This window comes from Ochlerotatus camptorhynchus, unplaced genomic scaffold, assembly GCF_037179485.1.
Source record: "Ochlerotatus camptorhynchus isolate MF236.1 unplaced genomic scaffold, CSIRO-AGI_Acam_v1.1 ptg000639l, whole genome shotgun sequence".
NCBI lineage: Eukaryota > Metazoa > Arthropoda > Insecta > Diptera > Culicidae > Ochlerotatus > Ochlerotatus camptorhynchus.
Window position 1 is genome coordinate 2,758,705 of NW_027041118.1, and position 288,358 is coordinate 3,047,062.

General features: G+C 39.6%; 1 protein-coding gene and 1 pseudogene across 2 annotated transcripts; one reads left to right on the top strand and one right to left on the bottom strand.

Annotated features, from left to right (window-relative positions):
- Positions 1-827: 827 nt before the first annotated feature.
- On the bottom strand, positions 828-190,360 carry Rx (Retinal Homeobox). Of its 2 annotated transcripts, none has more exons than XM_065237683.1 (6): positions 189,541-190,360; positions 189,353-189,442; positions 135,424-136,551; positions 125,413-125,579; positions 2,158-2,323; positions 828-2,086 (listed from the first exon to the last, which is right to left on the bottom strand). In XM_065237683.1, exons 1-6 carry the CDS (start codon positions 189,752-189,754, stop codon positions 1,296-1,298), a joined length of 2,556 nt encoding a protein of 851 aa, XP_065093755.1. In that variant the 5' UTR covers positions 189,755-190,360; the 3' UTR covers positions 828-1,295. The 2 variants fall into 2 exon arrangements, with proteins under 2 accessions (XP_065093755.1, XP_065093754.1); XM_065237682.1 differs by having other exon boundaries at positions 189,329-189,442.
- Positions 190,361-228,976: 38,616 nt separating this feature from the next.
- Positions 228,977-230,488, top strand: LOC135714321 (heterogeneous nuclear ribonucleoprotein L-like; annotated as a pseudogene).
- Positions 230,489-288,358: the final 57,870 nt, after the last annotated feature.

The following is a 288,358-nucleotide window of genomic DNA, read 5'->3' on the forward strand; positions in this document are numbered from 1 at the left end:
TTTGAAACTCCAGGATTAACCTATTTTGAAACACTCCAATGGACACCCTATAACAACTGGTGCTGACAAATAACCATAAGTTTTACCGCTGTAGTTTTTTCAGCAATCTGTAGTTTTTAGCAGTAATCTACAACTTTGTATAAGGTTCATCATGATACAAGTTGTTGTGGTTGTTTCTGTATTAATGAGACTTACAGCTCAAGGTATCATCATGATATAAGCAGAAATGAAAAAAAGATAAAACAATTATTTTTGTCATTTCAAGGACCACACTAATGCAATTTTCAACTAAATAAAATCCTTATTGTAAGTAACAACTTCACAGAAGACACTGCGCTGGACTTGGACCACTGCATTGGTTATCAAAATTACCAAAATTATCAGTTTTTAGATGGTTAAACAACCCTAGTTCCAACCTGGGATTAGATATAAATCATTCTTACACTCAATGCTGTGAGAAGAATTGGTCAACTATGAGTAAAAATCAGCCCTTATTAACCCTATTCTAGACATCGCCAACAAATCGATTTTAGGTAGTTCCATCAAGTCGAGAATCTCAATTGATCGCACCATCTGCATCCGATATAAGATAGTAAACAAATGGCTTTCGGATCACCATCGAATGACGAATGGAATGTTTCGATTTCTTGCACTTTTAGTTTTATTCTTCATAGGATCATTTCTTACAGTCTAGCCGTGAACGTGTTTGCTAAATTTGCGCTTGTTTTATGTTTTTTTTTTTACAAAAAATATTCCAACCATTTTCCAAGCCACACGTTTAAAATTAAACTATTAGCACTATGTTTCCTTATGTACACTGTTCTCTTTCTCGCTCGTGCGTTTTCCATTGAATCACTTCTTTTTTCTTACTTTAAACTGCTCAAAACGGGAAGATTTTGGCCTTAACATATGTACAACTAGTCAGCGTGTTAACTTCAATCCTACTTCATTAGCGTATTTAAAAAGTGCCGGTTTTCCATTTCTCTACATCTATTCGAGCGATTGCCTTTTATTCCAGCATATTGAGTAGTATTTACACAGGTTCGTTAGAAATAATTTATCCTTAAAATGCAATTGTTATCTAATTAGTACTTTCATCTGCTACCATCATCGGGGGAGATCATTTTGCGCTTGTGCTCATTTAGGTTTAGGTAATTTGAACTTAGCTAGGAGCAGAGTAACACTAGGACTACTACTGACGAAAGATAGGAAACATTGTCACCATGGTAAACCACCCCATCATCATCATCATCATCATCATCATCATCATCAACATCATCCGCGGCGGCTGGGTATTACACCATCGTGGTCATGCCCTTGTTGATGTTCTCCAGGTGTTCCTTGGCCTTGATGCGCAGGGTGGCAATCGAGTTGGTCCTCATATCGGTGGAGTGATTCACAGTCATGTTGAGGGCAGTCCCGGCCGACGCACCACCACCACCACCGGCACCATCCTGAGACCCCAATGCTCCCAGGAGGCGCTGTTGCTGCTGCTCGATGGCACTGCTGCCATCCAGTGGACTACTACTGTCTTGTGCCGGCTGATGGTCTAGATTGGCCAGTTTGGCCATTTTCAGTCCCGTCGACGAAGTGGGCGACGAGGCGTCCGAAGAGTTGGGACTTAGCGGATGGCCAGTGAGTGGGTTGGTGTTGTTGTTCGAGGTGCTACTGCTACTTAAACTTTGCGGCGATCTTAAACCAGGTGGCGTTAGTGAAAGGTTTTGGGGTGATGTTATGGGTATATTTACAGAGCCGAGCTGAGGTGGCTGGGATGGGTGGGGTTGTGCGGCTCCTAGGCCCAGGGTTGGACCACCGAGTGGCGAGTGGCGTGGCGTTAGCGGCTGCTGAGTTGCCATCGAGAGGTTCTGCGGGGTGATGGCTCCGTTGGGATGGGGCGGGGAAAGGCGCATATTGTGACCGCTCATCTGCTGTTGCATCGCGGCCATTCCCTGCGGAGATATTCTGAGGTTTTGCGGTCCATTTGGATGGCCCAGGCCAAGGTTGGTCATGCCCAGGTTGGACGGATTCAGGCTAAGCGGTGGTGTTAGGTAACTCGGGTAGACACCCTGCGGGTGCGAGAGGAAGCCTAAAAAGAGGGAAACGGTTGAGTTTAGAAATGCTGTCTCTAACAAAGCTGATTGATTGATCGAAACTTACCGGGAAGAGCTGATAGGAGCGGCGGCGACAGCCATGGATCCACTGGGAGGTTCGCTCCGTTGCAGGACAGGCGATGCGGCAGTTGGGAGAAGTGCGACAGTCCTAACCTCAAACTCTCAGACTTTTCCTGCCGGCGCCATTTTGCCCGTCGGTTCTGGAACCAAACCTGTCGATAAGGAAGAAAAAGGAACAGTGAAGGAAAAATTAATGAAATTATTTTCCATTTATGAACGTTTAATTACATTTTAAAAGCGTCATCAGAGCGACCGAGCGTGAACGTTTCGCGCGCACTGTTGTGGTGAAGGTAATCGTGTCGAAGAGGGACGGGGCTTGTTGGTGCATGACAAGTGACGTACGACGACGACGACGGAAGTGGGTGGAAAATTTGTCCTCGGTTCGGAGGACGCAAAAACATTCAATTTTCAGCTCATAATTTTTAATTTAAAAATGAAGAACCCTACCCTACCAGCAAAGTGAGTGCGAGCATTGGTGGAGTGTGAGGGAACTGTTTGTAAAAGAAGGATCGCTGAAATAATTAACGAAAGAGAAAAGATTAAAATGCAATTAGCCTCGTATTTTTCTCGCTTTCCATCTTCGCAGCTCTGGCACAGGAATCGTAGAGTGAGAGGGATTCGTACGGTAAGAAATTCTGCCTGTGAATCGTCCCTTTCTTTTCCCGGTTTGCTCATTTGCTCTCATTAGTGCTTCGGGTGGTGACCGCCGCCGACGACGACGCCGGTGACATCGACGCAAGCTTATTGCGGAGATTCATGAGCAGACAGAGCGACAACGGGCGCGGTTGCCGCCTACTTTTATGTAAATTAAAACTTAATTAATTTCTGAATTAAATAATTAATTTAACCATTAAGTTTGCTTTTCTTGCTTGGTTTTTACGACGAATTTTCTGTTTCTTTTTCTTTGTACGAGGTGGAAGGAGCAAGGGGGGGATAAACATGGCTGAGGATAATGACGTAAGAAGCAGAGGGTGGTACGGCATACATCCGTTCGTTCGAGTGAAAGAGAAAAGTTTTCATTTTTTCTGCTCGCTTCTCGGTGGGTGGTTGCTTGCAAACGGAGGCAATGGATTTTCAATTAGTACGCTGGATAATTGAATTTTCTTATCCTGGTGTGAGATGGTGTAAGGAGCTTTTTTATTTTTAATTCAGCGAATTAGTGTCGTTCCGTTTTGTTCGCATAGTAGTATAATAATAGTAAACAATAAGGTTCGTTGTGTTTAAATTGTGCCGAAGTGGAAGGTTGCAGTTTATAGAATAGAAATAATTTATCCCTCGAAGCTATGGGAAATTCAAAACCTTAGTTAAAGCATTGTTAGTGAGAAGAAAGGGACAACTATTATTGACACAATGCACCATTGACAGGCAACTTTTATCGTAATTTTGCATTCATTCCTAAGATTTGCTCAAGAAGTATTCTTCCTTAAATTGAATTAATGTTGGATCTTTAAGCTTTACGCTAGTGGGGCGAGCTGTGGAGAAAGTCGAAAGCTTCCCATATCATGGCACCCTAGAAAAGCAAAAGCAAACAGCCGTCCAGGATGAAGGTCATTCTCGTAGGCCCTTTGCACCATTGATGGTACACATGATTTATGAGTCAGTGAGTGAGCTTAGGAAGTCGTCAAGCAACTATCATGGAAGTTTGATCAACGGGAACTCCGAATCTAGTCCCAGATTTCTCCAAAACACATCCAGAGGTTTGGCGACAGGAACGCAGAACTTCTAAAGTAAGCCGAGACAGTATCAGAAATAAAGATAAGTAAAAAAAAAAAACTGGATCAAGTCAAATTCTCCGGATGTTATGTGTCACTATAAAAGGCAAGAGTTTAAAAACCATAAATAATGAACCAAGAATTGTAGAAAATATCTTAGCCATCCGCAAAAATATAAACTGAAAAATAATTTCCCTGAAATATTTCACGATGGTAATCTTTCTCTTCAAGATGCTGCTGTTGATTTGCCTGGATGAGTCTCCATTAGGGTGTTAAAACAAAATTGAGAAAACCAAACTTCCTCATTCCTCAAAGATAAAGCTACTAGAAACAATGCATGGAAAGTCTCTTAAACTATACGGTTCAATTTTCTGAACAAAGTCATTTTTTCAGAAAACTTTTCAAAAATTTGGTATAGGGTCAAACAAGTCATGGATAAGGTAACTCTAAATCATAGGATTTTAGTTTGATATCCCAACAACAAAGTTCGGTATTGATTTGGGTAAAATAGCTTGATTTCTTTTGTTAAGGAATATTTATATGACCAAGTAAACGTAAATGTTCATCTAAAAAAGATGTAAATGCTCAAGAATTAAGGATTCAAACAATGTTGTCGATCTTGCGAATAGACTAGTTGGTAGCGATTACTTTTGCTGAAAAAATATTTGGCTAACTGTGAACTTGACCAAGATAGTGTAAATATAATCTGAGGAATTTTAATGTTGATTGCAATTTTAAGCGATTCTATGAAAAATGACGAAGCAATTAAGCTCTCTACCCAGTGCTGGAAAAAAAACTACAAGGGACAGCCCATGGGATTGTACGCAATGGCGACGTAGGACTACGTGGACTTATATAATAAATCTTATTTTTTAACTGCAGCAGGAGCTTGTGTTTTGTGTAGGAATAGGAATTTGAGCGGGTTTCTCTCTGTTTATACTTTTTAGTATGACGCGCTTGGCATAGATGGCCAACAGTGACTCACAAAGAGCTACTGATTCCGATCAATAGCGGTGTGGCTCCTCCCTCCTTCTATGGATGCTCATATTGGCTGCAGCTCGCTGCTTGCAGGCAGCCTTTCGTTGTATACTGGAGAACAATGTTCAACGCCACGTGCCGAAAGCACTGCTGCTGCTGCTCATGCCGACGACCGGACATCACCACACACGATAATTGGAACTGAATCCGATCAGCGGTTGAGGTCAGCCTTGATCGCTAGAAGCTTGCGGGGAGCCTTTCGTTGTGTACCGGAGAACACCATCACTCACCACGCGGTGAGTGAATAAACACCGTTTGGTTAGACCGGATGGAATTCAACTTTGAAATCTGTTGTAGGGAAATCGCTTTTCGCAGGCAATCGACGATAATTTTAATTATCATAGCAACAGTTGCACATCCGTAAATTTTTCAAAAGTGACATTTAAAAAAATGATAAAGTCTTAAATTAAGCAGATGCGTAGGAATATTTCTGATCGATTGGTGATAAAATTATTGAAATTGGTCCAGGGGCAGCTGAGTTATTAACGTTCAAAATCTTTCATAATTTTGTTATATGTTCCATTTTCGGTTTTCACAAAGTGTGCCCCCCATGTAGAAATCAAAGACGTAGTCCTACGTCAAAATAAAATCTCACGCAGGCATGATCATTACCAAATTGATATTTTGCCACCCTCATACGGTTTCAATATAACGCGTGATATTGGAGAAAAATAAATATATTGCTTGTTATTGATTTTACAAGCTCCTCTGGTATTGCGAGACTATTCACAACGTGTAAAGGTTTATTCAGATCTAAGTGATATTTCACGCGCGGAGCGAGATTTTGCGAAGGTACGAGAGGGAGAAAAGTACTAGTTGTCTCTCTCATTTCAACACAAATTTGCTTCGCTCCGCTAATGTACGCTCAGATATGAATACACCTTAAAGTTGAAGCCTCGATTGAAGCTGAGAGTTGAATCGACGCATAAATGATTCCATTGCACCTCGTTTTCTTAGAAAGAGAAGGTATGATAATACTCTATCTCTTTTTTTCTACACCGATGGCACACACGAAGCGACTGCTCCTTGCCGTTATGGAATTTTCGGTTGCGTTCGGCTGTAAAGCAAAAATCATGAAACTCAATCCCACCACAGTTTGGTGAGTTTTACAGCTGGTGAGTTTTGTCAGCTTGATATTCTGAGCTACGACATCACAGCTTGCAATATCAACCGCAGTTGTCTGCTTGTTGATTTTTCTCTACGAAAATCAAGCGTGATCTTGGGCTTTGATATTTTTCCAACACTGATCTCACCAAAGAACAAGATAACGCTTGATTTTCGTAGAGAAAAATTAACAAGCAAACAGCTGCGGTTGATATTGCAAGCTGTGATGTCGCAGCTCGGAATTAGAGCTGGGACTTCAATTATCCGGAAACTTCAGTTTTTTTTTTCAATTAAATGACTTTCAAATAATTGGAATATCAATTAATTGATATTCAGTATACAGAATACCATGCTTTCTAGTGCCCAATATTAAAATAAAATAAATTTAGAAAACATTGAAATGGTTATCAGGCGGTTAGAAACTATCCGGATATCCTGATAGTGAAATGGATGAAAGTTTTGTTATTTGCCAAAATTTAATAAAATTGAAAAATCAAATTATCTGGATAATCCAAGTCCCACTACTCGAAATATCAAGCAAACACAACTCGCCAGCTGCAAATCTCACCGAGCTGTGGTGAGATTGTGTTTCATGATTTTGGCTTTACACCCGAACGCAACCGAAACTTCCAAAACGGCTGGCAGAAGCCGCTTCGTGTCTTCCATCGGTGCAGAGAAAAAAGGGATAACAATATTATATCTTCTCTTTCTAAGATATCGAGAAGAAAACTCTCAGCTTCAACTTTATACGTTGTGAATAGTCTCGCAATATTACGCGTGATGTTGAGAGTGTATGAGAGCGGGAAAATATCGATTTGCTAATGATTATGCACTAACTGCTCTACCCTCTACTATTTCAGTGGAAATGTTCACGGCGAATGAGAACGACTCAAATTTGAGTTTAGTTCACTCATAATCGCCAAAAGTGCAGGAACTCAGCGATGAGTTAATTTGCCTCATGTTTTCCCAGGTTTTTCCAGGATTTTCTAGGGAAAAATTCCCGAATTTGAGAAAAGTATAGATTGAATTCACTCAGTCTATTGGTACTACTCCGAGACTGAATAAAATTTTCGTCAATTTCCTCATTTTCCGGCAGATTTTTTAGGTTTTCCACAGGAAACCATGGGACAAATTTTACTCATCGCTGAGTTCCTGCACTTTTGGCGATTATGAGTGAACTAAACTCAAATTTGAGTCGTTCTCCACGATTTAGACTTGTAGAATGCTATTTAACCTACATAATGCTTGCAATGTTACTGGTGATTAGCATACCTTTTAAGATCGACTATTCTTTGAATACTTTGATGAACTAGGTATAACTTAGTGTACTGTTTTGAAAAATAATAATTGTATTTAGTAAATGTTTCCGTATTTTAAACGTGATAAATATTTTTTTTCTAAGTCGATAGTCCATGTTGCTTTTGTTGATTAAAAAAAATAGTCAGACTTCTAATGAAAGATGTAAATTTTGTTTTAGGTGGAATGACGAAGTATCCCTCCTTCGCTTGACTGTTTATTAGATCTATGTATTGTCTAGACATTCGCCTAAGTTATGGGTAGCTTGTTTTTTTTTTTTGTACATCGATGAGACCATAATTTAAATAAGTCAACGTTTTTCAATAGATGTATTGACCTCATCTGTAATGAGACCGTCGGCGAAACGTCTTTCAGTGAATTGACCGTCGAGAGAATGAGGCAGCCCCGTTTTAACACATGCGTTTTTCAATATTTCATTACTTATAAACTGTTGATTGAATTGAAACTGTATTCAGAGATAAGTGGTAGAGAATCTTAGTAGCTAGCTTTGTAGGAATTGTACTTTATTAGTGTTTTTATATTTTTTTTTAAATAAAAAAACTGAATTTGAAATTTAAATGATTAAAAAACGAAGATCGGTTTATTTTCCCCCTTGGTACCTTCGTTATTAGATAACATAGCTTTAAATATTAGTATCAAAGACTTTCTGCAAAATTTTAAAACACGCATTACGAGAAATGCTTTTAAAAAAATGTGAAAACAAAATAGTGAAAACGGTTCTAATGTTGGCCTATGGATCTAAGATTGAGCCCCTAAAAATCTGCTATTTATCAATTTTATCTAGATGAACGCGTCATTGGGACGGTAGTAATGAATATTTTGGTCGCTATTGAAAATTTAGTCGATTGCTGAATGTATGGGCCCAAATAAGGGGCATTAAGGCCGACATTACATCCATTTCCCCTATGTAAAATAATTGTCTTTATCCGAAATGGTCCCTTGATCTTTGTAATATTCACAATCTGCCGTACTGAATACATTTATTGCAGTTTTAAAGCATTCTACTAGTCTTAAACACAGTCTTCAGAAACCTCATTCGATAAACACTAAATTGTTTCGTGGATCTGGAAATCATGAAACTCATATCTGTTTTCCTGGAGAATATTAACCTCTGATTAAAGTTTGATTAACCTTGTGTTTAGATTGGTTTTTATTAGAAATAATTGCGTAATTACACTGCTGAGTTGTTGTAGAGATGAGTTCATGTTAAAGAAATAGTGGAATATTTGCTTCGTAAATCATATTTCAAATCTCTTGCTCCATCTCGCCATCCATAAAATTGTATATCTCCACTAATCTCGAAACGACCGTGAGTATGCGATTCAATCCATATAGCTCTAGATTTAAGATTAGGATTAAGTAGGGGAAATGACGGCTTCGGCATGACAGACTATTTTCGGCAACCCAAATGTAAACACTATTTTCACTGGATTTTCTTACGAAAACACTTCGCTGAATGCATGCAAATGATTCTTTATGCTTTCAGCTTCAATTTGACTATATTTTAACCACTGAGAAAAAGCAATCTAGCAGGGTTTTCTTGAAATGAAACACACGCTCTACAAATTGTAGCTGATTTCGAGTTGCCGATAATAGAACAGCAGATTTACATGCAGTTCAAATGGAACGGTTGCCGAAAAAAAACTGGTTGCCGTTTCAAAACAGTTTTTGACAATTCTTTCGACTGAAATTGTTAGAGCAGCTGGCAGCAAAAGATTGTAAACAAACCAATACTGCACATGTGTGCGTTCCATAGAGAAAAAGGCTATAGAAAGAAGGTCGCTGCTTAGGTTGCCGAGAATACGTAAATTCCCCTATGTGTGACGCAAATGGTAACTTGGCTCTGTAAAGTTTATTTGATTAATCCTGTACAAATAAATAAATTTACAAAACAAAAAAAGTGACCATTTTCAACTAATTCGGAGAGACTCAAGTTGGGTGTTTGGGATCCATCTTGGTGAGTCGCTGTGGGCCATCTATGCCAAGTGCGTCACCCTCGTTCCAAACAGCTTACTGCTCGCCAGCCTTATACGTGTTGAACACCCTAATAGCTCAGCATTACTCAACCATCACGACAAAACGGTCCTTTTCAGGACCACTATAAATTATTGTTGTTTAAGAGTTAATTTTCATTGAACGTTCACTCGCGTTGCTGCCAGTCACATCACCCCTAAAGCTCTTTGATAATATACCCAGCAACCAAACGTTTGTGGTCAAATGCGTCAAGTATTGGTACATAAAAATTACCGCAATGACCGAATACCACATGATCATGTCAAAAAACCAGAAACACTTAGTAAGGTTTCTCCAGGACGCTAGAAAAAAGTAAAAAATCTCAAATCAAAATTTATATGATTGATCGTGAATATCTCGCAATTGGGAAATTTTAGCATGAAGCAATTTGCACTTTTTTATTAGCTATTGAATAAACCAAAAATTCTGTGTGTTTTGTGCATGAAAATGCGTGATTTTAACATAAAAAAACAAGGTGTTTCCGTGATGGGAAAAAATGGTTTCCCTAACACAGTCGCCGAATATTGTTTCCAAGCACTGAGCATGCCAAACCATACCTATCTTTATGCCTTTTGTTGCAAATTTTATGCCCCACCTATTGAAAATAATTATGCAAAAAAAAAATCTTGCCGAATTCTCTAGATAGAAAAGGCTAGGCTCAGATTCTGTGATTGATGTGTTTTCCCTAATACATATCTCATTTCTGCACCACTATCATCTCCAAGAACATCGAGGACAAATTTCAACAGCATTGTTCTAATCTGTCCATTTTAGGACCACAAATGACTGATAAAAGAGTTAACTAAAGAGTAAGAGCTTGTATCCAAGATATATCGTCAAGGATTGGCTTGTACTACATGGACATCGACAGAGCACCTCTCAAACAGAACTCTCAAATTGCTTCCGAATTCCAACCTATCGAACTTTTCTCTGTTAATAAGTTAAGAAAGCAATTTAATATATACTTTACTTTTGCAGTGACATCAAAACTACCTTTCGTAATCCTACGTCAAATCTGCGGTCGTGTCTTAGATACAACCTCTTACTTTTTTTGTTAGATTTAAACTAGAGCAATATATATACATCAATTCCATAGAAAAAAGTTATAGTGGGTCTCAGAATTTCATGAAAATTGGTATAGTTCTTCCTTATCAAAAAATATTAGACTCGTATTTTTTTATTGCGCCATTAGGGTGACCATTTCCGTGTTAGGGTGGTCCAAAAAATCATTTTTTTTTCAAAAATGTCTTTTTTCAAAAATTTATAACTTCTGAACCTCTTGACCGATTTTTACGATTGACCCTTCAAATGAAAGATGTTTTAATGTAGAAAAATTATGAAACACTCAGAGATATTTGATTTTGTAGGAAAAAAATATGTTACAAATGCTTTTTCTTGATTTTCACTGTGAGGGTCTTCAACAACTTCTTATTTTAGTATTTTTTATTGAAAGATCATTTAATTTTACATAACATATCAAAAAATTAGTTTTGGAGATACAATTTTTTTAAAATAAAAAATTATTGTTCCGCGATATATGCACCACACGTGCATGGAAACGATGAAGACGCAAGGTAGTTCACAATGCGTCTCCATCGAGTCACAGCAGCTGTGACTAATGAAATCTATGAGTAACTTACAAGCTGGGTGCAACATTCAGTTCAGCCTGGAGGCTGTCCATAAACCACGTAGACCAATTTTTAAACATTGCAGATCCTACACAGCAAAAAAATAATTTTGATATCACATCAAAGTGGATGCACTACAATCATGTCGAAAATTTCATGTAATTTTTATGACCACATAAATAAACAAATGCAGTAAAAGCAGCGTAATGTCAGTTCATGCATTGTATTAATGATAATTTTGTCCTTTTTAGCAAGTAATATTACACCATATTTTCGACATGATTGTAGTGCATCCACTTTGACGTGATATCAAAATTATTTTTTTGCTGTGTACCTCCCCCTCGTATACTTTACTAAAATTTTAAAATATTTTTACCGAGCGTATACTGTGGCTGGACTCCCCTCCCCCATTGAAGACTTCGTAGCTTTAAAACAGGCCCCAGTTTGACATTATTAATTTTGGTATCAAAATTCTGGGACAAGTAGGGGAAAAGTTGGCTTCGGCAATACCTTAACCTATTATCGTCAGGGGGGTTTACCCCCCTGACGATAATAGGTTAAAGTATTGCCGAAGCCAACATTTCCCCTACTTAAATGCTACAAATAATGACGAGGTCGAAGAAAAATAAGTAAAACATGAAGCATTTATTTTCTTTAATTACAATTTCACACATTTTTCTTCCGTTGAAAATGAATACCGTTTGACAATAATATACTTTTCGTTTTGAGGCTTAAAACTATGGAATGACTGTGTCCCCGAAATTTGGTTCATATGTATAAAACGGTTTTTCAATTTTCTTTCCATTTTATTGTAATCGGATTCCGAAAAAAACTGATAGTGTATTTTTGAATCTGGCTTAGAAATAGCCCATGAGTAAAGTTTTTGGGCCGTTGTTATATGGTGGCCTTGCAAACTCGCTTTCGCAGCGTTTCGTTTTAATACTCCTCCCAAAGCATCACAAGGGCCCTTTCCATGACAAGTTGCGAAAAAATTCCACTCGGCAGCAATGCCAAAATCTTTTTGCATGTTGCATAAATTAAAAGCGGTCATCTTATTTTTATATTGGCTTCCTGATCCATCTGAGAAAAAGTAAATCTGTTGTAAGCTTGGCAATTTACATTTTATGAACGCTAGACAATGCGTAAGAAATAAACGAACTGCGACATGATTATGTTTAGTGAAATCAGCAATTGCAATAAAACTAGTAAATTTCAAATCGTTAGATTCTTCGTCTTTAAAATAAATATCACAAGGGTGAATAGTACATTGGGCGTTCGCCCAATGAATGCCTTGAACTGCATCCTGCACAACGAAAGAATAATTCTCCGAAAAATCACAGATTATGATGCATTCTGTAGCTTTCAAATTGCTTTTGACGTGTTTCATGTAATTTGCCTGTTGCTCAGCTATAAAGTTATGCGGCAATAAATTGAATAATTTTTCTAAAAAACTATCAATAAATTCATGTGTGTCCATTTCAACTAAGTCCATAATGCATCTCTCTACTTGACGCCATTGTTTGAATTGTATTGATTCAACATGTCCGTTACTAAGAATAGTCATTAGTTCTGTGGCCAAAATTTGCGTTCCTGAACAATTTTTGCAACACTGCAGCCAGCATTGTTCACTTGGATTTTGACAAATTATTTTTTAAACAAATCGTGATAGGAATCAACACCATCTGGGAGTGATTGTCTGCTTTGTAGTGTTTTAAAAATAAGTTTAACGTTCTGATGATATATACAAACGCATACGGTATGCGTGCCACTTGTCCCTGGCAAAATGCAGTGTTTCGGACGGTTACTGGCGAACATGGAAAATCCTATTTTAATATCAGGATATGTATTTTTAAAGATGGAGTACGCCTCCTGCAAGTTACACAAAACTAATCTTCTTTGTACGTAGATTTCGCCTTAAATAATCTCTTTTCCCCGGACAAACACGACTTATATCGTCACTATTGTAAAAATCACGAACAAGCATTATCGTTGGTTCTCCTAATGAAGCTCTGCTTAACCTCTTTACAGGCACCGACATTATTCCTTTCTCTTGCTGCAGTGCTTTTGCTTGGTTGGCCATATGTTGGGAAACATTGAACTCCTTCATAATTCTATATGTAGACCAACTTTTGGGAAGTGTGGTTAAAATCCTGTATCGCTCATTCCTGCTCTTGTTTCCTTATATTTATCCTTAAGTTGTATAAGGAATTCATTTTCGCCCGACAAAGGTGCGTTGTAGGTGGTAACGATCGATTCAGAACTATATATATATATATATATATATATATATATATATATATATAGAAATTACCAGAACTATTTGTTTTTGGCAGATCATCCCATCGTGCAGCTTATCTTGGATATCTGATCTTCATATTTTCAGATTCAGCAGAGATTTAAAAGCACTAAACAATGCTGGATATTGGCATCCGACACGTTTCTGCAAACTATGTAAGGCAAACTCATTCGAACGATTGCGTGCTATGACCACCTATGATTTAAAATAATTTGCAGTTAAGGCAAACAGTCTTCCATTTGGAAACACTCACCCAAGGTACATTGATCCGATTACCGTGGGAAGCAAATCGAACATCAATTATTTTTCCACTTTCTTCTTCTGCTAATGACCTGAAACCGTGTCGCATTAGCACCTGTCAATTAGGCACCCGTCCAATGGCAACCAGCTTCTCTCTGTTCCCCATCAAACATGTGTCAATTAGCGCCAAAGACGACGACGACACACACACACACACACACACACACACACTCACAGACGTCTCTAAATCCGATCATCCCTAGCTGCTCCACTCTCTGGCGATGCTGACCTCTTTTCCGGTCTGCATCGAAAATAGAACTAATAAACTAGTCTTACGGCTGGCACTCGCACCTCATTAGTAGAAGCGAGTGCCTTAATTGCTCTCCTAATCCAATAATTAATCTAATAATTTGTCGCAATTAGTTGGCCTGTCTGTATAACCGCAAGCGGTACAAGAAAAATCGATTTACCGCAGATTCCGGGAAAAAATGCGCACTACGACGGCTGCCGTCGTCGCCGTCGTCGTCGTTGTCGTTGAAGTCGGGGATCAAACAAAATGGAGGAACGCCACCCCTCCCCCAACAGTCAACTTTGTTTGCTACTCCCAGCGCAGACCAACACACAGCATCATCCCCAATTTAATGCGAAGCAAGGTCGAAGGCAACAACGGGAGGAGAAACCTTGACAGAAGATTAAAAGTGAATGAAACATGCTGTGCGGTGCTTATTTTCCTTTTCAGACAGCAATCAAAACATTTATTATGAATGTCGTTTGTGTTTGGGGTTACCGAGGGTCGCGGAGACGATGCTCAAGGGAGAAGAACTCCTACTGCTTCTTCGTTCGGCTTGGTTCCACAGCACGATAGAAGTGGGTTAGGGCGGGAGGGTGTATTTCACTTTTGTGTTCCCTAACGAACGTAGATTGGCTGGCTGGGGTTTTTCGCCTGGAGGAAGAATGGACCCAACCGAAGACGATGGAAGCAAACTTTCTGGCTGTGACAGTTTCGTTAAAAAGAAAATTGGCTTGACATCAACGTCTTCTTGTTAGGAGCTGATCGGTTTGGGGAGGTAAGCTACTTAGGCATTTTTTTGCATTTACTTAGAATCGGTTGGAGGGTTTGTTACCGGAATTGAATAATGCCATTTCTCAAAATTCAGAAGAATGCTATCTGTTCAAACTAATCATCCAGGGCCCATCACTGTCCGTGTCAATCATCTCGTTCCATAACAACGAACCTGAAAGCTTTTCCCATCATCCAAACAACATCGAATCACTACTTTTTTTTACCCGAACCACACAGAATGAAAAATCAATTTTGCCGTGGGAAAAACATCCCATTCGACGACAAAGCCTATCCTTCCGTGGATCAATCATCGCGGGAAAAAATCCACAATTTATTGCTTTGTTTCAACGATCACGTACAGAGCCGAGGCAGCGGAAACATCCATGTCGGGTTTTTTTTTGGCGCCGCTGTTTCAGGATCCCAAATTGTGTCCCTCCAAACGGTCAACGATGAGATGCAGGTCATTCTTGCTCTGTGGGCTCTCTGCTGGCGATGAAGAAAATAATAAAATTGAACGAAATTGGAATGGAATGGTTCCCCTTGCTCGGATGACGGCGGCAACGACAACGACGACGACGATGATGATGGTGACCGGCGATGGATAGATGTCCTGTAATGGATTTTCGTCCTATCAGAGGAGCCGCTTTTTCTCGCTTTAGCCGGACCAACTTGTCCGAACTGTATGTAGGCTGCGACGGTGCGGATACGCTTGATGCAATAAACATCAACCCATTCCTCCGGTTATTGGTGTGGAAGCGGGATTGTCCTTTCGTCACGACAACCATTTGCTTTTTTTGAGCTCAGGAAAATGGACTTGTTTCACGTAAATAAAAAAAAAAAGAATAGCTTTTCAGTCATAGTTTGGCACCGAAGAAGAGAGTGATTGTATTACGTAGGACGAATGAAGTTTAATTGAAAGCATGGCATGAAATAACTGTTTTAATTGAATTCTCCTGCAACATTTTCGGAACGGAATTTGTTTCGAGTGATTTCTGCGGTTGAACGATGTGTAGGTCAGTGTGTTGAATTTACATAGTGTAGCTGAATTCAGAAGCGTAAATTATTGTCACTGCAATCATAGTGACGGTGGATGCAAATTCAGGCAAACTAGCAATTTTGATCGAATAATCGTATGTAATGCACATAAAGTGGTTATTCGCAAAAAAGTGAACGAAATACCCACATATAAATTATTTTTTTTTTAATTCTCAGACACATGTACAGTGCGTCTCAAAATTTAACGTACACCCTAGAGGACAATTTTTTTAAGTCGTGGCTGGTGCTTGAACAGATGTTTATTGATTTATTGCTATAATTTTGGTCTTTATTGGAAGAGCCTATATGAAGCTAGATTTGTTTTAGTAGCTCGATTTTTAACTTTTTACCTAGTGAACGAATTATAGTAAAATAGGTGGCAAATGAATGATCTTTATAACGACTAAAAAGGGTGCAAAATTCAAGAAGTTACTATCATTTTATTTCAAGAAAATAAGGTTTTTCAAGAAAAAGTTGCTTTTCTTAAATAGCTCTAACTTTTTGTAAACTCAACCAAATATGCCCAATACTGATCCAATAATTGAAAAATGTATGCTGAGTCAGCTGCCAATCAGAGACATATCCTTTTAACTTGTGCTTTTAGAGCCGTTTTTTTTTCTAAAATTTGAGTACAGCTGTAGGATCAATTTTGAGATACACTGTAGATGATTTTTTTAAAATTATTTGTACGTTGCTTACTTCACAAAAGGGTTGTCTACCTTGGGCCAAGGGTATCCAACAGCCGTGCTCTGGAGGCGTCATTAACCGGGCAATACCAAACTGCGTGATCGATGTCATCATAACCGGTTCTGCACCTACATATATTGCTGTCAACGTGTTTATTCTGTAGAGATGCGTGTCTAGGGGCCTCATATATAGCCTAGTCAGTAAGGGCACGGTATTACCAAGCCAGAGGCTGCGGTTTTCTCGACTTCCCTGGGCATAGAGTATCATTGAGCTTGCCACACAATATACAAATTCGTGCAATGGTATTGGCATCGAAAGCTCTCAATTAATAACTGTGGAAGTGCATTTAGAACACCAAGTTGAGAGCACGCAATAAGCTAATATGCGCTAAGCAATAAGCTTGAAATGCGAATAAGAAGAAGAAGATGTGTGTCTAGCGAATAGTGGTTGAACATAAGTCTTGACATCACGCGAATGAATCCCCGACTTACGTCCAGACCTTTGAACCACGCTTTCGAAGAAACATTTGGAATAATGGAATGTAACCACCGCCCAAGAGAATTACTTGTCCAATCGTTTTGCCAACTTAACAGAGAACTCTGGCGTCCTAATGGGAAAAATTAATCATGTGAAATTCTTCTATCACAAATCTCGCCTTTGCGAGAGAGTCTGCCTTCTCATTGCCTGTGATTGAGCAATGTGAGGGGACCCATACAAAGGTAATCATATATGATCTTTCGACCAGCAAACTCATCTGCTCCCTTACCTTTGAAAGGAAATAAGATGAGTGTCTACCTTGTTTCATCGAACTGAGACTATCCGAGAAGATGAAGTAATGGTCTATGCTCATGTCGAAAATCATCCCCAATGCGAAATTGAGGGCTGCTAGCTCAGCAACATAAACGGAACAAGGTTCCTGAAGTTTTCGGAAGTCGATTGAGTATTCATTGAAGACGCCGAAGCCAGTGGATCCACCAGTGAAAAATCTTCTATTGCAATTGACTTGTTGGTTCTTTTCAGCAAAAATACGGGGAATTGGGATAGGTCGAAGTTGATCTGGAACTCCTTGAATAGCCTGTTTCATGGGGAGATCATAGGCAATGGGGGAACTGTAGTTAGTAAAGCATACATGAGGGGGGTTATAGCACGGGAGGCTTATTTCCGATGAAATATAATTAAGATAGATTCGTACGAATCTAGACTGGATGCTCAATTCGAGCATTTGTTCGAAGTTTTCAATCACAAGGTTGTTACTGACACTACATTCAATCAATATTCTTAATGAGAGCTCCCAGAAACGGTTCTGCAGTGGTTTTACTCCCGCTAGAACCTCTAGGCTCACGATATTGAATGCGTTCCAATTTAATTAGGTGGGTTTTTCTTGCTGAGAGGAAGCAAAAAGAGCCATACTCAAGAACTGAAAGAATAGTCGTTTAATTAGGTCTTCCGGGTGAGCACCCCACCATGTCCCGGAAATTGATCGTAGAAAGTTGATCCTTTGTAGACACTTTTGTTTCAAATACTTAGTGTGGGTACCCCAAGTGCATTTTGAATCAAACCAGACTCTGAGGTATTTAAAGGTTAAAGATTGGGTAATGTCTCTGCCCAAAAGATTTAGACGCAGTTGGGCTGGAAACCGCTTCCTTGTAAACACTACCAACTCAGTTTTTTTGTGGTGAAAACTCGATCCCCATATTTCTGGCCCAGAAGGACAGATTATCCAGGGAATTTTGCGATGGTCTTTGCAAGATTTTTGCTCGTCAACCTCTCAGGCAAACCACGGCATCGTCTGCAAGCTGTCTAAGGGTGCATCTTTTATCTAAGCAGTTATCAAAATCTTTGACATAGAAGTTATAAAGTAAGGGACTTTAAAATGAACCTCGAGGTAAGCCCATGTACATACATAGCTAATTTTAGAAGTTGTCAGTTGACCTTAATTGAAAGTCATTTGTTGTTCTGACAGCAAATTATACAAGAAATTATTTAAAATAACGGGTAATCCACTACTGTGCAGACTGTGGAAACTGAATCAAATGCGTCCTTAATATCCAAAAAGACTGAAGTCAATTGCTCTTTGTGCGCAAAGGCAAGTTGAATATCAGATGAAAGCATCGCTAGACAATCGTTTGTTTCTTTACTGTTTCGGAAACCAAATTGCGTATTTGAAAGTAGGTTGTTTGATTCAGCCCAATGGTCAAGTCTTGATAGGATCATTTTTTTTTCTAATAATTGCCTCAGGCATGATAACATAGAGATTGGACGGTAAGAATTGTGATCAGACGCTGGTTTCCCAGGCTTTTGAATAGCTATTACTTTAACCTATCTCCATGATGGTGGAACTATATTGAATTCCATAAATGAATTATAAAGGTTAAGTAATCGTCTTTTAGCGATATCAGGAAGGTTTTTTAGAAGGTAGAATTTGATCATATCGCTTGCCGGAACAGAGTTATTTGATGAAAGAAGTGCCATTAGTGACCTATTTAAAATTGATTAAATGTTCCTTTGAGCAGATGTGTAGAAAAATTCCCAATCGATTAGCTTGTTTAGAATTAAAATCTATCCACTATTGACAGAGTTATAAGTGGTCAAAACCTGACCACTTTTCGTAGCACGTTAGATTTTGATTTTTTGTTGAAATTGCGCCTCAATATGCTGCCGAAAGACGTAATCCTACGTCAAAATTACACAGTGTTTCCAATTCAAAAATTACCTCAATGCAATTGGAAGGATAATTCGTACAATACATTTGCATAGTTTCGCTTTCAGAAAGGCATAATTAAGCGTGGATATTCATCGATCATAAAATTGCTGATTGTGTCTCTCTAAATGCAAAATTAAAGTCATAAATGACAACCACTTCTTCATTGGCGTAGCTAATGGGGAGCCAGTCCCCCTCCATTTTTTTGACCACTTTTCTTATGTTCTGGACTAAAAGAAATATTTTTTAGAAATTATATTATATCGATACTTAATTGATAGCAAAACAAGACGGCTCCACAAATTGGCCAACAAGGCTCCACAAATTGGCTCCACAAATTGGCCAACAAGTGATGTTGCCAAAAAGGTCGGTGAGAACTGGATTACATGCATCTATGTTCAAAACTTGATTACTTGGATTATATGCATCTATGTTCAAAACCGCGATGAACTTCAGCAAACTATTGCCAAAACCCGCGCAAGGAAACTCCACTCGGAAATGTTGACCAGATACAGTTGCTTTGTTGATTTGGATGATGAAACATACGTCGAAGCTGACTTCCAACAAATACCAGCACAGGAGTTTTACACTGGAAATGATAAGTTCCAAGTGGATGATCGTTTCAAGAAAAAGAAAATGTCGAAATTTGCATCAAAATAACTTATCTAGGCTATCTGAAACTGTGGAAAAATAAGTCAAATATTCGTCACAAAGGGCACCATCAATGGTGCAATGTACAACAATGAATGCCTCCAGAAACGTCTGCTGCCATTTTGGAGGCAGCACAGTGAAAAACCATTATTTTGGCCGAACTTAGCTTCATGTAACTATTTTAAAAGTGGTGCTGGAATGGTATGAGGTAAATTCGGTGCATTTTGTCCCCAAGGCCATGAATCCACCGAACTGTGCAGAACTACGCTCTATCGAAACCTATTGGACCTTAATGAAGCGGAAAATCAGAAAGACCAAGAAGAAAGCAAACAACTGACAAGCGGAGGAATTGGGTCGAAAATGAGAAAAAGGTACCGTAAAACGGGTAACTTTGATAGTATAATGTAAAGATTAAATTTACCCGCTGCGCTTTTTCCACATAAGAAACATTGGTTCCATATTTTTTTTATCTAGTTCGTTTATTTGGAAGGCTCAATCGCGTTAGCTTTACGGAGCCGATAATTCATTGTTCACTGTGTGTAACAAAATTCACTTAATTATATGTCTAGTAGGAGTTTGGCCGATTACTCGCAGCTTACTCGAAGGTTCTATATTGTAGCTTAGGGTATTTCCGTTGATATCGTATATAGTTTTTATGCAGAATGTGTTACATATTTTACAAAAATATTAAAAAACCATTTTCGTGTTTTTCGCCTTTTTGAAAAAGCACTCAAACCATCACTTATGAGATGTATTTCGATACAGCAATCACAAATTCAATGTTGTATTCTTATTGCTTATGAAGTTTTCTGATTATATACTCATTTAAAGTTTCATATTTAAAGAACAAAATTGTTTGAGTTTCACCCATTTTTTTTCTACATTCATCCAGCATTATCAAAGTAACCCCAAATCAAAAAACTGAAGTTCGGTCACAAAACTAAAAAAATAGTGCAAATGCTTTAATTTCCGTTAAACATATTACTAACGAATCGACTCTTGAATCCTCAGTACTTGTTTTAAAAATATAAAAATTATTTAGAATATACTTTAAAAAACTATCAATGTTACCCCGTTTTACGGTACCGGATACGACTGTACAAGCTCATATGGATGGCGTGAAGCAAAAGTGTCGGGCATTTTACCAAACAACCCCCAAAAATTGATCCAATATATGGATAATGAGCTTAATACATGCATAGAACCACCCTACAAATTTGGATTTGATAGCTAATTCAATGTGTTGCAATAATTTCGTGTTCGCCCTTTAGACGTTCTCCAGATGCTTCTTCGAACTGATGAAATAAATCTGTCACCAACTGTGTTTTTCCTAATTTGGGTAGAAGTAGTTTAGAGTGTATTGTTTACACTGTATTTTTATCGCTGTCAGTTTTTCGAAAGTTGGAAAAATGGGGTCACCCGAAAAGCAACGTAGTGAATTGATTTTGCGCAAGCACCTGGAACATCCTCAACTCTCTCATCGGGACATCGGAAAACAACTCGGAATCGTGCAGTCAACGGTGAGTCGTGTGATCAAATGTTACTACATACAAAACTCTCAGCATCGAACAGAAGGAGAAATGCGGTCAGAATGGATGTTCTATTAGTGGTTTGGATCACAAGCGTGTCGTGAAAAAGTTGCTTCGGTCAGGGATGTGGCCAAAAAGTTGAATCTGTTCAAGTCTTTCGTTCAGAGAGCCAAGAACTGGGAGGGACTGCATACGTACAAACTGCAAAAGGCTCCAAATCATCACGAACGGCAAAATACGGTGGGAAAGTCACGGGTCCGGAAACTGTACAATGTACACCCAGATGCTGACGAAGCCTCATTGTCTCATCATGGAGGATGAGACTTACGTCAAGGCGGATTAGCGGCAGCTTCCGAGGCTACTGTTTTTCACCGCCTAGCACAAGTTTAATGTTCTGGAGGAGGTAAGGAAGCAGAAACTTTGCCAAGAAATACATGATTTGGCAAGCGATCTGCTCATGTGGCAAACGGAGTGCGTCGGAGATCTACCTCAAGGAGTGTCTACAGAAGCGTCTGCTTCCTCTTTTGAAGCAACATGAGAGCCCTACGATCTTCTGGCCGGATCTAGCTTCGTGCCACTATTCAAATCAAATGTTGTCCTGGAGTGGTACAAAGCCAACGGGGTCACTTTTGTTCCCAAGGGCATGACCCCCCCCCAACGCACCGGAACTAAGGCCCATCGAAAAATACTGGGCTATTATGAAGCAGGCACTACGGAAGCATCCCTAGAAGGTCAAACCTGAGCAAGACATAAAGAAAAAGTGGGTTTCGGTTGGGTACGGTGGGTACGGTTATAGTTTTGAAGTTGAATGAAATAAATATGCCAAAATCTTACTAATGGGTTTTATTTTATTGTCTCAAAGTTCGAAAAGGATCGGTCAACTAGGTTATTTTCTACAGCGTTTTTTCCGTGATGCAATTTGATGTGGAACATCCTTTAGTAGAGGTTGTAAGTACAATACAAACAGAATTATACTTAGTGGGTCTCCTTGACAAACTGAACGGTTGATGTCGACGATTACTAGCTTTGACCACGTTCTTAATTCACTGTTTACTCTGGGTCTGCCTCTGCTGCGATGTCCTGCTGGATTCCAGTCCAGTGCTTGCTTGCAGATTTCGTTTCCGCTCCGTCGTAGTGTGTGGTCATCCCACCTCCACTTTTATCACGAATTTCTGTCTTTATCGGCTTCTGATGGCACAAACGATAAAGCTCGGAATTTGAGGTCCAATTGTGGTGCCACCAAGCACGAATTATGTACCGCAGATATTGGAAGCTTTCGACTTTCTCCACTGCCTGCTACCGTGAAATTGAAACGGTTTTCCGTGTTGACATCCAACGATTTGATCTTGTTGACGTTGATGGTTAGACCTGCTTCAGGGGAGCGTTCCACAAGGTCATCGAGCTTACTTTGCATGTTTTTAGCACAACGGTGCTCTGACATGCAAAGTAAGCTCGCAACATCATCAGCCAAATCGAAGTCGTTGAGATGCTCCATAGTAATAGGCTGCCACAGCAACCCACAGTTCGGTACACGGTCAACGGCTCCAAACATGATCTCGTTAATTACGATGAGGAACAGTAGCAGTGATAATATACATCCTTGCCTCACACCCGCGATTACCCGAATCAGGTCAGACAAAGCTCCTTAGTGCAACACTCTGCATGAGAAAGCCTCGTACTGCGCTTCGATGAGGTTGACGATCTTATCAGGGACTCCCTTGCGTCTCAGAGCGCCCCACAAGTTTTCGTGGTTTAGTCGGTCGAAAGCTTTTTCGTAATCAATGAATCCCAAGAACAGTTACTCTTGGAACTCATTGACCTGCTCCAAGATGATGCGAAGCGTGAAAATATGGTCCACACAGGATCTTCCAGCACGGAATCCTGCCTGCTGTCGTCGGAGAGTCGCGTCGATCTTCTCCTGTATCCGCTTGAGGATAACTATACACAGAACTTTGAGAACAATACACAGTAACATGATGCCTCGCCATTTGTCGCATACAGTTGGATCCCCCTACTTGGGGACTTTTACCAAAACGCCCTGCATCCAGTCGGCCAGAAAAGTCGCGGTGTCCCAGATATTGACGAATAGTTGATGCAACATTTGTGAGGATAGCATGGGGTCAGCCAGGCTTGCAATTGCTCATTGCAGCTAAAATGCTATTTTTCGGTATTATGAAACAATGGTATACTATAATGATAATTTTTATTTGTAAGATGCAAGAAGAGGTGGTAAAGTTTGTATATGACATATAAAATTTGTCAATTTAGCTTTCAGAAGGTGACAACTAGCGATTTTATCATCGCTGATTGCTCGTTCATCGCGTTGCTCATCGTTATAGCTTATCGCTAGTTCTGACCTTCTGAAAGCAAAATTGACAAATTCTATATGTCATATACAAATTTTACCACCTCTTCTTGCATCTTACAAATAAAAATTATCATTATAGTATCCCATTGTTTCATAATACCGAAAAATAGCATTTTAGCTCTAATGAGCAAGTGCAAGCCTGGGGTCAGCTTTGAGCATTTCTGCTGATATGCGATCGACTCCCGGGGCTTTGTTGGACTTCCTACTTCGGATGGCTGCTTCTAGCTCCTGCAATGATGGAGCTTCAGTGTTGACGCGAGTAACGCGCCTCACCTTTGGCGGATAATGCCGAGATGTTGATGGTTGGTTGACCGTTGAAACTTCGAGAAGTTGTTCAAAGTGCTCAAACCAACGTTTCAACTGGTCAGTGGGGTCGGTGAGCAACTGTCCAGTCGCGTCTTTCACAGGCATCCTTGGGTTCATCCTTGCCCCGCTCAGGCATCGTGAAACATCATAGAGGGGGCGGATATCGCCAGTTGCTGCGGCCAGGGATGGAAAATCATTTACATTCATTTCGTGCATTCATTTACATTCATTTGCTTCTAACTTTTTTTATAAACAGAATTCCGTAAAATAGCGTCTCAAGCTTTTGTAGGCTTTGATATTAGCTACATCTTTTGTAAACAACTCAAATCAGTATCTCTTATGCATGATGAATCAGAGCGATAAGGACCCACCATTGTTTTTCAGTGAATGTAAATTGCATTCACTGAAAAACAATAACATGTTCTGCCAGCTCTAGTTCGTCATGCATAAGAGATTTAGATTTGAGCTGTGAACAAAAGTTGTAGTTAATATTAAAAGCTACAAAAGTTTCATACACTATTTTACGGTATTCTGTTGATGAAAAAAGTTAGAGGCAAATGAGTGTAAATATATGCACGAAATGAATGTAAATGATTTTCCATCCCTGGCTGCGGCTTTCTCCCCTTCATCAGCCAGGGATTCCACCCACGCTCGCTTGTCCCGTATACAGGAGCGCTTAACTTCCCTCTCTAGAGTCGAATACCGCTGACGGGCCTCGTTCTTGGCTCCTCTGGTTCTTGCTCGCTCTATCGCGGCTTTTGCTTCTATCCGCTCCTCGATCTTCCTCCAGGTTTCATCGGTGATCCACTCCTTCCTCTGAGTGCGCAGCTCACCCAGGTTGTTCTCGCTGTTTTCAATAAAGACATTCTTGATGCTCGTCCACTGTTCTTCTACGCTGCCACCTTCCGGAATATTACCTGCGTGAGCCTCGAGTTCTTCGACAACGATCTCTTCACTGCTGGGTCTTCCAGTCAGCGGGTGTTGAATCGCCGCCCGAGTCACTCCTCCCGCCGTTGAACCCGCGCAATGCGTAGTCGGATCTAACCGACCAGGAGATGATGGTCAGACGCGATGTCAGCGCTGCGTTTATTCCGAACATCAAGAAGGCTCCGTCTCCATTTTCGGCTGATGCAGATGAGGTCGATTTGGTACTCTGTATATCCATCACGGGAGACCCATGTGACTTTATGCACTGGGCGATGGGGGAAGAGCGAACCCCCGATCACCATGTCGTTGTTGTCACAAAACTCTGCAAGCAGCTCGCCGTTCTCGCTCATATCTGAGACCATGGCGTCCCATAATGCGTTCATAGACCGAGTTGTCGGAGCCGATCTTCGCATTGAATTTGCCTGTGTATATATTGATATCACCTCTTGAAGTCTTATCCACGACAGCATTCAGTTGACTGTAAAAGTTCTCTTTGTCCTGCAATTCGGCAGCATCGGTTGGCGCATAACATTGGATTATGGTAAGGTTTCGGACCCGTGTTCTGAATCTGGCAACGATTATTCTCTCATTGATAGGTTCCCACTTGATGAGCGCAGCCTGTGCTTGGGCGCTAAGCAGAAAGGTAGAAAAGATGTCGCGGAGTGTTTTCACCTCGCATACCAGAACATAAAAGTACCTGTCCCGAAGGCAGCTTGTGTTCTCCAAAGTTCACTAAGTCCCAGGATTTGGAATGCCACATAAAAGACATCATAAGATTCACGATTTCCCGCATGGTGTTCCCCAGAAAGTCGTAGTTTACTCGGTCAAATGCGCTGCTGAGATCACAAGCCATGACGAGTCCATTCCCTCTCGTGCGGGTGTGTCCGATCTGATCTCGAATCAAGCAGGTTGCTTCGAAAATGTTCCTGTCCCCGTTGCTGCATTTTTGTTCATCGGAAGAAACCAAAGAGACTACCTTGCTAAGTCTTCTCTTCAAAACTCGGCTCAAAATCTTGTATTCAACGTTGGATATTGGACGGTAAGAACTGATTGAGTCATTTCGCCCTATTTTGTGAACTAGTACGATGACTCCTTCTAGTTGTTCTGGTCGTATTGATAAATTTTTCATTTTATTAATGATTTCTACTACTTCTGCTTTAATTGTGTCCCATAGCTTCACGAAAAATTGCCTGGTTAAGCTATCTTTCCCTGGTCACTTGTGAGGAGCAGAGAATCTGATGGCATCGTAGAATTCATCCTCAGTAATATGGCCCATTATACTGTCGTTGGCTTCGATATTTTGGGGAAGTACTCTCGTAGGATGAAAGGTGTTTCTATTGTCCACTTCTTTATCGGCGAATAGAGAGCGATAGTGCTCGTAAACAGCTGTTTCGATATCATTGGGATCGTTAAGTATTCTCCCGTTGATCTCTATTTTTTCAATTTTAGTCCCTGCCAGCAGGGTTCCTTCCATTCATTTCGGCTAAAAAAATGTTTTATTAAATTATGGAATAATAAGATATTATGATAATAATTGGTTTGCGTAAGCAACAAGACAAGATTGTAAAGTTTGTGTTTGACACATAAAACTTGCATATTTAGCTTTGACAGAGTCACAATGAGTGGTTTTCTGATCGCCTCTTCACGAAGAGTGAAGAGCGAAGAATGGGTGAGATAAATGACAAAATCGCCTATTGCGACTCTCATGTATCAAAATTTGCAGGTATTAAGTGTTAAACACAAACTTTACAATATTTTCTTGTTGCTTACGCAAACAAAATATTATCATAATATCTTATTATTCCATTATTTAATAAAACATTTTTTTTTGCCGAAATGAATGGAAGGAACCCTGCCTGCCAGGCGTTTACGATGACCGTCGATTTGGTAAATGGAAACTTCCTCATCAGGTAGATGACGAATCGACTCCTTCTTGAAGAAACCGTTAAATTCCTTTTCCTTGCGTAACAACACTGCTTTGATTCGGTTGATTTCTGCCGTGTTATCGTTCTCTAAATGCGCGGTATATGCTCGATTCAAACATGTGTAGTAGAATCCCTAGGTGATTATGTAGCTTGTATATAACTGGTTCTGCTTCCACTTGAAGAAAGAAACTTTCCCTTGGGGAAGTTCGTCTCGTCCTTTTCCAGTACGTTCACTTCCTTTGCAGCTCTTCTATGTTACTAACGATCAGCAGTCAACTATAAGATGAGTTTACATGAGGGACGCAGAGGACGTTGCGATACGAAAGGAATCATGACAGCCTTATGATCGCTAAAGCAATTCACCTGTATCCTGCAATATTTTATTCGGGTTACGATAGGCTGGTTTACGTAGATAGTATCTTTACGAGACATAGACTGCCCTCGAACAAAAGTAAAATCGTTGGAATTGTCGAACATTCTCCACGCGTCAGTCAAATTCTGGCCTTGTACCATTCTTTTTAAATTTGGGCTTATATTGGTCCCACCGTTAGAATCTCGTGCATTAGTAATTCGACCTATACAGGTTGACATGAATACTGACGACTTGGCCAAGTTCGAAAATTCCTTACGAAGAGCATGGACATCGGAAGTGGTTACCACAATATGGGGGACCTTTTCCTTTTTAGCATTAAGTCGGAAATATTTATTTGAATTTTGTCTGGATGATGGATCATTCTTATCATCCATGAGCATATCAAATTGATTGCTTAATTGAATTTCCTCAGAGAGGGGATCAATAGGTTGCCTTTTTTTTGCTTTTAGGCTACGGATTACTATAAGAATCCAAAAGTTCGAAGATGAATTTTCCAACTCGATATTCAAGATTACCCAAAGGGTCCAAACAAGGATCGAAGAGGAATAATAATCGATCAAAATTGAAAATTTGTACACACTTAGAAATAACTAATTTTACTAGTGACGGAATCCATCTTTGACATAAAAGATGAGACGTAAACAAACATGTCATGTAACATTAAGTGCTCTGAGACTGAAGAGTTCGTTGCTCGACGAAAAGTACGTTTGATTAAGCTCAATTTCACGTCTGTTATGATTAAAATTCATGTCAAAATTGACGTTCGTATATGTCACTCTCAGAGCACCTAAATTTACATGAGTTTTTCTAAGTGTGTAGGTACACACTTAAAAAAATTCATGTAAATTTAGGTGCTCTGAGACTGACATATACGAGCGTCATTTTTGACATAAAATTGAGTCGTAATAGACGCAAAACTCAGCTCAATCAAACGTACTTTTCGTCGAGTACCGAACTTTTCAGTCTCGGAGCACTTAATTTTACATGACATGTTAGTTTACGTCGCATCCTGTATGTCAAAGATGGATTCCGTCACGTGTAAAATTAGGTATTTCTAAGTGTGTAATACTTAGCTTTGCGAAGTGTTTTTAAAATTTATTGTAGCTATAAGTAGCTTGGCAAGATAGCACGAAGCGGACTGATCATGACAGGCCTGATTTTTACTAATAGGAATCTTTATTTTTGACGTAGGATTAAGTCTTTCGGCAACATATTGAGGGTGCAATTTCAAAAATCCAAAATTGACCGCATTACGAAAAGTTGTCAGGTTTTGATCACATATAACTCTGTCAATAGCGGACGGATTTTAATTATAAACAAGCCAATCGATTAGAAATTTTGCTACGAATCTGTTAAATTGAACACTTTATTAATTTTCAATAAGTCACTATTGAAAATTACACAAATGTCTAACTGTTGCAATAGTTACCAAAATTTTCACCGATTGCCTGCAAACAGCACATTCCCCAGCACAGATTTCAAAATTGAATTCGATCCTGTCTCTCTGAACAGTGCTTTTCAATCAACGTGTGTGGTGGTGTTCGGTCGGTCGTCAGTAGCAGCAGCAACAGCAGCAGCAGTAGCTGGCGTAATTTTGGCGTTTCCGTGATGGGAAAAGTGGATTCCCTAACACTGTCGCCAAATATTGATACCAAGCACTGATCATGCCAGACCGTACCTATCTTTATGCCTTTTGATGCAAATTTTAAACCCCTCATAATAAGAGAATTATGCCAAAAAAAATCTTGCCGGATTCTCTTAATAGAAGGGACCTAAAATTTGCATCAAAAAGCATAAACGTAGATACCGTCTGGTAGACTCAGATTCTGTGATTGATGTGTTTTCCTTAATACATAGGGGAAATTGATGTAATGTCGGCCTAAATGCCCCTAATATGGGCCCATACAAAGATTCAGCAATCGTCTAAATTTTCAATGGCAACCAAAAAGATCAATTAGTACCATCCCAATGACGCGTTCATCTAGATAAAATTGATAAATAGTAGATTCTTAGCAATGGGCCTAATCTTAGATCCATAGACCAACATTAGAGCCATTTCCCCTATTTCATTTCCACACCGCTATCAACCCCAAGAACATCGAGGACAAATTTCTACAGCATTGTTCTAAACTGGCTGCCAAGCTTCCAAACCATCGGTCCAATTTAGGGCCCCAAAAGCACCTCACAAACAGAACTCTCAAATTGCTTCCGAATTACAACCTATTGAACATTTTTACTGATAACGAGTTAATAAATCAATTTAATATATACTGTACTTTTGCTGTAACATCAAAACTACCTTTCGTAATCCTACGTCAAATCTACCGTCGTATTTTGGATACAACCTCTTACTTTTTTAATATATTTTGGATGCTTTAAAACTTTTTAAGAGTTTCTAATGCACAGGGCAACTCGTAGGATTTCCAAATACCAAACAAAAATATGTAAAAGTGCTCAAAAAACTTGATTTACTGACCAAAACCATACTAGAGCCAATGTTATCACAAATAACATTTCAATTTGCTTCCGCATTCGATTTCAGATAGCCCATGTCGGCTTTCAGTGGCACAATGAATCACAGAATGGCGTCTTCTCATTCCGTTCAAAATTCCCATCCAAACTGAGAACATCTTCAATTAGCCCTATCCATCTCGTCCTCGCTGTAGGTATTCCCCAGCAAAACAGACAAAGTATACCAATTCCCACTTCCCAAGCCGGTGCTGCGCATGCGTCCAGTTTCACCTTTCATTCGAAAGCCGTTCCTATCGAACGAACGGTTATCAGCCCAACCAGCAAAGCAACTCTGTGACTTCGTGTAACCGTTTTCCTGTCCTCTGTGCACCTTTTCTGATCCAAGTTTTGGGCAACAATGCAATTAGAGAGTCCCGGAGAGAATGGCTTCCCAGCGGAGGGCCTCGAACCTTATTAGCTTCGATGTCACAGCATCCCCTCTCCCCCTCCCCCTCCGCAGACCCAGTCTCAGTCAAACATTTCCGACCGAGTTGTGAGAGAAATTGCAACCTCGAACGCACCGGTCTCCTTTGTAGCAGAAACGGAAACAATGTTTACCGGTGTGCTATTTGCCTAACTATGTATGTGAGCAGTAGCATATTGGGCCCTGAGACTAACAATGTTGTTGATTCGTAAAATAGTTATTAGAGGGTTAATTAAACACTTGGCACGTGTGGACACAAAAGATTGACTTGTTTTCGGGGTGGAAATCTAGCCGGCAAGCGTGCGGCGGCGCGTGGCTGGTCGCCTCCGATTCACGTCCCAGGCAATTTGCCCTGCGGCGGCGGCGGCGTCGTCGTCGGTGGCGGGTGGGATGTGTCACACTGTGTGTGAGCGTCACACAAAGATGAAAAAATGTCACCCGAAAACAGGGGAACGCTCTGCTATCGCATGTTTACCGAGACTTCAAACAAGGCACCCAGACACACAGCGAGAAGGACTCGGCAATCCTTAACGGTAAATGTGTTTCTTTGTTCGGTTTGGTTTTGTTGATTTTCCACAGCTTAGCCTCCCGAAGCGAAAAGACGTTTTCCCTCTCTGCGCCGGGCGGCATGAAAAAAATCCCAAAGAGGAAAATCGTTTATTTTGCCACTTGTTTTCTGTCGCTTCTCGGGAAATTAAACAGTCAATTTCGGGCGGCGAGCGGCCGTCGTTCACCTTTTTGATTTCTGATGTCCTCATAATTAAAGACTAGGTGACGTCTGAGAGCCCTCGAGGGGCACTTTGAACGACGTCGTCGGCCGGCATCACTGACGTTGGTTGCAAAAGTAGGAATCAAGCTGTCAGATGCAAATGAGTGTGGCTGGGGTGGTTTTGGATGGGGCGGTTTTCGAGACGATTTGTCGATCCGGTCTTGTTGTGTCAACCGTGGTGAACTTCTTTAAACTGTATGTTAGGCATTGATGAGTTGTAAAGTTGGTTTCATAAGTTCGTAAAAGTTCAAGAGCTCAGGCTGTGTTGGGACCATTAAGCATCCTTCAACTTCATAACATCAATTCGATGTGATTTCAGATTTATCCATGCATTCTAAATGTTCTGAAATCCCAACCACTTCGTAGCTTAGCAAATGAATTTCCAATTAATTTGGTCGTACCAAAACTAACCTATCCAAATCACGTAACTACGTATCTCTATCTCTCTCTTCGTAAACATACACAGCATCATCATCGTCATCCTCCCAGCAGATCAGACTTGCCTCTGACTGAAATTAGTGCCGGTACCGTGAGCACCAACTACTGACTCCCTCTCAGTATTCCGGCAGCAACGCATACGGAACCACCACATCAGGAAAACTCTGATTTCATTTAATTAAAGTTCTGTGTAAATACCGATCGAAAAGTTTTAATTACATTTGCATAATAGTTTATCCGAGATATATATATAGCGAGAGAGCGAGAACTCCAACCGTTCAACGATCCGACAACATCCTAACGATGATCCTGTGCCACTGATGCCACTCGATGTTAGTTTTCTCTATAATCCTAAAAACATACCTTGTTTTGCTAATACATGCATTCCGTCCTCACCGCGGCGCCACCAACATCCCCATTTTGTACACCAACACAAAAACACTTTATTGGAAACTGCGACCGAACCCCGGACCGACCCGACGACACATGCCATGTCCTAGTTCACCGAAAGGCGGTTCAGATATTCCATTAACGTGATTTGTATTTAGTACAAGCCGGTTGTCGAAACATTGCCGAGCTAAATTAAATGGAAATGAAATCAAAACCCAATGACTAAGCAGCCTCACCGTGCGGTTTTCGAGAACTACGAACGCCCGAACAAACGACGAACGCACACAAGGCTCTCGTTCGCTCCCGTGTTTACCGATGAACTAGAATAAATTTTAATTAAGAAAAAAATCAAACTCGCTCCGATCGTTCGTTTTGGGTCCGAAATCAAAATCGACGACGACGACGACGAGGACGATTGTTAAACGCGAAATTTAATTCAATCTCAACCGCTCTCACAAAACTAATAAACGAACGCAAACCAAAATGCTTTGCAGTTCACGAATTTGCATATCCCTCTTCTCCCCCCACCACACCAAAGCGGTAAATTTTGACAGTTTCCAAGTGCTGGTCCACCGTGGATATGCGATTGGACTGCCTGCGGTGTGAAAACTATTTAGAAAACTAAATTTACTGATATGTTGTTTTTGTAGAGTTCGGTCACGGGACAGAACTGGGACAGACAGAATTCGCATCCGCCGTCAGGAGATCGAACACGTAGTACATACATCAGGAGATGGCTTTTGTTTTCGTTTGGAATGGAATGTCCAATATCAATTTGGTGACTACAGCAATCGTGAATCTGCATGTTGTTCCAAAAGAAATTCGATTATTATCGGAAAACAAATGCCAGCAAGGCGGGCTTTCTGTTCTTTTATTTAGTTTATAACATTTAATAGAACTATTGTTTTAAATTATGATGTGCACTCCCGATCATAAGTTTGGTTGTCTTTGCCATTTTTTGTCCAATTTTAGTTCTCTTTGCAGAAGTTGAAAGACAATGAATGTAACTAAGTTGTTATGTGGCTGAACATATATTCCCATTTTAAAATACTAAAACTTCAATTAAACAACAGCGACAATCCATACTGACTAAACTGTTGATCGATGACTTGAATAACTATTTTATTGATTTAATGAATCTTGACGGATATAGAGTAAGGACTCTATCAATCTAAAATCAGTCATGAATATTCAAAGTGAATTTTAGAAAATGTTGTAAGAGTAGTTTTCGATAGTAAAATTGTAAAATATATTGAACCAGTGACCTACGACCTAAATTTCAGTCAATATCGTTGATATTACGTATAAAGACCGAAAATCAGTTTTTTTTTAACTGTGTCCCCAAATCGGGAGTGTACGTGGTTAACGAACGATTCAGAATTTTTACGGACATGTTGGGTTTAAATGTCATCGTTTGAAAAATGTATGTAATTTTTTGCAATATATAACGCACATCAAGAGTGAATTATCAAATAGCGGTATCTGCTTTTGAAACAAAGACGTTTTTTGTCCATTAAATTATTTGATAAGGCTTAATCGAATTAAATTCACAGAGCCGAGGATTCTTGTTCACTATATAAATCATCATAAAACTATAGTCAAAAGGAACAAAACAATAAACACTTTGGGCCTTATTACGAGCGTCACATCACTGTGTAAACGAAGTGAAGTGACCAGTTGTCACTCACGGTGAAGTGATTGCTGTGTAAATCAAATGGGAATCACTTCACCGTGAATGATAAGCAGTGATGCAAAATATCATGACACTCACGTGACACTTGTCTTCGCATCAACCGACTATCGCTTACAGATCGTTTTGTCACGCAGTGAGAGTTAGAGCCATGGCAAAGAACAATCACCAGTAATGGTCGCTGCTCACTAGCAAATCGCTACACTCGCTGCTGATAATGAAAAGCACAACGAAAATAGTGAAAACTTCTGCAGTACGATCATGAGAAAAAGCGAAACGACATAAGAAAATGAAAACAATGCCTTCGCATTCCAAGTTCGTCTCGGCAGGCGCAAGTGTGTGAGTTACATACAGAGCAGGCAACATTAAACGGAAGCTGTTGGGCTCACTCACCAACACACTCACATAAGCAAGCAAAGCAGCAACTGCTTCAAAACGAGCACAGATGAGTGTCGTGATTGTCAGGAATGACCAGTTCGGTGATGGATCACAACCAGCGTTGCCAGTATTCCAGATTTATCTGGATTTTCCAGATTTTTAGTCGTCTTGCCAGATGCACAGACAGACCACGTATATTTCCAGATTTTTTAAAATATGTTCCAGGTTTTCCCAGATTTTTTAAACATATTGCATTAAAAATATCACTGCAATTGATTAACCCTCTAATAAAAAAAAATAAAAAAACCAAACTTGATACTTCAATTTTTAAAGGACATCAACGTAGGACATTATTGGAATTTTAAGGTAATTCTGAAAATAGTTCACAGTTAAGTGTGAGGCAAATTCTTTGAGAAATCAAAGGAGAATTTCAAACTAATTCTGAGTAGAATTACATCCATCTTTGTGGGATCGTGCGGGTCGTGCGGCGTCACTCATCATTTAGGCGTATTGTGAGTGCCACGGAGTGAGGGTTCGATTCCCACTCCAGCCGGTGCAAATTTTGGCAACTTGAAAATTTCCCTACTGGTCTAATGGGTGTGGTGTGTTGTCCGTTTTCTAGTATTAAATATTCAGTCTGTGCAACCTCTGGTTGAAGAAGGTGTCAATTGTCTTGTCAACTCTGATGAAAATTGCATGGTGATTTTGTCAATAAAGGAAATACAATCCGGAAGAGAAATCATAGAAAATTCTTATGATGAAACTTTAGGAGTATGCTGATACGAATGGTTAGAATAATTTCAATGGAATTCTGTCCAATGTTTCTATGGAGATTAATTTTAATAAAATTTTAAGCGCAATTTTTGGGAGACTTTCAAAACCATTTTGGCTAAGTACTTGAGTACTTAAGTAATACTGAAAAGGATTTCAAAACAATTTTGACTTTACCTACATAGCAGTTTAAAGGGAATATCGGATAAGTCTGAGAAGAGTGTGACGGTCATTCTGAAGAGTGTACCAAGGAAATTGTTAAGAATATTTTAAGAATTTCATAGAGAAAAATGGACACAAAATTTAGCCAATTCCTGGGAATTATTACCAATTTGAAGGAGTTGTGGAAATGGAGAGTGATTTATAAGAGATTACAAGAGGTAATGCTAATAACTTGTAGAATTATACTGGAAAAGTTAGGATATATTCAAGATTATTTTAGGGGAATATAGAAAAGAAATATGATGGAATTCTAGGATGATTCAAATTGAACCAAAAAAAATAGCGAAGATATCCTGTGAAGAGTTCCAATTAAATTATAACTAACATAAAAATTCATGATCTGGGACGCAGGAAATATATAAATTCCGAAATTTAAAATCATTGCAAGATCCTGAGACTTCAAAACTGAAGCTATCAGACTTTCATTTTAGTAATATAATAAAAATTTTCTTTGGCATAATGGTCATGCGAATAGTGGAGTTACCTGTAGTTTAGGTAAACTGTGTATGAGTTCCACGATGTTAGGCTTTGAATCCCACTTCAGCCCGGTGAATTTTTCATCAAAATAAAATTGCCTACTGGTCTGCTGGGTGTTGAGTATTGTATGATGTCAAGAATTAAACTGTATATCTGATCAAACTCAGAGTAATATTAGAATTATTTAGAACTAATAAAATCTTTAAATTCTGGTACTGCATCAAATAGTAAGGACTACATTGACTATTAGTTCAAAAAATCCATCCCATCAAATTTCCTTGAATCTTTGCTTTTCATTCTTTTTAAAAAAAGTTACAGTTTAAAAAACAATTCTAACCATATTTTCTGCTGTTTTTTACCTGCATTTAACTCAATTTTTGAAATTTTGCGTAATGGATATTTGAACTTTTTGGGCACACCGTGTCAATATTTTTCTACTTTTGGATGATTTTTGCAATGCTAACAAGTTATTTGAATCATATAATTTATTTAAAATGTAATTTATAACCATTCTACTACTTTACATAAATTCCAGATGATCATACTGACCTATTTTTACGGGAGATTGGCACATCACTTTGATTTCAATAGCATTATGTTAAAAAGAGGTATTTTTGGAGCATTCCAGATTTTTCCAGATTTTATATTTTACCTGGCCAGATTTTTCTGAAAATGACCTGGCAACGCTGATCACAACAGAAGACGACATTCACCAATTGCTTTTTACTTCTTTCGTCAACTTGATGGATGGTTATGGAGAGAGCTTCGACGAGCACATTGATAGGAATGTACAAAGCGATACTACTATCAGCTGTGTGATGATGGTGATTGTGATAGGTCGCAACTCTGATGATAAGTTGTCACTTCACCGTGAGGAGAGAATTTTCCATACCCGATGGTGTTGTTAGTTTGCGTGGGCGTATTCGGTTCTCATGAAAAAGACCTAGCAATGCTGATGATGGTACAACACGCAACATCCACCCTACTGCCTTCTCTCTGAGATGACAATAGTTGGGTAAAGAAGAATTGCATTATAACACACCATCGACAGGAAATGCTCTCCCAACGTGGGGGCTTTAAGTAGTGATGAAAACGTCGCTAGAACTATTCCACAGCCGCAGTCAGTTTATGAGCAAAAGAGGGACGCACATTTTTTGCCTGTAGACTTGGAGACATACTTCAAGTCTCCGCGTACATCGTACGGGTTAGGCAAAAGATGTGCGTCTATCTTTAAAAATTGTCGCATTAATGGCCCTTCGCTCATTTTCAACTTCTATTCAATTTTCATACTGCCGTACTCTAACGGAACTATCCACCTACCCTCTTCTAAAAGATCATTCTCTAGCTAATAAATTATCACACTAAAGCATCATGTTAGCATTTCCAACCAACTCTGAAAATCGCTAACTTCGCGTATGAAGTAACATAAAAACACTTTGAACCTAGCAAATTGTTTACAAAAGTTGATAGGCCCGTTTCAAATGTTACGCGAGTATTATTAATGTGTTAATTATTAGTAAACAGGGCCCCGATGTTGTGTCACTTTTTGTCTAGAGAGTGAACTCAAATCCATCCGTGCACTCGTCTATGGTTGCTGCCGAGTAAACAGACGATCGACCGAGAGTGGCCTGCTTCTGTCGACAGCCGAGTGAACACTGAGTCACATGCATTTGGCGTGTAGTTTGTTTTGACGACATGATTGACTATACGCAACCCTAATTTAAGTAAGATTTACTCATATCCGTCAAAAGTAGGGTTACCCAAATTTAGTAAACAAAATTGGAGCTGACAAGATACAAATGAACAAAATCGTTCGGATTCAATTCAAGTCGATATTGTCCATACGTTTAAGTCCAAGTAACATTTTAAGATCTATGAAATACTACAAAGCAACTATAAAACAACATTCATAAAACACTGATCAAGGCTATTTGGTCATTAATGCATCCACCAAAACCTCATTAAGACTAGAATATGTCTAGTTGGCCCACCCTGGAGAAGGTTCTGAAGGGTGTATTCTCGAAGCTCTTCAAGATTGATTTACTGCAAAAGGTTGTATGACGAACGCATTGAGAACCATTTGAAATCTACAATAAAAGCTATTTAGCAGCAATAAAAACCCTTTCCGAGCCATTTCCCCTAGCCGCATGCTGAATCCACTCGGAAAGCATCAATCAAGATGTAAAAGGATTTATGAATCCGATCTTATCAAAATTATTAAAATAGAAACTGATGGTATAAAAATCTTGTTGAATAGCCAAATTAATTACAATAGTTCTCATTAAGTTTTTTTTTCTTTATTTTTGTGATTTTTAGCCGTAGGCTAGTTCATCACATAGTGTTCTCATTAAGTGGCCTAGTTTTAAGTGCCATATTAAATTTTAATGTGAAATGTACGTGAAAGCATCGAAAATATTAAGTCCACCCTCGTAAAACGTCGATTTGACTAATTATTTAACATTGAAAAAAAAAATATAGTCTTCAGATCGAGCTTGGCCGAGATTTTTTTATTATTTTGGCATTTAAATGTTAACTCATTGCTAAATTTACCAAAATATAGTTATATATAAGGAAATATAGATTGAAAATCGAAGATTGTAAAAAACAAGCAAACTAATTGTAACATGGCGGTGGCATAAAAGTTGATTTTCATGGGTCATTTGTGAAAAAGTTGTTTTGCTTTCAAGAATTTCTTAACAAATTAATAAGGTTTTAAATGGCTTTTATGAAGAAAACTTGCAGGCTGAACTGTATTTATCGAAAGCCATTTTGCTTGATCCTAACCCGTTCAGATTTATGGAAGCATTTATGGAGGCAAAGTTGCCTGCAAAAAGTTAAACGTCAAAGTTTGTTTATCGCTCGATAGTTGCGCTGTGGGATCCAGGGTTCTTCCAGGTAGTTTTCTCCCGATAGATTGGGAGATTGGTTACTCAGACAGTTTGCGATACTGTTTTACAACATTTCGCATTTCGAACAGCTGAAAGCGCAATCGTTCCCGAAAAAGATCCCCTTCTTGCGGATGGTTACAGAAGTGCACCATCCAACGATGCAGGGATATACGCTTGAATGAAATTTTCGAAGAGTGGATTCTTTCGCCGAATAAAATCGCTGCTATGTATCGGAAACCAGCTAATCTCCACTATCAGTTTCAGTGGTTTGCTGTAGGTTGTCATCTTTTCGCAAGATCTGGAGAAGGCTGGTATGTTTTTCAAACTTTCGACAATGTTTTATGAATTCGAGGGTCCCGCTCAGTTTGCTCTTCTCCGCCGGGTCGTAAATGGTAGAGGTATGAGCAAAAACATTTACACATTTTTCAAAATGTGTCCCCAAACTGAGGATCGGGTAAGTGGTTAACTGACAATTCAGGATTTTTACGAACATTTTGGGTCAAAATGTCACCGTTTAAAAAATGTCTGTAAATTTGTGCAATATATAGCGCAAATCTAGACTGAATTATCAAATAGCCGTATCTGCTTTTGGATAGAAAGCTATTTTTTTTCATTAAATTATTTGATGAGGCTCATTCGAATTAACTTAACAGAGCCGAAGATTCTTGTTCACAATATAAAACATCTTAAAACTATAGCTATAAGGTACACACAATAAACACTTTCAGTGTCTGTTTTTATCATTTACCATCACACGCAAGGAGTACCGCTTCAACCCAGTGTAGATGAATTGCGTTTGTTTTGAAAATCTTCGCTGTTACGTACAAGTGGAATGAACAAATGAGTCCATTATACATCAACGAGTACACTTTTATTGATATTCTCCAGTGCTTGATTATCCAACCAAAAATTGTCAAAATCAGAAATGATCCTTAAAAGCAAAATAAACAAATTCATTTGGGGCAAAATGATTATTTTGAATATTGTCGACTTCAGAGCCTAAAACCTGGATTTTATCATCATTTCACCTTGCGGCAATAATTTGTCATCGGTTTGTGTGTAAAAATTAACACGACACGTCCTTCAGCGCTATATTTGAGTAAAATGAAAATAATCATTTTGCATTTGATCCTCAAAATCATCCCCACCAAGATGAAGACGCATATTAATATTGACAACAACGGAGGCGAAAATGAACATCCAGCTACGAATGAAAGAAAACAAATAATGTTGACTACGATACTCAGAGGTTGCCTTGATCAAGAGAATGTTGTTATGTCAAAATTCAGATTCATGCATGTAGTTGGTCTATCTGTTAAGGTTGTCTTCATTTTCAGCTATGTTTAGTGTAGAAGGAATGATTTTTATCAGCACTGAACACTTTACGTCCAGCTATCCAATAAGCCTCCTCCATCAGAACAGTTTTTCTAATGGTTTCATTGTATGGCAGTATCACCAACGGAGGCGAGGGCTCTTTCATTGCAGCAATGGACGCAAAACGTGATCAGCACTCACACTCCCATCATGAAATGGTTGCTGATGAAGAACAATGAGGAGGACCACACAATTGTTGCTGCCGTGACGCACATCGAGAGTGGCCTGCTTCTGTCGACTGCCGAGTGAACACTATGTCACATGCATTTGCCGTGAAGTTTGTTTTGACGACAGGATTGACTACACGCAACCCTAATTTGAGTAGGATTCACTCATATCCGTCAAAAGTAGGGCTACCCAAATTTTTGATTCAAAGCGATGCTGTCCATACGTTGTCAGTTCAAACTTTGTTTACTCAAATTGGAGTACCCTATTTTTGAGGGATATGAGTAAATCCTACTCAAATCCGGGTTGTTTAGAAACAGCGTGTGTACCGTTTCATCCCGTCCTTTAAACTTAAAATTGCTCATGAAGTTTTAGATTGACAGTTTGCCTGCAAGATTATTCAATGGAGTGAAAGGATAAGAAACGATCCGCTATGTTTCACGAAACTGAAAATTCTCGATGAACATTTCAAATGGTCCTATCCAGGCATGGAAAATCATTTGCATTCATTTCGTGCATTCATTTACATTCACTTGCCTCTAACTTTTTTCTTCAACACCATTCCGCACAATTATGTATGGAGCTTTTGTATGTTTTGCTAATAGCTACAACTTTTGTAAACAAGTCAAATCCGTATCTCTTATCTATGACGAACCAGAGCGAACAGAAGCCACTACTGTTTTTTCAGTGAATGTATTTTACATTCACTGAAAAACAGTAACAAGTTCTGCCCGCTCTAGTTCATGATGCATAAGAGATACAGACTTGAATTATGAGCAAAAGTTGTAGCTAATAACTTAACCTACAAATGCTTTATGCATCATTGTGCGGTATGCTGTTGATGAAAAAAGTTAGAGGCAAATGAATGTAAATAAATGTATGGAATGAATGCATACCTGGTCTTATCTGCTTTGATCGATTCTCTTCATCGAATTACTTTTTTCATAACCACTGCTATGCAGACAGATTTTGATAAAAGAGGTTCTTATCTAGCGTCCAAAACGTCAAATACAACAGGGAAAGGTTTTGCAGCTGAGTTATTGACGAAAGAGAAAGTCGATGAAGAGAATCGATCAATGCAGATAGAACCGTTTAAAATGTTTATCTAAAATTGTTCGTGACGTTTTCCTATTGGAGTGAACAGTTGCAGAGTCGTCGTCAACGTGAATGGTTTCACCAATACCAAAACAAAGTTGTAAAATAAAGTTCGTAAGCTACCATTAAGATCACGTTGCAAAATGACGTCCCTAATGTTCGGCCCATAGTTTTAAAGCGCACATTTCGTTAAATCTTATGAATTAACGATATAAGTGAAAATTGAGGTATTGATTGGTTAGAATAGCATGTTACAAAAAGGAAACTCTTTTGAATTCATTAATTTATCAGGTTTTTTGATGACCACCGCAGTGTAGATTTTCGTTAATGCAATAATACGGCAAGATCGGGTGGCCTAGAAATCGAGGAATATGAATATTTCACTCACCCTTTTCTTAAAAAAAGAGCAATAAATAAACTACATTTGTCCCAAAAATAGGCAAGTCTTGTACGGATTACAATTGCATAGCAGATGTGGAATTAGATTTTCAATAATATTCTGTATTATTTCTGAATAAATCAGTTATTTGCTTGATAGGCCGAGGTGAGCGGCTAGGCTAATATCACATCCTGTAACCCTATATTGTTGTCCTTCTGATATTTTCTAATTCCACCAGGATGATCAGGAATAATTCTGAATAATCATATCAGGAAGATCAGAAATTATGCCATCGACCTTCAGACCATGAGTTACTTTCTCAGTTGGTTAGGGATTACCCAACAAACAATTTGAGCTGATTAAAAGCTGAATAAGCTATTCATTAGCTGAAGAAGCATTTTTTGCCTGAATAAGCTCTTATTCAGCGCTCAATGTTTGTTGGGTATTACGAAGATCATCAGATCTTCAGATATCCCCTCAGTGTGTTGTGATATTATTCTGAAGATCTAAAACTAATCAAGAAATCAATCTGAATTATTCGTATTCTCTCATTACATTAGAGTTATAAAACTTTATTGTCAAATTACATTGATCGGAAATAATTCTGAAGGCCAAACATTCAAACAAAGTCCTCCAGATATTCTTTGACCTGATCAAGTTGATTACGAATTATTTTGGAGATATTCAGACCATCAACTATTCTCCCATCAGATAAGTGCGAGCAATTCGCTAATCACTTCAAAGGTGCCTTCAATGGTTCTACGTCATCTCCAGCTCAAGTCGAAAATGCTTGCAGAGGCACGCCATGCAACGTCTGTTCATTGGGAAATTTTCAGATTTCTTTGAGGTTGAAATACTCCACATCACCTTGCCATGATGGTATTCCGTCATGTATCTTGAAGAGATGTTGTGATGCTATGATTAACCCTCTGACGCAACTGTTCCTCTATTTCCTTGCGTGAGCGTAAAGTTCCCTCCAGCTGAAAAACATCCATTATGTTTCCAGTTCACAAAAAAGGCGATAAGCGTAACATTGAGAACTATCGAGGAATAACTTCGCTGTGTGCCTGCTCGAAGATTTTTGAGATCATAATCAACGACATGCTGTTCACGTCCTGCAGGAATTATATTTCTTCAGATCAACACGGATTCTATCCCATCGGCATCTACGAACCTCGTCCAGATCTTGGCACACAAGTTGATGCAGTTTACAACGACCTAAAATCTGCTTTTGAGCGAGTTCATCATGAGATTTTGCTTCAACGACTTGAAAGACTTGGTGTTTCTTCAAACTTGACCTGCTAGTTTAGATCATATCTTACGGACCGGAGACTCATTGTGAAGATTGGATGTGAATGTTCTGCACCGTTCACCAACATATCAGGTGTGCCACAGGGGAGCAACCTGGGTCCCTAGCTGTTCTCAATTTCCATCAATGAGTTATGTAAAGCACTGCCCCCTGGCTGCCGCTTATTCTATGCTGATGACGCCAAAATTTACATGGTGGTGAAATATCTTCAGGACTGGGTCGCATTACAGCAATTAATAGACCGTTTCGATGAGTGGTGCTCCAGAAATAGGCTTACGCTAAGCATTCACAAATGCAACGTTATCACATTCTACAGAAAACAGAAGTCAATCATACATGACTACAACATCGCCCAACAGCCTCTTGAGCGTGTTTAGGGATTTAGGAGTTATCCTTGACATCCGTTTACATTACAACGATATTATCTCCAGAGCTAACCGACAGCTTGGATTCATCTTTAAGATGGCCAACGAATTCCGTGACTACGGTACGGTCGATACTGGAATCAAATGCTTTAGTTTGGTGCCCGTATCAATCAGCGTGGATTGCTAGGATCGAAGCGATCCAAAGGAAATTTGTAAGGTACGGCCCTTCGTGATCTTCCATGGCGAGATCCGCTCAATCTGCCACAGCACGAGTACCGCTGTAGGCTGCTGGGTATTGAAACTCTAGAAAAAAGACGATCCACTGCGCAAGCGGTATTTGTGGCTAACATCCTTTTTGGAGACACGGATTCACCTGATATCCTGGCCCAGTTGAATATTTACGCTCCAGAACGAATCCTTCGCCAACGTAATTTTTTGAGGCTCGAGTCCCGCAATTCATTATATGGTGAGCATGATCCCATCCGTTTCATGTCAAATAGCTTCAACCAGATGTATTTACTGTTCGACTTCAACGCTTCTGCCGCTACATTTAAGCGCTGACTCTCGGATAGACGGTAGAATAATAAGTACACCCAAAAATTTCATTAAACAGCCCCTCACTTGATCGTTTCACCCAAAATAGCTGGTAGTTATTTGCTATGTGTCCTATAAACCGTTTTAATTTGGAAAATAGTAATAGTTTTTCATCCTGCCATTGAAAGCATTAAGATTCAATTTATAGTGCAAAAAAGATCACAATTATCAGAATAGCTCGGCTTAGACGGTTTATGTTAGTTTTCAACATAGGCATTCAAATTCAATCGAATCGGTCATGAGCCAAAAAAAAGTTACACGTGGACCACATAAGGTTCTAGATTCAAATTATATTTTCTTAACAGTTGGAGTTGGAGTCGGAGTCGGTACTTTTTCTTCGACTCCAACTCTTTATGCTCAAATACGTCCGACTCTGACTTCGACTTCACACATAGCCTCAGTTTTTTATGATCGAAATAGGGTGTCATGCATTTTATCTAAAACCCACTCATAAAATTCAGCGAGCACAGCTTACAACCAAATGACCTGAAACTTCCAAGGAGTGGTTTTCTCACTAAACGACAGAGTTGCGACCTATCACAATCACGATCGTCAAACAGCTGATGGTAGTAATGCTTGGTACATTCCTATCAATGTGCTTGTCAAAAATCAACTGGTGAATGTCGTCTTCGGTGGTGATCCATCACCGATCTGGTCATTCCCGACAATCACGACACTCATATGTGCTCGTTTTGAACCAGTTGCTGCCCTGCTTGCTTATGCGAGTGAGCCCAACAGCTTCCGTTTAATTGTGCCAGCTTTGTAATTCCCACAGTCACGCGTGCTGAGACGAACTTGGAATGCATTGGCATTATTTTAATTTTCCTCTGTCGTTCCGCTTATTCTCATCATCGCACTGCAGAAGTCTTAACTGTTTTCGTTGTGCTTTACATCATCAGCAGCGAGTGTTACGTTTTGCCTGTGAGCAGCGCTCATTACTAGTGATTGTTGCTTGGCGTGGATCTACCTCTCACTGCGTGACAAAACGTTCTGTCAGCGATAGTCGGTTGATGTGTTGACGAGTGTCGAGTGTGTGTAATGATATTTTGCATCACTGCCAAAAGATACAAATCTGGGGATTGGCCCATGGGTAATTTTACCTTTTATTTTTTTTGGCCTGTCTAGTGTGCGAGCTTTCAGTTTCGTCACAATAACATTTGAAGCCATATTGATATGGTTGTTCGACTTAGAATCCAACTCCATCCTCTGATCTCTCCTATTTTAGGGATGAGCTCTGTATTAAGAATCTATAAATCATACAATTGCTATATCTATTCGATGATCGCTCCGATGATCGCCCGATTTTTCCTTTCGTCTACCACAAATGACACAATTCAATGTTGTATGGAATTATAACCCTAACGGCACCCGATTTCTCCATCGGAAATAGATACGTTTGATCCAACAAAACTAACAAAACGCAACATGCTACTTTGAGGGGCAGCAGGTAAAGCTAAAGTGTTACCAATAATTGTCACACATTGTCCGGATGTTCTCCTTTCATCAAAAAACCTAAATCCTTCCGTTCTTCATAAAATTCTTCTTCACGCAAAACCCTCTAATGGACTGCACCACTTCCAAATGGAGTGCGATCCTCACTTAATGCTCGTAATGGAACAACAATAAAGATCAACCCGTGTTGATAGGAAAACAGGGATTCGGGAACCGAACAGTGCTATCCCATTCGTTTGCTCTATTATTACCTTCCTTCTTGCCCAAGCATACTTCTAATTCAGGTAATTACGGTACAATGAGTTTCAATAGGGTATGTTTTCTCCAAATGGATTTGATAGACAACTGAACGTGTTTTTAATTCTATTTCTTTTTTCGAGGGTTTCAAACCTTTTTTTGTTCAAAGCACACACACCAGAAGAAGAAAAATCAGACGGGTGTGTTAAAGTACTTGAACTCGACTTCAAGCATTCTTATGAAGCGGATTCTTTTTTTTTCTCCCTCGGCACCATATGCCGAAAATCGCACATGCTTGCACCGGGGAGGAAAAAGTGCGCCAACTAATTAGAATCTTGACGCATCCATCCTTCGCGGCGTAAGACCAAATTGTCGGCGTAATTGAATATACTGTCGGTAATCGGAGAAGCTTGTTTGAGGATGGCGAACAATAATCAACCCGACAATGGAACGTTGCAAACGATCATAACCGACCATGATGGACCACGCGGCCGCATGCATCGCGCTTTGTGCGGCGTGGCGGTGAGTCTTTGACAGTTGAGCTTATGCAGTTTGCCACTTTCCCAGCGCGGGCAGTGGCGCCACTTGGATGCGCTGCCAAGCTGAAACAACTCCCAGCATCGGTTATTGTCTCATTGGAATCCTAAACAAACAACGGAACGGAACCGCCGACCAGTCGGTCGGTCTGAGGATGGAAGGTGTGAAGTTTTTGAGAGTCCAGAATTTGTCATCGTCATCCGTCTGTGTTCGATTGATCCCTTTCGGGATTAATTTGTAAGCAGTACGCTTTTGTGCCATTTATCCCTGGAAGGCATTCGACCTTTGACACATTCGTCGGGTCGTATTTCACCTAACCCTCTGCCCGGACAATGTCGAACTACATTATTGTGCGCCCTTTGCCCATCAATCTTCGATTCCGAACCATTTAGAGAGGTTATGTTTATAAATAAATGACTCGGACGATCCCCTCTCGATTATCGTGCACATTTTTTCCTTCATTCATTTCTAATGCGCCGGCGGTTTTTTTTGTGCCTACATCATTGTCGATTTGTCGGTGTTTTTGGGTAAGGATGTGAACTGCGTCTAGGGGAATCCATTCGGAACGGTGAGAATTTGCAAACTGTTTTTGATGGGCGCAACGAAAAGCGGTTTTGCCTCCACGATCCATCGAATCGAGTTTATATGGCTTTAATTGTTTGGTAATTTATCTTCTGAATAGCGCTAGGATCTGGCTCCTCCCGCTATCGGGCAAGCCGAGAGCAGCATAAATCATTTCCTAATCCCAAGGATCAATAGATTCTTTATGAAGGTAAGAGGGCTTATTCTTCCTGTTGTGTCTACACGAAGGGATTTTAATATGAACGTCAATCCGAGCGTGTAAAGTGGCTCATAATTGTCAAATTATTCGTTAAATTAAATGCAATAAAGCCGTGGCCGTTCCTCTCGACGTCATCACATCAAGGAAGCACTTTCCACCTCGAGGCGAACTTCGCTTTGAACTTCAGCGGCCCATGACGAGACGTTCGTCGATGAATGGGGGCGAATGCTCTCTTTAAGGTTGACGCCACCACCCGCCAACGAACGTTCCGGCGATGGCGGTTTGTTTACATTCTGCTGGGTTCTGATCTGGTGTGGCGTGTGCGAGCAGCGCCCGGAGAATGAATTTCAATTTGTTGCTTGGTGGAAAAATGAAAACAAACAAAATCGAGACGAATGAAGTTGCTTCTTTTCTGGTCTCGGAGTTCCGTTCGACAGGGTGAGATGTATGAAAGTATCGATTTACCCTGGGCTAGGGTGTTGAAATGCATTTAACCGACAACGCTTCGTTTAATTTTGAGCTATAGTTAGCATGAACAACGTAATCGCTCATAAGCTTGCATACAACACTGCTTATTTATACGATTAAGCGCTTAAATTTACATGATCATCGTGTAAATTTTCACTAAATCGAGCGTCAGCATCGTATGCGCTTATATCACAGAAATTAAAATTAATTGTTCAAAGGGTGTCAATTAGCCTGTACATTCGTATCAGTAAAAGTGTAGGTCCAGGCCAAATAGCAAAAAACAAATTGATTATTTGACTCGACCTTCTCCGATTTGCATGAAAGTTTACATAGTTATTTGAATGATAGCCCATATTGTGCTAAAATTCGGCCATTTTGAATCATGCATATTTTTATTTAAAATGGCTCAATCGAAATTTTTTAATAAATTGTTGCACATAAACGTCACTTCCATTAAAAATGACGTCTGAGTCAAAGTTGTAGTAGTCTATGCGGACCACTTGAACGCCATGGGAAAAGGAAGGGATTGAAGAGGTCGGTTATTGGGGGGTTTTGAGGAAATTACACACTAGGTTTGTTCTGCAAAATATAAAGAAACCGAAAATCCATCTTCACTGATTCATCCTTTCACATATATACCAAATTGGTATTTTAAAGAAAAATAAACAGACAATATATGAAAAGGCTAGTTGCCAGTCGCTTTAAAGGCTAGTTGCCTCCCTAAGCGGACCTCCCGCATCCTAACTCTTTTGTTAATCCACTTAATGTTATTAGGCTGTCTAAATTTTCTTATTTAGGTTCGTTTGATGAGTATGATATCTCATTAGCCTAATTTAATAAATAATTGAAATTTCTAATCTACCTTATCAATTGTAACCTATGCTTTATAAAGTACTTGCGCTTGTGCTTGTAATCTGAAATTGAACGTGTTTCAAGTTGTTTTTGACTTTGAGCTATATTTATTATATATTAGTTCGTCCCAGGTGACACCTTCACGTGACTAAAATGCTTCACTTTGAAGTTAGTTTCCGAGCTGATTTTTAAATTACATAGGGTATATACTCCAGCTACGCTCACACGTTTCCACTATGTCGCACCACAAAATTACGTCATAATAGAAGCACGCCACAGTGGAAATCCCGAGGTACAGTTCAAACACTTATCCTTAACCGAAATGAAGCATAGATATGTGAGATTATTTACAATACCATGTACAAAAATTGTGTTTAACATTGTTCCCTGAGTAATACTTCAATGAAAACAACAATAGAAGCCTGTCACGCAAATAGAAGGAGCACTGTCGGGCACATTCTGAAATATTTCAATAGCATAATTTTTCTTGCAAATCCAAATAAATCTTCTTCTTTCCTTTATTTAACGTCGGTCTCTGTTCCGCAATCCAGTGCCAATCACCGACGGACATCGATTGCCATCCATTGACGGCAATCGAATGTGCAGGAAGGCAGCTTCCACACCTGCGTAGGATATCGCACCCATTCAACACACATGGGCCGGGATCAACGGCTTTACTTCCCTTCCCAAGGAAGACGTGACCAGAGATTTTTATGCCTCAGACAAATCCCACCGACCTCGGCTGGGATTGAACACAGACCCATCGGGGTGTTAGAAAGCAGTCACGATTACCACTACACCACCGGCGCCGGCTAACAAATAAATCTATCTGAGTAAAAATTTAATTTTCATTTCATTTTGCAGCACAGGGTGGGACAGTAAGAGCGTAAGTCAATCCAAGGCCGATAGTTAAGGAGGGGTAATGGCTGACTCGCAACATGCAGGCCACATGATCGCCATGGGAAGGGATAGTGATTAGATTGAGGTAGGTGGTTGGATTTAGTTGACCACGATGCTGCAAAATGATATGGAATGTGTAAGCTGGCAATAATTTGAAATTTGAATGAGTTATTTAATTATACATCAAATAATTACTGCTACTAGAGTTTTGCTTTGTTTTGAATCAAATTTAAGTTACTTAAAACTGACAACACTTCTCTGAGTGTGCTCGCCTAGATTTTAAACACCGAATACAAAAAAAAAAAAACTTAATTTTTAAGCCCTTGTATCCCAAAATTAAGGAAAAATGGTTAAAAGATCATACAGCATCACAATAACCCGGAGCGGTTCAATTGAATATCCTACTACACCAAAATAAGATTAAATACTATTAAATTAGTCTCACCCGATATTCTTGAAATACTTGACGTTTTGAATGAAACATTGCCATTTCCAGAATTCGTATTGTTAGTTTTCTTGAAGGTCTTGTGCTTAATGCTTGATTTGTCTGTCGCTTCGTATCTCTAAGAAGTGACTCTATAAATAGATAAAAAAAAACAAATACAAAACAACGCTTCCCGCTCACAAGCTTTAGACCGAGTGCAGAATCTTTGTGATGATACTCTCCAAACGTGCATACTTATAGAATTCAATAAAGGATTTATAAAAAAAAAAACAGATGATTTCTACTGTGACTACTGTGACTAAATCCAGCATTCCTACTAAAATATATTGCTTAAAAATGCGTAAAAAATTATTTTTAGTACAGAGCAATAAACAATGTACGGTGATGATTAATCTGTTAATATGCTTTTATAAGCGGGTTCAAATGCACTTTTGGTAACCATCAACACTGATTTGGCAACACTAGTGTGCATATTTCCAATGTGGTAAAGATCCAGTTCAGCCCTGGGACCTGGTAGCTTAATTAAACTACCTCAAGGTTTTGCCAAAGTCAAGGGAAAGTTGTAGAGAACAATTAATATTGATTTTTTTAGTAATTTGCCACACAAAAAAAAACTTTAAAGGTAGAAAAAATTTGAGCGGCAAAAAAAAGTGTTGTTCAGTATTATTCATTATGCAAACAGAGCTTATTTGTTGTTGAGTTTCAAAGCAATTTATAGCCGAGTTTTAGATCGTTCGTCTACATTAGAGCAATTCCATTCATATTGCCGAATTTTTATTATTTGTTTTGATTCGATTTGCTGAAGTTTAGCACAGTTGTTCTTTTTTAGTAAAGATGCCATTTTATGTTATCAATTCTTCATATTGGGTCACAACTACTTTTATAACAGGGCCTGTGAAAAAATAGTACTAATGAGTTAAAATACAAATATTGTCGAAACGGTTTCTTCGATTGATATGGTGTCTTGAGATTTTTTTTTTTAATAATTCGTTTATTTTTCCAGGCTCATTTGCTGTATCTTTGCGGAGCCGATATTCATTGTTTAGATAACAAAATTACTTAAAACTAACGTTAGTCAAGCAAGGACCGATTACTCGCGGCTATCTCGAGGTTAGGGGTAACAAATTGTAACAATTAGATGGCAGGGTAGGGATTGTGAACACAAGGTTTGGAGAGCAATGTGCTCTTGATCTCGAACTAGGCGACACTCTGATGAAAAAGACAAACATGGGGGTACACCGATGGGCAGCTAACAACTTAGGAGAACACAAAATGACACTAACTACTAAATCCTCAAATCTATCCGTTTTAGAAACATATAAATTAAATTCAAATAGTCGAGGTCTTGGCTCGCCAAGAAATCTCTAACGGATATCGCGGGTTGTTTTCCTCGGGCCCTGAGGGTGTCTTGAGATGTAGATATTAATTTGACAATTCGGTAAAAAAAAATATTCTATGTGATAAGTTTTGTTTATTTCAAATAAAAAATTTTAGATTATTTAAAAAAAATAATTTCTTCAGAAGCTCATTTCGAAAATTGTCATTGTTGCATCGAAGTTCATAATATTTGCAGTTAACTGGCAAAATTTGTTTAAAGTAGAATCATAAACAAAACAGTAAGTTATTTTTAAATTCCACTTTTTTTTTAAATATTCATTTAAAACAACAACAGTGTATTTTTTACAAGAACCACATCATAATTTTGCACAACATTCCTCTAATCATCATGCAAATCAAACAAGCCATTTTTGCAGTTTATTTCATTAGAGTTTTTATACACAGGCCTGAAATTCTCTCTGAGAATGTATTTAAAAATTGGTGTAAATAAAAATCGAAAGAAAGTATACCTTATTACGTTGTTTTTTGTTTTCCTTTAAATTCTACTAGGTAATATTGTATCACCATCACTTTCACTAGTTCACTTTCCTTTTTTACTTTCACTATCGCTTTAAACAAAAAACTATAACAGATACGTATTTCGTTTACTACTTGCAAACTTCTTCAGTGTCTAATCAAAGACTATACATAGTCTATGACTAGACTCTGAAGAAGTTTGCAAGTAGTAAACGAAAAACGTATCTGTTAAGGTTTTTTGTTACAAAAATGATAGTGAAAGTAAATACTGAAAACGAATGAGTGAAAGTGAAAGTTACACAGTAGCAGTAGAATTAAAAGGAAAAGCAAGGTACTAACGTATACAATAACTTTTACGCTTATCAATCAATTTTAGAAGAATGTATACTTACAATAAACATAAATTATGTATTGGGGGACTCAGTTCCAGCACAACACATTCTTCGAGAAGCGTTTCTGAGCGGCAGCTCTCTGGATAGACCATTCACAATGCTGGAATTCTCTTTGGCTCTTCTTTCATCGAACAACTCCTCACCGGGAAGCGGTATGATTAAATTCAAATTTCCGGAAAAATCTCCCAGACATCGCTAAAAGACGCTTGCTAGACTTATTCAATTCCTTACTAGAAAATAACATTATATCGCCTGAATGGAGACAGGTACAAAGTTTGGCCATGTTGATTCTGCAGGAACGTTTTTCACAGATGGATCTCTAATAGAGGAGTCCGCTGGTTTTGGTGTATTTAATGAATTTCATAGCGCCTCTCGAAAACTTGAAGCTCCTTGTTCTGTGTATGTGGCTGAACTGACAGCAATTCACTACACTTTGGAAACTATTGCTTCACTTATTCCAGACCACTACTTTATTTTTACGGATAGTCTCAGTTCTGTCGAGGCTATCCGTTCCGTTAGGCCGGTAAAGCACTTCTCGTATTTTCTCTTGAAAATACGAGAACTGCTTAGTGCTTTATCCGTGCGCTCTTTCATCATCACCTTTGCGTGGGTCCCTTCGCATTGCTCAATTTTGGGCAATGAGAAGGCGGATTCACTTGCGAAGGTGGGCGCTATGGAAGGCAACATTTATGATCGACAAATCGCCTATAGTGAATTTTTCTCTATTTATCGTCAGCAGTCGTAGACCTGTGCGCCGATCAAAATATTTTCGGCGGCGGCGTGATATGTTATTTTCTGCCGGCGGCGGCAGCGTGGCGGCGTCACGCCGTTTGCTTTTGGCGGCGGCGGCGTGGCGGCGTATATCGGCGTGAGTTAATTCCAACTGATTTAGAAAAAAAAAATTACTTTCCAAACCAATCGCACATGGACAAAAAATGCTACCCATATTTGATTTCAGATTACTGAAAATCGCTAAAACGTAGGTCACTCATAGTTTGAGTAAATTTTCCGACACTTTCCCGGGGAAAACTTCTCGAGTATGGGAAAAATTAAAAAAAATTACACAGGTTAGAAGTGTACTAGAAGACAAATTTAAACCACAATCAGTTTTCCTAATATTCGAGAAGTTTTCCTCCGAAAAGCGTCGGAAAATTTACTCAATCTATGAGTGACCTACGATTTCGCGAATTTGAGTGACCTGAACTCTCAGGCTTCGTTAGTGTGGTGACCAAAATCAAAAGAGGCTACTGCTCAGAGGAAACTAGCAAAACTTCAACGTCTAGCATGCAATTGCAATAACGGGTGCGGTGCGTAGCACCCCATCAAAAGCATTAGAACCCTAGCAGCACACTTGTCACTGAGTAGTTGTGGAAACTTGAATGTAGCTTATTTCAGTCACAATCAAGTTGCGGCTACTTTTTATGATGGAAGTGCGTTGCTTGGGAAGCAATCCTCAATTTGCTGCCATTGCATGAACATGTGCAACTAGAAGTGGAAAGAAGGGCTCAAAAGATCTAAAATAGTAATGCCAGTTGATCTTGTTGGTCATCTAAGCATCTTACAATACTTCCAAAGAGGACTAGTGATGGAGACTGGATGAAACCAGAGGATAACTATGAAATTCCCTTCAACGTATGTGAAACGGCACGTTCGGATTGGAAAACTGGTGGTCCTAACGTTCGTCAAGGCTCAATCATATTTTTCACAGATGGCTCAAAAATTGGAATACGAACAGATGCAAGAATCTTTGGCCCCGGGACAAATATTTCAGTTGCGATGGGACATTTGCCAAAGGTGTTTCAAGCGAACAATACTGTGGTATAAAATACTGTACGGTAAAAATGGAACTCAAATGCTGGGAAGAGCAAAGGGTGATGGCCAATTGCACATGCACAAACTGCAACCAGTCGAAAAGATTTATAACTCCTAATACATAACATACACCAAAAAGCTCTAAAAGAGCTCTTAGTGTATACACTGGCCTAGTAACTAGGCACTGTCCTAGTAGATATCACATTAAGAACATTGGTCGGGTTCAGAATAATATCTGTCGTTTCTGTAATTTGGAACGTGAAACCTCGGAACATCTGTTCTGCAGTTGTGGTGCATTACACAAGCATATATCCAAATTTCTTGGAAGTATTAGCTTACAACCCAGTGATATTTAGTCTGCAAATCATGGAAATGTAGTTGCTTCTATAAACCATATCATAATGGACTGGGAAAATATGTGTCCAGGCAAATAGCTGTCTACTTGTTAAATAGTGGTCGATTTGCATGATACAAACAGCAAATAGGGGTACCACAAAAGTTCAAATAATGCACGGAGTGGTTTTACTTTACTTACTCAATTTTGAGTCGTTATCATTGGCCGTACATGCGGAATTTGTTTAGGAAAATATTTCAAGTGCTTGTTGGTGAAGTCGTATTGCAAAGTGTTACAACCCTTCTATTAAGTATAAGAAAAGTACGTTATGTAGGGTTGGATAATATTTAAAAGCAATCTGTTGCATTACGTAACATTTTAATGGACCCTATGAATTATTTCATTTATTGAGCATTACATGTTTTTAATATGTTAATAGCGATACATGATATGCTTGTACTACTCTGATACATATTTGAATGTACACGCATTGTAGCCATACAACTTTTGGTTTATGTATTTGAAGCACAACTTGGACCTGTAAGAGATTAAAAAAAAAAGCTCAAATATCAACGTTCTGTTAGTAATATAAAGTGTTGCAGAATGACGTAACTTTGTTTACAGCAAACACAATTTTCATTCCGTTTTCATGTTATCTATAGTATTCTTTTACAGTTAAACGTAGCTTTAGTCCAACAAGTTTGGATACTTTTTCCCAGTTTTTCACAAACTTTGTAACGGAATCCGCTGCCTTTACATGTGTCCGCAAATATGCTTGGGTTAGGACCCAAAAAGTTTCGATTGGCTTGGCCTGGAGACAGTTTGGTGGATTCATCTCCTTGGGTACGAATTGGACTTTGTTGGCTTTATACCAGGCTATCGTGTCCTTGGAGTAATGAACCGACGCCAAATCCGGCCAAAACAGTACTGAGGCGTCGTGTTTACGGATAATGGGTAACAGACGCTTGTTTGAACACTCACGCACTTAAACATCGGTTGTCATTGTCTCCGTTGTCACCAACGGTTTGGAAAGCATACCACACTCACCAAATAGCATTTTTACCGATTTTTTCGGAAAAAAAATCGACTTATCCGCGTCGTCAACATTTCGGCCATCACGAACGGCTTAGTACTGATCACTAGGAAGAGTTTTGTAATCAAATTTAACATATGATTCAACGTCCATAATCTCGAACACCGATTTTCCGCACAGTAACTGGTCGTATAAACCTTTTTGACGTTTAATAGTCTTTCTCAATCTAGCATACATGGATGAATGAACGGTTTGTTTTCCCACTAATCTGTTTCCCTCTTGCTCGTACTCGTTCGATTTAAATGGTGTAGTAATGTGCGCAGATTAAACGTCAAAAAGCTCTATAACTTCCGAGCAGGGTGGCCAGACCTACCGATTTATCGGTAGTCCTATCGATTTTCGATATGCCTACCGATTCACCGACAAAAGGTTAAAAAGCATCGATTTTTCACTTTTCCTACCGAGAATCACAGATTTTTAGTAATCTTGAAAAATATTCATACTGATTTCGACACGTTTAAAGCAGAAGAACTGAAGGACAGTTACCCCCTCCACTCATAAAGGTTTCAAGTATCGGGACAGCCTTCTTCAGACGGCCTACCGATAACTATCGATAATAGTTTTGAGAAGCCACCTTCGTTTTGGCTTCTTCTGCTTCTGAAACGTATTTAGACCCATTCTTGCCTTGGCCCGCTGGACGTTACTTTTCGAGGATCCCACTTTTCTAGCCACGTCTCGAACCGAAGCCCTTTTCTTGCGAGTGAAAGCTTGCACGATTTTCCGGTTCAGATTTTGGTCAACAGGGTTCCGTTTACCTCCAGCTTTTTGCTTGTCCTGGAAAGTTGCTTCATCACCATACTTCCGAATCGCGTTTCGAACGGCTCCGATGCTTACACCTTCCAATTTCGCTAATTTACTCAGAGAAATGTTGGAGATTGGGCTGAAAGTCTCCTTAATAATGATATTTAAAAGAAAATGGGTATAGTACACCATTTGTGCACGATCTGTTTGCGCTTTTCCAGAGAAATGCTTCGCATTGTCACGGAAATGTAAAGAACCGCAACTTGCGATATGCGAAACTGTTGGTCGAAATGTAAACAATAATTCAGCGTGATAATCAGCTGTTTAAACGGCATATAAAACAAGCAGGGGTGTTCGAAAGTCGTGCTTAGACATTCTGGGGCACCCTATATTCACTCATTCACCTTTATGTAAATCCGACCTGAATGATTCATTATTGTGTGCTCGATCGAGAAAGTGCGAACAAATGTAAAAAAAACTTAATGACAATCGATGCACTACACGCTAATTTCAACGCGTTCAAGATGCATTTAACCTAAAAGGTGCTACGAATTTTTCATCGGCGTGACATAAATGTATTCGGCGGCGTGGAAGATTTTACTTCGGCGGCGCACCGGCCTAATTTTATCGGCGGCGGCGGCGTATGAAAATCGTCGGCGGCGGCGGCGTGGCGTGGCGGCGCACAGGTCTAAGCAGTCGCTCGTTAGCTGGCAACATCAATGAAGTGAAGGGAGCTTGGGACGATGGCTACATTCAATTATCCCTAAGGTGTCGAAGTTTGCATGGTTCAAAGGGTTGGACTTGGGTCGAGACTTCATACGCGTGATGTCTCGTCTCATGTCCAATCACTATTGTCTAAACGCTCACTTGTGGGGTTGGGAGACAGCAATATCTGTGAATGTGGACAAGGTTACCAGGAAGCTGATCACATCCTTTGGTCTTGTGCGGAGTATCGTGGAGTCAGATCACATTTTTATGATTCCCTTCGGGCTCGAGGTAGACAACCTAAAGTTCCAGTTCGGGATATTTTGGGTAGACGCGATCTGGAGTTTATGAAACTCATATATGTTTAGTTTAAGAATATTAACCTAAGATTGTAAGTTTGATTAACCTTGTGTTTAGTTTGTATTTTGTACGTGTGGGTTTTTTTTTTCAATGTTTGTTTTCAAGATGGATAGAAATAATTTCATGCTTTAGGATTAATGAAATACTTGTATCGTAAACCACATTTCAAACCTCCTTCTTCCATTTTCCCATCCAAAAAATTGTAAATCTCCACTAACCTCGAGACAACCGCGAGTACTCGATCCAGTTCCTTTAACTTTAAAATATAAGACAGTAATAATGTATAACAGAAAGGCTAATTCGGCTCTGTAAAGTTTATTCGATTGAGCCTATACAAATAAAGTAATTATTTAAAAAAAATGGAGCAGGTTCAACTAATAGCCATTCGAAACCCTGGCAAACCAGCGTCTGACCATAACTCATACAGTCCGATTGTGATGCTTTCGTGCATTAGGAAATTGTTGGAGAAAATGATCTTTCGGAGACTCGATCAGTGGGTCGAAACAAATAACTTGCTATCAAATACACAGTTTGGGTTCCGCAAGAGCAAAGGAACAAACGATTGTCTAGCACTGCTTTCCACAGATATTCAACTGGCTTTTGCGCACAAGGAGCAATTAACCACTTCATTCGAGCAGATAAAATAACGTTTACTACCACTCGAACTTTGAAATAAAACATTATTTTGAGATTTTTTCTTCGAAGAGAATAGAAGCCAACATTTGTGCGTTTCATAAAAAAACATAGAAATTAGTTGGTCGAGTTTTGTGAAATCGCTGGTAGAAAGTCACGCCAAAACTGCTTGACAAAGTGGTTTGGCTTCAGTATTCTTGGACATTAAGGGGGCTTTTGATTCAGTTTCCATTGATATTCTGTCAGACAATATGCACAGATGTGGACTTTATGGAATTTTAAATAATTTCTTGAGTAATTTGTTGTCAGAAAAGCAAATGAACTTTTCCCTTGGACAACTGACAACTTCCAGAATTAGCTATAACTTTATAACTTTTATGTCAAAGGTATGGACAACTGTTTGGCAGAACAATGCACGCTAAGACAACTTGCAGATGACGGTGTGGTTTCCGTAAGAAGTCCACATGCCGTGGACTTGCAAGGACCATTGCAAAGTTCCTTAGATAACTTGTCGTCTTGGGCTAGGAATCTAGGGATCGAATTCTCGCCGCAGAAAACTGAACTGTGTTTACATTTTTTTTCAATTTAGAGGCTTGAAATGATTTTTTTTTTTTGTTCTAGAGTATGCATATTTCCCACAAATTTTATAAATTCTGAACTGAAAATTTATGATACTTCAAGAAATTTTCAAGAATCTGGAGTCAAATTCCTTGCACAGTATAAAGGCTCATGGAAGTTTATGATAAGGCCTGTACTCGAAAAAAATGCACCAGACAAAAGTGTTCGCCAAAAATTTATTTTAAGTCGGATTTTCTTGAAACTTTCAGGGAATAAACTAATACGTATGGATTATGTTTCGGTATAATTACTTTATTCAATTTCCTTTGCATCGCTGAAAGCCCGCACCTTTCCCTTGTGGCATAATTACGTTGAATTATTCAAACGACCATCTATCTTTCTCCCATGCAACATTGTTGCATGATGTTTTCAATTTCAACAAACCTTATTTCAAATCCTGCTTAACTGACAAAACTCAAGTATGTCAATTAAAATATTTACCAAACACTTCAGAAACGCGTAACATACAACTATCCATATCATTTCCTTAAACCCATAAAACCTGAATACCGACGACTTAACATTCTTCTGCTTTAATCAACATCTTGGTAAAAGTAGAACAATGCCTTGATTTATTTTCCATTTACTAACCGAAAACAAGGAAACATGTCCAAGTAAACATTGCTGCTACGTTCCATCGTTATTGCTCCGTGCGCATCGATGTAACGTACCATCTATGTAAGTGGTTCATAAACACTTGAACCTCGCCACTCGTTTTAAATTCAATTATTGTTTTATACCGATGGAAGTTTGTAAATTTATATCCCAAGCCTTCTACCAAAAATGCTGAACAATGAAGAATGCTCCAGAATTCTCTGTTTAGATTTACATACTCACTCTCACTAACAATTATTTCTTAAGTTTATAAAAACCCTTCTCCGAACTTAATAAAGACACACTTCGTATTCATTTTTCAATCGTGTACCACACGACTTTGCCTTCTCCCGAAAATCCCACACCCTTAAGACCTCTCATTACATTTTGTGCAATGGTGGAGTCGACCTTTTTGGTCACTTTCATCCATTCTTTCTTCAACTCCAGCTCGTTCTTAAACACCTTGGACGATTTTCGAACTTTGGCCTTCATTGTGGCCCAAAATCTTTCCACCGGACGAATTTCTGGTGGTACAAAAACAACGTTATTGTATCTGTACCAATCCAACGTCGATCGCGCGTAATGGCATGATGCCAGGTCCGGCCAAAATAATGTATCACCTCCGTGGGACCGCAGGAAGGGCAACAGACGCTTCTGGAGGCACTCGGTGCGGTAAATTTCGCTGTTGATGGTACCCATTTGGGATGTACGGTTTACTCAGTTAACCGCATTGGCATATGGCCTGCCAGAGCAAGTATTTTTTCTTCTTCTTTATGTCTTCCGGAACATCAAACCGTGATTTGGCAACGTAGAACTCCAGCCATGGTATCTGCTTTGCGTCTGCATTGATGTAGGTTTCGTCATCCATAACCACACACATCGGTTTCGTTAACCACTCTCGATACAGCTTCCTTGCGCGGGTTTTGGCGGAACACTTTGCCTTCAGAGCTGCGTCGCGAATCGAAAGGTTCGGATTACGCTTGAAATAATCTAACACCTTCCGGGCCTTCACATAGCTGTCTTCGATTTTCTTCCACTTCCAGCCCGCCGCTCGGTCGTCTGGGACTCCTTAAACGATTTTACCACCCGAGACACAGTTGTATGGGTGATTCCCAGTTGTCTTCCGATCCATCTCATGGTCGCAGTCGGATTTTTCATGACGGTGCGCAAAATTCTCCGGCGATTTTCTTCTTGTTTCGATAACATCTCAATAACCACTGAACCGATTGTTATGAAATTTTGCAAATGTAAACAATTCACTCCAAACTAGTTATACCCAGATTTTCATCAATTTTTACCCACGGATAAAAAAGTTATACCCAGATTTTCATCAATTTTTACTCACGGATAAAAAAGTTACACACGGATAAAAATGGTGCCTTTTTTTCGAGTACAAGCCTAAATTTCTAATGACCTCATTCCACGGGAGCTCTGGGAAAAAAATCTATGAGAAAAACATCAACTGCAATCTGCTTTCATGGTAGTTCTGAGGAATTTTAGACTTCATGTGAAGCCTAAGATAGTAAACTCCAACTCATGAGAAATATCAGATGAATATGGAATGGACCATTCTGAGGTCTTCATCTAATTAAACTGCCTTCAAGTTCTTTTGTAACTTGAGAAACTAGCCTGATGCTCGCAATTCTTCTCATCATTTTTTGAATAACTTTAAACTTTATCGAACATCCTAAAGTTTCCACAATTTTCCTAATGATAATGAATCTTTTCTTAAGTGTTAACAATTCACTAAATTTCTCGATTTCCCTGCTTTGGAATATCTTTGTTCTGAGGATATCTGTTCTTGAAGTTTGTTTGTTTGTTTAGAGCTTTATTAGCGAGAGCAATGTCTTTCTAGAATTTCTAGAAACTTCTCTTAAGTATTTGCAGTTCTCATGAAGCGTATTGTACTCATCGCTCTGATGAGACAACGAAACCCTACCCCAAGCTCCTCCCCTTTTCCTATCCTTCGACAATGTACCCCTCTAACCTCGAGTAAGCTGCGAGTATTCGGCCCAACTCCTACTAGACATAGAATTAAGTGAATTTTGTTACAAACAAAGAACAATGAATTATCGGTTCCGTAAAGCTAACGCGATTGAGCCTTACAAATAAACGAACTAGATAAAAAAAAAAATCGTATTGTACTAGCATGAATTTAATTGAACTGTTCTAATAATGTTTAAGCTTGCGTGAACTTCTGGACTAATGTGAACCTCAATAATTTTCTTAATATCTTAAAAGTTCTCAGAAAATCTGGGAATTTCTTGATTTTTTTTCCGCTAATTTAGTGAAACTAATGGAACTGAACTCCCCTGAAATTCCCGTTGTTTTTGGAGCTTTAGTAAATTTATTTGAGATGCTCCCGAAATCTCCATAAAAGTTCCTGAAGTTCTCGGATCTTCCCTTAAGTTCCATAGACTTCCATGAAGTTCTCGAAATGTTTCTGAAGATCTCTCTACTTCGAAGTTATTCTGAAATAGCGAAATAGTTAATATAGTTCTATGATTTTCACTGAAGTTCTCATGATTTGTCTGAAGTTCAAATTATCGAAACTGATGTATAACTTCTTCAATAGTCTAGAGTTTCCTGATGTTTTTAAAAAATCTAAAAATATCTAAATTTCTTAGAAGTTCTCTGGAATCTCTTGAAAATATCAGTGCTTGCTAAAAGAAAAAGAACACCACATTTCTTGACTTGTGCTTTACAAAATTCATTATATTTTAAAGGAATAAATGTTTTCAATTCGATGCCTAGACATATCAAACGTTTAGCAACACTTACAGAATTTAAAAGACACTGCACTTCACACGTTAAAACTGTCTTTTGAAAAGTTATCCAGCGATTTTTTTTATGAATTGACAAATTATGTATCTTGACGAAGTTATCTCTAGCGGATTATTTTATATGGATAGCTGTCATAACGACTTTTTAATAATTATTGTAGCACTACAAAAACTATTTTTGTTCGCCACGAGGGTTGATGATGGATTTTTAATATATGATTTTATAGTAGATTAATTTAAAAAAAAAAGTAGTCTACAAAGGTTTGAGCCTCGCGCGCGTTTTACGGATATAGAGGACTGAATTTAACATTTGATAAAAAAAAATGCAATTTTGAAGCTTATTTGGAAGATACTTTGAGTTAGTAGTAAGTTTTCTGGCAAATGTTGGGGGTTCGTGAGCATTCCTGACATTGCTGAAAATTATGATAGCATCAGATTGCGGGGTTGCTAGTGTAATAGGATGCTTTGTTAATTGTTCATTAACTCTTGATTGCTTGTAATACTTATGAATATTTTAGGTGGACAAAAAGGCGAACTAAGAGGTGGACGCCTGAGCTTTTCCACATTTATATCGCTGTGAAGCAACTGTAAACTTTAGAGGGAATCTATATCTGTAACTGAAACCAGTTCGATTTTGTTTGCCAACCTGGTTAAAATGTCATATTCAATTATCTTTAAGATAAATCGTCCAGTTCAAACCTTTGTAGGGGTAAGAGGTGGGACCATCATCATCACCCGGAAATTCTTGATGTTCTCGGAGCTTCCCTAAAACTCTTAATTCTAATGAATATCTCGGTTCTGCTTTAAAATAAATGGAATTCTTGTAAACACATTTAAACTTCATTGGAATTCTCTGGATTTCTGTGAAGTTCCTGAAATATGACTGAAGTTTTCATAAATTTGCTGAAGGTCTCTGTACTAAATCTTTCGGACCATCATATGGGTTCTCGATTTTATTTCAGCACATCATGGAGCTATCCTGAATTTAGGCGTCACTTGTCACATTCCTACCAGAGCTATCAAACGGTTGTTCTCACTTTCCGCCTTGGTGGAATTGATCCGAGCGATTAAATTTTTTTTAAAGGGCTCAAGCGTCGTTCAGTGAATAGGGCCCCCACAGTTGACGCTGGAACGGAAAGAGAGGGCAGCGGGGTGATGGAACCGTCCAAACCAAATGTGTTGCGCGCTTCGTGCAACAATTTGCTACAATTTGAGAAGGAATAGGGTAAACGCTCCTATCGTTATGGTCAGTATTGTAAGTGGTCACCGTAGTCAACATATTTTCTGTGATAATCGACTGCCTTTGCTTCCGACACTTGCTAAACATGCTATTAAATTACAGTTCCAAACTAAAATGTCATAGACACTGTTGCCAAAGACCGTCACGAATGTATGTATTTTAGTTTTTCTCATAATAAGAGCTGCTGATGTTGTGCTTGTGTGAATTCTGAAAATAGCAAGTAACGATGTCGTAGTAATAACATTTCTGATCAGAAATGGTTCAATTTACACCAAATTGAGGAATTAGAACGAAATCACCTATGTCATATGATAGTTATTTGATTTTTTTCTTTTTGCTCGAATGTAGTTCTACCGTTTGTGTTGTATAAGAGAGACGACGGTAGAGCATAAGCGTACGAATAAAAACAGACTGTCACGCATGACAACGAAGCGAGTGTCGTATAAACGTCAACGGTTTCAACCCCTGGTTGTGGTACGTTAGAAGCGTTAGGTTCCAATAGTTGTTTATTGAGTCTCCATGCACAACTATAGGAACCTAACGCTTCTAACGTACTGCAACTATAGGAGCGTTTCCCCTACTATTTAAGTAAAAACTGGGAAACCATTTTCGGTTCTGGCTGGGCATTTGATTTGAAACAAATGAAAAGAATCGTGCTGTCAACATACACGGAAGCCAAACATGCCGTTATTCACAAACAAACAAAGTCATTACGATATCATGGCACTGTTGGCACAGCTGCGGCACAGTTGAGGCACACTGAGAAAAAAAGTTTGTGTTAAACAGTTGATCTGAGTGCTTATAGAAAGCATATTCCTTACTATTTAACTTTGTGTTAGCGGCGTCGGTGATTTACTGGTAAGCCCTGTGATTACCTGTCACCCCAGCAGGTCTGGGTTCAATACCAGTCGGCACCGCTGGGCTGTTCTGAGGCATAACATCTCCTTCGGAAGGGAAGTAAAGCCCGGTTCATGAGCTGCTGGGTCGATAGGTAGGGTCCAGGTGTGGGAGCTGCCTCTCTGGCGTCGGTAGCATTGGTGCTCAGCACGGAAAACAAGATCGACGGAAAACAAATCAAGGAATTTTTTTTATTTAACTTTTTGGTTTACCGATTCTTTTTTGCATTTTCACTTCTGACCTGATCAGTTTGTTGGTTTACAACGTTTTATAAAATATGTCAAGCTTGGTAATTCGAGACGTTTTATAAAGTATTCATTAATTTAGCTATAGCATTTTTAAAATTACCATTTGTTTTGTTTGTTTTTTTTTGGTCCTGGATAATCACCCGGTACTACCGGTATTACTAATCTATTTGAAAGGGACGCCATATTTGAAAACTCGTTACTCATTTTTAGATGCGTCGTCATTTCCTACCCTCATGTACTCACCAGCACTGCTTGATGGGGCTCGAAAATAAAGATAGGGACTTGGAAAATGTTTTTTATATTATTTGGATTCTGGAGCTCACAACATATGTTGCATTTTTGAAGCATAATATTTTTATAATATCTTTATATTTACAGAAAATTAAGTCAACCTACACCCTTTGGCATGTAGGGTATATGTAGATTGGACATATAGATTATATATCAATTGAATAATTTCGTAGAATAGTTGCTAAGTAGGAATACCTTTACCTTATCGCCCCTGGTGGGGATTGATTTCGCCGTCGATGGGGACCGATTAACGATTAAAATGTTGTATTTTTCTTTAGATATGCACTCCAGCTGCTCAAGCCAATTCTAACCCCTTTGAAAATTACTTCCCATAGTTTCTTATGACACCACAAAAGGTCATGTTATGACGACTGTATTCATACCAAAATCAAAACATTTCCATGCATTGCCCTCGGTCCCAATTGACTTCTGGCATATTGCATCCAATCTCGCCGTGCTCCGGAAACAATTGTCCCCGTGCTCGTCAAGCTTTCGGCAAACGACGAGGAGGAGCGCAAGTCATTCATATATCCAGCTAATTTATTAATGACCCAACAATGGTTGGTACGCTAAAAACCCCTAATTAACGACATTTACGACCCAAGTCGGTACGGTATTCGTTGTTGAAACTCGCCTCCACCCGGCCCCGCACACCACCAAATAATGTGCGAATGTGCGGTTTCCTCTTTCCAACATCGTGTCAAGCGGGATTTAAAGGTAGGTAATTCCACTTTCATATCACATACACAAAACCCGGACTCGGTTGTAGAGTGGAAATTCAAAAAGCAGCTCAAACATGAATGAACGAAAAGAAAGGTTTGAGAAGCAAAACAAAAGCGTTGAAATTAATAGCCCACCATTCCTGTATATAGTGCAAGCGAACGAAGGTACGTTAGGTTGATAGAAATGAAAGGAAACAGAACAGGGCACGTACATATACAATATGTTTACCGGGCCTCCATCTGCGCGAAATCTCCGCGTGTTACGGACGCGCGCGGTTTCTTTAATCTCGGTCCGTCTCTTTACAATCCATCCATCCATCCATCCATCCATCAGAGCTAGGAGCTGACTAGGAGAAGGAAATCATATCAGAAAATTATATTGATTACCCCGGCCAGGCTGGGCTTTTTCCCCCCGAACACACAGGGGCTCTAAATTATCATCTTTTTTAATCGATTTCTACTTTTCCTATAGTGCGCACACCTCACACTCTCTCGGGCCCCGAAACACTTTTGCGCGAACACGTGGATAAAAGAACACGTTTTATGTTAATTTTAAATTGCTGCTAATTACACCCGGACCATCATCGATGATGAAGCGCACTGGCAGCGCGCCACCACCTTTCGCGTGTGTTCCAGAGGGAATGGGCGGGGGAGGACGAGGAGGTATCGAGGGGTACAAAATTACACTAGGAGAGAAATAGAACCATCTGCTGTTTCCTGTTTTGATTCTTCGACTGTTGTTGTTGTTGTTGTTGTTGTTGTTGCCGCTGCTTTTTTGTTTGTTTCAACACTACCTTCGCTTGAAAGAGTTATTAACCTTGAACTGTCAAAAGTTGGGCTGGGGAAGCATTGTCTCGGGGCGGTGGTGGTTTGCGAAACACCCGTCACATTAGTGTCACCATTCGTTGCAATACTTTACTACCTTGAATCGCTCGGTCGAATGGCAATTTTCCGAGTGGGGGTAGCAGTAAATCGTTTTTTAATTAACCCTTTGGGAATTAGAACCATTTCCTATCTCTGTGGCTGCGGTTTGCCCGTACGGTATGGCTCTATTAGGCGAGTTAATAGAAAAGCATGGATTGCAACTCGGTTTGGCTGTATCGTACCACCACCGTCGGCGTCTACTATCAAGTTGGATTTGGCTTGGTCGTGTGCTGAAGATTGATTCTCCCTTCTTTCGTCTCGTCATGGTTGCGGGCAGGTGGATGTGAGCCGTGAAAATGCGTATTCAATGCGAGGGGGTGAAAAGAGCATCGGTTAAGGCCGTTGGGATTGTCAGACTTTGTTTGTAAACTTTAGGGGTGTTTGCCCTTAGTAAGGCAAGTTTTGATTCCCTGAGCATCGATGAACGTGATCGTTTGTAATGATTTTCTTTTTATGTCTTGTCGAATCGGAGTCGGAATCGGATGCATTTTTTATCATAAGGAGTCGGAGTTGGAGTCGAAGAAACAGTATAGACTCCGACTCCGACTCTGACTATTATGAAAAAGTTAAGGGTTGTGTCCAAACCACGACCGAATTGTTGACGTAGAACACCAAATTATTTTTGTTGATCCATTAAATGATATATTTAAAAAAATATATAGATGGTTTAGAAATTTAACTCCAAAATGTACATTTAAATTGGCTGGTTATTGAATTTAAATATATAAAAATGAATTTCTGTCTGTCTGTCTGTCTGTCTGTCTGTCTGACCCTTATAGACTCGGAAACTACTGAACCGATTGGCGTGAAAATTTGTATACAGGGGTTTTTGGGGCCGTGGAAGGTTCTTATGATGGTTTGAGACCCCTCCCCCTTCTGTAAGGGGGGGCTCCCATACAAATGAAACAGAAATTTCTGCATAACTCGAGAACTAATCAAGCAAATGGAACCAAATTAGGCATGTGGGGGCGAGTGTGGGGGTATAAGGAGATAATCATAGGGGGTAGCCCCTTAAATAATAGGGGGGGGGGGGCTACGTACAATATAGCATGCTTTTTTTTTAAATCGGCACCTAAACTCAAGCTAATATTGAATCCCGAGCTAGTAAATATATAAAAATGAATTTCTGTTTGTCTGTCTGTCTCACCCTTATAGACTCGGAAACTACTGAACCGATCGGCCTGTAAATTTGTATGTAACTCAAGCTAATATTGAATCCCGAGCAAGGCCGGGAACACTCAGCTAGTAAATCATAAAGTTATATTTAAATATTTGAAATTTGAAAATCAGTTCCTTTACTATTTATAATTAGGTTCCAAACGAATTCACCCATCTCCCGGAAATTTACTAATGTTAGTCATGGCAAATTAACTTTATAAATAAAAGTGCACCTGACATGGCAAATCTTAAACTTGCAGAACTCTTTATAACCGACAAGTGACTTTCAACTAAACCTTATTTAAGTTGACTTGAATTCAGATTATCTTTACCTGAGCTCAGTTAAAAATCTAGAAAATAACAAACGTTTTAATTGAATACATGAAATGCCAAATTGATTGTTTAATTGTAGCATATTAAACTTCTAATAGAACGGATTAAACCCCATCTATACAACATAAAGTTCTAGTTATACTTATAGTTTTCGTAGAATTAATTATTCTTTGTCCCTTTCTTTCGAGAAAGATTGCAAATCGTCGGTTTCGTGCAACACTGGCACAACTCAAAATCTGTGAATTTCCACAATCAACGTTTGACTATTTTGGTTCAAAAATCCTTTTGCATTTCTGTGTTAAGTTTCAGTTTCACACACTTAGAAAAATTCATGAAAATTTAGGTGCTCTGAGTTTGATATATACGAGCATAAATTTTGACATAAAATGGAGCCATAATAGACGCGAAATTAAGCTCAATCAACCGTACTTTTCGTCGAGTAACGAACTTTTCAGTCTCGGAGCACTTAATTTTACATGACATATTTGTTTACGTCTCATCCTTGACATATAATGGACAAGATGGTTTCCGTCACGTGTAAAATTAAGTATTTCTTAGTGTGTATGATTGTACGATTTTTACTGCTTTTTTATTTTAGGTGTGCCCAGGGGGTTAGAGTGACTCTGCCACCTTGCTCAAACACTCGCTTTAGCACACCAAAAAAACACTTTGACTCACTCAAACACCCTTCCACAATATGAAATTACTAATTTTAGATTTCTTCAGGTAGCACTACCAGGAACGTTTGTAAAAAAATTATGTTTCAGACAAAAATTGTTATTGTTTATGTTTTCCTTGGTGGTTGGTAACCAAGGTTGCAAATACTCATTTCAGCTAAAATAATATTTTTCGGAATAATAAAACCAAAAGATGGTATGATGGCATGTTGAACTTGTTACTTACAAGAAGAGGTTACACAGTATGCGTTTGAAACATAAAACCTGTAAATTTTGCTTTCTATGAGTCACAATCAGCGATTTGCTGATCGCTGAGTGAGTGATTGAGTGAGTAAGTGAGTGAGTGAGTGTGTGAAAAATCGCTGATTGTGACTCTCATGAAGTGAAATAAACAGGTTTAATATGTCAAACACATTCTTTGAAACCTCTTCTTGTGTCTTACCAATTCAAAATATGATCATAGCATCTAATTATTTCATAATTAAAAAAAACATTGTTTTAGCTGAAATGAGTATTTGCAACCTTGTTGGTAACCACATACGAAGCAGTTCGAAATTTAGACCCAGAACCCTGTGCAGAGCTTTATTCCAAGGGGCACCCCTGGACAGTTGCACATTATTTGTAATTGTACGTCGGACACCACATTTTGCATCGAGTTTCTCGAAATCGGTGAACAGCTTCTCGAAGAACTGAATGATTTCTATGGAATACTTCCGAGAAAGACTACCCTAATAAAAATAACCATAACAAATTGCGAACACGTTGTTGTTTGGGGTATCATTGGAACTATTGGTGGGATGACTCGACCATATGGGATACCATTCGTTTATGGTATTTGTTAATTAGGGTAGCGCAGCTGAAAGAATGTAAGAAGTGAACCAGATTACCCTTTGTCGATGTTGACAAATTTGTCGGAGTATTCGATCGGGAACGGATAGTTTTTGGAAGTGAATCTTTGCCAATCAAGAGCCACATGTGAAAAGGGCATACAAGCTTTCTGTAAACAAACCTTTGTAAGCCGTTTTCTCGCCAATCAAGCGTATGCGAAAGGAGATGATGTTATGATTGCCTCAGATAGGTCGACATAAAGAAACACCCAACAATACCTTTGTGCCAGCTGTGCCGACAGTGCCATGATATCGTGATGACTTTGTTTGTTTGTGAATAACGGCATGTTTGGCAACCCTTTATTTTGACAGCTCGATTGTTTTGATTTGTTTCAAATCAAATGCCCAGCCAGAACCGAAAATGGTTTCCAAGTTTTTACTTAGTAGGGGAAACGCTCCTATAGTTGTGGTACTTTAGAAGCGTTAGCTGTGGCTAAGTTTATTAACGTCTCTTTAAACTGGAGAAACAATACACAACTATAGGAACCTAACGCTTCTAACGTACCGCAACTTTAGGAGCGTGTACCCTATTCCTCCTCAAATTGTAGCAAATTTTAGCACGAAACGCGCAACATATTTGGTTTGGACGGTTCCGTCGCCTTCGCTGCCCCCTCTTTCCAGTTCCAGCGTTAACTGTGGGGGCCCTACTCACTGAACGACGTTTGAGCCCTTTACATTACACATTCAGGCTCAGCCTCTCGATAATCTAATGTGCTTGCACCTGCCATCGTTGGCTCTGCAAAAAGATGTTCATATTTAAGGTGAGCGTGAAACATTCCGTGTACACTGTGAAGGCCTGGTTTCGCATCTCGCTAATACAGAACTAATAGTGACGCGCTCCGCAGGTCCGCTCCGACACGCAATCAAATCGCTGCTGACCCAACATTTCAATGAAGAAATAGTTGATGAACTTTAACGCCAAATCCACCTACATTGTATCCGTTAGCATTTGGCACCTGTCCCGGAGGTTGTACTACGCTTGAAGACAATATTCGTAGTATCGTGGTAGGTGACTCTTCCCTCCTGGTCACTTGGCTGCTTATTGGCGTTGACGGCGACTCTGTAGCTCTTTACTCCTATGAGAAAATCCATAAGCAAACATCAGACTGTACTATCCTTTCACTCCATCGAAAATTCCCATAAGAAACTGTCTAAATTTGCTAAAAGAGCAAATTTTTCGACGGTGCCGTCAACGCCAATTGCCTTTCTGCACAATGACAGTGTAAATCACATCACTGAATCATTAAACACATTCGGCACGCAGAAATAATAAGATCTGTTACGTTCTGAGCTCTTTCCCATTAGTGGCACAGACCTAACTGGTCCATATTTACGTTCTTAGCTGTTTTGTAAAAATTGATGATGCGAAAGATGTAAACAATGGCTTGCCTGACACTTATGCACAGAGGCAGGGCAGTGTTGCCAGTAAGTTTAAAGATCATGAAAAATTATAGCCATGCACACTTAGAAAAGATCATGTAAATTTAGGTGCTCTGAGAGTGATATATACGAGTGTCAATTTTGACATAAATTTAAGGCATAACAGACGCGAAATATAGCTCAATCAAACGTACTTTTCGTCGAGCAACGAACTTTTCAGTCTCGGGGCACTTAATATTACATGACATGTTTGTTTACGTCTCATATTTTATTTCAAAAATGGATTCCGTCACGTGTAAAATTAGTTATTTCTAAGAGTGTGGGTGCCAAACAGTCGTAGTCAGTGTCGTAATCACCGTCGTAGTCGCTGTAGGCAGTACCGTTAGTATATTTTAAATCAATTATCAAAACTGAAACTATATGAATTATCACGTATTTCTGTTGTTCATTACATACCAAGCGAAATTCGAGAACGTAATTTCATTTGAATAGCTTGTTTAACCAGGGCTTAAACAATCGTCACGTCGGTCATAGCTTGTTATGATTGCCCGAACCATGCGTAAAGATCTAATCGATACATTGAACGTCGCGTGAAAGTGGATTTTAATGAAGGTCTAAGTACTCTTTCTTAGCTTTTAGTTTTAGGATTTGAACGATCGTCGGTTGCAGTGGCTTGCTTACTGAGTAGAAAAACGCGAGCCCAGTTCCTTCCATATTAAAAATGTATGGTAAGATAGCTTGTTTATCGAGCATTTTGTAAAACTTTTCGATCGTGCCAGGTTTGAATAGGCATAACAACTTAAGTAACGGTATAATGTGATATGAGGGGCTCGGTGGCCTTAGAGTAACCGTTTTTGCTTACTGAGCAGAACATAATGAGTCTAATCTCAAGCCCATCCACATTCAAGATTCGTCAATCGTTTTATTTGTTAACATGACTACATGGTTATAACAGCAAAAAGGAGCTCGTCTGCCTAGTGGCAAACGGTTTTGCTTACTGAGCAGAAGACCGTGGGTTCAATCCCAAGCTCTTTAGCGTTATATGATCGTTAGGACATCAATTCAGTTAATCGTTTACCAAAACGAACCCTGCTGCAAACCCAACCCTATTACCCAATATCCCAGTGATTCCTCGTGGAAGTGCATAGGTGTTCTCGACTTCCATCAAAGCGAGTGTCACGTCAACACATTCCTACCCCTTCCTTTCTTGACCTGTGTTCGGGCGCGGCCGACGCTGGTATTGCCTAGTTTGAGATCACCAGTTTTTTCACTTTGAGGATGATTGCTAGTTCCAAGCATCGTCTATTGCAGTGCTAACATTTGAAAACGGCACAAAAGCCATTTGTAAACAAATGGTTTGTGGGCCCTTTACTCACTACTTGAAGTACACCCACGCGACACAACAGCAACATCGGGTAGGGGAAATTTTCCCCTTCCTGACGATGCTGTTGGTTTGCGTGGGCGTTCTTCGGGTAGCGAGTAAAGGGCCCACAAACCATTTGTTTACAAATGGCTTTTGCGCCGTTTTCAAATGTTAGCACTGATTGGTTCTCTGTGTAGTTACAGCTGGTCTGGTAATAACAGAGTAGCAACCGTGGGTGGTCAATCATGCTCATGCTCATGCTATAAATTTCAAAAGCCCAGTGCTGTATGAGCTCCAAATAAACCCAATTTTGGGAGAATGATCAGGACTTGATTTAGAATCAATTGAGCCTGATGGGACAAAATCGATATTTTAAACCACCCTTATATGCATTCATATTAAACGATATTTGTGTTTTGAATATAACTATAGGGTAGGTGAGCTAGTTTGGCATCCCAATGAGGTGGAATTTTGGAAGAAATCTATTAAGCTTGGAGGAGCAGATCGATATTTTGAACCACTCTAATGCATATGGTCTCCACTTTTGTACGAAGACAGCAAATTTGTGTATCTTGTTTGGTTCGTATATGACTGCGTTTATCTGCATTTTGACCGAGTAAGCACAGAAGATACAAAACTGATTTGAGAATTATATCAGGGGGTATTATTGACAGCATTACCTCAACATATCATTTTACGAAAATGCTTCACCACCAATGGTTGATCTTCAACTAATCAATAATCAAATCATGTGTATTGTTCTAATAACTCACGCTGAGATCGCTCTGGTTTCATCGTTGGTTTGGCTATCATCATACCTGAAAGAACAAAGAAGAAAAATCGAATTTTATTACTTAAACACGGTAGCTATTGAGGAGAAGGGAATGCTATTCAGAAATTAACTCGGGATTCTAGATTTTGTTCTTCTTTGTCAACTCAATCCCGGAGAACGTACCTAGATTTGTTTATAAAACCAATCAAAGCCAGCAGGAAGGATACATTTTCAAATATGATTGCCTCTGTTATGATTTTTACCTTCATCCGGCGAACGTCATCCATCCAAGCATTACATAACCAACTTCTGTTCTTGGAAGACTATGACATGGGGAAATTTAATAATCTGCTGTTTGCGAACTGTCTCCCGCACTTCGTTGGTAAGGCTACAGGACTTTTTCTCGACCTAGCTTGGAACAACTTCTGTCCGAGCTTTCTACTTGGATTTGGAATGATAAGAATCATGTTGCTTCAATTCATAGAAAACTATGTCGAGAGTAAATCCTGTTACTCTGAATCATACAATTTCCCAAGAACGGGTTTAATACCGCCCAAGAAATTCGATTTGATAAAAACACGGAGCTTATCTATCACTTTCTCCAGTTTATTCTGCAAGAATTAATCGTGCCTTCTTCAGCCGTCGTCATTTCCACCATGTCATTGATGAAGAAACCGTTTGTCTAGCAATTTCAGAGTGAAGGGTAATTGCTCGACACCCTCTTTTTTTTGCGCCGTATATTTTCCAGACCTCCTCCGGTGAGCCCTGAGAGGAGCATAACATCGACAATTACCATCGAACACATGTTTTCTCACATTATTATTAGGGATTAGGAAAAAGGATCGCTCTCAATGATTCGAATTGGCCTACCACCCTTTGATAAACGGGGATTGAAGTAAAGTAAGATTGATGTTTACGGTCTGGTTGCAGTAGGGCGTGAAAAGGGTTTGCTAATTATGCGTTCCTCGGAATGGACAGCTGATTGATGTAGAGTGGATATGCGGAAACTAATAAAATTCGTTATCAATGCTAGAGTGCACGGCCTGGAGGAACTTAGAGTAACGTACAAGCGAAAATTATTATTTGATAAAACAATAAACACCGCACGCTCGGCGATAGTCGAGGTATCATAATTTACCGGACCACTTTCCACGGAATTTCACCCCGCCAACGGTGCCGGCACACACCTGCACAAACATTCACCTATCCGTGAATTCACACCACGCACGCGAACCGTGCGGCGACACTAATTAATTTAATTATTTCAACTAATGTGGCCCATTCGGCGATGCTATCTTAAGTACAGCGAATAAAAGCCAACTGCTAGCCATTACTAGCTTCCTGGCCTCCGACAAACCTCCACCATCAGGTTCACTGATCCCCGCGCAACTACTTTCTAACATGGAACCTAGCATACGTAAATGTACTTGTACTTTTTGCTTTCAGTGTATTGTTTTCATTGGCAAGGGATATGTGCATGTTTTGAGCTGGCCGACCGGCATACGCGTATCACTGCTGACAGTTTTGGGCGTGATGGCGTGATCCGTCGTGAAACTTTGTTTTAACAAGACCAACAGTCTAATTGCTTTTCCATATAGTACTCAACTGACGGTAGGGGACGCATGGTTAAAGATAGTAGGATGTGAGAACAACGAGCATTGATTCATCCATCTAGTGGATAGTCGCACATTTTCATTAAAAAAAAACGCGATCAAGCTCTTTGCAAGATTTATACGTATTCAAGTGTCTCAACAAGTTGATAATTACAACAAATTATCCTAGCTTATCTACTTCATCAGCTTTTCCTGAACAACACGAACGAGCTGCTTCTCCGCTTGCTCCAGTTCGTCAATTTTCTGCGCCATCTCCAAAACATTCGGCACTTTGTACCGCTTCGTCTTGTCCCGCAAGGCCCGGTTAGTCGTCTCCAGCTCCAAGATAGCCTTCTCTGTCAGCTCGATCTTTTCCTTCACCATCTCCAGGCTCCTTTCTTGCTCGGCACAGTCCTCGCCTATCTCCCGGCAGCGCTGTATCGTCTCCAACAGCTTGATCTTCTCCCACGTAGCATCCCGCTTCACCTCTGCTCCCATCCTTCTCAACTCATAGCTAGCCTTGGTGACGTTCTTCAATTTGCTTTCGTTGTCTTTTCTCTGAATTTCCAGACTCTCTTGTTCCAAGACGAGGCTTTCGTTGTCTGTTTGCATTTCCTTTTCCTTCACCCGCTTCCGTTCGGCCTTCAGGTCCACGTTGGTCTTCCGCAGCTCGGAGCGTACCGTTTCCGTTGCCGATTTGCACTTTTCGGTCCAATCACGGCAAAATTCCGAAAACAGTCCGAATGGAATCGGTTCCAGCGGATTGCGACTACGGCGGGCGGCGATCTTCGCTTCCAAACGTGCAATGGCTTGATCCGCCTCCTGCATGGTTAGTTGCATTTCTTCCATGGAGCTTGCCAGTTCGATCATTTGCTGCGTGACGGGAGCCTTTTCTTCGGCGGCCATGGTTGCCCGGTTTGTTATGGATGACTGGAGGTTTTTTTCTTTTTGGAAATTAAGAGCTACTGAGATTATTTTTCAATGGATCGTAGAATTTGAACCGCTTGCGATTATGCGGGGTAATTCTGACTAAATCAAAGGGTAGTCTAAGACCAATGACATAGTAACGCGTTTAACGAAGCGTGCGCGTGTGCGTGTGCATGTGCGTCTGAGCTGCTTTGATGAGCGTCCATAAAAAAATACTTGGTGAAACGCTTACACCTGTCATAGTAAACGCGTTGCGATGCGTCAGCAATAGCGTCAAAGCACTCTTTGAAAGTGTTTTCACGCGCGTGCACCCAAAAGAATGTTGTAGTGCCATTGAAATTAAATGGTGATCGACTAGGTAACTGCGATTTCGGCGAGGGGTGCGACACATCTAAAATGGCATGTAGATAACAGACAAGATGAACCTCATTTTGCAGATCAGTGTACTTTTATCAAATTTCACATCCTATCTTTCACTGCGATCGCTGCATCTACTTTTTTGATACTGCAAAAGATGTGGAAGATTTAAGTCGATTTCGAGGTGGATGGCAGAACAGTGGAAATTCTCCATGAAAATACATTTGAGTGGGAGTACGTAGTGAAAAATTATCAGTGTACAAAAATCTCAGTGGAGTTGTACGTTTATGATGACGTGTTATTCTATCGTATAGTGATATTATTATGGAGTAATGTATGTTTTTAGTGGATCTAGTAGACACGAAACTGTGTCAGCAGACGTTCAATGGTTTTTGATTGATACGATTCCAGTTATATTCAAAATTAATCGTAACCATTCAGCTGCTGGAACCGGAAAACAACCAGGATGTTACTTTCTACTTCAGGTAAATAAGTTTAGGTTTCCATAAATAATACATACTACGTATTTACATCAGTAAAAAATCGATGAAATAATAGTAAGAAACCGAGACAGTGTCAATCGTCGCCAGCTGACAACAGGAACATAAGAGTCTTAATGCCCCTGAGAAACTCTAAAACAAGGAAGAATAATCAACGGTCCTAGATGATGACAAAGTATGATAAAATCCTTCTTTAAGTTTAGAAATCTTGCGTCACTTTTCAAATAGACCAGTCTACATTGATCGATTCTCTCTTTCGTAAATAGCTCGGTTACAATAGTTTAGAATTAGCGTGAAGACCAGTGATTTTGACTGACAACAATGCGAGCACGCATCACTCGCAGCTTTATTGAAATCCAGCAAACGCGAACAACACGCGTTGCTCGACGCTCCGCGTTACTATGTCATCGACCTTAAACGCTTTCCAGACTGGATAGTTATAACATGTTATAACGGTGGTCAAATAATTGCAACACAGAAACCACCATCAAGATAGCGCTATGACATGTTATAACTCTGTTGTCTGAACGTACTATAAGGGGTAATCGACTCTGTACACTGTGCAAAAAGGCATGGAACACTGTTCGCCACGTAGGGCACACGTTGACAAGTATGACACAACCAATATAATATAAAACGGCAGCACTTTTGAGTTTTGCCAATCGTACTAATTACTATAGATACTGCTTTGTTTACTTCAAAGAGAAGCTGTGAAAATTTAATAATCCTATGGGTAGTTGACTACCGATCTCACCCCCAATAGATCCACGTGAACCGTTGTCCAATCGATTGGTCTCGGAGTCTTCTGCAGGAGATCCTCTAGCGTTACCTATAAGGCTACTGGTTCTATTGCAGGTAAAATGCAACAAAATATATTAAATATATTCTTTAGCTCACTAATGTTTATTTATAAATAATCTGATCAGGTACATAAACCACAACATTCAATCCAACGAAAAGGATGCCCGGAAGCGGTGTCACGGTTCTCTCCTGTCACACGAATAAATACGTATTCTTCCAAGGGGTGAGACAACTTTGCTCTGAGTTGCTTTTTTGCAGCGAGTATCTCGCGAGTAACTCAATGTATCTCAAAATTTAGTCAACCTTCATCGATTTTTCCGTCTGCTTACTCCGTTTACCGCCTTCACATATTAGGCGTCAGTCTTGTTTGTAAACAAAATAGAATCCTCGCGTCACTTTTCAATAGGTCCTAGCTACATTGATCGATTCTCTTCATCGGCATTATATTTGGATCGCCACGGCCGTGTTAACATTTTTCCGGATATTGCCAACACACAGATCGAGGGAAGAGGCAACAATCTAGCGTCTAATAAAACAAAGACGACAGGAAACGTTTTTTGTAACCGAGTTATTTATGACAGAGAGAGTCGATGAAGAGAATCGAGCAATGTAGATTGGTCTATTTGAAATCGGAGTAGGCAACCTAAATGACACGACGAGAGCAGTCAGCATCTAGCCCGATGAGTGGCTCGACCGGCAAAGAAGTAGAAGTGGCCGGTAATGCGGAATCATTTGCCAGGACAAGATCTAGCAAACGTCCGTTTCGGTTCGGAAAAGTGTTTACTTGAGTAAACCCGTGTAAGTTAAATCCGTCCAAAAGAGCACAGCATGTCACCGGTGTCAATGGTGTGCCGCTGTCGGTAAAGTGGCACTGCAAACCAGCTTGGTTGTAGTCGCCAAATAGGTGAGAGGGAGAGCGAGGACTCAATCGAGCCTAACGATTTCTATACTGAGAATATTTTATGGAAATTCCACGATAGTCCAAAGCTATTCCAGTAGACTGCCTAAGTACCAGCTGGATTTTTTAATGTTCAGGGGAGTTCGGTGAGTTCTGATGACGGAATAAAGGGATTCGAAAAGTTACGATTAATAGATCGGGTCATCCAGTCACGTTTCCATCAGTACGATCAAATCAGTGCCAACATTTCAAAGGGGCTTAATTGCATTTGTAAACAATAGCTTTAGTCGTCGATTTCTCGCACATAAAAGCTAACGCATGACAATTAATGACACCAACAGGTAGATGAATGTTTCCGCTACCAGTTAGTATTGTTTATTTAGAGGAGTGAGTTTTCATTTGCCAGAAATCGACGGCTAAAGCCATTGTTTACAAAAGCAATTACGCCCCTTTAAAATGTTGGCACTGAAATCATATTCAGGCCTCCACAACAGCCAAGAAAAGTCGAGTCGATTTCAGTTCTCAGCCCACGCACGCTTAGATAATAAACCCGCAGGCCATTCGAGGAGCACTCCCGGGAGCTGGAAACCGAAGTAAATTTTGGTACCGAAAGTTCAGAATCGCAATCATACTCGCCTGGAGTTGCAGGCCGGAAGCTCTCGATTCCTGTTGTTGTTTTGCTTGACAGTAGCTTTTCAACTTCGCACCTCCATATGTTGCTGTGATGCGATAAGTGAGAAAGCAAATGACAGTTATCTTGCTCACTGTGCAATATGAGTTACTAGAGGTTCCTCAAAAGCAACTCTGAAATTACTCATGATTAGGAACTGTCTTGCCCCATGTATTCTTTTGATTCTTGCCCACCGGCTGTTCTCGTCCAGCACCACAAATGCGTCCAAGTAAAACTTTGCAGTACGCAGCAAGAGATAGCAAAATCCGTCACGTTTCTCGTAGATTCTTTGTAGTGCGCTGTACAAAATTGCGGAATTCAGCACCACGCACGGATGACACACCGTATTTAGATTTTTTACTTATCTAGTTTTTTTTAGAAAATTCATGATTTTTAAATTAACACACGGCCAACGAGATCGACCAAAATTTGAGTTCAGTTTATTCATAAATCGCAACCTGTGGAAAACCTCAAAAATCTGTCGGAAAATGAGGCATGTTGACGAAAATTTTACTCAATTTAGAAGTAATGCCAATAGACTGAGTGAATCCAATCTTGATATTTATCATATTGAGGATTTTTTCCTGTAAAACCTTGGAAAAGTTAGGATCTTCACTGAGGTTTTTGCGATTTATGAGTAGGGGAGAACAGTACATAACGCACCCCATTTTGAGTTTTTCTTGGAAGTTTTAATCCAATTCTAGGATTTATCATGCAGCATTTTGAGTTCAGATGCTATGCTAGAAGTGCTGCTTGATAAGACAACAAAAAAGTTACGTAAAAGCCATGAAAAACACAAATCAAAGTCAGCTGGTGCGTTCTGCCCAGGGGGTGCGTTGTATACCATTCTCCCCTACACTGAATTCAAATTTGGGTCGATCTCATAAGGCATGCACGCGTCTTAATTTTTAAATCCTTACAAAAATCTAAATTAGAAGCTGATAAAAACGTTCGTAACCTGGTATCGTGTAATCATAATTGAATTCAAAAGCAGACACTGTGTGTGTCATCCTCTATCCTCCTGGGAGCTGGGAGCGTTGAACAATTAGAACTGCGAATAATTTGATCAAATCTGATGCTCCGTAATGGTGCCCTTTATGTAGTGAAGATCAGTACAGGGCTGGTAGCGATCACTGTTGTCAGAAATAGTTATTTTAGTGACCATGTTGTATAATAAGTGACCAAATAGTGATTTATAGTTGTAGAAATAGTGACTTAAAAGTTATCTAATAGAAGAAAATTAGTCGTTATGATGGAACACTAAATAAATGTTTGACTTATTTAATTAGTATCTCATCAACACTTATGTACGATATGAAGGTTTAAAGCGAAAGATTCAGTTAAAAGTTTATAACCAAACCGACGGTATTAGCAACAATCAATACGAAACTAACGATTTTAAATTGGCTCACTACTTGACTAGCCTGTTGGTCCCAAGCAAACGATTAACGTACCCTATTCTAGTCGAAATTCTAGTAATACGGAATGTTTGTTTTGATTCGCTATTAAAGTTTGACAGATAAAATGAGGGGTTCGTGGATTTTCCTATGTTTCGAGGGGTGAATCGATTAGCTTGGGACCGAAGAGAGTACCAGAGCTGAGCCAAAAAGTTGAACACGTTATTTCGGGACCTTCTAGTCTTAGACTTACCTCTTTGGTATTAGTCAGGGTGTCTACTAAATTCTTAAATCTGGAAAACCGGGAATCCCAAGGAAATTTTTTGTTTCCTTTAATTCTCATAAAATTTCAAAATTTTCTTACTAAGAACATTTCAAAGAAAAATAATGATTTTTAAAATACAAGCATATATTTTTTTCAAATTATTTTAATTTACACTTTGAACTTTAAAGATTCACAGTGGGTTAATCCTCAGTAACAAATAAATTAAAAACAAATATAGAGACTTGAAATGTTTTTTGTTTTGTTCTGGAACATCTATAACACTTCAAGAAATTCTCAAGAATCTGGAGTCAAATTCCATGTACAGTTTTAAGGACTCTAAGAATAATATTATAACTTCTAAGGACCTCATTCCAAGGGAGCTCTGGGAAAAAAATCATTTAAAAAAAAACATCAAATGCAATCTGAGGAGCTTTAGATTCCATGTGTAGTCTTAGTTTTGAGTAAAATTTCAAGAAACCATGAATTGAATTAAAAGTAGATTTTAATGAAAAATCTTAGGAATTTCTGAGGAGCACAAATCTTGTGAACTTCACCGGAAAATTCCAAGGGCATTCTGAGGATCATTTCATAAAGTTTGTGGGGGGAAAAACAATCCGGAGCACAATACTAAAAGAGCAGGATTACAATTAAATGTGAGAATGAACTCCAGGACACCTTCAAAGGAATTAGGAAAATAAATTCAGGAGAGTTTGCCAAACAAATTATGAAAAGTAATCCAAGGAATTTGTGTGGAGAAATGTCAATGAATTGTTAGGAGACTTTAAATGTGAGTAGAATTTCAAGGGAAGTAGTGAGATTCAAAAGGAAATCTGAAATGAATTCAATGAATTCAATGAATACTCGGAGAATCTTTCCAAAGGGTTTCCAATTGTGGAGAATTTCAAGGTTATTCCGAAAAAAACTAAAAGAAAATTTAATTCTGAGGATAACTTCATCGACATTTTGAGGGATATTTCAATGAAAATCTCCGTTGAATATGGAATGGACTTTAGTACCACTTGAAAGTTCTCAAATTTTTCCTGCAGATAATGAAACTGCCTTGAAGTTCTTTTGTAGTTTGAGAAACTAGCCTGATGCTCGCGATACTTCTCATCAAATTCTGAAGTTTATAGGACTTCCTAAAGTTTCCTCAATTTTTCTAATGATCATGGATCTCCTTTAAAGGATTCGCAATTCACTGAAGTTCTCTAAACTTCTTTGAAATTTATGTGACTTTTCTAATGTTGATGGAACTGCTCTGAGATTCTCTGAAATTCTCAAAATTTCTCTAAAGTTTTTGCAGTTCTCATGAAGCTTGTTGTTCTGCGCTGAATTTAATTGAATCGTCCTAACCAGGGCTCTACATTTTCAAAGCTCTAAAATGAACTCGAGTTTTGTTTCTCTCATACAAACGTGTTCAACGCTTCATTTCTATAACGCCTAGCAAGAAATGATAATGAAAAAGAAGCACGCTTAGAAGGAAACGCTGGCTGTGGATCTTCTCGTCGTTGCTTTGCTCATCGCTTTCAATGTAAGTAACGTTGATTTTCTAGTTAAACGAAACCTCATAACGGCTTTCAATCCCCTTTCACGAACACTCTATCACCGCTCTTTCAATTTGTTTAAAATGCGTTATGTCCCGTTTTCGTTCATTTTTTTTTTAAAGATAAATATGTGGATGGAAGATAAATTAAACATATTACGTGCAATCTACAATTGTTTTCACGTGAGAAATGCTTGAAATATGTAATTTCATTTTCCGTCATATACGTCATGAAACCTCTATTGATGTGTTTCATGAAAGAGAAAACTATCAAAGTCGAGCGCTCTTTCGCTCATCCGTTTCACCGAAGCTTGAAAGGAAAACCAATGGAGCGACGGGAGAAAGAGAGACAAACGATTGAACATTTGTTTGTGCACGCCGACTGAGGTTCTACACGGTTAGAAAAAAGTACCCAAAATTAAGTTCTTTTCACTCATCTCGGCACTATAGTGCAGGAACCCAAAAGTAGGTAAAGCAGGTCAAAGTAATTTTCATTTACTTTTGTGCAGTTCGTATGGAATTTTCCACTGGATTTTTAACCAAAAGTAAGTTAGTTGTACCCAACAGTAGGTAAATATGATTATACTCAACGTTGGGTTCCCACACTTTACTACCCCTGTTGGGTGGTTTTGTTCCTCCTTTTTTGACAACATTAGAAGGAGAAAAGGAGACAAACTAGTCAAAAAGTCGCATCGATTTGGTCGATTGAAGCTGATATTGTGACGCCCTGGTCCTAACAATGTTTAAACTTCAGTGAACTTCTGAACCTATGCGAAGATCTCAACTCAAATAACTTTTTAGCGTATCTGAAGTTATCTGAAAATCTCGGAATTGATTTAAATTCCTCACTAATTTTTTGAAACTAATGGAACTGACCACCTACTGAAATTCCTATAATTTTCAGAGCTTACGAAACTTCTTTCAAATGCTTCCGCATATTGCTAATTTTTAAAAAATTTCCTGAAGCTTCATAGAAGTAATGTTTTTGAAGACCACTATTTTTTTTGTAAAGTTTACGAAGTTTTTCTAAACTTCTGGAACTTTTGTGCTTTCCATGGAATTACGACGAAATTATTAATATGCTTTTCACTTTCTCAAGATTTTTCTGAAGTTCATAAAACTTCCCTTAAATTATCGACAAAAATTTCAAACTTTTTCAATAGCCTACACTTTCCTGGGGTTATTAAAACTGCCTGAACGATTACTGAATTTCTTTATAGTTCCCTAGAGTGCCCTAAACTTATCGGTATTTTTAAGAACCCGCAACTTTACTGAAATTAATCAATTTGCCTTGATATTTTGACAATATTCCGTAAGTATTATAACCATTATAAACATTCACTAATTTTCCCTAAACTTATCTATGCTTACCTGAAGTTCTCTATATTTTAATTAATTCTCTGATGCTTTTGACGTTTTGGGATCAATATTAGAATTCTTAGAATACCCCATAATTCCACGGAAGTCCTTGTAGGTCGCTGCAAATTTGCTCAATTTAATGGGATTATTCTAAAGCTATCTTATCGACCTTGAAGTACTCGGAACTTCGCTGAATATCATGAAACTATCTAAAAATATCTAAATTTAGTTCTCTGGAATTTCATGAAGATATCGCTGCTTGCTAAAAGTTCTCGCATTTTTTTATATTAATGGAACTTCTTGAAATCTCCATGATATAACACCCTTAAAATACTCTAACGTTTTCCGGATGTTAATTTAATTTGTATCACGATCCTGAAATTCTCTCGGAGTTTTGCTGAAATTTCCGAAAACTCGCTATTTTTCTCGAAACTTTTTTAAAGTTTCTGATATTTCATTGAAATTATTTGAACTGCCCTTTGATTCTCTGACCTGTCTTGATGTTTTCGAAGCTTTTCTAACGCTTTAAGTTCTATTGAAGATCTCGGTTCTGCTCGGAATTAAATAGAATTCCCGTAAACACCTTTAAATTTCCCTGAAATTCACTGGACTTCTGTGAGGTTTCTGAAATTTTTCTGAAGTTTTCATAAATTTTTTGAAGGTCTCTGTACTTCCCTGAAATTTGCGGAACATCTTAAGGGTTCTCGATTTTTTGAATTTATCTAAATTTACGATTTTAGATCTTTAAACGGCTCCAAAAGTTTGGACTAAAGTTGAAAGAACTGCTCTTAAGATCTGAAATTCCCCAAAAATCTCTAGATCTAGCTTTTCTGAGGTGCTTAGAGCTTCTTAAAAATTTGCACAATACCTCTCAAGTTTTGTACATTTCTCAAGTTTGCTTGACACCTGTGAAGTTCTCTGAAATTCTAGGAACTTCATAAAAGTTTCTGAGAAGTCTCGGATGCTCAAATAACCGCTTTGAGGTTCTTACAGCTTCAAGTTCTCCATATTTTCAGCGTGTTAACTTTCCTTATGTTTCTGCAGTTTGTTTATGGAGCTGCAAAGATATTCTTAGCATTTCCTGTCATTCCTCAGAACTTCTCCAAAGTTCCTACAATTGTTGTGAAGTTGGGAAAGAAAAATTAGTAGACATCCTGTATTTGTATGTGTATGTAAGGTAGCCACCATCCCTTCAAGACTTGTCTTGTATGCAGCTCCACTTAATAGCAAGATCAATTTGAGCTTCCGATCTGAATTCACAATATCACTGTATGAAGGGCCAAAAACGGAAGGGCGGACCCGTAAGCAGAGACACTTACGCGAAATCCACGGGAATTTAAGAATCTCCTTCCAACGATACGCTCCAACAAATCGATAAACACAATTCGCAATACTTATTAAGCTTCCTACTGGATGGTTTGTTAAGAAGGGCGCGTCAATCGCCCTGAAACTGTTGGAGTAGAATTCACACCACCACAATCGAATCGGTAGGATAAAGAAAATGATAGTGTTTATTCCCTCCTAGACTCCAGCTGTCAATCATACCATCGTCCAGTTTCAGTTTGAATGATACCCTGATGCTCCCTCCCAACCCAGTTATATAATGAAAATATATGCAATGGAGAAATGAAATATATCAGAACATTACAATATGACATAATGAAATACATTTATATGGATAATATAGTTGCTACTGCAATGAAGAAGTATTTTACATATAATAAGATGCAGCTCTATACCTCCTCAGCTCACAATGGCAGGTGGATGCAGCACTGAAATGTTTAGGATATATTAAGCAATTAAATATATTTTGCTCGAATGATACTAACAATAATGCTCAAAATTGTGATGAATAACTAACATGACGAGAAATAACCTGCTTAATAATTATATAAATATAATATTATTAAATGTTGTTATTTCCTCTGCTTCCTCAGCTTCATATTAATTTCGATGACTTGCTTGGGTAAACTGAAATATTAAGCTAATAGTAATAGTATATCATGCAATGTATAATTTATATAATATATGTAGTGCAATGCAAAATATAAAAAAAAAATAAACAAGTTTTGATATTCATCAATCATTGGTCGTTGGTAGCATCTAGTCTAAAAAGGGTACCTGTATTATAATTATATGCATATAATGTTTAGTATTGTTGTTGCTTCTTCTGTTTCATCTACTTAATTTGAATTTCGATGAGTAATACAATACAATAAACTGAACAATAAAATGGTGCCTTCCTTCTCTCATCCTGTAAATGCATTGTTATCAAGCAACATTTAGATAAATCAACGCCTAGCATGCTCCAGAAACATGGTTTTGGAAACTGTGACGAGTCATACAAAAAATATAAGGTCCATACACAAAATGTGACAAGGGGGGAGGGGGTCAAGGAAAAGGAACATGTAGACGCATAATTAAGATAACATACTTTTTCTGTGGTGTGACTGACATCACAGGAGTTAATCATTTACTTATATTTGAATAACAATTTTTATTACACGTTTTATGTTTTAACACAATCCACTTGAAATGATAGTAGCATCCTCCCAACCTCCCTCACATCATTATACAGGATAAATTTATATTTAATCAAGTAATATTTAATGTATATAAAATATTTAGGGAAATGCAGTATTTGTCAAATAAATAAGTATTAAAAAATACAAATAACCTAGATTTTAAGGTATTGCCATTCATCTTCTTTTCATATTTTATTGGGACTTATTCACATACTTTTATTCATGTGTCATGTAATGTTTTTAAAATATAGTATTAAAGTAATTAATCAATTATAAAAAAAATCATGGTTATTTAGACACAGGCCATTATATATATTAGGGTATTGAATATATCAACAATGATTTTATATACTGGAAACACTGCATAGCGTTAGCGTTAGCGTTGTTTGATTTTATATACTGGAAACACTGCAAAGCTGAAATAATTAAATAACTTGACATGTTGTGGGTGAACCTGTGAACCCACACTTATCCGAAATTCACACCCTTCCAACGATACGATCCAACAAATCAAATAACAACATTCGCAATACTTATTATCCTACCCACATGATGGATTTTTGAGAAGGACGCTTCAATCTACCTGAAACTGTTGGAGTAGAATTCACACTATCGCAATCGAATCCATAGAATAAATAAAATGAGCATGTTCAGTCGTTTTTAGACTCCAGATGCCAGTTTCAGGTAAGTTGAGATAATCTTAAATAATCAGGACGTAGGCTGAAAAAAGTAAATCATTATTATAAAAATATGTTGATGTTCCATCAATAATTGGCTGCTTGACGTCGACGGATCTAATATCATTAATAGGAAGAATTTGTTTCTATTGTTAAGATTTAAAGGAATTTATAATACCAGAAATCCAGAAAAACATGTGAAAAGGGCCAATGCAAACAATTATTTCAATCGTTGACCCCTCACGGTTGGCAACAAATCCATGCAAATCAATTTCACCGTAAATATCCTCTACCAGATGCTGCTGATCCATCAGCGTTAGTAGAAATAACCATCTTGTATGCAGCTTTTCACCTTACCTTCTCATAATAACAGAGCAAAAGTGTACAATTTCAATACTCAAGTACAGTGCCTTCCCGATTTGATCAACCCCTCCACGTACCCCACTTTTTTCAAATTTAATATAACTTTGATTCTAAAACTTTCTCATTCATCTGCCAGGTGCATGCCGAGGTCTACTATAGTGCAACTATTCAATACAATTATTTTCAAAAATGGTTCTGCAAAAATGTATAAGTATCACTCGAACATAATATCAGGCATAACATCTGATAACGGCACAAAAGCATTTGTAAACAAACCTTCTAAGGTCCTCCACACGTGAACCAAAGTACGCCCACGCAAACCAACAACATGATCGGATAGGGGCAACTATCACCTTTCCGAAAGTGGTATTGGTTTGCGTGGGCGTACTTTGGTACGCGTGTAAAGGGCCTTAGAAAGTTTGTTTACAAATGCTTTTGTGCCGTTATCAAATGTATGCCTGATATCATGCACTCAGGGTGGTCATATCTACTGATATATTCCTTACTACCCTTACCACAACTTCTGATCAAATTAGTTCTGAATTATGGAAAAACTGCTCTACAACCTTACCAGCATAGCCATAACCAGTGGGTTACTCATCTGCATTGCATGCCTTTTAAGCAAACGACACACGTTTAAATATTTTGACGCGAAGGGGAATTTTAACAATAATATTGATGATGTGAATACATATATATTGTCAATATCGATGTATTGACGTAAGATGAAACTTGTTGGTCTCACTGTCCTCTGTACTGACAACCCGTCTAAACTTGGCACTCGTATCGACACTCAATTATCCTGCTCGGCTGTATGCGTAAGGTACCTGAATTTCTTTCTACCAGTCCATCTGTCTGCATTTCCAAATTGAAAAAAAAAAATAAAGTCCTTATTACAGCGCAAATCCCATCCGCCCCACTCTTGCACGCCCATATCTGAAAACATCTTTAGCCTTCACTCGTAAAAACGAACAAAATCACGTAATTAAAAATACTGATTGGAAAAAATATGGTGCGGGTAATTTTGCTGCTGGCTACCAAAAGAAATATATTTTCAATAGTGTAGAATTATAGTTACGATAGAAGGAAAAAATTAAATTTAAAAACAGATGCTTATTAATATTCCAAATCTGTTTAAAATTAAGGTTCAATTTACCTTGATGCATTCTCGAAAAACTCAAACGCAGTTCCCCTCGACGCACCACTTCAGACTGCAAAAAGCTCGCGTTATTTTGTGTACAATATCAAAAAGAGTAGAATGACGCGAGCTTTCGCAATCCGAAATGATGGGTCGAAAAAAAGCGCACCGGAATCCCTCGAAAATGCATCAAAGTAAATGGAACCTTAAGTTCAATTAGAAAGCTCTCACCAAATTGGTCGTTTTAGCTGGGATGTATAAGCACAACGTTGAAAACCTGGGAACACGGCAATCTTTTTGCAGATCCAACACAATTCCTACACGCACACACCATACACTCAGCAGCCTGACCTTTTTCCTCTGCGGTCCCCCTCTTTTCTTCGTATCACTGAACACAAACCATCCGTTTTCATATTGGTATGAATGTGTCAACTCGCAAAACTTTAATAGCTTGTTCGGATTTCATTTTAACTTCTTTCATTTTCCACACACGCGATTTCGACAAAGTTCGAGTAGCAGCAAAATAAGCAGAGATCTTTTCAAGGCAAATGCTCGCGCTGAACTGCCTCAACACAGGAAAAAACACGATATATCACAAAATGATAATTTTAAGAACACTTGAAACTAAATTTCAGCACACAAATTAACAAATTCAAAGCAAAAAAAATTAATTCGCTGATGAAAAATAGGCAGCAAAATAAAAACGTCATTTAATGGGTAGTCCCAGTTTCCCTCGAAAATGAGTAGACATCCTGTATTTATAGAGAAAAGCGCCACAAAGCAAGGAATAAACAATCTTGAAATAAATTCACGATAAAAAAAGTGGAAAATAGTGACTTATTACAGGAAAAAGTGACTTTAGTGACTTGGCCTTACAAAAGGAGACTTTTTAGTGACTGACTTGAAAAAAGTGACCAAGTCTCTAAAAAATGACTTGCTACCAGCCCTGTCAGTACTTTAAAAAGGATAACTGTTGAGGCAAGACAAGGCGTGCTTAACAAGTTTAATGTGTACTAATGTACACAACAGGTATAGTAGATGATTGTTTCTGTCAAACAAACGACCGATTCTGTGAAATTGCTCATAAACTTGTTTTCTTGATCAACTGATCGTTAGGATGAACTTCAATCCACTCACAATTTCCGCGAAAAACACTAAACACGATGAATCCGAAACAGTCGCATTGAAGATCCATTTTCAAAGCCATCACCACCATTACCAACATATGTGCCTGCAAAAGGAAGACACCATCGAGTCTTAAACATATATTACAGCTATTAGTGAAATTTGATTAGTAAGTTCGCCTCGCCGCTGATTGGCTAGAGCAAGCGGCTTGTGGAATCACCTCGGCCTGACATTACTGGAGTGAACCATTTCGGTAGAGCTCGGTTGTATTGTGGAAAAACGAGCTTTGATTGTGGTTGTTTGCATCAAAATGAGGCTATTGTGTTGTTGTTGGTTTCAGTGAAATGGCCCATTGGATTGGTTTTTGTACTCATAAATAGTTATTTTCCAGCGATATTGAACTTTTTTGGCTCTCATTACATAGCATTAATTGCATGAGGTGTATTTTCATGAAATAGGATTAGTTACGCGTAATTTTCTATAAGCGCCATTTCATCGAACTTATTTAGTAAAAGTTGTCATTGCCCATGAAAATATATTTCATCGATTTACTTGACATACTGCGCTGAGAAGCATAAAATGTAAAGAGCAAGCATATATTGAAATATTACATAGCTATTCTTTAAAAATCAGCATGCATTAAAGCAGAACAAAAAAGGAAATACGTGTAACGTTGTGGCATTCCATTTCACTCTTGATTATTATTTATGTACATTTAATTATTGTGTCATATTCTAGAATTAAATTATAAATTATAATGAAAGCGTGAACGGAAAAGCGATCAAAAAAAACCTCAAAGCAAACAAGTGCGCAATCCTTCCCCCCCATACGACACGACGACCTTCGCAAGAAGAGGAAAATCATGGAAAACTATCCAGGTCCTGGCAATAAATAACAATCACGCTTCGTGTCGTCTTGGCCGGGCCCAGTTCAGCAAGCCCTTGATGAGTGCAGTTGCAGTTTTTCGAGAACCCAGCCGGCACCTAATGTTTCGCACGAAACTGGATGGAAGCGATGGGACCCTTCGCAAGGCTTGTTAGTGCTGCTGCTTACAAACAACGAGAGCGTGCTGCATGAATTGCAGTTGTATGCACCCAGCAAGGGGACAACGGGCAACGGGACGAAAAGTGGAAAATAATGTATTTATATTGCATTTTTCAATTTTCATAATTATGCTTTTTGCATTCGTGGTAGGAGCTGAACTTTCTCCTCATATTGCTGCATCGTAGCGGTGCATTGAGTGTGCGTCTGCTGCCAAGCGGAGGGGGTTTGAAGCGCAACATGTAGTGCAATAATGGTAAATTGAAGTTTTTCCCTCGAGTTGTTGGAGAAAAGTGCATCACTGCACTGCCATGCGAATGTGTTGTTAAAGAAAAACTGAAATCAAAGCTCAATTTAAATTAAATTAAATTTCATTGTCGACTGTAATCATGGCGGGTGGAGTGGAACCCCATAATGTTGGGTCTGCGAATAAATTGTATTTAATTGAGTCACGAAGATCCAACATGTGCTGCCGCCAGGATGGTTTCAATGTTATTAGCTGTATAATTACTGGCGACGCTATTACATCTAATGGTTGGCGTTTATTCACTGAAGGCCGACGGTTCTTTTCCTGATGCCATTCGAAACCGGAAAATCGACTTCAACACAAGCAACACATCGACTTTACGATGGATGGGTGAGAAAAGTGGGATGGATCTTGTCGGTCGGTTGCGACGCGCATCTCTTCTTTTTGTGGTTTACCTTTTCCTTTTTCATCTCCGTACTAACTAGGCAACGACGAGGGTAGCCGCCGTACATGTTCAGGCTATGCGTTGGTATTCGGGTGAGAGAGCATAAGCAAGGCTAATAACGTTGAGTGAGTCTGTAGTGAGTGGAGAAGAAAATGGCTTCCTGGATGCTCTCTAAAATGTATGTATTGAATCGTTTTGGCAGAGGAAGGTACCCACACGCATACTGTGGCGATCTCTCACCATACCGTGCTCCACTGCAGCACTCACTCACTTCTGGTGAGAGCAGCTGATGGCAGATGAGTTGAGTCAAGCAGCAGCGTTGAGATTCGGTGGTATCGGGTACGGTAATGATGCTTGTTTGCATCAGTTCTAACAACAGGGACCGTCGTGTGGTTAACCACTTAATTGGAAGCTAATGAAATCGTTTGCAAGAGTTTGTGCGCTTGTGGAGGTCTTGAACTCGGTTCTAGGAGTAATAAAAACGGCAAAAAAATGTAATATGCATTAACATAATGCGTGCTGACGTATCAAAAAAGAGATGTAATCGAGGAAAGTATATGCATAATAACATCCACTCAATGTCATATTACATTCGTTAAAACTACACGGAAACATCATTACAATTTTTCATTACGTACACAGAAAAAAAGTCGTTGGATTTTACAGTAGATCAGATGCACATAAGTCATTGCGACATTCATCTATGTGATTTTGTTCGCGAACATTAAACAACCAATGTTCGCGAACAAAATTATATCGATGAATGTCATATTGTATCTGATGTTTGCCATTACAGCAATATTTCATACATCAGTATAAATTAGGTTGAAAGATATTATTTTACACGATATTAAGACCTAAGAAAATTAAAGCAAATTTAAAAGAACTTTCTTCTCGTGGAAGTATAGTATACTTTCGTGAATAATCAGAAAATTCTAAAAAAGTTCAAGATATTCTCAGAGTGGTTCACATCATTATTTTTTTTAAATAAGTTTTTTCCCATACTGTCAGTAGTTGTAAGATCAAAACGGACAGCCCATATTAATGCATTTATTAGCTTTCATAGAGACATTTTGCAAAACTATCTGGTACATCCCTATGCCATTTTGTGTTCGATTCGACTTGTGAGAAGCCGATGGTTGCGTCTACCGCAGTTTAATTTATGGATTTAATATAAAATGTTTCAATTATTCACAGTAAAAAATAAATTTTAATATTACATCCAAGAGGATGCACTTCAATCATACACACTACGAAAAATTCATGTAAATTTCGATTCCCTGAAACTGACACATGCAAGCGGCCCTAATCACATAAGAATCAATTGAAAGAGACGAGAAAATCAATTCAATCAAACGCACTTCTCGTCGTTTTGTGCATGCTTCGGTTTAGGAACACTTAATTTTACATGAAATCTTTGTTTACGTTCCATGATTTAAGTCAAAGATGAATTACGTCACGTGTAAAAATAGTTATTTCTAAGTGTGTATCGAAAATCTCATGTAATTTTTATGGCCACACAAATAAACAAATGCAGTAAAAGCAAAGTTATGTCAGTTCTTGCACTGTATTAATGATAATTTTATCCTCTTTGGTAAGTTATATTACACCATATTTTCGACACGATTGAAGTGCATTCACTTTGATGTGATATTAAAATTAATTTTTTGCTGTGTTTAGAATGGAACTTAAAAACTTTTAATATTATTAAGTCTGCTCTATCTAATCGTGTGGTTTACAAAATTCTTAGCATCCATTCTTTTCCCGTTTTACTGACATACGAACTAGGGTGGCTTTAGTGTGTATGGTGGATCACAACTCCCTGCTCCCCACTGCTCTTTCGATTTGTATTGAAGTCCCCAACAACGGTGCCAAATTTTTATGAATTTGGTTACACAGCAAAAAATAATGAAAAAAAAAAATTGTAATGTAATAAAACAAATATTGAAATGTAATGTAATTTTATATGATATATGACGCCCCATTTATGTGCATCATTTTTTTTTTCTATATTTTTTTCCCAGGCTTTTTCGCTGTAGCTTTGCGGAGCCGATATTCATTGTTTAGATCACACAATTACTTAAAACTAACGTTAGTAAAGCGGGGGCCGATTACTCGCGGCTATCTCGAGGTTAGGGGTAAAAAATTGTAACAAATGGATGGCAGGGTAGGGATTGAGAACACAAGGTTTAGAGAGCTATGTGCTCTTGATCTCGAACTAAGCGACATACTGATGAAAAAGACAAACAGGGGGGTACCCCGATGTGCATCATATTAACAAAAATTTAAACATATTTTTCGAACTATAGATCGTAGCCAATTTCGGTTAAATTTGGCACAGTTGTAGGGGATCTCAATACAGATCGGAAGAGCTGCAACTTGGACCTTGCAAAGGAGAACATATTCAACGATTCGTCATACCTCCGGTCAACCATTGCGATCACTGACATCGGCGTATTCTCGCTCGAAGATCTGCTGACTACACTAAAAAAAAGGCCACACGCCTGACCGAAGTCATTAAACACTTGATGCTTTAAATGTACAACCACGTCTTTTTAAGTGTATTTCACCTTGTTTCACCCAAAAATCTGAAATTTACTGACGGTGCATGCAAACATTCAGGCATGTAAACTTCCTTTTCACGTAAACCAGCAACTTGCAAGGAATGTTGCTTCCAAAGTTGGACGGTTGCATACAATTCATGAATTATCTCATGACATGACTAGTAAATTTACGCGATCTATAATGTAAACTTGTTTGCTATATGACAGTCAATTCATGTGCATTACAGTAACAGAAATTTACACTGCCTTTTTCAAACTGTGCAGGACAATAAAAATAACTATCGGTTCATTGGAATCAAACGAAGCATAAGCGTTATTAAACACATTAGCGGCAGTATGAATAAGTTCATTCAGCCCGTACTTTTAATTACAAGCTTCGAAGTATATGAAGTTTCGTTGTCATATTACTCTCTCAGTTACGTAGAACAAGAGCTATCGAAGTAGTTCGATGAAACTCTACACAGTTTGAAAAAGTAGTGTAAATTTCTTTTCAATATGATGCACATAAATGAAGCGTCACATATCATATACGTTTACATTATATAACATGTAAAGTTCTGACACATTTCATGCAAAGTAGCAAATATTGTATACAAAAGCCCATCTTTGTAAACAACATTGTTTGCAAGTTGCTCGGTTGCGTGAAATGAAATACAAGTCTAGGTGAATTAATGTTTACATCACAATTAAAATTTGAAATTTTTATCTGTGTAAGTAGTTCACTGAAATTCGGTGAGCTGGACTTCTAAAAAAAATCAGCACTTCGAACGACGCACCCTAGTAGCACCCTTGTCACAAACCGGTTGAGGTAACTGCTATACGACTCACTTTAGTCACAATCAAGCTGCAGCAACTTTGTGTGACAGATTTGTGCTACTTGGGGCACGCACATCTGTCTAGCTATGCATAGTCTATACTAGGAAAGAAGAAAGTGCAATAAGGTGCAATGCAAGATTGGTGTGGTGTTTATTGAGCAAATTTAATTAAGTGCAAAACTAGGAACAACTTTTTCCACAGAACGCGGTTTGAGTGTGAAAATAGAAAAACTTATGCGTAATAGGCGTTTCAAAAGTTAATTAAATATTCATGATAATCCGGTTATTTGTTCATGCCAGAAAGCCTGTGGCTGGAAATTGTTAGATTTTTTTTAGACTGCCTCAAGTGGAATGGGAGCTGAAGTTGCATTCGAAATGTACACTTTATTTCTCCCCACACCACAGTCAATCCATACTATACGGTTCTTTGCCATTTTAATTAAATTGTGATATGGACAATAGTTGTTTTAAATGATCCGATACTTGCGTCTGTAGCTCATGTATAAATTGAGTATGTATTTAGTATCGGTTATACTTGGTATTACATGGCATGTGATTTAACCTGAAGGGCTCTTCATCTTTATGAATGAGGTACGTTATAATTGAGTTTAATTTCAAGGATAATTTATACTTCACCCAAAAACAATTCATATTTTTGTATGTGCTAAATGTGCTGAATTGATAGCTTACATAACTAACCTTACTTGACCTAACGTATCAGATCTCTAATTATCTGCAGACCAGGTCGCCTACAAAAATCTCTGAACCTTTCCAAGAAGATCGTTCCTCCAGTTTCTAAAGACAAGTCAGGCGGGGGACCTTAGTATTTATAGTCCGCGGAGGGCTGTTGAGGATCATCCTCAGGATCTTGCTCTTGAGCCTTTGAAGATAGAGGTAGTGGCATTCCGTATTATGTTACTGGTAGGATTATTTGTTTGTAGACAGCAAGATTATTTAGCAGAGATAGGATATTGATTAGCGGATACAGTGATCTTACGATGAAAGAAACTGCGGTTGATCTCGGTATCGAATATCAACAGTTTGTTTCCTCGATTATTTTGGAGAGGTTTGTTCATTACCTGTTAGTAGAATCGAAGCTCAGTCCGCATGCTCTCTTGCCGTGCGGATCTATGTGCTTTTTGCTGAAGGAAGTGTTACTACTACCTAAAGCTACAACAAATTTAAACAGCACTTTTCAGTGCTCAATATATCTGTAAATATTTACTACCTTTTTTGACTCTTATTCCTCTTCGATCCTTGTTTGGACCCTACCCGAGGTAATCCTTCTCGGATATCGATTTGGAAATTTCCCATCGATACTTCAAATTCTTATAGTAATCTACTTGGAAGTCGATTTGGATAAAAATCTCTTGATCCCCCTTCTGATGAAATTAATTTGAGCAATCAATTTGATTTGCTCACGGATGATAAGAATGACCCATCATCCAGGAAAAATTCTAGTAAACTTTCCCGGCTTAATGCCAAGAAGGAAAAGATTCCCCCTATTGTGATAACCACTTCCGATTTCCCTGCTCTTCGCACGGAACTTTTGAACTTCGTGAAATTCAAGTTTTCACTGCAAATTGGCCGTTGGGGTGAATGCCGTGTATTGGCTGAAACCTTGGACGGATTCTCAAGTATCTTGCAGAGAAGCAGCATAATTTTTTTACTTACGACACCAAAACTGAACGTGTGTTCAAGGTTGTCATGAAAGGACTGCCCAGTGGTGAATCCCTGGATCAGATCCAAGATGAACTGGCATAATTACTTGGAGTTGTGCCAGTCAAAGTAATCAAAATGAAAATGAAATCCCGTCCTGGCGTTTCACGCAACGGGATTTCTAATGATTTTTATTTAGTTCACTTCAACAACCTTAAGGCCTTAGAAAAAGCTAGCCTTATGCTCCATGTCCGAGTGAAGTGGGAACACTTCACAAAGACTGGAGGAAATTTCCAAAACCTTCAGTGCCGCAAGTGCCAGGGATGCGGTCACGGAACCAAAAATTGCTACATGCCAGCTAAATGCATGAATTGTGGTGATTCCTCTCACGCTAAGAACGACTGTGAACTGTGAACTGTGAAGGAAGATCCTAAGAAATTTAAATGTTCAAATTGTGGTGAAAACCACAAATCTAATTTTTGGGAATATAAGACTCTCAAAGCGATTCTACAATCTCGTTTTAAGCGTCAGGTAGGAAAGCTCCATGTTCTCTAACAGGTACAAATTCTTCTGCTGTTAACAACGGTCAGCGAGGAACAAATTCTGCATTCGTACCCGTAGGTGCAAATATCACCCCTGCTTCAAATTCTTCATCTATACCTGCTGCTGTCACTGCTAACAATGTTCAGCCAGTTAATGGAGCTACCTATGCTGCTATTGCAGCGGGTAGAAATCAAAATACTAGCCAACGTAATTCTAACGGGAATTTTGAAAAATTTGGCTTAGGAAGCATTACTGCTCTAAAATGGAAATTTTACAGAAATCATTAATTGACATGAATACTGATATGCTTATATCTAACTCCATGTTTGATGCTGTTCAAACTGGAGTAAAATTTTCAAACAATATTGTCATGACTTTAAAATTCAGTAATGTATTTTAAAGCACTATATATTTTAAATTTCTTCTTCTTTTCCTTTATTTAACGTTGGTCTCTGTTCCGCAATCTAGTGCCAATCACCGACGGACATCGATTGCCATCCATTGACGGCAACCGAATGTGCAGGAAGGCAGCTTCCACACCTGCGTAGGACATCGCACCCATTCACAAACACACATGGGCCGGGACCAACGGCTTTACTTCCCTTCCGAAGGAAGACGTTACCAGAGATTTTCATGCCTCAGAAAAATCCCACCGACCTCGGCTGGGATTGAACCCAGACTCATTGGGGTGTTAGAAAGCAGTCACGCTTACCACTTCACCACCGGTGCCGGCTCAATATTTTAAATTGGAATGCTCTATTTCTTAAATCTAATGAAGACGAGCTATTTAACTTTTTGAGAGCCCTTAACGTGCATATTGCCGTTAAATCTGAAATGGTCCTTAAGCCTGACCATAAGGTTAAGAAGGACGCAAATTATTTGATTTATAGAACAAATCGTCTTGATGGACCCTGTGGTGGCGTTGCCATCATTGTTCATAGACGAATCAAACATAAAATTCTTTCTTCATTTGAAACCAAAGTTTTTGAAACTTTGGGTGTTTCTGTTGAAACAAAATTTGGACAACTTACGTTTATAGCTGCCTATTTGGCATTCCAATGCGTCGACAAGCAAACAAATTTTCTCAAGGCTGACCTTCATAAACTTACCCGTCATTAGTATTAGCATTAACATTAAGAAAGTTGCACAAATTCGTAGGTGGTACAAATCCTAGACCATTTTTCGTGAGTACTGCCACCTCCGTCCGTTACCGTATTGACCGAGATATGGGATTGATCTCGGCCTCTTAGATGAAAGTAGCAGTAGCTCCAATAATCGAGAACTGTCCTGGCCAAGCCCTTGCAACTGCTGGGGATGGAAAGGATTTTTAGTTGGACACTTACTTAAGAGAGATGCAGAGAACTCTACGACCGCTCATAAGTGTCACTGGAGTTTGGAGATTTCTTAGAGGGGAGGGTAGCATTGGTTGTGTTATATTTAAATTTCAAAATAAAGTAAATGGAATGTGTGAGTGAATTAGTAAATAAGAATGGATAGCTTTCACGAATTTTGTGATGTTAAAAGCTGCTTCTGGCTCTATTTGAATTCCTTTACGGTAAATTCATGGGATTCTATTGGGATGCGTTTCTAGCCAGTTTCAAAATTTTCCAGATTTAGCAGACCGTTCTTCGTCATCGGCGAATTTTGAAAACTTTCTGTGTAAAATCGTACTAAATTCCAACCGGAACTACCCGAAACACGAAAAAATGGCCTTCAGAAACTCACCCGTCATAAGTCTAAATTCTTCATTATTGGTGATTTTAATGCAAAACACCCCTCATGGAATAATGCTCAAAGCTATTCCAATGGTAATATTCTGTTTGATGATTGTTCTGCAGATTATTACACTTTTCAATATCCAAACAGCCCAACATGATTTTCTTCAGCAAGAAATCCCTCAACTATTGATTTGGTCTGAACTGATTCATGTCAACTTTGTAGCCAATTGGTTACCCATGCTAACTTCGATTCTGATCACCTTCCAGTAACTTTTGAAATATCCCAAGAAATAATTTATAATCCCAACAGCTCTACTTTCAATTACCATAGAGCTGATTGGGAGCAATGTCGAAAATTTATGAAATATAACTTCGATCCAATCATTCCTTTGCAAACCAAAGATGAAATTAATTATGCTCTTGAATCTCTGACTTCTTCAATAGTTGAAGGAAGAGCTGTCTCAGTATCAAAATGCGAGGTTAAATTCGATTCAATTATAATAGACAACGATCTTCAGCTCTTGATCCGTCTTAAAAATGTTCGTAGGAGACAATATCAAAGAACTCGCGATCCTGCCATGATCGTTATCTGGCGGAATTTGCAAAAACAAATTAAAAAGCGATTCTCTGCCCTGAGGAACAAAACTTTTGAAAATAATGTTTCTAAATTAGACCCGAGTTCTAAACCCTTTTGGAAACTAACACAAATTTTTGAAAAAACCTCAAAAGCCTATTCCAGCGCTCAAAGAAGGAGGTAAAATTTTGATCACAAATATGGAAAAAGCTCAGAAACTCGCTAAGCAATTCGAGAGTTCCCATAATTTCAGTTTGGGTCTTACTAGTCCTATTGAGAATCAGGTTGCTCGGGATTATCTGAATATTTTCTCTCGGGAAAATATTTTTGATGATTCCTGGGGGACTGATTTGGACGAAGTAAGGTCTATAACTAAAAAGTTTCAAAATATGAAACCTTAAGGTGATGATGGAATTTTCTATATCCTCATCAAAAAACTCACTCTTTGTCTTTTTTGGTAAAATTATGTAACAGATGTTTCCATTTGGCATACTTTCCTGATAAATGGAAAAATACAAAAGTTGTTCCAATTTTGAAGCCGGATAAAAATCCAGCTGAAGCTTCTAGCTACCGTACAATAAGTTTGCTTTCTTCAATAAGTAAACTTTTTGAAAAGATAATTTTGAATAGAATGCTGCTTCACATCAAAACGAACTCAATTTTTGCAGATGAGCAGTTTGGATTTCGCCATGGGCATTCAACTACTCATCAACTCTTAAGAGTTACCAATTTAATTCGTTCAAACAAATCTGAAGGCTGCTCAACTGGAGTTGCTCTTCGAGACATAGAAAAACCATTCGACAGTGTTTGGCATTAAGGTTTGATTGCTTAATTGAAAAAGTTTAATTTTCCACTCGATGTTATGAAATTAGTTCAAAATTCTTGAACTGACAGAATTCTGCAGTTAAATTATCAAAATTCCTAATCTGAACGACTACCTGTTATAGCAGGAATTCTTCAGGGTAGCATTCTTTGGCCTATATTTTATAACATTTTCACTTCGGACCTCCTTGGTTTGCCTCAGGGTTGCCACAAATCTTTGTTCGCTGATGACACAGGCATTTCCACTGCAAGAAGAAGTCTTCGTTTTATTTGCAGCATACTACAGAGGAGTTTAGATGTTTTCTCTTCTTATTTACAAAAATTGAAGATTTCTCCCATCGCTTGCAAAAGTCAACTTATAATATTTCGACATAAGCTTAGAGCTTCCTTTTTGAAACCTAGTAGTAGTCACATAGTCACTATAAACGGAGTTCCAATTTCCTGGTCAACCCAAGTGAAATATCTTGGATTAGTACTTTTGAAGATCACATTGAGGGCATTCACGCCAAATGTAACAAATATATAAAATGTATAATGTAAATGTATAAACAGGAAATCCAAACTTTGCCTGAAGAATAAACTTCTAATATTTGAACATGTTTTTAGACCGGCCATGCTTTACGCTGTGCCAATACGGTCAAGTTGTTGCACTACCAGGAAAAAAGCACTTCAAAGGATTCAGAACAAAGTTCTGAAGATGATTTTGAAGTTGCCTCCCTGGTACAGTACTATCGAGGTACATAGAATTTCGAATTTTGAGGCTTTAGAACAAATGTCCAACAAAATAATTAATAATTTCAGGCAAAAATCGTTGCAATCCTCAACCTTCAGGCAAAAATCCTCATAAATGAAGAACAATTACCAAAACTAACCACATATTGAAGACACAAATGCAAAATTCTGAGCATTTCAAAGCTGTTCGTGATCAGTTGTTACTGTTGCTTCAAATTGATTGATATTGCTTAGCTGTAAAGCTGGTTTGGCGTTCCATAAAATCCTGGAATAATACGAGCTTCACTGCATTGAGACACACCAGAAGCACACCTACCGATTCTGAATCCCGCCCTAGCTCCCAGCATTCATCCGCTTTGCTGTAATTTTATTAGCGATTATCACGGAACACATCTTCCCCCACCCTTCCCCACCAGGTGAAAACTGTCTTGAATTCATTCTAAAAGGTAAACAAACCTCGTTAACAAAAGCAACAACAAAAATCGCAGACACCTCAAACTACAATAAGAAGGCAAAACGCCAACAAAAGTAATTTCTTCCAAGTGAGAAAAGCGAGCGCACGCCCGACGTGGGCTCAATTTGATTAAACCATCAAAAATAGCTTCGTGTCCTTCCATTCCGTTTGGCTGGCTGGCCATCCGAGTGCGCTGCCGAGCCGGTGTGGAAGGGAGGGGGGTAATTGAATTCACTTTCGGGCCACCCGTCCGTCGATGACGATGATGAAAAAGGTGCCGAAAACAAGAGAGTGGAAAAGTCACGAACCGATGCGATGGCGGCGGTGTTTTTCCAGGATGTGGGAAAAAGAGTCACAAAAAAAGTAAATTAAAATTGCACAGAAAAGTTTGAATTTTCCGGGGACCAGCCTCGTTTTTTTTTTTTATACTCTTTTGGGTGGTTCAATTTGGGACCAAGAAACTGGATGTGAACAGAGTTTTAATTGTTGGGTCGATAATGGTTGAGCCGAAAAACGAATTTTGGGGATACAAAGAAGGGGTTCCCAAAAACCACACACCATTAAGTCAACTGGTAATTGCTTTCTGTTTAATGTTGTTATTTTTAATGGTTGTTTTTCTTGGTTAAGAGCGATACGATGACTAATGAAAAGTTTAACTAGCTTCCGTGGTGATTTCTCAAATCACAGTGGATCGCTTATGAAGTGAGATGCTGACGGTCCAATTAGACATTTTATCCAATCTAATAGTGGATGTGGCTTATAGTTGAGATTTGATTTTAAGGTTGATGGATTAAATAAAGAAAATAATTAAATTGTGAGCGTATTTTAGTGGCAATTGTTATGTGACGGCAAAACCACCTTCACTCCTAATCAAGTAGCAACAAATAACAGTAATTAAACTTAATTTCTTGATTATCAAAAACGGAGCATTAACTTCCTAGGTAGTCAACCCAAACAAAAAAAAAAATGGAACAGCAAATGTGACAATCTGTCATGGGAAAATTTACGAGCCTCTGTAGAAAGTGAAAAGAGCCAACGCTCGCCCCCCTGCTTGTTCGTCGACATCGTGAGCATGTGGAAGTGTGCGTGAAAATGCGATAATACTAAAACGACCTGCTCAGTATTTTGGCTACATATTTAGATTTCCTCGAAACCGGGAAAACACCCGGCCCGCTCGCTGGTTGGCCATTATCTTTATGAATTTCCATATATTTAATGCGAGAATAAATTCCCGATATGTCGAGTCGGTTTACCTGCCTTCGCTTCTCACGATCCAATAAAATGGAAATAAATTTGATAGATTTACTTTAGATTCACACACGCAACCACTGACTGCTGTAGGCCATATGTGAGCACATCGCTCTACCCGTTTTGTTATTCGATATGGCAGCCAATTTATGAATTAAGATTATTATCGCAATGACATGCAACTCGTGAAAAGTTGCCTTCGATCGCATCCGAAAACGTCCTTTTCGGCCTAGGATCGCCATAAAGCGTTTGTTTTATGGGCACTTTTATTCCAAGTCGTTTCACATGTGCTGGTTTCTTGTTTTAATAGGGACACTCGATGAATATTAATGCCGTGATGCTGAAACTTGACTTTGTTTATTGAAAACCGTAATTTCATCGAATAGCGAACATCAATCGTTGTTTACTAAGCGACGGTGGTGGGTTGTTTGTTCTGGTTTGCCCGCCCGAATCGTTCAATTATGTAATTACCTCAAACAAGTACGTCAACAGCTTTGATTTCCTAGCTCATCTGGACAACAATTGCTTCCTTTTTAGGATCGAAATTGGCCGCACCAGCTTTGGCAACGCAAATCATTCTTCCTTTTATTATGCCGCCTTTGTGAGACCAAACTCGCTGGATCATGGGCACTGGTTTGAATTGTAATTCAATTAAACCCTTCTATTTTTTTTTGCTCACGCTCTTTCAAACAGGCCGACCTAACTCAACTCTCGACGACTGCTGCACAAGAATATGATGATGATCATAAAGCCGTGCCGCAGCCAATGCAAGGCGCGTAGCTACCTGTGAGGAAGGAAATTATATGTTATTCGATATTTTATCCTTGATTTGTGCCGACTTGAACTTGATTCCGGTGCTTTAGCTTTAGCCTATGCAAATAGTCTTTATTACTACCAGCTCAGACAACTTTGTTGGACATTGTAGTTTTGAATCTAACCGTTTTTAACCATTTGAAATTGGGTACAGGTATACCTCGATATAACATAACTGTCTCTTTTGAATTCCAGAGTCGATATCTGGCAAACAAAAATGCAGTTATACGAATTTACATTACCAATAGATGGGGGATTGTCTCATCTATCCGATGGACAGTAGCCTAACAGAGCCAAAACGTTCGTTTTTAGTTGATGCAAAAACGGTCCATTCAAGCTATATAGTGTCTTGGGAGTAGTTTGTACATTTAAAATGCCCCTTTTTTAAGCTATTTTTAATTTCATGATTAATCCATCTAGCAAGGAGATTAAAAAATTTCTTTTTTTGTTTGTCGAGATGGCAAATTGATATCTTGAGCAAAGTTTTAAACAATATTTAATCAAACATTTTTGCTCAAAACATCAACCCACTATCTTTTATGTTTACAGAGGTATGTTATTTTTTTACGAGCCTTCAGAAAATCAATGTTTTGCAAATAACTTTTCAGGAAGCAATTTTTTGACATTAGTATGTTCTACACAAAAATACGTCCATTTGTCTTGGGAAGCAAGTTCCAATCTTCAATATTTCATTAGATATTCATGGTTTTGACCCAAAATTAGCACTTTTTCCAAGACCGACAGCTTGAAGTTGGGCAAAATTTGGCAAACCATTCTAATTACATTTGAAAGCATGATACAGATGCTGCCCAATGCATACCAAATCATTAGTCTTCTGTAGTATTCTCAGCCGATTTGCTTATTAACAAACTATAGTAAACTGTACAGATAATCACTTTCTTGCATTTATACATAGAGCAGCTCCTTCGTACGTCACTTACTCTTGGTGTTAAATCGAAGTAGGCATCCAAAAAAAAGGGTATGCGTTGCAAAGCAGCGTGCGGTAAATGCGAGGGTAAAAGTTTTGATTCCAAGTTCTAATTTGTAGTGACCAGTCGACTGGACAAGATGGTGATTTGTTGTGTCTATTGTAGTGATCGGTTGATTGAATGAACAGTGATTCTTTTTTCTCGTGGCAGGTGAGTTCCGGTGTCTAGTTGAAGTGACCAAACATTGACTGAACTATGATTGATCGCTGTTCCCCCCGGCTTGCTCTTCCCGGAATGTGATTCTCGGTGTCTGTTGTAGTAACCGGTTGACTAAACGAATAGAATACCCGTGTTTTTTTTTGCCTGTAACGGTCCATAAAATACTTATCCATGGCTCGACAATAATACAATCTTTTCTTGTGCCAATTGGGCAGTTATCTGAGGAGGCCCATAAGTCAAGAAATAAAGAAATAATGCGCTTTCGGATGGACCATGCACGAAAAATCTCCCGAACAGCAACAAACATCAACCTTCTGAATCGTCTGCTTGAATCATCTGACCCGTTAATTTCAACAATAAGACCACTTCCGAAACAAGCAAAACTGCCATTGTCCGAAGATGCCCAAACTCTTCTAGTTCCATCTACCAATACATCGATGGTGAAAGTGAAGTATACGGTAAAAAGTTATCACATTTAATCCAAATGCTCTTGCACTTGACTCAGTCTGTTATGCGGCACTACGAATCAAAGTGATTTATCATTGATTATCAATTATTTGCGTTTTGAAACAAAGTTATTTGTGGTTGAAAAATATGTGCTGCATAACACCTTTAAATCAAAATGATTATCATTTGACAGGGCACCACTGTTTTCATCCATTGAATTTGATTAGTTTTGCTTTTGGAAGCAAATGTCAAAAACGCACATGGCAAACATTACTCGCGAAGATGGCCAGTCAACAACAAATGTAGTCAAGTTAGAGAAGCGATAATTCTCCATCTCCGACCGAAAAAATTTGCGTTCTAGAGCATGACTAATACGAAATTGTTGCTGTATTCAATAATAGTGTATTATTCCGATAAGTTCGATTACAAAACATTGTCAAATTGATCAAATGTATTGCTCAATGTCTCGTCTTGCTTCTACTAAAAGCCTTGCGATGTCGGTCAATATCACTTGGAAACATGTGATCGGGGTAGTAATATGATATGGTCATATTTTGAATAAAATATAACAAGGCTTGCAGTATGAACAAGGCCATATATTTATTTAAACCCATTTTCAGTAAATAATAAATCCAACGATAAATTATTTAAACTTAAAGTGATAGATTGTTAATATCAGTATGGTTGACATTTCGAGTTCAAAGCACAGCACATCAACAACGATGTGCAATACAATCTAAAATAAAGTAATTTTCTGTTGATTTCATCGTGCTTCGATATGATCTTTTCCAAGGGACTTGCACATCGAATTTCAATGTTTGGCAAGTAGTGCAAATTCAACAGCAAATCAATTTACATGAACATGATGCTTTTTTACCGTGTAAGCAACAGTTCTGAAAGTGACGAGGAAATGGGTAGCGATGAATATTTTTTTTTTCTTTGATATTGTATGAAATGGTTGATGAAATATAACCAATTTGAGATATAGGTAGTAATCTTTTGTGGTAGCAATGTTTTTTTTTAATGTTCATCATGCGTATTTCCGTTATATATAAAAAAGAACAACAGTGACACAATTATACGGGAAGTCGTGACCCTATAGCTTGGTAATAAGCAGATCGGCAGATAATACTACAGAAGACTTATTATTTGGTATGAATTGGGCAGCATTTTAAGTATACTTCCAAACGGGTTGCCCAATTTTGCAAAACTTCGAACTGTTGGCGTTGGAAATAATGCTGATTTTGGGTCAAAACCTTGAATATCTTAAGAAATATTGACGATAGGGACTTGCTTCCCAAGAAAAAATGGCGTATTTAAAAAAAAAACAAACATTTATGTAAAAAATATTAACGTCAACAAATTGCTTCCTGAAAAGTTATTTGCAAAACTTTGATCTTCTGAAGGCTCTTACGAAAAAAAAATTACATATCTCTGTAAACGTAAAAGATAGTGGGGTGACGTCTTCACCAAAAATGTGTTTTTAAATATTGTTTAAACTTTGGTTGAGACACCATTTTGCTATCTCCACAAACAAAAAAAGGAATTTTTGATCTCCCTGCTAGGTGGATTAATCATTAAATGGCTAAAACCATAAGAAGGGGCTTTTAAAGTGCACAAACTTCTACGAAGATACCATATGGCTTAAATGAACCATTTTAGCATTAACTAAAAAAGGCACATTTTGGCGCTGTGCGCTGGTGTGGTTACTTTGCCTGATTGAATGAGCGTTTGTGAGAAATCGTCGATTGGATTCAAAGTGGCAGTTACCAAAGAGATGAGGCTTTACTACCCAAGTAGAAATAAATGAGTGAACAATAACAAATTTTGATTTTAAAAATAGGCAATCTGAAGAACTCTTTTAGCTATTGGTGATTTAAGAGGTAAATTATCAAAAATAGTATCAGAAAATCTATGAACTAGTAACTGAATAATAGCAAAAACAACTTTTGCCATATCTAATCATGAACAAAGTTTGTGGATCGTCATAAATTCAACTCAATAGCATAAAGAGCTATTTCAGAGCAATACAAATTAAAAAGCTTCGGTATGAATTCGACGAGTGTTGAACCCTAGATACACGACGTGCCTGTCTCAAGTGCTGTTCACTCAGCTATTACTTCTTGATGAAGATAGGAGGAAAATGGACCAACAATTTCTCGTTCGTTCAGGGACGATTATAAAGCAGAACGCGTATCGCGTGAACTTTACACAAAGTGTAATTTTCGTATTGTACAAAAATATCTCACTTGGTTGTGTTATTTGTCTAGCACTATACACACTCCTCTCCTGCCAAACGTTTGCGGTTGAAATGTGGTACGGTTCACTTTTACGTAATACTAAGTACAACCCGCAACTAACCCCTCTTTTCGAACGGGATTGAACCAAAAATGGAATGTTTCTAGCAAGACTTCTAAATTTCTCTACCTTCCGTAGATTTGACAAAAAGTCATAAATTTTTGACATATTGTTAAAAATCTAACACTACTTCTTGAATCCAAATCTGACATACAAGTTTCATATCCATACGGAAGGTAGAAAGAAATGATTCTCTAGGGGTTGCTTCTTCTGTTTCAGAGAAGAATGGATCTACATATTCATATTATGAGTTCTTATAGACTTTAATTTGAAGCTTTTGAGCTAAGCATGCGTCTCCAACGGTTTATAGCAACTGTATCATGGTCAAGACGCATGGTAGTCTATTTGCATAAGAGTATTGAGCGAAAACCCAACACTTGATAACTTCTAAAAATATAACTCAAAAACGAAAAAAAAACACATCGGCGATTTTGTGATATAAAGGAAACTTTAAAAACATATTGCAACCTCTATTTACAAACTGAAAAAAGTCATTTTTGAGAAAAAAAAAAACTATTTTTTGAACCCCCTAATGACAAAATAAAAGAAATATGGGTCTAATATTTTGCGATAAGGAACAAAACTACCAACTTTTACGAAATTCTGAGAACCACTATATCGTTTTGCTATGAAATGGCTGTATATAGGGGAAATGGATGTAATGTCGGTTTAAATGCCCCTAATTTGGGCCCATACATAAATTCAGCAATCGACTAAATTTTCAATAGCGACCAAAAATATCCATTAGTACCGTTCTAATGACGCGTTCATCTAGATAATATTGATAAAAGACAAATTTTTAGATCCATAGGCCAACATTAGAGCAAAGCTTGCAAATGCTCATTACAGCTAAAATTCTATTTTTCGGATTTATGAAGCTATGAAATATTTTAATGATAATTCTTATTAACAAAAAGCCAGAAGAGAAGGTAAAGTGTTTATATGATACATAAAACCTGTCAATTTAGCTTTCAGAGGGTCACAATAGCGTTTAGCTGTAACGATGAGCAACGCGATGAGCGTGCAATTAGCGATCGTAAAATCGATAGCTGTGACCTTCTGAAAGCAAAATTGACAAATTGTCTATGCCATACACAAACTTTACCACCCATTCTTGCTTCTTACAAATAAAAATAATCGTAATAGTATCTTATAGTTTTGTAATTCCGAAAAATAGCATTTTAGCTGTAATGAGCAATTCCAAGCCTGATTAGAGCCATTTCCCCTGTATAATATAATTCATAACATTTGGTGAAAAACATATGTGAGTGCAGATCGGTCTAGATTATCCGGAGTCTTGAAAAAAAAAAAAATCACTCCGGATAATCGAGCTCCGGCTGGTCCTGGAAGTTTCCATAGTCCTCGAGGAAGTGGCCTATTTTGGATAATATCGGATCGAATCTCAAACCATGACTATTGCAATACATTTTGAGTATGTTTCGTCTCCGTAGACAGTCCCCAGCTGATTCCAGATGATTCCGAAGCCCCGGAGAAGTGGCCAATACCGGAGCTTACTCAAACGTTCCGCGTTCCGTTCCGTTCAAACTGCAATAATTTTCGAACCATGATCATTACAATATATTTCGAGTGTTTTTGGTCGCCTTGGCCCCTTCCTGGTTCGTACTAGATGGTTCCAAAATCCCCAGAGAAGTAGCCAATTTCGGAACCTACCCAATCGTTACGTGATTGGTTTCAAACTTTATCAATTTTAAAACTATTACCGTTGCAGTACATTTTGAGTGTTTTAGGCGCCTTAGCCAATTTACAGACAGTTCCAGGAGGTTCCGAAATCACCGAGAAAGTGACCAATTCCTGAACTTATCACTGGGTCACATCCCAAGAGACATCGGAACCTTCTAGAAATAGCCTGGATGTAGTCAAGGTGACCAAAACACCCACACTTACAAAATGGCGTCATACATGGATTTCCGGTTCTAACAAGATTGTGGGTTATTTAACAGTACTTTTCAGTTTTTATGTAACTGGAAGTTGCCATCTTGAATTTCAAAATGGGTTCAGACATGGGTTTTCAGTCCATATTTGTCACCCCCATTCCAAATATATCCATATTGTTGGGTATTTTACAGAACTTTTCTGATTTTCTAAAACCGAAAGTCATCATGTTGAATTTCAAAATTGCGTCATACATTGATATCCGGTTCCTACACGTCACTTCAATTAAAAACAAACGCATTTTGGAGGTTATTAAACAGTATTTTTGTAACCGGAAGCCGCCATCTTGAATTTCAAAATGGAATCAGACATGGGTTTCCTTGTACGTCACTCTGATTCCAAAAATACTCATATTTTGGGGTGTTTAACAGTATTTTCCAGTTTTTTTGTAACCGGAAGCCACTATCTTGAATTTCAAAATGGTGCCAGACATGTATTTTCGGTTCCTACATGTCACCCTGATTCCAAAAATACCCATGTTGTGGGTTATTAAATACTGTTTTTCTGTTTTTCTCTTTACCGGTAGCCGCCTTATTGGATTTAAAAATGGCGTCATGGATTTCCGGTTCTAGCACGTCACCTCGATTTCAAAGATTCCCATATTGTGGGTTATTTAACATTAGTTTTCTGTTTTTCTGTAACCGGAAGCCACCCTCTTGAATTTCAAAATGGTGCCAGACGCGAATTTCCGGTCCCTACACGTCAATCCGGTTCCAAAAATATCCATATTGTGGGGTATTTGACAGAATGTTACTTTTCAGTAACCTGATGCCTCCATCTACATGTTACTTCGATTCCAAAAATACCAATATTGTGGGGTACTTGACAATTTTTTCTAAAACCTCTTTTTACGAAGTAAATTCCAAATAACGTGGTTTTCTTTTACGCACTTATTCGATTTACGAACTCCTGGGTTGGTTCGTGAATGGAGGTTCTAGCATAGAGGTAACTCCAAGGGGTGGTCACTCTACACACTTGTTTTGCGCCAACTTTTTTCTCAGTGTACCTCAGTGTGTCACAGCTGTACCGGCAATGCCAAGAAGTCATTGAACTGATTTTTGATTGCTTGTGAATAATGTCTTGTTTGGCAACCCGGTATTTTAACAGCTCTTATTTTTGTTTTGTTTTTCAATGCTTTCAAAAACGACACGGACTCCAGTTGGGACTACACACTGGATGCATCCGTCTCCAAGGATGCCTGCAACGGACGAGCTCCGTTGCTACACGATCCTTCCATCTTCGGCACAACGAACGTCAGTCAACCAACCCTTCTGGGAGTCGGCGGAGGAAATGGATTTGCATCGAATTTTTCACCGCCTGAGTATCATCCGTCGGAAAACTGGAAACCAACACCGGCCGGAACACACGTCGGACTGATAAAGGCCGCACCGCTGACCCGAAACGGACCAGCCAACTTTCCAAGCTGAAATACTTGTCAGAGTCCACCAACCCGTACACCCTGCCGGACAATTCGATCAGCTTCAAGGTCTACAGCGCCTCCAATAACAATCGCTTCCCAGGCCAGCAAAAATCACATTCTCCACTTCTTAAATACCCCACCCGTATGCCGTCCGAGGATCTGCTGCTGACTGCATTCACCACCAAGGACTGCCACCTGTCACAAGTGCGAATGTTCACGCTGAAATCGGGAAGTTCCTCCTCCGGATTGGTCGAGTTCCCGAGCGTAGCCTGGCGGTGAACGTCATCATAAAGTGCAACCATAGCGCGATCGATCACAAATGCACAAAACTTCCGCCCAACTAACAATTTTAGCTGCAGACTAGCTTATACAGCCGAAAATTGCCTTATGCAGCTAATTTTTGTCTGTATAAGCTGATCTGCAGCTAAAATTGTTTGTTGGGCGTTCATTATGAAGCTGTGCTTCTCCTCCTCCAAGAAGTTGAACGGTGCGTGGAGCAACGAGAACACCGAAAACACGTTAGCTTTAAAAGAGCGGAAGCTTTTTTTCTGAGAAAGGAAAGGATTTTCCTTTTTCTGTATAGTTAATGTTGATTCGTAATTATAATATCTTATTGTGTTAGTTGGAAGTGCAAAAAGGAACGAGTAAAAATAATTTGTTGAACTATTTGAGATTTTGCCAAGACAGTCCTCCAACATTATATGTTGGACGATGGAATGGTTGGTGTAGCAGCCACCGCCATGGATGTATTCGAGCAGTTCGAATGGTCTGATGGTATAGTTTTTGTTTGGTTGTTGACTTTCCGATTAAAACGATTTCCAGCGTCGGCCACGGCTACACAAATCAGCGATGCAGCCTCCCACAGCTGCGGCTGATTCCAATGCTGCTGCTGCTTTAGTTGCTACTGCTGCTTCAGTTGCTGCTGCTGCTGCTGCTGTTCCTTCTGCTAATCCGTCTCCTCTAAAATTCTTCAAAAAAGACGGACCAGCAGCAGCATTGGAAGCAGCCGCCACCGTGGGAGCTGCATCGCTAGTTTGTGTAGCCATGGCCGGAAACCTCGGTCTGGTCAAGATACCACTGTCAGCTGTTCTTCGTATGGGAGGAAATGTGGATGCGACTGCCGTCACGGGTGAAACGATTTGAGAATCCATGGCGAGACTTGGTGGAGATTCACGGTTATTTTGAAAATAATATGACTAGGAGAGGCAACATCAATAACACATTTTGACACATGCACACTGCGCAGGCGCAGAAAAAGTTCAGTGTTGCGAGTAACTTTGAAGATTATAAAAATTGTAACCATGGGTGCCAAACAACGTCAATGACTGCATCCGGGTGTGCCCCAGTTTGATTTTGGCACACTGTGTAGAGTGACCAACCCGTTGGGTAACTCTAAGACCAGAATTTCCCGAAGAACCGTGCTCAACTTTTTGGCTCAGATCTGGTACTCCCTTCGGTCCCAAGCTAATCGATGCACCCCTCGAAACATAGGAAAATCCACGAACCCGCATTTTATCTGTCAAACTTTCATAGCGAATCAAAACAAACACAGTGTAGTACTGGAATTAATACTAGATACCGTAATTTATTTGCTTGGGAAGCTAGTCAAGTAGTGAGCCAATTTAAAATCGTTAGTTTCGTATTGATTGTTGGTTCTACTTTAATATTACTACCGTATGCGTGACAGAGTGGAAAAAATCATGAAAAAATCATCAGCATTCACTATGAAATGATTTTTTATCCATAGTGAACTTTGATGAATTTTAGTGATTTTTTCAGCCCTGATGCGTGATAATGAGCAATGTCAAAATTTAAAAAAAAATTCTCAAAAATTTCGTTTTCGCGTTTTTTTTTTTAAGTTATCAAAGAGGGGATGTTTCTCAGAGTCTGAAGCTATGTTAATCATCGATCGAGTTTCCACTTGCTGCAATTACGACCTCCACACGCATCCGGAATGCACGGCAGGTTCTAATAATGTAGTCTGGATCCATTTCTGTCCAGGTACGGGTCAATGTTTGTCTGAGGCTTGCTGTACTCGGGTGGCGATTAGAGCAGGCCTTGACCTTCATGACGCGCCATATTGAATAATCCAGCGGATTAAGATCGGTGCTGGATGGCGGCCACATATCCTTCGCTCAGAACGGAAGATGTTCCTGCAACCGCTTCTGAGTGCGGTTCGAGGTGTGGCACGGAACCCCATCTTGTTGAAATACAACATTTGGCTTCGGGCCGTACTGTTCTTTGATCCACGGAAGAACATACTTACTGAAAATCTCGATGTAGTCCTCCGTGTTGACCTTGTCGCCTTTTGGAATGAACACCGGGTCAATTTTTTTGCCATCGGAAGCCACCAATCCAAACACCATAACGCAGGATGCTTGGTCAGATATACGTTCTTGTGCTCGTCGGCCTCGTCTTTTACCGGAAGAGAACCAATATACCGGTCGGTTCTGAAATTTGATACGGGATCGACGGTCAACATGCTCTAGTCGGTGAACAAGATTACCGGATTTTTTCGCATAAAGAAGTTCAAGATTTTCTTGCATCGTTCGACTCGTAGCTCCCGGATGCGGTTGGTAATCATGTGAGTTTTTTCCGTGCCCTTGACTTCACCCCGCAATCTTCCATTAAGATCTTCCGTGCCGTAAAGTCACTGATCCCGTGTTCCTTTGCCATTTTCCTTATTGAACGCACTGGATTCACCCGAATCTTCCTTTTGATAGCAGCGATAACCTTCGGAACCCGAGCTGACCTCGGACGACCTGTGGCCACCTTCGCAGATAGTTGTCCTTTCTTTTCTCGATCTAAAACCCTTTTGACGGTCCACTGGGACACTCCCACGGCGATTGAAATGTCTTTTTGCGACATTTCCGCGTGGGACAAATCACGAATACGCTGCCACTTCGTCATGGTGCAATTGTCAAACTTAGTAAATGATTTTCTTTTCTTCACAGCCTACTACGGTATGAGCTATAGATTACGTGCATGCAAAGAAAACCAAGGCATTGTGTGCACAGGTGAAACGGGAACCTTATTTGTACGATGGTGCAAACATTATCACACATACGGTACAACGGGACTTATTTGAAATTTGTGGAGTTGGAGAACTGAAGAACTTTGAAATACTTGCTGAACAACGACCCATGTTGAATTTTTGAAAAGTTTAAGGTCTTCACAATAATACTTGTTCAACTTACAAAATATCCAGACGAGTTCATTGATATCTGTTGTAAAATACGTGAATATGAACGTAATTTTCTAAAAGTCAACGAAGTTTTTTGAGCTTAGGCTCAGTTCAAACGAAGCTCTTTGAGCTACGGATCTTATCTGAAGTTCACTGAGCCTCTTTGAAGTTACCTGAACTTGTGGGAAGTTCCGCAAACTCCTGAGAAATTCTGTCAACTTGTAACAAGATCCCAGACTATCAAAGATTTTTGTTTAGCTTATATAACCTACAACTGAATTTCAACCAAGATTGATAAACCTGTACGAATTTCCCATATCCCATATAATTGTACATGAGCATCTTTGTACAAAGTTCCATAATCATTGCTTCTAGAACATTTTTTAAACTTCTGCCTCTCTCCCCAAAGAGCCTGGATTCAATCCCAGTCGGCACCGCCAGCATTTTTTGAGGCAGGGAAGAAAAGCCGTTGATCACCGGTGCATGAGTTGATGAGTCAATAGGTAGGGTCCAGGTGTGGGAACTGCCTCTCTGGCGTCGGTAGCATTGGTACTGAGTACGGAATTCCGTGAACTTCTACAAAGTTTATTGAGTTTCTATGAGCTTCGCTAAGCTTCTACACTTTTGGCTGAACTTCTAAACTCTAAACTGGTGGTGAGTACTGTCAGAAGCAGCATGAAACACCTAATTGCCTGGGTCAGCTAATACCATATCAGTTGGTATATTCCAGTAGGAAGTGTTGATTGAGATTGTTCGTGATGGAGTACAGGATGCTGAAGTTCAAGGATTGTGTTTAGAACAGAGTTAACCGCGCTAACTGTAGCTACCGTAGAGTTGGTCGTTGATGATCCCATTCCAGTGATTGTGCAGTCCGCTTTGCGCATTGCAATCCCAGTCACTGCACAACGTCCTCGGTAATGACGATGGCTTCCGATCCCGAACGCAAAGGATCTATGCGTGATCCAGTTTGGAAGACATTACTGGCTGCTTTCTGGGACGTCACTTCATTTGAAAAGCTTTTTGTTGAGTCGGTCGTAGATTGTGGTACTGTACCATCATCAGCCCACCCTACTGCCTTCTCTCTAAGATGACCAAGTTGGTCATGACGAGAGGAGCAACACAATAGTTGGGTAAAGAAGAATTGCATTATAACACACCATCGACTGGAAATGCTCTCGCAATGTGGGGCTTTAGGTTGTGATGAAAACGTCGCTAGAACTATTCCACAGCTGCAGTCAGTTTATGAGCAAAAGAAGGACGCACATTTTTTGCAGGAAGACTTGGAGACATACTTCAAGTCTCCGCGTACATCGTACGGGTTAGGCAAAAGATGTGCGTCTAACTTTAAAAACTGTCGCATTAATGGCCCTTCGCTCATTTTCAACTTCTATTCAATTTTCATACTGCCGTACTCTAACGGAACTATCCATCTACCCTCTTCTAAAGATCATTCTCTAGCTAATAAATTATCACACTAAAGCTTCATGTTAGCATTTCCAACCAACTCTGAAAATCGCTAACTTCGCGTATGAAGTAACATAAAAACACTTTGAAGGTTGATTGTAATTGTTTTGTGATATAAGGAGCTTTGTGTTCTAGTGGCCTTCGATTTTGCTTACTGAGCAAAAGACCGTGGGTTCAAACCCAAGCTCCTTCGTGCTATTGAATCGTTAGAACATGAATTCAGCATATCGGTTACCAAAACGAGTTCTGCTGCAATCCCAACCTTTTTATCTAACATCCCAATGATTCCTCGGGGAAGTACAGAGGATTTCTTAGTTTCTAGTATAGTGGGTATCACGTCAATACATTCCTACTCATTCCATTCTAGACCTGCGATCGGGTGTTCACCAGTTTTTACACATTGAGAATGAATACCAGTCCCAAGCATCATCTATTGGCTCTCTGTGTAATTGCAGCTGATCAGGCAATAACAAAGTGGCATCTGCGGGCGGTCAATCATGTTCAAATGAAGATACAAAATATGTAACTAAAATCTAGCTTTAACAAATTAGAACTGTGAAATTCAAACTAGAGACCCCAGAGAGGAGTGGACTGACTGGTTTTGCATCAAATGAGTTGTCAAAGCCAGAGCCGATGGAGCAGTGTCTATCTTGATTCCATTGGCAGTGCTGCTAGATACCACCTAGGTTGCCAAGGAAGTTTGTTTTGAATACGCTTCTCTCTAATTAGGTTGTTTAGTTTTGAAAAACTAACCGGTTTTTATACATCATCTGAAAGAGCTTTGTTTCCTGAGCACAACGATATTTTTATCAATACGATAGACATTGATCTCGATTTTTAAATCAAGATTTAAATTTTTAATTTTTCACACTAAATCTATTAGTTAACAGCTCATTCCCATACAAAGCCCCACCGAGGGGCGCTACGATGGTGATTTTTGCTGATGTAATCGCACTTATATAAAATAGTTCCAGTGCACCAAATATGATGAAATTTTGAATTGCTGTCCGATTTTAATGCAGAATACGAATATATATTTACCTCAATACCCCTAAACAACCCATTGCAAACCATGAAAGTCAAATCACAACTGTACTTAATCAGTGAAGTTATTAAGAAGATTTATGAACTAACAGAAGAGCCAGTGTCAAATAAAATCAGCAATCAAAAGCGAGCAGAAGCTGTCATAATTGAATCCAAATCAGTTCTAGAGGGTGTAAACACTTCATCATCCATTGATGTGAGTTTAGTCAACATTTCAATTCAACATCATATCGAAAGTCCCTCGCTGTGTTTCCATCTGTCATACTTCTCCCCCAGCGCGTTAATCCTATAGATTGTAATATTGTGCCCCGTTTTCCACATTCAATTTTCCCGCCTAATTTTCCGTTTATAACAACAAGTTAACTTTTGCTTTGAATTGATTACATTATCGTACCCCTCGTGCACGATGCCGATGGGACTCTTTATACAACAGTTACACAACAAAAAAAACGGAAATTTGATACAAGGTAAACTGGAGCGGAAAAAAGTTTTGATTCTCAAGTGCGTAGCAAACTTTCGACCGCAGCAGCGTTACGGTACGGGGTAGTATTGATTTGCAAAACGATGATGGGTAAAGGTCACACAAATTCAACTCGAAATGGGAACAATAGACTCGCCCTCCAGGCCACCCAATCCAACCAATCGTGTTCTGTATGTAACAAACTTCAATCACTCGGTGATATATGTTGCATATTGATTTCATGTCAATATTGATGCCTTTGCCGCCCGCCGGTTCGGCCGGGGAAAGGTGAAATTGCAAATCGGTTTGCTCACTTGCAAAATTGGAATGCACCGAGTGCACGCAATCGTGGCTCTCTAACCGAGTGAGTCATGCTGCAAGTGCATACATTCCCGGCACTACAGTGACACATCAATTAACCTCCAATAAAAGAGTTGTTACATTTTGCACAACAATTTTCTTAGCAGAACATTTTTCCACAATTTCGCAATACAAAACAACCTCACGCGTTCCGTGTGGCAAAATAATTCAATTTTCCACCAAAACCCCAAATTGCAAAATCAAATCAGCCGACTAACGAGGCCGACGATGATGTGACGTGTCGCGGTTTTGTAATAGCAAATTGGAAACTTTTCAAAAAGTCATTTAAATTCTAACACGTTAGCAAAGACGGCGGCGAGCGGCGCGACGCTAAACGATTCGGCGGCAAAACATCAATTTAGCGCTGACTGACGCTAACTGCCTGATGCCCCCAGGGCTGGCTGGTGTGACAAATGTCATCAAAACATGCAACCCAAATATGACTTATCGTTTCGTTGCCAAAATGCTTTTTCTTCAAAGAATCTGGCCGTCTTGAGGCAATGTAAACAAATGATGCACAGAGGAGTTTTTTCGTTCGTGCATTCCGGTAGTTAAATCATGCTCGGAAACGGTGTCATCGCGGATCGGTGGGGGCGCCCAAAGCTAACGAGAAATTTGACACCTGTAAAATGGTTCCATCAACTGTCACCTTTTATTGAATTGCGGCTTTTCTTTTTTTTTGGTGATGGATTCTATTGCGGCCTAACGACAAAGTGTTACAAATTATGCTTTTCCTAAGGGCGAAAGCTAATCATGGCGCCGAGATTGAAGCTAATTTGTGCGAGTGCCCAATTAGTCACTTGATACCGAGCGATACAAGGGACGTAAATCGAACGGCACTGCCCGTTCCGATCGCGTGCGTGATTGATAATGGTGTGCTGTGGTTTTGTGTCTGGTGGGAAACGTTCTTCCCCTCGTTCGTACTGGATGGGCAGGGATCGTAAGTCTAACGATTTTTATCGTAATCCGATTTTCTCGGAAGATGGCTCGGGGAACGTTTGTTCGGTGTCAAACTGAAGCGACTTAGAGTGAAAACATCTCAGATTGTCGGGCGGAGGAATGAAGATTCGGAGTGTATGTCTATCGAGCTGAGGATTACAATTAACATAGCTGTCAGTGTCACGTGACTGTAAGACGATGTGAGTGGGTGCGTTCCGTGAGTTGAGGATGACTGTAAGAATTGGTAAGTTAGGTAGATGTTGGGAAAAAATTGTACTGTAGATATACTTAAAAAGGCGATGAAAATACTTTCAAAAGTATGGTGCGCTGGTCAAAAGATCGTTTATGATAACCTTTGCATGGGCTTCCTCACACTGTAAAGATTTTTTTACATAATCGAACGTCCTGTACTTCTCAAAATTTGACTGAAGTTCAAGGAATTTCCCTGAAGTTCCCAAAATTTTCCGGATGTTTTTGATACAGTAATGACCCGATTTTGTCAGTCCCTCCATCAGACTTTTATCGTTCAATAGTTTCACATAACCGTAATTCCAAACCATTCCTATGCAGCTCCAAGGTAGACGTTTTAGGTACATTTTGGAGGAAGAAGACCACTGAAAGAGGGTATCGTAGAATACTAGAAAAGATTTTCAAAAAAGGGGCTGACGAAATTGGGTAATTATTGTATATCCCTGAAATTCCTAGAAAATTCCCGAAGCTCTCTGACCGTTTCTAAAGATCTTTAAACTTACCAGAAGTGTTCTCAAAACTCTCGTAAAGTTTCTAAAATGTTCTTGAAATTAATGGAACTGTCATTTTTTTTTTTTCCTTTGGTTTGTTTTTTCCGTCGATCTTGTTTTCCGTGCTGAGCACCAATGCTACCGACGTGCCAGGAAGGCAGCTCCCACACCTGGACCCTACCTATCGACCCATCAACTCATGAACCGGGGACCAACGGCTTTACTTCCCATCCGAAGGAAGGCGTGATCAGAGATGTTATGCCTCAGAACATCCCGGCGGCGCCGACTGGGATTGAACCCAGGCTTACTGGAGTGAGAGGTAATCACGCTTACCACTACACCACCGGCGCCGTTAATGGAACTGTCATGAAGCTATCTGGTCTTCATCAAGTTCATGAAATTTTCTTTAAGTCCATGTAACTGTACTGAAGTTCTCACTACGTACCCTTGAAGATCTTGAAACCTCCCCAAAGTTTTAACTTTCTTGTAGTCCAAGAAATTTTTTTTTTTTTAATATATCTGAATATTCGGGATATTCTTCAAAGTTTTTGGTACATCCTAGATCGATATTTCTGCACCCAGATAAAAAATTGAGTATTGAGTAGCCATGAGTAACCACCATGGCAGATCTGCCCCAAATGCTGCTGATAATAGAACAGCTATCTAACGTACCGGTTAAATGGAAAAGGTGCCGAATTGAATCAATTTTCTGGCAATAATCACACTTACATGAGAAGTTTGCAGCGTTTTAAAATCGTTCAACTTTCTTCCATTGAATGATAGAACGGACCGGGATGAATCGAATAGTACTGCCGTCAGTACAAGTCACTCTAGATCTAAATCACGACGTGATCGTGCAACTGAAAACATGGTGAAGGAAAAACCGATTGCCAAAAACTCACGAAGCTGGACAAGATAGCCAACCACTCAAAACTTTAACCCATTATTGCCTAAATGCCATGTTCTCGCATTTCCGACTGAAAAAATGCTTTGAAAATTTTGTTTAAATATTGTGAAAGAGAATATCATCAGAAATTCAATTTCGGGCAGGTATTCCAGAGTAGAATCTCAACAGGGATTCAAATCCGAAAGAAATCCCAGTATTGATCCGGTAGGGATTTACCAAAGTGATTCGATTCCAGAAGAAAACACCTACAAGGGTTCAATTCCGAAAATGAAACCCAACATGAATTCCTTAATGGATTTCCAACAGGGATTCAATTCCGGCAAACAATACCAACAGGGGTTCCTGAAAAGAATCCCATTTTTGTTTGTAGAGCATTCCACCGGGATTCCGTAATACAATCACAACTGGGATTTGATTCCAAGTTCGATTCCGAAAAAGCAGCCTAACAGAGATTGGAGATGAGAATTCCACCAGGGGTTCTGGAATAGAATTGACAGCCTTGGAGCCTTAGGTAGCCTAGTTAGTAAATGCCTAGTTACCAAACCGGAGGTGGTGAGTTCGATTACCGGTTTGGTATAAAACAAATCCGACTTCCCTTGGTATAGAATAGTGCTTGCCATACAATAGACAAATTCATGCATTGGTTGGTATGGAAAGCTCTCAATCAATAAGTGCAAGTGCTTCAAAGAGCACTAACTTAGTAGCAAGCAAAATTTTGTATAAGAGCGACAGAGCCAAGTAGAGAGAGGTAGGAGTTCTGGAAAAGAATTGCATTATATATTCGATTCCGGAAGAGAATGCCGGAAGAGGATTTCAAAAGAGAACACTAACAGCAGTTATGTAGGAGATTCTCAACATGGATCAGTAGTCGAGCACGGTCGTGCATAGTCGACGACTAACTACCTCTTTTTCGGAAACCCAAGCTTGTTTTGTTACATAATAGCAGCGCCCTTATAATCCATATAGCAACACACACAAATGTCACGATGGCAGTACGGACAAGGATTCGAATGCGGTTGGTATTTCTAACAGAGATTGCAGAGTATAATCTCATCAATGTTTTCAATTTTGAAGGAGAATTCCAACATAAGTTCCAGAAGAGAATTCCAAAAGAGATTCGATTTCGGAGAAGAACCCAAAAGGAATACATTTTCCGAAGAGATTAAAATCACGGAGATTCCTGCAGATAATTTCAACAGGGATTTAATTCCGGAAAATAATACCGACAGGGTTTACGGAAGAGATTCCCATTCGATTTTGGAAGAACATGCCAACAGAAACGTCAGAGGAGGAGGATTATATTCTGAAAGAGAAAACCATCAAATATTTTGGAGTAGAATCTCAAAAGGGATTCGATTGCGAGTTTGGTTCTGGAAAAGGTGCATAACAGCGAGTTCAGAGGAGAATGTCAGCAGGGGTTATGGAAGAGAATCCCATCACATATTTGATTCCGGAGGATAACACCAACAGAGATTTCAGAAGAGAATGTAACCAGGGATTTTGTTGGAGAATCCCATCAAATGTTCGATTCCGGAAGAAAATGCCAACAGGAATTCAATTCCAATAGAAAATTTTAACAGGGATTTCAGAGTGGAATCTTCGGATTTGGATTTCGATCTCGGGATTCCTACTGAGATTTGTATTTCGAAAAAGGATCTCAACAGGGATTACGGATGGGTAATTCTAGCTGGAATTTCAGAGATGGAGATTCTGGAGGAGAAACACAACAGAAATTCCGTTCTGTAAAAGAATTTAAACAAGTATTTCAGAGACGAATCTTAAACCAAAAGAGATTCAAAACTGAGAGAAAATGGTTAGAGAGATTTTAGAGGTGAATCTCACCAGGGATTATGGGTAGCTAAAGCAAGAATTTGGTATAATTCTAAGAATGATTCCCAAATCCACCACTGACGAATCTAAATAAGGCTTCCGACGTATTTAGAAGAGTTTCGACAAATATTTCAGATAAACTTCATAGAAACCCGTTCTTGGATCTTCCTGGATTTGAATCTTTTCTGAACCTCTTGGAACTTTTCTGAGCTTCTTGGAACTTTTCTGATCATCTTGAGTCTACCTCTAGTAACATTTCTGACATTCTTGGAACTTTTTTGAACCCCTTGGGTTTTTTTTTCTGAAATTATTGAAAGTCTACTGAACATCTTCAAGTTGATATAATATTTTAGGAACATCTCTTAAGTTCTTGGAATTTATCTGAAGCTCTTGGGATGCTCCTCTAGTATCCCTGTTCGAGTGCTTATCTGGATTCCCTGTTGAGATTATCCTACATAATCCCTGTTAAGATTCACATTCGAAGTCGTATCTCTGTTACGATGCTCCTCTGGAATCTTTCTTGGGATTCTCTTCCGGAATATTGTCGATGTTGAGATTTTTCGCCGAAATCTGTTTTTGGAATGGTTCTGTGGAAGCGGGATTCATACGTTGACGAAGGAGTCATACGATGGTACTGGTATTTGTTGACAGAAACTCGTGTTGATTCTATCACGACTGTGTATTGTACGATTGTACTGATACATAGGGGAAAGGCACTAATATTGGCCTATGGATCTAAAAATTGGGCCAATCGATGAAAATCTCCTTTTAGATTTTGGAAGAGCATACCAACAGGGATGCTGGAGGAGAATACCAACAAAGATTTTATTCCGGAACAGGAGTTCTGGAATAGAATACCATGTTAAGATTCTCCGGAGGAGAATCCCATAAAGGATAAGCATCCGAAAGAGAATACCAACAAGGATTCGAATCCGAAAGAGAATCCCGAACAGGATTTTAGGGGAGAATTTCCTACCAGGGATTCCCAAGGAGGATCCCAAAATGGATTCTGGAGGAAAACATCAACAGGGATTGCTGCGTAGAAATACAACAGGTATTCAATTCCGAAAGAGAATCCAAACCAGGATTCCGAAGGAGAATCTTAACAGCTATTTCAGAGGACAATCCTTAAATGGATTTTTGTTCTGGAGAGATTTCCAAAATATATTTTGGGGGTAAATCCCAACTGAAATTCTGGATAACTAAATCAAGGATTTCGTATAATTCGACGAATGACGAGTCAGAAAAGCGCCTCCGCCGAATCTCAACAAAATTTCCCTCTAGTTTATGGATCTTACTGAACTGGGAATTTTTCTGAATTTCTATGAATTTTTTTGAATTTCTTGCAGTTTTCCTGAACTTCTGGAAGTTAATTTTATGTTCTTGGGAATTCTTTTAAGTTCTTGAAATATCTCGGAAGTTCTTGGGATTCTGTTCTAGAGCCCCCGTTGGTATTGTCCTGCAGAATCGCTGTTGGGATTCTTGTTGGGAATCGTAGCCCTTTTACGATGCTCCTCCGGAATCCCTGTTGCCATTCTCTTCTGAAATCGAATGCTTGTTGCGATTTTTGAATCTCCTTCAGAGTCGCTGGTTGATTTTATTCATTGATACGTCCATGTTACGATTTTTCATCGGATTCTCTGTAGGGATGAAGAAACCCTGGAATCTCTTTGTTTTTTTAGTTATTCATTCGGTGGAAGTGGGTACCTGTGGAGGATATTTGTTGATAATTCTTATAACAGATATACCGAGTATTATTGTTGTACTTCTATAATCTAGTAACCAAGCAACACACATCCATCAAAATAGGTTGCTGCAACTTGATTGTGACTGAAATAGGGTGCATACAAGTAACCACAACAGTTGAATGACAAGTGTGCTGCTAGGGTACCTTAGGTGCTAGATTTAGTCAGTACAATGATACTGCTCGAAGGTATTAAATTCGTATAGATTCTTTCAGGTCTGTGTCAGAATCACATACACTTATTGCCTGCCGTTTTTTCTGTTTCTCAGATTTGCATTGGACCGATGCTGAATCATGGCCTAATTAGGAATCGATTCAATAACTTCGAAACAACTTAAATATTTTGTCCAATTAGGATTCTGTCGGAAACAGAAAAGAAACGATACGAGTTTTAAAGTGCTATGGATATTATTCTCTAGCAGTTTTTTTTTCAGTAGCACCCACCTTGGGTTTGTACTCGGAATACAAATCCGGTGGTGCGACCCGTTGAGTTTCGGAAACGAGAACAAAACCCCGTTTAATGTTTGCGGTGAAGATGCACTCAGGAACTGGTAGAACTCTAAAAAAATCTAGATTCTTGCCAACGTCCATTTTCTCTGGCAAACTTTCGATACATAATAAACTTCGAAAACTCCAGGATCTGGACTTTCTGGAACACAAAAACCCTCTCGATTACCTAGATTTCCTGACAGTTCCAGGCGCTTCTGGCTTTCCAGAAATTTCCGATGTTACAGCCCAAAAAGTTTCCAAAATTCTGGCTGTTGAAAGAGTACTGAGAATTTTTGAAGATTTACTTGTTTAATGGAACTTCAGAGTTCAAGAAATTGCTGGTAGTTTTTAGAATTTTAAATATTTCATAAAGTTGTTGGGAGCTTAAGAGGTTCCTAAACTTCCAGAAATTACCTCAGTTGTGAAAGATTCGAGATATTGACGTCACCGGTCGTTGAGCGGAGTTCAGAGCGTTTCTGGAGTTTTGGACTTCATCAGTTTGGAGTATCTAGTTCCCTGAGTAAACATTTTTTTTTTGCGCTCGTTGTGGTAAGTACTGACATTCCTATCAGTTTAAATGTTGCCAGTTAGAAAACATTGAATAAGATTCCGTTTTTCATATCTGTTGTGATGGAGATCTAAGTACGTAAAGACACAGCATACACACTTAAATTTGTTTGCCAATATTCCAACAGCCGAGTAGTTTTGCAATTTATTTTGCTGAGATTCAGTAAAACAATTGCCGAGACTCAGCTAACAAATTAGATTTTTGCTGAGCTCTCAGCTATGAAATAAATATTTTGCAGAAACCAAAATACCAAGGTAATCGGCTGTTGAAGTTTTTACCGTGCTATATTGAGTGTATACCATACCGGAGGCACAGAGAACAGACGTCCAAGTTCGGTCAGAAATGTGTGTAAAGTTAAGTGGAAACGTCGCCGTTACGTACTGATAGCATCTCCTGATTTCCTCTATAAATGAATCACTTTCGACCAATTTGGCGTAGTATCGATAAATTATCTGTTGAAAATTGCCACTTGGCACTACCAGCACTTAGTGTCTAGTACAAGTTTTGCAACACCCGCGCTATCATGCTGTCAAAGAGGGTTTTTAAGTGGGGAAGTCACCGTTAGTGGCGCTTAAGTCGAATAGGAATCTTTACACAAGTTTTTAGAGAAATTTTGTTCGAGCCTCAATGTCTGTTCTCTGTGCCGGAATCAGTCCAGGCAAGGGATTTTTAGAGTTGGAAAAAGTGTTATCGTTTAATCAACCGATGGCTATCGCTTTTGCTAATCACATGTAGGTGGTCAACAACAGGTTGAATCCTTATGAATTTGGGCGTCTTAGTGGAATACCTGTATGTAGAAAGAGAGAAAGATTAGTACTTTCCATTTGATTCTACACTCTTAATTTCTATTCTTGATAGATACCCGTATTTCGTCTACAATGTGCACTATTAGTATTAGTACAAGACGCCGAAGAAGTCTGCACATTGTAGACAAATATGCGTATCTGTCAAAGATAAGCAATTAATGTAGTGGAATTACATGGAAATTATTAATACTTCTCTCTTTCTATGAACAGGTTGAAAATGCGCAACAGCTAGTAATAATCGTGTTGTACATAAATGCGAAGCTCCTGACAATTTCATGCTAACCGTAATAGCTAAAAATGAAGAAGAATCAGCCATTGATTTCAGACGAATACCCTTAATTTAATTACAGCAAACATCAAAATCTTCATTGCCTTTTTTGACCTCAAACTTCATCAAATCAACCCACCGTTTGTCTGCATAATAATATTCATCCGGAAATAATCGAAAACGCAACTATAACAAATTTTAATAACCCAAGGTTCCAGAACCACCCTCCCGCAGCTTTCCAGTTAAACACAGTCACCGGTCTCAAATCAACAGTGACTTATCCCCTGCTCGAGGTGCACGCACAACGCGTTCGCTTTCCATCATCCCAAACAGAAGAGCGGAGGGTCGCTTTGATCACAACCACCCCGTTTAGATTCCACCTCCTTTCCTTCGATTTCCGCTTCGGGAGGTTCACGCCAACTCCGATAATCGTATTCATATGATGGTAAATTGAAAACTCAATTACGACAATCTGAAAAACGTCCCACCGTCGCCGCCACCAACACCACCCCCACCAACACCGACGAACGACTGGGTTGTGGCTGTTGTTGGTGGGTTAAGGGAAATGAGGGGGAAAACTCCTCCGTCATTTGCAGCGGGATACGACAAGTTCGCTCGGAAACCAGAGGGTGAACTCGGATGGCTTCGTGGGTGGGGTGGGTGGTAGAGTTGGTTTTATATGAACTGTGACTGACTATTATTAAGTGTGGTCTGAAGAGGATAATTTACCCTCTTCACTGTTTCGCTCGATCTGTCCGTACATCTCCGATGTGCATCATCCTCATTTGGCAGTGTATGTACTGTACGGCAGGGAGTAGAATAAACAAACCATCCAAAAGGGGAGGCGTGTACTCAACTTCATCACGATGATCATCACGCCGGGCTTGACGTGTAGTCGGGATACCCAACCGAGCTCCTCATACGTACGGCTCTAATGTGATTTTCCATGCGGATTTGTATTTTGTTGACGATGCCGAAGATTATAATTACTATCAATTTCGATTTAAATTATCTCTGGCCGGCCTATTCCAGATGACGGGAAATGAGTTTGATCAGCGTTGATTGAATTCCTGGCTGGGTGTTCCGTGTTCGGATCTCATTGTGTCTCTTCACCGACTGCCGCAGACCAAATAATCAATATTGATTTTGCGTTATTCCAGATGAGATTGCAGCATATATCACAAGTCGAATTCGTATTACTGCTTTTACGATCGCTTGTTTCATGTTCGGAAAAGCAATTTTTCCTGCTGTCCCACCCACCAGTACAATCAAGTATGTAAATCCAAACAAACTATATTCACTTATGGAACGGAACACACAATACCCTCATTTATCCTTTTCCCACCATATAAATAACCAAACATTTACCCGCTAGTCCCCCCCCAAACCCCACCATTTCACGCGACTGCACACACAAAACATAACAAACTTCTTTGCAGCTATGTAACTGCTCATATGTGAGAATTTCGTTAGCCCTTTTCGTCCTTGCTGTCCCCCGCTTTTGGCCCTTAGCTTCCCAAACTCACGTGTCTAGTCGCACGCGGCTGCACGAAATCACACATATTTGGCGCGCAAAAAGTGGTGAGAGGAAAAAAAATCAATACCCACAAGTAGGTTCCCATCGAACAAGAAGAAGAAGGCAGCATAAAAAAACGATTCACTTACCTGAACTCGAACTTCCGGCAGGTTCACCTTCATCGCCAGTTCCTCCCGCGAGTACACATCCGGATAGTGGGATTTTTCGAAGGCCCGCTCCAGCTCGTGCAGCTGGTAGGTGGTGAAGGTGGTTCGGTTGCGGCGGTGTTTCTTCTTCGAGCAGCTATCGTCGCCACCTATAAGTGAAGTGGGGAAATAGAAATGTTGATTAGGTCAGTTAAGTTACTAAACATTCATTGGAGATTTCACTCATACCACAGAGAACAAACGTCCAAGTTTGATCAGAAACTTGTGTAAAGTTAAGTGGAAACGTCGCCGTTACGTGGCGCTAGCATCTCCTGATTTCCTCTATAAATTTTGCACTTTCGACCATTTTGGTGCTAGTATCGATAAATTTTCTGTTCAACATTGCCACTTGGCGCTGCCAGCACTTGGTGTCTAGTGTAAGTTGTGCAACGCCAGCGCCATCAGGTTGTCAAAGAAGGTTTTCAAATGGGGAAGTTGCCGTTAGTGTCGCTTAAGTCGAATAGGATTCTTTACACTAGTTTTTAGAGAAATTTTGTTCGAGCCTCAACGTCTGTTCTCTGTGCTCATACGTACACAACCTTTACCTTGTTTGAATAAAAAAAAACACTGATATTGCTCCCAATGATTTAATTTCATTATCCAATGAATAGAGAATTAATGATATAGAACTATAGTTTTAGAGTGGTAAAGGAGCCAGTTCGACAGTGAGCATGCATAAGGGCCTATACGCGATGATCGATTCTCTTCGTCGATTTTCTCTTTTGTTAATAACTCGCTAGATTTAACGTTTCTCGGTGCGTTTGCTGTTGCTTTTGATAGCCAATACAACCTGCTACTACTCTGCATTGAACGAATTCTAGAAAATTATTTCGCCTAGCTGTAGCAATGCAAAGAGAAAATCGATGAAGAGAATCGATCATCGCGTATTCGCCCTTATGAATGCTCACTGTCGAATTGTTTTTTCTCCAATATTAAAATATAAAAAAAAAACAAATGGAGTAAACATAATTATTCTCAACAACTGTTTTGCTCCCAACAAAAAAATTTTGAAAAATTTTACAGTTGAAGGATAATATATATAAAACATCAACAGAAAGTTTTGGCAGAAAATGTTTTAGTAATATCAACATGAAGTTTTATAGCGAACATTCATTAGTTAGTGAAAGTTCTGAAGACGATATGATAGATTGATAGTTCTGTCTGATAGTATGGCACACAGTGGGACGAAATCAAAAAAAGAAATGGGACTTGGCTATTTGCGACGGAACTATTGAGTGTAGCATTTTGATGGCTTCTAGAATATTTCTTTTATTTTTTTTTTTGAGAATTTTATTCGAAAAGTGAAAAGTTTAAGGTGGGTATACTCAGATAAAATAAAATATTATTTTATTTGATAATTGACGCCAAGAATCTCCAACTATGTGAATCGATAACTTCACAGGGGGCGACCCCGGCGTAGTGGTTAGCATTCATACCTCTCACGCCAAAGTCACGAGTTCAAATCTCACCCCCGGACAAGTCACAAATGACCCAAGAGCGATAAAGTGACCATAATTAAAAAAAAAAAAAAAAACAGATAACTTCACACATGAAGTAATAAAATCATAATTGTTGAATGTATCGTTGTCGTGAAATCGTCAAAAACGTACCGTGTAAATTGCGACACAGCGGAACTAGTGGTGAAAAAAAAAGATATGTTGAAAAAGACTACTATACTGGTATACTTGGTACATTACTGCACTGTTCAACAAATGCTACCTCGGAAAGTGAAAATTAATACTTATTTTGTGCCTGTAACTACAAACCGGTTGCACTAATATCTAAAGTGTAAAATTACAACGCATTAGAAATTCAATGCACTTGCTCAAACTAATAAGCCTGCGATGGTTCAACACAACGAACATATGAAAAAGGATTGTACAAATAGAAAAAAAAATACATATTTTTCGATATTATTTCCATAATATCTCGGCAATGGTTGCAGTTAGAAAGATGTTCACCATGAGCATTTTTGTTCAAAATTACATCAGAAGTGATTAAATGTCATACTTTACATTTGGAAATATGGACTTTCAAAAATCCATGGAAAACCTGTCTTCTATGTTGCAATTTTGCGCCAATAATAATGTTTTAAAGTCTCTATTTGACTTCCATTTTTCATAGAAAACATAATTTAAGCATTAAATTTTTTTAAAGTTCGTATTGAAGGTATTTTTATTAATTTCAAAACAAATAAAAACCAACCAGAGATAGCGGGGTTGTATGCAATGGTGACGTAGGACTACGCGGTCTGATATAATAAATATTATTTGTTAACTGCAGCATGCGCTTGTGTTTTGTGTAGGAATAGGAATTTGAGTGGGGTTCACTCTGTTTATACTCTTTAATATGACGCGCTTGATATAGATGGCCCACAGCGACTCACGAAGAGCTACTGATTCCGATCAATAGCGGTGCGGCTTCTTCCTTCTTCATTGAATGCTCATATGGGCTGCAGCCTTTCGTTGTGAACTGGAGAACGTAACCACTTGAATAATCACCTAATCATCAGACTGGATGGAATTCAACTTTGAAATCTGTGTTACGGAAATCGCTTTTCGCAGGCAATCGGTGATCATTTTAATTACCATAGCAACAGTTGTACATTCGTGTGATTTTCGATAGTGACATTTTGAAAAATGGTAAAGTCCTAACTTTAACAGATGCGCAGGAATATTTCTGATCGATTGGTGATAAACTTATTGAAATTGGTCTAGAGGCAGCTGAGTATTTAACGTTCAAAATCTTTCATACTTTTGTTACATCTAGATAGAGCTGGAATTAGGGCGTAACAGCTTTTGTAAACAATGGCTTCTCTCGATGATTTCTCGAAAGGCATGACTCTTCCTGGCAAATCATCACTACCATCGAATAGGGGAAGACTTCCCCTACCCGATGGATATGTTGGTGTGTGTAGGCGTGCCTTGAGTTGCTAGAAATCAATGAGAGAAGTCATTGTTTACAAAAGCTGTTACGCCCTAATTCTAGCTCTATCTAGACATGTTCCATTTCCGGTTTTCACAAAGTGTACCCCATATAGAAATCACAGACGTAGTCCTACGTCAAAAATTTCAGTGCATATTTTTTTCCGTTTTAAAATTAATTTTCTACTCTTAAAAAATTCATGTGTGAATCTTATGCTGTGGGCTATGCCTCAACACTCATGAGATTAATTCTTATGTAGTTTTGAAATCAACATTTCTAACTGATTTAGATGAATTTAAGCAAACAACCGTAGTTACTCGGTACAAGTAACTTTAATAGCATTAAATGAGCTAGTAATTACGATGATCACAACACTGTCACGTTATGTCATGACAGAAAATTCTATGAGATTTTGAAGAAAATCTTAATCATCGTTTTCTCATCCAATGATAGTGACAGAAATATCTCTGTTAATATCGCGTGAGATCTTTCATTTAAAATGAAATTTGCCAGTCCTGCTCGTAGTTAGGTAGTTTATCACTTTTTTTTTCAATTCAAACATAGCACACCCCCCAAGAGGTATTATGTAGACTAGTAGAAAAACGTGAATACGTAAATTAGAATAACAAATTAAACACAGATGAAGAGCCTGATAGGCTTATCAATTAAAATGTACGAACAATGTAAAATCGTGTTTAACAGAAATAAACGTAATTTTTCTATTTTACTGTGCAATTAACATACTGAACCTCAGCAGGATCCTTTCCAAAACGATGCAGAATTAAATTGTTCAACTGTTCAAGTTTTAAAGCATCTAAGATGAATAAATTTATCAGAAAAAGTGAGAAAGTGTTCCGCTTCCTATGTCCCAAGGAAAAAATGTCTGCTCACAACACTCTTTTTGGCGTTCTCCTATTCACCACCAGAGGTTGAATCGATCGCTAAGTGTCTATTAAAAAGGCGTATGCACTTAAAATAAATGTGATTGTGCATATGAAAAATCGATCAGTGGACTTTGTTTAGTTGTAGAAATAATGTATTTTGCTCCACAACTTCTATTTCATTTTTTTTTTTTCCTTTTGGTTTGTTTTTTTCCGTCGATCTTGTTTTCCGTGCTGAGCACCAATGCTACCGACGTGCCAGGAAGGCAGCTCCCACACCTGGACCCTACCCATCGACCCATCAACTCATGAACCGGGGACCAACGGCTTTACTTCCCATCCGAAGGAAAGCGTGATCAGAGATGTTATGCCTCAGAACATCCCGGCGGCGCCGACTGGTATTGAACCCAGGCCTGCTGGGGTGAGAGGTAATCACGCTTACCACTACACCACCGGCGCCGTTTTGCTCCACAACTTTGCCTGCATCATTTCGATCAGAAGTGACCTTTTCGTGCTTCAATTTATGGAAAAATGTGTAAGATGCCATTTTGACAAACAATTATGCGAAATGTCATGCCCATAATATATTTTTTAAGGGTTTATAAGGTTCGGCATGTCAAATCGCACTTTTTTTCCCTCCTTATCAATCGTATGAGAAAATTGAAGAGTTGCCAGTCTTCTTGACAAACAGTTTACTTCCCGTGACATTGCACAGTGGTCCAGAATGCAGATTTAGGTGGAATGATATGTTTTGAGCCTGAAATTGAAACTTTAGACTAAAAGTCCCTTCTACAAAGTTGTTCCTTATAGTTAGGCCCTCATTTTTATGAAAATGAATTCTAGGGTGGTTCCTATTATCATTAAAATCAAATATCTAACTTTTTTGTTTGAATAAATTAAGGTATACATTCTTGGGCAAAGTTATAGCTGAGCTAATTTCAAGCAACTTGAAAATTCGCATGAATGTTGTCTTCTAGAGACTTTTAAAACTCTTTAAGAAGAATGTTTTATAGCTGAATTTGTTGCCTGTATCTCTTCTAATAAAAAAGATATACTCAAATATAGTAAAAAATATAAATAAATTCAAATTGATTTTATACGAGTTTAAAAAATAACATACCTCCAACTTTTTCATATTATGGAGAATAACATGCGCCCTTTCACATGCTACAAAAAAACTTTTTTTTTTTTGCCCCAACCAGAGATATTAACATTTGAAAAGTGTATATTTTTAGTATACAAACGTCAATAACTCTTGATCGGCGAAAGATATTGACAAGCTTTGTGCAGCAAAAAATTGCGCCTTCTTAAGATCTAAAAGTTATCTAAAGACACCTCTGCTGAGAAATTCGAAATAAGAAAAATAGAGCAAAAAACCTGTTTTTTTAAGAGCCACCCTAACTCAATTCAAGAAAATAGCTCTAAATCGGCCAATTTAAGAGATACAAAAAAATTGTTTTCAACGAAGTTGCTTGAAACTAGCTCAGCTATAACTTTGCCGAAAAATGTATACCTTAATTTATTCAAACAAAAAAGTTAGATATTTGATTTAAATGATAATAAGAACCACCCTAGAATTCATTGTCATAAAAATGAGGGCCTAACTACAAGGAACAACTTTGTAGAAGAGACTTTTAGTCTAAAGTTTCAATTTCAGGCTCAAAACATATCATTCCAGCTAAATCTGCATTCTGGACCACTGTGCATTGGTCGATTCCAGTTGCCGCTTGTCAACGAATGTGGGCTTATCTGCCAACCAACGCACCACGGAAGCTCTCGGATCTACCTCACCAGTGAAGAGCCGTTCGAATGGCGTGTCATCTGACCGGTTGTTGTCGGTATACTATCAGAACGTTAAAGGCTTGCGTATCAAAATCTCCCGTCTTCGCTTGCTTTTATCGAGCTGTGATTACAATGTTCTCGTGTTCACTGAAACGTGGCTCAGGTCTGATTTCGACAACGCAGAAATTTCGTCCGAGTATACCATATTTCGATGTGACCGTAGCACATCGACCAGTATTCACTCACGGGGAGGCGGAGTGCTGATCGCGGTCAAAAGGCATATAGTCTGTGAACCTACTTCGCCGATAAATTGTGAGCAACTCGAACAAGTTTCAGTTCGTGTGAAATCTGGACGCCGCTCGCTCTACATCATTGCCATTTATCTTCATCCCAAGTCGTCCCTCGACCTGTATTACGCTCATGTGAACGCAGTGCAGCTAATTTCGGAAAATTCGTCAACAGCTGATGTGATTCTGACACTAGGAGACTACAATCTTCCAAGTTTACGGTGGCAATCAGACGATGACGTGAACGGCTTTATCCCGTCAAACGTTTCCTCAGAAATAGAACGTTGCCTCACAGAAAATATGTTTGCCTCTGGTTTGCGCGTCAGGTCAACGATGTTGTGAATACTAATGGCAGACTCCTCGATCTTGTGTTTGTCAATCTACCGGAGTACTTTGACCTCATTGTACCCTCAACTCTACTTTTACCAATTGACGACCATCACGCACCATTTATCTTGCTTCTTGACGAAAGCTGTAATGGCACAATCACAACGGACGATGGGGATGTGAGATTCAACTTTAATTTTCAGTCGTGTGATTTTGGTCGTTTGGATGACGTGCTCTCAAACATCGAATGGGATGCTCTACTGCGACGGGAATCATTGGACGAGTCTGTATCAGCTTTCTATGATAAACTTTACGAAGTTCTTAGTGACCAAGTACCTCAAAAGAGACAACGAGCTTCTTCAGTCTACAACAAGCCATGGTGGACCTCTGAACTACGTCATCTACGAAACGTCCTCAGGAAAGCACGCAGCCGTTTCTTTCTGATGAAGTCCGATAGTGAGCGGAATAACCTTCAGGAAGTGGAAACAACGTACAAGGCACTTCTCTTTTCCACGTATGAAAGTTACATGGCTAAGATTCAAGCAGATGTCAAGCAAAATCCTTCATGTTTCTGGAATTTTGTCAGAAGCCAAAAATCGGCTACTCGCATTCCAACTAAAGTTAAATACGACGAAATCATCGCTAGCTCTAATTCGGAAGCAGCAAGCCTATTCGCCAAGTTCTTCGAGAGCGTATTTAGCAAATCATCGTCTGTTCCTCGCTTCAACCGCTTTGCCCATATTGCTTCACCAGACATAAATCTACCCGACGTTCAGTTTTCCGTTGTCGAAGTGGTGAAAGCCATTGAAGAACTCGACGTTGATAAAGGACCTGGAATGGACGGTATACCACCCTTGCTGCTGAAGAACTGCTCCACCGCACTTGCATCTCCCATAACATCTCTATTCAACCGATCGCTGCATGACAGGATGTTCCCAGTGGCTTGGAAATCAGCTTCTATCATTCCAATCTACAAATCCGGCAACTGTAATCGAGTCACGAACTATCGAGGTGTTTCTGTCTTGTGTAGCTTGAGCAAAATTTTCGAAAAACTGCTGCATAACGTTCTGTATAACGCCGTATCTTCATTAATCTCCGGCAGCCAACATGGTTTCATGAAACAACGCTCCACGACTACAAATCTGATGTGTTACGTCAACACCTTGTCTCACGAAGTTGAACATGGACAACAAGTTGATTCGATTTATATAGATTTCTTTAAGGCCTTCGACACTGTACCACATACCTTGGTCATAGACAAAATGGTACACATGGGGTTTCCGGAATGGATAACGCAGTGGTTGTTCTCGTACCTGTCGGACAGAACCGGTTGTGTTGTAGTGAATGCGGCACAATCCCAGCCGTTCAACATCACGTCCGGTGTACCCCAAGGAAGCGTGCTTGGGCCGCTGATCTTCAATATCTTAGTAAATGACTTGTGTATGCTGCTCTCTTCTTTTAACCTTTCTTTTGCCGACGACTTGAAGATTTAACGTGTCATCACTTCTTCAGAAGACTGCATGGCGTTGCAAGAGGACATAAACGTTATGCTCGTTTGGTGTAGCGATAATGGAATGCGCGTGAACAGGGACAAATGCAAAGTTATTTCGTTTACGCGACGCACCAGGCCCATTGTCCATCAATTTAAACTGGAATCCGTCATACTGGAGCGAGTTTTATCGATTTGTGATCTGGGCGTTACTATTGACTCAAAATTGAAGTTTAACGAACATGTAGCTATTATAAGCGCCAAAGCATTTTCTGCACTCGGATATATTCGTCGACATGCTTCAGATTTTACTGATGTGTACGCCATCAAAACGTTATATTGTTCGTTAGTGCGAAATATCCTGGAGTATGCTGCTCCTGTATGGACACCATTCTACGCGACGCAGATCTTAGCAATTGAGCGTGTGCAGAGGAAATTCATACGATTCGCTCTACGCCAGCTTCCCTGGAATGACCCAGTAAATCTTCCTTCTTACCCTGACCGATGCCGATTGATCAACTTAGAAAGTCTGTCATCGAGGCGAATTAAAATGCAGCGTATGTTCGTGTTTGATGTCATCACAGGAGGTATTGACTGTCCTGCACTTCTTGTGCAGATACCGATCAACATTCCTCCACGTCGCTTCCGAAGTTCACCTCTACTGGCAATTCCGTACCACAGGACGAACTATGGGCATCACAATCCATTTGATTTGTGTCTCCGGGCTTTTAATGAAGTTGACGACAAATTCGATTTTAACATGTCCAAAACTGTATTTTAACATAGGATTAGGAATTAGGTCTAGAAAATAGTATTAAGTAGTCCAGTCTGTGCGACTTAGTCGAAGGCGGTGATCGTAAATAAATAAATATGTTGTCCTCGGTTTTGTATACTCATAATCGTCAAAAAGGTAGGAATTCAGCGATGAGTAAATTTGCTTCATGTTTTTCATTGGAAAACCTGAAAAATCTAGCGGAAAATGACGAAAATTGACGAAAGTTTAACCCAGTCTAAGAGTAGTAGCAATATACTGAGTGAACCCAATATTCACTCTTCTCATATTCTGGATTTGATTGCTGGACAAACCTGGGAAATCCTGGAAAAAACCTGGAAAAACATGATACAAATTTACTCATCGCTGAGTTCCTACACTTTATGTGATTTATGAATAAACTGAACTCAAATTTGGGTCGTTCTTATTGACCGTGCCTGATTAACTGCATGCTATTTCTAAGCAACCCTCATTTGAGTACGATCTACTCATACTCGTGAAAAATAGGGCTACCCGAAATTGAGTAAACAAAGTAGGAACTGACACGATGACAAATGAACAACATCGTTCGGACTCAGGTCGATGTTGTCCATTCGTAATCTTGTCAGTCCCAATTTTTTTTACTAAATTTTGGGGAGCACTACTTTTGACGGATATGCGTAGATCCTACTCAAATTCTTTTTTCAGTGAAGTGAAAGGATAAGAAACGATCCGCTATGTTTCACGAAACTGACATTTGCTTAAAGGTTTTTCCTAAAGAAGTGGAGAGTTGCAGAGTCGTCATCAACGCGAATGGTTTCACCAATACCAATTACAATGTTATCGAATAAAGTTCGTAGGCTATCATTAAGAACACGTCTCAAATTGACGTCCCTAATGTTCGGCATGTGGTATTAGTTCTTCATTACTTTTGTGAATTATTGCTGAATGAATGAGTTATTTGCTTGATAGGCCGAAGTGAGGGGCTAGACTGACATTACGTCCCGTAACTCTTTGATACTTAAGTTCAAAAGCTACCGAACAAAGTGAATATTCTGAAAAGGAAAAGAAGCGCTCCGACCGAATATATGTTTATCTTCATTCGATAGACCGAAGTGAATTCAATGGCGTTTCAATGCGTTAGGCCGAATTTAGAATCCATAGGCTGAGTTAAGGGTCAAGAAGCTGTGTTAAATTTTAAGCAATACCTCAACAATTTGTTACTATTTATCAAATGTTACGGTACGTACGGAAATGTAAATAAATTTTGATGTCGTTTGCATTGAAACAAATTCCATTTTGTGAAAAACAAAGGCGGGTTGTGTTTAGCAGATCATGAGATCAATATATATGATAATCAATGAAGCCACATCTCGTTACGATATATTCTCGAACATCCTTAGTTTTCAGTAAGGCATGAAAGGAATCAAATGTGGCGCAGAACCCATCATCCCATATCTTCTTAGTACCTCACCCGGCCATATCCAAACAAACAGAAAACCTCCGACTCACCTTCATCGTCACTTCCGGAGCCTATTTTCTCCCCTTGCTCGCTGGACGTCGTTTGGTTCATCTCTTCGCTGGAAGCATAACTGATACCGCCGTCCTCACCCAATTTGTCCGGTCCGCCTTCCGGGCCGGCACCAGTACCGGCACTCGCACCAAGCCTGTAATCATCAGACCTGTGCTCTCCGGCGATCACCGACACCGCCGACGGACCATGAACCGACGAAGACCCCGCGGCAAGATGCTGTTGTTGCTGTTGCTGCTGTTGATGAGGGGAAGGTTGCTGTTGAAGTGGATGCTGTGATTGAGCGTTATGCTGCTGATGTTGGGCTTGCGATTGTTGCTGCTGCTGTTGCTGTTGCTGTTGATGGTGATGATGAAGCGCTTGCTGATGAAGTTGCTGTTGCTGATGGTGATGCTGTTGTAGCTGCTGCTCGGCATCGTACGCCGCCTGTCGTGCTCGTAAATCATCGAAATTTTTCATATAATCGAAACTATTAGCCTTAATTGATTTATCAGCTGAGTCATGCAGCTTGCTGTATTTGTTAATGGAACCCTCGACCTGATTGCTATCCGCACCACTTCCCGCACCACCGCTGCCCCCGTCCAGCAGGTGATCGTCGTTGTCAGAGTACTTGCGCTTCAGGCCGCCGCCCCCACTCGGCACCCCCGTGGGAGACGACAGGTCATCCTCGTAGTCGTTCACCGTGCTGCTGCCATCTTCGCTACCAGGGCCTCCTCCACCGCCTCCACCACCACCGCCGTACTTGGTATTACCATAGCCGAGCGAGGCTCGGTAGTTCCTATCGATAAAGTACTTGTTGTTCTCCTTCAACGATTTCATGTACTCCAGTTCGGCGTGCGAAGGCAGTGCATTGTGCTGCGGGTGTAGCCCCGGGTGATGTGACTGGTGGTGACCGGCGGCAGCCAGGGCAGCCGAATCCAGGGAGGCAGCAAAGTCCAGGCTTTTCATGTGGTTCTGGTAGTTGGCCAGCTGCTGAAACTTGTCCGGCGAAGGGCTGCCAAGGTATTGATTCCCAAGGGGTGCACTTTTGGCGAGCATTTGTTGCTGGTCACACACCTTGATGTGGCCGAGGGGCGATGCACTAAGGTCCGTTGCGTCGCTGGAGTCACCTGGAATGGGCGAGAAGGAAGGGTGGGGGAGTTAGATTAAGTGATGCATTGTTGTGTTGGTCAAACGCTAGCTTAATTTAGGTTAGTGTGCAAGTGTAGAAAATTAGTATTCTCCTAAAATGCTGCGTTGTTATTTCGTAATGGGTTAATCTAACTGGAAGCATCGTCGGGCCTCAAATTCCAATCACATTGAAAAATTACCGTATGCCAAACTTCTATCAACTGAGAAATTAACTCGCTTCTCTTTGATTTGATCCTCTATTCTAAAAAAATATATATCGTTTCCAAGACATCCGCTGTCAATTCGTCCGACTGATTTCCTCAAAAGGAAACTAAACCCGGATCGATATTATCTAAAACCAAGAAATTCCCATTCCGTACCATGGGTCTACTCTGAGTGAATGCGATGATAATTATTTAATAAAATAATTACCCTTTTACCCGTTTGGCTTGTGCACAGAGAGATCGTGGCTCGTTTGGCATTATGTGCCAGACCGACCGACCGACCGACGACGACGGGTGCATATTTTAAAACCATTCCTTTTCCAACCTGCGTACAGTCGTCCGCATGTGGCTCAGTACAAGTGGCTTGCGTTTCATGCTGGTTCCACTTCCCTTCGGATCGGACCGGAGCGTAGGTATCGATTAAAGGTAAAGATCAATCGGTTTTCCTGCTTTTATCGACATGGTGCCACGATGCATTAGGCAGCTCAGAACTCGTATCTGTAGGTCTGTAGACAGACGGCTGACTACATACTTCAGGCACCGACCAAAAGTCGAATCCGACGAAGAAAAGGAAAACCACCTCGCAAAGATTCTTTTCTTTCTACGGATTTATGAATGGCCGATAATCACTATTATTTTGGACGCGCGCTTTTTAGCGTGTTGTTTAAAAGGAAGATTCTGTTCGTTGGCTCGTTCGCGCTCCGCGCTAATTCGAGTGTTGAGCGATAAAAGGTACGAAAATTGATCATTTGCTAGTGGCGGAGCGGAAATGACAGTTGAAAATTGGTAGCACGAGTTGAACTGGAATCTGGCCGAACCGTCCAATCTGGTGTTCGTAGCTGAATCGAAACGACAGAGAGGCAGACGGATGGTCACTTAATTATTCAATCTGAAGATTTAATCAAACAATTAGCCTATCTGCAGACAGGAAACCAAGTGGAAAAATGGATCTCAAAAGTGATTTTAAATTGAGAAAATCTGCAAGATAAATATAGGGCTACATACCGAGAGTAGATAAGCACTATTGCACGTGTTCGTTTAGGGGGGCTGGTGCGCAACAGAGAGTAAAAGTTTCCTATTGCTCGGGGAAAGGATGAGCCTGTGCAAACATTGGAATTTCTCGTTCCGTTTGTCTTAGCCGACGCAATTTCTTCGGAAAGAAGGATGGTTTTGATTTTATCTCTAAAATTACATGTTCAGTGCTCCGACTTGCTAGAATGCTTGCCAACCAGAGAAATAATTTTGAAATAATAGCAATGAAATCAGGTATCATGGTTGTTCATGAGTAACCAGCTTCGAAAACCGATTTGATTTTTTTTTTGACGTAGGACTACGTTTGTGATTTCTATATGGAGGTACACTTTGTGAAAACCGAAAATGGAACATGTAACAAAATTATGAAAGATTTTGACCGTTAATAACTCAGCTGCCCGTGGACTAATTTCCATAATTTTATCACCAATCGATAAGAAATATTTCGACGCATCTTTGAAATTTAAACAATTTTTCAAAATGTCACTATTGAAAGTTGCACGAATGAAAATTATCACCGATTGCCTGCGAAAAGCGATTTCCCCAATACAGATTCCAAAGTTGAATTCCATTCGGTCTCACCAAACGGTGTTTATTCAATCACCGCGTGGTGAGTGGTGGTGTTCTCCAGTACACAACGAAGCGAACTGCAGCCGACATGAGCATCCATAGAAGAAGGAAGAAGTCGCTCCGCTATTGATCGGAATCAGTAGCTCTTCGTGAGTCATTGTGGGTCATCTATGTCAAGTGCGTTATACTAAAGAGTATAAACAGTGAGAACCCCGCTCAAATTCCAATTCCTTCACAAAACACAAGCTCCTGATGCAGTTAACAAATAATATTTGTTATATAAGCCCACGTAGTCCTACGTCACTATTGCGTACAACCCCATAGGGCTGTCTCTTGTAGTTTTTCATCAAAACTAAGGCCATTGCAGCGGCGCTGATGGTGTAGTGGTAAGCGTGATCGCGGAGTGGAGTGACGGTCTGATATCTGTAGCATTGTTGTTCATTTCACACGTACCAGACCGGAGAGCACTCCACACTCAATAGTAACACACGGTGGGGTTGAATGCGTCTTTAATGCAGTAGTTTAAGCGATCACCGTAGTCGACGCATTTTCTGAGATAATGACTTCCTTTGCTTCCGACATTTGCAAAACAAACTATCAATGTACAGTACCTGTTGTACTTCGTACAACATGTAATTAAACTAGAAATGAGGTGTTTTTATGGTCAAGATCAGAATACGGAATCAATCATTTTCAGTTTGTTGACTTAACGATAGTTCCTCGGTTATGCAACATTAGCTACCCTTGGTGCTGCCTGCTTCGTTGTATGCAACATTCATCCCTTCATATTTCCAGAATACCAGGTCCGGCTCTAGTCGGGATAGCATCTGAATCAACCGTTTTGGTTGACTTGTAGTGGGTTCATCTGGAAGGCGAGCTGCGTCCGGTAATTCTTGCATTGGATCCGTTCGACTGGTACCTGCTGGTAATTCTGGTTCTTCAGGCTCAGTACTTGCTGTTAATTCTGAATCTTCAGGTTCGGATTGAACTTCAAGCACGATCTCAGCTACAGAGGGTCAGCATCATTTTCAGGTTTTGGAACTGGATTCACTCGGCTGCCGACAGAAGCAGACCACTCTCAATGTGTGTTACGCGATCGTCTGATTACTCGGCAGCAACCATTGTGTGGTCCTCCTCATTGCTCTTGATAAGCGTTTCTTTCAGTCGATGCGTCGTCGACTTTGGAAAGCAACAGTTTCGCGATGAATGTGTGAGTGCTGACAACGTTTTGCGTCCATTGCTGCAATGGAAGCGCTCTGACCCCCGTTGGCGAATTGGCCATACAATGAAACCACTGGAAGCGGCTCCCGTTCTGGTGGAGGAGATTTATTCGATAGCGGAAGATAAAATATTTATTGTGTTGTACCTTTTGACTATAGTTTAAGGCTCTGTAACATTAATTCGGTTGAGCCTTATCAAATAAATAAGTAAAAAAAACTTTTCATCTCTGTGTAGGTGGGAATCATGTGCGGTCTGTGTATTGGTATTGGTGTCAGCTTTAGCCTCATATATAGGCTAACCGACGCGCACGGTGTCGACTTGCTGTCATTTGTCGTTTGTTTACCGCACACGATGAAGGAGTACCGCGACGTCGTAGTAAGGTTGTTTGCGACAGGTGAGCGTCCCGGCGAAATATTCCGGCGGTTGAAATCCCACGGGGTGAAGCGGAATTTCATCTATATCACCATCCGTCGGTACCAGGAGACGGGTTCGGTCAAGGACCGTGCGAGATCTGGGCGGCCGCGTTTGGCGAGGACGCCAGCAGCCATCAAGGTGGTAAGGGAGCTGGTTCGTCGAAAAATGAACCGCTCGATCCGGAAGACCGCTGCTGACCTGGATGTGTCGATCGGGACTGCCCACACCATCATGATGAAGGACCTGGGATACATGCCGTACAAGAAACGCAAGGTTCATGGGGTAACGGAGGCTACAACGAAGAAGATACTGGACAGAACCAAACTGATACTTTCACGGCACGCAGGTCAGGAGTTCGTGTTTTCTGATGAGAAACTCTTTGTCTTGCAACAGCCGCACAATGTTCAAAATGATCAGCTGTTGGCGCCGACGTTAGCTAGGTCATCGGCATACGAGAGTGTTAGGCATTTCAAGATGAAATTGACATCGTTCATATACAGCAAGAATAGAAACGACCCCAAGTGACTTCCTTGGGGAACACCGGACCAAACCGAAAAGGAAGGCGAAACGTGGTCTCCAATTTTGACGGACATACTTCGACCGGTTAGGTAGGATCGAAGCCAGGAAAGCAAGTTACTGTTCATTCCCAGCTTGTCGAATTTAGCAACTGCGATTTGATGATTCATTTTATGAAACGCTGCGGATAAGTCTGTGTAAATAGTGTCTACTTGTTGACCATTTTCTATTTGGCGGATCATGAACGAAGTGAAACAAGTCAAATTAGTTGTCGTCGAACGGTTAGGCATAAATCCGCGCTGATCAACCGAAATGTAGTGTGCGTAGTTCTGAACCAGCTTATGTAGAACGATCACCTCAAACAGCTTAGAAGTGGCGCTCAACGCAGCTATGCCCCGATAGTTCGAAACAATCCGCTTGCAGCCTTTCTTGAAAACTGGGAAAACATACGACTGCTTCCAGCAGTTTGGGAATACACCAGTAGTCAAATATAGGTTGAATACTCGTGCTAGTGGTGTTGCAAGTGTATCCGCGCAGCATTTGAGGACAAACGATGGAATCCCATCCGGACCACATCCCGTGGAGGATTTTAAATCCTTTCCAGCTGATATAATCATATCGTTCGTGATCACGAACTGTAGCCCAGAGGCCGAAAGTCAAGGAACATTTCTGGTGGCGACGGCTACATCCTGCGGGTCGATGTGTTCATTAGTGAAAACATTGCTGAATTGAGAACGGAACAGGTTGGCGATGTCAGTGGTGGAATCAGCTTCGAACAATCTGTTGGTCATCGTAGAGGGCAGTCCGGATTTCATCCGTTGGTCATTGACGTAACGCCAAAAACTTCTGGGATTTGTCTTAAAGCGCCTTTGCAGATGGTCCTGATATGCGTTGTACTAACGATTATTAAGTTGGTTGTATTCAGTGCTCGCCGCCATATATCTCGTTCTCGTGGAGTCCGTGCGATACTTGCTATGTCGTCTGAGGGCTGCCCGCTGCATAGTCTTAAGATGCTTGAGGTCAGCATTTGACCAGGCTGGCTTAGCCGGCTCGTGTCTAGACTTCACGGGAACAAACTGATCGATGGCATACCACAGGATACCAGATATGGTCGACGCAGCGAGGTTGATGCCAGGCTAATCGAGGATCGTAATGTAATCGGGTACAGGGAATCATGTGGACTACGCTGCCAAGAGATCGAGCTCAAGTTGAAATCGCCTAGGATGATAACGTTGTCTCTTGGTCCTAACTGCGAAACCACCCAGTTAAGCGAATCGATATGCTTTTCGATCAAAGATTCATCGTTTACTCGATCAAGGGGAATATACACATGTATGGTTATGTATGGTCGTACATGCTGGCCAAGCAGAGCGAACATCAAGTGAACACTATGGACCAATTTAAGAAGCTCATTTCCAAGATCTGGGACGAGATGCCGATGGACCAGGTGCGTGCCGCGTGCGATTCTTTTGAGAAACGTCTCAAGCTCGTCAAACAGCACAAAGACGGGGGGGGGGGGGGGGGGGAGGGGGGTTCGCGGTCGAGTTCGGTGGTGGGGTCTCCCAAGCATCGTCTTCAGGCAAGTATGCATACATTAGTTACAGTCATTTGCCTGATCAGTTGCCTGCCGGCTGTTTCCAGTTGAGAAGCACTTCTGATACTGCTCATTCACAACATCCACTTAACTGTTCGAACAATCCTAATTCATCTCCGGGACGCACAATAGACCGCGCTTTGGAAGCTCCTAGTTTCTCCAGCCCAGTCGTGCCGATTCCTGCCAGCGTTCAGCATAGTCGTCCTGGACCTGTGGCTGGATATGAATCAGGAGTCTTCCACCTTGTCTCTACAAGCAAATACAATCAATATATTGACTATTCACTGCCTGATGCCGATCAAATTTTCAGCAATTCTGACTATGTTAGTCATTGTGTTGATGCCTCTGTAACTTCCAACCCTGGAAACCCGGAACGCGCCGTAGAAAGCCCCATGGAAGCCCCCAATCCCTCCATCTCAGTCCTGCCGTCAGCAGCCTTCGTTCATCATAGTCGTTCCGGACCTGCTGTCGGATGTGGAGAGGGGGTCTTCCAACCCACTCACTATGGCGAGTATCCAATGAGACTTGATGATGGTCAGTAATTGCCTGATGTATCTATGATTTCCAGGGAGAGCAGTCGTTCGATTCCCTGCCGCAAGCAGGACGTCGTGATCTTCTACCAAAACGCCGGTGGAATTAATTCTGATGTTGAAGAATACCGCCTAGCTGTATCGGATCGTTGCTACTATATAATTGTCCTGTTCGAAACGTGGCTCGATTATCGAACGCTTTCCAGTCAAGTCTTCGGCCCTGACTACGAGGTCTTTCGTTGCGATCGGAATCCTAACAACAGCCGTAAATCTACTGGTGGAGGTGTCCTTGTAGCTGTCCGTGGCGGGTTGGAGGCAAAGGCCATTGAGAACGATTCATCGAACTATGTGGATCAGGTTTGGACAGCCATCGATCTGGGTGATCGCACACTATTCTATGTGCTCTGTACATTCCACCTGATCGAGTCCGTGACAATGAACTCATCGAAACTCACTGTCGGTCAGTTTTCACACTTATCGAAAGTGCCACTCCAGTTGATGAGATATTCATTTTTGGTGACTTCAATCTGCCAGGCGTTTCGTGGAGTCCGTCGCATAGCGGATTCCTGTACCCAGATCCTGATAGTTCTACATTTCACGCAACAGCTATTAGCCTTCTCGACAACTACAGCGCAGCGACGCTTTCTCAAATTAACCATGTAGTTAACGAAAATGATCGTAGTTTGGACCTCTGCTTCGTGAGCACACATCAATTTCCTCGGCTCCTTGTGCACTAACTAAGCTAGTTCCACATCACCCTCCTCTAATTTTCACTGTTAAGGACAAACTCGTGCGTGGTTTCGACGACTATCCTGCTACGGTTTCTTATGACTTCCGTAAAGCTGACCACCGTAGCATCATAGATGTATTGTCTAGCATGGTATGGGAGAACATCCTTGATCCAGATGACGTTGAGGCTGCAGCGCAAACCTTTTCACATGTCTTGGCATATGCCATTGACAGACACGTCCCGAAAAGAACTCACCACAAAGTGTCTCACCCTCCCTGGCAGACGAGAGAGCTACGTAGGTTGAAGTCAATCAAGAGAGCAGCATTGAGAAGATTTACGAAATATCGCACGCTTTCTCTGAAACTACATTATGTGAGGCTGAATCACATGTACCAGCGAGTCAGTCGTCAATGCTTTTCAAGTTTCCAACGAGGCATCCAGCGCAAACATAAGCTACACCCGAAATCCTTTTGGAACTACGTGAACGAGCAACTCAGGGAATCCGGCCTCCCATCGTCTATGGAATTCAACGGAGAAGTTGCTGCAACCGTTCAGGATATATGCCACGACGACCATATTCACCTGGCTGCCAGTAACGTTTCAGTAAATGATCAAACGCTGGTTGCAATTGATGTTAATGCAGAGATGATTTCTAATGCCGCGAATCTGCTCAAAACATCCTTCAATCCTGGACCTGATGGAGTTCCATCTGTATTTTTGAAGAGACATATTGCTAGCTTGTTAATTCCGCTTCTTCGCCTGTTCCGAATGTCTCTCTCCAGTGGCATATTTCCATCTTGCTGGAAATTTGCGCACATGTTTCCCGTCCACAAAAAAGGAAAGAAACAAGCTGTGGATAACTATCGAGGAATTACATCGTTAAGTGCCGTTTCGAAGCTATTCGAGCTAGTGATTATGAAAGCGTTGCTGTCCCATTGCAAGCAGTATTTGAATGTTGATCAACATGGGTTTACTGTCGGCCGCTCTACAACTACCAATCTGCTGTGTCTCACATCGTAGATAACCGAAAGCATGTCGGATCGGGTTCAAACGGACGTTATTTATTCAGACTTATCCGCAGCATTCGACAAGTTAAACCATGCTATTGCGATTGCTAAACTTGGCAGGCTCGGTGTATGCGGTAATCTTCAGAGTTGGTTTCGATCGTATCTTACTGGTCATCAACTAACGGTTACCATAGGAGATTGCAGATCAGCTAGCTTCTTCGCCACATCAGATATACCTCAGGGAAGCCACATGGGACCGTTAATTTTTATACTGTACTTCAACGACGTGCATCTGGTCATCGAAGCTCCTCGGTTATCATATGCAGATGACCTCAAAATCTTCCTACGAATCTGCTCCATTGCTGACTGTCACTTTCTTCAACGTCAGCTGAATGTATTCGCTAGTTGGTGCAGGTTAAACAGAATGGTAGTAAACCCAGCCAAATGCTCCGCTATTACATTCTCACGAAAACAACAACCGATAATATTTAGCTATGATATCAAAGGCGTCAAGAACTTTAGGGTTCATTTTTAGAATAGCTAAAAACTTCACTGATATCTACTGTCTAAAATCTCTCTATTGTTCGCTTGTTCGATCGACGCTTGCGTATTGTTCAGCGGTTTGGAACCCAAACTACAACAACGGTGCCGAGAGAATTGAATCTGTTCAACGTCGCTTTCTTCGTTTTGCGTTGCGTAGATTTCCTTGGAATGATCCATTCGGATTACCCAGTTACGAAAGCCGTTGTCAACTTATCGACCTAGAACTTCCCCGGACTAGAAGAGACACAAGCAGAGCCCTAACCGTGGCCGATATCCTGCAAGGAAGGACAGATTGCGAGGCTATCCTGAGGCAAATTGACCTGATTGTTCAACCCCGACCGCTTCGTAATAACCTTATACTAAGACTGCCTCTACGTCGCACAAATTATGGAGCACACGGTGCGATTTGCGGACTGCAGAGAACATTCAACAGAGTTGCATCTGTTTTCGACTTTCATCTCTCCCGTGATTAAGAGCAGAGCATTTCAGGAACTTACAAAACATTTCGAGGATATTTTTGAAAATACCAAGAATTTCAGAAAGGTTCCACAAAGAATATGGCATAATCTAGTTTTGTGTGTACTGCCCTTATTTACAATTATGGGCGCTCCTTCAAGAGAGAGCATGAGTTCGTGCTGGGAGGGGGCACACATATGCAAAATCAGTGAGTAACCAGCTCTAAATGTACCATATCAGTACTGAATGAAATGCCTCAATTCTACTGCCAGGCATATTTTTGAACTCAGCGAACTTCAACTATGAAACTTCGATTTATGAAACACACGAAGAAAACAAATTGGAACAAATTTGTTGACATTTCATAATTCACATGAAGGTCGCCCCTTTGACGCAAACCATGAAGTTTACGTTCCAACGCACATTTCACAGTTGGCCAGATCCCGCAGCCAGTCAGCCAGGCCGGCCTGATCCCTATCGACGACGTCGATGAATTAATTAACGTTCTCCTCCTGCACCGCCCACTCTCCAGTTAGGTGGCTACGAATAGAGCTGTCGTCGTCGTCAGTGCCACCACCACTCGTTGGTTGGTTGGAGGCAGCAATGGCTATCACCCCTGGTAGATCTTGACCGATATGCATACCATTATGACGATTATATTAATTTGGCGCTCGTAATTAAAAGATTAATTGGCTACCGCCAGCCGAGAGGGGTACCGGGTCCGAGCGTTTTTATCAACCATTTCTGCACCCGTTGGTGATTGTTTTCGTTCGGAATGGAATTATGGAGATCTGCCAGATGCGATAAGGCCTGCCTCCCTCGATTGCTGTGGCCAGTAAACAAATTATTCAAAATCAACGGAATTATAATTTTTATTATTAATTATGTGTGAAGTGATCGTAGTTTCACGAGAGCGAAACAAATTGAAATCATTTTCTTGCATTCGTTATTTGAATCCGGGCCGTGTTTGGCTTTCGACTCATTAAATCGATGTGTGGCTCGTTTGTTCGTTCGTTTGTGTGACCGAAGAGAGGATCAAATTGGCCGCCGTCGCGAGTTAGGCCAATGCTGTGGAGGAAAAGTGGATTTTCAAATTAAGGCTATTACTATAATTGAATTAGCTGGAGCCGATGAAAAGGCCAACTCCGAACAAAGCGCTCCAATTTGCAGGTTATGGGGCTTAAAACGGGCTTCACCTTTGGCATTTTTTTTTCTGTGCTCAGCCCGAGGAAGTGAAATGCAATTACCATTTCATGGGCTTGACTTGCTAATTATGGAGTTGAGGAGGCTTGTATGTTCAGCAATTTTCTCCACGAAAGTTCTAACCTACTCCGAATGCAGTGGCAGTGAAGAAATGGCAAGAGTAACTCGTCCTTACCTTCTGGACCGCGCACATGTGAGCCACTTTTCCCACCCTTCCCGTTCGGAGCAACAAAGTGGAACCCATGTGTTACAAAACATATAATAAACCTCAAATTAGTCATAATTTGCTTACCACGCTACTACCCGGTATTTTTCGCTAACCGGAATCGCGTGTCCCCATGGCTGTTGATCGAAAGGATATTCGACCGAAGCAAAGCAAACTGAAATAGAAAAGTTTTTCCAAATTTACACCCCACTCATTCACTGTGAGCGATTGGATGAAAAAAGGTCGAATGATAAAAGGTTGAATGATAAAAGGTCGAATGCCAATAGGTCAAATGCCAAAAGATCGTCAGGACAAACGATCGGAGGTACAAAAGGTCGAATGAACAAAAGGTCGAATCTTTAAAAGAGGGGCATAATGTCGAATGATGAGAAGGGGGTCAAAAGGTCGAATGGACCAAAGTTCGAATGATGAGAAAGGAGACAAAAGGTTGAGTGAAAAAAAAAACGCCGAATGATTCAAAGGGGGACAAAAGGTTGAATGATGGTACATTTTGTTGTGAACCGCACTTGACCAGATGGCAAATAGTGACAACTTCACACAGTTATTAAAGACGTTACGTTGAATATCAAATGCTTAATCATCAAAATCGATACACTTTTTGGTTATATGAAAGCACGAGCAGTGATGAAAGAAGGAAAAATATTGATAATACAATCCAAGCTTTCAGTGTCAGTATAAGGGAAGGTCCATTTATTATGTAACGCACATTTGGCCCATTTTCAAACCCACCTCCCTCCCCCCTTTGTCACATTTTTTGTATGGACCTTAATTTTATGTATGGCTTATCGCAGTTTCCAACATCCCCACCTAAAAGCGTGACATAATTAATGGACGATCCCTAGCTAGGGATGGAGGTCGATAGCAAACAATCTATACAATCTGTAATAAACTTGTAAACCGATTGATTCAACATCAGCTTTAAAAAAAAAAACCTAAAAAATTCCATCCTATCGGATTCTAATCTGAAGAATTCAACCAGAGATTATAAGAAAGACCGAGGAGAGGTGAAATGAACTAAAAATAATGATAATGGGATCTTAATACTCAGTGTCACAAACCATACAATCAGTATTATTCGAAAGCAGAAGAAATATAATTTTCTTCTATTCTCTTAAGATATCTGTGTGTATTATTACATTGTTTTCCCTCTTTATGGCATTCGAACTTTGTCCATTCGACCTTTTTACCATTTTATTCATTTGACCTTTTAACTCCCATCTAATTATTCAACCTTCTGTTCATTCGACCCTTCGACTCTCTATGGATCATTTGACCTTATGTTATCATTTGAAGTTTAGTCTATAGAACTATTTCTTGATAGAGCTGGAATTAGAGCGTAACAGCTTTTGTAAACAATGACTTCTCTCGATGATTTATCAAAACTCAAGGCACGCCCACGCAAACCAACACAACCAATGGGAAGTGGAAGTCTTCCCCTACCCGTTGGTGACGTTGATTTGAGTGAGCGAGTCTTGGCTTTCTAGAAATCATCGAGAGAAGTCATTGCTTACAAAAGCTGTTACACCCTAATTCCAGCTCTATCTAGATTTGTTCATTTTTGCACAATTCGACCTTTTATCTCTCTTTGGGCCATTTTAAAAATCTTCCTAATAAATTAAAAAAAAATCTTTGAGCCACGCGTCCTTTTGGCTCTCTTTGAACCATCCGAGCTTTTTACCTTTTTAATCCATTCGACCATTTTTCCACCTTCGCATCATCCGACCTTTTGACCTCCTTCTCATCATTGAATCTATGGCAAAAGGTCGATGGCCAAAAGGTCAAAGGACAAAAAGGTCGTAGGACAGAAAGTCGAAGGACAAAAGGTCGAAGGACAAAAAGTCGAAGGACAAAAGGTCAAAGGACAAAAGGTCGAAGGACAAAAGGTCGAAGGACAAAAGGTCGAAGGACAAAAGGTCGAAGGACAAAAGGTCGACGGACAAAAGGTCGACAGACAAAAGGTACGAGGACAAAAGGTCGAAGGGACAGAAGGTCGAAGGAACAGTAGGTCGAAGGAACAGTAGGTCGAAGAACAGTAGGCCGAAAGGACAAATGTCGAATCGTGAAAAAACAATAGAATAAAAGGTAGAAAGGACAAAAGTTCGAAGGCACAAAAGGTCAAAGGCACAAAAGGTCGAAGGGACAAAAGGTCTAAGGGACAGTATGTCGAAATAACAGAGGTTGAACCATGAAAAAACCAATAGGTCAATAGGTCCAAAGGACAAAAGGTCGAAAGGTCTAGAGCAAAGAAGGTCGAAAGCACTAAAGGTCGAATGGACAAAAGTTCAAAGGGACAAAAGGTCGAAGGAACAAACTATCTTATCACGAAAATACCAATACTAAAAATGGTCGAAAAGACAAAAGATGGATGAGACAAAATGTCGAATCATCAACAAATCAATAGGACAAAAGCTTCAAGGGACAAATTATCTATCAGAGAACTGCTCATTTTTTTTCAAAGAAGGAAGCATCTGCAAGAGAGTGAGAGAAAGATAAACATATCTAAACGGTTTTAACTATCAAAGAACTGCTTATGTTTGAAAGAAGGAGCCAAGTACAAGAGAAAGGAACGTATTTTAATGGATCAGATTGATTTCTAAAATTGCACGAATGGTTTTCCCTTTGATGTTTTACAGTTGCATCATTTTTTCTCTTTGTCCTTTTTTAGTTACGACTTTTTGTCCCTTCAACCTTTTGTCCCTTCAACATTTTATCCCTTCGACCTTTTGTCCCTCCGACCTTTTGTCCCTCCGACCTTTTGTCCCTCCAACTGTTTGTCTCTTCGACCTTTTGTCGCTTCAACCTTTGGTCCTTTCGACGTTTTGTCCCTTCAACCTTTTGTGCCTTCAACCTTTTGTCCCTTAGAAATCTTGACCTACTGGTTTTTTAATCGTTTGATCTTTTGCCTATTCCACCTTTGGACCATTTGTCTCTTATAACTTTTGACTTACTGGTTTTTTGATCATTGGACCTTTTGTACACTACCGATCATAAGTTTAAGGACACCCCAAAAAACCATGCAAATATGTTTTGTTCAATTTTCGATCTCTAAAGGTTATTTGAATGGTATGAATGGTATAGCATAAGGGAAAGTCCATTTATGTCACGCAAATTTGTCACGCAAATTTGGCCCATTTTCAACCCACCTCCCTCCCCCCTTTGTCACATTTTTTATATGGACCTTGATTGTTTTTTGTAAGGCTCGTCACAGTTTCCAAAGCCTCCCCTCCCCTCTAAAAGTGTGACATAATTAATGGACGATCCCTAAGTGTTCTACTACTACTTTTATTTCAAAATTTGGCCAACCCACGTCACCCAGTCACGATTCTTCAGAGTAAATTTTGAAAAATATTGTAACTTTGGGTGAACTTTTAGCACACCAAATTTAAAAATTATATTAAACAATTTGCCTACGAGAAAAGTTCCATTCAATACCTTTCAAATGATCTAAAGAGAACGAAAATTGGACGTAACATGACAGAGATATGAACATAACAAATCTGTCATGTTTTTTGGGGGTGCCCTTAAACTTATGCTCGGGAGTGTATATTCGACCTTCTGCCCTTTCGATCGTTTGTCCCTTCGATATTTTGTGCTTTCGACCTTCGGTCTTGATGATTCAACCTTTTGTCTCTTCAAAATTTTGTACTTTCGACCTTTCGTCCTTTCAACCATTTGCCATTCGACGTTTTGTCTTTCGACCACTCGTCCCGCAACCGTTGTTGATCGAAAGAAATAGAAAAGTTTTTCCAAAATTACACCCCACTCATCCACTATGAGCTGCAGGAACGCGAGCAATAAGAATGAAAAGGAGCATTTTTGTGATTAAAAACTTTCCCTTCCAGCGTTCCCTGGTTGTTGTTGTTAAAGCGTGCAATTTTCGGCGGTTATTTATTAGCGTGAAAATGTGCTTATTTGGGAATGTTGCTATTTGCTGATGGTGGTTTGCACAGGCGCTTCCCTGGATCGTGCGGTTGAAGCAATGAAGCCCAAAAGGAGGAAGTTTGGAAATTTTTGACAAATTAATTACCTACCCCACGTTCCTGGGGTTCTTCCGGTGTTTCGGTTGGTGTATGGGATGTAATTAAATCGTGTTGGAATAATTGTTACGTTGTAGAACATTGATTGCTTTTGTTGGCGCTGGATTAGGTGGAATGGGAGGGAGTTTGATTTGTATAGCTTGTATGGATAATGTTTGAATAACGGTTAGATCGGCGGTTCAGAACATTGAAACGTGCCTTAGTTGCACGGTGGTTGATTTTTTAAAGCGCTATCAGACAGAATTTTCCTATGCATTAGCGCAACTGAGGCTCAGACTGACATCATGCATTATGATTTTTTTTGATAATTATTAAAGTTGTTCAGGAGAAGATTTTTTTTTCTCTTCAGGCTATTTAAGTTTGCACAGCAGTGGGATTTCAATTCAAAATTATAATCAGTGGTGGACACCGGTAATCAAAAAGTTAACGGCATTAGCTAAGTTTGTCATTCAATGAAACGAGTTTAAGTTAAAACGTTATAGCTAAGAGATCAAATTGACTACGTTGACGTTATTTGGTAACGTTGATAAAAAAAACCCGTTTTTGGTATTGTTAGATGCCTATTTAAGAAATTATCATATTTAAAAAAAATAATTTGACATCATTTGGAATCACGTGCGCACTCCAAGGTGGCAAGGAGAGACAAATTTCTCCTTCCACTAATTTTCTCTCAGAAGATTGTAAAAATTTCCCAAGTGTCTGAACCTTGATTCATAGATCGCAGCAAAGTATCCAAATTCAAGAATTATATTATTTTTTGAGCTCTTAGACCTTATCAAAGTTTCTTTAATTTTAAACTGTGCTGACACAAAAAAATTAAAGCATTTTTTCGAAGTGATCCGTATTGACGAAAACGATATTGACCTAAATAGGCCATTCTGCTAAATCAAGAGAAAAATAGGACTTTGGAAATATTTTAGAAATGTTGAGCTTATATAAATTACGATCATAAACAGATTTCGGACTAAGATAAATCTTCAAGATTGTGGGACTTACACAAAATTCTGAGGTTAAATTTTCTCATGTTCTTAAACACGAAAAAGACCATGGAAAATAATGCAGTGCCTTTCTGTTTTTGATATATCAAGACTTTTGGCTTCCTTGCTTTCTGTAAAATCAACCGAACAATTTGTTTTATTTGTAATTTCACTGGATCATTATTTATGGTATGTGTAGGTGCCTCAAATAATTGCCCATAAAGCACTTGCATAAATCTGGCGGAAATATTAACTGATAAAGGTCGTGTGGCCAAACAAGGCACTGTAATAATCCAAGCTTGGAGACATTTTCAACATTCTGAAACAACGATCCAGACGAAGGATTTCACATACATTTTTTGATCGCTGATTTTAAATCAAACATCAACTTTATAGAACAATTTTCGTGGAATTGAGACTTGGAGAAAGAGCCTTCATTCATTGGTTTATACAATTAATTTCGAAGAGATTTTTTAAAGAATTGTTTATGGTCGCTAGGGCAATTCTAGGGATTAATCGAAATCAAGAACAACTAGTGAAAAGGGCATACAAACCTTTTGTAAGCTTACCTTCTTACGACCTTTTCTCGCCCCCCATATGACACCAACGCAAACCATCAACATCACCGGGTAGGGGAAACTTTCCCGTTCCCGATGATGTTGTTGGTTTGTGTGGGCGATCCTCGGTTGGCGAGGAAAGGGCCTGCAGAGGTTCAATTACAAAAACCTTGTATGTTCTTTTCACATGTGGCTCTTGAAATTGACTCTGAGCAGTATTCAAAGGTACTTAAGGTAATAAAGAGAGTGTCTTGAAAAAAATATGATTGTGTAGTTCTGAGTACCTCCTGATTCCTGGTTAAACCTAAATATGATTCTAAGGAAATTGCAAGAAGGCCATCCCATTATTTCTATGGACTTTATTTCAAGGTCGAGGAAAATTCCAAAATATACTCAAAAGATTTCGAAGGGGCATTATAAGGGCATGCTATGAAAAATTCCACGAGAGCTCCAGGCATTTGACGTTTATCAACAAATTATCAACGTGTGCATCAAACAAAATTATCAACGTGTGCATCAAACAAAATTTATTTGCGTATTAACAGTATTAAGAGAAATTATGAGGAAATGTTTAGGTGCATCTTCTCCTTCTTATCATTTTGATTTACTATAGAATCTTAAAATTCTGAGTAAAGTAGTTCGACGAAATCTCCCATGGGGATCCACAATAATTATGAGGAGAATATAAACTCCAATGGTTTGAACTCCAAGCATGTTCAAAGAGAATTCCAAGGTAGTTCTGACTAGAATATCAAAAGCACTCGATGGAAATGTTGTGGATTATTCCAAAATAATTTCAAGGAGTACTCAAAAGGAATGCCGAGAAGAGTTCCAAAAGAATTTCAAAGAAACTCGAAAGAGAATACCATGAGAATGCTGAGAAGCATATCAAATAATTCCTGCACACAAATGAAAAGAAATTCAAGGGACAATTTCATTGAATTTTCGGGAGAATACTTATTAAATGCTAGAGAAAATTCAAAGAAATCTTTCAAGATAATTCTGAGGAAAATTCCAACGAAATTCTGCGAGAATTATTAGAAATTCAAACATAAGTGCAGGCTGTATTCTTGGAGTTGTTTGTAGAGAATTACTTTTGAGTTATGGATAAATAATAAGGAAATATCGTAATGGTCGGAATACCAGACAGTGTGTCACTCTGGGCGATTAAAATACACTTTCCCCCCACATTGGTCTCGAATGATTCCGTTTACGCGTGGGAATCGCGTAAATGGCGTACACGTAGCATTTGGGACCAACATGAAATATCTCGCGATCCAGGGCATATAGAAGGTTACTGTCTTGGAAAAAGTTGTTCAGTAGATCAATACCTAATGGTTGGTGGACAGAAGTTCTGATTTTTCTCACTACGCAGCGCTAGTGTGCATGTTTTAGTGATTTCCTTGTTTATGTCATATCTTGAAATCCTTGCCATCTAGAAAGTTGCTGTCTTGGGGGAAGTTTTTCAGTGGATCAAGACCTTATGATTTACGGTTTAGCGACTTGCAGTCAATTTAATTGTTTGTAAGAAAGTTTGAACATACTGAGAGGTTAGCACATATCATCGGTATTACCGATGATATGTGCTAACCTCTCAGTATGTTCAAACTTTCTTACAAATAAGACCTTATGGTTGGTGAACAGAAGCTTGGAATTTTCTCACTACGCGACGCTAGTGTGCTTGAATTTGGAAATCCCTAGTTTACGTTATAACTTGAAATCCTTGCCATCTAGAAAGTTGCTGTTTTGGGAGAAGTTGTTCAGTGGATCAAGACCTGATGGTTTGTGGACAAAAGTTTGGAATTTTCTCACTATGCGGCGTTAGTGGGCTTGAATTTGTGAATTCCTTGTTTATGTCATATCTTGAAATCCTTTCCATCTAGGAAGATGCTGTCTTCGGAAAAGTTGTTCAGTGGACCAAAACCTTTGTTTTTAAAAATAAATTAGTTGATAGCTCGGCAACTTCGTCCTGTTGCTGTATATGTGAGATGTTCTTCGTGCTTTATAACAAGAACCTTTCATTCTAGGAAAATATAACCGAGGAAAATATATCATTGAGAAATCTGCCTTTAAACATTGTTTGCTGCAGGAGACGACTTTGAGCAAAACAAAAGTCCAACATGGAAAGTAGTCAAGGATAGTCGACTTCGTCATTCAGCAATATCACTTCTATCATTCATTCGTAATTTTCACCCAGCTACTATTTTTAGTTTGCGTGCAGATAGTTGAAATTTAATTAACAATAATATTTGGTATGGTTGTAAAAATAATCAATTGTAAATGTAATGATCCTATGAAAAACTTTGCCGAAGACAGCAACTTCCTAGATGGCAAGGATTTCAAGATATCACATAAAAAGAAATCACAAATTCAAACATACTTTCGCCGCATAGTGAGAAAATTCCGAACTTCTGTCCATCAACGATAAGGTTTTGGTCCACCGAAAAACTTTGCCAAAGGCAACAACTTCCTAGATGGCACAAAAACATCGATATCACAAATTGATTCATCTGTCCACCAACTATAAGGTGATCCACTGAACAACTTCGCCAAAAAATCAACTTCCTAGATGGCAAGTATTTCAAGATATCACAAAACAAGGGCATCATAAATTCAAGCACACTAGCACCACGCAGTGAAAAAAAATTCCGAACTTCTGTCCACCATCCTTAAGGTCTTGATCCACTGAACAATTTTTTGCAATACAGTAACCAGGATTTTTGAGATATTCCATACGATACGTGTACTCCATTTACGCAAATTCGATTTACGGGGTACGTACATAAAGGTAACTCTAAGACTAGTAGGTCCCAAAGAACCGTGCTCACTTTTTTTGCTAAGCTCTGGTACTATCTTCGGTCCCAAGCAGTCTTGTAAGCGGTCACCGTAGTCGACACATTTTCTGTGATAATCGACTGCCTTTGCTTCCGACACTTGCAAAAAAAGCTATCAAATTACAGTACCAAACTAAAATGTCATATGAAACGCTCTGTCATACGACATTGTCGCCGAAGCCCGTCACGAATGTTTGTATTTTAGTTTTTCCCATAATAAGAGCTACTGATGCTGTGCTTGTGTGAATTCTGAGAATAGCAAGTAACGATGTTCTAGTAATAGCATTTCTGATCAGAAAAGGTTTTATTTACACCAAATTGAGGAATTAGAACGAAATCACACATGTCCTATGATAGTTATTTGAAAATTTTCTTTTTGCTCGAATGTTGATCTACCGTTTGCGTTGTGTAAGAGAGACGACGGTAGAGTATGAGAGTACGAAAACAAACAGACTGTCGCACAGGACAACGAAGCGAGTGTAGTAAAAAACGTCAACAGTTTCAACCCCTGGTCCCAAGTTAATCGACTCACCCCTCGAAACGTAAGAAAATCCACGAACCCCTAATTGTATCTGTCAAACTTTCACAACGAATCAAAACAAACATATTGTAGTACTATACTTTCGACTAGAATGGGTTACGTTAGTCGATTTGCTTGGGACCAATAGGCTAGTCAAGTAGTGAGCCAATTTAAAATCGTTAGTTTCGTAATGATTGTTGGTACGTATTGCTCGCGCTCTTCGGGGGGAGAGTGTAAACATTACGTCTACTTTGCAATTTAATAAACTTGTTTTACGGGCTATTTTAAGCCTTCTATGCCTAGAAAAGCATAGAATTGATCATTTCTTATAGGTGACCGGATTTTTGAAGTGTCTGGAATTTGATTAGTTACAGTACCAGAGGAACAGCCAAAATGGACTTTGAGAAAATACTAATATGATTGTTGAACATCCTTGAGAAAATCTTAGGTAGGTTTTGAAGATAATTTAAATACACACAACTTTTAGAGATCCTATACACAGGGAAAAACAATCAGGATCAGAATCTATATATAAAGGTTGGTCGAGGCCGATTTCATGTGTGAGGAAGTGATGACATTGGACATTGTAATGTGCAATTCACTTTAAAAGGTGCGTTTCTTATTTCACCACATGTAGTTCCAAAGAACCTGAATGAAATGTGACTTGGCGAAGATCACTTGAAAATACGATATGACGGAATATTGATAAGATTTGTATACAACAAAAGTAAATGCTTCCAAAAATTAGTTAAGATAACATATTGAAAAAATGTGTAAATTGTTAGTCAAAAAATTTAATGTTGCATTGAAGTACTTTTAAACGTGTTGAATTTAAATGTTCCCTTATTTCACATCCGTTGCACCATACCGAACAACCACACCATTTGTGGTTATATCACAGCATCACTAGTAATTCATATATCTATATCTTTTACGGTACTATGAAGTCAACAAAGTAACAGTGATAGGAGAGCAGCCAAATGAAGCACATGCGATACGAAAATAGAGTGATGCTTGTTAAGAAAATACCCGGAGAAGGGCAACGTCTATTTGCCGCACTGGTGTTACGGTTTTATAAAACGCAATCAGGAACTCAGGATCATCATACAGTGATAATGGACGTCGAAGTGTTGTGGAACACATCAGAAATAACATGGGATACTTTCGAGAGACTAGCAGATACTGATGCAGAGAAGGACAACGAGTTCACAAACAGGCATGACAATTGGACAGAAGAGTTAAGAAACAGTGAAAGTTGGTAAGATCGTTTTAAATTACTGCTCATATTTATACAAAAACTGCTTATACTAAATACCCGCCAGAATAATAAAAAAAGCGTTGATGTATCCAATTGATATATCGATGTGTTCAAGAGGGGCTTATTGTATACGAAGGCAACATCAGAATGTACGTGTATGGACAGGCATTTTTGAAATGGGTCGTTGGATGTACAGTAGAGCTATCACCTTCCGTCTTCTTCTTCTTACTCGCATTTCAAGCTTATTGCGTGCTCTCAACTTACTGTTCTAGATGCACTTCCACAGTTATTAATTGAGAGCTTTCTATGCACCATTTTTGCATCAGTATAATTGTGTGACAAGCACAATCTTTCTCTGTGCCCAGGGAAGTTGATAAATTTTCAAACCCGAAAAATTCCTAGACCCGACCGGGAATCGAACCCACCCACCTTTAGCATGGTCTTGCTTTGTAGCTGCGCCTTTTTTGACTGCGCTAAGGGAGGCTCCTTCCATCTCCAGGGCTTACAAAAAGTTTGCAGTCTGTCGGACAGTGGAAAATGTATTGTATACACACACACAAACTTAGAAAAATTTGTGAATTTTCATAATAAAACGAGATTTACATATTTTTGTTCATCATGACTCTGGGACTTGAATACTCGAAATGCCACACTTTTTAACGCTTCTTGCATACATTAAATTAAACGCCTGAGACAAAGGTTTTTGGCCCATTAACAACTTTCGAAATCTTAGACTAAAACAAATTTATGGAGTATTGAATGTTGATGGTCCCATTTAGGGCTGACTTCAGGAAGTGGTCAATTTTTCCCTTATTTTGGAAAGAAACTTGACCTATCATCCAGCAATGGGGCATTTTGCTACTGTATTGAACCCACTTGTACTGTACCATTGTATCAAACAGCTGATGAGCTGATTAGAACTAGTCTCATTTTGATCAGACGTCAGGAAGTGGTCCATTCTACCAGTTTTCCCCATAAACTATAAACAGTACTTTAACTATTTTGTTTGTATTACTTCAGCGTGAAGTCAACGATTCACATAGTTGCAGATGCTAAATGTCAAATAACAGACTTAATGTGGTCATGTTATGCGATAGATGAGGAGATGGAAGTATAGAGATGATAGTTCCGTTAGAGTACAGCAGTGTTAAAATTGTATATAGAGAGTAGAAAGCGAGCAAGGACAACTTTGAGGAAGGTACGAACCGGGTTGATCATCTCGCTTTACCAAATTCCCCAGTTGGAGAGGGATGGTGAGGGGTATCTCCCTCTCCGTGCCAGTGGTGGCGTCAGTCAGTTTTGCCCAATTTCCTTTTAAACTTTAAAAATTTGATTTCTCAAACGAAAAACAGAAATTGGGCCCTAAATATTCAACCTATAGGCACCTTACTATTGCAACATCAATGATAAAATCAAATTGTGCTGCTTCCGTTATTTTGTGACATCCTTTACATAGGGTTAACTACCCCATTTTCGGCCTATTAAGCATAACCCGCATTTAGTCTTCCTTAATCTAGTTCAGTTTAGCACCAAACGGAATGTTACTATTACTGATGGCCTCCAAATTTATTTATCTTTCCGTACGTACCGTAAGATTTGATAAAGAGAAATCAATCGTTGAGATATTGTCAAAAGTCTAACACTGCTTCTTGACGCCAAACTCGGCCTACGGATTTTAAACTCGGCCTAACGCATTGAAACGCAATTTAAACGCTTATGAATTCACTTCGGCCTATCAGATAAAGATAAAAATTGATTCGGTCGGAGCGCTTCTTTTGTTTTTGGGAATAATGGGTACAAACCTTCATATCACGCGTTCTCATTGACTTCGTTCGCTAGATTGTTAGCTAAAGTATCGTACCAAACGCATTATTTACTTGTTAACTCTGATATCATGGATTTATTTGAAGTTTTCTGCTCGATAGGCCCAAAATGGGCGATTAGGCCGAAGTAGTTGGCTACCCTACCTATCAGTGATGAAAAAAATAAAAAAAAAATCCAAAATCAGGAACGGCCGCAAATCACTGCTGATCTTGAGATCAGCAAAATCACAAACAGAAAATCACGGCTGATTGTATCTTAGCTGATATTGAGAGTTGCAATACCACAAAGCAGAAAATCAAGGTTGATTTTAACCTTAGCTGATTTTGAGGTAACAAAATAACCAAACGGAAAATCAATAGCTTGGTATTGCAGTCAAAGTAAAAAACCGACATCCACCGCCATTTTGGAATCCAAGATGGTGGACCAAAATCCATAATGGCGGCATCCGGACAGTGTATATGCATCTTAACCCATACAATATGCAATGGGCTCCATAAGTAGAAGTGGAAAATCTACATCCACTGCCAATTTAGAATCCAAGATGGTGGACCAAAATCCAATATGGCGGCCTGCGGACAGCGTATATGCATTTAACCCCATGGTATCTGTGAAATGGGCTCAATTAGTAGAAGTCGAAAACCGACATCCACCGCCATTTTGAAATACAAGATTGCGGACCAAAATCCAATATGGCGGCATCCGGACAGTGTATATGCATTTAAACCCATGTAATATGGGTATCTTTGGAATGGGCTCAATGAGTAGAAGTGGAAAATCGACATCCACCGCCATTTTGAAATCCAACATAGCAGATCAAATTTCTCCGGATAGTGTATATGCATCTAAACTCATATAATATGGAATAAGCTCGATGAGTAGAAGTAGCAAATCGACATCCGCCACCATTTTGGAATCCAAGATGACGAACCAAAATTTTACCTTTTACCTAGAGATATTATTAGACAGTTACGATCAACCCAGTCGAGTATAAGTACAAGACACCAGTGATGGAAAAAATTAAGCGATGCGATTTGCGTTCAATTTGAAATAATTTACAAACATGATCTTAGAAATATTTCAATCTCAGTAACCATCTCTATGGAGAGTAACGCATTCCCGTGAATGAAGGAGATAAAGCAAAGGAAAGATAAACATTTGACAGCGATCATTGATGTTTTTTTCATGCAATTGTTTACAAAACATTCACCTGGATCGGTTAACGAGTTTTACGCATGCTAGTTGATATGTCAGGCTAAACTAGCGAGATTGTCAAATAACTCTTTGACCCGAAAAACATTTCAAAAGCGTTTGCAAAAACTCACATGCAGTTCAAAGCATGTATCCTGCTTGATCCCGCTTCAATTTCCTGGGATCCAAGAGAATTTCTTCGAAAGATAAATTTAAATTTATTTATTTATTTATTTCGTCAACCAACGTAGACTAGTACAACTAATACAGTTTTGTTTTCTTAAATATATATTTATATAAAAAAGTAGTGTCAGCTTTCTTGTCTTTTCTTTTATGAGTTGTTATTTCTTATGGAATAAAAATATTGCTTTAGTTTATGCCAAGACATTGTAATGTCAATGGTTTCGCAGTGTTTATTGTAAGAGGCCATCATGCGGTTTAATGGCCCATATTTTGCATAATTTGTGCGATGATGTTTTATGGTAAATAAATTTCGATGGAAATTTAATTTTGATAAAAGTTCTGTGGAGTCAATGCGTTGCGAAACGATATCGTTTACAAATGAAACCATTGCATATTCACGACGCTCTTTTAATGTTTGTATGTTTATAAGCATGCAGCGTGCTTCATATGATGGAAGAGGAAATGATGTCCAACCTAATTTACGAAGAGCGTATAATAGAAATTGTTTTTGTACTGATTCTAATCTTTCTTCGTGCGTGATTGAAAATGGAGACCATACAATGCTGCAATATTCCAGTATTGACCTCACATAGGCAATATATAGTGTTTTAATTGTGTAAGGGTCCTGAAAGTTATAGCAAAAGCGCTTGATAAAGCCTAGCATGTTATTTGCCCTGTGAATAATTGTATTGTAATGGTCTATGAAAGTTAGCTTAGAGTCTAAGATAATTCCTAAATCCCTAACTCTTTCACATTTGTCTACAGTTTGATTTCCTAATGCAATTGAAATGTTTGAAGTTGTTCTTTTTCTACTAAATGATATTAAGTTACATTTTTTTACATTCAATTCTAGTAGACTTTTGTTGCACCATATGTAGAATATGTGTATTTCATTCCGGAATATATTGATGTCTTCTTCATTTCTTATTTCCAAAAAGAGCTTCATGTCGTCGGCATAAATAAGCAATTTAAGTTTTTTGAGAATGTAAGATATGTCGTTTACGTATAGAATAAAAAGGAGAGGTCCCAAATGAGAGCTTTGGGGGACGTCTGAAGTGAATTGAATTGGGCTCGATTTCTTTCCGTTGAATTTAATTATTTGTTGGCGGTTAGTTAAATATGATTCAAGCCATTTTAGGAGCCCTGACTTAATTCCAATTTTTTGCAGTTTAAAGAGTAACATTGGTATGTCTATGCGGTCAAATGCCTTGCTAAAGTCTGTATAGAGAGCTTCTACGTGGTTTCCATTATCCATTGCATTCAATGAATTGTCTATAAATTCAAGTAAGTTGGTCGAGGTCGAACGACCCTTGAAAAAGCCGTGTTGCATGTCAGTAATTCTATTTTTGATTTGGAGAAATAATTTTTCGTTGATAATTGACTCGAAAAGCTTAGGAATGCAAGAGATAATGGCTATACCACGATAATTACGTACGTCAGATTTTCGACCAGATTTAAAGATAGGTACTAGAAATGAGCTTTTCCAAATTTTAGGGAAGGTTCCGGATTCCAGGGACATATTAAAAAGCCAAAACAATGGAGCAGTGAGTTCCATTGCTAGACATTTAATAAATACTGGAGGAATTCCGTCAGGTCCAGGACCTTTTGAGGCATCTAAATTTTTTAAAGCCTGCAAAATGTCCTGCACTTGAAGTTGATTGAGGCCAATGTCCCTTGAAAATTCTGGATAAAATGCAAAATAATCGCGGTCACGATCTTCTTCAGAAAATGTCGTATAAATTTCTTGGAAAAATTTTGCGAATAGATTACAGTTTTTTCCGAACTATCACCGACATTTTCGTCTAGATGCATTATTGAAGGAAAATTGTCAGATTTTAATTTCGTTTTTACGTAATTAAAGAAGTTCTTCGGACAGGACTTTATTTCACGTTCAGTTTTTGTATTATATTCTTCAAATGCAGTACTGATAGCTAAATTCAGTTGATCGCATAGATTCAAATAAATTAATAAATTATTACTACTATTGTGTTGTGTTTTCAGAACATATCCAAGTAAATATGAAACCATATCTTGTTTCCAGATGAAGTTTTAGTATAATTCTTTGTTCATTCCGTGGTCAGTATTCTTAATATCAAAAATCAGGAAGCAAAGAATTCGTAAAAAGGGATACCGACTAAAAGTTCATCCACAAACAACCTTACCACTCTGTTAAAAAGGCAAACAAAACGAGAATTGTTACAAGAGCAAGGTGGGTGGTTCAGTTCTCATGTAGTTATTTCTTGGCTGTGTTCCATCCAATTAAACTAATTTTTCCTACGTGATGAAAATAATGAGGGAGAAGGTACCTATAATTGAAACTTTAGGTCCAAGATCATCTAATAAACCACCAACTCATTTTGATCTGGTTAAATACTGAGAAGCCAATCCCGAGCTTTGCAGAGTTGCGATGATCGTTCTGTAAAGTTCAGCTACACAGGTTTCAGTTGAACGTGGATTTAGTGCACTGAAGCGAAGACTACTTGATTTGTAGTCTTCGACTGAAGCTTATGTTATCTGATCGCAGAATGAACCTAACAGCAGGATCCGTCTGGAATTCTATCCTGCTAAAACTCAATCTAGACCTTCGCCCTAAGATTTCTCTGTTGATGAGTGAGGAATATGACTTAAACTGATGACTTATGCTGCTTTAATTATGGTTCTGTTGAGTATAAATAAATCTTTCGAACTGGCTGGAATTATAATTATTTTTTTAAAAGGTTGCTTCTCTGGTAAAGTTAGAAATTATATAAAGATTTGAAGGCATCGCACAAGTCTAAGTCATGGTTTACAAAACCCTTCGAAAGGTAGGGAAATATTTGTTGGTGGTAGAGAGCTCTTATTCGCTAGAAATAAGCGATTGAAAACATTGTTTGCAAAACCATTTTCGCTCCATTTAGGGTAGGTGTACCTATAGTTGCGGTATCGAGGTTGTGCCTGAATGGTAAGGAACACGGATAAGATTATTTTTTCATCGGTAGCTCTCCTAAAATAAAACATATTTGCATATTTCAGATTAACGTATAAAAGCTTGAATATACATTACGTAACGTTATTCCTGAAGAAATCAATTTAGGAGAATACGAATGAATAACAAGTAATAGGAAAAATGAGCCAGTTTTTGCCCCTACAGGTCTTCGAATTAGCCCTATCATTACCAATATTTTCATTATTTTCTAAGTTTATATCGATACAAGTTTGGAACAAATATGTTACCATTACCTACACACTTAGAAATAACAATTTTTAAACGAAACGCAATCCATATTGGATGTGAATCATGGAACGTAAACAAACATTCCATGTAAACCGAAACATAAGCTACTCGATGAAGAGAACGTTTGATTGAATTGATTTTTTCGTTTTTTTTCAGCTGATTCTTACGTCAAAAGGCGAGGGGGGTGACACATCTAAATCTCAAGTTTAGATGGTCAACAAATCTCACACTAGCGAATCAATCTTCGAACAATCTTCTTTCATTTGTCGCATCTATTTGCATCGCTCATCAATTTTTTGCAGGAAATCTTCAGAATCGTCATCAATCTTCTTTCTATCTACTCAGCGTGCGCGCAGTTAGCCACAGCAAAACACAATCTTTTTTGCATCGTAGATAGAGTCGTCCCCCTCGTCAAAAGGGCCAGTTACATGTGTCGGTCTCAGGGAACCGAAATTTAAACTACTTTTTCATAGTGTGTACGCAATTGAATTCATGAAAATTTCTTTCAAATTTGATTAAACCCTACGACCAAACACTGAAGGTTTAGTATCATAACTAGCACACTTACCCTGTTTTGTCATCAAAACAGTTTCTTAAGCATCCCACATGTCTTGATATCGCGAAGTTAACGATTTCCGTATTTTACGTCTCAAAGGGGTCTCAGATAATCTCGTCAGTAAAGGCACAATATTAGCAAGCTGGAGGCAGCGGGTTCGGTTGAAGGAATCTTTCAAGTTGAAAATTTTCTCGACTTCCCTAGAGTATCATTGTGCTTGTAGTTTGTATAGAAAGTTCTCAATTAATAACTGTGGTAGTGCATCTTAAACAGTATTTTGAGTTTTCGCAGATGCGTAAAAATTGTAGAAGACGGATAACAAGTGCATCTAGAAAACTTTGTTACGGACCGAAAAAATAAATGCTAAATAAGCGTAAACAGCTACAAGCATAGAAGAATAGCATTTGCGAGTTGACTTCTATTCCATTCTACATACAAATTCATGACTGCAATCTTGCATTCATATGGATTCAGAAATTTGATTCACGAATGATTTTTTAGAAAGCAATCCTATGACTCAAATGATTCCTAATGAATTTGGATATAGCGTATGTCAATTTGTTAGAGTCATTCAGTCACTTCATTTGCTGATTCATGAATTCATCGGTATAAACAATCTACAGAGTTCATTGGGAGGGTTTTTATGCGCCTGGGAATGATCGAAAGAGAAACGCCAAAGCAAAGCATACAATCGGCAAGAAGAAAGCAAGTGGATGAAATTTTCCATCCTTGCAAGACACTGAAGAAGTCTGCACATTGTGGAATTGTAGTGGAATTGTAGTGGAATTAAATGAAAATTACTAATCCTCTCTCTCTCTTTATACAGGTATTCCACTAATACAAAGATCAGGAACCCTTTCTATATTGCGTCTTGCTAACATGCATTCTCCGCCCCTAGTTTTAGTAAATACATCGAAAGACCGAAAAATACAGAACGGATGATACCGATATTCGAAAAATAGTTCTGCCAACTATTCCTACAACTTTTACTCAAACATCACTTCGTTTTATTCAAAAATTACGAGAACGCCATTTTGAACAAGAATATCGAGATTTAAAATAGTCGAATTTTAGCACAAATGTGCAAAATTTCAGGCAAATCGGACAAGTTCAAGGCAAAACAAAAGTTTATTTTCTATTTTGCCAGGAACTGCTACATTGCGAGCTTTACCGAGGTTACAAAGCATTCTTAAAGTCTAAACCATGGTCAACAGAACCCACATAAAACCATAATTGTTATTAGGGCAGTCACGAAAAAGAAGATGTTAATGATGACTCAATAGCCTGTTTACTCGCCATTCGTTATCGTTTAATGAGCGATTATTCAATTCATTCCATTTATAAAAAAGACCATCTTACTTAACATTCAAATAATGCCTTCAGTTCTTGATTTCTCTTGGGCCAACCAAGCGCTAACCCTGTCAAAACGTGTGTTCAAACAACTCAAATTATCATACGCCGTCCCATCTAATGCCAGTGATGACTTTAATGGACTTGCCGGCTTAATCCACCGTAAATCAATTAAACATTATGCTCGCCTATTTTTGATTGACTTTTCGAGTGGACTGTCTTGGGCCGGTTCACCCGTCCCTCCCCCCACGAAGGCGCAACAAATTTGTCCTAATCTCATCATCGAAAACAAGGGGATTATCAATGTTCTGTGTCTGCGCCGTCAAAACACCCCAACTCAACTCAATTCATATACTTAAGGTAGTGAAATCGAACAGACGAACAACGAACGACATCACTCTTGCCCAACAGCCAGGAGACAAGATGTTTCGATTTAAAAGCCCTAGGTATGTTGGAGTTTTGTGTATTGTTTTGTTCTTCCTGTGCGTGGTTGTGTTCATTTTGACTTCACAGCCGAACGCCGACCGACCGACCGACCGAGTCGAGCTGGCTGGAGATTTTAATCGAAGCTCAATTTATGCCTTCGTTAGGTTTCCACAAATGGTTCACGTTCGAAAAAAAAAACCCGTCGAGAACCTGTCTAGTCCATTTAGGGGGTGATAATTTAATAATTTTTGCCCTGCTCTTTAGAGCGAGCAATGGCCGGTGAGACTCACACTAATCCCTTTCCAGTTATACGACTTCGGCTAAAAAATAGGACTTTAATTTGATCTCTTGACAAATTTCCTCTTCGGATTTCGATTCAGCAGGTGGGAGGGAGACAAAGAGGGTGAGGGAACACTGTTAAATCCTGGGACCAAGCCAGCAGTATTTCTCCGCTACGAGTGTTAGCGATATTGACAGCTCGATCTAGATAAGAGTGTTAAAAAGCTGTGGGAACTGGAGCGAGCTCGCACCGATCGATGGTCCGAACTGGTGTCGGGTGTGGGTAGCGTGAGTAGAGAACATAGACCGCGCGCTAATGACTTGACTAATGGAGTCACCTGATACCGGCGAAAATCTATCACACGCATTTTGACTAGTCAGGCCTGTGCACTAGAGAGGGGTGCTCAAGCCATCGAGAGTGTGGTGTGCATTTCAGGAATTAATAGCGACAACTGAATCATGAGCAGTAAATCACTCTCAATTAAATTGAATTTGAGCACAATTTAGATTAGAATTTCCTTCGTGGATTGCGTTTCCTTGGACTGGGTGGTGCGACAGGGAGCGGAGCGGAATTCAGTTACAACAAGTTTTCATTATACTTGTCCGTCTCCTTTGTCGCTACTGGTAAGGAATTGGCTGCCGGCGGAGCTAGTGAATGTGCTGCGACTGTAACCATGAGCGGTTGGTGGAACGGGAAATGGGTGCTATTACGGGGAAGTATAGCTATTAAAGTTAAGCGCAAACAATTTCCACACCGTAGCCTTATGATGGGTTGTCATGCGAGGGTTGATTCTTTGAGTTTTTGTTTTTTTTTTCAAACTGCTTTTCTTACTCGCGTATTATTTTTTTATTTTTTATTTTGAAAGTTTATAATTTTTAATTCTTTTCTTGTATCTCATGGAACCAATGAAAAAGACAAGCAAAACGTTATGGTGCTAAATATTGGAGAAAAAAATGGTTATAATCATATCAGTCACTGGTAGTGCAATGTATTGATGGAAGCTATGGAAGTTTTTTTTTTTTGAATTACCGAAAGGCATAGAAATTCCGCCAATATCGTCTTAATTTGAAAACCAATAGATGTGGTGATGGGTGAACGGTGGGACGGAACTGTAAGCAGAGATACTTACGCGCAACCCGCGTGATGGAGAATCTCCTTCCAGAAGTAAGTTTATACAAGCAGAAACCAAATCAAACAATCGTGTGACAGAACGTCCCTATAGATGGGGAGAAGAACCCACCCTCTATCCACGATATGTTTGAATACAAGTATGCCCAAATTCAGTCAATATTGAATATACTATTGCTATAACAATGGGCACCCAGCCAGATTCTGTAGAAATGAAAACGATGCTATCTTATTTTTCTTCTTCTTCTATGCTTTTAACGCTTCTTTTGCAAGTGGTTTGTCGGCTCTCAACGTGTTCTAGATGCACTTTCACAGCTTTTAATTATACCAAACAATATATTAATTTGTATATTTTGTGGCAAGCACAACGATACTCTTTTCCCAGGGAAGCCGATACTCCGCCACTGAATTTGTAATACCGTGCCTTTGCTAACGATGCTATCCCTAGACACATTTTTTAATACACACTTAGAAATTACTATTTTTACACGAGACGTAATTCAACTTTGACGAAAATCATGGAATGTAAACAAAAATGTCATGCAAAATTAAGTGTCCTGAAACTGAAACTTATGCACCTTGACGTAAAGTGCGTTTGATTGAATTGATTTTCTCGCCCTTTTCAACTGATTTTTATGTCAAAAGGGTCGCTTGCATGTGTCAGTCTCAGGGCACTGAAATTTACATTACTTTTTCGTAGTGTGTTTATATCGAATATTGATAAATTAACTTATTTAAGTCTCACCTGAATTGCATTCAAATTGATCGTAACAAAAACAAGCTTGTTAATCATTGTCAAAGAAGTCGATTCTTTTTTGGGTTCACGTCATCAAGAAGCTAAATTAGTAAAACTTAAAAAGCTTACACACTTATACGGTTTTAGTATAGAAAATACGGACATCTTTAATCATTCATTAATCTTTGCCATATTTGGAACAGACTTAATTGTGAGCTTTCGATGCCGGTACCAGTTTTGCATTAGTATAATTGTGTGGCAATTACAACCATACTCTATGCCCAGGGCTGTCGAGAAATTTTCCAACCCGAAAACTTCCTAGACCGGACCGGGAATCGAATGTAGCCACCTCCACCATGGTCTTGCTTTGTAGCTGCGCCTTTACCGACTGAGCTAAGGGAGGCCTTAGACTGATTATATACGTATCACAAGTAACATTGCAGGCTTTATCGAGGCTTTATAGCATTCTACAAGTCTAAATCATGGTCTACAGAACCCTCATAAAACCAAAATTGTTACTTGGGATGAGTTTTGCACACCTTGATAACATTATATAATAATCAGCTAATATACAGATTTTAAATTATATTAATTCGACGTAAATATGGTGAATGTTGGCTTCGGCATCGATTGCACCCCACTCCCCCTCCCCACGGCATCGCAACTTGTTTTAAATCTCAGATCTCCAATAATTTCGATGTCTCATAGCATCGATTTTTTTTTTAACTATATGTTTAGTATTACTTCTGCGTGACGTTAACGATTTACATAGTTGCCGTACTCTTAACGGAACTATCAATTCTATACTTTCATCTCCTCACTCTATCGTATAAAAATTACCACTTCAGTCTGTTATTTGAAATTAGCATCTTCAACTATCAATTTTTTGTTGGAATCCAATATCTTTTTAAATATGTAAGTGCAACAATTATTAAATATTTCAATGTCTCAGATATTTGATTTATATTAAATTAGCAATGTAAGGGTGTCGACTCAATGAAGAAATAAATGTTCCTGATATTCCCTGATTCTCCAGTAGTTTTCGTTTTTGGCAACAGAACCCCATGAGTTATTACTTTTCTTAGATATATACTAGTGCTTTCTGGACATGGACCTCTATCTTATGAAGAGTAGTTCAGTGCGACTTAATGTTAAATAAAGCATTGGAAACATCGTATAGAATGCAAAACATACATAAATCACGTGTTGCTAAAAACAGGATGGCACTTCATGTTTCTAATGACACATATGTTAAACGTGGCAAGCGCCAGGTAATCAGTTCAAACAGTAACAACAATTTAAAGTTTTAAAGTTTTCAGCAAGATGATACGATAAGAGGTCCATTCTCATATTTAGAATTAATTTTCTGACCGTTTCCGAACTCAACTCTTACATTTTGCATATGAAACATTTGTCTTTAATCTCATTACATATTTTTTGGCATGAACCCATTTTGAGACCCAGCCCCACAAGAAAATTATTCCGGAAATACGCTTAACCAAATGCTTATTTGCGGACAGATTCCTCAAGTGGTGGAAAAAAAAAACAGTGCTTCCACCTCAACAATTCCGTAAGCTAATTCCATCCCAATTGCAAAAGCAGCAACATCACAATACTAAAATTTCACTGAGTAGCTAATTTTCCAAGCTAATCAGGATTAAAATGAAGCCCAAGAATACCAATTAAAGCCACTCGATGCTGTCAAGGCAATGTTTGTCTACGTATCTTTGAATTATTCAATCTTAAAAGTGCTACTCCAAGCAATCATTTAGTTGATGTTCTGAGCTAATCTGGCTATTTAAACACAATAAGGATCAAGAACTAAAAAAATCATCCTCTTTTCTCAACTTTTTCCTATTCTTGCATTTGCTTAAAGGCACTCCAATGCGCTCAAAGGATTGATCTTTGTTGGACACAGCTGGATCAGACGCTCCAATCTACTCTAAGGTTGAATTTTGTTAGACACAATTAGGTGTAACTTCAATTCAGAGACGCACCTACCCATTTGGAGGTTACATTTTGCCACAAATTACAACGTCTAGCGTGTACGTAAATTGATTTTTATCAACCATCAGAATCTGTGATTAGCATTAGCATTAGCACCGAACAAGTTGCACAATATCGTAGGTGGTACGAATTCAAAACTATTAAGAGCAAGACGGATATCTATCACTGGACACTAGGAAATCATTACTATCTCCCAGATGAATACATATCTCTCTTCAACAGTTAAGGATTGTCCTGGCCATGTCCTTGCAACTGGTAGGGATAGGAAAGGTATTTTAGTTCAACATTTACTTAAGAGAGATGTAATATTCCAAAATTTTGACAAAACAAAGACAAAAGAAAAACTTGAGATTTGTTCCGGCTTAATTGTCTATCAGATCAGAGTTGTGACGAGCAGAATGATCTGATCTCGCGCGTCAAAAGGATAGAGGAAGAGATGAAGAATGTATTTCAACTCTCGGCCTCGATCACTGGCATGCGAAATAATTTTGCTGCTCAGATAGACATCGCGTTAAAAAGCGATGTTAGCCGAAATGTAAATGGTATTGAGAAATTAATTTGTGAGAAATTGGACAATATGAAAAACTTATTTTTTTTTTCAAATTACTGCGCAAAAACCATTAGCTGTAACGAATGACCAGCGCATTGTATCTAGGACGATTCAGTCGGAATTGAACCAAAATACCGGACGTAAAAAACGTAAATTAGTAATAGTGATATTGACGATGATGTTTATCAAAAAACTGCGAGTTTTGCGGATGTTGTAAAAGGACATAGTCGTGCTAATCAAAGTAAACATATTAGTAACAGTAACAGTAACAGTAACAAACAGAGTTATCGTAAGACTCGTCCGGTTAATCTAGCGAAGATACTCGTAAGTTTTTGAAAACATAGTTAGATCCAAAACACACAAAATCAGTAATTTTAGAAATGGTAAAGATGGCTCTATTATTGTTGATTGTGCAACAGGAGCCAATCAAAATTATTTGAAAACTGGTTTTGAAAGCAATCTGGGTGAACAAAATAGTGCTGTTGTTCCCACTTCGGTGCCAAGATTGAAAATAGTGGGCATGAGCGATCAGTATTCCACCGATGTCTTCATTGACTACTTAAAAAATCAAAATGTAGACATCGCTATAAATGATGTAAAAGTAGTAGATCCACCGTCACTTTCAATAAATTTAAAGCACTTTTTTTGTTCAAAATCGAAACAATGTTTATGAAAATATGTCACTCTCTGATTGAAAATTTTCCAGCTGAATCAAAGCTTTGATCCTGATGTACCTTTGGTAGTACACTGGGATGGAAAGATTCTGCCTGACATCAACGGAAAGCGCGTTGATCGGCTTCGCAATCTTGTTACTGGAGCAGCGGTGACTAAACTTCTTTCGGTACTTTCCCTATCAAGTGGAACGGCGGATGCTGAATCAGCTGCGATAATGGAGACAATCAACGAGTGGGGTCTGCAGGAAAGAATAGTTGGAATGAGTTTTGATACAACTAGTGTTAAATCGGGCGTAAAAAATTGTATTATAACCCGTCTTCCAGTTCTACTGAAAAGAGACTTCACGGCGAATGGGAACGACCAAAATTTGAGTTTAGTTCACTCATAATCGCCAAAAGTGCAGGAACTCAACGATGATTAAATTTGTCTCATGGTTTCCTGTGGAAAACCTAAAAAATCTGCCGGAAAATGAGGAAATTGACGAAAATTTTATTCAGTCTCGGAGTAGTACCAATAGACTGTGTGAATCCAATCTTTACTTTTCTCAAATTCGGGAATTTTTCCCTGAAAAATCCTGGGAAAACATTTTTTGCACTTTTGGCGATTATGAGTGAACTAATCTCAAATTTGGGTCGCTCTCATTCGCCGTTTTGCTACCATTGGCATGCCGCCATCACATCGCCGAAATTGTATTCAAACACGTTTTACAACACGAAATATATGGTGATAAGTCGAAGTCGAACAATCTCGATTCTGTCAATGAATTCAAAAAAGAATTCAACCAAATTCGGAGCAACCGAAAATTCCGGACCGTTATGGATGATCCGGAGCTGAGGATCTTAACTGAACCATGGAGAGACGGAATCATCGCGTTTTGTAACGACCAGCTGATGATTAACAACAACGATCAGATTACGAAGAGCTCCTCGAATTGGTCGTAATGTTTTTGGGTGGAGTTCCTCCAAAAGGATTAAGATTCCACAAAGCAGGTAGCCTTAGCCGTGCGAAGTGGATCGGTGGCGAAAAATCATCATTTTGAAATCGTGGATGTGCAGCGAAAACTTCGATGATCAGTCTCTTTGGAAGCATAACACAACTTTGGCTCTATTTCTATCACAATGCTTCATTCGATATTGGTATCGTCTAAGTAGTTCTGTTTCGGCCCCTCGAGTGGATCTGGAATTTTGAGCAGATCTCCACAACTTTCACGATCAACATTACGCTTTGATTGCCATGAAAGCCTTTCAAAATCCTCTATGGTACTTATCAGAATGGAACGTGGCCCTTGCTTTTTTCGATTCAAAAGTAGAAATAGACTCTGATTGATTGATTTTTTTTTATTAAAGACGAAAGAGTAAAGAAACTACCAGCTTTAAATGAGCCAAAAAAATCGATCGAAAAATCCGGAAAACGACGCAAACGTGTATCAGGGCGTGTATTATGTATATTAATGACTTTCGACGTGTTTTATGATTTTCTTATTGCAATTGATACTATGTTATTCATTGCAGCTAAGGATTTAGATGATGCCGTTTTACATTTGAAAGAAGATTTGCGTTCTCTTTGTAGGTTGACGTATAAGCAGTTGAAATTGAACACAAGTACAACTAAATGTATGGTAATTTCGCGGAATAGAGTAAATGAGAACGTCTCTGTTGTAATTGGTGATGAGACTATTGATCGCGTTTGGGAGATTAAATCTCTCACAATGTCATCAAGAAAATTCTAAGAAGTATGAAATTCTATGTCGACTGAAAGACGATTTAACTATTGCCAGTAAAATACAGTTATACAAATCAATCATTTCTTCCCATCTAGACTTTTGCCCATCCACTTTATTTTTGGCCAATGCAACACAAGTATCAAGATTACAGCGCTTGCAGGATAAAATAATGCGTTTGATTTTGAGATGTAATGGATTCACTTCCTCAACTGTGAAGCTAGACGCCTAACAATGGTTGTCGGTAAAGCAAAAAATTGTATGTTTAACTATGGTGTTCATTTTTAAAGTAGTTAAAGGTTTTCGATATTTGTGTGATCGAATTGAAAAATAAAGTGACTTTCAGAGATATAATACTAGAAACGTGGTTGAAATAAGAACACCAAATTTCTTGACTTGTTCTTCACAAAGTTCATTGTATTTTAAAGGAATAAATGTTTTCAATTCGATGCCTAGACAAATCAAACGTACAGCATCACTTACAGAATTTAAAAGACACTGCATTTCACACGATACAACTGTGATTTTTTTTATGAATTGAAAAATTATGTATCCTAACGAAGTTATCATTTTGTATCGATAGCTTAAACTTAAGACTTTTTAAAATTATTTCAGCAGTTCAAAAACTATTTTTGTTCGTCACTATGGTGATGATGGATTTTTAATATTTGATTTAATAGTAGTATATTTAAAAAAAAGTAGTTTGAGTCTCGCGCGCGTTTTACGGATAAAGAGGACTGAGTTTAAAATTTGATAAAAAAAAATGCAATTTTTAAGCTTATTTGGAAGATACCTTGAGTAAGTAGTAAGTTTTCTGGCAAATGTTGGGGGTTCGTGAGCATTCCTGACACTGCTGAAAATTATGATAGCATCAGATTGCGGGGTTACTAGTGTAATAGAAAGCTTTGTTGTTTGTTCATTAACTCTTGATTGCTTGTAATACTTATGAATATTTTAGGTTTTTGTCCACCTAAGAGGTAGACGCCTGAGCTTTTCCACATTTATATCGCTGTGAAGCAACTGTAAATTCTAGAGGGAATTTATATCTGTAACTGTAACCAGTATGATTTTGTTTGCAAACCTGGTTAAATTGTTATATTTAATTATCTTAAAGATAAATCGTCCAGCTCAAACCATCAACCGAGGGACCATCATCTTTTTTGCTTATCCAAAAGGTGCTATGGTTTTAAAATTTAAGATTGCGTACTGGATCTCTACGTTGAACGGTCACAGACTGGAATACTAGATTCGGAATAGATGGTTACTTCACGAAGCAGAACTTACAGCGCTGTGATTTTTTTTTTAAATCACTGCGTAGTAAGTTTAAAATAGTGGACTGACTCGGAACCTTTTTTTTTTTTTTTTTGGTTTGTTTTTTTCCGTCGATCTTGTTTTCCGTGCTGAGCACCAATGCTACCGACGTGCCAGGAAGGCAGCTCCCACACCTGGACCCTACCTATCGACCCATCAACTCATGAACCGGGGACCAACGGCTTTACTTCCCATCCGAAGAAAGGCGTGATCAGAGATGTTATGCCTCAGAACATCCCGGCGGCGCCGACTGGTATTGAACCCAGGCCTGCTGGGGTGAGAGGTTATCACGCTTACCACTACACAACTCGGAACGTTGAATGGCCACGAACTAGCCTTTTAGTCGATTTGGAACATTGGTAGAAATGATCGATTCACAAAACAAAACATAAAACTTGATTAAGAAAGATTACCGTCATCAATGAAATCGCTACAAATTAAAAAAAAACTTCAGCAATTGAAGCTGTATCATTGCTTGACCAAAATGTGACGTTACCTACAACGTTGCTTCATTTAATCGAACATCGAACTCCGCAAACTTCTACAAATGCACGAAGAAGATGAAAATAATTGCTTCTCATGAAAGCACATGAATCTGCCATCGCTGTCGACAATCATTCTAGTTCAGCCATGACGTTATTCTTCCGTGCTCTCGGCTTTGTCATTTAATTAAGAACAGGTTTATTGTCACCTCCTTCCATTCAGCCAAGCACCCAACCGCTCGTCTTAATTATCAATTCTCCACATTCTACTTCCCGCTCTAAACACGTTTTTATTCACACATCGAAGGCCTCACAGACCGCCACCAGCCATGTAGCTGCAGCCATGCTTGATTATTAGATTAAAACATGGAACGGACCCCGTCTGGTAGGAATCCCATCTAAAGTAAAATCTTGTCCTCGCTCGTCCGGAGAGCCAACTCAGGAATCATTATTGAGTTAGTTTCCCATTTGGCAGCCGCTTTTCTTACGGGGCAAAAGACTCCGAACCTAGTTATCTGCGCTGAAGAAAGAAGAAGCTTGTCGGTTTTATCCTGTCATTGTTTTGCTTCCCGAGAGCAACTAATTGCGGCTCTGTATCTTCTCTTAATTTATCTAATTTTGTGTCTGTTTTCATTTAGGAAAACAATGATTGGACACATTCCGGGGATGCTGCTGCTCCTGCTGCTGGCTGCAAGGCTTAAGGCTCTTAGGTGAAATTTAATACGCCATGTCTTTGATGTCGCTTGCCTTTTTCTTGTGTTTATGTTTGCTCATCTGCTCGAGCGTGATTGAGTTGTATCCTTTTGACTTGAAAGTGACTGCGGCTGATTGGTTTTGGTTGTTTGCATTGACGTTTAGGGGATACAAATTTGAAAAATTTCACAATCTTAGTATGTCACAAGAGATTTGAAATCCAAAACACTCTCAAGTTTCACGACCATCTGCAGAAAGATTCAGCTCAAGGATGTTGCAAATTTTGACGCATCTACTCAGCATCGTTACCGCACAATCTTAAACCATCAAAGTCTAATGAAATTAAGCTCCCACACGATTCACATCGTCACACACTACTGTGCCAAGAGTAGAACGAGAGAGAGAGAGAGCGAGAGATCAATCGGTTGACCTCCAGCACTAATGGACGATCACGCTCTTTCGCTCATCCGCCCCATCGCCTGCTGCCCCACCACCACCGCCGAGCGGCTGCTAATGATTAATTAAGTGCTAAAATGGGGGTGCTTTTTATGCCATACCATCAAAGGAACACAATGTAGTGATATTTATCCATGGTATCGTCTATTACCACACCACAACACACCACACTAGGCTCATATTGGTCAGAGAGAGGTTCAAGCTACCGCAGTATAGCATTTAAGAATCCCTTTCACACTCATCAAAGAAAAAAAAACGACGAAAGTGAGCCCGGAGAGAGAGGGGCTCATAAAAACGAAGCATTAATAAATCAATCAAGCAAAATTGATTAATTTATTTTTAAGCAGCTCTTCCCGATTGTTCGGGTCCTGTTGTTCAACTCCCCGGAGATCGACAGCTGGACAGGTGAATGCGCAAGCTGGAAGCGACCGACCGGGGAACAACGGCCAAGTGGACGCGTGAAAAAAACGCGTTTTGATCGGGTGGAAGATTTTCATTAGCAGTCAATAAAAACATTTTCCGCTCCCCCCCCCCCTTCTTTCCCTTCCTCGCCAAAGCAACTTCAAGCTTCATTCTGTGAGAGTGCGTCGGGATTAAGAAGCACTGATCGGTCTTAATGGAGTTAATCTGGTGAAAAGGAATGTAAATTTAATTATGCCAACGTATGCCAAGCGAGAGAAGGATGATTGACTGGAGAGCTTCGGTCGGGCATTGTTGGCTCGTTACAACGACCAAAAGCCCAAAAGGAATCTCCCACCGGAATTGCTTCGTTCCAATCGAAGGCAAGCGAGAATCGAACGTATCAGTATGCTGCTATCTGAAGAAGACAATCTCCCGCTCTCGTTTGAAAGCATTTGGACAGCAGCCTGAATAGAATCTGCCAATCTGAGAAAACAGCTGCTGCTGCTGTTGCTGCCACGAACGTCGTCGATGATGGTGATGATAATGTGATGCCCCTTTCGCAACAATTAGCCCATTCATGCACAGATATCGCACCCCTTCCCTGGTGTTAAGCGGTAAGTGCTGCACAGGGGAACAAAAGGGAACGTTCATCGTGTTGCATCGATGAGTATGAGTGTCAAAAAAGCTACTCTCGATGGTTATCTGGTAGGAATATGTAGAAAAGACTGATGCACAATGTTCGCACTCAAACGGTTTCACATCGGGATTTGATTAGCCTCTCACAGTTTGAACTCATTTGATTAGAAAATGACCGTTCGAAATTAACAAGGAAATTACTATGGGAAAACCAAACTTGTTGATCATTACTTTTAAGGTTTTTTCCCCGTATTTCTTATCGCTAGCATTTCTTGTAGCAAATTTAAGCATCTACATCTTTGCAGAAGATCTTTTTCTAGCCAAACATGAAACGAAATAATTATTACTTATTTAAGAGAATGATAATCTTATGACATATTTGACATATTTTGTGCATTTTATTCATGATCAAGCAGCTGATCCCGAGCAGGAACCGATAACTTTCCGATAACATATGAATATCGTAATGTGATTTGATACCTTATTTTGGAATGCTTCTGGTATAAAACCTTGCTTTGATATTATTCAGCAATCGATATATTTTGTAAAATTTCAAATAAATACCAAATAACACAATACACCCAAGTAACAAACCAACAGCCTTTTGGCTTTCACTCTGTTTAATCGTGGTTTTATAACGGCAATAAACAATATTTCTCGATTACTTTTTCGAAGGAACGTATCAGCTTTTGTAAACAATGCATTTGATCGCCAATTTGGCGTAACTGGTAGCTCGTGCACGCATACTAACACCACTATCAGTTAGGGGAAAACTTCCCCTGTCTGATGATAGTGTAGGCATGCGTGTACGAGCTACCAGTTACGCCAAATTGACGATCAAATGCATTGTTTACAAAAGCTGATACGTCGCTTTGAAAAAGTAATCGAGATTTTTAGCTAAAATACAGAATTTAATATTGCAAAAAAAATTCTGGGCTAGTAGTTCAGCATTTTGCTGTTTTTAAAACCTTTTAAAGTCTGACGATAAAGTCAAAAAGTGTCTGGCTTTTAAAATGAGATTAATGTAGCACTCTATCCCTTCATAAAACTGTTTTCAAAATAATCATAAACTTCCGTAGCGTTTGTTTATTCATGTCACAACAAAATATTTCATAAAGGTGGATTATCATTATAATTATCGGTGTTTACGAATTAAGCTAAAAAATAGATTTGCATCGAGACAAACAGTGAAAAATTAATTGGTTGTTTAACCTAGAACCACCAGGAAATTCCGAAGGATAGTCGAAGTAGGAGGATTAATTCTAGCGATGCTGACGATGGAAGGGAAAATTAATTCAATTCCAGAACTTCTTGGGAGAGACTGAGAAGAATAAAGTGAATGCGGTCCATGAAGCAATGCAAGATAGAGCTGAAATTAGGACGTAACAGCTTTTGTAATCAATGATTTCTCTCGATGATTCCAAGGAATTCACTACCGTCGGGTAGGGGAGGTCTTACGCTACCTGATGGTGATGTTGATTTGCTTGGGCGAGCCTTGACTTTCAAGGCATCATCGAAAGAAATCATTGTTGTTTACAAAAGCTGTACGCTCTACTTCTAGCTCTAGCTTGAATGGATACCGTCAAGTTAGACTCTCAAAATTGAAGAGAATTTATAAAATATTGTCAATGACGCATGCGTAATATTTTGAATAAATACAGACCAGCCTTCTCCAGAAATAAAGTTTCCGTTAGAGCTTCCATTTCCCGGTGGTTTCCACCATCCCGGGATTCGGTAAATATTTATTTTATATCCCGGGAAATTCCAGGATCCCGGGAAGTGAATAAAGATAGTAAATTGTTTTAATATTCGTATGTTTCATCTCCTTCGAAGAAAGATTAAAAAAAAAAGAAGATTTCTTCAATACTAGGGAGACCAGATTTAAAAATATATCTTCATTTTGAAGACATTTAATTTTTCTGTGAAGGTATTTTTTTTTTTCATGCAGACATTTTGAAGACATCTCATGATATGTGAAGTTGTTTCAAGACATGCGGAAGCAGAAGTAGGCTTCCGATGGGTTTTTTTTTTTAATTTTTAGCTGGCATATGAAGATTTTTGTTAAATAGGGGAAGGGGCATAGTGAGCATCCCGCAGTTTGACCCTGGATCTCTAGCTGCATGAAACAAATCAACTGGTAGTAGGTTCAATATCATTATGATATTGATCCTAACACCAACTAATTTGCTCACTATGCCCCATCTATTCACTATGCCCCTCTTACCCCTAAATGAAGTTTTTGACTTCATATTTTAAGCTTCTTCCTGAATATGTTGAATATGATTAATGTAACCAAAATCGGATATTTCAGAATAAAACTTGATCCAATTGAATATTCACAGGCGCGACAGTCTGTTTGTATTCATACTCTCATGCTCTACCGTCGTCTCTCTTACACAACACAAATAACTATCATATGACATTTGTGATTTCATTCTAATTCCTCAATTTGGTGTAAACTAAACCATTTCTGATCAAAAATGTTATTACTAGGTCATCGTTGCTTGCTAGTTTCAGAATTCACACAAGCACAACATCAGTAGCTCTTATTATGGGAAAAATTTAAATGCATACATTCGTGACGGTCTTGGGCAACAGTGTCTTCTGACAGAACATGTCATATGACATTTTAGTTTGGAACTGTAATTTAATAGCTTGTTTAGCAAGTGTCGGAAGCAAAGGCAGTCGATTATCACAGAAAATATGTCGACTATGGTGACCGCTTACAAGACTGTTCACAGGACTTCACTGAAATATTCGATTAGCTGGGATCTTTTAAATACTTCCTGATCCACGTTCAGTTTTGGGAGAATATCTTCACAATAATACTTGATCAATCTGAAGTCTTGAAAAAATATCCAGAGGTCTTTAAATCTCCGACCAGCTGTATATCCCTTAAATACTCTCTAATCAATCTTCCGTCTGGGAAGGATGTCTAAAAGACGTCCTTTGAATTTGTGAACACTTGCAGATCTTCAGAACATTACTTGATTTAGTTGGAAAGTCTTGAATAATATCCAGATATATCATCGAAAATCCGTGAATATCAGTTATACGAAGATTCCTGTAATTTCAAGAAGTTTCTTGAACATAAACTTAGTTCCATGAACTTAAAGCCTATATAAAGTTCCGAAAATATGCACAAATCCTGCGATGTTCCATCAACTTCTTCGAAGTTCCCAGTACTTCAAAGATTTTTCCATAGCTCAATTTTTCGATAGGTACAACTGAATTTCTGCCCAGCTTGCTGAACTTTCAAATAATTCATGCGATGTTCCGTAATCATCGTTCACGGAGTTGTTTAACATTTTACGAAGTATCCAGAAGATCTATGATGGACCCTGAACTTTTACGAAGTTCCAAAAACTTCTATGAAGTTCTCTGAAATCAAATGAATGTCTCTTGACATCTAAGAAGTCCCCTAATGTGACGTGATATAATGTTTGTCAGCCAAATTTCACACACGCGATCCCGCCAAACATCATACACCCGATCCCGGGATTTATAAATGTCACAATCCTGGAATTTTCATCCCGGGACATCCCGGGACATCCCGGAATGGAAGCTCTAGTAACATGGGCCAGTAAAAAACTGGGACTGCAGAAAGCTGGTGTTCCTGGTGTTTCGGGGAACTGGTCCATAACTTCAATTTATACCATTCTTGAATGTGGAAAGTATGCACAAATTTTTAATCTGAACATTTTTTTTTTCAAATTCAGGATTTTAAAATAATACTAATAGGGGAAATGTCGGCTTCGGCACTACCTATTATCGTCAGGGGGTAAACAAAGTCCTACACACCAAAAAATAATGAATTTTAATGGTGATGTAAATATCCATGCATGCTAAAATTGAAGCATGTACACTTCCTTTTCCCGTAAACTAGCAACTTGCAAGAAATATTGTTTACAAAGATGAATGGTTGCATACAATATTTAGAATATTTCATTAAATGACTCATAAATTTACACGATCTATAATATGAATTTGTATGATATGTGACGCTCCATTTATGTGCATCATAGTGACAGAAATTTACACTATTTTTTCGAACTGTGTAGAGCATTCAAATTTGGCCAATAGATGCTCTGAAACACAAAGTATCCATATGCCAAAATTGAGCTCTCATGGACGTTGTTTACCCTCCTGACGATACGAGAATAAGGTATTGCCGAAGACGTCATTTGCCCTACTTAGTTCTGAGCAGAACTTAGTAGAGTAGAAATTCAGAATAGAATTTCACAGTAGTTCTGAGGATAAATTCAGAGCATTTCTGTGGAGAGCTTCAGAGTAGTTATCTGGAGAGTTTTAGAGTAGTTCTGAAGAGGACTTCAGAGTAGTTCTGAGGAGACCTTCATAGTAGTTCTGAAGAAAATTTCAGGAAAGTTCCGAGAGACCCTTTAGTCTTAGAAAAATTTCGGGAAATTTGTGAAACTCCCCGGGAGCACTCGGAGTATATTTGGCCACCATGGTCCTGAGAGCTTAATATAGCCACCAATGTTCATATTTATGAATTGTCATGTAGTTTGATGTGTCACATGAGGATGTAGGTTCAAGTTTCACTTCTCCGGGGGTACTGAGTACGTAATATGGCCACCATATCTTATTTTTGAACTCTGATGTAGTTTTATGTATCACATGAGGGTGTTATTTCAAGAAGAATGTGGCCACTTCCCCGGGGGTACCTGGGGTACCTGGAACATATCCGGATCTAAATTATTGTAAGCAGTCATAATTTGATTTAGTGGACCAAATTTGGCAGTGCGATAGTGATTTGTAGTAACTATATGACTCCCGGACCAGAAATTTGTAGCATATTGAAGCGATCGATGCCTGCGTCGGAAGTGTTGGATTTTCTAATCGTTCTATGATGATGTAGGTGATCGGATGTACTCCACACACTTTAGGGCCTGCGAATTCTTCTGTGAATCCAGCGGTTTGCTTCCAATACAGTAACGAAAGAGTGATGAAGGGTCTCAATGCTTCGGTGTGAGGAAAACGCGTGCTGGAGAGAAGTGATAAAGATGATGCATGAAACAGCTTCGAAAACTTGGAAGACATGCTTATAGTATAAAATTTTGGTGAGATCTTTCTGTTTGTATTCATTTAATTGTATTTACATGTTCACATAATCTTTACTTTATATTGCCGAATAGAGATTTCTAAATATATTCAATTTCCTAGTAACACAAATGTTCCCTCCCGTGGCATTTATGAAGGTAGTATGGGTTCCCTGCACCTTCTTAAGTAGATGTTGAACTAATTTTCCTTCCTATCCCCTACGATTGTAAGGATGTGGCCAGGTGTATAATGTGATGCTTGATTTTCAGATTTTCATGTGTGGGGAAAACCACTAGTCCTAAGTGTTTTTTCACGGCAACACACGATATTTTCTGCAAAATGTATTGGTTGACCATTATATAGCCCCCCACGATTTGGGCAATCGCTTATGCTATGCTATGCTATGCTATGCTAGTGATTTGTAGTAAATACCCAGACAACCAGAATGCACGTATATTCAAAGTTGTTTTCGTGATATACAAACATATATACAAACAAACAAGTCGTATAGAATGCAAAGAAATGGCTTATACGTACAAAAGTTGAGACCATATACGTGCATATTTTCGTTTAATTTTAAACGAGTTGAGTTAACATCATATGCGATTTGATCTGTAATAACAAATCCATTTTGAAAAGTCTTACGATGTAATCCGATTAAATTTGCGATACAGTACGACGGAAAAATGAGTCATCGCATATAAGTCGGAAATTTGCATTCTACACGATTTAACTTAAACATAATGCGAGGTATACCATTCTAATATGCGATTTTGACTTAAACTGTAGCAATTTACGATACTGTCTGTACATTGTTATACGACTTCTGGTTGTCTGGGTATATTTCGAGTTCGCAGTGGCCGAGAAGGTATGTAAAAATTAAGCTTTGATAACAGTTCTACTGAGTCAATCCGATGCGATACTATATCGTTCACAAAATAAAACATTGCAAATACGACGTGCCTTCAATGTTTGAATGTTGATGAGCATGCTGCGTGCTTCATGGAAGAGGAAATCTTGTCCAACCTATTATACGAAGAGCAAAATAAAACCTTTATTTTTGCATAGGTATTTTAATCGTGCGTCTGTAAATAAATAAAAATCAACAAAGAAGCTGGACAAAGTTATCGCCCAAGTTGCTTTTTGCGGTTGAGATGTCTAAAAGCGATTGGTTCAGAAATTGAATAGAATTGTAATTTCAGAGTAAATTGACCGGATTGTAGCAAAAACGTAAAGTACTTAAGGTTCAATTTACTTTGATGCATTTTCGAAAAATTCAAATGCAGTTTTTTCGACGCATCATTTCAGATTTCAAAAAGCTCGCGTCATTTTGTGTAAAATAGCAAAAAGAATTAAATTAATTTGTTGCAATACCTTTCGTGGAGCATTTATGGTATCGAAATAATCATTTATTTTGCACGATAGGTAGCCGGTTTCACATTTCAATATGTAGACTCCAGTTATTATAATGAATTTCGGGAAGTGAAAGATCGAACATTATTATGACAAATGTTTATAACTCTGGAAGTAGGCTCTTAAAATATTTACTTAGTTCTGGAACGAGGAAAATTCACCCACTTGGAAAGATCATGGACATAGAAAATTTCATATGTGTTTATGATTTAAATTTTGATTTTGCAAAACCTTGTTAGATTTTAGAATAGGTTGAATTTTGTTTATAATTCCGGGACTCAAAAAATTCACGATCTCTTAAACAAAGAAATTGATAAAGCCAAGAATAATTTTCGATATGTAACAATGTAAGTTCACAGACCTAGACAAAATTATATACTCATGATTTTGGACAAAAAAGCTTTCTATAAAATCTGGGCTGGGATTTTTTTTGATTCCGGACTTGCAAAAATACAGTTTTAAGGAGTTCGAAAAGAACTCAAGATTCTGCTACATTATTTTTGAATGATTGGACCAATTTGTGTCTACGAAAAAAATTATTGAGCTTGAAAAGTGTCCTAGACCAATTATCAATATCTTAGGCTGGGAAAACTTTTAAAATGATGAAATTAAAAAGCCAGGATATTAGAGCCAGAGTTTTTTTTATCGAAACCATAGAAAATGTGTGATGTATTGAGATCATAGGCAATGGACACAACATTAAATTGAATAATCTAAAATGGTTTTAAAGACAACGGGCCACTCCATTTAAGAATTCAGAACAGCTAAATCAGGTAAATTACCCCAAGTAACATCACAAGTTTTATCGCATTATTATATCAATATTCTTACTTGAAGCATTAATTGTTAGTTTGCATAGCTTTTTACCCTAAGCAGCGGCGGTGGTGTAGTGGTAAGCGTGATTGCCTCCCACCTCAAAGGCCCTGGTTCAATTCCAGTAGGCGCCGCCTGGATTTTCTGAGGAATAAAATCTTTGATCACGCCTTCCTTCGGACGGGAAATTAAGGGGTTTATCCACGGACCTTAAGGTGGGGGATGCCCCCTGGTGGCGATAGCGAGTACTCAGTTCGGAAAACAACATAAACGGAAAACAAATCAAGGGAAAAAAACAACTTTTTACTCTAAATAATGCAGTATTTGATAAGATGCAGTATAAGATTTTGGAATTGGGAAGATATTATGCAAAACATTTCAGTGAGATATATTGATACATTTTTAAAAGAATGTATACGGAATTTAAATGGCATTCCAGGAAGGTGATTTGAGAATGAATGCTAAGTAAAATTGCAAGAGAAGTTCTAAGACAAATCCGAACTGAACTCCAAATACATTCTTAGCTATATTCGAAAGATAAATTTCTGTCAAGGAAAACCTCGCGAGAATTATTAGGACTACTAAGATAATTGTTGATTGAATTCTAAGAACCAGGAGGGGATTTCAAAAGTGGTGTACTTAAAATTTTGAAGACTCTTAGATAAAAAAAATCAATGGAATGCTAACATTATTCAGAGGAATCAAGGGGAAATCAAATATGAAGAAATCTTGGGATGATTCTAAGGAAATCCTCAAAAAAGCCAAAAATGTTCAGTGAAGAGTTATCTTCTAGAAATGTAGAAATAATCTACGTAGCAATTTATATATTAAAAATTTGCTCAAATTCTGGGCATATAAAGTCAAGATTCAGGATTGGGTAAATCGCTTTTAAAATTAAGAGACTTCGAATTTTTTTTTAAGATTCCATGCTTATTTACAAAATAATTATGATCCCGATTTAGGAAAACTCTTCACACGGGAAACTGTGAGTCCCATTGCACGAGTTCGACCCCATTGTTAAAAATCCCCTCAGGACTTCGGCTGTCTATCTCCGACTAAGGACAATTAAGTCGATAAGTTAAGCGGATCACCTCTAAAATGCACAAATCAGTTTGCATACATAGGTGGTTAGAGCAAAGTACATAGATGAAATATACACATAGTTCACAAGTTAAGCAAAATTCGGTCAAAATATATACCAAAATACCGTCCGCTCGCAACTATTCTGGTCAGATTTTGCACGCCGATTTTCAGTGAAAAAATTTCTTTATTGACCACATTTTAAGAGGTAACTTTTTGGTATAAAAAAAAACTTTTTAGTGACTGACTTGAAAATAGTAACTTAGCCACTTAAAAGTGACCTTCTACTAGCCTTTCTGTATGACTACAATGGGAAGGTCGGGATTTAGGAAACAAGTTCCTCATTTTGGCATTTCGTACCACTGTGACTCATGGCGACTGACAGTCTTAACATTTTAAATCAAAATAATCATAGGCGAAAAAAATCTTTCACAAACAGCTTATGCTCTGTAAATGATAAAAAACCAATACATTTAAAATTGAACATTAGGGCGCTTGATTTTGAAAAAAAAAACGCAATCTTATATGCCATACTCAAGTTTGATTCATATCTCCAAAATGTGGGCATGTGCAAAAACTAAGTAAGAGGTTGTATCCAAGACACGGCCGTAGATCTTACGTACGATTACGTGCTCGGTATCAATATTCGGCGACTGTGTTAGGGAAAACACTTTTTCCCATCACGGAAAAGCCTCGGTTTTCTGATGATAAAATTACGTATTTTCGTGCACAAAATGCACGGAATTGTTGGTTTATTCAATAGATAATAAATAAAGCAAACATTGATTGGAGAATCCTTTAAATTTGCCGAACCTCTTAACAGAATCCCTTTATGAAGAGCTTTGAGTGGGTTGGTTTATTTCCTTTAAATTCCGTTATAATTGCTTATATTTTGACAGATACGCGTATTTCGTCTGCTACTTGCAGACTTCGTCAGTGCCCAGTACTCAGTGGTGTTGAGTACTTGGCACTGAAGAAGTCTGCAAGTAGTAGACGAAATACGCGTATCTGTCAAAAGATAAGCAATTATAACGGAATTTAAAGGCACAACTACAAAGCAAGACCATGCTGGAGGTGGCTGGGTTCGATTCCCGGTCCGGTCTAGGAATTTTTCGGGTTGGAAAACTTCCCGACTTCCCTGGGCATAGAGTATGATTGTACTTGCCACACAATTATACTAATGCAGCAATGGTACAGGCCTCGAAAGCTCTCAATTAATAACGGTAGAAGTGCACCTAGAACACTAAGTTGAGAGCACGCAATATGCGATACGCAATAAGCTTGAAATGCGAAGGAGAAGAAGACCTTTCGACGAGAGCGGATGGAATTTGATTTTGAAATCTGTGTTAGGGAAAGCGCTTTTTGCAGGCAATCGGTGATAATTTTGATCACCATTGCAACAATTGAACATTTGTGTAATTTTCAATAGTCACCTTTTGAAAATTGATAAATTGTTCATTTAAGCAGATTTGTAGAAAAATTTCCAATCGTTTGGCTTATTTAGAATTTAAATCCATCCGCTATTGACAGTGTCATAAGTGGTCAAAACCTAACCACTTTTCGTAACACGGTCGATTTTAGTTTTTTGATATTGCACCCCCAGTATGTTGCCGAAAGACGTAATCCTACGTCAAAAATGGTTAAAATTGATGAAGTTATAAAAGTCGCGCAAATTGTTTGAAGTTTGTATAAAGAATAGCTACACACTTAGAAATAACTAAATTTACAGTGACGGAATCTATCTTTGACATAAAACAGTAGACATAAACAATCATTTCGCGTAAAATAAAGTGCACCGAGACTGAAAAATTCGTTACTCGTCGAAAAGTACGGTTGATTGAGCTGAATTTCGCGTCTGTTATGACTCAATGTGTGTATGGAAAAACTTTAAATTTATAAAATATCGCCCTTACTTTAATTTTAGCTGCTCAAATGTGGAATAAATATAACACAGGAAACCCTCGAATAACACGGTGGGGTGTGCCAACCCCAATTTCTCGGCTGTCTTCCAACCAATTGAGCTGTAGGTGATAACAGTGGCGTCACCCTAACCTCAATCTACATGTTCAACAATTCTCCACTAATATGCATTTTGGAATCGATTTGAATATAGATATGGCTCTAAATTATGTTTTCAAAGTTGTTGGACGTGTAAAAATTAGGCTACACCACTAGATGGCAAGCTCATGGTTGACCCTAACCACACAAACAAAATCAGCTCAATTGGATGAAGGGGAGCCGATAAATTGTGGCTGGTAAACAGCACCACCCTCCGTGCTATCCAGGGGGTTCCTGTATGTGGCTGATATGAAAATGATCAACAAGTCTGTATTTGTTACGGTCAGTCTAATAGAAATTCAATAAAGATATTAATGTGAGGAAAAATTCAAAACAAGCTAAATTAATACCTGACAACAACACCAACTTAATCACAGCAACGACAGACTTGTTTGTCATGGAAACCAAATATCTAATTTTGACGGCATTCTGGCAACTTGAAACAAAGATCGACCTATCTAATTGATGAAAACCATGTGAATTTCCCTAAGCTTTCATGTGATCACATAGCTTAAAATCTCACCACAAAATCACATGAATATTATGAGGCCGATTAAATTCATATGAAAAATCATATAAAATTAATGTGATCTCATGTTATGTTATGTGAAATTCAGATAAATTCCATTAATTTTGTTTATGGATGAAAATCATTTGCGATTCCAATGGAAGCTACATGAAAACTTTTTTCGGTGTAGTTATTGAAGCAGGCGCTGGTGGTTTAGTGGTAAACGTGACTGCTTCTCACTCCAGTGGGTATGGGTTCAATCTCAGGCAAGGTAATTGGGATTTTTCTGAAGAGAAATAAAGCCGTTGGTCCCGGCCCATGTGGCTGCTGGGTGCGATATCTACCCAGGGGTGAAATCTGCCTCCCTGGCTATTCAATGGATGGCAATCGATGTACGTCGGTGATTGGCAGTCGAATGCGAAACAGAGATCAACGGAGTAAAGGAATTTAGAAGAAGAAGTAGAAGAAGTAGTAATCTCCATGCAAACTTCAAACCATTTGCTCAACCTCTAAACCTTTATCAATCTTTGCCTTTTTTGTATGGGTTCATATTTTAGGATTGTGGAATAGACTGGAGGGTGGCCTACAAATATTGCAAACAGTGGTTGAAACGGTTTCCAATTTTTACTACACTCACTCCGTTGTCGTGCGCGACAGTCTGTTTGAATTCGTACACTCATGCTCTGCCGTCGTTTCTCTCACGCAACACAAACGGTAGAATAGCATTCGTGCAAACAGAACATTATCAAATAACTATCATATGACAATGTGTGATTTACACAAAAACAACATTAGCAGCTCTTATTATATAAAAAAAAAACTAAAATTCATAAATACGTGACCGTCGTCGGTCATATGACATTTTAGTTTGGTACTGTACTTTGATAGCTTGATTTGCTAGTGTCGGAGCAAAGGCAGTCGATTATTACAGAAAATGCGTTGGCTACGGTGACCACTTACACCACTGATTGAAAATACTACTGGTAGAGGATCGACTGTATCGTTTAATATTGTATTGAAACAGCTACACAGTCTTTAATAATTCAAAACGAGTTATTTTTTATTCGACGGTTCAACTATTCGACTATTGTACATGTCAGAAGATTTCAACAAATAGCATCGAATTCTTTTACTTCTTGCCAGAAAGGAAAAGAAAATCTATACAAATCGTGAATATTTGGAATATCAAATAAACTTTTAAATTTGGATACATCAATAACTAACTTGTTAATTGTGCAGTATGAAGCAGTAGTTTTTTAATATTAAGCGAGCAGTACTTTTGTTTTTTAGTTTTGATATTGGGTCGGAACACATAGGTGTGCACAGTTGTTCATGACAAACCATATGGAACCACCTTTATCTCCATTATCCAACCCACTATGGTATGGTAACCATTCCTTTACACGTAAGTCTCATGATTAACCACCTCCTTTGTTAAGTTCTAGCAGCAAGTTTTCCTTTGAAACAAAGCAAAATTCAAACGTTAAAGCAAGCACCCAAAACGCAGATTAGTGCAACGTCCAACTAGAGAAAGCCACCCGAAAAAATAGCAGCAGCAGGTGTCATTAGTATCCTACCTCCATTTTCACAATGATTCAAACCTAGTATTGCGTCGATGGTGTGCCGCGGGGTGAGCGTTTGGCCGCCGGGTCCAAACTTTTTCGCGGTATCTTTGAGGAAAAATCCATTCTCTGCAAACGACACAAAAAGGAGTTACACCATGAATTAGAATCGCCGAATCGCAAGACACAATTTCAAGCAAACAACGCAAGCAAACGCTACTCCGTACCTTCCCGGAAGTTTTCCTCGATATCCAGGTCCAGTTGGCCGCACTCTTTCAACTTTTCCATAATTTTGTGGAAATTCTTCGCATCACGCACATTCTCTAGCATCTTCTGAACATCTTCCGCCTCGTTGGGTGGAAATTTGTTTCGCGCAATCAGCTTCTCGACCAAGTTCTGAAAGATCTGCTTCTGCACGTCCGACAGTGACTTGACGTCCATGGTACGATCTGGACAGTGTGTGTTGATCACAACACTTACGATTTCGTTTTAGTGGGAAAAATTTACGACTCTTCTCCTCGCTTGCACACACTTGAAACACTTGACTTCAGTAAATGCCGTTCGACAGGATCCATTAGGGACTTGAACACAAAACACGGTTTCAAGACACTTTCCGCTCGCACTTACTTTCACTTTCACTGCGATTCTTGTAACGCTTTGTTTTTATTACACACGAATTTTAATTTATATCTGGATAATTTCTTCGATCGAATCACAAACACATAACTTCACAGTTTTCTTCAGTACTCATTGAACCGAAACCAGAAATCCAACAGTAGTCACGCAATGATCACGAAAAGCACACGCGATTTTCCACCCGTCTGTTTTTTTTTCCCTTCAGAACTCTAAAGCACTCGCGCGCGCTATTACTGCTGCTGCTGCATTCACCATTAGTGCAATCCTCCGCTCAGGACCATTCCAAAAAGTACACACACCGTTAAGAATAGACACTGTAAAAAAAAAGCCACGTTACGACGAAAGATCTAACGAATGAACGAACGACGGTACACGTCTGAGCTGGGAACGACGAGCACACAACTTGACGCACGAAAGGTAAATCAACATCTAGCATATCCTTGGGTATGCTTTGGCCTAGGCACGCTTCCACCCGGCGGAGATGGGGCGGTTCGAATCTGAGTTCAGGCTCGTTGGGTCAAATCACACGCTGCTCTAGTAGGTTCCGCTCTCCTGCTCTGGCTGCGTGTGTTCGATGGAGTGAAACAATACTAGCACACCACGGCGAGAGAAAATTCCGACTTGAGTTGATTATTTTGGATGGCACTCACCGATGGCAGTGTGAGTTGGTGGAGAGCATATCGATGTTGGTATGTTGAAGCATAGCATAGAGGATGATAATTATTGTGCATGAATGAGAGTTTCCGTGAGCGAGGCTTTGATTTGAAACATGGCTGAAAGAAGTTGATTGTTGGGCATGGTTGGGAGGCGAATCGTCAGTGGTGCCATCTTGGTTGAGAGCATGGAAGTGATTGAGCCGAAATGCCAAGTAGATTTTTTTTTATTTCGTGTTCCGGCGTTCGACTAGTAGGGTAGGGCAGGTCTCGTTGGTTAGTTAATAGCCCATCTTGTCGTGGAAATTTGATGGTGATTTTGTTTAGATTTAATTCGATGATTTATATTTAAAATTTTCAATAAGTAGAATATGCAACAACATTCGTTGGCATGTTTCTTCTCAGTAGGCTTCCACAAATTCATAAGTCACACAGGGTATTATTAAAATATCATGGTGTGACACTGTGACAGGTATTATTTCTTAATGCATGCAGCTTCGTCTTCTTTAGTAACTTCCATCAGATGTCCAACAGCGAGGTATACTTAAGAAGAAAGGAAACGCCATTAATTTTCAAAAATTCAAAAGCAGTTTTTTGCGCTTAAAACCAAAATTAAGTTCATGGAAATGTGTTCATTGCATTCCTATTGCCTACCGGAACCGAAGGGTGTGACACATCTAAATGGCATGTAGATAGCAACAAGATGTACCTCTTTCTTTAGATCTGTGTACTTGTGCCAGATTTCACTCCCTGCTTTTCGCTGTAAAAAAAACGTGTGAATTTAGGTGCTCTGAGAGAATTTTATAAATATCTCTACCTAAAAAATACTCTAAATAACATTCTCATAAATAAAATACTTGAATATTCAGCTTAAACAAATTAATGCCAATTTCCCTCTTCTATATTCAACATTAAATCCAGAAACTAATTCAGATTCTCCTTCAGCAAAATCAAAAGGAGTCCGATTAGTTTCCACTAAACATGAAGCAAATCAAACTTAAGCTAAAGGAAAACAAAATACAATAAATCAAACATATTTTTGATATAAATAAAAAAAAAAATAAATAATAATTTTATTGATATAATAGGGTTTTCCCTTTTGGACGCTTTTTGAAAGCCGACTTGCCTGATCCGTAAATCCTTTCTAGGAAATTTAATTAACGCGTTTTAAGACGGATCGACCGGCTACAAATTTTTGAGTCATAACAGACGCGAAATATAGCTCAATCAAAAGTACTTTTCGTCGAGCAACGAGCTTTTCAGTTAGTTGAAGATGCTAATTTCAAATAACAGACTGTAGTGGTAATTTTTATACGATAGATGGAGTAGATGAAAGCATAGAGTTGATAGTTCCGTTAGAGTACGGCAGTGTGAAGATTGTATATAGATATTAGACAAGCGAGCTAGGACAACTTTTAAGGAAGGTACAAATCGGTTTTTTCATCTCTCTTTACCAAACTCCCCCTTTGGAGAGGGATGGTGAAGGGTGTCCCCTCCCCCGCCACCACTGGCAAAAACCCGATTTGTACCTTCCTTAAAAGTTGTCCTAGCTCGCATGTCTAATATCTATATACAATCTTCACACTGCCGTACTCTAACGGAACTATCAACTCTATGCTTTCATCTACTCCATCTATCGTATAAAAATTACCACTACAGTCTGTTATTTGAAATTAGCATCTTCAACTATGTAAATCGTTGACTTCACGTAGAAGTAATACTAAAAACATATAGTCAAAGAACTTTTCAGTCTCGGAGCACTTAATATTACATGACATGTTTGTTTACGTCTCATCTTTTAACCAAATATGGATTCCGTCACGTGAAAAATTAGTTATTTCTAAGTGTGTACTTTTTCAACGCTGTTGTGGATGGAGAAGATAGATGTGAAGACAGAGAATAGTAAACCGACAGCACCGATCGGAACCGCGTGATGCTGTCTTGTTGTTGGTTTTTTGAAGTTCACGTTGAGCAAGAGATCTTGCAAAAACGAAAACTAAAAAGTTTTGTTTAAAACTGATTTGTTGAAGCCGTTTTCGTTACCAGACTAAATGATAATTAATCGGTGACCGGATCTATGGACCTTTAAATATTATTAATGATTCCATCGTTTCTAACAGATCATCCAAAAACCCATCCAACCTAAAGACGTCGAATTATGGCGGATGATGTGAGAACCGCACTGTCTAGTGATAAGCTTATGGTACACAGCTAAAAAAAAGTAGTGTACATTTCCGTTACTATGATGCACATAAATGGAGCGTCATATATCATGCAAGTTTAGATTACAGATCGTGTAAATTTATGAGACATGTCACACAATATTCCATATATTGTATGCAACTGTCCACTTTTGTTTGCAACATTTCTTGCAAGCTGCTAGTTTACGTGAAAAGGAAGTCGAATGAATGTTTGCATGCATGGTTGTTTACATTGCCAGTAACATTCAGAATTTTTTGGTGTGTACCGTGTATTGCCTGATCCCACTTAATACATTAATAAAGCTCCTCTATCGTACCATTTATTGAGCCACTGTCCATTGTTTGCTATGACTGTTACATATTGCTTATCTATATGATAATCAAAATTTTGAAATATGGTATGGGTATTGGTGCCACCAGTTGTGACCGGTCTCAGTAGCCAAGGGGCAAGTTGTACTCCACTGGCTGTTTCAACTATGGACTACCAGCACTGGCTCATGCTATGCTAAATGTCCACCAGCGAGGTATACTTAAGGTGAAAGGAAACGCCATTGATTGGTACGCACAAAAGACCTGTAATTCGTGATTCAATAAGATTAAAAAGTCCATTAAGGGGAAGCATACCGCTCCGAAAAAAAATTGATATTCGATTTTTCTAAAATTATTGGGAAAAGATACCAGAAATCTAAAAAAATCACATTTTTTTCTTATTTTTTAAAGAAAATTCACGTGCAAAAATATTTTTTTGTGATTTATCACGGCATAAATTTGGACTCAAAAAACCAACATTTTGATTTTGCTGAGAGTCCAACATTTTTTCATGATGAGATAGAAAAACTATTTTTACAAGTAAATTTTCTCAAGAATCGAAGAAAGAAACTAATTCTCTTGGATTTTTGATATTTTTTTCCAATGTGTTTAGAAAAATAAAAACGTGCCAAAATATTATTTTAATTTTGGGCGGTTATTTTCCCCTTAATGGATGCTTTACACACACTACTAAAAAGTCACGTAAATTTCGGTTCCCTGACATCAACACATGTAAGCGGGCCTTTTGACATAAGAATCAGTTGAAAGAAACGTGAAAATGAATTCAATCACTCGACTAGCTGATGTTTCGGTTTGAGAACACTTAATTTCACATGAAATGTTTGTTTACGTTCTATGATTTACGTCCAATATGGAATACATCTCGTGTAAAAGTAGTTATTTCTAAGTGTGCAGTACTTTTATTAAAACTTCAAAGTTACAGCATTAGATGGTTACATTTCTCCAGCTCGAACGAAATCTTGAACCTTCTTCTTAATGGAGCCCGTCAGCGCCCGCGCAGTGGAAACGGACACAGAATCATTTTGCCCGCATTTGCTACATGTCCTTGACTACTCCACTGCTTCGTCGAAGTCGTTGCTTTGAAATTGCCCAGCATTTTATCTAGCGTTCAGAATCATAGGGGCCTAACTGCGATAATCGGTTGGCATCAATTTTAAAAGTGAAGCCCACCTATTTCCATCCACCAACTACAGGTCTTATAAGTGAAGCTAGTCCTGGTCTTATAAGTGAAAGGACCCACTGACTTACAGATTTGCTGAATTTTGGATCTGGACATGATATAAGACGCCCACTCCTATCCACATATAAGACCAGAAAATTGATGCAAATATCTAATAAGTGGATGCAGGAGGGGGGGCGGTCTTCCTTGCGTTGGAACAATTCTCGGTGCATTTGCTGTTGCTTTTGTTAGCCAATACAACCTTTTACGATACTGTATTGAAAAATGTTCAGGAAAATGCAAGGAAAGATTATTAAAATTTAAAAAAAAATACAACTTACCCCAAAGGTAAAATCAATGAAGAAAATCTGTCATATTAGTTAGGTCCTCATGATTCTGAGTGCTAGAATATGTTTTAATTTATATACAAACTATCAAAGCCACAATGCACTAAAGCAGTGTTTTTTTCTGTTTCTCCTAGCAGCAGTGACACCGTGCATGAAAAAGAGCGAGACGATGAATTCGAGGCAGAAAACTTTAAAGATCTCAAATCTAACGTTCCACTGAAATATCGACTTGCATATTTCGTGTCACGTTACAACCTGAGTGTTGAAGCTATCAAAACATTATTAGAAATACTTCGTGATGAAGGTCTCGATGTTACGATAAGTCGTATGACCTTGTTGGAAACTCCTCAAAGTGCTTTACTGCCTAAAAAAGTTCACCCTGGTGAATACGTCCATTTTGGAATTAAAAACACGTTTTCTAATTTGGTTGGTGATCCAATTGTGTCAACAATGAGCGAGATAAATTTAGACATCAATATCGATCGTCTCCCCGTTTCAAAAAATAGAAGATGCTTATGGCCTATCCTAGCTGCATTCCCAAACGTGTTCGAAATCTCTCCGTTTGTTGTAGGGTGCTATGCAGGTCTGAAAGAACCATCTAATTTTGATGACTTTCTGGCTGACTTTGTAGCAGAAGTCAACGATTTGATGGCAAACGGTATTGAAATAACTCGTGAATCTGGAACGGTTAGACTAAATTTGAAAATTCGCCTGTTCATATGTGACCGTCCAGCAACGTGTAAAATAAGCGGAACTTGATATCAATAATGTTGTCTGCCAATGCATTATTCAATTATATCTGTCGATTTAGTATGTTTTATTAGAAGAAACAATTTAATTACCCGATTAATTAGTGTACTTCCTCTGGTTTCATCAATTTCATAAGCCAATTTAACAGTTGACTTAATCTTTTCCATCGTACAAACAACTGAATGAACCGATTAACCACTCTATTTCGTTTGGTTTCATCAATTGCGTATGCTGATTTATTTGTCGACTTAATCTGTTTTCATCGTAGAAACAATAATTTAATAAACTGATCAACCAGTATATTTCGTCTGGTTTCATAGAAGCCCGGCTACAACTCTGTCATCCTACTAATCGTTCGATTTGGTCGCTTCTGATTGACTGATTTCCTATGTTTTCGACTACCGATTTCGTGTGCTGACGCGTCGGCAACCTCCCTTTAAGCAGTCCCATAAGAGTCGATGTAACAATTTATAAATACGTCGGTTTCATAGTCGGTCAATCTTACCGACATGAACCGATTTAGTCGAAGGGAAAATCGGGAGGATTTTTTATGGGGTACTTTGATAAAACTTGCAACAGTTGTTCTCTATAGAAGTGTAAACAAACCACTGTCGAAGATTTTCTATTCCCAAAATTAGAGGCGTGCTAGAGGCGCGCGAGGGGCGTACCAATTTAGTTAGTCAGCCTTTATGTTCTTTATGGTGCTACCAGTTGTGGCCGATCTCAGTAGCTAAGGGGCAATACATGGTGGACAAGTTGTGCTCCACTGGCAGTTAACCAGCTGTTTCAACTATGGAGTACTGGCACTGGCTTATGATATTCTGAACTTCTGGTAGCGTTCCCGCGAGAAATTTTCCCGTGGCTCAGTGATCTCTGGGCTAGTCATTCATGAGGGCATCCGACTAAGATACATCGTAGCAGCGGACTCTGTTGAATGAAAACGTTGTTGAACATTTGCATATCGTGGTTGGAGGATATTGGAATGATCGATATCGGTAGAACGGTAGAGACAATCCGCTCTAAGATCAGTATGTGTTTTACCATTTATCACTATGTAGAGTAAGCACAGTCCCATTCGATGTTGCAGTCGGCGGATTTGTCCGGTTTCGACGAAAACTCCGATTAGGTTGTTAAAACTGACAAATCAGGGGATGATTTTGAAAAATTTAGCGTATCCCGTGGAGGGTTCATGCAGGAAAACCAGGAAACCTTATTTTTCAGGGAATTCTTAGAATATCAAGAATCCCTCTCGCAATTCTTTGCAACGCATTTTGAGATACCCTACCGAAATTATCTTTTCTTTCGATTCTCTTTAGGGATTCGCTAGAATCATTGATGATAATCTTTGGAATTCTTTCCAGAACCAAGTCCCTGTTGAGATTATCTGGAATCGCTAGAAATCTTTCAAGATTCACTCTAATCTATCTTGGGTTTAACTGTGTCCCTTCTTACGATTATATTCAATTTATCTTGGTATTCGTAACCTTCGTCATCATCTTAGCGGCGCCGGTGGTGTAGTGGTAAGCGTGATTAGCTCTCACCCCAGCAGGCCTGGGTTTAATCCCAGTCGGTACCGCCGGGATGTTCTGAGGCATAAAATCTCTGATCACGCCTTAAAGCCGTTGGTCCCCGGTTCATAAGTTGATGGGTCGATAGGTAGGGTCCAGGTGTGGGAGCTGCCTTCCTGGCGTCGGTAGCATTGGTGCTCAGCACGGAAAACAAGATCGACGGAAAACAAATCCAAGGAAAAAAAATTCATCATCATCTTGGAATCTGACGAACTGGATCATGAGGTCCAGTAGAGTCCCTATTGAAATCTGCTGGAATATTTAGTGAATTTGTTGGGAATCCCATTAGGGAATTAATTCGGCAGAGAAAAAATAAGAAAAAGCAAGAAAACTTTAATGTTTTAATTCATATTAAAATAACATTGAAACGAGTGTTTCCTATTTTTCTATTGTTTCAGCTCCATACGTCTCTTCGACCAGTTTATAATCGTCAGGATCCTGCAGGAAGGTCATAATATTATCCAGCAACAAATTGAGGAATGAAAACCTTTTACATTGTTAATCGTTTCCTGTTCACTGGAAAACTTGATAAAGGTTATGAACAACTACAGCTACAAACCAAAAAAACCAAAGATTTAGTGATTTTTGACAATATGTACATAAATCAACTTACAGAATCAATTTGCTTAAAGTCATAGTGCAGTCGGTTAACTTGCCTCAGGGCACCTCCGTTTGAAATGAACAAGAATTAGATTCCTGCAGGCTCATGCACAGCTTTCGTCGTTACTTCCGTCAGTCTTGGGTTGAATTCTACAATTAATAGGGGAACGTTACTAAGTATCTTAAATCATGTATTTATAGCGATGCAAAGCACAACCCGAGCAAAGTTCAGCATCAAAATGATAGAAAATCAAAATTAAATTTTGATAGAAACATCAAACCGAAATCATAATTTGATTTCAGTTTACACGATTGACAAATTTGATAACATATTTTGTGTTCGTTTTGCTGTACATTTGCTCTTCAAAAATATGTTGCTGCAGTTTTGTTTTCATTTCCTTAGCAGAACATCAAATTGAATACTAATTTTGTTATCAACAGGAAAAATGAACATCAAATTTAGTTTTCACTTCGCTCTCACTGATAGCAGAATTTTTTTCAATGTCATGTCACAGGAAGATTTATTTGCTCTCAATTTTGATATTTTAACCGTTGAAACGACCAAAACGACAGTAACCTGAGTAATCATTATCAGAGACATCACAACATCAAATTAAGTTTTCATTTTGATCTCAGACTTTGCTCGGGAATCCTATTTGAAATTCCGGATTCGTAGACGATTGCGGCAATTATTCTGCACATGTCTGCATCGGACCGCTAAGAATATCTAATTTGGAACAGTATTTTCGATTATGTTTTCAGTGTCTCATATACGCTGAAATAATCGTAATTTTAATTTTCAATACACTTCCATCACCCATTTCTTACGAATAATTCACTCCAGCATACAGAAACTCGAACTGCATGCAGCACCTGGATGTAGTATCAGCCTTTTGTGATAGCCGGCCAGCATTTCATATTCCCGTGGAAATCAGGTTGCTGGTGCTGTAGTGACTGCCAGTGCAGCTGGTGTCCATGTTCAACTTAAATCTCGTGGGTCTTCATCATTTCATTCATCGTTAGCTCAAGTTCTTTGTTGCTCTCGGTTTCGAAAGCGGGAGTCTTCAGAAATTTATAGGTGAGTAAAAAAAAAACTCTTTAATCTGAACAATCGCAGGGCCAACGTTTGCATCAACGTTCCCAACTAACAATTTTCGCAATGTAAACGCTTTACTCATTTCATTTATACAGTCTCAAGCTGTATTCAAACGTTATACGATATGAGGAAACCTTTACTCAACCTCTATACAAGCAAATCTGGCGAACTTAGTCAGCTACTTATGGCTGTTGGAACGGTCGGGAGAAGTTCTTATTGCATATCCATTAACGCTTCTATACAGCTGTTATTCTGCTGTTTAGTTGTGTGTGAACTTGAAATGCGCTTATTCAACCTTTTCCCGGTTATCCAATAATCACTACACAGCTTTCACTTGAAGCCGGGTTAAATACTGTTTACGCTTTTTTATGAAGGAATTTATTGAATTTATTATTCTGTGAATCAAAATTAATCGAAATTAGATACAAATCATCACCAAATTATTTACCCTGCACTGGAACCTGGAATCGAACTCGAGACGACCTCATTGGCAAACCTTGACACTACCAACTGTGCTACGCCAACACTTTGAACTTATGTAAACAAATCAACATTCCCTTCTACAACAAAATCGCTGAGTAGAGGCTTTATAATAGTGCACATGAATCACTTTTCTCGACTAGTTACTTCAGCTTTGTAAAAGAGCAGAGTAAAAGCTGTAAAACTGCACACGTCTAAAAATAAACCTTGTTGACTGTGAAAATGCTTCCGAAGTTGCTCTAACACAGTTTATAAGCTGAGTACAGGTTGTTTAGTTGTTGAAAAAGCAATTTTGATGTTTATGTTATTCAGCAAGAGTGGTTGGTTGTGTAGAAGCCATCAAATGAGTAACATATTCACTTTGTAAGCTTTGTTTTGCAGCTACAAGTTGAAAGTTGATTAGTGTGTGTATAGAAGTGACATTAGCGTTTATTGGCTGATGTTATTCAGTGCGACTGACACATTGAATAATGGTTGTGAGAAAGTTGAGTAAACGCTCTCCAAAACTATTTTGCTAGCTTTTGCTTGTAGCTGTATCTGCAGCTTCTTTTCACCTGCTTTACAGCACAATGCTGGAAAAGTTGGCTTACAAAGCTGAAAATGTTTGTTGGGTTGCGCTACATTTTGCTCGCAGGATTAGTTCTAATCGTCCGGAATCTACTACCTACTACGCATTGAACAGTACCAGGTTGAGCACCGGGTCATATTCATTCAGAGCGTCAGCCACCTCCTAGCCACCGGACAACTTGACTTGATTTTCTCGTACTTTCATCGCCGCCAGGGTTTTTCGGACCGAACTGCAACGAATTGGCGTCAGGGGGAGAGGTAGCTCATTGATTCTTCCGGTTCGCCTCCTAGCATCGTGCTATAAGGTACCAGGCGATAACCAGGGTAGTTGATCGATACCTCGATGACGTCATTTCGTTGGCGTCTGCAATGGGAAATTCTCATAGCAGGCGTTGACGATGGGACGTTGTCGAGTTGTTGAATAGCAACTGTCGGTCTGCCAAATTTGGAAAGACGTCTGCATTGAATTGTCTTAAATAATAATATTCCGCCCACTATATCACAAGAAATTGCAAGTGGCTGAGTGGAATGGAGATAAGTTAAGCATTGGGTACAGGACCAAGTCTCCCCTGGGTGGTGCCAGAAGATGAGCGCAATAGAATCATCAAGTTGCCATAAGGCACGGAATGAGACTATTGCATGGCTTGGTAGTCAAAGTCTTCAATTCGTTAGTCATTTCAGGTGGATTAGAACAGGTTTAGGTTTAGGGTGGGCGTTGGCCAGATTTGGATTTTTCAGATGTAATCCTGGATAGGACCCTGTCATTGAACGTCGCGTGAAAGTGAAACTTAATGAAGGCCTAAGTACTTTTTCGTAGTTTTTAGTTTTCGGATTTGAAAGATCGTCGGTTACAGTGGCCTGCTTACTGAGCAGAAAAACGCGGTCCCAGGTCCTTACATATCAAAGAGATTTATGGTAAAATCGCTTGTGTATTGTGTATTTTGCGAAACTCGTTGTTGTCGTTGGTTCCGGGTTTGAATGGATACACAAATTTGAGCAACGGTATTATGTGATATGAGGGGCTCGGTGGCCTTAGAGCAACCGTTTTTGCTTACTGAGCAGAACATCATGAGTCTAATCTCAGGCCCATCCACATTCAAGATTCGTCAATCGTTTTATTTGTTAATATGACTACATGGTAATAACAGCAACTCGGTGATTAAAAAGGTGCTCGTCTGCCTAGTGGCAAACGTTTTTGCTTACTGAGCAGAAGACCTTGGGTTTAGTCCCAAGCTCCTTCGCGTTATATGATCGTTAGGACATCAATTCAGCTTATCGTTTACCAAAACGAACCCTGCTGCAAACCCAACCCTCTTATCCAACATCCCAGTGATTCCTCGTGGAAGTGCAGAGGTGTTCTCGGCATCCATCAAAGCGAGTGTCATGTCAACACAATCCTTCCCATTCCTTTCTTGACCTGTGTTCGGGCGCGGCCGGCGCTGGTATTGCCTAATTTAAGATCACCAGTTTTTACACATTGAGGATGATTGCTAGTCCCAAGCATCGTTGACACTGGTAGTTGAACTCAGTATGCACACAGAAAAAAATTCTGAATTTTAACTATCGCGTAAAATCTCCCTTCGTTTAATTTTGAGCAATACTCGCAATAAACAGCGAAATCGTTTACAAGCTTGCATACAATATTGCTAATTTATGCGATATTGCGCTTAAATTTACACGAAATATCGCGTAAATTTATGCCAAATCTAACGTTAATTTTATGTGCGCTATATCTCGCAGAAATTTACATGAATTTTTCGAACGGTGCAGCACGACTGTGTCAGATGGTTTTGGATACGGTCACTTTGAAAAAGACGAATGAATGATCTTCCAGACGCTTTCCTCGAAGGACTAGCTTGGTGATTGGTGATTTTCAGTTTAGATCAATCAACATTGGTGATGTCATGAACATGCTGCCTCAAATTATTTCAAGTCAATGTTTCCCTTACACGATGATGCTGTTGGTTTGGGTGGGTGGCCTTCCCTTGGTGAGGAGAGGGCCTTAGAGCGGTTTGTTTACAAATGTTGATAGGCCCTTTTCTATTGTTGCTCCATAATTGTCCTTGACTTCTGCTACACACTAAAAAAATCTGAATTTTACTGGTGATGTAAACATCCATGCATGCAAACATTCATGCATGTAAACTTCCTTTTCACGTAAACTAGCAGCTTGCAAGGAATGTTGCAAACAAAGGTGGAAAGTTGCATACAATATATGGAATATTGCATGACATGTGTCATAAATTTACACGATTTATAATGTAAATTTGTATGATTTATGACGCTCCATTTATGTGCATCATAGTAACGGAAATTTACACTACTTTTTTTTAGCTGTGTAGATATACGGCAGACCTATTTTCAGTAGTCTTAGAGCGATAGTGACGTTTACAAGCCTTATACAGATTACGCAATTTCGGGAGTATATGATGACCTACACGTCATTAGCCACGTAGGCCCTGAATCCCGTCGGTGATTTTGTTTCGTAACTCTTTTCGCACTGAAATTTTTGTGTCCTGCTCATCATGTGTATTTTCTTCGAAGTATTTTTTTCAATAAAAGTTGAAAATTATTCAATTTACTGATTCTGTGTAGTTTACAGGTATAAAGTTGCCCAAAGATCCTAAAATTGCCTCATTAGAAATGCCCAAATTCATTTCGTTTACTTTTCCTCTGTTCGGGACGTGACATCACTGCGACCAGTGATTTGATCTATTGTAGTATATCCCGTGTATTACTCCATCACTATTGAGAAATGATGAAGTGTTCGATTTTTTCACAGTTGTCACTCTTGCATTTATCGCAAGGATCCGACTATAATTGAAAGGTTCCGCTATTTATACCCTTCGGAATGTTGAAACAACCTCCAAAGGCGCGCCTCTTTGTCAGTAAACATTAGATTTCTTAGCAACAAAATTAAGGAATGATACCGATAATGACCATGCATCAGAACCTTAGTCTTAACCACTTCAAACCTAGGGAACAACGAATATAAGATTAGGAATCACATAGATGAAGACTAACTTACTCATTTTTTCCTTGTTTCAAGATCATCCTCGGTGGACAAAGCCGAGTCTTGTCACTATCAACAAGGCATAAATAGTAACACGGACTAAGATGTGTTCCTTAGATTACTGAAAAATCCTGTCCCCCTAGTTTGAAGTAGTCAGGACTAAGAATCGGTTGTAGATCTTACATCCCGTAACGTACCATGAAAAGGTGATCTACCCACGTTACGGGGCAGTAAGGTTTAGAAGGAATTCCAGTATGTTTAAAATCTCAATCTGCAGTACAATCTTTTGAGGAAAAATCAACGCTTTATAATTCCACACAGCTTCACTTCCAACCGTGGCTGAACGTAAAGCATTCTATTTCGCATGAAATTCAACAGCCACAAATACCATCGAACGATTTTTTTTTCGTCGTACTCTACATTTAAAAACTGAGTTCCACGAAAATTGCTGCCTTTGGATGGTGATGAGCACCAACCATGCCTCAAGCACGCACACACAGTCGTCTTCATAGACCCGCAGCAACACGACAGCGTGCTTTAAATTAGCGAAGGAGGGTGGGCTATGCTTTTCATTCATTCATCACCCATCGCATCGTCAGCCTTCGCTTTGCTTTGGGGGGTTTGGAACCAATTTTGCTGATGTGCTCTCCCGTAACTGTGGATCATGGGGGTATGAATGGAAGAGAGTGTGACGTGATGATGCCGTTCGTTCTTTCGTTTATTGTAGTATCGGTGCTCTGGCACTGGCGTTGTGAAGGGTAGTGGTACACACGCTATTTTGTGGGTAATGTAATTATTTGAAGTTTATTAATATTGAAGTGGTGAGGTTACCGTGTGATGGAACAGGCAGCACGATGAGTGAGCAGAGGCGGTAGATGGTTGAGTAGACTGTAGGCTGGAGCGGAGATAGAAGCAGCGGCAGAAGAAGAGCGACCGAAAGAGAGAGGATGCTGGAAGTTGAGAGCAGACAGAACGACGGATGGCGGTGATGATGGATGGCTATGTGTTGACGAAGTTGTTTGGGGATGTGGTTGAAAGTTTAATTTTGTGATAATAAAGGTTTATTGAAATTATGCTCGGTTGGATTGGACTTTTTTTTTCTATTATGAACGGGTTTGGATCATAATGGACGCTGGTAGAATTTAGACAGGCCATGAAATAATTTTAATTTAATAAGTTTAATTAATTTAATTAATTAGTTTGCAAAGAGTTGATTGCGTGCACGATAGGAAGTGGTTTTGTGAATGTTTAATGGAGAGGTGTGAGATCGTTTAATGCGAAACGATTATGAAATGATTGTTATTATGATTGTGTAGCAATGCTTTTTAAATCATGACTAGTTTTTCCGAACAATTGGATACAGGAAAAGGCAATTAAGGTGATGGTGTAAATAGCCAGATATATTATGTACATATCATTTAATAAGCATAGTAAAAGCTTAACCTTGATTTAACAATCTGTTCTGGACTATATTTGAGTACCACCCAGCGGTAATAGTTTCAGCAGTCCAAATTAATTGTTGAATTTGATAGTAACGACGCATGCAAACTTCAAAATCGTATGCTTATTTCGGTGACGTATAGGTGCGTAACTTTTCAAAATCCCTTCAAAATTAAATTGAAAATGACGCTAAATTAAGTTAAATCAAACGTACGTTCGTCGAGTATGAAATTATTCCAGGCAAAACTTACGCATTTTTAACGCATTGACTTGTTGGAATGCATTTTTGATACACTGTCTTATGTATATTCTCCAAAACATTGATTCTTTTGCGCAATTTGTTTCGGTCCATTTTTCAATGCATTTTGAATTTAGTTTTTTGTTTACTGATTAGCACCTCGAATTTGGCTAGCTCATCACTTACCAGTAAACCAGTGTGTCTAACTCATAAAGTGACTTTTTCGGTGATAAAACGTCAGATGCTTTCAAAATAAGCTTATTGTGGGTAGGAGTTCTAACACCAGTAATACCGATACCCAATACCATGACCATAATGCACTCATGCCTAGACAAGTGAGCAATAATGGCCAAATTAAGCCGAGATAGTTCAATAATTTCAAATTAAAACGAGCTCTAAACACATCGTAATAACCTCAATGTATAGGGGCGCCGATGGTGTAGTGATAATCGTGATTGCCTCTCACCCCAAAAGGCCTGGGTTCAATCCCAGTCAGCGCCACCGGAATTTTCTGAAGCATAAAATCTTTGATCACGCCTTTCTTCGGAAGGGAAGTAAAGCTGTCCCAGACAACCAGAATGCACGTATATTCAATGTTGTTTTCGTGATATACAAACATATATACAAACCGACAAATCGTATGAATGCAAAGAAATGGCTTATACGTACAAAAGTGGAGGCCATATACGTGCAAGTTTAAATTTAATTTTAAACGAGTTGATTTAGCATCATATACGATTTAATCTGTAATAACAAATTCACTTTGAAAAGTCTAACGATGTAACCCGATTTGGTTTGTGATACATGTGAGGTACATGAATACGGGAATTAATATTCACTGATTCCTTTCCCCCACTAATGAAAGTGTTTGTGATACTTTCATACAATGCTGGTACGACTGATGTGGAACATTGGCAACACGGCACAAATGATGTTGCTACGAAAGCTCGTGCTTGTTCCATTGCATTCAGCAGCAGACTCTAGGAAAGGTAAGTCCTATTTTGTGAGCCAACCGAATTCCTGTGTCGAGTGATTTCACAGTAATAAGGTATAATGGCGATTGCATCAATTCACGGAATTCTTTGGGTATTTACAATACAGTACGACGGAAAAACAAATCATCCCATATAGGTCGAAAATTTGCTTTCTATACGATTAAACTTAAACATAATGCGATGTATGCCATTCTTATATGCGATTTTGACTTAAACTGTAGCAATTTACGATACTGTCTGCACATTGTTATACGACTACTGGTTGTCTGGAGTTGGTCTCTGGTCAATGAGCTGATGGGTCAATAGGTAGAGGGTCCAGGTGTGGGAGCTGCCTCCCTGGTGTCAGTACCTCTGCACTGTGGTCGTCAAAGCTGATATCACTAGACTTGGTAGAACAAGAGTACCTCATGGTAGCATTCTGGTAAACGGCTGGACAATGCGTACCATTGATACTTCGCGTATCTGCAGGTATAAAATAGACCTCACCAGCGGTCCTTAGCCTTTTGTCCAGTAACTCCTATCCCTACCTCCCCCCGGGGCTGGCTGGAGTACGAGTAACCATAGGGAAGATCGGGTAACCAACCCCGGTGGGACCTTTGTCGTATGCTGCCAGGGAAGGGGGGGACTCCTCTCTCCAGAGAGTGCAGACTTCGAGCGTCTGTTCACCATGAAGGTGCGGCTCAAAACGGCGTCTGTTCTCCATGTTAGGAGCGGCTGATCAACGTCCTGGTGCCAGCGTGGGACTCTAAACAGTGCTGTGCACGATGGTCCCCCGGCGAGACAATGGGGGTTGGTGCAGGCCCTACAAGCCAGCCGTAAAAAACAAAAATACAGGAAGCAAGCAATGTAAATACGGACCGGAACAATCGGCATAGACCCAAGCAACGGAAACGGACTAATGATTGGAAACTCGGAACATGGAACTGCAAGTCTCTCAATTTCTTGGGAAGTACCAGCATTCTTTCCGATTTATTGAGGGTCCGCTGCAGGAGGTTTGCTGGAAGGGATCGTCGGTACATACGTATAGGGATGGTTATACCATCTTCCAGAGCTGCGTCAATACACATGAGCAGAGTACAGCTTTCATCGTGATGGGCGAAATGCAGAAGCGCGTGATTGGGTGATGGCCAATCGATAGCAGAATGTGCAAGTTGAGGATCAAAGGCCTTTTCTTCAATGTCCGCATAATCAACGTGCACAGCCCTCACTTAGCAAATGGCGATGACGATAAAGACGCTTTTTACGCGCAGCTGGAACGGGAATACGACAGCTGCCCAATCAATGACGTCAAAATCGTCATCGAAGATCTTAACACTCAGATCGGCCAGGAGGAGGAATTCAGACCGGTTATAGGAAAGTTCAGCGCTCACCAGCTAACAAATGCCAACGGCCTTAGTCTCATCGATTTCGCCACCTCTAAGAACATGGCCATACGTAGTACCTACTTCCAGCATAGCCTCCCATATCCGTATACCTGGAGGTCACCGCAGCAGACAGAATCGTAAATCGACCACGTTTTGATTGACGGTAGGCACTTCTCGGACATTATCGACGTCAGGACCGATCGCGGCGCAAATATCGATTCGGACCACTACCTTCTAATGGTCAAGGTGTGCCAAAAACTTTCCGTTGCCAACAACATTCGGTACCGACGCCCGCCACGGTACAATCTGGAGCGACTGAAGCTGCCCAAAGTCGCAACTGAGTACGTGCAATGCCTCGACGCTGCGTTGCCGGATGAGGGAGAGCTCACCGAAGCCCTTCTTGAGGACTGCTGGAGCGACGTGAAACCAGCCATTAACAGCGCTGCTGAAGGCGTCGTTGGGTTCGTGGAGCAGAATCGACGAAACGATTGGTTCGACGAAGAGTGTCAGACGGTTTTGGACGAGAAGAACGCAGCACGGGCGGCGATGCTGCAGCAAGGAACCCATCATAATGTGGAGCGATATAAACAGAAGCGAAGACAGCAAACCCATCTTTTCCGGGATAAGAAGCGCCGCCTGGAAGAGCTGGAGTGCGAAGAAATGGAGCAGCTGTATCGATCTCAAGAAACTCAACGCATCCCGCCAAGGCTTTGTGGCGCGGGCCGAAATGTGTCGGGATAAGGAAGTGGGTATCTTAACGAACGTATATTAGGTGATTGAAAGGTGGAAGCAGCACTACTTTGAACATCTGAACGGCGCAGAGGCGGAGGACCAAGGCGGCAGGAGGAATCCCAAGTAACATTGCGAGTTTTATGGAGGTTTTAAAACATGCTACAAGTCCAAATCATGGTCTACAGAACCCTTATAAAACCAACATTGTTACTTGGGATGGCTTCGTCGGTACAGCGGATGAGGGGGACATGCCAGCACCCACGATAGGTGAAGTTAAGGATGCTATCCGACAGCTTAAGAACAACAACGCAGCTGGGAAAGATGGTATCGGAGCGGAACTTATCAAAATGGGCCCGGATAAGCTGGCCACTTGTCTGCACCGACTGCTAGCAAGCAGATTTGTGGGAAGTTATCAAGCAGGTTTTGTGGACGGGCGATCGACAACGGACCAAATCTTTACGTTGCGGCAGATCCTCCAAAAGTGTCGTTAGTATAAAGTCCCTACGCACCACCTATTCATCGATTTCAAGGCCGTTTATGATACTATTGACCGTGAAGGTGTTATGAAACGGCTTTAACATGCCGGGCACGATCTTCAATAAGTCCAGCCAGTTCATCTGCCTCGCTGACGACGTGCACATTGTCGGAAGAACGTTTCAGGCCGTGGCGGAGCAGTACACCAGGCTAAAACATGAAGCAGAGAAGTTTGGATTAAAGGTGAATACGTCGAAGACAAAGTATCTGTTAGCTGGAGGAACCGAGCGGGATAGGGCTCGCATAGGCAGAAGCGTGACAATCGACGTTGAGTTCGAGTTGGTGGATGAATTTGTGTACCTCGGACCATTGGTGACGTCGGATAACAACTGCAGCAGAGAAATTCTTCGGCGTATTATTGCCGGAATTCGTGCTTACTACGGACTCCACAAGACCCTGAGGTCGGGTAAACTTCACCTCCGTACTAAATGCACCATGTACAAGACGCTGATAAGGCCGGTAGTTCTCTACGGGCACGAGACGTGGACGATGCTCGAGGAGGACCTGCAAGCACTGGGTGTTTTCGAACGACCATCTTTGGTGGGGTATGTGAGAACGGTGTATGGAGGCGAAGGATGAACCACGACCCGAGCAAAGCTGAAGATCAAATTGAAATCAAAATTTGCTGTTATGATGTAACTTATTTTGAATACTCCAGTTGATCTCATTTTAGTTGACTTAACGGTTAACACAGCAAAAATGAGAGCAAAATTTTACACTGGTGAAGCAAACGGAAAACTAATCCTGCTTTCAATGAAATCAATTTGATTACTGATTTTGCATTCATAATGTTTAACTGAATACGGGCCTAGAGTAAATGGTTACCATTCATGTTTCTCAAGCTGAAAGACTTAGGCTCCAATCTCACCGCGGGCAAGTCACGAATGACCTAAAATGTGTTAAACAAATCAGATAAACGATAATCATTAGTTCAACGACAAATGAATTTCAATCAAATTTTAAACAAGACGTAAACAGCAAAAATTCAAGTTAAGTTGCTTTCATTTAAAACGTCTTGACTGCATAATGAAAGCACAATATGATATCAAACTTATGTCACAACATTTGAAATCAAAATGAGTTTTCATTATGATAGGAACTGCACACTTTAATATCGATTTGCCTTCATTTTGTTAACCGACTTTGCTCGGGGAGCTGGCGCAACTCTATGGCGAATCCTGTATCCAGAAAGTTGCGAAAGCTGGACGGGTACGATGGGCGGGACACGTTTTAAGAATGCCGAACAACAATCCCGCAAAAATGGTGTTTGCCTAGAATCCGGCTGGTACAAGACGAAGAGGAGGACAGCGAGCAAGGTGGTTAGACCAAGTGGAGCAGGATCAGTGTTCACTCGGCTGTCGACAAAAGCAGACCACTCTCAATGTGTGCTACGCGATCGTCTGTTTTCTCGGCAGCAACCATTGTGTGGTCCTCCTCATTGTTCTTCATCAGCAGTTCTTTCGGTCGATGCGTCGTCGACTTTGGAAAGCAACCGTTTCGTGATGAGTGTGTGAGTGCTGACCACGTTTTGTGTCCATTGCTGCAATGGACGCGCTCTGACCCTCGTTGGCGTACAACAATTTGCCATACAATGAAACTACTGGAAGCGGCTCCAGTTCTGATGGAGGAGGCTTTTTGGATAGCGGAAGATAAAGTGTTTATTGTGTTGTACCTTTTGACTATATTTTTAAGATGTATTGTATAGTGACCAAGAATCCTCGGCTCTGTAAAGTTAATTCGGTTGAGCCTTACCAAATAAATTAATAAACAAAAAAAAAAAAAAGTGGAGCAGGATCTTGGAAGTGTGGGACGGTCAAGAAAGTGGAGACAAGCAGCCACAGACCGAGTGAATTGGCGTAACATTGTGATGCAGGTGCAATCCTGAGGGATGTCGGACCAGGATAAGTAAATTAATCCCTCTATAAGACATTTTGAAATTAACCTAAAGGGAGACTCTAAACGTTCATTTGGTGGAAGTTTCAGCGATATTGATCTTTTAAGATAATGTTTTCAATTTGAGATTCGTGTTACCACTAATTTATCAGAGGTATAGAAGTGGAACGACTCACCCTAATTTATGTATCCACAAATCTTCATGAAAATCGTCACCAGTAAAAGAAATCCAGAATATATTTGTCTTATCCCACTTAGGCTGATGTAAATTGTATTTTGATTTTATGACATTTGATATGCGAGAATTGCCCGCCAAGTTTTGAAAAATTTCTGAATTACTGTTCATCAACCAAAAGATCTTTATCTCCTTAACAGCTTTCCCAAGTACAGCAAATTTCTAGCTGTTCAGGATCTCAAGATATTATATATGTGAAGATTTCACGTATATCCTAGCGCCGCGTAGTGAGAAAATACTGTACTGTTGACCAACGAAAAAGTTTTGATCTTCTGGACAACTTTGCCGATGACAGTTTAGCAGGTCTCGAAATATATCTAATGAGAGAATTGCACGTGTTTACAAGCGCAATGATGTAAAAAAATGAATTTCTGTCCACCAGCCAAAAGGCCTTGGCCCCCTGAACAACTTTACCGAAGACAGTAACATTATATTTGGTCAGAATCTCGTGATATTTTATATGTGAAAATGTAACGTGTATACTAAGACTTGTACTCGAAAAAAATGCACAATTTTTATCCGTGTGTAACTTTTTTATCCGTGGGTAAAACTTGATGAAAATCTGGGTATAATTAGTTTGGAGTGAATTATTTACATGTGCAAAATTTTATAACAATCGGTTCAATGGTTATTGAGATGTCATCGAAACAAGAAGAAAATCGCCGGAGAATTTTGCGCGCCGTCATGGAAAATCCGACTGCGACCATGAGATGGATCGGAAGACAACTGGGAATCACCCAACCAACTGTGTCTCGGGTGGTAAAATCGTTTAAGAAGTCTCAGACGACCGAGCGGCGGGCTGGAAGTGGAAGAAAATCGAAGACAGCTGACCCTGTGAAGGCCCGGAAGGTGTTGGATTATTTCAAGCGCAACCTTTCGATTCGCGACGCGGCTCTGAAGGCAAAGTGTTCCGCCTGGTTCGTTCAGCAAACCATGAAACGAGCTGAGCTTCGTGTATTCAAGGTCCGAAAGGCACCGAACCGGCGTGATCAACAAAACACGGCGGCCAAATCCTGCGCAAGGAAGCTGTATCGAGAGTGGTTAACGAAACCGATGTGTGTGGTTATGGATGACGGAACCTACATCAAGGCAGACGCAAAGCAGATACTGGGGCTGGAGTTCTACGTTGTCAAATCACGGTTTGATGTTCCGTAAGACATAAGGAAGAAGAAAGTGAACAAATTCGCCAAAAAATACTTGCTCTGGCAGTCCATATGCCAATGCGGTAAACTGAGTAAACCGTACATCACAATGGGTACCATCAACAGCGAAATTTACCGCACCGAGTGCCTCCAGAAGCGTCTGTTGCCCTTCCTGCGGTCTCGCGGAGGCGAGACATTATTTTGGCCGGACCTGGCATCATGCCATTACGCGCGATCGACGTTGGATTGGTACAGAGACAATAACGTTGTTTTTGTTTAAAAAACCGCCAACCCCCCAAATTCACCAGGGATTTGTCCGGTGGAAAGATTTTGGGCCATAATGAAGGCCAAAGTTCGAAAATCGTCCAAGGTGTTTAAGAACGAGCTGGAGTTTAAGAAATAATGGATGAAAGTGACCAAAAAGGTCGGCTCCACCATTGCACAAATTGTAATGAGGGGTCTTAAGGGAAAGATGCGGGCTTTCAGCGATGGAGAGAAAATTGGAGTAAGTAGTAAAGTAATTATGCCGAAACATAATCCATATGTATTAGTTCATTCCCTGAAAGAAAATTTTGAACTACTGTCCACTAGCAAAAAAGTTATGACCTCTTGAACAACTTTGTCGACGACAATAACTTTCCATCTGTTCAGAATCTCGAGATATTTTACATACGAGAATTTCGTGTGTATACTAACGCCACTTAGTGTGAAAATTCTGAACTATTGTGCACCAAGCAATAGGCATTGACCTTATGAACAACTTTTTCGATAACAGTAATTTTCTACCTGTTCAGGATCTTGAGCTATACCATACGCGAGAATTGTACACGTTTACTAGCGCCACGTGGTGAGAAAATTCTGGGCTACTGTCCACCAGCCAAATAGTTTTGACCCCCTGAACAAGTTTGCGGAAAACAGTAACTTTCTATCTGCTCAGGATCTCGAGCTATTGTGTATGCGAGAATTGCATGTGTATACTAGCACCGCGTAGTGAGAAAATTCTGAACAACTGTCCACCAATGGAAAGATCTTGACTTCCTGACCAACTTTTCCAAAGACATTTACTCTCTATTTGGTCAGGATATAGTGATGTAACACATGCGAGAACTTAACATGTATACGAGCGCTACCTAGTGAGAAGATTTTGAACTACTGTTCACCAGCGAAAAGGTTATCTCCGATCTCCTGAACAGCTTTGCCGAAGACAGTTACTTTCTATCTGCTCAGGATCTCGAGCTATGGTATATGCGAAAATTGCACGTATATACTAGCGCCACGTAGTGAAAATTTTCTGAACTACTCCACCAACGAAAAGATCCTGAAAAACTTTGCTGAAGACAGTAACTTTTTATCTGGAAAGGATCTAGAGATATTTTATATATGCGAGAATTTTAAATGTATACTAGCGCCGCGAAGTGAGAAAACTCTGAACTACTGCCCACCAACGAAAATGCCTTGACCTTCTGAACAACTTTTCCGAAGACATTAACTTTCTATCTGGTCAGGATCTCGAGATTTTCCATGTTGTAACCAATTGAGTCAAATCCCATGTAGTACGGACACCGTTTATACGGTTTCCATTCACATTTTCTCTATTATCCGCATTTTTTGGCGGTTAACTGTGATAATGATGTTTAGCTTGTTTGGTTAAAAACAAGTTTTTTAAGGAAAACCCGTTGGTTTCATATTGATTGGTAGCTCGGCTGCAAAATGGCAATGGAAAACTCACACTGTCGTACAAAGTACAACGCGCGAGTACTCGTGTTACAAAAGTTAGCGCGAGTAACGGAGGGTTAAATAAAGGAATGAAGAAGAAGAAGAAGAAGAAGAAGTGTATCGTGTTCAGAAATAACGTCTAATGGAACTCGAAAGAAGAAAAAATAAAGTGCCGAAGATGCCGAAAACAACAGTTTGTCGAGTGCTCAAAACCTATAAGGAAACCTTGAATGTGGAAAGGAATCAGCGGACCACCGAAAAAACTGGAACCAGGGATCATCAACTGCGCGGCAAGGTGTTGAGGTGCGCTAAATCCAACCCTGGTCTTTCGATCCGAGATGAGACCAGAAGATAGAACGCCAACTTTCAAATGGTGTGGAACATCCTTGCCAGGGAAGGATACAAGTCGTACAAAGCCAGTAAACATCCGAACCGGCACATGAAGCAGAATTCCGTGGCCAAAAATCGTGCAAGGCTCTCTTGTACGACCGTGTTTTGACGAAACACAAGGGTTGCACTTTGAACGACGACGAAACAAACGTCAAACTCGATTATAAGCAGCTTCCCGATCAAAAGTTTTATATAACAAGTGTATGCCGACAAGTTTGCGAAGAAGGCTATGATTTGGCAAGCGATTTGCAGTTGCGGCTTGAAAACGAAACCATTCGTCACATCCTCGATCATGACATCCCAAGTTTACATTGAAGAATGCTTGAAAGAGCGTGTATTTCCGTTCATTCGCAAGCATAGGGGCAAAATCATCTTTTGGCCCGATTTGGCCAGCTGTCACTACTCCAAGGTGGTTCTGGAGTGGTATGCTGCTGATTTTGTCCCTAAGCTAATGAATCCTCCGAATTGCCCGGAATTTCAACCAATCGAAAAATACTGGGCAATTTCAAAGTAGCGACTTCGACGAAACGGTGGATTAGTCAAGGACATCCAGTAAATGCGGGCAAAACGGAAGAAATGCGCTGATTCCGTGTCCGTTTCCATTTTAATAAAAGTACTGTAAAGCAACCATAATGGATTTTTTTAAACTTATTGAATCACGAATTAGTCAGTCTTTATCTAAAAAGATTAAAAAATTTAACCGTTTAATCGCAAGGACCATCCTAACGTGTTTCACATCAAAATATTGGCTAAAGTAAATGGAAAAACTTTCCCGAAGACACTTTTACCCTGAAACTAATGCATTCAAAGTGTTTTTATGTTGCTTCATACGTGAAGTTTGCGATTTTTAGAGTTGGTAGATAGCATTTCCAACCAGCTCTGGAACTAATGGTTCGGGCGCAGAAAATGTGTTACTCTTTAATTCGGCATTTGGACCTCCGTGCTATGGACCAGTACTTTGAAACCAGTTCCAGTTAGGTGACAATGCGGACACATTCAGTATCTCATATAAATGAGACGATCGACTTATTAAACTTGATGCTTTTTCATATGGAAGTATTTGGCATCATGACAAGGTCCGATAACAACTTCAAATCAATGAGCGAAATTCCTCGGCGTTCCGTTGGTTAACCTCGGTACATCGCATACCCTTGATCTTAACTTCATGTTGAGTAGATTTAAATATTATTATAAGAAAACAAAAATCACCTTTTTGTAGTGCCCCACTTCAACGTGTTGTCCCATTTGATGTTTGTTGCATGATTCTCTTAGCACTTTCAATCAGTGATGAATTTGTATCTATAATTACACGGCTAAGACGAGTTACCGTTAAACAAAAAAAAATCATAAACTTTGTTTCTCTTCGGTGGTGCATCCGCCGTCCGAATTACCATATTAACGTGCATAACAAAGTGAGTTTGAGTTCGATTGAAACTGCTAGACAGCGAGACGTGGCTTTCCAAACAGTAAAAGACAAAGCCAAAAATTGCTGCTATCATGGAAAGATGTGCTGATCAGCTGAAAACGGTAGTCTGCATGGAGGCAACCGGCAATCCTAGAAAAGTATAAGACAACAAAAATCAAGAAGCTGCAAAGCCCATCCGCATCTACATATAGAACAGCCGGACCAAAGTCCATCGCCAATCAATGCGTTGTTGGTTGTGGTTTTTCCACTCCTTGCAGCTTCTCTGGGCTGCCGCGCCGTGCCGAACCGAACCGAGCCACGCCACTTCAGAGATCGAACACCGAACCGAAGCGAACGAAGAGAGCAATTAAACTAAATCATCGACATCCTTCATTTTATTGATCAAATTGCTCAACATAATTGCCTGCAATAATATTTCAATTACTCAATTTTTCCGAAGAAGAGTCTTGTGGTGGGGTGGCGGTGGCGGTGGCAGTGGTGGGTGGGTTAAGGGAGGAAGAAGCAACTGTAGCAGCACCCGGCACATATGTGTAGGCTGAAAATAGACGAGCTAATGGATAGGAAGGGGTCTTAGAAAAAGGGAAAAGCTGGTGGTTGGATTGCAGCAGCAGCAGCAGCGGCGTGAAGAAACAATAGCTCAATGGTGAGTACTGGCAAAAGCACACGCACCACCTTTTATTGGAGTGGTTAATTATTTTCCCAAATGGGGTGGGTGGTGTCTCGGAAAGGGGAAATGTGTAGCGATGATTAAAATGCAGTAAGAAAGAAAGTATGAATGAATATTTGAACAAGCGATTTGAGGTGGCGGATGGCTAATATGACGGGAGGGTTCGCTGATTTTGATGTTTTGTTCGACTCCGTGCAAGTTTATTTAGGGAAGATTTTCGTTCAGACATATGTTTTCGATAATCTTCTTCTGCTCTCAACTTAGTCTTCTTGAAGCACTTCCACAGTTTTTAATTGAGAGCTTTCTATGTCAACCAATGCATGAATTTGTATATTGTGTGGCAAGGGAATTGACTAACTAATACGACCTTGAATGCGTCAAACCAAAATTTATTTGAATTTCAATACATAATTTGTTGGAAATCTTGCAGTATTGTTTGTTTCATGAATAATATCAATTGCCCGATAAATGCCAAACCACAATGAAATAATTACATCGAAAGGAATGAACCACATACGAAAAACAACTCGCGCCACGCACCAAACAAAACCTCAGAAATGCTTCGCTGGAAATCAGTGGTAGAGAGCACCTAATTTACCTTAGCTTTTCGAAACGATATTTTAATGTGCTTTGATTCATTTCCTTTCTGCTTCCACTCGGGTCTGGGCAATGATGGTACGGCATAAACAGAAAGCCTGAACTGGTTGCCGAGCCCTTGCTCATTCCACATTCACTGCCAGGACGGTGATTATAGCATATTACCGATTCCTGTCCGGCCAAGCGGTAGAGGCATGTGCTCGATTTTATTTTGGTTAGTGTGATTTATACAAAAGCAAAACACAACACCTGCGCGCGCACTCTGACCATGGCTAGGCTTCGACGAACCGACGTTGGTTCAGGAACGTACAGGAAGCCAAAGAGTCTCACCAATATGGATGTGCATAGACCTTTCACCACAATAATGATTCGACGTAATATATTTTACCATTGGTCAAATTATGATAATTCAAAAGAATGATAAACTAGATATTGGACATCCCAATTACCCAACCGGTCTACTGTACTATCAGATAAAAATATCTCCAGCAATGTTCCAATTAAGTTAACATTGGCAGTGGTTGATGGCATCACAAAAGAATCTCGAATTGTGAGCTCCAACGCCGGAAGAGAAAGGACGGAAACGAAATATGCAAGCAAGTGCTGGATTGCAATCCGACAGGAAATCACTGCAAAGTTAGATCCAGGTGGCGATGTCTTGACAAATTAATCAAGGAAGTCGACAAAAATATAACCTGGGTTCATGAAAAGGCAGAAGCAAGCAGTTGCATGGAATGAAAATCTTTCACATTGTCTCTTTGCATCACTAGAGTCATTTATGGTAGATGGAATTGGTTTTCGATAGTTTAAGGTAATAATAGACATGATAACAACAACTATTTGAATCCATAAAATTTTAAAGATAAGTTGTTCTACACTTGATATGTGGAAAATTATGTTATCGTGTAATGTGTATATAACATGTATATACATTTATTTATACAACATCACATTTAAGATAAGACATAATCAACAATAGTACGCCACAATACTCGGTTTGCGGCTGCCGCTCTCCATCCTCGGTCATGCCCAATGCTCGCTAGATCACGCTATACCTGGTCCGCCCATCGTGCTCTCTGCGCTCCACGCCTTCTTGTGCCAACCGGATCAGCCGCGAACACCAACTTTGCAGGGTTGTTGTCCGGCATTCTTACAACATGCCCTGCCCACCGCATCCTTCCGGTTTTGGCCACCTTCTGGATGCTGGGTTCGCCGTAGTGTGCAGCGAGCTCGTGGTTCATTCTTCGCCGCCACTCACCGTTCTCCTGCACACCGCCGAAGATCGTCCTTAGCACACGTCGCTCGCAAACTCCGAGTGCTTGCAGGTCCTCCTCGAGCATAGTCCATGTCTCATGTCCATAGAGGACCACCGGTCTTATTAGATTTCTGTACATGGTACATTTGGTGCGGGGGTGAATCTTTTTTGACCGTAGTTTCTTCTGGAGCCCGTAGTAGGCACGACTTCCACTGATGATGCGTCTTCGTATTTCACGACTCACATTTTTGTCAGCCGACAGTAAGGATCCAAGGTAAACGAATTCCTCAACTACCTCGAAAGTATCCCCGTCTATGGTGACATTACTTCCTAGACGAATCCTGTCATGTTCGGTTCCGCCTACTAGCATGTACTTTGTTTTTGACGCACTCACCACCAGTCCGACCTTTGCTGCTTCGTGTTTCAGGTGGGTGTATAGTTCTGCCACCGTTCCAAATGTTCTTGCGATAATGTCCATGTCATCCGCAAAGCACACAAATTGACCGGATTTCGTGAAAATCGTACCCCGGCTGTTGAGCCCCCGGCTCGTCGCATTACACCTTCTAGAGCGATGTTGAAGAGTAGGCATGAGAGTCCGTCATCTTGTCGCAGTCCCCGGCGAGATTCGAATGAACTGGATAGTTCACCCGAAACCCTTACGCAGTTTTGCACACCGTCCATCGTTGCTTTGATCAGTCTGATCAGCTTCCCAGGAAAGCCGTTCTCGTCCATGATTTCCCTTAGTTCTGTGCGGTCGATACTGTCGTATGCCGCCTTAAAGTCGATGAACAAATGATGCGTTGAGACCTGGTATTCACAGCATTTCTGGAGGATTTGCCGTACGGTGAAGATCTGGTCCGTTGTCGATCGGCCCTCCATGAAGCCGGCTGGATAACTTCCCACGAACTCGGTCATTTTAGTTGAAAGACGACGGAAGGTGATCTGGGATAGCACTTTGAGGTGGCATTCAAAATGGTGATCGCTCTGAAGTTCTCACATTCCAAATGGTCGCCTTTCTTGTGAATGGGGCAGATTATGTCCTCCTTTCACTCCTTCGCTAGCTGTTCTGTTTCCCAGATTCTGACTATCATCTTGATGAGTTCGGCTGCGATACCATTCTTACCAGCTGCTTTGTTGTTTTTGAGCTGGTGAGTGGCATCCTTAACTTCCCTCAGCGTGGGAGTTGGGTCAGTTCCGTCCTCTGCTGCACTGACGTAGTCGTTTCCTCCATTGCGCTGGTTTCCCGTGCCTACGTTCTTCTCGCCATTCAGGTGCGCATCGAAGTGCTGCTTCTACCTTTCAATCACCTCACGTTCGTCCGTCAAGAGGCTCCCGTCCTTATCCTTGCACATTTCGGCTCGCGGCACGAAGCCGTTGCGGGATGCGTTGAGCTTCTGGTAGAACTTCCGTGTTTCTTGGGAACGGCACAGCACTCCGCTTCTTCCAGGCGGTGTTTTTTTCTCCCGAAAGATGTCGGGTTCCATGCTGCAGCATAACCACCCGCGCAGCGTTCTTCACCTCCAAAATCGCTCTGCACTCCTCGTCGAACCATTCATTCCGTCGACTTCTTTCCACCTACCCGATGGTGCTCTCGGCTGCGTCGGTGGTGGCTGCTTGTACTGTACTCCAGCAGTCCTCTAGAGGGGGCACATCGAGCTCGCCCTCCTCTGGCAACCCTGCCTCGAGATTCTGCGCGTATGCTAAGGCGACATCCGGTTGCTTCAGTCGCTCTAGGTTGTACCGTGGCGGGCGTCGGTACCGTACATTGTTGATAACGGAAAGTTTTGGGCGTAGTTTGACCATCACCAGGTAGTGGTCAGAGTCGATGTTAGCGCCACGATAGATCCTGACGTCAATAATGTCGGAGAATTGCCGTCCATCAATCAGAACGTGGTCGATTTGCGATTCCGTCAGCTGTGGTGATCTCCAGGTGTGACGATAGGGGAGGCTGTGTTGGAAGAAGGTGCTAAGGCGGCGAAATCGATGACTCGTAGGCCGTTCCCGTTCGTCAGCTGGTGGGCGCTGAACTTTCCAATCGTTGGTCTGAATTCCTCCTCCTGGCCTACCTGAGCGTTTAGGTCTCCTATGATGATCTTGACGTCATGGCTTGGGCAGCGATCGTACTCGCGGTCGAGCTGCGCGTAAAATGCGTCCTTGTTATCATCAGTGCTTCCGGAGTGAGGGCTGTGCACATAGATTATGCTAAAGTTGAAGAATCGGCCCTTGATCCTCAACCTGCACATTCTTTCGTCGATCGGCCACCAACCGATCACGCGCTTTTGCATTTCGCCCATCACGATGAAAGCTGTGCCCAGCTCGCGTGTGTTGCCGCAACTCTGGTAGATGGTATGATTACCTCTGAACGTTCGCACCATGGATCCTGTCCAACACACCTCCTGCAGCGCTACGATGCCGAATCCGCGGTCTTTCAGTAGATTGGCGAGTATTCGGGTGCTCCCGATGAAATTGAGAGATCGACAGTTCCACGTGCCGAGTTTCCAATCGCAAGTCCTATTTCGTCGCTGGGGTCGTAGATCAGCCGTCCCTAACATGGGCAACAGACGCTGTTGTGAGCCGCTCCTCCTGGAGAACAGACGCTCAGGCTTGCCAAAGCAAACCCCCCCTTCCCTGTCAGCCTCTGACCAAAGTTCCCACCGGGGTTGGTTACCCGATCTTCCCTAATGTTGCTTACAGTTCCCGGCCGGTACCACGGGAAGGTATGGATAGGAGTTGCTGGGAAGAGACTAGTGATCTCAATGGGATCTGTATTGCGCATTACCCAGCATTTACCGAACTATGTGTAATGCTATATCAATAATCTCAATAAAAAAAATGCACACCATACACACATATACCTCCGTGAACGAGTCCAGGCCATAAATGCAAGATGTTATATAAAGGTCCACTGAAAATAAAATTTCGTTTTAAGCAACGCAATACATTCTAACTTTACACTAAATCCATTTCGTTTAGATTACCACAGTGTGGTTTTTGTTTCGTACTGAGATTGAAGGTTCCGTAAAATAAAAAAAAAAAAAAAGAAAAGAGAGGGATTCCATCCAGAATGAGCTCCAAAAACCTGAAATCGTGCTGGACCATCTTCGATGTGGAAGACACTTGGTAAATATTTTCAGTATGATAGACCCAGTATTTTCCGTAGGAAAAAAGATCATTTCGACTCAAAAGTAGTTTTTTAAAAGGGCCCATGTGTTTTTGTACACCTATTACCAAAAACAGTTGATTGTGCGCATGAGCATGAGCATGACATGGGTCGCCCAAGGAGGCTACTCCGTTATTGTCAGATCAGCTATAATTACACAGAGAACCAATAGACGTTGCTTGGGACTAGCAATCATCCTCAATTTGTAAATAAACGTCTTAATGCTGTTCAAGAAAGGAATGGGTAGGAATATTTTGGCGTAATACTCGCTGTACTGAAATCCGAGAACAACTCTGCGCTGTCACGAGAAATCACTTGGATGTTTGATTAAGGGGTAGGGATTGCAGCAGGATTCGTTTTGGTAAACGATATGTTGAATTGATGTCCTAACGATTCAATATCGCGAAGAAGCTTTGGTTTGAACCCACGGTGTTCTGCTCAGTAAGCTAAATCGGTCGCTACTAGGCCACCGAGCTCCTTGTTTCATAAAATAATTACGATCAAGCTACTAGGTTTAGATCCTGGCGGCAACCTCACCGACGACGACAACAACTACTGTTGAGAAGGATGTGATATCGATTTCCAATCAACACGTCTTTTCTAAAACTCAAATATTACTTCTTTGATGTACCCGTACCCAGTGTTGGCAAAATCATCAATCAAATGATATTTTTCCTTTTTCATACGTTCTCAATATTACGCTCTCAATATTATATTGGAACAAAATATCATGCTTGATATTGATTTTACAAGCTCCTTTGATATTGCGAGACTATTCACAAAGTGCAAAAATCGAGCTGAGAGTTGACTGGACACAAACATGATTCCGTTGCGCATCGTTTTCTTAGAAAGAGAAAGTATAGTTTGTTATCTCTTTTTACTTTTCACCGATGGCAGACACGAAGTGACTGCTGCCAGCCGTTATGGAAGTTTCGTTTGCGTTCGGGTGTAAAGCAAAAATCAAGAAACTCAATCTCACCACAGTTTGATGAGATTTACAGCAGGTGAATTTTATTAGCTTGATATTCCGAGCTGCGATATCACAGCTAAATCAACCACAATTGTTTGATTTTTGTCTACAAAAATCAAGCGTGGTGAGATTTGATTTTTTTTTTATATTTTCCCAACGCTGCCCGTCCATGCAATCGAATTTCATTACGCTTCAAATCATATTATTAAAGAAAACCGATGTAAAATATAACTCTCAAGGAGATAGTCACTACGCACAGTGTACCAAAAACACATTTGGGCACACCTGAGCACACTCACTGGAACAGTTTGGCACCCATGGTTGGGAATTATCATTATATTTTAAGCTACTTGCACCACTGTACTAGTTATCACTGCGCCTGCGTAGTGCGTGTGTCAAATCATTGTTGACATTGTTGACACTTACAATTTTTCGATTTGGATAACCGCAATAGCGAATTTACCCAAGACCCGTTATAGATTCCCCATAACTGAGTTGGATTTCCCTGCAGCGCACATCCTTGTCTGTCCGAAGCAGTACACTATCAATAGCAGGGCAATCGAACAAAATGAGAGAACAGCTAACGGGCCAATTTTCGGAAGCTCAATGGATCAAGATGAAACCGTGCTGTCATTTTTCACCTGATTACACCAGCCATTCCTTGGGTCATTACATCGCCCATCAACGATCTTGATAAATTCATGTACTCCCGGTATCGATATTATGCTATTGAACTTTGACAGGCAATCCACCATTCGGGACGCTTGTTGCTTGTTGTTCATATATTTAAAATAAAATGTTTTAATTGTTTTAACTGTAATGATTTCTGCTAAACTTTTTGGATTGATATATCGGTAAGCTTCGTGTGGGAGATGATACTATACTACTGTGTGCTGTTGCTCTACCGGGACATGGTCGTTCCGGTAGTGATGATAGTGGAAGACGTTGGCGACGACGACTGGGTGGTGATGAGAGTAGCAACATCGGTGAAAACAACCACACCGGGTATAGTTTTCGATATGACTTTTTGAATGCATCCAATTACTCCTCGGTGACACCGCTGAAGCAACGAGCTGTGAGCAGCAGGGACACTTTCGGCGCATGCTCCAGTGTATTCATCTGCAAATCCACCGATGTAAGGCAACTTAAACGCTTCGTCCCGTTTCTTCTCTCCAGTTAGGATATGTCCTTGTCCAACTCGAATCATGCATTTTTGATCATATGGGGTGTGCGTGATGGGTCTTACGGAATGAAAAGTTTCCTAAGGTATTGGTTTCAGTTGGTATGGACTTCGATGGGAAATCCAAAAGGACTTCTTAGGGATGTCTATACAAGTTCAAGTACTGCTGGGGGATGTCGATACGTATTAACCGCAAATATTCCATTAGATCTGGACCGATGTACGATTGCCTTAGCGAAACAGTATAGGATTTATTGGAACAGATCACTGCAAACAGAAATACTATTACATTCTACTCCGTAAGTACACCCCATCATCAACGATCCAATCTGCTCTCATCCGCTGCACTAGTTCATCTCAAAAGGATCTGGTGCGATGGCCACCTATCACAAAAGCTTGATTCGCGGCAGAGAAGATTTCGGTGGGGTCAGTAGGTAAGTTGCTGGTGGACAAGATCCCATGGGCGTGCAAAGAACAACAACAACCACAGGATACTACCTGCAGCTGAATTGCAGATGCGAAGCTTATTTGGATCGTGCACCATTTCTGAAGTATGACAGATATGAAGTGAGGGAACATTTCATGGCTTTCACTGGCCATTGGTTTTGATTGGTGGTACATTTTGGAAGGAACCACAACTACAAAGGATCGTGAACTTGGTAGGCTTGAACGTGTGTAATTGAGGTTGTGGTAGGAAACATCATTATCAGCGATATGATAGGCTTGAGAGATGCCTTTGACGTTACGTACTTCTGAGTAGAGATGGGCGATCCGCTCCCAAGCTGTGCTAAAGACCCGATTCACTAAAGTGAGATGATGACACGGGGTTCATTTTTTAGAAACCGCAGCTCATCAGCATACTATTTTCACAAATCTAAACCATTAAATCCGTCACTTATAGCGGAATTTATCAAAAAAGCACGCATTGCTCCTTTACGCATTGAACAGCCATCGCGTAAAACAAGATGCGCGCGTAATTCAACATGTACATACGATTAGACGATCTTTAATTTCTACTGGTATTATCCAATGCATTTGCGTAGCCGGCTCTTATTGCTGCTGTTATTCCTCCAGTATATATGCTCTTACCTCTCCTCCCATCATTCTCTCCAGCTTATCATTTCAGCTCCGGATCCGAATCATCGGCTCGAATGATTCACTGACATAACAGCTCTCGGACCCGTCCAGCTTTTCGAATCTTTTTTCTCTCGATTCTTCACGATTCAGCTCTGGATCCGAATCTGAGCTGATGATCTGGAGCTGAAGCCGAGAATAGTGGGAGCAATCGTGCTGTAGAATCAAGGTGGATTCCATCCTGAGCGATATTTCACGCGCGGGGCAAGATTTTGCGAATGTACGAGAGGCAGAGAAGTACTGGTTGTCATTCCAACGCAAATTCTGCTCCGCTCCGCTAATGCACGCTCAGATTTGAATACACCATTAGACTTATGATATCAGTGAGCTGATGAGCTGCGGTTCCTAAAAATGAACCACGGCTGACTTTAGTGAGTCAGGTCTATAGAACAGCTCGAGAGCCCATCTCTAGATCTGAGCTGATGAATAGTGAGAGCAAATCTACGGAAGAATTAACATCTGAAATAAAATCTGAATGTAGACTGGAATGCATAGCTTGAGAAAAGGCGTAACATCGTGTAAAACTATGTCAATCATATCATCGCGTGTAACATTTGTGTCAAAATTTCTATCATTTCATGGTGAGCTAAAGAGCTGTTCGAAAGAATCGACTCCCTTCAATGAGCTGGACGGGTCTGATCCGCTCAGCCAGATGAGCTATTTTGCTCACCTCTACTTCTGAGTCGATAAGATGAACTGTTTCAAGAATGTTGTTTCTGAGGTGGGATTGAACATTCGGTCGTTCGAGTTCTGGGTTTGATTTTGTTGGGGAGCATTTTACTGCCATCAGGTGAAAATTTGGTCCACCAACGATCAGGCTACGTTTCTGCACACTTTTCTTGTGGATGGTTCGAATAGATTGGATTGCTTCCAGTTCATCTTCTACCACCCACTCCGCTCTCGTTCTAATGAGAATGAAGCTTAATATTTGCCATGAACCATGATCATGAATAAGAGAAAATTAAAACGTAAACACAGCCACAAAAGTCTAGCTTCAGGGTTGCCAATCTCATGGGACATTGACAGTTTGAATAATACACTTCGGCCTACATCGGAACGATCGGCACAACGTTTGGCACAGCTTTTGCTAAATCTCTTGGTACAGATTAAAGTGTGCAGAATTGAATACCCCTTGGAATTTCTACGTTAATTGAATATTTCATACATAGTCACAAAGTATTTAACATGAGATTCATAAGAAAAAAACTAAAACAAAATGTTAAGTTGTGTGTTGAAGTTATGTGTAGTGGTAAGCGTGATAACCTCGTACCTCAGCAGGCCTGGGTTCAATCCGAGTCGGCGCCCCCGGGATGTTCTGAAGCATAACATCTCTGATCACGGGAAGTAAAGCCGTTGGTCTCCGGTTCATGAGTTGATGGGTCAATAGGTAGAGTCCAGGTGTGGGAGCTGTCTCCCTGGCGTCGGTAGCATTGGTGCTCAGCACGGAAAACAAGATCGACGGAAAACAAACCAAAGGAAAAAAAAAAAAACAATTATATTGATGCAAAAATGGCACAGGCATCTAAAGATCTCGATTGAATCGGAATTGAATCTAGAACACATATTATAATGACTATGGTTCCACAGGTTTAAGTTGGATGATTTATCTTTAAGATAATTAAGTATAACATTTTAACCAGTTAAGCAAACAAAAACAAACTGGATAAAGTTACTGATTTAAATTTCCTCAACAATTTTCAGAAGTTTCACAGCGATCAAGAGTTCGTAAATAAACAAAAAAGCACTCTAATACACTAGCATAATAGGGTAAATGAAACAATTTAAGGTCCATAACTGATGTCCATGCAGGGTTAGAACATACATTTTGTCATATTTATATAAAAATTTAGTTAGACCCTAGGATAAAAACTGGCTCACTTACCCAGCGTAAAAATTGGTTTAAGAACCACACATTTCCAAAATTAAATTAAGAATTGGGTCCCCAAATCTGCAGAAATGTAAATCTGCAACGTAAACAGTAAATTAATAAACAATAAATCTATGGAATTTTTCCTTCCACCACGAAAAAGGACATGTAAATTGTTGTGGTCTGTGACCAGCACATGTAAGCTTATGACTTTAGAATCAATTGAAAGAGCCGAGAAAATCAATTAAATCAAACGCTTTTTTCGTCGTTTCTATTTTGAATCACTTAACTTTATATGACATGTTTGTTTACGTTCCATGATTCACACCAAAGATGAATAACGTAATGTATAAAAATAATTATTTCTAAGTGTGTACCTAGTGCCTTGTACACAATTGATTTAGTATTAGCACGATTCTTATAGCAATATATTTTTTAATTTGTTACGACAGCGCAATTTCATGATTTTTGATATCTGAGTTCTGGTCATTATCAGAGTCTGCATCATTGCATTTACCGAATGGCTTCAAGCGACAGTCATCGTCTAATAGTTTCAAATCATTTACAATCATCTTTAGCTTCTTCGATAAACCATTTAAAGTCAAGTGGCATAAATAGCCGCAGGCTGCCACCCACCGTCCTCTATTCCGTCCTAACCGTTCCTGGCTACTCCCTTCCAACCCCACAGTGAGCATCCAGCCGAGTACGTCGTTCCCAATTAAGTTATTTCATTACGAAAACATTCAATAATGGAGTCGGTTATTTTCTTGACTGTCGTCATCATTAAGCCATTATTCACGCGCCGCCCGCCACCATCCGCCATGCCGGCGATCGGCACAAAAAGTCAATCCTGGTATGCCTCTGTCCCGCTGCTGTGTACCTTCTGCCCACTCGATCCATTCTACCTACTTATGTGATGGATATATGCTTTTCGGTAGCAAGTCATCCGAGAAAAGGGGCCACAGCACGAATATTATTTATGCTACTCACTTCATTAGTGGTTCATCAGCACCATCAGCGTCGGTTGCTGGCTAGTGATGATGATGATGATGACACAATGGGATCAATTGAAATACTTTTTGATGAGTTTTTCCAACTTCCAATTCAATTAAGAACCATGGTACCTTTGTCCCTGAGTCAAGTTCATGAAAAAATATGCAACCACAGGTCGGGATGATAAGCTACTTGTTTTACACCACCGCTAATTGGTTGTTGATGAGGGAGTGTTTTTATTTATTATGTGATTTCATCATAAATAAAATCTTGCTTGAGAAATCGAACAATCGGGAATAATGAAAGATGATAGGAAAAACCTAATTTGATGTGCATTGTTGGGCAAGTTTCTCGTTGACGACGCTTGCACAGTTCAGGTTTGTAACCTTAAGTGATAAGCATCAATATGTTTTTAGAGTTGGTTGGTTATGACTATACTAAGGGTTAAACGTTCTTACAGTAATGTTTTATCCAACCTTAGTCTGAACAAATGTAGTGGTTAAGAAATAAAAAAAAAACCTTTCTTCAGCTCATAAACATTTAAATCTAGTGATTTTATCAAACTTCACGCTTATTAGAGGTTTTATATGAAGCTGAAAATAAGCTTAACATTGACTTCTTCGCGTTTCCTTATGAGCGATTGATTTATTCGCTTCTTAAGATGTGCACAGATACAAATTCTGAATTTTAATAGTGATGTAAACATTCATTCACGTAAATTAAAATTTCATTTCACGCAGCCGAGCAAGTTGTAAACAATGTTGTTAACAAAGATGGGCTTTTATATACAATATTTGCTACATTGCATGAAATGTGTCAGAACTCTACATGATATATAATGTAAACATATATGATATGTGACGTTCCATTTATGTGCATCATATTGAACAGAAATTTAAACTACTTTTTCGAACTGTGTGTGAAGACATGTTTGCTATGCATATAATCAGCGTTTTATAATATATGAACTGATGTTGCTGATTCTATTTTTAGAATATAAAATAGGTCGTTAAAGCTCACAGAACGCAGTAGGCTCTGTCCGCGAACTGTTCATTTTGTTTTCGCTATCGCTGATTTCATCTGTGTTCCGCATATTTTCTAATTGTCCCACACAGTTCGAAAAAAGTAGTTTAAATTTCTGTTCAGTATGATGCACATAAATGGAGCGTCACATATCATATAAGTTTACATTATATATCATGTAAAGTTCTGACACACTTCATGCAATGTAGCAAATATTGTATACAAAAGCCCATCTTTGTAAACAACATTGTTTACAACTTGCTCGGCTGCGTGAAATGAAATTTAAGTTTACGTGAATGAATGTTTACATCACTATTAAAATTCAGAATTGTTATCTGTGCAAGTCAATTAGATTTCGCGTGTAGATAAGTGTAAATTAATATCCAGCACGTTTTAAGACGATTTTTTAGTGATATTGTAATCAACGCGACAAGAATTTGTTTCGAGCAGCTGTGTTGCTGTGGCGTTGCGTTGTTTGGTTTTTCCTTTTGCTTGTTTTTGGTGCTTTGCCTCCCCCCCTTTCGATTCTTGGTACTGGCGTTCTGCATTCCGAAGGATGCACGCGAATGAGGTTTTAGGCAAAAATTCTGTGCGAATGAAAAATGTGAAGAAGTGTATGTTAAGCTCATAATCAGCATTTTATAATATATGAACAAGCTATGCACAATGTTGCTGATTTTATTTTTAGAATATAAAAAAGGTTGATAAAGCTCACAGAACGCAGTAGGCTCTGTCCGCGAACCGTTCATTTTGTTTTCGCTGTCGCTGATTGCATCTGTTTCCGCATATTTTTTAATTGTAACAAGTCAAAAAAAAATGAAACAACATTTTAATAGTAAGCGCAATATATATCACAAGAACAAAAATCACCGCAAATTAAAAAAAAAATATGAGGGTTGAACCACTATACATACTTATTTTGCGCTAAATTTTTTTTCTCAGTCTGCCTCAGTGTGCCGCAGCTGTGCCGGCAGTGCTGAGAAGTCCTTGAACTGACTTTAATTGGCCTGTGAATAATGCCTTGTTTGGCAACCCGGTATTTTAACAGCGCTTGCTTTTGTTTTGTTTTTCGAAACCTGAGATGACGCGGGAGTAGGAAGAACATTTTTGTTCCGAGATACAGACATGCGGGTGGAGTTTCACCTAGTACGCGTCTACGTTGAGTGAGGAAACGTTCTAGGCTTTCAACAGCGGTTATTATCGTAGGCTGTCCCGAGTGATAAGTAAAGCATAGTGAAGTGACGTGACATTTTCTCAACCCTTCCCTTCTCTTTGCTTGCCAATGTGTGCTAATAAACAAAGATCAATTTCAATGATCGGAAACGGTATCGGCGGTGGCCAGGACGGGCCGCACAACAAGCGCCTCTGTACCGGTCAGGAGATGATCGAGACGGTTCCACTCAATTGCCGGAACAACAACAACATCAACGTAACAGATTAGCCTCGGCGAAAGCGCGAGGTAGCAACCCGGCCCAACCATATCCTGCTGTACAGTATCATTAATCCAGTCTATCATGTGGACGTTCTACACACCATCTGCTCACCCAACGGACAAGTGCAAAGTATCAAGATATTCAAGAAGAATGGAGTCCAAGCTATGGTTGAGTTTGACAGTATTGAATCCGCCACCAGAGCCAGCGATGCATTGAACGGCTGTGAAATCTACTCCGGTTGATGCACACTGAAGATCAACTAAGTCAAGAAAACTCAATGTTTACAAAAACGACACGGACTCCAGTTGGGCCTTAGTAAAATTTGTATGGTTATTTTGCTTAAGGACGTGTTCAGGGTATGGTATTGTGTATTAGGGGGACTACACATTGAAAGCAGCCGTCTCCAAGGATGCCTGCAACGGACAAGCCCCGTTGCTACACGATCCTACCATCTTCGGCAAAAGGCCGACCCCGTACAACGACCGTCAATCATTAGTCAACCATGATCCTGAACCAGCCCTTCTGGGAGCCGGTGGAGGAAACGGATTTGCTGGAAACTGGAAACCAACACCGGCCGGAACACACCATGGACTGATGAAAAACGCACCGCTGACCCGAAAGAAACCAGCCAACTTCATTCAACCATCACAGCAACAGGGCGCAGTGATGATGGTCTATAGTACAGACTCGATAACAACACAGCCATCATCGGTAAGCTGTTCAATCTGTTCTGCCTGTGCGGACATTTTATCTGGATAAAGTTCCTAAAGACCAAAGAGCATCCAGCACTTAAACAACATTCCAATCGGAAATGATGGTAGCAAAATTCAGATTGCATTTTCCAAGCAGAACTACTTGTAAGAGTCCACCTACCCCTACACCCTGCCGTACAATTCGATCAGCTTCAAAGGCTACAGCGCCTCCAAGAACAGTCGCTTCCTTTCCCGAGCAAGATTCTCCACTTTTTCAATACCCCACCCGGTATGCCCGAGAATCTGCTGTTAACTACATTCAACACCAAGGACTGCTACCTGCCGCAAGTGCGAATGTTCCCACTTAAATCGGAACGTTCCTTTTCCGGATTGGTCGAGTTCCCGAGCGTAGCCCTGGCGGTGAACGCCATCATGAAGTGCAATCACCGCGCGATCGATCACAAAGGCACAAAATTCCCGTTCATTATGAAGCGATGCTTTTCCTCGTCCAAGACGATGAACGGTGCTTGGAGCAACGAGAAGATCGAAAACATGGGCATAGGCTTGGCACCGGCACCTGGCAACCCAATATCAGTAGCGGCCGCGACAGCCTCTGCCGTGGCAGCAGCGTTTGGTGGTGTGACGCCCATTTCGGTGACGGGCAACTGTCTCAAATCCGAACACGATCCATGTCCTTAGAAGGAAAGCAAAAGCAACGACGAGACTTGGTGGAGATTCACAGTTGTGTTTTGAAAAAAAAAAAATTGATTATATTGGGGCAACATCTATAACAAATTTCGACACATGCACACTGCGCGGGCGCAGGAAAAGTTCAGTGTTGCCAGTAATCAGAAAAATTGAAACCATGGGTGCCAAACAGTGCCAATGACTGTGCCCAGGTGTGCCCTAGCTTATTTTTGGCACACAGTGCGGAGTAACCAACCCCTTGGGTTAAACGTGAAAAATCCATATCAAATGGAATCGAATCCAGTCGGAACCAGTGTGAAAGTGTAACTGTGCAGTGGAAAGGGTTGAATTTCACCAGGAAAGTGCCCGATCCGGGACGAAAATCATGATTGAATCCTTCCGGGGAGGTCATTTTACTTGTATGGCGTCTTCACTGTCGTTTGCCTGTTGATGTTTCCTTTTGTCGTTGACGGCTAGTCGGCACCAATACTATCCTCCCGGGTCGGTTCGGGATGACACCAACACCATGATCGTCCAGTGGAGTGTTTTGTGATGAAAACGAATGACCTCTCCCCACTTATTTACCTCGGAGCAATGTGGAATCGTTACCTGCTCGGAGTTTTTGGACTGGTGATGGAATCGAAAAGAAATCACTATATAGGGGAATTTACGTATTCTCGGCAACCTAAGCAGCGACCTTCTTTCCATAGCCTTTTTCTCTATGGAACGCACACATATGCAGTATAGGTTTGTTTACAATCTTTTGCTGCCAGCTGCTCTAATAATTTCAGTCGAAAGAATTGTCAAAAACTGTTTTGAAACGCTTTTACAAAGCTCCAATCTTCTCTAGTGAGAGCGAGTATTGTCGGCAACCAGTTTTTCTTCGGCAACCGTTCCATTTGAACTGCATGTAAATCTGCTGTTCTATTATCGGCAACTCTAAATCAGCTACAATTTGTAGTGCGTGTGTTTCATTTCAAGAAAACCCTGCTAGATTGCTTTTTCTCAGTGGTAAAAATATAGTCAAATTGAAGCTGAAAGCATAAAGAATCGTTTGCATGCATTCAGCGAAGTGTTTTCGTAAGAAAATCTAGTAGCAGTATACTTTATTTATTTATTTCCATTTCGTCAAGCCAGTGTAGACTACATACAATGATTATTACAATGTTTACTTACATACTATGCATTAATTCTATTCTGTTTTAGCTTAGTTTGTATTTGCTGCTTGGACATAGTGATGTCAATAGTTCCGCAATGCAAATTATATAGGCGCATCATTCGATTGATTGGGCTATTTTTTGCATAGTTTGTTCTGTACGATGTTTCTGAAAATAAATTCCGTGTTCTAAGATATCGACAAGGTGTGTAAAAATTTAATTGTGCGAGAATTTCTGCCGAATCTATGCGCATTGAAATAATGTCGTTGATGAAGAAAAGCATTGCAAATTGGCGGCGCTCCTTAAGTGTTTGTATATTGATGAGCATGCAGCGCGCTTCATAAGATGGTAATGGAAATGCAGTCCAATTCAATTTACGTAAAGCATATAAAAGGAATTGTTTTTGGACAGATTCTATGCGTTCTTCGTGTATGGAAATGTATGGATTCCATACTAGGTGGCAGTATTCAAGAATTGGCCTTACATATGTGGTATATAATAGCTTAATAGTGTATGGGTCTTCGAAATTATGACTGAACCTTTTGATGAAGCCTAGCATTTGCTTTACTAATGATAGTATTATAATGTTCTATAAAAGTTAGTTTGGAGTCTAGGATTACACCTAGATCTCTTACAATTTTGCTTTTTTCTACTATTTGGTTGCCTAATGATATTTCAATATGCGGTGTTTCAATTTTTCTGCTAAATGCTATTGCAGTACATTTTTTTACGTTCAGTTTAAGTAGACTTTTACTACACCAGGTGTGGAATATATTGATTTCATTCTGGAATTCTTCTGCATCGCTAGAATTACTTATATCCATAAAGAGCTTCATGTCGTCTGCATATACAAGCAATTTTATTTTTTTTTAAGTATGTAGGAAATGTCGTTTATGTACAAAATAAAAAGAAGTGGGCCTAAATGAGAACCCTGGGGTACCCCAGAGGTGACTGAAATTGGTTCTGAAAGTTTATTTTGAAAGCGAACTATTTGTTTACGATGTGTTAGGTATGATTGAAGCCAATTCAAAAGTCCAGGCTCCATTCCTATTTTCTGCAATTTGAGGATTAATAATGGTATGTCGATGCGGTCAAATGCTTTACTGAAGTCGGTGTATAGCGCTTCAACGTGCTTGCCACTGTCCAACGCTTTAATAATGAAAGATACATATTCTAGACGATTAGAGGTAGTTGAACGACCTTTAAAAAAGCCGTGCTGTTTACTTGTAATTAGATTTTTCACCTGCTGAAAAATATTGCCGTTTACGATTGATTCAAAAAGTTTTGGAATGCAAGAAGTAATAGCAATTCCACGATAATTTCGAATGTCTGATTTTGCACCTGATTTGAAAATAGGTACCAAATAAGATGATTTCCAAATTTCAGGGAATTTTCCATTTTTCAGATACATGTTGAAAAGACGCTCTAGAGGAAATGCGAGTTCTTCAGAAAGGTTTTTCAAAAATATGGGTGCGATGCCGTCAGGTCCAGACCCTTTCGACGCGTTTAAGTTTTTTAGTGCATTGAGGACTTCATGTTGAGAAAGTTGGTTGACAGAGATGTTTTTAGAAATTTCAGGAATGAATGCAAAGAAATCGCGGTCACGATCTTCTTCGGAAAATGTGGTGTATACTTCTTGGAAGAAATTTGCAAAGAGACTGCAAATTTCAGAAGAATTCTCGCCTACATTTGCATCCAAATTTATTCGCGAAGGAAAATTGCTGCTTTTTAATTTCGTGTTTACATAACTAAAAAAGTTCTTAGGACATGATTTGACTTCATTTTCGACTTTGCGGTTATAGTCCTCATATGCAGAGTTGGTGGCTGTATGTAATTGGTTGCATAAGTTGTGATAGTTTCGCAAATTGGTTTCAGTTTTTTCTTTTTTGCATAGTTTATGAGCTTTCTGTTTTTTATTCTTCAAATTTTTCAGTTGTGGATTGAACCATGCGGGTAGTTTATTGTTTTGTGTTTGTCTTCTTTTTTTGATGGTACAGTTTCTAAGATTAGGTTTTGTAGAATTAAGTGAAATTTTTCTACTTCAGTATCGACATTTAATACTTATTAAATTTTGCCAATTTATTGTACATAGTCTACGTTTGGCTTCTTCGTAATTTGCTTTACGGTATTCCGGCACTTCCTCGTATTCCCAGTCGCTGAAGGAAGAAGAATTTTGTACGAAGATTGAGTATTCAATTGCTGTGTGAAACACTTCATTTTTCCATAAAGGTGCTAATGATGTATCCACACAGAAGTCTTCAGTACAATTTGTAAATAAAAGGTCTAAATATGAGTTTTGTTGATTTTTTACATGGTTTATTTGATTAAGACCAAAATAAGATATTTTGTCGAATAATAATTGTAATGCTTCGTCTTCACCTACGACCGGGAGTAAAAATGATTCATTTTTAATGTCTGTAATAAAGTCTGCGTTTCGTTGATTGAAGTCGCCATAAATATGCAGTTTTACTTCTGGTTCCATATTTGACATTATAGTTTCAACAATTTGAAAAAATAGTTCAAAAGACTGCTTGTGGGCATGTTTAGGTGGAAAATACACAGAAGAAAAAATGTGTATTTCACCGGCAATAAGTGCTTTGACCCAGACATTTTCGAATTCCTTGTGCTTATTTGTTATGATTTCTTCAGAAGTAAAGTCAGCATTGATGGCAATGAGCACTCCACCACCAGACTTTTTATTACAGAGTTGAAAATTCCTGTCGTGCCGGAATACATTAAAATTGTTTCCAAAAATTTCTTCGCTTCTGACGCTTTCGTCCCAGCTTGTTTCAGTTCCAAGAATTATTTGAAAAGAAGAAGATAGAATGTTCTGGTGGATTTCTTTCATTTTAGCTGGGCTTTTCATGCGATTGAAATTTTGGCAATACACCAAAATTTCAGTCGCATTCTGTTGAGGAAGTGAAGAGATTTTTGGAGGGTCAGTATTACTTACATTAGTAGGGTCTACCTCATGTAGAGTGTCGTCATTCGATAATAGTAATTCCCTTGCATGGGAATAGTCGTCGTTACTTCCTTTAGTAGAGTGCGTCAGTGCCGTTGAAAATTTGGAGGACTGTAAAATTTGCGAGCGGCCTCCCTAGTTTGCTGCAGTCGTTGTGTGCGTTCACTAAGTAGGAACGCGCGGTGTGAATTCAGGTCTGCCAAAGCGTCGGTGCGTGGAATTCCGAGTTCTTCGTGAACGTCCAGGAAAATTTCGCGTAAAAGGGCTGTTTCCGTTGGTAGTCCTTCTGCTGCCAGCATTAAAGTTGCACTAGTTTTAGTGATTCCGCGAATACATACTGAAGGTGGCTGGTCGTGCAAGTATGAAAGATAAGTCCGCACAATGTCCATAATTTTGGGGTCCCGCAGCCGTGCCTTCAAAAAGCGTCGGTCGCCAATTGCAGACTGTTCCGTGAGTCTGACTATAGGCGGAAGTATTGGGTCCAGGATTGGAGGGTGTTCATGTCCGGTTGGCCTTTCGGCGCGATAAGGGTGAATAGTTTCCCCTTTTTCGAAGTTAATGAATTTTAGTCCATTGTCTGTGCTTGGTGGACGAGAAAATTGTATACGTGCAGCAGCCAAAAGCTCTTTGTCCAGAGGTAATGCCGTATGTGCATGTGTGGAGTTAATAAGTGTCGACGTTCTTATTCCATTGCTATGATTGTTGGTATTGCTATTGTTGTTGTTGTTGTTGTTGTTGTTGTTGTTGTTGTTGTTGTTGTTGTTGTTGTTGTTGTTGTTGTTGTTGTTGTTGTTGTTGTTGTTGTTGTTGTTGTTGTTGTTGTTGTTGTTGTTGTTGTTGTTGTTGTTGTTGTTGTTGTTGTTGTTGTTGTTGTTGTTGTTGTTGTTGTTGTTGTTGTTGTTGTTGTTGTTGTTGTTGTTGTTGTTGTTGTTGTTGTTGTTGTTGTTGTTGTTGTTGTTGTTGTTGTTGTTGTTGTTGTTGTTGTTGTTGTTGTTGTTGTTGTTGTTGTTGTTGTTGTTGTTGTTGTTGTTGTTGTTGTTGTTGTTGTTGTTGTTGTTGTTGTTGTTGTTGTTGTTGTTGTTGTTGTTGTTGTTGTTGTTGTTGTTGTTGTTGTTGTTGTTGTTGTTGTTGTTGTTGTTGTTGTTGTTGTTGTTGTTGTTGTTGTTGTTGTTGTTGTTGTTGTTGTTGTTGTTGTTGTTGTTGTTGTTGTTGTTGTTGTTGTTGTTGTTGTTGTTGTTGTTGTTGTTGTTGTTGTTGTTGTTGTTGTTGTTGTTGTTGTTGTTGTTGTTGTTGTTGTTGTTGTTGTTGTTGTTGTTGTTGTTGTTGTTGTTGTTGTTGTTGTTGTTGTTGTTGTTGTTGTTGTTGTTGTTGTTGTTGTTGTTGTTGTTGTTGTTGTTGTTGTTGTTGTTGTTGTTGTTGTTGTTGTTGTTGTTGTTGTTGTTGTTGTTGTTGTTGTTGTTGTTGTTGTTGTTGTTGTTGTTGTTGTTGTTGTTGTTGTTGTTGTTGTTGTTGTTGTTGTTGTTGTTGTTGTTGTTGTTGTTGTTGTTGTTGTTGTTGTTGTTGTTGTTGTTGTTGTTGTTGTTGTTGTTGTTGTTGTTGTTGTTGTTGTTGTTGTTGTTGTTGTTGTTGTTGTTGTTGTTGTTGTTGTTGTTGTTGTTGTTGTTGTTGTTGTTGTTGTTGTTGTTGTTGTTGTTGTTGTTGTTGTTGTTGTTGTTGTTGTTGTTGTTGTTGTTGTTGTTGTTGTTGTTGTTGTTGTTGTTGTTGTTGTTGTTGTTGTTGTTGTTGTTGTTGTTGTTGTTGTTGTTGTTGTTGTTGTTGTTGTTGTTGTTGTTGTTGTTGTTGTTGTTGTTGTTGTTGTTGTTGTTGTTGTTGTTGTTGTTGTTGTTGTTGTTGTTGTTGTTGTTGTTGTTGTTGTTGTTGTTGTTGTTGTTGTTGTTGTTGTTGTTGTTGTTGTTGTTGTTGTTGTTGTTGTTGTTGTTGTTGTTGTTGTTGTTGTTGTTGTTGTTGTTGTTGTTGTTGTTGTTGTTGTTGTTGTTGTTGTTGTTGTTGTTGTTGTTGTTGTTGTTGTTGTTGTTGTTGTTGTTGTTGTTGTTGTCTGTTTTGTTCTTGTTGTTGTACTGATATGAATTTTCCTGGTGATGTTCCTTTCGTTGCTTTTGCCTACGTCTGGCTTTTTCCTTTTCTTTTTCCTGAAGGCGACGGGAACGCTGTTTGGTGTCAAATGCAGTCCAGTCGCGTTTCCATATTTTTTTATTTCCTAGCATTCGCCAGCTGGGGGCTGGTTCGGCACCGACGTTCTGCAGTTCAATTTCTATGTTGTTACATGCAATTGGATTGCCAGTATGTGCTGCTTCAGAAAAGGTTTTTGCCATTTCTTCCATATGTGCTTTTACATCGGAAGCTAGAATAGCATTTGAGTCGTTTTTAATTTCGTTAAGTCGTTTTTAATTTCCATAATTAATTGTGGAATTAGGTCAATTGAGTGCACTGTTGCTGTTGTTGTTGATGTGATGGCTTCTACTGCTGCTGTTGCTGCCGAGTTGACCGCCTTTTCTACAGCGATACAGGCGTCTGCTGGAGGTGTGTCCAAAAGTGCTGACAGTTTACTTTTTATTTCAGTGGAACTAGTCTTGCTGCTGCTGGCGAGGTTTGAAATGGCTTGTTTTACGTCGACAAGCATTTTCTCAATGTGGTCGAGCGTTTCGTCATGAGTCGCGCTTAGGCTTTTGAAATTCATGAGGAGTTTGTGGTTTGCTGCCAAAGTATGTCCGATGTTTTCCGTGATATTTTGGAAAGACTTGGACAGTTCCTTCATGTTAAGTTCAGCGGTGAACTTTTCCTGACAGTCTTGGCAAAGAGGCAGCATGAAGGTCCGCAAAATTTCTTCATGATTCCGCTGTGCGCCTACGCAAGCTGCGTGGAAAGTCCGATTGCAGGCACCATGGCAGCGCCATAGGAAACGATTGTCATTTTGCACGCAATTCACGATACCGCACTTCATTGCACTCGCGTCGGGTGATAAAAAAAAGTAAAAATTTGCTACTTGAAAATGCTAACGCGGGGCTCGCGCACGGGTCAGTTATTAAAAGGTATGAAAAATAAAATAAAGTTTGAATGGTAAAATATATACAAGAACGCTGTGAACGCGCGTCCGAACTCAAAGGTGGTTCGTGGAGAAAAAAAATGAAAATAGTGTTTCAATTTGGGTTGCCGAAAATAGTCTGTCATGCCGAAGCCGTCATTTCCCCTATCAGATTTGAAAAAAAAAATGAATAATTTTCAGCACCTTTTCAGCATGTTATATTTTAATGTTGTGAATTTGATATGCATGTAGTATGGAAACATTGTTTATTTAGGTGCGGGTCAGCATCCTTCGGCTCCAAAATACTGGTGTTGGATTGTTTTAATTTTCAAATTATTTAAAAAAAAGTATATTTTACAATTCATTTAGTAACAGTGTGTGAGTTTGTTTGAATCTAGTATTTAAATCTGCGACACAGTGAGAATGATGCTTGAAATTGGCGTTGATGGCGACCCAGAAGCTCTTTACTCCTATTGAGTATTCTGACGCTTATAACACGCACACTTACGTAATCTCATGGATGTAATGTCGGCCTAAATGCCCCTGATTTTTATGTTAAATCCATCTTATATTGGGAGCACAGGAGACATCCAGCTGCATCCTATTGCATGATCATAGTAAAATCAAACTCATTACAAACATCATTAAAGGAACGCAAGCATGAATTAAAACAGATATTGAATCCAAAGTTAGTTCTGTGGAATGGAATTTCCAGTAATGGGGAGTTACGAAATCTACGAGGAGGGATGTTCCATGGAATCCGTTCCAGGAGTTCGGGACAATCCACATTGCCGTTGATTAGGTCGAAGATGAACAGTCGTTGCAATTTGAAACGCCTTGCTGAGAGAGATTCCAAATCAATCAGCATGCATCGGTCTGAATAACTGGGAAGAATGACTGGATCATTCCATGGGAGCCGACGTAAAGCAAACCTCATGAAACTTTTCTGAATCCGTTCAATCGTAAGCCTATGCGTAGTGTAAAATGGAGACCACACTGGGGAAGCATATTCTAAGATACTACGAACCAGCGAGCAGAATAGTGTCTTGAGGCAATAAACGTCGGTGAAACCAGAAGCATGACGACGAATGAAACCAAGCACAGTGTATGCTTTGGCAGTTACGATGCTTATGTGTTCGCAAAACGTTAACCTGGAATCGATCGTAACGCCTAGATCGCAGATTGAGTTTCCGGTCCCATGCAGTATGGATGAAGAGTAACGCTATTGCTGCGGGTGAAGGATATCACTTTGCATTTTTTGCTGTTGACTCGCATGCCGTTCTCACCGAACCAGACTAGCAAACGATTTATATCCTCTTGTACTGCAACACAGTCAGCAGGAGAAACAATTACACGAAAATTTTTTAGGTCATCAGCATAAGACAGTTTGGACGATGAGAGCAGCACACACAAGTCATTCACATAGATGATAAGAGGACCGAGAACACTGCCTTGTGGTACGCCAGATGGAGTGTCGAAGGTTCTGGATCGTACGGAATTTACCATCACGAAAGCATTGCGGTCAGACAGGTACGAATTGAGCCATTCCGTGATCCAGGTTGGGAATCCTATGTGATTCATTTTGCTAATGATGAGGTTGTGCGGAACTGTATCGAAAGCTTTCCCAAAATCGACGTAAACCGAATCCACTTGCTGACATTAGGTTTGATGTCGTTGAGCGGTGATTCATAAAACCGTGCTGGCTGTTGGAGACGATCGGGCAGTAACTCTGCAGAGAGCTGTGTAGATCAGTTTCTCCAACATCTTACTGAGTGTGCAATGTATGGATGCCATTTTCGTTCTATCTTGGAGCGATCGGTTGAAAATATCAGCGATGGATGACGCAAGCGTAGCGGCACAGTTTTTCAACAATACGGGAGGCAGGCTGTTCATTCCGGGTCCTTTCGTTGAATCGAGATTTTCGAGGGCTTTCTGAACTTCGTCTGGAGAAAACTGGATGCACTGTAGATTTATGTTATGAGACGGAATCTTCTCGAAGCCTGATTGACGTTGAACGGGTGATGCTTTACTAAATACGCTCTCAAAGAAATTAGCAAAGAGATTGGCTGTCTCCGAGCATGAGCGAGAAGTGGTTCCTTCGAAATTGACCGATCCAGGGATGCCGTAGTCAGCTTTGCGTTTCTTAATGAAATCCCAAAAGCGCGAAGGATTTTCCTTGATTGTTGTCTGTATCTTATACAAGTAGTTTTCGTGTGTTGTAGAAAGGGTGGCTCTGTACTCCAAATCTAGCTTTATCGGACTCAGTTTTCGTTTGGAAAAACCTGTTGCGCAGCTTACGAGGCTTGTTACGAAGCGTATGTAACTCTGCAGTCCACCTCGGTTTGTTGAACGCAGAAATCGGAGCTTGTCTCTTTCGAGGTACATGATGATTTATAACTTCAGAGAGAGGGAGATTCGATTTGTTGGATCGTATCGTTGAAAGCAGTGATGAAAAAGTTCGCAAAAACTCACCATGACTTGCGAATTTTTCCCTTGGTGAACTTCATGAAATATCGCGAACTTTTCCAACACTGGTTGGAAGGAGATTCTTAAATTCTCGTGGAATTCGGTAAGAGTCTTTGCTTACGGGTCCACCCCTCCGTTTTTGGCCTTCATACAGCGACATTGTGAATTCAGATCGGATGCTCAAATTGATCTTGCTATTAAGTGAAGCTTCATACAAGACAAGTTCTTCGAAGGATGGTGGCTACCTTACATACATACATACATGAAATAGGTTGTTAAAGCTTTTATAACCACTTGATCAACATTATATCAACCTTCAGAAATTAAATAATTTGAATTAAAAATAATAGATTATTATATGTGCTCTTATTCACGTTGTTAACATTGGATGTGGCATAAAATTTATATCCTCTGGATTCATAGCTACTCACTGTAATATCCATCTACGTCTTCGTAATCATCAGTGAAAAATAACGCGGCACTTAAAACAGGAAATTATATGCTTTCAACTTAATAGCTGAAGCGGCGCCGGTGGTGTAGTGGTAAGCGTGATTACCTCTCACCCCAGCAGGCCTGGGTTCAATCCCAGTTGGCGCCGCCGGGATGTTCTGAGGCATAACATCTCTGATCACGCCTTCCTTCGGAAGAGAAGTAAAGCCGTTGGTCCCCGGTTCATGAGTTGATGGGTCGATAGGTAGGGTCCAGGTGTGGGAGCTGCTGCCTCCCTGGCGTCAGTAGCATTGGTGCTCAGCACGGAAAACAAGATCGACGGAAAACAAACCAAGGAAAGAAAAAAACTTAATAGCTGCTTTCAGGGGTTGAAACAGTTGACGTTTTTTACTACACTCGCTTCGTTGTCGTGCGCGACAGTCTGTTTGTATTCGAACACTCATGCTCTACCGTCGTCTCTCTCACACAACACGAGCGGTAGAATAACATTCGAGCTCAAAGAAAATTATCAAAATAGTTATCATATGACATGTGTGATTTCATTGTAATTCCTCAATTTGGTGTAAATCAAACCATTTCTGATCAGAAATATTATTACTAGGACATCTGCTTGCTATTTTCAGAATTCACACAAGCACACCATCAGCAGCTCTTATTATGAGAAAAACTAAAATAAATACATTCGAGACGGTCTTCGGCGACAGTTGAGCTGTTGTTTTGAATGTGGAGTGCCGCTACTGTCCATCGTACCTATCAATGGGTAAACGGAAAATTGTTGATGTGATATTTTATTGCACTGAATATTCCTTTTAAGGCCTGCTGCCAAATATTATACTTGATTACCCATTTTCGTAGCGCTTCTCTTGAGGCCTCAGTGACTTTTGTAGAATTGTGATTGCGCAGTTGATAATTGTCTAACTCATGCAACTCTTAATCGTTAATTTCGTTATCATCAGTTAAGAATGATATAATTCATCATCCTCTTCATATAAAATAATCGGTATGGATTGCTTCAGATCACTTTCCGAATATGACGGACTCTGAAATGTACATAAACTATACACCTGAGTGGAATGTGCAAAAAATCCTCTACGGAAGTGCATTTAAAATCTAAGAAATGATGAAAGTTTCTGGAATTTGTGACGTGAAAAGTTTGTATGGTTCTAAAATTTTCTAAAATATTTAAAATACCAGACTCTGGGTATACAAGCTTGTAAACGATTTTGTTGCTTATCCCAACTATAGCTCAAAATTAAACGAAGGAGAGTTTACACGTTGGATAAAATTCAGAATTTTTTCAGTGTATGATGGAAATGGGCACGTATGCCAAACTAATTATCTACCCTATTGCAGAACACATTCAAGTTAACTAGAATCATTCTTAAATTTACGACTGACTGGAGCAGGGCAACCCGCGATCCGGATTGCTGTAGCGTTATGCTTTCAACGTCACTCTCTTGAACCGACATTCCTAGTCCAAGTACGGTACAAATTTCGTCCCAGTTTCATGCGGCAGAAAATTGCCGTAACCCGATACAGCCCAATTGCTCGCAAATGTTAGTGCCATTAACTTTTCAATTATTATCGGTAATTTTCCATCATTGTTCTTCTTCACGCATCATGTCCATGTGACTGCTGGTGGCCCCGCCAAACTACTTCGGAGATTAATCGTCGTCTAATCAAAAGCAGCCAGCGGTGGCAGTGCAGCGTGGCCGGTTGTCTGCCTCGCATTTGGGGTTTCTACTTCTCTATCGTGAATGGCCACGCCAGCCAGCGCGGCGTTGTCGGTTGCTCCTCAGTAGACCTAGCCTCAGTGTCGGTGTAGGATGGGGAAAAACGCGATCAGAGAGTGTGTCTTTCCCACCAGACTTGCAGACGGACGGCCGGACGAACGGACAGGTGTGTGTTTTTCCAAAGCCGCAAAGCGAAGAAAGCTTCGCGTGCTGCTCCTAGCTGTACTCTTTTGCCCCCATCCCCAATTGCCGGGTGTGCCCCAATGTGCTTCTATTCGATACAGTTTCATTTAAAAATTAGACCGGTGCGGCTTTCCGTTACGGATTTTATGTGGAAATTGATTTGATTACACGCATAATTCATCTCGGCGTATTTATATTGCATTGTGAACCTCACTCGCTCGCTTGCAGTTGTCTGTGCCACTCATGACTCATCCACGACTGGCCGGGGTCCGCTGTGTGAGATTAATTCATCATTATCGGCTTGGAAAAATGGTTACGCGGAGATGGCGTTGTTGATAATTGATTGAAATCAATAAAGCGAAAAACACCCAAATAAAGGATAATTATCGGCCAGATCAATGGGAAGCGAATGGCGAGCTCCAAAGCACAATAACGATCCGACCGGACCGGACCGCTCGATTTGTAATCGAGATCTAATTACGGTCACTCTCGGCTCTAATTGGCAGCTGGTTGTTGGAGATTCAGTAGCTGTAAATGGCCGGAGTTGGTTCTATACGTGCGCGCTAATGCGGAGACAAAAGTAGCCGGCCGTAATTATGGGTTGTAATTAGCTGGACAAATAGTGAAATGTTTTACGCTGAACTTAATGCCTACTGAAAAGTCCAAACGGTTTGCTTTTTGAACGGAAACGAGCCAAACTTGAAGTTGATTGAAAAGCTTTGACGGTGATTGTTGCTGAACTATATGGTTAGCCTGCCCGATTCCACTTAGTTACAAGATTTTTTTTATGACAGTGAAATATTCATAAATTACGCAATTATATTAAATACTAACTTCATGCAGTACCCTGCCAATCGACTAGGTGATTCTCTCAAGGAACTTCAACCCGGAGTCCAGCCGTAGACGCACTGACCACTTACAACAACAGACAGAGAGTCTTACAATGCGCGCACGCTAATTGTACGCTCTCTTCATTACACCGGTAATTAGCGCCCGACGGTGGTGGTGGTGATGGTGGCGGCGTAATGGAAAATGGGCACGGGTCTGGAGCTTTTATGCAGCCGTAATTAAACCAACCAACAGCATTAACAAAAGCCCAACAGTTCGAACGAACGCGGATGGACCTCTCCTCGAGAGTCGTTGCGCCGATCGATTGCGTATGTACCTGCTACCTGCCTGCCTACCTGCCTATATGCCTGCCAGTCTGCCTCCCCAAAGCAGCAACCTATTCAAACAGAAAGGAGAAGAAACTCCGAACGAATGGGGGGAAAAATATGATCAGCCAGAAAAGGGGGTATAATTACGTTATAATCGATTGAGCAACCAGGTCAATCACACCGTAAGCCAAAATATATGGTTAAGACCTGACCACAGGTCGAAGAGGCTGAAATTATTTCTACTTGTTGAATTTTGTTTGGTGCTGCGTGGTATGGTAATTATTAGTGACGGATTGGGTAGGTTTGTTCAGGTTCTTCAAGAGTGTACGGCCGAAGCCCAAACAGGATAGGAATGCTTTTAATATAATTTGTAGACGTAAAAGGATCCATAATGAGCATGGTGGAAATGCACGAGCTCTTGTAGGATAAATTTGGTAGGTACTTTAAGTGATTCAATTTGAAGAATCACTCAATATATGCCGAAACGAGCGGATCATCCGTTGAGGCAGAGAGAGAGAGAGAGAGAGAGAGAGAGGGACAATTGCTAGTTGAATGCCTTGTTAATTTGAAATTCGTACTTCTATGAGCCAACCATTTTAAGAATCTGCATTGAAGTAAACGGCAATACTACCACTAACCTTGTACGCAGTGATGTGATTGTGGTGGTTGGACACGGGTAGTTATTCACTACTTAGAACTAAAGCCAAGAAATTATCAATTGCAATGATGCGTAGTGTTTATATCCAGGTTTATCATTTATAAGACAAGAAAATCAGTTTTAATGGATTAGCTTTACATTCAAATACATTAAATGTTGAAGTTTTACAATTAACATAATGTTATTCAATACACGTCTTTTTTTTTGACGCAGTATTGAGGTTGCGCCTCTCTTTTAACGAAGTAAAATCCAAATAACGAGTATTTTTTTGCGATTTTTGGAAACTGGGAAGTACTGTGAAATATCCCACAATATGGTTATTTTTGGAATCGGAGTGACGTGTAGGGACTGGAAATCCATGTCTGACACCATTTTGATTTTGCGTTTGGTTCTGAATATGGCGATGAGTGTACAATTTCGCAATTCCATCCTCCCTATTCGCACGCGCCCGAGGATCGGAGGCGAATACCACTTCGACTTGTTTCGTATACTTACTACTCTGTGACGGCTGTGCTGGGGAAGCAGCATATGCATGTAGGTAATTGGTGGATTTGTTACTTAATTCGACGCTTTTGGACAATGCTGGACATTTACCAGTTTGTCAATAGTTTCTTGTTGAAAATCAACATTCGGAAGCATTGTTATCGATGCGTAGCCATATTTCTGATCGATTGGTGATAAAATTATTGAAATTGGACCAGGGGCAGCTGGGTTATTAACGTTCAAAATCTTTCTTAATTTGTAACATGTTCGATTTTCGTTTTTCACAAAGTGTACCCCCATATAGAAATCAAAGACGTAGTCCTACGTCAAAAATTGATGGTGCTTGGAAATTTTGACGAAACTTTTAGAAACTAGGAATAAATTCAAGAAGTAAGGGACTTTGCAGATGTTCAAGGAACATTAGGGCGATTTTCCGCCCCTCGCGGTTTTGTTGTGTGGAAAATTCCCCCGTCATTTCCTGTAGAGTATGGTGCTGCTCATCGTGCAGCATCAATAAAGTGCTAATGATTTGCAACGTTCCATGTCAACTATAATACACTATTTGATACAACGTCATCAAAATCAGGGGCGGGCGAATTGTTATTTTAGGCAGATTTATATTTTATAGGGCGCAGGTCAATTGAGTGTGACTGCTTAGCCCAAATTTAGGAATACAGCACTGGGTGTCATTAAGGTTCCATCGAGATCGACAGCAATCTGAATCTAATCAAACACAAAGCGTATATCTTTATCCAATATGTTGCAACTAAATTCATTTCGGATGTCTTTTTCATAATTCGTTCAACCTTTTCTATTTAGATATTTCCATTTTACATTTTTTTTTCAATAGATCATCATCTGTCAATGATTTAGCAACATTCCTGACCACTCCTATTGTTTGTTGGCCGGTACATAAACCTTAAACTTTAACTCTTCTGTCAATACAAATGAAACAGAAATAATTTCTGCATAACTCGAGAACTAATCAAGCAAATGGAACCAAATTTGGCATGTGGCGGTCAAAGGGCCCATGTTTTTTTTTAATTGGCGCATAAACTCAAGCAAATATTGAATCCCAAGCAAGGCCGGGCACACTCAGCTAGTACTTTATAAAAATTCTAAATCACTTCTAAAAGAACTGAAGCATCGCAGAAATATTCGGAATCAATTCTCAAAGTATTTATTCACTTAAAAAAAATTCTAAATCACTTTGTAAAGCGCTGAACTAGTTTTTGGAAAATTTTGGAATCACTTCGGAACGTACTGAGTCACTTAAGAAATGATCTAAATCACTTCTAAAAGTACTGAAGCTCTTCAGAAATGTTCTAAATAAATTCCGATGGTAGTGAATCACTTCATATTAATTCGGAATTACTTCTAAAAGAACCAAATCGCTTCAAAAATGTTCTGAATCTCTCCGAAAAGTACTGAATAACTTTATAAAAAAATCTAAACCACTTCGAAAAGAACCGAATCATCCCAGAAATATTAGGAATCGTTTCTTAAAATACTGATTCACTTCAGAAAAGACCTAAATTTTTTTCGGAAAATACTGAACTACTTCAAAACTGATAGGAATCACTTCGGAAAGTACTGGATCACTTCTAGAAGAGATTCAGTGCTTTCTGCAATGATTTAGTACTTTCCGAAGTGATTTTGAACTTTTATGAAACGATTCAGTACTTCCGAAGTACTTTCGGAAGTGATATCAAACTTTGTGAAATGATTCAGTACTTTTCTGGATTGATTATGTACTTTTTGAAGTGAATGCGAATTTTATTAATGTTCCGCACTTTGTGAAATGATTCAGTTACTTACTTACTTACTTAAGTGTCCTGAGCGCCATCCCTGGCGCAAAGGGCCAACGTGAAAGATCTCCATCCTGGGCGATTGTTTGCTTTCGCCTTGACCTGGGCCCAGGTCAAATTCCGGTCGACTTGCTTAATCTCCTTGTTTAGGCTTCGCCGCCATGAGCCCCTGGGTCTGCCTCTGCTGCGATGTCCGGCTGGATTCCAATCCAGCGCTTGTTTGCAGATTTCATTTCCGCTCTTCCGTAGAGTGTGGCCAACCCACCTCCACTTACGTTCCCGAATTTCTGTCGATATCGGCTTCTGGTGACACCGTCGATGGAGCTCGGCATTCGAAATCCAGTTGTGAGGCCACCAAGCACGAATTATATACCGCAGGCATCGGTTGATGAACACCTGCAGCTTCTGTGTGATCTCCGCTGATACGCACCATGTTTCGCTAGCGTACAGCAGTACAGATTTCACGTTAGAATTGAAAATTCGGATCTTCGTGCGGAGACTAATCTGATTTGACTTCCAGATGTTTCGTAAACTCGCAAAAGCAGCCCTTGCCTTCTTGATCCGTGCACCTATGTCACTCTTGGTTCCGCCGTCCGACGCTATCTGGCTGCCAAGATATTGGAAACTTTCAACCTTCTCCACTTCCTGACCAGCTACCGTAAAATTGGATGGATTTCCCGTGTTGATATCCAACGATTTAGTCTTGCTGACGTTGATGTTGAGACCTGCCGCTGAGGAGCGTTCGGCGAGATCGTCGAGCTTACTCTGCATGTCAGAACGCCGTTGTGATACTAAAGCAACGTCATCCGCCAAATCTAGGTCGTTTAGATGCTCCATTGTAATAGGCTGCCAGAGCAACCCACGGTTCGGCACACGGTCGATCGCACCAACCATTATCTCGTCGATTACGATGAGGAACAGTAGCGGTGATAGAATACATCCTTGCCTCACTCCAGCGACTACCCGAATAGGGTCAGATAGGGCTCCGTTGTGCAGCACCCTGCACGTGAAAGCCTCATACTGAGCTTCGATGAGGTTGACGATTTTATCCGGAACTCCCTTGCGCCTTAGGGCGCCCAACAGGTTTTCGTGGTTGAGTCGGTCGAAAGCTTTTTCGTAGTCAATGAAAACCAAGTAAAGGGACTCTTGGAATTCGTTGACCTGCTCCAAGATTATGCGGAGCGAGACAATATGGCCCACACAGGATCTTCGAGCACGGAATCCCGCCTGCTGCCGTCGGAGAGTCGCGTCGATCTTCTCCTGTATCCGGTTGAGGATAACTTTGCATAGAACTTTGAGAACACAACACAGTAACATAATGCCACGCCAGTTATCGCATACAGTTGGGTCCCCCTTCTTTGGGACCTTCACTAAGACGCCCTGCATCCAGTCAGCCGGAAAAGTCGCGGTGTCCCAGATATTGCAGAATAGTTGATGCAACATTTGTGCAGATAGCATGGGGTCAGCTTTGAGCATCTCTGCTGATATGCGATCGACCCCGGGAGCCTTGTTGGATTTCATGGTTCGGATAGCAGCTTCGATCTCCGGTAGGGATGGCGCCTCAGAATTGACGCGAGTGATGCGTCGCACTCTTGGCGGTTCATGCCGAGATGTTGATGGCTGGTTGACCGACGAAACTTGTAGAAGCTGTTCGAAGTGTTCAAACCAGCGTTTCAGCTGATCAGTGGGGTCGGTGAGCAACTGACCAGTCGCGTCCTTCACTGGCATCCTAGGATTCATCCTTGCTCCACTCAGGCGTCGTGAGATATCGTAGAGGAGACGGATATCGCCTGTTGCTGCGGCTTTCTCATCTTCATCGGCTAGGGAGTCCACCCACGCTCGCTTATCCCGCCTACACGAGCGCTTCACTTCCTTCTCGAGAGCCGAATACAGTTGGCGGGCCTGGTTCTTCGCTCCTCTGGTTCTCGCCCGCTCTATCGCGGCTTTTGCATTTCTCCGCTCCTCTATCTTCCTCCAGGTGTCATCCGTGATCCACTCCTTTCTCTGAGCGCGCAGCTCGCCCAGGTTGTTTTCACTCGTTTCAGTAAAGGCATCTTTGATCGCCGTCCATTGCTCTTCTACGCTGCCACCATCAGGAATATCCGCAGCTCTGGTCTCCAGTTCCTCGACGAATGACCTTTTTACTGCTGGATCTTCCAATCGGCGTGTGTTGAATCGCCGTCCGAGCCGCTCCTCCCGCCGCTGGACCCGCGCGATACGAAGGCGGATCTCTCCAACGAGGAGATGGTGGTCAGACGCGATGTCGGCACTGCGTTTGTTCCGAACGTCAAGAAGGCTCCTTCTCCATTTTCGGCTGATGCAGATGTGGTCGATTTGATTTTCGGTATGTCCATCACGGGAAACCCACGTGACTTTGTGCACTGGTCGATGGGGGAAAAGCGAACCCCCGATCACCATGTCGTTATTGCCACAAAACTCTGCCAACAGCTCACCGTTTTCGCTCATTTCGCCAAGACCATGGCGCCCCATGACACGCTCATAATCCGTGTTGTCGGAGCCGATCTTCGCATTGAAGTCGCCGATGTAGATCTTGATGTCACCTCTCGGAATTTTATCCACGACTGCATTCAGTTGACTGTAAAAGTTCTCTTTGTCCTGTAACTCGGCAGCATCGGTTGGCGCATAACATTGGATTATGGTTAGGTTACGAACCCGCGTTCTGAATCTGGCAACGATTATCCTCTCATTGATAGGTTCCCACTTGATGAGCGCCGCATTTGCTTGGGCGCTAAGCAGGAAACCAACTCCACGGTGGCGGGGAGCGTTTTCACCTCGAATACCAGAATAGAGTAGTACCTGTCCCGACGGCAGCTTGTGTTCTCCAAAGTTTGGCCAACGGACTTCGCTTAGTCCCAGGATTTCGAGCTTCATGCGTCGAGCCTCGCTGGCGAGTTGTGCCAGCTTCCCCTGTTGGGCTAGCGTTAGTACATTCCATGTTCCAATTCTTGTCCGTTGTTTTGCGCTAAAAGTCGTTGCCGTAATATCAGTCCGTGATCTTTCTCTATTGGTTTCTGTAACAGTTGTAAAGTTTCGGGGACAGTAGGTAGTTAGCCTAAGGTCTCCTATCCGCCGTGATGGGGCTGCCATCTTGGGTATAGCTTTCGGGGATAAGCATTTCTTGTTTCAGCCGCTGGATGCCAGGCAGACGCTGTTTGAGCCGCACCTCCATGGTGGACAGACGCTCAGTTATTGTGTAGATGGGGCTGCCATCTTAGATTTAGCTGACACAATACAGCATTTCTTATTCAGTCGCTGGATGCCAGTCAGACGCTGTTTGAGCCGCACCTCCATGGTGAACAGACGCTCAGGCCGTGTAGGCCGAACCCGCTAGGGGCCCCCTTCCCTGTCAGCATATGACCAAAGCTCCCACCGGGGTTGGTTACCCGATCTTCGCTAAGGTTGCTCATATCCCAGGAGACACCACGAGGAGGTAGGTATAGGAGTTACTGGGTAAGAGGCTAATGGACCACTAATGGGGTCTATTTTATCCTTCAAGTACTCGCGGTACTGGTGGTACGCATTACCCAGTCGTTTGCCCCGCTGGCCAATGGCCAGCGGTGATGAAAAGAATATTGATACTTTTACATCATCCCCAAATGATTCAGTGCTTTCCAAAATTGTTGTGAATTTTTCTGAAGGGATTCAGTTCTTCCGAAGTAATTCCGAACATTACTGACGTGGTTCAGGGCATTCCTAAATGATTAAATTCTTTTTCGAATTGATTAATTTGCAGGAAACTTGCAGGAGTGAATACGAATCTTCTGGATTAATTCAGTACTTTCCGGAGTAAGTCCAAACTTTTCTAAAGTGATTCAGTACTTTGGAAGTGATTCAGTACTTCCGGAAGTGATTCAGTACTTTCGGAAGTGATTCAATACTTTCGGAAGTGATTCCGAAAATTCCTCAAGTAATTCAGTATTTTACCAGTGATTCCTAATTTTTTTTAAGTTTTTCAGTGCATTCCTAGGTGATACAATTCATTTCAAAGTGATTAATTTCTTACAGGAGTGATTACAATTTTTCTGGACTAAGTCCAATCTTTTCTAAAGTATTTGAGTACTTTAGTGATTCAGGTCTTTCGGAAATGATTCAGTACTTTCGGAAGTGATTCCGAATTTTGCTGAAGTGATTCCGAATTTTGCTGAAGTGATTCAATAATTTCCAAAGTGATTAAGAACTTTTCTAAAGCGATCCAGTACATCGGAAGTGATTCTGAACATTCTTGAAGTATTTCCGCATTTTTCCAAATGATTCCTAAAACTTCTGAAGTGATTCAGCGCATGTCTAATTGGTTCAATCATTTTCGAAGTGATTCCAAACATTTCTGAAGTGATGGTGGTGGATGCTGGGCTCTCGTCCCCGAGCAGGTCCCGGATGCTCGATGCCAGGCCGTAGGATTCCCTGAGATCCTGGAACTCCGAGAGAATGTAGGGAAGTTCCGAGAGCTTCTGATCAGAGAATCTTAGAACAGTTTTATTAGCTTCAGCGAAAATGCAGAAATTTTAAAAAAGTTTCGAGATATTCTGGGAAATTGCTTATATTCCAGGCATTTTCTATAAATTCAGAAAAAAATTGGTAACAATTGGGAATTCGAGAGAAATTCAGGAAAGTCTAAATATTTTAAGGGAAGTTTCGTGAGCATTCGGGTAGTGTCGAAAACTTCAAACCAGTTGCATTTTCTTCAGGGAAATTGTGGAAACTTTAAGAAGTTCTGAGGACTTCTGAAAAATACAGTGAACTACACAGAGATCAAGAGAATCTCGAGGAAGTCCAGACAACTTCGAAAAAGTCCTGAGAAATTTACAAAAGATTCCTAGAACTTCAGGAAAATTCCAAGATATTTAAGGATGTTAGAAATATCTGGAGAATTTTCCGGATCTCTTTGGCGTCTATTGTATGTTTCCAATTCTTAAAGGAAAGAACGAGCAAAAAGTAGTCCCATAAAATAAAGTGTAGCAAAATAATGCTAATAAATTAATCATCTGTTTTATGTCATTCTGCCAGCTTACTCTCACATGAAGCTCTGATATTGTTGACTTAACTCTATTTATGCTTCGCCAAATATGAATTCACAAACTTCTCGTTTAACTCCATCCATTAAATTTTGCACAACCTTATTGAATTGATAAATTAAGTAATTTTCAATTTAAGCCATTTTGGTTTGATTTTTGTCGTTCTTATAACTTATTCTGGGCTTATTCAGTACTTCGGTAGTGTTTCTGAACATTCCTTAAGTAATTCAGTATTGTACCAGCGAGTCCTAAAATTTCTGATGTCTTTCAGTGCAGTCCTAGGTGATACAATTCTTTTCGGAGTGATCAATTTCTTGCTGGAGTGATTACAATTTTTCTGGATTGATTAAGTACTTTCCGAACTAAGCTCAAACTTTTCTAAAGTATTTAAGTACTTTCAGAAGTGATTCAGTACTTGTGGAAGTGATTCCGAATCTTGCTGAAGTGATTCAGTACTTTCTGAAATTATTCAGTAATTTCCAAAGTGATTAAGAACTTTTCTAAAGCGATTCAGTACATCGGAAGTGATTCCGAACATTCCTGAAGTAATTCAGCATTTTTCCAAGTGATTCTTAAGACTTCTGAAGTGATTCAGCGCATGCCTAATTGATTCAATCATTTTCGAAGTGATTCAGTTCTTGTGGCAACGATTAGAAACTTTTTGCAATGATTCTGTACTTTTTAAAGTGGAGGCGAACCAGCCTTAGGCTGAAAGCCTCCTTAATAAAGCTAAATAATAATAATAATACTTTTTAAAGTAATCCTCAACTCTTCTGAAGAGGTTCAGTCAATTTTTAAATAATTCCGAACTTTTCCGAAGTGACTCCAAACATTCTTAAAGTGATTAAGTACTTTCAGGAGTGATTCCAAAATTGTCTGAATCGATTCAGTACTTTCAGAATATTTCTAAAGTGATACAATACATTCCGAAGTGATTTATCTTGATGATTGTTCAATATTTTTAAAATACCCGAAATGTGATGAATTTGTTTTTGGCTGCTACTAACAAGGGAATCAGTGGTTTCTAATAAAAGATAATACACATTTGTTCAAACACTCATTCGCGTAATTATGCTGGATGATGATTACAGCTCTCACAAAGATAATTGCTCTACAGCTCACCAGTGCAAACCCGACCAAACAGTTTTCTTAAAAATTTCGACACAATTTTTTTTTATTTAAGTCGCTTCGAATTTTATACTGCAACTGGAAGGGAATAGTCCAGTTGCAGTATAAAATTCGTGACTAGGAAGGTGTTTAAAATCAGCCTTCACAAAGACAGTTTTTAATTGAACTATTGCGCGTGTAGAATTTAAAAAATGCTGTTTCTCTTGTTTGGTAGCCATCTTAAAATTTGAATGAAAATTGAGGAAACTTTATTTACGTTTCAGAAATACTTCAATAGCTCAGTGATCTTCAGAAAAACTTCCAGAGATCTTTTGAGAAACTTCGAGAACTTCCCATCTCAACAGAAGATCCTGGCAGAAGTAGGAGCCGTGAGTAGAAGGCTTTTGAGGAGACTGTTTGAATCAGCGGGATACTTTAAGGTGAACAATGCATTAGGTCCATTGGCAGATTCTCTTCGTCGACTTTCTCTTTGCATCCTCATCGTTGTTTTAAAGACATTCTCAGCTAATTTCAACACACAGATCGATGAAACACGCTTTTATCTAGCTTGTTGTACGACAACCACGAAAAGTAACGATGAAGAGAATTGATCAATGTTGCATAGGACCTAATACATTGTTCAGCTTGAGTTTCTTAAAATATGCAACCAGTGATCAGTTATTTTCTTACATCAACTTACAGAAAGCTGCAGCAACCTACAGCAAAAGCAAGTACGGGAACAAACCTATTGTAAATAATAATTACGGACTGATATCCAATATCCAATTTCACGGAAATAAAAGCTCGATCTCACAAGATATCTATACCAGCTGGTAGCCGAATTATTTCCCTACCTGTTTGTGTTGTTTGTTTCCAAGTGAAAGGTTTTTTTTCGCGATAAATCTGTGATTGAAGTTATTGTCTACAAAAAAAAAAATGCCTCAATCTCAAATCAGTTCAGTTCCATGCGACATACTAGACTCTTTCGCCCGCGAGACTGAATTCACTCCTACACAGACACTTTGTACTATACGAGAGAAAATGGCTGCGTGCTATCAACGTTTAATCCTTTCTTGGTGTTTACCGAATGACGTATTAACATTTAATCTAGATTTTCCAAAATCTGGATTAAATCAATGGATCACGATTTCAAAACGTTTTAACTCCTGATATATTTAAAACATCAGTTTTACAGGGTCAGAATATAAGTTGTGATAAAACAATCAATGAATCGATCAATCTATACCTAAACTTTTCCAATTAACTCTTGACATATTCTAAAGAAGCCTGCCGCAACGATCTCCAACGCCGACGGTAGAACTAAAAACCAATCCCATCACACAAACCACCACCCGTCGGCAAAAATCATTCCCGTAGCTACAACATTAGGCGCACATTCAACCATCCAGCTTCACCATCTCAACAGATGAACCAAATGAGAAAACTCCACACTTACAACAACACCACCACTTCCACCATCACCACCACCACCACCACCACCACCACCACCAACAGCAGCAACAACAACTAATTGCACTTCATTTCCTTAATCAAAACGTCAGCTTCCATCAGCCCGAAACCGAAACGGAGGTTGCCTGTTCGTCCATTTTAATAGCTTCATTTTGCTGGACCGAAGCACAAGCAACAGCCCCAACCCCCCCAATTAGAGACGACCACCGCTCAACTACACGTACACGCTCGGATCCCCAATAGCAAAGCAGCAATTTTCGGTGGAAACCAACGAAACAAAAAAAAACACAGCATAAAAATAAAACGCCCAACCTTCTTCCGGTTCCATCATGGAAAATCTTCGTAACATCCGCAAGAATCTTCTGAACGACAAGTAGAAGAAGAAGATGATTTCCCCTCTCGTCACACTGTGAAAAGTCGCGAAAAAGGTCACCTTTCTTCCTCTCCAGTATCGAAATTGATTTCCACAGAAAATTTATCTTAACAATTTAGACTCATAAGCTTCCTTTTTAGATTATAATGATTTGAATCCATATCATTCCGAGCAGCCTCCGCTTTGCATGCCATCCGTCGCTTACTGTCCATAGGATTCTCTCGTTCTCGCCGGTCGTGGAGAACATGAAACCGAAACCGAATCCAACAGTATAGGGAAGGCTGAATCGCTCGCTAGAGTGTTTAATTTGGAATCGTTTGGAAGAAATGAAAAAGACGATGGAAAATTCGTCTTAATTTGCTCAGAATCAAATGGGTTTTGCTGACTAGATAGTGGCAAGTAGTGGTGGGAGGGGTTTGAGTTGGTTGAGTTTATAAAAAAAAAACAGTTTTTATAACTCAAAATAACGTAATGTATAAAGACGGCTTCAAATCAAACGCATATCCTGGTCGGTTTCTTGTAACAGGTACAATCTGATATCTCTTTGTCAGCCAGAGCTGACAGCAATGCAACCTCCTGCTCCCCACAGCTCTTTCAATTTGTATTGAGGTCCTCAGCAACTGTGCCAAATTTGAACGAATTTGGCTACGAACTGGATTTGCGGAATAGAATAATAGAATCATAGACAAACAGACGTCACACTTTGAATTAATTTTGCTTACATATGTATATCATCATGGAACTCACTAAAGACGTCTCACGAGATATTCGCGGAAAAACGCTTTCTTGCCAAGTTTTAATCAATGTTGCATACAAGTTCGACAGAATGTAAAGCAACGTCAAAGTGATCCCATGCCACCGCTGCAGTGAGAGTTATGTGTAACTAATAATATTTAAATTGGACGTTAAATGCGTGTATGGCGATTGACGCGAAAGAGTTATCTATGTTTGTCTGTGATAGAACACAAAGGTTTTCACCTTGATATTCGATGAGTTTTCCCATATTTATCTTTGCTCCATATGCTCTCTTGTACTCGCTCTATCAAATTTCATACTTGCTCTATCCTAGAGTACTATCCAGCATTGAGTTCCGTTCATATTCTTAATAATTTTAGTTCATTAATTTCCGATCAGTACCAATCTCAATCGCACGGCAATCACAAACCCGATAAAGAACAATTGTTTTAAAGCAACGCAATAGCAAATTAGCAGATAATATAGCAAGGAGAACCAGATAATATGCTGTAATCTGTTTTAGTGACAGTAGTAGAGTATTTTTTTTTTGGTAGTTGGCTGAGAATTACTTCCATTTATATTAGAGGTACATTTATCTATCCTTTAATAATACTATTTATGAAACTTGTGTGTTTGAAACATTAAAAGCATTTCACGTGACAACAAACGTTACTTACCTTACCAATCAGGCTAAGGCCTTGTTGTCCTCTGCTTCCCGAAGAAGTCGTCTCCACTCTACTCGATCCATGGCCACACTTCGCCAGCCTCGTAGTCTGCGAAGCGTCTACGCAGGTCGCCTTCTACTTGGTCGATCCACCTTGCCCACTGCGCGCCTCTTCTTCTTGTTCCTGTTGCGTCGCTTTCTAGAACCATTTTCATTGGGTCGTGCCCAGCCCACCATAGTCGCCCAATTTTTACAATGTTGACGATGGATGGTTCTCCCAGCAGCTGGTGCAATTCGTGGTTCATTCGCCTCTTCCACGTTCCGTCACCCATCTGCACTCCACCGTAGATGGTACGCAACACCTTCCGTTCGAAAACACCAAAAGCGCGTTGATCCTCCACGAGCATAATCCAGGTCTCGTGGCCTTAAAGGACCACCGGTCTAATCAGCGTCTTGTAGACAGTCAACTTCGTGCGGCGGCGAATTTTATTCGACCGGAGCGTCCTCCGGAGTCCAAAATAGGCACGATTCCCTGCCATAATGCATCTTTGAATTTCTCGGCTGGTATCATTTCCGGCGGTCACCAGTGAGCCCAAATACACGAACTCATCGACCACCTCGATTTCGTCACTGTCAATCTGAACTCAGGGTGGGAGGCTAACATGGTCTTCCCTAGAACCTCTTGCTTCCGATGAACATTGATGTGAAGGCGTCCCGTAGTTGCTCAATGTTGGGTCGCGGTGTTCGACTTCGATGGGTGTTATGCACCGTCGAGAGTTTGGAGCGCATGCATACTGCAACTAGGTAGTGGTCCGAATCTATGCTAGCACTGCGGTACGTGCGAACGTTGATAATGTCGGAGAAGAATTTCCCGTCGATTAGAACGTGATCGATTTGGTTTTCTGTGTGTTGGTCAGGTGATCTCCAGGTGGCTTTGTGGATATCCTTGCGGAGGAAGAAGGTACTTTGGACTACCATACCTCGAGAGGCTGCAAAGTTCACGCATCGTTGGCAGTTGTCGTTACATTGCCTAAACATATATTGTCTATACATTGCCTCCCGTCCTACCTGAGCGTTCATGTCGCCGATGACGATATTGACGTCCCGTTGCAAACAGCCGTCGTACACCTGCTGCGCATAGAACGCTTCTTTCTCGTCGTCGGGTCTCCCTTCATGTGAGCAGTGCACGTTGATGATACTGTAGTTGAAGAAACGGCCCTTAATCCTCAACTTGCACATCCTCGCGTTGATCGGCTGCCAACCAATCACGCGTTGGCGCATCTTACCCAGCACTACAAAGCCGGTTCCCAGCTCGTTGGCGGTGCCACAGCTCTGGTAGAAAGTAGCCGCTTGATGCCCGCTTTTCCATACCTTTTGTCCCGTCCAGCACGACTTCGAAGTTGCGTGGTTGAAGTTCGTCATAGATTAACCTATCGCAGCCCGGGAAGTCGATCGATTTGCAGTTCCATGTTCCGAGTATCCCATCTTCTTCTTCTTCTTCTTCTTCTTCTTCTTCTTCTTCTTCGCATTTCAAGCTTATTGCATATCGCATATTAGCTTATGTCGTGCTCTCAACTTAGTGTTCTAGATGCACTTCCACAGTTATTAATTTAGAGCTTTCGATGCCTGTACCATTTTGCATTGGTATAATTGTGTGGCAAGTCTAATCATATTTCTATGCCCAGGGAAGTCGAGAAAATTTCCAACCCGAAAAATTTCTAGACCGGACCGGGAATCGAACCCAGCCACCTCCAGTATGGTCTTGCTTTGTAGCTGCGCCTTTACCGACTGAGCTAAGGGAGGCCCCTAGTATCGTAGTCCTTATTTCGTCACGTAGGTTTGTGCCGATTGTTCCGATCCGTATTTCTTTCTTGAGTATTTGCAACTTTATGTTTTTTTTTCAGGGCGGCTTGTTGGGCCTGCTCCAACCCCTGTCTCGCCAGGGGACCATCGTGCACAGCTCTGTTTAGAGTCCCACGCTGGCACTAGGACGGTGATCAGCCGCTCCTAACATGGAGAACAGACGCCGTTTTGAGCCGCACCTCCATGGTGAACAGACGCTCAGGTTTGGTGAAGCATTTCCTCTATCACCGTACTATGGTTACCGCGCCAGTGTTCGCGTCGCACCTCTTCACTTTGCTATTGCCGGACTGGCAACATTGCCCAGGCTACGCCACCCAGCTGTGTCCATGTTTCAGCTGGTAGTATTTTGTTATCATATGACTCGGGGAGGCATGAAGTAGGAACTTGTGAGGACCAGGGCGAGGTATTCCACTCCTTCCAGGTTGTCAACTCACCATTTTGTAGCCCGACAACAAACGTTAGCAGAAACTTTTTTTGGACTTTCAAAAACTAGGTTTTGCAACTAATAAATGGTCATACATGACATTTAAAGGTGTAGGAATTCAATCATCAATCTCATCATCCGCGCAATCATCAAAAGCAAAGGAACCATCTCGCATATGTATAGAATTGTTTAAGGATCCAAGTATTAAAAATAAATTTCAGGAAAAAATCAAATAAATTTAAGTAAACCACACAAACAAATATTCGGTAGATCAAAGTTATTCAAACCTAGGAAAAAAGCTGAAAATAGCCGCTTCTAGTATATTAAGAGTAAGTTAAATTCAAGTACACCATAGCGGAGAAAAGCTTTAAATAATTTAGGAGATGCTTTGAGATTGCCCAAGAAACATCCTGACATGCAGAACTATAAATACAAATCAGGTAATCGTTAACAAGAGTGAGCTCAAGCTAGACAAGACCATAAAGAAATTATTTAGAATCTTGTTTAGAATATCTTAAAATGACGCATCGACGCATAATCCCATTCCAAAAATGGTAGGAGCTTCAGAAGCAGATCATTTTCGTAGAATATCTCTCTGTAATGTAGCTTATAAAGTAGATGCTAAATGGATAGGAAACCAGCTTCAAAAATTCACAGGAGTTCCAGGGTTCCATCAAGCAGCATTTACAAGAAGTAGATCAACATATGATCATATATTCATTGCTAGGCGAGTTATGGAAGAATATTGAAATGCAGGAAAAGATCTAATTTTTTTTTTTTTTTTTTTTTTTTATTATTATAGTCACTTTAACACTCTTGGGTCATTCGTGACTTGTCCGGGGGTGAGATTTGAACTCTTGACTTTGGCGTGATGTTAACCACTACGCTGGGGTCACCCCCAAAAGATCCAATTGTTTTGGCGTTGGATATCAGTAAGGCATTTTATACAGTAAATGTGCAGAGTTTAAGAGAAGGTTTACATAATTTAAATGTTCCATATAGATTAGCTGACATGGTGTTAATATGTGTTAAGGATGAACTAACTAGAGTTCTATGACAAAACAAATACTCTAAAGAGTTCAAAAGAGGCAAGAAAATTAAACAATGCTGCCCCTTGTCACCTCAATTTTTCAAATTATTTAATACAAGATGCTCTTAAAAACGTGGCAAGAGATATTCCTGAATAAGAGTTGATAGATATAGACGTCGTGCGGAAGTGGAACTTAATGAAGGCCTTGGTGCTTTTTCGTAGCTTTTAGATTTCGGATTTGAACGATTCGTCAATTGCTTTATTTGTTAATATAACTGCTTGATAATAGCAACAACTCGATGATAAAAAAGGAGCTCGTTTGACTAGGGGCAAATGTTTCTGCTTACTGAGCAGAAGATCGTGGGTTCAATCTCAATCTCCTTCGCGTTAGGACATCAATTCAGCATATTGTTTACCAAAACGAATCCTGCTGCAAATCCAATATCCCAGTGATTCCTCGTGGAAGTGCAGAGGTGTTCTCGGCTTCCATCAAAGCGAGTGTCACGTCAACACATTTCTACCTATTCCTTTCTTGACCTGCGTTTGGGCGCAGCTGGCGCTGGTATTGCCTAGTTTGACATCACCATTATTTACACATTGAGGATGAAATCTATTCCCAATCATCGTCTATTGGTTCTCTGTGTAATAACAGCTGATCTGGCAATAACAGAGTAGCAACCGTGGGCGGTCAATCATGCTCATTAGAGTGATGCAAAATTTGAAATTTTCGCTCCACAAAACTTAAACGATTCCAAATCGGATCCTGACTAACCTCTCAAAATTTGAACCCATTTGGTGAGAAACTTAGATGGCACAAACCATTTGAAGTTTATGTGGGAATTACTATGGTAAAACCAAAATTTTTGTTCATGTCTATACCGGTTTGCTTCAAAAGTTTTCAACTGTACTTGTAGGAAATTTTCCGAGCTACTTTGCTCAAGACTACTTTTTGATTAAATACAAGGATCGAAAGTTATCAATGGTTCCATGCGCTGATGTCTTATGATCATGCTCAATCAACTGTTCAGCAGGCAACATTGGTGTTTATGGGGCGTTGAATAGGACACAAAAATCATGGCTACTATGTCACAATGCAAAATACAGTGTTGCCTACAGAGGCACTGCTTGATCATGACATAAATTTACCAATCTCTTAAATAATTAATAACTTTTTCCTGTCTCGTTTTACATAGAAACGATATTCAGCAAAGTTGTAGCTGAGAAAATTTTCTATAAGAATGGCTATCGAACTGTTTCGCAGCTTAATATGAAAAAAAAAAACTAGAAGGCAATGAACAAAAAGTTGAGATTTCCCATAGTAATTTACATGTAAACTTCAAATGGCTTGTTTGAAGTATGTTTCTAACCCAATGAGTTGAAACTTTGGGAGGCTAATCAGGACCCGATTTGAAATCATTTAAGCACTGTGGAGCGAAAAAGTCAAATTTTACATCAGTCTAATGCTCATGCTCATGCATGCTCAATTAGAGTTGATAGATATAGCTTGAAACTGCCGATAATTTTAGCATTTGCTGTTGACATACTAGTAATAACAAGAAGTATAAATGAGTTCTAGAATAGTCTCAAAGTGATAGAAGAGGAGCTATCCAAAGTAGGTCTTAAAATCAATAGATGGAAAAGTCACATTTTAGTTTGATACCCAAATGACACAGCAGTACAGCCAAAGGAATTAATGCTTAAGGGAACTGCTTTTAAAACAAGTGAATATATTAAGGAATTCGATTGAGTGCAGCTCTAAACAGGAAATTAACCAATAGGAATAGATCTTAAAACGCTTGAAGACTTCAAGATTAGTAGTGGATTTTTGTACAAGATTTCATCCGAGTTGGGAATTAGGAAGACCTATATATACTACAGTTTTGGCTCCAGCTTTATTATACGGAGCTCAGGTAGCGGTATTAACAAACAAAAACAGGGTGGCACTAGCAATCTACGAAAAAAAAATATTCTTAGGAACATTTTTGATAGCTGTAAAAAACCAAGTACTATGAAAGTTAATGCAAAAATAAATATCAGGAAAAACAATAAAGAGACGAGTAAGGGTAGGCAGAATAAGTTATTTTGAACATATAAGAAGACGAGAGAAGAACCACTCACTGAAATCAGCGTATAGATTCAAATTCAACATGAAAAAAGAGGGTAGACCAAGCCTTACTTGGAGGAAATAATTCAATCAGAACTTTGATAGATATGAAGAAGTTGGTATAGAAGAGCAAAGGACTAGCAAAGGACAAAGAAAAATTGAAAAAGAAAGCTGAAGAAATTTATAAAACTGAGGATAGCGAAATTTCAGATGGTGTATCGACAGAGGAAGAAGATCAAGGAAAAGAAAATTATAAGCCCCCATGGGGTTGTACGCTATGGTGACGTAGGACTACGTGGTCTTACATAATAAATGTTATTTGTAAACTGCACCAGAAGCTTGTGTTTTGTGTAGGAATACGAATTTGGCCGAGGCTCTCTCTGTTTATACTCTTTAGTATGACTATGATTGCCCTGAAAACCTTTTGATATGAATTTTAGAATGTTCAGAAATTTAACTCTTTTGGAAAATCTTAGTGGCCCTGAAAACGGCCGATTGTAGTACAAGCTTAAAGCCTTTGGAAAATGATGATGACGTGTAGTCAGCTGGACCTGAAAATCGGACCGGACAATCCCATATTCTTCTGCTCAATGATCGGGCACTCGCAAGAGTCTCGGCCCGTCTGCTGCTGGACAGGGGTTGAACTGGTGTCTGCGACAGGTTGGAAGGCAGCAGAATATCAGTGTCCACCCAGCTAAAGCTCCTCCCCTTTTCAGTTTTTCTCGTTAAAATTATTCTCTCAACAAGTTGGTAAATCTTAGCCTTTAGCAGAAAGATGCTTAACACTTTTTTTTTCGTAGAATTTATGATCCTGTTTCACGTCATGGCTCTTCTCTATGCCTGTTCAGATCAATTAGTACTTTTATTTATTTTCTCTACTGCACTAAGCCGAACGAGTACAAATAAGAAGGAATGTTGGTTAAGTGCTCGAATAACTAAAAATTCGATAAATATTTTATTGAATAGCTGGAAAAATCTTTACGATTAATCGTTAATCGAATAATTCGACTTCTAGGCATCCCAAGAAAATAATGTAATTTCATGTTTTTTGGTGGTCTTTCGAAAATGTCAAACAGCAGAATTGCAACCAGCAAGTGTAACCCAAGAACCAAGAGCAGTGCGATGCTAGTTTTCATTACTATGACGACGACTAAATATAGGGACTTAGAAGCAGAGGGGTGAAAGTCAATTCTCTTAATCGATTTTCTCTTTTGATGATCATGACGTATCAATGAATGTGTTTGCCGTCGAGTTATAAACGAAACAGAAAGTCAATGAAGAAAATCGATCAAAATCACTTGCACCCCTGCTTAAGGTCCGTTTAGACTATCTGATTTCTTGGTCTGATTTTGACCTCCGCCATAATGAAAAATCTGCTCTAATTTACTTTCGACACACTTTGTCGAACACCCCTGTTTGCTGGTGTTCACACTGCTTGCAGATGTCGAAAGAGAACTGTCTATTCAGATTTCAAAACAAAACTGTATCAGGAATCAAAAGTAAATGCTTTCATAATGAATTATTGGAAAATTACTCTAGCTTCGGCAGGCGTATGTGCAGTAGGAAATGGTTGCTCACGAGGAACACTGGCTCATCTTGTCTTTCAAGAGCTGCGATATGAAGATGAAAATGGATTTCAAAACTCCACCAGGATGTAGATAACAACTTTCGACAAGCTAGTGGGAAAAGTTCTCTATAGATCTACATGATTCCTTGAGTTCTGAAAATTTCTGTTAAGAACTAAATTCTGCATATTTCTTTGAAGACTTTGAACGTCCCTGAAGTTTTGTTGCTTTTCTCCGGTAAAATATCTTTAAAGATCAGCTAGCTTTTCTGAATATCTGCAAATTTCTCGGTAGTTCTACAGATTTCATTAAAATTCTGTGTGGTCTTCAGAAGATTTGCAAATTTTCCTAAAAATCTACAAAGTTCTTAAATCCCTGAAGATTTAAGATCCTTAAAGATCAACAATTATCTCTGATATTTACAAAATTTCTAATAATCTACAAACTTCTCGGAAGTTCTGTAATTTTCTCTGTCAATTTTCATGATTCAATTAATATCTGCAAATATCTCTGAACATCTACACGATTTCCTAAAAAATTGAAAGCTTATCTAGAAATTTTTGAGATTTCCAGAAGCTTTAGGAAGTTTTCTGAAGTTTTACTAATTTTTCTGAAGTTGTGCAAATATCTCGAAAGATCAGCAAACTTACCTGAAGCTCTGTGAATTTCTCTTAAAATCCAAGAACCACAATAAAAATCTTTTAAAATTTATTTAAACATCTGCAGATTTTTCAGTAGATTTACGATCTACCCTCTGAACTTTTCTGAAGTTTCTAAAATTTCATTCAAATTCTGTAAAGAGTTTCTGAAGTACTGTTTTTCTGCTCTAAAGATCTACGAACTGCCCTGAAGTTCTATAAATTTCTCAGTAGATCTCCGAACTTTTCTAAAGTTCTATACATTTATTCATGGATTTTTGGATTTCCATAAAGTTCTGCACATCTATCAGAAATTCTATGAAATTCCCTAAAACTCTACAAATTGAAAATATTTGAACTTCGCTTAAGTTTAAAAATTTATCTGAAGGATTACGAATTTCTCTGAAGTTGTGTAAATACTTCTAAAGATCGGTGAACTTTCCCGAAGCTCTGTTAGTTTGCCAAAGGTTATTCATTTTTTTCTAAAAACGTACGAACTTTCTGACGTTCTACAGACTTCTCTGAAGTTCTTCAGATCTATCTATTTCCAACTTCCAAGGAGTTCTGCAAAATCTTGGACTTTTGTACTTCGCTGCGATTTGTTTTTGGAATTGAGGTACTTTTCTGACATTTAACGAATTTTTCATGATTTCACATTTTTCTGACTTAAAAAAAGAACTGACATATGAAAAATTCCTGCAAATATCTGTAAAGTTCTGTAAAGTTGTTTGAAGCTCCGTAGTTCTATTCTCAAGATCTACGAAAAAAAAAACCTTGAGGTTCAATAAATTTCTCAGTAGTTCTGCAAACTTCTCTGAAGTTTTGAAAATTCCTCTTTAGGCTCTCGGGCTACCCTGAAGATTTGAAAATTTCCCTGAAGATCTTCTAAACTACTTTAAGTTCTCAAAATTTATCTGAAAATATTTGTGCTTCCTTGTAGTTTTAAATGTCTCTCTCAAGATCTACAAATTTCCCTGAAATAACCAAAATATTTTTTTTTTTCAAATCGCCGACCTTTCCTGAAGTTCTGCAAATTTTACTGAAGTAAAAATTTTTTTACTCTAGTGATAGGATTCCTAGCAAATCCAACAGTAGCATCAGTTCTAACAGTAACATTATGAGCGAATTGGATCGATTGAAAGCATCATTCCGACTGGATCGGGATGATCTGTTCAACATATGTCCGATTCTGTTGGCACAGCTATCGTCGAAGACGTCCCGGCAGCGAGCCGGCTGTATCGCTCCGGGCGTAGTCCCAGAGCTATCCATCTGAGGTTCAAAAAATGTATCAGAAAATCTGCACACTTTCTTGAAGATCTTAAAATTTATCTGAAGATCTATGACCATTCTTGGGGGTGCGACACATCTAAATCTCAATTTTAGGTGGTTGAAAAATCTCACACAAACGAATCAATACACGACGAAACATCTTTTTTCATCTCTTGCATCTAAAGCCATCTCCTCACATCGCTTTCCACCTTTTTGCAGGAAATCTTTAAAATCTTCATCAATCTTTTTTCTTTCTACTAAGCGTTAGCTTATCTCACAACAGCAAACAATTTTTTTTCCTTCATCTTAGATAGAGTCGCCCCCTCGCCATTGTTGTGTTTTTTTTTTCAGAAGTTCTGTAATTTTTTTTTTCTGTAGCTATGTTCTGAAGATCTACGAACTTTTCTGATGTTGAATAATTTTTCAGTAGATCTCCGAACTTCTGTGGAATACTTTATATTTCACTGTAGATTCTTGGACTTGTCTGAAGTTATGCGAATTTCCCTGAAGATTTGCAAAATTTCGCTTATAGTTTTACAAATTGATCTGAAATTTTTTTAGCTAGCTTGAAGTTTTGATAATTTCTTTGAACATTTATCTGATGATCTTGTGATTTTTTGAATTTCTGCAAATTTCTTTTAATTTCTGTAAAATTTTCTGAAGTTTTGTAGTTCTGTTCTTAAGATCTACGAACTAGCCTGAAGCCCAACAAATTTCTCAGTAGAGCGTTGCTCTCAAAACAATTTTAGTAGGCTCTCAGACCTGCTGTCTGGCATGCTTATTCTTATACAATACATGCTTCGTATTATATAAACAATGTTTTGTTGACCATGCCATTATAAAAGCCATTACGGCATCTTTCGGTCAATCACACTGGAAATAAAAATCAGTCAAACCATACACAGGACGTTATTGAATAGTGAAATCGGTTTACCTTCCCGAATAAAAAAAAACCATACCCGAACGATTACCCAAATGATTGAACTATTCCACGAGTGGGTTGGACATACCCTGATCACATCGTTAAGCAACCATACACGTATTATTAGGGTTGCTGCTGGGTGCCATCAAAACACAAATCAAGTGTTCTATAACGGTTCAAATCCGGAAATTTTAGAAAAAAAATCAATATTTTCACCTGACTTGCGGCTATTGCAGGATGAGTCGAATGAAAATTAAACGCAAACCTATTTCGTTCGACAAATCAAACGTCAAATCTAATCATCCTGTCCAAAAAGTGTGAACGCATACAAACATTGTATCCGACAAAATTATCGAGCAGTTCGCTCGAATCAGACCAACAAATCAGATAGTCTAAACGTACCTTTACAAGTTTGGTTACAAGATTAAAACTCTCGAGAGCATTTTGTGTGATCATTGGGGACGTGTGGTTCTGAATATGGCGATGAGTGTGCAAAATGTAACACATTTGCATCCTCCTTATTCGCTCACGCCCAAAGATCGAGGGCAAATGCCACTTATTTCGTCTACTTGTCTACACTTGTTTTGTCTACTAACGACTCTCTGATGACAGTGTTGGTGAAACAGCATATGCATGTACGTAATTAGTGGATTTGTTAGTTATTTCGACGCTTTTGGACAATGCAACAGTCAGAAGCATTATTATCGATGCGTAAAAATATGTCTGATCGATTGGTGAAAAAATTATTGAAATTGGTCAAGGGGCAGCTGAGTTATAAACGTTCAAAATCTTTCATAATTTCGTTACATGTTCGATTTTCGGTTTTCACAAAGTGTACCCCTACATAGAAATTACAGACGTAGTTCTACATCAAAAGGATAAAACTTAGAGTGTGGGTGTGTGAGTCGGTGTGAGTTATTCAAAGCATGTTTCTGGGCTACATATGATATGGGTGAGAAAAGAGAATGGTGCAAATCCCTGCGCTTTGACCACAAAGCGTATAGGGCATCGGTGTGCCAGGTTGGTCGTGGCACATTTCGAGTATGAGAGGGTGATTGCAGTTTGCTCAAAAGTGCCTGAGTAAAATGCAAGTACTTTCAATGATTACCCGAAGTTGTAATAGTAAAGATGTAAACCCATATTCTCGTTTATGTCCGGGCGTGTTTGCCATACAAAAACCATTTTATTTGATTTTGTGTGGGGGATGGGGTTAGGGTTTGGACGGTTGAAACAATGAGAATTGTATCGCTTCAGTTTGAGAAATACTCCACTTCGCAACCGATGAACCATTCTGATAGTTCATATTACCGTGCAGGCACCGTGGGTTGGCAAGGTCCAATATGGGACAGCTTGAGTTTATAAAGTACTATCAGTTAAAACTGTGTTTTTGAGCTTTATCTCTATATATTATTTGGTGTTTCCTAGCAGATAATCAAGTTGGTGTTCGCTGAATAAAAGAAACGATGGGATAAACATTGAGCTATTCATAGTAGGGCGTTGTTGAACTTGTGGTACTTCCACAACATTTTATATGAGTACCGAAGTAACCAAATAATCACAAAATAACTTTAAATTTAGGTTCAGAGTGAGACGATGTCACTGAGACACGATATGGTAGCTTGGGTATTCAGATGAATCTAATCCTGGTTGTATCTCTCTTTTTCGTTTGCATGCATTCCGGCTGGAGAGCGAACCTGAAGAAGAAGAAGATGGCTATACATTATAAGTGGTACCGAAGAGCCCCTTCTCGGAACGGGTGTATTGTTAATGGACCTGGTCTACGATTCAAAGTTGGTTTCTGTGATGATAAGTACCTACACACTTAGAAAAATTTATGTAAATTTAGATGCTCTGAGACTATTAAAAATACGAGCGTCAATTTCTACAAAAAATTGAGTCACAATAGACGTGTAGCTCAATCAAACGTACTTTCGAATTTTTCAATCTCGGAGCACTTAACTTTACATTACATATTTGTTTACGTCTCATCCTTTATGTCAAAGAAGGATTCCGTCACGTGTAAGATTAGGTATTTCTAAGTGTGTATCACATAAAAGGTAAAATAGGTAGCAGCATCTTCATCGAATTATGACGATTTTTTCCCAACCGGGCCCTTGAAACAAGATTATTGCAACAGTAGTTAGGAATAACAGAAGTTGATGTCTTTTTGTAATAATTTTGATATTCTTTTCTGGTCTGGTTGTCTTTGTCACCGATATTTCTCATAATTTTTCTGCTATTGCAATATTTTTCATGATTCATGATACATAAAAATGAATTTCTATCTGTCTGTCTGACCCTTATAGACTCGGAAACTACTGAGCCGATCGGCGTGAAAATTTGTATGCAGGGGTTTTTTGGGGCAGGGAAAGGTTCTAATGATGGTTCGAGACCCCTACTCCCTCTGTAAAGGGGGGGCTCCCATACAAATAAAACAGAAATTTCTGCATTACTCAAGAACTAATCAAGCAAATGAAACCAAATTTGGCATGTGGAGGTCATAGAGGGTAGCCCCTTAGATAAGAGGAGGGGGGCTGCGTACAATATAGCATGCTTTCTTTGATTGGCGCATAAACTCAAGCTAATATTGAATCCCGAGCAAGGCCGGGCACGCTCAGCAAGTCCTGAATAAAATCAATGAAAACCTCAGTGATTAATTTGACCTCATTTGACGGTATTTTCCTAACAGTACCATATATTTCGGTTTCAGAGCATTTAATGTTGCAAGACATAATTTAAAGTCCTATCCGTTACGTCAAAAAGAATTCCACCACGTGTGAAATGAGATATTTTTTCCAAATGTATGTACAAGTTTTCATGTTATTTCTATTAATTTACAGTTGTGTTCAATATAATAGCAGCGCATACCGATTTCTATACAAAATGGTCAACTTTGACATGATTTTTTTTCCCTTGATTTGTTTTCTGTCGATCTTGTTTTCCGTGCAGAGCACCAATGCTACCAACGCGAGGGAGGCAGCTCCCACACCCGGTCCCTATCTATCGACCCATCAACCCGTGATCAGAGATGTTATGCCTCAGAACAACCCGGCGGCGCCGACTGGGATTGAACCCAAGCCTGCTGGGGTGAAAGGCTATTACGCTTACGACTACACCACTGGCGTCGCTAACTTTGACATGATGTAGCTTTGTTAACTTATGATAAATTGAGCTGAAACGTTCACCACAGAACTACAAATATGTTCAATTCTACTTTTACAAAATACCACATTTTTGGAAGCACCTGCTGGAAAGTGAGACACTATGTAACATTGTTCAAAATAATAGCAGTTTTTTATTTCAATTTAAATGTACTGCAAATATTTTAAACATTTTTAGCTATTATGAACATTTGTAAATTGGGTGTGGATTGTTAGAATTTTGAGAAACGTAAAATTTAAAATCTCAAAATCGAGCTGAAATGCAAATTATTAGTACTACTTATTTTGAACAATTTCACCCAGTGTCTCCCTTTCCGGCAGGTACTTCCAAAAATTTGGTATTTTGTAATCGTAAAATTGAACATATTTGGAGTTCTGTGCCGAACGTTTCAGCTCAATTGATCTTAAGAGAACAAAGTTACAACATGTCAAAGTTGACCATTTTGTATGTAAATCGGCATGCGCTGCTATTATATTGGACACAGGTGTAGCTGTCAGAACATCCGAAGAAAATGACTTTGTCAAATTTGATAAATCTCTATAAATAACCCGTTGAAATGAAAATCTCAATCGACTAAAAGATGAACGTGCTAATTAACTGAAAAGAATCACAAGGAAAACAACAAACGATCGATTGCATAACTTAGTTAAAATTAAAAAAAAAAATCCATGGTCAGTTGGTTATGGCAACACTGCCCGTTGTTTCATAGCATCCCCGTACCAAGAGCCCCCTTGAGCCACGGCCGTCGAAAACGGGGCCGAGGAAGTGATACTGCAGATTTAAACAACCACTTTAGCAGAGAGGATCGGATGGTTGTTCAGAGCCACGTGTAGCATGCTGTTCACTTCGCTAATATTGCCTGTGTAGTACACAAGATGGAGTACCTACCGGTTGATGGATGCCCCCACACGGGTGCTCACATGCAATCACCCATTCCAAGCGTGCCAAACCACCGCTCTCCACCCGCCATGTGCACTACTAGTGGCAGGCACACGCATCCAAACACAAAAACCAATAAAGATCCATGAAACGTGAAGGAAATAGAAGAAGCACAAAATAATCACCAAACTCGTCCTTCCCCGGCACTGCAGTCCGATCGTCCGACCGTCCCATCCGCTCTCCCGCATCCAAAGCTATAATTAAATTTATGAAATTAAATTATATGTTTATGCTAACAGACAAGCAGGAGAAAACAAACAAATTTTCGCTCGTATGTGTTCTTTCTCTCTCTTTTTCTCTCTCTCCCTCATTCGCTCGCCCATCCCGAAGCCAATCATCAGCAGCAGCAACCGTCCCGCTCGTTGCCACGGTTCATTCGATTATCTCCCATTTGAGCGTTGACTAGCTTCGTTAGCACAGCATCCCCGCTTTGAATCGACTAAAGCGAGACAGGGATATTTCACGCCGGAAAATGCACTGCGAGTGAGGGAGAGAGGCCGAGATGGAGGAAAAATCATCTTGCAACCATATATTATATGGAATGATTCGTTATTTGTGGAATTAAGTTATTCTCCGCTCGACGGACGACCCCGGCCCGATGAAGATCGATTAGACTCTGGCCGGTCAGCAGCTCTGGCGTTCTGCGAACTGCCGAACGAAGCGAGCTAGTGGAAAAGAAGTCCCAATAAAAGAGGTGGAGCTTCCGAGCGAGATAATAGGCGTCATTTTTATCTTAATGGACCAATCAATGGTGGTTGGGTACGCGAGCAAATGGATTGCTGAGCGACTCACTCACTCTGCGGGAGAATGCGAGAGCGAATGAAAGAGAGTACATGGATAAGAGAGAGAGAGAGACTCGAAGAGCAGCAATCTCGGTGAGAGGCATTCTGAGCAGATGTTAATTGTATCAAAGGAGCTCACAGGATACTCTGTATTGGTGAGTGACAAAACACGTGCTTTCAATGAGTTGCTTCAGTCAGTGCGCAGGACGAAAAAATCCTGAGGAATGTTGTTGATGTTAACGATAACAAGAAACGTGAGCTTTGAGCATCTGATGGAATCGAAAGCCACATTGAATAAGGATTTTGGGTGTATACAAACGTTCAAGTAATAATCATCGCATCAAGCAAATCCTAGCACTGCGTAAAAGCATTTACCGAACATATGCTGCTTTCAATTCACGGTCACGTCGATTTAAGAGCTCTTCTCATTATATCGTGTACGGGGTGGACGAGACGGGATTTGCGTTGGTATGAAAGAGGCAGCTAGGGCTAGTTTAGTGGTGTAGTGAGAGGAGCCCTTAAAGCTGTATCCAGACATAAGCGGAGCGGGATTTGCATTGTTAAGAAAGAGATAAAAGTACTAGAGTCTCTATCATAACAACGCAAATCACGCTCCGCTCCGCTCATGCACGCTCATGTCTGAATACATCTTTACAGTTTCCGTTGATTTCGATTTATCACAACATGATATCTTATTCTAAAAAGTACATATATAAATGAAATCATTAAATTAAAATATATCTTCCACCACTGCTAATTTTATAATATTCAAATTCAAGATTGCAATAACTCATTTCAGTCAAAAAGGTGTTTCGGAATTATGAAAATATTAGATGTAATGATCATATTTTTTATTAGTGACATACAAGCAGAGTTTGTAAAATATGTGTTTAACGCATAAACCCGTCAAATTTGCTTTCCAAGAGTCACAATCTGTGACGTTTATAATCGCTGAGTGAGTGAGTAAAAATTGATAAAATCACTGATTGTAAGTCCTTCAGAGCAAAATTGACAGGTTTGATGTGTCAAATACATACCTTGCAACCTTTTCTTGTAGCTTACTGGTAACACTTTTGAAATAATTACCTACAACCTTTTTTAGGTATTTTAATTAAATATCTCTTTGATGCGTTTTGATTGTCTTAAAATTCACCAACTTGAAACATTTTGTGGGATGTCAAAAAAATTTCATAAATTAAAAATTAAAATCAAAAGAATTCGGTTGAACTTTTTCGATTTTGTTTGCAAATATTATTGTTTTGTGAATTCCTACGAATCAAACATGATTGCACCTTCGACGGCTCTAACAGGAGGCGCAAGATTTCGTCTCCAAAAGTACCCATCGGTAAACAACACAAAGAGGAGGATGTTATTACGCCCTGCAAACCCCGAAGGATGTGACAACCATCATCACCTTCAGTCAAGCGGCAGAGGAAGTTGATACGAGCCTATTATTATGCCGGTTGGATGATATTTCACACATACCTACAGCGGAGAACGAATATTTGAGAGAAGAAAACATTCCGTACGACAATGCTTCGAAAACGAGGGCTCAGAGTGAATCCGAGGCCGATTAGCGCAGCAGGAGGTCAGTGCTAATTGGGCAAATTATGATCCCATCACATGGTAAACGATTCTACCCGCAAAATATGACACCTTTGAATTCAAGAGAGATAGAGAGAGAAGGACAGAATGTGATGGGATGGGAATCGTTGACAGTTGGTCGAGATGCCTGATGGAGTGGGAAAGCCTAGCCACCTAGGTATTTTAATATTCATAATTTAGAAGCGGAACTGTGGTGGAAACGTTTGATTACATAGGTTGATATTAGGGAAAGCACCTGGAGGCCGTTAGAGCAACGATATTGCAGTGAAGTTTGGTAACCGGAATGAATTTAGACAACATACTACATTCACCACATAAGGCACACGTTTGGTTCGATTTTCGATTCGGAATCCGATCGAGAATCTTTTCTAGCGCCGTGCTACTCGTAGATAGTAGATGCACAGTTCGAGAAAGTAGTGTAATTTTCTGTTCAATATGATGCACATAAATGGAGCGTCACATATCATATACGTTTACATTATATATCATGTAAAGCTCTGACACATTTCATACAATGTAGAAAATATTGTATATAAAAGCCCATCATTGTAAACAACATTGTTTGCAAGTTACTCGGTTGCGTGAAATGAAATACAAGTCTACGTGATTGAATGTTTACATCACAATTAAAATTCAGAATTTTTATCTGCGTAGATTTGACATAAATTTACGTGATATTCCGCGGAAATTTAGGCGCAATATCGCATAAATTAGCAATATTGTATGCAAGCTTGTATAAGATTTCGCTGTTTATGCCAAGTATAGCTCAAAATTAAACGAAGGGAGATTTTACGCGATAGTGAAAATTCAGAATTTTTTTCTGTGTATATAATTTTCACACTGCCGTACTTCAACGAAACTATCAACTTTATACTTTCATCTTCTCATCATTCTAATTATTGGTGATTTCAACTTGCCAGGAATTTGTTGGCAGTCATCAAGTAACGGACTCCTCTACCCCGATGCTACACGCTCGACGTTTCACCGGTGCATGACTAGGATCCTCGACAGTGCTACACTCCAGCAGATTAATCATGCTGTAAACGAGAACAACAGAAGCCTTGATTTATGTTTTGTTAGCTCCTGTGACAATGCCCCATCGAAAACGTTGGCCCCAGCGCCGCTGGTGAAGTTCGTACCTCAGCATCCACCGTTGCATCTCAATATCGAGAGAAGAAATGTAAAGGAAGGCACTGTCAATCCATCTCCTGTCATTTACGATTTCAGGAATGCAGACTATCACATCATCATTCTTCTTCTTGAGACGCTAGACTGGGAGAACATTCTTGACGGAACCAATGTGAATATAGCTGCACAGACATTCTGTCATACTCTTTCATATGCGATCGACCGACATGTTCCCAAGAAGACGGTATCCGTTGGTCGTATCCCTTGGCTCACTCCCGAACTCCGAAGGCTGAACAGACAAAAGAGAGAAGATTTTCGAAAAACAAGAGTGTATCGCTGCGTGACCACTACGTGAAGCTGAACATAATCTATAAACGCGTTAGCAAGAGATGTTATATTCGATATCAGACGGGCTTACAACGACGACTCAAATCCCATCCACAATCTTCAGGGCTAGCTATGCCTGAAGTCACTGTCAACAATGATGCGATTATGGCAGCTGCACGTAAACCAAAAGTATCAACGTCGCACGCTATGTGTGAAGGCACTTTTTTTGCAACATTCATGTACCTCAGTTTTTTCTTCACAGGATGTTTGTATTGATCCTAACAAACAAATCTGTGCTGGTTTTAAAATATTCCATCTTGGGTTTTTTGAGAATGACTGTTTTGAAGTTTACAATGCCGATTATGAAAGCGTATATTGACTATTGCCGATACCAAACTATTACGAATTGAACAAATGCAGTCAGGCAAGGTTCAAAAGTTGATCTAATTAATCCAAATGGCGTTAATGAGCTCTCTTTGACTCGCAAGTAAGCTACGTATTGGTGATGACGAGTTTGCACAAAATCAATTAATATTTGTTGCTAGAACAACTTCTTGTTTAATTTCTCTTCCCTCATAAGAGTAAAAGAAAGAAAAAACGAGCAGGACAATCCAAGACAACCACGTAATCATAGTAAGCATTGATTTTCGTCCTGTGTCGAGTGTTTTTTTTTTTGTAAATTTATCGTGTAGAAAATCTGGAAAAATTCAAAAGAGCTCACGAAGAAAATAGAGAATTCGCTTTTTGTACTTCGGAGAAGCGACTCCGTCAAAAAAAAAAGTCAAGCAGCTTAGTTATTATCGTCGAAAGATTTTTATCGGAGCTCAATAAAGGAGATAGTAAGTATCCGAAATTTTTGTGTCCCGTATTCAGTAGGTGGCGAAGGCGGCGTTTGCAATCTTGACGGGTGGAAAATTTGCTTAGATTTTTAAAAATAAATTGAGGTGTTTGACTCCACGGCGAGATCGAAAATAAATTCTGGTAACCATGACAAATTTGTTTGAAAATCGTTTAACCGATAATGCCCATAATATAGAAATGAAACCCACACGAGGTTAGGTACTCTTGCCCAGTATGTTTAAGTAGCCCTTATCTTGAATTACTACAGAATTTTGAGAGCTTCTTGCAGTTCCCTTATTTTGTCCAAGGAAACTTTCAGGAAGGTTCAGCAACTTTCTAGGAAACTCCGCAAACTATAGGGAACTGTAGTGAATTTAAGGAAAGTTCTGCAAACTTTAAAGATGCTCCTCCAAAAATCAGAGCGATTTTCAGAGAAGCTCATTGAGCTTCAGGGAAGTTCTACAAACTTCAGGAAAATTATTCAAACTTTCAAGATGTGCTTCGATCTTTAGAGAATTTCTATGAACTTCAGAAAAATTCAGCTAAATTCAGGGACGTTTTGTGAGCTTCAGGCGAGTTTTTTGTACTCCTGGTAAGTTCTACGAATATGCCGTAACGTGCGTAGATCACTTTTTCGTGGTACGTTACGGGATGTAAGATCTACCACTGATTCCTAGTCCTGACTACTTTAAACTAGGGGAACAGGACTTTTCAGTAATCAAAGGACTTTTTATGCCTTGTTGATAGTGACGAGGATGATCTTGAAACAAGGAAAAAATGAGTTAGTTAGTCTCCACCTATGTGATTCTTAATCCCTCGTTCCCTAGTTTGAAATGGTTAAGACTAGGGTTCTGATGCATGGTCATTATCAGTGTTATTCCTTGGAAGGTGTTCCAACACTCCGAAGGATATAAATAGCGGGACCTTTCAATTAGAGTCGGATCCTTGCGATAAATCCAAGAATACCAACTGTAAAAAAAACTCGAATACTTCATCATTTCTCAATAGTGATGGAGTAATACGTAAACTGTAGCAACATTATATGAATTTTAATGATGCTCTGCTAGAGCTATTTAAACGCCAGGAAATTTTTGCAAACTTTAGGATGGCCTGTGAACCACAGGCCATCCTAAAATTAAAAGGAAATTTTACTAACATTAGGAAAGTACTGTGAACTTTAAGAAATATCTGAGAAATCCAGAAACTCACACAACTCACAAGTTCTAAGACCATCAGGAAAGTTTGAAGAATTTCATCGAACTTCATCGAAATCAAGGAAAAACTTCTGAATAGGGATTTGAATTTGAATGTAGCTTGTATAAACTGTCTCACCGGGAACAACTTCCACTCAATGTCTTTGAAAACAGGTATAATAAAGAGAATTTGTTGCGATATATATCTTTCTCTTTTACGCTTCCCTTATGAAATGTGATCAACGGCATGAGCAGGGTGGAAGGGTTTAAAAAATGAGAGTTCGCCACCTAAAAAATATCGTGATTACGGCTCACGCATGTTACATTGCCGTTTACCTGTATAAACAATAAGTTTATGAAAATTGAGGTTCACAAATATCGAGAAGAAAGATGTTAACGAAGTTCAAACCATTTTAACTGCCGAGGTGTGTAGAAATTTGCAAATCATGTCTAACGCAGGTTTCTCCCAAGAAACGTCATGCATGTAGTGAAAACCGGAAGCTTCAGAATCTCTCCGAATTGGCTGACGAAATTAAGGATAACTTTGCATTATAGCAGCGTTTCTCAATCTATGGGTAGCGACCCATCAGTGGGTCACAAGCTACCCTCAGGTGGGTCGCAGAAATTCAGATTGTTGATCATAGGTTTTTTAACAATCATGTAGAATAATTCTGATTTTAAAATTATACAGGGGTAATCAATTTAAAAGCCATTTTGGCATAATACAGCCAGTTTGGAAAGTCTAGGCCATTTTGACTTATTTGGACCATTGTTGGGTATTTCAACGTGTCATGATTATTACAGGAGTTGTCATTATCACGCTGTTGATAAGATTTGTATACCAATTAAGCGTTTATGATGCAATTCTAGGTAGTTTTGATCTTGTTTAGCGATTGTGAGGCCTTGTTGGTGTTCTGACGTTTCTATGTCATGTTAGCGTTTTGAGGCCTTTTTCGCGATTTAAAGCCTTTAGTATGGCTTTTTTTAAATAATCAGTCTGAAGTTAAAAGTAGGTCTTGACTTTGTTTTTTAACATCGTAATGAGGTGGTTTTCTAAATACATTGAACTTTCTACAGCTCGATATTCAAGGGACCATCGAGTTATAGAATTATCGAGTTATAGAATAACAATGCCATACAAAATCGTGTTACAGTAGCCATGAAATTAATGTTTACTATGGTTCTTAAACTCAATATGGAGTTAGTGGACATCGAGTTGTGGAGAGTTGACTCTAGTTTTATACTTGTTATATGTTATATGTTACTCATGCGTTTAGATAGCTCTTTCAGAGTCTTCAGATAATGTTTGGATGGTTTTACCGATTTACCACAAATTTGTCGATTCTAGTCATTTTATCTCTTGGGGTATCATGGATTTTAAACATCATTTTGGCCTAATAACATCTCCATCTAATATTGGTGGGTCGCAAGCTTATACAATTTCTAAAAGTGGGTCGCAATCGAAAAAAGCTTGAGAACCACTGCAGTTATCAGGCAAAAAAAAACAAGCCGAGGCTAGTTTTTCAAACGTTGCAGGAAGACCAGTGGGTTTAAATTTGAAACAGTCAGATTTTAGTTTTAGATTTCTCACGAAGAATTACTCAGCTTTACTTAAGATATTAATCTGAGTGTTAATAAGGTCAGTATGTAATAACTATCCAGCCAGACCTCAAATCAGCTATGAGGATAGACAACGCGGCCAAAAATGATCCCAATAACGCTTCAAATTGGGTGGCTGCCACAAATGCAACTCGGCATGCGCAATTTGGATTCGCTGGTTGCCATTTTAGGTACTCGATAAACGCCATTGCTTGATAAATGTGTAGTTTTGGAAGGATGCAATTTTGATCATCAGCTAAAGGTTTTGACAATATGGATGCTATCATGAGAATTTGTTTCGGTGATAAACTCATGGATGAGTGCATGGTCTATCGAAACCTCCGGTAGCCCCGAAATTCCATATTGTTAAATATGAAATCATAGATTTTTGCAAGAGTTTAATTATTTTATTAATTTAAACATGAGATCATAACAAGTCTACGATATCTTATGGTACCGAAAAAGGGATCTTACTATACCGTTGAAACATAGTATTTCGACTACTTTAATCTCTTTTGAATCATTTTTAGCTGAATTTGTTTCGATCCGTAACAGTTTTGTATAGTCAATAGTCCATATACGCCTTAAGGTTCAATTTACATTGATGCATTTTTTAAAAATTCATTTAATTTTTCGACGCATTACAAAATTACAAAAAGCTCGCGTCATTTTGTGTAAAATATCAAAAGGAATCGAATAGTGCGAGCTTTTCGCAATCTGAAATAATGCGCCGGAAAAAAAAACTGCTTTTGAAATTTTCCAAAAAGCATCAAAGTTAATTGAACCTTAATAAACGGCTAAGTGTACTTCAAAACACTTTTTCTCAAAAAACCCAAGATGAAATATTTTAAAACCTTCACAGATTTGATTGCCATGATCAATACTAAATTCCTGTGAAGAAAAAACTGAGGTACATAAAAGTTGCAAAAAAAGTGCTTTCAGACAAAGCGTGCGTCGGTGTTTTTGAAGAACTGCATTGACAGCTTGCTCGAGCCACTTCAAGAGATCTTCAGCTTGTCGCTTTCTTCCGGAGTGTTTCCGTCCTGCTGGAAACGTGCATACATGTTCCCTGTGCACAAAAACGGCGATAGGAAGAATGTTGATAATTATCGCGGAATATCCTCGTTATGCGCTGTTTCCAAACTCTTTGAGCTTGTTGTGATGGACCAATTATTCTTTCATTGCAAGCAATTTTTAAGCCCAGACCAGTATGGTTTCATTCCCGGTCGTTCAACCGCGTCAAACCTTTTATGTCTCACTTCTTACGTAACCGACAGTATGCTTAAACGAGCACAAACGGATATACTATATTTGGACTTATCCGCAGCATTCGATAAGGTCAACCATCAAATTTCGGTTGCGAAGCTTGAAAAGCTTGGAATTCATGGGACTCTTTTGGATTGGTTCCAGTCCTACTTGAACGGTCGTCGCTCGCAAGCAGTCATCGGCGAATCCACTTCAGCTTAATTTCCAATCACGTCAGGGATTCCGAAGGGAAGTCATCTTGGACCACTCATCTTCCTTTTATACTTCAACGATGTCAATGCAGTGCTGGATGGACCAAGGCTTTCGTTTGCTGATGACTTCAAGCTATATTTCAAGATTAGTTCTGAGGCTGACGCTCAGTTTCTACAACAACAATTTGATGCATTTGCTCATTGGTGCCAGATGAATCGTATGACCGTAAATCCTGCAAAATGCTCAGTTATTCCGTTTTCTCGACTGAAAGATCCAAAACTCCACGATTATTCATATTCTGGAGTTCCACTGTTAAGAGTGAACGAAATCAATGACTTGGGAACTATCCTCGACTCCCAGTTGACCTTCAAGCAGCACGTGTCGTTCGTAGTGAATAAAGCTTCAAAATCTCTAGGCTTTATCTTCCGGTTAACAAAAGAGTTCACGGACATTTACTGTCTAAAGGCGCTCTACTGTGCATTAGTTCGGTCGACATTGGACTACAGTTCGACTGTTTGGAGCCCTCACAACCAAAATGGAATTGAGAGAATAGAATCAGTGCAACGGCGGGATCCATTTCGTCTCGCAAACTACGAGCACCGATGTCAGCTAATTCGTCTGGATACACTTAGTACACGAAGAGACGTTGCTAAGGCTATGCTGGTTTCTGATGTCTTGCTGGGTCGAGTTGATTGTCCTGAAATCCTACAACGAATCAACTTGTATGTGCGACCAGGATCTCTACGGAACAATGCAATGCTAAGACCTCAATCTCACCGCACCAATTACGGAATGAACAGTGCCATTACTGGGATACAGAGAGTTTTCAACCGGGTTGCCAGTCAATTTGATTTTAACGTTCCGCGTGACTTGCTACGTGCTAGATTTCTTAATGTTTTTAGATAATTTGAAACATATGTGTAGTTTTAGTGTATATTAATTTAGTTCATTGGCAATAACTTATCCATCATTGGGGCCAAGAAGCCTGTTGATGAAGAAATAGTAAATAAAGAAATGAATAAATACCAATTTAAGTCTGATTTTTTACGTTAAGCATCTCCATCTATGGAAAAGTGGAAAATTTTAATAAATAAATATTTTTGTCAATTTTTAAGGGTTTACAGTTTAAAAGATTTCCTAAGTTTGAATTTTTCATGAGCATTAAAAAATGAATCAAATCGGCAAGTACAGTATGAGATTTTTAGGATTTTATTACTTTTTGTGTATTTGTCCCCTGTAACAATATTTTTCTCTTTAACTTTTACAACAATTTCGATCAGAAATGCCGTTCCCGTGCTCATTTTTTTAATATAAAAGACACCATTTTGGAAATTTTGCAAGATACAAACTGCTCGAATTTTAGCAAAACTGTGAATCATTGCCCAAAATAAACAATCATGCAGAATTTCATGGACTTTACTTTATTAAATATTTTGAATTGGAATACTCGATCTCTTAAAAATAATGATGGGTAGTGATGAAACGTCGCTTGAACTATTCCACAGCCGCACGCAGTATTTGAGCAAAGGCAGACACACACTTTTTGCCTGTAGATTTGAAGACATACTTCAAATCTCCGCGTACATCGCACACCCAGACAACCAGAATGCACGTATATTCAAAGTTGTTTTCGTGATATACAAACATATATACGAACAAACAATTCGTATATAATGCAAAGAAATGGCTTATACGTACAAAAGTGGAGGCCATATACGTGCATATTTTAATTTAATCTTAAATGAGTAGATTTAACATCATATGCGATTTAATCTGTAATAACAAATTATTTTTGAAAAGTCTTACGATGTAAATGCATGAAATTTGCATTCTATACGACTTAACTTAAACAAAATGCGAGGTATGCCATTCTTATATGCGATTTTGACTTAAACTGTAGCAATTTACGATACTGTCTGTACATTGATATACGACTTCTGGTTGTCTGGACAGTGTCGCTTTTTGCCGTTTTCGTGCGCTTTTAAATAATTTCTCAAACATTGATTTAGGGGTATAGTTTGTTCAAAGATGTTTTTGCATATGTTATAACTTTTCAGCAGTTAAATAAGTGTAGATTCAAAATCCTACCTAGATTTCTGCGCCAATTTGTGCCAGAAATAATTATTTGAGGAGCAAATACCCCTTAAACCATCGATTATTTAAGAATAACTTTTTTATTTCAAGAGATAATTAGTTGCAATGTTTAGCAAAAGCATGTGTTTTAACTTGCAAAGTATAGTTGTAGAAAAAATCAAAATTGTAGGATACCTGAAAAATCAATCATACTAAATTTAAAGGGGCCTTTCACGAAAAGTGATACATATCTCGCAATTTATAAGAGCTAAAAATTTTGTGTTTTGGGCAAAGTTGCTTAAAATAACATTTGCTACAACTTTTTAGAAGACGTTAAGTCTCTATCTGAATCAGATAAAAAATATTTTTTTGATATCATTTTTAGGTGAATTAATCACCAAACCGTCCACATAAAAAAAGCGGTTTCAGTCCACACCGTGCTCTCTTGCCGTGCGAATCTAATTGCTTTTTGCTGAAGGAAGTGTTACTACTACCTAAAGCTACAACACATTTAAACAGCACTTTTCAGTGCTCAACCTGTAACATTTCTACCTTGTTCAACTCTTATTCCTCTTGGATCCTTGCTTGGACCTTACCAGTGGTAATCCTTCTTGGATATCGATTTGGAAAATTCCTCTTCGATCCTTTAGATTCTTATAGTAATCTGCTTGGAAGCCGATTTGGATAAAAATTTACTGCCGCCTTGGCGCCTAAACGCAAAAGAAAGGGGCAAACTCTTGATCCCCATTATGATGAAATTAATTTGAGCAATCAATTTGATTTGCTCACGGATGATGAGAATGATCCATCATCCAAGAAAAATTCTAGTAAACTTTCCCGGCTTAATGCCAAGAAGGAAAAAATTCCCCCTATTGTGATAACCACTTCCGATTTCAATGCTCTTCGCATGGAACTTTTGAACTTCGTGAAAGTTAAGTTTTCACTACAAATTGGACGTCGGGGTGAAAGCAGTGTATTGGCTGAAACCTTGGACGGATTTAAATGTCTTCTCAAGTATCTTACTGAGAAGCAGTATACATTTTCTACTTATGACACCAAAACTGAACGTGTGTTCAAGGTTGTCATGAAAGGACTGCCCAGTGGTGAATCGATGGATCAGATCAAAGATGAACTGACAAAATTACTTGGAGTTGTGCCACTCCAAGTAATCAAAATGAAAATGAAATCCCTTCCTGGCGATTCGCGCAACGGGATTTCTAATGATTTTTATTTAGTTCACTTCAAGTCTAGTGAACCTAAACAACCTTAAGGCCTTAGAAAAAGCTAGCCTTATGCTCCATGTCCGAGTAAAGTGGGAACACTTCAGGAAGACTGGAGGAAATTTCCAAAACCTCACTCAGTGCCGTAAGTGCCAGGGATGGGGTCACGGCACTAAAAATTGCTACATGCCAGCCAAATGCATGAATTGTGGTGATTCCTCTCACGCAAATCACGACTGTCCTGTGAAAGAAGATCCTAAGAAATTGAAATTTTCAAATTTTGGTGAAAACCACAAATCCAATTTTTGGGAATGTAAGACTCGCAAAGCGATCCTACAATCTCGTTCTAAGCGACAGGTAGGAAATGCTCCACGTTTCCGACCAGGTACAAATTCCTCTGCTGTTAACAACGGTCAGCGCGGAACAAATTCTACATTTGTACCCGTAGGTACAAATATCTCTCCTGCTTCAAATTTGTCATCTATACCTACTCCCCAAGCTGCTAACAATGTTCAACGAGTTAATGGAGCTACCTATGCTGCTATTGCAGGTGACAATTTTGACTTAGGAAGCATTACCACCCTTAAAATGGAATTTTTACAGAAATCATTAATTGATATGGTTTCTGATATGCTTAAATCAGAATAGATTTTAGAGCATTAAATATTTTGAATTGGAAAGCTCGATCTCTTCAAGATAATGAAGACTTTTTGAGAGTTCATAACGTGCATATTGCCGTTATAACAGAAACGTTCCTTAAACTTAAGGTTAAGAAGGACGCACATTATTTCATTTATAGAAATGATCGTCTTGATGGACCCTGTGGTGGCGTTGCCAGCATTGTTCATAGACGAATCAAACATAAAATTCTTTCTTCATTTGAAACCAAAGTTTTTGAAACTTTGGGAGTTTCTGTTGAAACAAAATTTGGACAACTTACGTTTATAGCTGCCTATTTGCCATTCCAATGCGTAGGCCAGCAAAAGAATTTTCTCAATTGTGACCTTCAGAAACTTATCCGTCATAAATCTAAATTCTTCATTATTGGTGATTTTAATGCAAAACACCGCTCATGGAATAATGCTCAAAGCAATTCCAATGGTAATATTCTGTTTGATGATTGTTCTGCCGATTATTATACTATTCAATATCCAAACAGCCCAACATGCTTTTCTTCTGCAAGAAATCCCTCAACTATTGATTTGGTCTTAACTGATTCATGTCAACTTTGTAGCCAATTGGTTACCCATGCTGACTTCGGTTCTGATCACCTTCCAGTAACTTTTGAAATATCCCAAGAAATAACATCCAACCCAACAGCTCGTCTTTCAATTACCATAGAGCTGATTGGGAGCAATAACGAACATTTATGGAATATAACTTCGATCCAAACATTCCTTTGCAAACCAGAGATGAAATTAATTATGCTCTTGAATCTCTGACTACTTCTATAGTTGAAGCAAGGGCTACCGCAGTACCAAAATGCGAGGTTAAATTCGATTCAATTATAATAGACGACGATCTTCAGCTATTGATCCGTCTTAAAAATGTCCGTAGGAGACAATATCAAAGAACACACGATTTGCAAAAACAAATTAAAAAGTGATTCTCTGCCCTGAGGAATAAAAGTTTTGAAAATAATGTTTCTAAATTAGATCCGAGTTCCAAACCTTTTTGGAAACTCACAAAAATTTTGAAAAACCTCAAAAGCCTATTCCAGCGCTTAAAGAAGGTGGTAAAATTTTGATCACAAATTTGGAAAAAGCTCAGAAACTTGCTAAGCAATTCGAGAGTTCCCATAATTTCAGTTTGGGTCTTACTAGTCCTATTGAGAATCAGGTTGCTCGGGATTATCTGAATATTTTCTCCCGGGAAAATATGTTTGATGACTTCTGGGGGACTGATTTGGACGAAGAAAGATCTATAACTAAAAAGTTTCATAATATAAAAGCTCCAGATGATGATGGAATTTTCTATATCCTCATCAAAAAACTCCCAGAGAGTACCTTGTCTTTCTTGGTAAAATTATTTAACAGATGTTTCCATTTGGCATACTTTCCTGATAAATGGAAAAATGCAAAAGCTGTTCTAATTTTGAAACCGGATAAAAATCCAGCTAAAGCTTCTAGTTACCGCCCAATAAGTTTGCTTTCTTCAATAAGTAAAATTTTTAAAAAGATAATTTTAAAGAGAATGATGCTTCACATCAATACGAACTCAATTTTCGCAGATGAGCAGTTTGGATTTCGCCATGGGCATTCAACTCCTCATCAACTCTTAAGAGTTACCAATTTAATTCGTTCAAACAAATCTGAAGGCCACTAAATTGGAGTTGCTCTTCTAGACATAGAAAAAGCATTCGGCAGTGTTTGGCATAAAGGTTTGATTGCTAAATTGAAAAAAAAAAAATTCCCACTTTATGTTATGAAATTAGTTCAAAATTATTTAACTGACAGAACTCTGCAGGTAAATTATCAAAATTCCGAATCTAATCGACTACCTGTTAGAGCAGGAGTTAGAATGTCCAAAAGTATTTACAGTAACCCCTCCATTTATGCGGTTGTTGGTACCGTCCTGCAATCCATTGAGCCAACCCTCTGTAGAAAACTAGTTTATGGTTGACACTAATCACTTTAGAAAAATTTGCGCAACCGGCTGAAGCACAGCCGATGAACAGCGGTGACTGGACTACACCACCCACCGCAAAAATGTAGGGATTACTGTATATTTTAAAGAACCAACTTTAGGCATAGAAAACATGTTTTTCATGTTTTCTATACCATCTAAAGATAAAACTGTTTCTTTTTTTTTCCGATTTCCACTACCACTTATAAATATTCGGTGGTGCGTTAAACTTCCCCCTAAGACATTGCCAAACAAATAAACAACTAAAAACAAAACATAACAAGCCCAAATTCCATTGTCAGCTTCGAGTGTTTGTTTTCCAAATAAGCTGACTTACTACACAAAGCCTTTCATCCCAAACAAATCGCTCCAACACCTCGAATGGTTCCAAATCAGTGGCGTTTCGAAATGTTCAATGTACCATTTATGGCACCGCGTCCCACACTCCCATTCTCCGCCGTCAGTATTAAAACTGACAGACGAATTAAAGATAATTAATTCAAAATGCCAATCGATGGTGCTGCTAACAGAAACCACTTAATTTTTCCACTCCAACACCATGGACTCGGCCCCCGGCCTCTCGTTCCTCAGATCCAACCCCTCCCACCGGTTCTGTCTCAAATCTCGACGCACCCTATCTGATGGGGATATCGCATTTTTGTTCCAATGCTGCTCCTTGCCTCATCGACCGCCATCATTAAATATGACAGCTCTCGTCGTAAAGCGCACCCCCTCGTGCTCTCCGCTGCTACCGACCCGTAACAACTCAACTTTGTCAGAGGAATTTTCGACCCATTGGAATTGATAATTAAGGTTTTTAAAACGACTGCCTGCCAGCGAAAATGCTAAGGTAATCTTAATGAAATCAAAAATACCAATCAGCTTTCAGCAGTTTTGCTACACATAGCTTGATCGAATCGATTCGAGTCTTCATCTGAAATTAACGCTGACTACGATGGAAAAGGACATGCTTTAAACTTTGAAAAGAGTTGCAGAGAAATGTCCATCGAAATTGTTTTTTTTTTTTGCTTTGTATTTTAAAATAACACAATGCAGTGAACAAAATAGAAGCTTCGTTAATTAACGAATGTAACACAATTTATATTTCAGTACAACTAAATCGCATGTTATGTTTCAATTTCAGCACCTTCTCTTCTGCTGTACCGGAAAAACATTGTCATTGTCCCATCGTATAGCCACCGTTTGTGTTTTATCCTTTTTGCTCATCCGATGGAAAACATTATTTGAAGCGATGCAACGTGCTTTTTTTTGCGAACCATTTCTACTCGCCAGCAACCGTTGCTTAATTTCACATTGTTTATTTTAATTTTAATCCTTTCGTTACAACGCTGATCGCAACAGCATAAGGGTGACTGTGCCTAATTTTGTCCCTACCGGTCGAACTCAGAATTTAACAGACTGTCTTCTCTCAGTATGTGCTTCATACCCCAATAATTTTAGTCAAGTCCCAAAATAGTAGCGGTTACCCTATAAGCAACGAAAAAAAAACTGTAAACCGGGGACGAAACGTGAGTGAGTCGTCTGATTGACGTGCCTGTTAGTGTAGGGGAAAATGACACGCCTCTTCGTCGCGCACTGACTGAGTTGTATGGATGCGATTAAAACTTAAATTGCTTCATTAATTAGCATATTACAAAGTCTGTGGTGGCTCGTTTTCTCGTTAATTTCAACGCGGATGTTGATTTAGGTTCTGCGGCAATGTAATGGTGGAGCTAGGAATGCGAACAAGGTGCCCGTTGTGTTGAGTGAGGTTATCAAACGTCAAAAGGAAAGGTCTTTTTGACGTGGACTACGTAGGTACTGGGGGTAAATCGAAAATCTAAAATTGCAACTGTCACGAAAAGGTGTTAGGTTTTGAACGCTTATAACTTTGTCATTTATAGATGAAAATAAAATCCAAATAAACAAATCGATAGGAAATAACTCTCACAATCTGCTACATCAAATGCTTTTCGTTGAAAAATGTATAAATAAAAAGTGATAGTTTTATCACTGTTTTCATGAAATAAACGTTCTCACCAAACCAAGTCGTCAAATCGAGTACCATTTGTTAGTGCATCGTTTTGCTTCAACCTGTAAAACTATCGCTATCGAGTTTCTTCTAATTAATTTTACTGTTACGTTCACGTCGTGGAAGTGCCGTTATCGACAGGCACATTGGCAAGTCTTATTGCACTTGCCACTAAACAAAGCATGGTACGCAAGCGTTCTACTACTCCTGCATCGGAGGTCCCTAGTAAAGAGGTCTAAATGGACGCCATCGCTACTTCGGATGACACAGCTAATCGGCTACTACAGAGCAACCAATTCTCGGTGCTCGGAGTTAAAAATGGTGGTGGTGACGCCGCTGAAATTGCCAAAAAGGAGCGGATTCCCTCGCTGTTTACCCCGATGAAGGACGTCGCCAAGCTTAGGGATGAGCTGACAAAACTCAAATTGTTCCCGCGATTCAATATCTGTAGCGTAGGAACAAAGATCATATGCTCCAGCGTACAGCAGTAAAAGTCGGTCGGTGACCTACTGAAGAACAGTACGGTGGAGTTTTACACCCACGATTTGCCTTGAAGGTTGTTTTACGGGGACCGCCGCTGCCGTAAAAGATGAACTGGTGTGGCTCAGATTGAAACCAGAGGCACTCCACCCAATGAATCGACGGCCTATGCCCAATACTAACTATCGTAACCAACTGTTTCTGGTCCACTTCACGAAGGGCTCCACCACCCTTGCTGCGCTGAAGACCAACATACGTGACCTGTTTCAGGTCATTATCTACTGGGAATCCTAAAAATCACAACACCGTCATGTGACCCAATGCACAAGTTGCCTCTCCTTCGGTCATGGCACGAAGAACTGTCATATGAAACCACGCTGCGACAAGTGTGCTATGGCCCACTCGATGGCGACTTGTGCTCAAGCTGATGACTCCGAGCCGAAGTGCGTGAATTGCGGCGGTACGCACCGTGCCACTACTCGGGACTGCCCCAAGCAAACGGAATACATCAACATTAGGAAGAAGGTGGCTACTAGCAAGCAGCCAGGCCGGCATCGAAACAAACTTACACTAAAAAGCCATCACGAATGAACAAGACACAGCAATCCAGCTCAGCTTAGCATCGCCTAACTGCTGCAGCGGCCCTGCCAAATCAAGTTTCTGCCTCGGCGCCTGGACTATTGTATGCCCGTGTTGCCTCAGGCGATTCAGTTGACGATTCTCCGTTTACATCGAAGGAACTAGTAACGCTGGTTGCAGAGGTGATCGTCATCCTGTGCACCAGCAAGACTCGATCTGAACAGCTTCATGCTGCCTTATCTCTCGTCACCAAGTATGGACCGTGAAGCTATAAAAATTGCAAATTGGAACGCTTGCTCGCTGACGAACAAGCATAGAGAGCTACTCGATTACCTTAACACCAAGGAGATCGACATTGCTATCATCACGTGTTCCTTTTCGACGTCCTCCTCATCAGAAGTGACCGCAGCTGCTACCAAACTTCCAGCTGAAAATAATCGAAGCCATCAGAGTGGAGGTGAGCACATCACTTGGCCCAATCACCATCATCACGACCTACTAATG

Coding starts and splice junctions, on each gene's coding strand:
- Rx (XM_065237682.1), bottom strand. CDS start 189,754: ATGGACGTCAAGTCACTGTCGGACGTGCAGAAGCAGATCTTTCAGAAC. Junction 136,552..189,328: donor GAATCATTGTGAAAATGGAG/GTAGGATACTAA, acceptor CGCCCATTCCAG/GTGACTCCAGCGACGCAACG. Junction 2,324..125,412: donor TGCCGGAAGTTCGAGTTCAG/GTAAGTGAATCG, acceptor CCTTATCGACAG/GTTTGGTTCCAGAACCGACG.